The sequence below is a fragment of the Bombus flavifrons genome, chromosome 6 (assembly GCF_040668555.2).
Source record: "Bombus flavifrons isolate JBK064 chromosome 6, iyBomFlav1_principal, whole genome shotgun sequence".
NCBI classification, from domain to species: Eukaryota; Metazoa; Arthropoda; class Insecta; order Hymenoptera; family Apidae; genus Bombus; species Bombus flavifrons.
The window spans coordinates 12,018,110-12,286,534 of NC_138447.1; the positions used below are offsets into that span (position 1 = coordinate 12,018,110).

A 268,425-nucleotide genomic window follows, 5' to 3' on the forward strand; every position below is an offset into this window, starting at 1 on the left:
TCGATGTTATTCTCAACTATAAAAGTTTGCGAGACCGAGACTCGAATTCAAGAAATAACAAGACGTCGATTGGAGAAATGGCCGTAAATTCAAATGCACGCTGTTCAAACCCAGCCCTAGAGGCAGTGGAAATAAATTCAAACAAAGTGGCGAACCTGAAGTGCGCAGAGCGGGAGAACCAAACGAAGGTTCGTCGGAACTTTCTCGAAGGGAAAGTTAGTTTCTCACGATTAGACTTTCACCCCCTTCCCAGTATCACTACTTTCGTTTCCGCTACCTCTAAACCGCCTCGAGGATCGAGATAGAGAAGCTTAACCTGGCCGAATGAAATTTTAATTTTTGATAAGACGCTCCATTACTGAAGCCACCCTTCCATCCCTTCTGCTTTTTCTCTATCTCCTTCTCGACTATCTCATCTTCTGCTCTTTGATTTCTTTCTCGCCTAGCAGGGATAATGCCGGTTTAAAGATATTAAATATCACCGAAACACACAAGGGTCGAAGTAAAGAAGATACCATTGGCAGAGTAGAAACGCGGGAACGTAGAAGCTTCCTGAATGTTCGAGGAGTGACTGGCGAGTAAGGAACGTCGAGCCTCGTAGTTATGCAAAAAGAAATGTGCATCCACGGACGGATAAATGGGTTCGTAAGGCACGAATGTGCCGCGAAGCTATGCAAAGTTTACGTAGGGAATTAATTGCCAAAGCTATGCCAAGATAAAGAGCGTTTAATTAAAGGAATAATCAATAATCCTTGGGGCGACTAGAGCTTTTAATGAACAAACTTCTTGAAGTGTGCTCCGAGGAAGTACAAGTTTGAAGGTTTGTACGATATTTTTAGAAATTAATAGTTTAACCCTGGCTCGTAGTTTAGTTGGATAAACTGAGCACGATAAACCGAACGAGACAAATTCATTGATCTTTAAAGCGTTTCTTCATCCCCTTGGATATAGCTGCTTCTAAAGCAATAAAGCAAACGGGCATCGATACCTCAGACGTATTCGACGATAACCAACATTTCTAATATCGTTCGTTTCGGATGAATGACAATGAATCTCGCGCGTGTGCCTAATTCTTTTTAGCGCTCTTTCAACCGAAAATTCTAATCAGTACTGAACTATCAGTTGGTGGTTGTCACTACAGAAACGATTGCGATTTCACGATGATGCTGGTAGGAAATTGAGATACAACTAGAGGTAGAGCCACGAGAAGTGTTGCCTGCTAAACTGATAACGGAAGAGACAAGGAGTTTCATACCGAGGAAGAAAGAGACGAAGTAAGAAAAAGAGAGAAATAGCGAGAAGGAGGATGAGAAATAAGGACCAGCGAGTTGTCCATAGTTGGTGTAGATACATGTATGCTGAACGTACGAAAGCAAAATACAACGGAGGCAAAGTGACGTAGAGGAGTGGTGACGGCAGAAAACGTGGTAGGGGGATGCGTTATGTCATGTGTGAAATTACAATCACCCACCCCTAATGCGTTTGCCTTGACTCACTCCATTCTGTTCAGGTACAATGGTGTGAGCATGCACGTACATCCGCATGTTACGACTATTTCTATAAGCACATGCTATTATTACACACACATAGTAGAGCGTTTGTGTATATACGAGTTACACGGTCACGCTGTTTGGCATTCCGGGTATAGCTCTTTATACCGGTACGCGAGATAATGAACACAGTGTCTGCAGGAAAGTGTGCACCATATGATGCGAAGATCCGGTGCATCAGCCCTGAAGAACCTTTGGTAAACTTTGACGTGTAAACTAGTAGCTAGGACGCGACCCCGATCAGACTGCTCGATTATACGAGCGAGCTCGAAAATATAATCGTTTAATGTTCGTGCATGCTTTCGAGCCGACCAGGTGAACCTAGTAAATTGATACACCGGATGATACAATGGTTGTTAATTCCCTGTCAGATACAACGGCGCATTAATTAATTACGTATATGCAACTTTAATGTATTCTGTTTGTCAGTTTGTGTAGAATAATTGGTCGTATTTAACGTTGACGAAGTTCTTAGGTATTTGAAACAACCACTCACTGATGCGCTACAATTTCTTGTCGACAAATAATATATATAACACATATTAGAAATTGTGAAGTATCGGTTGGAAAATTAACGGGAGTATAATTTAAATCTGACCACATTAGATTGCGTATTTTTGTTAACAAATGGACGAAAATTATCATTGATCAGGATTACTGTGCTTAATATCGTGTCCGGACGAACGGATGCCTGATGCGGAATATGAGTCAAGAGTTGTCAGCACGAATGAGATTAATAAATATTAGAGGAACAGAGATACTCGAGGGATGCGCGTGATTTAAAGAGGTTCATGCCGCTGAGTGTTTTAATAAATAAACGGCCGCCGAAGTAGTAGCACACAAAATTACTTGGGAAATAGTACTTTTTTTCACGAGTCGACGGGTAATCGTTCCTGTCCGACCTACCGCTCGGGATAATTAACACGTCTGGGATCCTCGAATATTTGTAAATGTCACAGGCAGAGCCAGTCATACATAAAGCACAAAGTAGAAAACCATATGAGACTATTTCAAAGTTTAACGTATGTTTTATGAAATGTTTTTGCTTTAACGTTGAATGATGGAAAGTAGTTTTTAACGATTCATCCAAATGAATGGCTTACGGATATCACCTAAGAGCGCAACATGTGTACATATTAGATTCACAATATACTTAAATATATTCAGACTCTGTATTTGAAAGCCAGAGTAAGTGAATTCATTTTTTCCAAAATTTATTATTGCACCCTTCCTTTACCTCTTTCATCCTCTCATTCCCTTTGTTCACTCTCGCTCTTCCCTTTTTCTTCTCTCTCCCTCTATGTCATTCCATTAATTAATATACCAATGGTTATACGATTTTTACAAAATTTGTATTTATGGTATATGCAGTGTGTTAAATTCGTCCTTATTTCTCTTAATTATAAATTCCTATATGTCAAATAAAAATCTTTTTCCCATTTCATCATAATCATTCTCATCAAATAATAGCAAAATCCTCAAAAACCTCTAGCTATTTCTTCAATACCAAATATATTTCTTTTTAGTGTCTGATGTCGTGCTGTTAAGTAGGCGACAGACTTTAATCATGATGTACTGAGCGTCAAGTACATCGCGAGTTCAACGTTTTACAAAACTGTTGCGAGTAATTACGAAAAAAGGGTGAAAAAGATGGGATCATTTAAATTAAACCGATATATATGGTACCAGTATAATTACTCCATAACGTGTTCTCTTGGTGATCTAACGAAAATTTCTAATTTAACCTGGCGTCTGATGCGAACGAGCTCTAGCCTCGTTATTTTTATGGTGTTTGAATTTAACACCGTTTAACCACACCCTCTGAAGGATCGCAGTCGGCTCTGCTTAAAGGGTAATGGCGCGATACGCGATATCTCGGACTCGTTTCCTGCGAGTCGTGCTTTTACGAAATATTACATGACTGTTTTTATTTAAAAAAGCGATGCAAGATACGCGTAAATTACGAGTACACGAACCGTTCGTATTGATTTTTGCACGCCTGTCCTAGGAAGCGTGTGCCACGACCCTGCAACTCACTTTTGTGGCCCTCCCTTCTGGCAAATACACAATTACACATACCGTTCGTGCCACGCTTCCTGAATCCATTGTCTATTATAATCATTAACGGGATTTCGATTATCCGGCAGAACGCCTCGCCGCTGCACACGTAAGCTTTTCCATTTTCTGATTGTTAGAGATTTTATCGACTATTCGCTCCCTCGTCAAAGGCTCGTTCTACGCCAAATGCTTACTACAGATTATCATTTAACAATGGCTATATCTGATTTTGTTGTAATTATCGGATCAATCTAAAAATTTCTACAATGCTCGTGGTATTTACCCATAGCCATATATGTACTGTATGAGAATTATAGTGGTGCAGATAAGTCCACTGCTACTTTTCATAAATTATTGTTCTATGTTTATTGTTACACAAAGTTCGTATTTTTTCAAGTCATGAAACTGCATTGCGGCAGAGAATAATGTTTTAAGTTAATTAATTGTAAAAATACAGGAATTCAAATTTTTAAAATATCGGCTTATAGCATTGTAATTTCCAAACCGATATATTATCGGGACTCTGTTAAATTCTTCTCCTTAATAATTATTGTTGTTTTGAGCTATTAATTGATGTCAATGCAACCTTCCATAACCTCCAATATATTTCCATTAATAAGAAATTTAAGTTATTCGAAAGACATATTAAGATCATAAAATGTTACTTCTAATATAATGATATATATCTATATATATATAATTGAATAACTCAACATCATAGGAATTCTTAATATAACTCCATATGAACATCTAAAACACGATCAAATCGGAGCAATTGATAGGAAACGCACGAAATTACTCACTCATTCGTGTCTTCGGTTGTTTTTTCCCGGGAAGCAAAACGAACCCAGTTCTTAAGAAAAATTGTGACTTGCTTGATGTTCCAAATGAATATTTCGATCCCAGTTGAATCTCGCGTTATAAAGCCGTATTAAACATTCTGATATCTTGTTCGAAGTTTACACAATAGTACCGGATCATATATGTATGTGCATCAACCGTTGTTATCGTCCAAAAATCTGCTGCGTTAACAATTTAGTCGGTACAAAAATCTATTTACACATTTACCACCGTTTATACAACCAATAAAATAAAAATGCATGACGTATCGATCTATCGTATACCGCATAACCGCCATATTACGGTCACTGACACTTTAGTATTTGAACTACTAAATACATACAATATTCCAAATTTCTCAAACATTACCAATAAAACACAAATGCGATCAATATAATCATATCTTAATTAAATTATGTATTTTAACAAGTAAACTATTCCCTATGAAAGTGACGCTTATTAAAATCAAAGTAAATAGCAATACTGCATATAACTTGCGAACTATGTCGTTTGAACTTGCATCCAATTGGGAGTCGACTTCAGTGAATATATAATTAGTGCTTATTTCCACGAGTAACCTGTATGTCACATATATGGAAAACGGTGGTGGAAATTTCGGAAAATCGTTTCGATAGTTGTTACGAGGGTAATCGTGGAAATTAGCGAACAATACGGATGAAAACCAATATTCCTGGATGGTGGCTGTTGGTGGGGATTGGAGGGGTGGCCAATAGCGTTTGCGCGGGAGAAAGGTACGAAACGGGGGACATATTCGTAGGGGGATCGTAGGAACGCGGTCGCATCGTCGCTCGGCAGCGCCGCGACGCCCTCGAGGCGAACTAGACGTGATACTCTGTGCTCGCCACTACTCGGACTTTTTGGCGTTTCTAACCTTGTCTTTGCGCTGGTGTGTTGCTCCCTTTGTTCATACGTATAACGTAGTGTCGTGCGTTATCTTTTTTGCTCTACTTTCTTACATACGTTTTTAGTTTGTGATCGTCAGTTCGAGGTGAATCGTTCGATTTGTGAGCAAGAAAAAGAAGAGTCCGCTGATGCGGATTTTCGTCTTACGAAAATGCAACAGATTTATACGGTAAGCGTTCTTTCTTTCCGTTAGTACGAGCCTTTTCTATGTCAGTCGCGTCTTTCACGATCATTTTCAATCGCTGTCACTCGTTTGCGCTCACAAACATTTGAACGTGCATCTCTTTGAATCAACTCGTTCTATAGGTCCATTCGCATGCTGCGTATTTCGCGCGAAATTTTCGAAGCGAAAAATTATGAGTCGAGTGATGTTGTAAATTACGTATTAATAATAGCGTTACGTGGTCGACATGTATCGCGAAACGACGTTTTGTTCGTTATTACGTTGTAAGGTCAATAAGGACATCGACGTTTAATGTCACGTAAATCGGCGTTCAAATTCTATTCGAACGACGCGACTGACAATATCACCTCACCTGCAGTTTTGCAACATTTTGCTTGTAATATTTACGAATTGCGAAGCGTTGGGATATTCGGGGTATGGGATAAACAGGGCACAAGTTTAACATGCCCGCAGGCAATTTGTTATTTTTATATTACTACATATACGTGGCGAAGGTAAGAAGCCAGTTGCACTTTAGAAGAGCAATATATTTTTCTATAGAGGGCAATAGTGTAATTTTCTGTGTATGCCCTTGACACGGTTAATTTGCTTGGACAGTCGATAACATCAACTGTCTACAGTTTTTAGAACACACTTAGCGTAATAATACTGAATTAAATGTCTCCACCAAGAAATTCAATGTTTTATGTATTTTTATTCTGATTGATCAATACAATCAGGTGTTTGTGATTTTTTTTCTACGGTCAAATCTTACTTTTTATGAAGATTGTACGTAATGACGATCGAGCTACGATCGATCCTCTTGAATAATATTTAAAGACATAGCTAAAGGTCGACCAACTTGACTGTTAAATTTCCTCATACGCTCTTCGCTGTTGAGATTCTTCTACGATATAATGTAGATTTTACGGTTCGTGAACAATATTGGTAATACTTTATTTGCATTATTTCTGGAGTGCATGCATTCACTGTATGTTATTTATAGTATTGCGGCATTTCCTACGAAATATCTAACCATCTATTCCAGAGCACCAGAATCTAATCTGAATCGTTTAGAAAATATATTTATTAAACATATAATTCTAATGACAAGATCGGGGTGTCGAAAAAGGGAGAAGCGACAAAGGGAATATAACCATAGTTTCGTCTCCCATCAGAAGACCTCTTCTTTTTATTCTCTCGTTTCCATTCTCTCGAAGCGTCGAACGTGTCTCTTGTACAAACGGCAGAACCACGCTAGCTCTCTCCGTGTATTATTTTTTTGCTCTCTCTCCCTTCGTTCTTGTTTTTTCTCGTTTTTCTCTCTACTTTATCGTGGCACCGGGGACGGAAAGACTGGTCACGGATGTTGTTTCTTCCCTTGCTCTTCTCCACCGATTCTTCCCCGTTCTCACTCTCGTCCTTCGCCTCTCTGCATTCCATCTTCTTTCCTCTAGGCTTTTCCTTTGTCTCCCTGGAAACCTTGCGGTAGTTATGCGACGTTCAGCCCAGCCGCTCGGCTGGTGGGGTTGGAAAAAGGGGAAGGGGGTGACTCGAGGTTGTGTAGGCGGGAGGGGGCATCGGAGTTGAGGGTTGAAGGAGGAGAGGATACGGTCCTGAACGTGACTTGGATGCAATATTTAAAAGCGGCACAACGTCAATACTCCACTCTCTCCTCTTTCTCCTTCTACTGCTGTTTCCCTTGGTTTCTTCTTCGGCGACATCTTTGCGATCCCCTTTACGATCGGTTACAACAAGACGATCCTGAATCGGCTGCTTGGTCTGACCTTAACCTGGCATCATCCCCTTGTTCTTTAGAGGAGACCCTTTGCTATGGTCTGAAGGGAGCTAGACCCTAATGTTTCCTAAAATTCGTTACTTCATCCCTCGGCGCACCAGTGACCGGTGGCCGGTTTACGAAATTCCTCTCCGTTTAACTTTCATATTCTTTGAAAATCTTATCCGATTACCTTTCACGGATCGAGCAATAGGAAATTAGCGAAGGGTGAATTTTTGAACAGTTACGTCCACGAATTGATAAGGAACATGAAATATAAGAACGTGTGCCATTTATCTTATTTGCTAATATTGCCGCTTCGGGAATATTTTATCAATTTTTGACGCTGCTCGGTAATTTATCTCTAACGTCTTCCTCTGCGGTGGTCGGAGGAAGGACAACGAAGCGCAAAGGAGAAAAAAAGAAAGACTAACGAGCAGTGTGATATAAAAGGGCGAGAAAATGCAGGAAGTTATGACAATTATGAGCAGGGGAGGAAAGAACCGTCTAGGTGTGCGACGGCTCGTGAAATGAAATCGGTACGAGGAACGATCGTTTATAAGTTCGACAGATGGAATTTTTCTTTTCATCCGTTCCTTTTGCTCCTATCCTTTTTCTTCCTTGTTTTTCCCTCCCTTTTTTTTTTGTCACAAAACTACGGATTAGCCGATAAATGGGTCTTCTATAATTCAATAAGGATATGAACCGACAGGGAAAAACGAGCAGAATACATTCGTCCGTTAATATTCGATTTTTGGAAATGTTATTAAGGAAAACAAAAATCTTGAGGTTCGTTAAATTATACCGATCGATTCGTTTTCTTTTCCGTTTCTTTATCTCTTTGTTCTTCGATCACGCGTGATGTCACGTTCGTGACTACTAAATCCATCGGGAAATTTTCAAGCGTAGCATGCGAGTCACGGAAAGAAAACTCCTTGTACTGTATGTGTGTGTACTGTGTTCTAATTAAAAGGGAACTGTAAAGTTCACCCGTTTCATGCTTATCTTTATCTTTATTACATTCTCCCGAAACTTTGTTTTTCGTTCTTTATCGAGTTTAGCTATTTTAAAGTATCATCAAACATTCCTTTCCGCTTGTCTTATTTAACTATGTAGTCTTATTTCGTTGTAGTAGGTTATTGAATATATCGGTTACATTTCCAACATTATGACTTATTCATGAATTAAGTCAAACTCGACACAGTTTCATTTTATAGACAGTGTCTATATCAAGGATATTTGTATAACACATTTCTCCAGATATTCATTGCGATAAAATAACTACTTATCGGATATGCTTCATTACGTAAAATATTGTATTTGTTGATCATATTGTTGTACATTTTACGTAGACTTTAATATTATTATACGTAATATTACGTAATATTTAATATTATTATAGACATTTAATATTCGGAAAAATCGAGTTACACTCAGGACTTAAATGTTAATTCTAAAAATACGAACTTTTTATTACCGACTGTAGGATGAAACATCCTTGAGAAAATAATTTTAGCAATGTTATCATATTAATCAATAACAAACTCACGTGAATATCTTACACGTTGTTTTCTTCGCTGATAGCTAACTATGGTTATAAAACCGATTATATAACGCAGACACGGTATGGCCAAGGATTTTACGATGACCTTTACAAAACTCAACTTCTTGGAATTCGTAAAATTTGAACGTTTGTTTCTTTAGCGAATCGTTAGAAGAGGTAAAAATGGATAAAATAGCCGGTAAAACGCTAACACTGTCCGATCGATTTTACACTGCGCCCTTTTGCGCGCAGTTAAACATTGTCAATAATTCTCAGACATCGCTTTATCCGAAATTTAATGTCAGATTAAATCCGGAAAGACATGGGAAACGAGAAATTATTTTCAGGAGATAATTTTGAAGATTTCCTGGAATTATTTGAAGAAGCTGTTAAGGACTCGAAGAGACGTAAATTGATTCTGATGCAAAAATTGTATTAAATGAGATATTTTGATTTTTTCTTCTTTCAACGCATAACAGAATGTAAATATTTGAATTCCATCCCCCGTTGTACGATCCCTTTTTCTTGTATTTCATTTTATCTGCACGCCCTTGCCCTTGACTTCCTCACCCTGACTGCCTTCAGATACCACCTTATCCCGAGCTTAATTCGCGGAAGGAACGGTCGATGAAGGGCGTGTCTGGATGTTCGAGAAGAGCAGTTAGGAGGAGAGAAAAATTTTATGCTTACATAAGAAATGCTTGCTCTGTAATATATTCCAAAGTTGAACATTTCGCGGTAACGTCAGGATGACATTTAGCATATTTTCAATCCCCTTACCATAGAACTGTGTTTCTTCTGTATCGTGTATCTTGCACAATACATTCTTGTATTATGTTTTGTTACATATTCATAACACAGGTTACAGCGTCGATATTACAAGTTTTGTGTTAATGTCAGTAATGCATATTCGAGCATATTCACGACGCTTTAGCCAAGGACTATCTGTAATCAATATTTGCGTGTTGCTTTCACGTGCAGTACTAACTGTTATTGACCGAAATGCCACTCGGCCTGAGCGTCGCTTCGTGTCGTTTCCTTCGATAATGATTCTATAAGGATTCCAAAAGGCATCCTCGAATCTATAAGTTTACACTTAATTCTGATACGTTGGCTATTCTGAGAACCGTTTAGGTGTTAACTGCTTCGTGATACTGGATTTATGAACTTATCACGCTCCTGTTAAATTTAATAATGGCACCAAGATGATGATTTACGAAAGCTGCAGCTCACGAGATACAACGATCCGAGTTGTAAAGTCGATCGCGAGACGGTTTAAAAGCTTCTAGCAGGATTAGAATGGAGAGGGAAATGAATTCGTTTATTTACCATTAAAGTCGGGTGTCAGCGAATAAATTTCGCGCGTCACACCTTAACACGCGGGGGTGTAAAACGAGACACGGGTGAAATATTTATTTTAACGCTGTTGTAATTACGTATTCCGCTATAGTAGCATGTAATTTAGCTGTTGAATGCACTTACGTCACGGCAAGAGTTTACGAACTGTGCGTTACGAGCGATTCACATAAGTAAAATTATAATGAAAAGATGATTTAAAGTAACAGTACGAAGCTGCGGGTCTGAGAAATTCGCTCGAATAATACAAAAATCTAAAAGTATATTACGGTGGCTAAAAAATTACGTGAAAGAAGAATTAACCTTCGTCCTATTATCTGCATGGATAATAAAGTTATTCGTATTGCGAGCACGAATTGATTTTCATCTAGATTAGAGATACTAATTTCGCGACTTGTCTCGCAACTTGCCCCATCAACTCGTCCAGACTTTGTCTCCTTGCTATGGTTTACAGGAAGCTCTTCACGTTGTGTTACAACGTAGCGACGTAACTGAGGGAGTCTCCCGAGAACTTTCGACCTGGAAATTCAATTTTCATCGCGAGACTCGCAGTAATGTCTCGCGACTTCTTTTTTTCTTTCTTTCCTTCTCGCCGCCTCCTTTTTTCACGGATCTTATCTCACCCGGGAGACGTGGAATGCCTATAACGGGCGATTTTTGCATCTTTTCTCTTCGCATGTCAAGAATGAGAGAGGTCGCGAGAAAATAGGAAAACAGTCTGGAAATAAAGCGAGAGAAAGGATAGATAGAAAGTGTACGTGGGCGATAAGAAGAATGACAAAACGAACAGGATAGTTGGCGTTCACAGGGACATTTTGCACAGCGAGAGCCTCGAGTTATTTGGAAAAATTCAGAAACATTGCTTCTTACGGATTGTATTTTACGACTTGTTTCCAAGTAATGGCAAAGTGGAAATCGATTTCTGCCTTAACTTTATAGTCGAGCGTAATACAAACTGGATGATAGAATTGTTGCCACCGACAGCTGTCAGACGTATAAAATGCATTCGACTGTTGCATTCGATGCCGCGGACACATAAAGGTTTTAAACTAAAAAATAGTCTTCTTGATGACTGGCCGTGAATAACGCAACATAATTCGGCTTTTGTGCTTCTGTAACAGATTATATGTTAATATTTGAGCACCGTATCTCCATGTTAATATCTAAGTTAGATTGACCGGAAAGGAAGATCGTATCTCTCACAGAGGAGAAGGAATACACCTGTTACGCTGTTGAATGGACAGGCCCGGCCGTATGTAGATTTGCATATGCATATTCACACTGAGCAACGGTGTGGGATTACAAACAATTCCTTGCACGTTATCCTCGAGCAAGTATTTAGATCGTCACACACAACGCGAAAAGAAAATGGACGCACGAACTCGCTTTTACGTCGTCGTAAATAATTTCCAAAATAAAGGGTGTTTCCGTGCTTTCGACAATTTCGACACTTTTATTCAGGAAAGGCTCCGTTGTGGCAGAACTGGCTTATCCTCCTTTCTTCCGACAATATTGAGGTTTGTACTGTCCAACGGTTCAAGGGTGATGCTTACAGGCTGATGTCCTATCGCTATCCTAGTATCTCGGTGAGACTAACTGGCAGAAAGGGTCGTGTTGCTTCAATGTGGCGTGGTTACATGTGTTTGCCTCATAGGTGATCGTGGTGTCACGTGCGAGGGTGTGCGCGCACCGTCTTTACTAGAGAACCAGCTACAGAGGGATAACACCATTTTATGTCCTTGGGAGGTCGTAAAGATACCAACAGACGTGCCTTCGCCCTTTCCTTCTTCTTTCTCCACCCGGAGCTAACGCACGTTTCCATCCATTCGTACACGCAAGAAACGTGCGGAACACAAAATCAGGCGCAACGAAATTGCCCTATCGACCTGTCTTTCTTCGCAACTTAGGAGGAAGATCGATCGATTCATTTAGTAGCCAGACCAGAAACACGATAAAAAAAGAGGAGGAAAATAAACGGTGTATGTTAAGTTTCGGATAAAACAGAATCTAGTTTCGAATCGAATTAAAAAATATCTAGATAATCTGATTGATTAAAGTTACTTAAATCGTGAAACGTTGAATTCAGTTCTGTGGCGCCTCTCTCTTTCTCTTTCTCCAAAAGCTGGTGTGGACGATGGTGCTTTATCGGCTAGGGAATACCAGCGCATCGTGACTGGCTAGAGATTAAACCTATTGTTTTCGCGCTTACTCGAATCGAATGACCTAAGGGAGGACGAGAAATACGAACTCGTTTCGAAGCAGCTTCTCTGTTCATTTCTTGCCATGTACCGACTATACCTATACGTGCTTTGCTAATTTCCGGTAATAGATCTTCGCCTCTTATATCAACAAGCTCCTCTTGTTAGTGGCCCTCTCGGTGGTGATAGGATTTTATCGATGTTCAAACAGTTCCCCGTTTCATCTTGTTATTGTTCGGAAGGTCCGTTTTATTTTTGCTTCAGCGGTCGGTCAAGTGATCGATACTCTTCAAACTGATAACATTTGCTACATAGACTTTCTAGTTATTACGAGTTTCATCGTGGGCCCGCGTGTAAACTGTGTAAATCGAATAAAACGATCCACTTCTCCATTGAAAGCTACTTGCTCGTGAAACGGAAGAACAGACTACACGCGTGCATACTGTTTTTCCAATGGCGCGCCCTTGTAGGTAGATTGCGCATTTTTTAACGTTGTAGCCAGATACGAACGGCGGAACAATTTCCAAGGAACCGTCGCGTTATCACACTGCGGATGTTGAAGACACTAATTCCTGAATTGACAAGAACCAAAATGACTTATTCTCTATAATCTGCCAGAGATCCCCGAGCACTCGCGAAAGTTTCACCGGCTAAATGAACCCCTAAATCACTCAGACACGATTTATTATCGTTATTACGCGTCGTCGCGAGGTGGGAGGCTGCCAGAACCAGAGAAGCGAACAAAAATCGAAAAATGGATAGACAGAGCGGGAATAGAAGGGAGGAACAGGATTGGCGTTAGTGTTTACCGTCCGTTCCCGCGGGAATCAACCGTTGTGTTGGTAGCACTGAATGGCACTATCTAACTTCACCCTGTTCGCTGATTCGCAGCGGCAATGTTTCAAACTCTCTTCCTCTCTTTAGTTTTTGTTGGCCCACCCTACTACGCTACCCACTACCGTTTGATACGTTCCTGCTTCACTCGCGGTGACGCAATCTCAAAAAAATCCCCCGGTTATAAATGACGTTAGAGATGAAAATGAAATTTCTCGTTGCTGCACAGTTCGCATTACACGCAATGCCGATGGTCGCATTACAGGTGAAAGCTTTGGTAGTTTTCGCGGCAGAAAGCTTTCATCCCTCTGATAAATCCTTTAACGAGTCAGCATAATACGTATTTAATGACCTCCGCTCTCTGTTTCTATTCGAAATCACAGTTTTTCGATTTCCACGAAAAGGATGGGCCAATTTTCGAGCTATGGCTCCCTGATATTTTCTATAGTAGTTATTCGCGCGCTGTGGTGGTGCGTGTTTGTGTGTCGAGAGGCGCTGACGTGGATTATAGGAAAGCGTGCGAGGGAGAAAATCTGTGTACGTATATATAATCGAACGAATGGCAGAAGGAGGAAGGATAAAGAAGGACAAAGAGATACAGGACGAAGGGAGGGAGGAAAAGAGAAGAATTCCAGCAGGAACACTGAACAAGAGGGACCCTTTCCAGGGCGATGCCTAGCTCCTAATTGCATGCCAGAGAGTGACTGCATCTCCACCCTTTTCCCTACTATTTTCACCCTCTCTATTGCACTCTCATTCTTCCTCTCTCGCGCGGTGAGTATTTGCAAGCTACCCCAACCCCCAACAGCACGCCACTCCGGAAACGTGGCATAAGAAACGTTATTGCGCCACTCCGTGAAATTTCCTGGTACGACCCTGTCTCTATCCCCTTTCTCCATTTCGTTACCCCCTCCCCCCTTTACCCTCGGCGATGTGCATTCGGAAAAGGCGGCGAGCAAGTATATTACGTTCTGGGTTGACGTTCTTCCGGTATCCTTCCAACCAGGATGCTAATATCGCTGAACAAGAGTAAAGAAAGAAACACAACGCTGAGAACAAGAACGAAAGCAGTCGAGGGAAATCGTTTCATGGTCGTTTAAAAAATTTATCTTTCATACTTGGGCTGCAATTGGTGAGCGTACGCTATATTTCAGTCCTTATGAAAACATTTCTTGAGAGAATATCAATCGTCCTTTATATTTTTCACCAACTTTTCGTTGCCGGGATACTTTTATCAAAGATTGCAAGTAATTAACCTGTCAAATTTGTGAGTGAATAGTTAGTATACATGGAACGACGATAAATTAAAGCAAGAGAATGGACGTTGTGAAATTGCATAAGAGAAGGTGAATAGTAGGATTTAGACATCAATGCTAGCAAGTATTGAACGTCCACTGAAGGGGATTGATTTATTGCCATAGCTTTAGTCAAAAACAATCGAATTTGTCGAGTTCTCTGTACCATGCCGCTAGTAATATTCCATTTAAGAGGATTAGTTCGCTCCGTAATTTTCAATTTACCGCATCGCTGTTACTACTGTCCGTTTTAATTAAATTAAACCCAACTTCTACCTGGTCTCTCCTATTTCGAGTTGTCCCCGTCTCTGCGTGATCTGTATCATCAGCTTAACAAACCAAAATTTTCAATACTGTCCTCGTGTTTCCCTTCGATAAATACAGTGACAAACGAACTCATATAAATTCGTATTCCCAATATCTTTTGCGATATCTCTGTACATTAAAGGATAGCGGCTGCGATTTCTAGTCGAGGGATAGTGTCCTGTACCTGTTGATCCCTTCCTGGGGTCCTCGATCCTCCGATTCTGTTCGTCTTCTGTACGGAGATAGAAGGGGGTAAGTAACTGCTAGTAGGGAACGGGGGTGGAATTATGCTAGCTTCTCGAAAAGCAATAAAATAAATCATGCCATGCGAGAACACGCGTTGCGACTCTGTATCTATCTACCTTTCTCTATCCTTCATACTGTTCTACCTTCGATACGTAGCAGAAAGCTACCGAGACGACTTCTCCCACGGGAAATCAGAGAAAGATGCACTACGACGTGAAGGACTCTTTTCTCATCCCTCGAACCACTCTTTCTTCTTCATCGTTCTATGCCCTGCCTCGTTCTCTTCTTCTTCTATTCATAGAATGACGCCACACATTTTCGCTTTCCGTGTGCGCACGTGTTCTTTCCACTTTCTTGTTTTCCGGCAGGCGAACGTACAAATCGATCGGTCGTGAACAGGGATAAGATAGAAAAAGGAAAAGGAACTGGCAGAAAGGAAAGGTAAAAGGAACGGAGGTACTAACCGGGAACGCGAGTGTATTGTGCTTCGCCTTGAAAGCGTCAAAAGGAGTTGCTCAAAGATACAATCTATCATTGAGAAAACTCGAAAATCGATCATTATTCGATTTCCTTGTAAATTTATGAACAAGAATTATGATATTTACAGGATGAAAAACTTCAAAGTTGGAAGCTGAAAGATTAGATTGGAAATTAATCTCTATTTCGCCTGTAGTTTATTTTTATTAAAAATGATCTGAATTATTGCATAAACATTTGTAATCTGTAGATAGCATTTGTACCATCCCAAGATATCCAATTGGGTCGCCAGGTTATGTTTTTTTTTTTTCTCAGAATTTTCATCATCTCTACAATTATCAGTTCGATATCCACAGTTCTACTCTTCTTTTTTACGTCGTTAGCGAAAAACGAAAAACTCAATCTTAAAGAATTACGTCAATAGCGTTACTATATTTTGTTTACTATATTTTGTTTTGTTCCTATTTTGTTACGAAGAATCACTCTTTTTTTAGTCGTATCACCGTGGATCAGCCTATATGATACGTTATAACAAAGGATTATTTATTTTCGAAAGTGCACGCCAATTTGTCGCGTCTTTCTATATACATATATTACGTAGCAGATGATACGATATATGTACTGTGTACATATAAAATATAGAATATGTACGCCAACACACATACGTATATTTGACGCAGTTATATATACATAGCCATGGTGAACACGGGAAACCACTCAGAAAACTCGCTCGAGTCCCTTCGTTTTGAGACACGGAATATAGACTCGTATACACACTCCCATAAATGCTATACGTCTAACTTTTTATTTTATTTTATTCATTCGTCTTTCACGCTTGCATCATGCTCAAAGCTTACATAACTTCCGTATCAATTCCGTCATGTTAAATTCCCCTCTGTTAATAAGGTGTATATATATATAGAATGCCAAATTACAATTTATTATCAAGTAATAAAGGTCACTCATGATAACTTTATCTTTGCCGATTAAAAGAAGCAGCAGCGTAGTGATAAATGTATTACACCTATAATTATCTTTTCTTTATTCTAACAAACGTCTTTACTTAACAATTCTTAGCCAACGTAACAGAAATAAACGTTGGTCTTCGCAGTATTATACATCTAAACATAAATATATGAAAATTTATAAAAACTTTTCGATAACTTTAAAGCTTAGAGATATATACCCAAGCACCGCCATGTGGGTGCGTTAGGAAATAATGCGGCGACATTTTCAATGGAAGTTGCATTTTTGGTGACAATTCTAATTTGTAGTTTCTCAGCAAAGTAGCGAAACAAGCCTTCACCTGTAGCAAACCCATTCTCATTCCAACGCAAATTCTTGGTCCCTCGCCGAAAGGAAGATATACCATTTTTTCTATAGTTTTCTTTCTCTCATCGCTGAATCGTTCCGGATCGAAAACTTCTGGATCAACCCAATAATTGGGATCGTTGTGCAGACCGTGAACGGATAGGAATATGTCAGTGCCAGGCTTCGCGCGATAGGTCAATCCATCGGATCCTCGAAGCTCGAACTCTTCCGTGCACACTTTATGCATGAAACCTAGAGCTGCGTGACATCTTTGAGATTCGCTAATTACTTGACTCATGTACGTCATCTCCTTCAACGCCTCGTACGTCAAACCGCCGTGCTTCTCGATCGTAGATATTACTTCGTTCCTCACCTTTTCTTGAATCTCTGGACGAGCAGCCAAGTCATATCCAACGTAATTCATGGTGACACTGGATGTTTCGATACCATCAAGGTAGAAGGAAACTGCATGGGCTGCTACAATCTCTTCGGCGATGCGCTCTCCTGCTTTTTCCATGTCGATCATTAATTGAAGGAAATCTTTCCTAGGTACCGATTCGCTTCTTCTAACTTGCAAATTTTCTGCGACGACCTTTCTGAAAAATTGATCCACGTGTTTAGGCAGGAATTTGATCTTCAAAAAACGATTGACAGTAGGAAAGTGGAATCTGATTATAGATAATAAGGATTCGGCGAATGCTTCTCCAGAAAGTTTATCGAATGCATTAGAACGTGGTTCATCTTCGAAACAGTAACCCTCGATACCTAGGCCAGCGTTCGCCACAATTTCACCAGTGAATTTTAAAAATAATGCTTTTAATTCGATTTCGTACTTGTTGTTTCTTTCTAGTCGTCTGTTCAAGAAATTTTCGAATTTCTTACACACTCCGCTAATAGCTGTAAACAGGATCTTCAATCTCACGTTAGAAAACGCATAGGTTATACGTTTTCTTCCAGTTAACCATATATCTCCGGAACAGAAGAACGGATTTGTATATAAAAGAGGATCCGCGTTTGCATCGACATGAAATCCATTTTCGTGGAAGCTGGAGAAATTATTTTGCAGCACGGTTTTCACTAAGTCAGGGTCCCGAACAACTAGTGCCGGCACTATCCCTTTGTACACTCCAACCATACTGTAATCTTTGTAATCTTCGTATATTTGACGAATAAGTCCGGCAAGATTCATTCTTCTTATTACTACGGGTAACAAGTGGCCCACGATTGGAATACATCCTTTGGCAGTTGGAATTCCATTTCTCTTCCAATGATTGTATACCAGATACAAATAAAAACAGAATAGTAAGAACGCTCCTATAAGGAGCGTGACAAATGCAGAAGCCATATGTTACTCACAGAAATAATATCGTTAAATTACTATTCCCAATCACAACTACTCCAACAGTTTCAAAAGCACAATGTAGAATGATCGTCGTATTGCAGTGCAATTCGATCTAAGCTTAAATGCCTAAAATGATTCTCCCACTCTAGTTGCCTTAGTACGCATTATATTATGAAATCAAATTTTTTGGCCACAGTCGTTTATCTGAGAAATGTAGAAAGCGGACATATTACATACGTTTATCTATTTCACAATTGTTTTGTTTTATGGTGATAACACTTGGAGGAAAACAATACAGTACATATACATATTATTTATATATATAACTAATTACTAATGTTTACTAATTACTATTGTTCGATATCAATATATTTTCTAGATTAATAGCCTTTTTACGTAATTTATAGTTAAGAAAGGTCAGTATTTTCTTATATATGATTCTATTCAGAAAAACAGATTAGGGTTCGTTGTAGATTCTCTACACTTCACGGACCCCATTGGGAATACCTAGTTGTAGTACGTAACAAGAAAAATTAATCACGTTAAATTTGATATATTCCTGTTAAAAAGTCTTAATCTTCCTTCAAAACACCTATCAATATGCTAAACAGTTGTGCAAAAAATATGTAGCAAATAAAACTTCGAATGGCGCGACTTTGAGATATGCGAGCCTCATTCCTAGAAACTATACGACATTCTAAAGATACACCCATTATTTAGTAGTCGGTTGTCACATGTTACGCCTACGTCACGGTTATCTCTCTGCCGTGCTATTTCTTATCTGGTTAACTAAGCACTGAGTGCATCTGTTCTATGTTATAGCTCTACTGTTCATAAAGCAATCATTATGTCGAAGCAATGATCTTTATGAAAGCTAAAGAGTCTAATGAACCCATTAGAATGTCCGAATGCCTGTTCGTTTTCACGCTAGAGAAACTATTTGAAAACTGTTTTGTTTCCCGAGAAACTCTTACTCTATTCCGTTTCGAAATGCAATAAATCAGACAAGACGAATTACCTGATTTTTCAGATTCTTGTTTGTCAACTTACCTCTTTTTTACATATTTCATTTTAACTCAAATGAAATTGATGAATTTGTAATTTCGCCATTTACCATTTGACAGTGTAATAAAATAACGAGGCATTCTGAATGAATAATTTAGAGAGTAATTCTCCTTTATCTCTTCATAACTCTTCTGTGTATCTGATGTCTCAGATACAAAAACTACATACTTTTAATCTTTTTACCTAGAACTTAAAAAATAAGAAATGAACATTAATAATCACGTTATTTAAAATGTGGAACTTACGCTACTATATTTCACAGTTTACCAGAATCTGATACAGGTTATACAAACAATTTTAAAAAATGCCTGATTAAGGGACGAATCAATATACCAGAATGTGTATATATATGCAATATAGGTATATAAATAATACATATTTGTCGAAATCATTGTACTTACACAGCAACGCTGATCAGGGGAAACCAATTCGGTAATTCGAACGACTAGCTTTCATATAAACGGGATATATCAGTTCTGTAAGTATGAAACCGGAATTTGCCTATAGATGGCCCTAGCTGATAATGTAGTTATCACTAAACTGCGTCATTGATGCCAAAAGTCTTTGTTGACATCTCACAAACATTTTCGACTCGGAACAATACAAGTTTCACACAACAGCATAGTTTGTAATAGCGTTGAACATGTCAAATTTTGTGCCTGGAAACTACAATTTGCGGACAGCATTGATTTTCCGTTACCATTTGAAGAAAACTGCTGCAGAATCGCATCGAATGCTTGTCGAAGCTTACGGCGAGCATGCTCATGGTAAATCACAGTGCTTTGAGTGGTTTAAAAAATTCAGAAGTGGCAATTTTGACGCGAGGAACGAAGAACGTGGAAGACCACCGAAAAAGACCACCGAGCTGTTAAAACCTGGCGAAACCGTTAATACTGAGCGCTACCGACAACAAACGATCGATTTGAATCAAGCTTTGCGTGAAAATCGACCAGAATATCAAAAAAGGCAACACAAAGTAATTTTGCTTCGTGATAATGCACCATCACATACAGCAAAACCGGTCAAGGAAACGATCGAAGCGTTCAGTTGGGAAATACTTTCGCACGCGGTTTACTCACTAGACTTGGCTCCGTCCGATTACTATTTATTTGCATCGATGGGACACGCACTTTCTGACCAGCACTTCACTTCTTACGAAAATGTACGAAAATGGCTCGATGACTGGTTTGCCTTAAAAGAGCGACAGTTTTTTTGGCGTGGCATCCACCAATTGCCAGACAGGTGGGAAAAATGTATAGCTAGCGATGGGCAATACTTCGAATAAAATATTTTTAATCATTTTCATACAATAAACGTGTATTTTCTATACATTCCGGTTTCATATTTACATACCTGGTAGATCGGCACTCGACATACTCATCATTTATTTTATTCTATTTATTCGTCTTCCATGCTCATATCGCGTTACGCATTTTCTATACCAATCCGATAATGCCAAATATTCCGCCGTAATAAGATGTATATAATACGAAATCTTAAATTATCATAAGGTACACAACAATAATAGAATCACGGTAATTTCTTTTTATTGTTATATGTTTTAAAAGAACAAAGAACATAACGTATACAATTATATTATTTTTTTACTTCCTTATATAGAGATATGTTTCCATACAAAAATATCCAACATAGCAAGAATAATAATTTGGCTTCGTATAGCAGAATTTTGTATTGTATAAACATAATTATGAATTTTTAGAAGCGTGACACCTTAGAGATATCTACCCTAACAGCACCATCTACTTCGAATAGAAGATACTTCGGCGATATTTTCGGTGGCACTTGCGTTTTTGGTGATAATTCCAATCTGTAGTTTCGCAGCAAACTAGCTATACACGCCTTCGTCTGTAACATAGCTATTTTTATACCAACGCATATTCTTGGACCCTTGCCGAAAGAAAGGAATGTCATTTTTTCTATAGTTTGCTTTCTCTCTTCGTTGAATCGTTCCGGATCGAAAACTTCTGGATCGCGCCAATACTTTGGATCGTTATGTAGTGCGTGAATGGGTATGATTATGTGCGCACCAGGTTTCGCGCGATAGGTCAATCCATCTGACCCTTGTAACTCGAACTCCTCTGTGCATATTTTACGCATGAAACCTAGAGCAGCGTGACATCTTTGAGATTGAAACATGCGAGCCTACAGTTGTGACTGTATATGTGATTGTAATGATACAAACATTACTTAAGTGGCTGCTTCCGCCACTGATATCCCTTGTACGTACTGTGTTGTTTTTCTCTGAATTGTGCTTTATTATGTTTGACGCAGTGGCCTTTTTCGAGTAATGAACTTTATGAAAGCTCCGCTAAGTAACGCTCAGATTTGTAATTTATTCTTCTTCCGCAGTGATACATCCTGAAATAGTGAGTAAGAGAGAGAAGAAGTGTTCCTCTGTCCTAGGCTAATGGCTAGGCTCTACGAATCCTGTTAAGTTTTCACGCTAACTGCACGAAACTATCGAAAAACTGTTTTGTTTCCCGAGAAACTTGAACTCTATTCCGTTTCGAGGTACAGCACGCGTAATATACGAAAGATAAGTAATGAAACAATACGTCCACAAGAATTTTCATACTTGATAGGCAACTTTCAGAAAGCAAACTTTTTATTTAATCGCGAGAAACTATACGAAGCAATATGTAGCATTGATCGCGTTTATTTTCACAGAAATTTAATCTGTTAACCAGACGAAACGAGTTAGCTGGTTACTCAAATTGCCCATTCCGTGTTTGAGTCTCTCTTTCCTCCCATTATTTATATGTCGTTTCATTTGGTCATAAATAATTTAAATGATCGCGGTAGGTCCAGAAGGGGCAGGACGGTTAGGTTCCCAACAATGGGCACACTCTAATAGATGTTTACTATCGCTTATCATTCTACGCTCTGTTTCAATGCCGTTGTTTTATCACACAGTATGCGAATCACAAGATCAGCTAGGTCGTAGCGATTAATTATGTATCACACCACTATCATAGTACGATGTATGTATGAGCACAGCATATCCTATTTAAACGATTTAAAACTCAATTGAAATTGATGAATCTGTAATTCCGCAATTTACCAATTGACGGTGTAATAAAGTAACGAAACACTCAGAATCTCTTATTTCTTTGTCTGTAAAAGTTGTCACTTTCCGGAATGTGAAATTGCTATATCTTATATTTGGTAATTTGCCTGAGTCTCCTTCAGGCGACGCAAAGGATTAAAAACAATTCGGATTAAGAAACGACTCAGTCAACAGGCTAATAGATCGCACATAAGTTACGAGAAAACTAATACGATATACGTAGAAAATATAGAATGTGTATGTGGACATACGTCCGTATATATTTGATACATTTGAATATATTTGACTGACCTAACAATATAAGACAGGGGAAACCACACCGGAAACTCGTTCGAGTCCCTTCGTTCTGAAGCACAGGATATATATCAGCTCTCGACACACTCTCACAAATTCTATATATCGTATACTTTTTAATGTTTCACGTTCATACATCTTTCATGCTAATATCACACTCAAAATTTGCTCTACTTCTGTATGAATTCGATAATATCAAATTCCCACCGCTAGTGAGAATGCATATAATTGCAAATAGCAATTTATTATAAAATGTACAAAAATAATATCGTTACGATTATTTTATTTTGTAATTTACCCATTAAAAGAAGAAATAATGTAGTGACTAATACATTACGTAGAAAATTACAATATATATGTACTTCTTTATATAACACATAAAAATGTTTTATATAAAAATAGTCAACACAACAAAAATAATAATTTGACTTTACGTAGTACAATTTTGTATTTTCTAAATATTAATACATGCATTGAAAAGTGCAACGATAACTTTAAAGCTTCGTGATATATACCCAAATACCACCACTTACTTCCGGCAGAAGATAATTCGGCAATATTTTCAATGGGACTTGCGTTCTTGGTGATAATTCCAATTTGTAATTTCTTAACAAATTAGCCAAACAAGCCTTCATCTGTAGCATAGCCATTCTCATTCCAACGCAGATTCTTGGACCCTCGCCGAAAGGAATGAATGTCATTTTTTCTATAGTTTGCTTTCTCTCTTCGTTGAATCGTTCCGGATCATAAACTTCTGGATCGATCCAATACTTTGGATCAGACTGCAGTCCCCCAACGGGTATGATTATATTCACCCCAGGTGTCGCACGATAGGTTAATCCATCTGAGCCTTGTAGCTCGAACTTCTCTGTGCATATTTTATGCATGAAACCTGCAACCATGTGACATCTTTGAGATTCGCTAATCACTTGATTCATATACGTCATCTCCTTCAATGCTTCGTACGTAAAACCTCCGTGTTTTTCGATCTTAGACATCACTTCGTTTCTCAGCTTTTCTTGAATATCTGGATGAACGGCCAAGTCATATCCAATGTAATTTAAGGTAACACTGGACGTCTCGGTTCCATCAAGGAAGAAGGAAAGTGCATGGGCCGCTATTACATCTTCGTCTACTTTCTCCCCCATTTTTTCCATGTCGATCATTAGTTGAAGGAAATCATTCCTGTATATCGGCTCCCTTCGTCTGATTTCTAAATTTTCTGCAACAACTTTTCTAAAGAATTGGTCTAATCGTTTGGGAAGTAATTTGAGCTTCAACAAACGACCAATAGCGGGAAAGTATTGCCAGATAAAATTTGATAGTGATGCGGTTAACGCGTCTCCAGTAAGCTGATCGAAGGCACTGGGAGTTGTTTCATCTTCGAAACAGTGACCTTCGATGCCTAAACCAGCGTTTGCTACAACTTCACCAGTGAATCTTAAGAATAACGGTTTCAATTCGACTTCGTACTTGTTCTTCGTTTCTAGTCGTCTGTTCAAGAAATCTTCGAATTTCTTACAAACCCCGTTGACAGCTACGAAAAGAACCTTCAATCTAGCGTTAGAAAACGCGTAGGTTAGACGTTTTCTTCCGTTCAGCCATTCGTTTCCAGTGCAAAAAAACGGATTTTTAGCAAAAAGAGGATCCGCATTTGGGTCGATTTTGATTGCATTTTCGTGGAAGCTCGAGAAATTACTTTGCAGCACGGATTTTACTAAATTAGGCTCTCGAAGAATTAGCGATGGCGTTGTTCCGTTGTATATTCCGACCATGCTGTAATCTTTGTGCTCGTCGTATATTTTTTGGATAAATTGGCCAAAGTGTATTTTTTTCATCAATACGGGTAACATGTGGCCGAGGATTGGAACACATCCTTTGGCAGTTGGAATTCCATATCTCTTCCAATGGTTGTATCTCAAATAGAAATAAAAGCACAATAGTAAGAACAGTCCTGTGAGGAGCGTGAAAAATGCAGACACCATCTTCTACCGCAATGTTGTCAGAGCACTATTCCGAATTACAACTACTCGAACAGTCTCGGAAGCACAATGTGGAATGATCGGCGTATTGCAGTGGAATCCAGCTCAAGCTCTCATGGTTGAATCGTTTCCTCCCACTCTACTTGCTATCGTGCGAGTGTTTACGATCAAAGTACACGGTTATTGTCTGTCTTAAAAATGTAAAATAATATTGCATTTCATGCCTTTACCTATATCTCTGTTATGTTTGTGTTATTTAATGATAACGTGCGAGGAAACACAGAAAGGCAATATGTATATATATATATATATATATATATATATATATATATATATATACATACTCGCACGATAGCTAGTAGAGTGGGAGGAAACGATATAACATGAACTTATAACATGATAGTTATAAGTGTATCATTTCAATGTCACATAGGTGTCATTGACAGAAACGGAGCTGTAAACGTTGTATCAAAATAATGCTCGTACCCTAAACGTTTGTATTATCTTCTGTCAATATCGCGTGCTAATGTAAGTAATTAATAGTTACATAGAGTGAACTAAACTTACTTACTAATATTTAATGTTAAAATATTAATATTTAATAATAAGGATATTAATAATAATATCCTAAATAATTAGGATATTAATAATAATATCCTAAATAAATGAGCTTTAAGCAATCTATAGATAAATAGCTTAATACTTGTTTATGGAAGTTAAATATGTGATTCCAATTGGAAGAAAAATAGATTTAACCTTGACAGATTAGCTATAAGCACATCGAATCACACACTAGAAGAAAAATCTAATTATTCTAAATTATATTCGCCTCGAAATCACTGAACCTATATACAAAAAATCTGTATATATATATTTAGCAATTCTGCGATAAAGTATGTTGTTAATCCCCGTGGTTGATAGAACATTGCGATCGTTCAGGGTTTGTTATATTTTTCACATGGTATGTTGACTAAGTAAGAACTAGCTATCTAGCTCGAAGAACCACCCACTAATGTGGAAAATGATTACTGGGACGATTGCTAGGAACAAAGGATAATAAGTAAACTATCGAAGACGAGATCTAATTCGAGACAACAGGCATTTATTGGCAAGGACAAGTGGCGACTACGAGTGTTGACTCGGAGGAGGACAACTAGGAATTAAATAAGGTAAAATTTGAAAATATAATTTATTATCAAGTAAACAAAGATAGCAGGGCTAGGCACCTGCCATTAAAAGTAGTAACAGTGAAGCCATACAATAACTTCAAAGCTTAGAGATATATACCCAAATTCCATCATCTACTTCGGATAACATATGGTTTGCCGACATTTTCAACGGGATGTGGGTTTTTGGTGATAATTCCAATTTGTAATTTCTTAACAAATTAGCCAAACAAGCCTTCATCTGTAGCATAGCCATTCTCATTCCAACACAAATTAGTGGCCCCTCACCGAAAGCAAGTAATGTCATTGTTTCTATTGTTTGCTTTCTCTCTTCGTTGAATCGTTCCGGATCGAAAACTTCTGGATCGCGCCAATACTTTGGATCGTTATGTAGTGCGTGAACGGGTATGATTATGTGCGCACCGGGTTTCGCGCGGTAAGTCAATCCATCTGACCCTTGTAACTCGAACTCCTCTGTGCATATTTTACGCATGAAACCTAGAGCAGCGTGACATCTTTGAGATTCGCAAATTACTTGGTTCATGTACGTCATCTCCTTCAACGCCTCGTACGTCAAACCGCCGTGCTTCTCCATCGTAGATATCACTTCGTTCCTCGCCTTTTCTTGAATCTCTGGACGAGCAACCAAGTCATACCCAACGTAACTTAAAGTAAGACTGGACGTCTCGGTTCCATTAAGGTAGAGGGAAAATGCATGAGCCGTTATAACCTCTTCGTCGAGTTTCTCCCCTGTTTTTCCCATGTCGATCATTAATTGAAGGAAGTCATTCCTGTATATCGACCCCCTTCGTCTGATTTCTAAATTTTCTGTAACAACTTTTCTAAAAAATTGGTCTAATTGTTTTGGAACTAATTTGAGCTTCAAGGGACGACCAATAGCGGGAAAGTATTGCCAGACTAAAGTTGTTAGTGATACCCCTAACGTGTTCCCAGTAAGCTGATCGAAGGCACTGGGAGTTGTTTCATCTTCGAAACAGTGACCTTCGATGCCTAAACCAGCGTTCGCTACAACTTCACCAGTGTATCTTAAAAATAACGATTTCAATTCGACTTCGTACTTGTTCTTCGTTTCTAGTTGTCTGTTCAAGAAATCTTCGAATTCCTTACACACGCCGTTAACAGCTACCAAAATAACCTTCAATCTGACATTAGTAAACGCGTAGGTTAGACGTTTTCTTCCGTTCAGCCATGCGTCTCCAGTGGAGAAAAACGGATCATTAGCTGAAAGGGGATCCATATTTGGGTCGACTTTGAATGCATTTTCGTGGAAGCTCGAGAAATTACTTTGCAGCACGGACTTTACTAAATTAGGCTCTCGAAGAATTAGCGATGGCATTGTTCCGTTGTATATTCCGGCCATGCTGTAATCTTTGTGCTCGTTGTATACTTTTCGAATAAATTCGACAAAATGTATTCTTTTCATTGCTACGGGTAACAACTGGCCCAGGATTGGAACATATCCTTTGGCAGTTGGAATTCCATTTCTCTTCCAATGGTTGTATTTCAAATAGAAATAAAAGCACAATAGCAAGAACAGTCCTGTGAGGAGCGTGAAAAATGCAGAAGTCATCTTTCACCACGTACGGAAACAATGTTGTTAAAGCACTATTACGAATCAGCACATCTCTAACAGTCTCGAAAGCACAATGTAGAATGATCGATCTATTACTAAGCAATGAGACTTTCTTAAGCAAATGGGTAGCTCGTGTACCAAATGCGTTCCTCCCACTTTGCTTGTTACGATGCATGTTATATACATGTATGCGATCAGATTTGTCGATTAATGTTGGCTATCTCAAAAACTTATGTGAAAGATACATTATTTGTGTTTATCTATTACTGAATTATTTGTTTTATAGTTTATCGAGAAATGGAATAATACATTACAACGATACATGTATATGTAGTTGATTTTTCGTAGATATAGGCCATATGGTACTGATAAGAATATCACGTAAGCGCAAGCACGCGGAACGAAATAGTATTGCAAATCTGCATTGTCTTCTCCGAATACCGCGAGGTTATTGAAAAATTACTGCTATTTAATATGAAAATGTTTCTCAATTGAATAACTTTTTTAATCCGCCGATAAATAGCTTAATGCCTTTTTGTGAAACTCGAATTGTTTTGTGGAAGACACGAAAGTAAAGGACACAACTAATTACATCGAATTATATATTTTCCAAAATCACGGATGCTTTATTTAAAAAATCTATGAATACGCCTAACAGTTTTGTAACACAGCGTTTCGAGAATAAAACCTCTACTGATACAGCCTTGAAACATGCGAGCCTACAGTTGTGACTGTATATGTGACTGTAATGATACAAACATTACTTAAGTGGCTCCTTCCGCCACTGATATCCCTTGTACGTACTATGTTGTTTTTCTCTGAATTGTGCTTTATTATGTTTGACGCAGTGGCCTTTTTCGAGTAATGAACTTTATGAAAGCTCCGCTAAGTAACGCTCAGATTTGTAATTTATTCTTCTTCCGCAGTGATACATCCTGAAATAGTGAGTAAGAGAGAGAAGAAGTGTCCCTCTGTCCTAGGCTAATGGCTAGGCTCTACGAATCCTGTTAAGTTTTCACGCTAACAGCACGAAACTATCGAAAAACTGTTTTGTTTCCCGAGAAACTTGAACTCTATTCCGTTTCGAGGTACAGCACGCGTAATATACGAAAGATAAGTAATGAAACAATACGTCCACAAGAATTTTCATATTTGATAGGCAACTTTCAGAAAGCAAACTTTTTATTTAATCGCGAGAAACTATACGAAGCATTGGTGGCGTTTATTTTCATAGAAATTTAATCTGTTAACCAGACGAAACGAGTTAGCTGGTTACTCAAATTGCCTATTCCGTGTTTGAGTCTCTCTTTCCTCCCATTATTTATATGTCGTTTCATTTGGTCATAAATAATTTAAATGATCGCGGTAGGTCCAGAAGGGGCAGGACGGTTAGGTTCCCAACAATGGGCACACTCTAATAGATGTTTACTATCGCTTATCATTCTACGCTCTGTTTCAATGCCGTTGTTTTATCACACAGTATGCGAATCACAAGATCAGCTAGGTCGTAGCGATTAATCATGTATCCCACCACTGTCATAGTACGATGTATGTATGAGCACAGCATATCCTATTTAAAATGATTTAAAACTCAATTGAAATTGATGAATCTGTAATTTACCAATTGACGGTGTAATAAAGTAACGAAACACTCAGAATCTCTTATTTCTTTGTCTGTAAAAGTTGTCACTTTCTGGAATGTGAAATTGCTATATCTTATATTTGGTAATTTGCCTGAGTCTCCTTCAGGCGACGCAAAGGATTAAAAACAATTCGGATTAAGAAACGACTCAGTCAACAGGCTAATAGATCGCACATAAGTTACGAGAAAACTAATACGATATACGTAGAAAATATAGAATGTGTATGTGGACATACGTCCGTATATATTTGATACATTTGAATATATTTGACTGACCTAACAATATAAGACAGGGGAAACCACACCGGAAACTCGTTCGAGTCCCTTCGTTCTGAAGCACAGGATATATATCAGCTCTCGACACACTCTCATAAATTCTATATATCGTATACTTTTTAATGTTTCACGTTCATACATCTTCCATGCTAATGTCACACTCAAAATTTGCTCTACTTCTGTATGAATTCAATAATATCAAATTCCCACCGCTAGTGAGAATGCATATAATTGTAAATAGCAATTTATTATAAAATGTACAAAAATAACATCGTTACGATTATTTTATTTTGTAATTTACCCATTAAAAGAAGAAATAATGTAGTGACTAATACATTACGTAGAAAATTACAATATATATGTACTTCTTTATATAACACATAAAAATGTTTTACATAAAAATAGTCAACACAACAAAAATAATAATTTGACTTTACGTAGTACAATTTTGTATTCTCTAAATATTAATACATGCATTGAAAAGTGCAACGATAACTTTAAAGCTTGGTGATATATACCCAAATACCACCACTTACTTCCGGCAGAAGATAATTCGGCAATATTTTCAATGGGACTTGCGTTCTTGGTGATAATTCCAATTTGTAATTTCTTAACAAATTAGCCAAACAAGCCTTCATCTGTAGCATAGCCATTCTCATTCCAACGCAGATTCTTGGACCCTCGCCGAAAGGAATGAATGTCATTTTTTCTATAGTTTGCTTTCTCTCTTCGTTGAATCGTTCCGGATCATAAACTTCTGGATCGATCCAATACTCTGGATCAGACTGCAGTCCCCCAACGGGTATGATTATATTCTCCCCAGGTTTCGCACGATAGGTTAATCCATCTGAGCCTTGTAGCTCAAACTCCACTGTGCATAATTTATGCATGAAACCTGCAACCATGTGACATCTTTGAGATTCGCTAATCACTTGATTCATATACGTCATCTCCTTCAATGCTTCGTACGTAAAACCTCCGTGTTTTTCGATCTTAGACATCACTTCGTTTCTCAGCTTTTCTTGAATATCTGGATAAACGGCCAAGTCATATCCAATGTAACTTAAGGTAACACTGGATGTCTCGGTTCCATCAAGGAAGAAGGAAAGTGCATTCGCCACTATTACTTCTTCGTCGACTTTCTCCCCTATTTTTTGCATGTCGATCATTAGTTGAAGGAAATCATTCCTGTATATCGGCTCCCTTCGTCTGATTTCTAAATTTTCTGCAACAACTTTTCTAAAGAATTGGTCTAATCGTTTGGGAAGTAAGTTGAGCTTCAACAAACGACCAATAGCGGGAAAGTATTCCCAGATTAAATTTGATAGTGATGTGGTTAATGCGTCTCCAGTAAGCTGATCGAAGGCACTGGGAGTTGTTTCATCTTCGAAACAGTGACCTTCGATGCCTAATCCAGCGTTTGCTACAACTTCACCAGTGAATCTTAAGAATAACGGTTTCAATTCGACTTCGTACTTGTTCTTCGTTTCTAGTCGTCTGTTCAAGAAATCTTCTAATTTCTTACAAACCCCGTTGACAGCTACGAAAAGAACCTTCAATCTAGCGCTAGAAAACGCGTAGGTTAGACGTTTTCTTCCGTTCAGCCATGCGTCTCCAGTGCAAAAAAACGGATGTTTAGCCAAAAGAGGATCCGCATTTGGGTCGATTTTGATTGCATTTTCGTGGAAGCTCGAGAAATTACTTTGCAGCACGGACTTTACTAAATGAGGCTCTCGAAGAATTAGCGATGGCGTTGTTCCGTTGTATATTCCGACCATGCTGTAATCTTTGTGCTCGTCGTATATGTTTTGGATAAATTGGCCAAATTGTAATTTTTTCATCAATACGGGTAACATGTGGCCGAGGATTGGAACACATCCTTTGGCAGTTGGAATTCCATTTCTCTTCCAATGGTTGTATTTCAAATAGAAATAAAAGCACAATAGCAAGAACAGTCCTGTGATGAGCGTGAAAAATGCAGACACCATCTTCTACCGCAATGTTGTCAGAGCACTATTCCGAATTACAACTACTCGAACAGTCTCGGAAGCACAATGAGGAATGATTGGTGTATTGCAGTGGAATCCAGCTCAAGCTCTCATGGTTGAATCGTTTCCTCCCACTCTACTTGCTATCGTGCGAGTGTTTACGATCAAAGTACACGGTTATTGTCTGTCTTAAAAATGTAAAATAATATTATATTTCATACCTTTACCTACATCTCTGTTATGTTTGTGTTATTTAATGATAACGTGCGAGGAAACACAGAAAGGCAATATGTATATATATATATATATATATATATATACTCGCACGATAGCAAGTAGAGTGGGAGGAAACGATTCAACCATGAGAGCTTGAGCTGGATTTCACATGTAGATAACATGATAGTTATAAGTCTATCATTTCAATGTCACATAGGTGTCATTGACAGAAACGGAGCTGTAAACGTTGTATCAAAATAATGCTCGTACCCTAAACGTTTGTATTATCTTCTGTCAATATCGCGTGCTAATGTAAGTAATTAATAGTTACATAGAGTGAACTAAACTTACTTACTAATATTTAATATTAAAATATTTCCTAAATAAATGAGCTTTAAGCAATCTATAGATAAATAGCTTAATACTTGTTTATGGAAGTTAAATATATGATTCCAATTGGAAGAAAAATAGATTTAACCTTGACAGATTAGCTATAAGCACACCGAATCACACACTAGAAGAAAAATCTAATTATTCTAAATTATATTCGCCTCGAAATCACTGAACCTATATACAAAAAATCTGTATATATATATTTACCAATTCTGCGATAAAGTATGTTGTTAATCCCCGTGGTTGATAGAACATTGCGATCGTTCAGGGTTTGTTATATTTTTCACATGGTATGTTGACTAAGTAAGAACTAGCTATATAGCTCGAAGAACCACCCACTAATGTGGAAAATGATTACTGGGACGATTGCTAAGAACAAAGGATAATAAGTAAACTATCGAAGACGAGATCTAATTCGAGACAACAGGCATTTATTGGCAAGGACAAGTGGCGACTACGAGTGTTGACTCGGAGGAGGACAACTAGGAATTAAATAAGGTAAAATTTGAAAATATAATTTATTATCAAGTAAACAAAGATAGCAGGGCTAGGCACCTGCCATTAAAAGTAGTAACAGTGAAGCCATACAATAACTTCAAAGCTTGCTGATATATACCCAAATACCACCACTTACTTCCGACAGAAAATGATTCGGCGATATTTTCAATGGGACTTGCGTTCTTGGTGATAATTCCAATTTGTAATTTCTTAACAAATTAGCCAAACAAGCCTTCATCTGTAGCAGAGCCATTCTCATTCCAACGCAGATTCTTGGACCCTCGCCGAAAGGAAGGAATGTCATTTTTTCTATAGTTTGCTTTCTCTCTTCGTTGAATCGTTCCGGATCAAAAACTTCTGGATCGATCCAATACTTTGGATCACACTGCAGTCCCCCAACGGGTATGATTATATTCACCCCAGGTTTCGCACGATAGGTTAATCCATCTGAGCCTTGTAGCTCGAACTCCTCTGTGCATATTTTATGCATGAAACCTGCAACCATGTGACATCTTTGAGATTCGCTAATCACTTGATTCATATACGTCATCTCCTTCAATGCTTCGTACGTAAAACCTCCGTGTTTTTCGATCTTAGACATCACTTCGTTTCTCAGCTTTTCTTGAATATCTGGATGAACGGCCAAGTCATATCCAATGTAATTTAAGGTAACACTGGACGTCTCGGTTCCATCAAGGAAGAAGGAAAGTGCATGGGCCGCTATTACATCTTCGTCGACTTTCTCCCCTATTTCTTCCATGTCGATCATTAGTTGAAGGAAATCATTCCTGTATATCGGCTCCCTTCGTCTGATTTCTAAATTTTCTGCAACAACTTTTCTAAAGAATTGGTCTAATCGTTTGGGAAGTAATTTGAGCTTCAACAAACGACCAATAGCGGGAAAGTATTGCCAGATAAAATTTGATAGTGATGTGGTTAACGCGTCTCCAGTAAGCTGATCGAAGGCACTGGGAGTTGTTTCATCTTCGAAACAGTGACCTTCGATGCCTAAACCAGCGTTTGCTACAACTTCACCAGTGAATCTTAAGAATAACGGTTTCAATTCGACTTCGTACTTGTTCTTCGTTTCTAGTCGTCTGTTCAAGAAATCTTCGAATTTCTTACAAACCCCGTCGACAGCTACGAAAAGAACCTTCAATCTAGCGCTAGAAAACGCGTAGGTTAGACGTTTTCTTCCGTTCAGCCATGCGTCTCCAGTGCAAAAAAACGGATTTTTAGCCGAAAGAGGATCCGCATTTGGGTCGATTTTGAATGCATTTTCGTGGAAGCTCGAGAAATTACTTTGCAGCACGGTTTTTACTAAATTAGGCTCTCGAAGAATTAGCGTTGGCATTATACCGCTGTATATTCCGACCATGCTGTAATCTTTGTGCTCGTCGTATATTTTTTGGATAAATTGGCCAAAGTGTATTTTTTTCATCAATACGGGTAACATGTGGCCGAGGATTGGAACACATCCTTTGGCAGTTGGAATTCCATATCTCTTCCAATGGTTGTATCTCAAATAGAAATAAAAGCACAATAGTAAGAACAGTCCTGTGAGGAGCGTGAAAAATGCAGACACCATCTTCTACCGCAATGTTGTCAGAGCACTATTCCGAATTACAACTACTCGAACAGTCTCGGAAGCACAATGTGGAATGATCGGCGTATTGCAGTGGAATCCAGCTCAAGCTCTCATGGTTGAATCGTTTCCTCCCACTCTACGTGCTATCGTGCGAGTGTTTAAGATCAAAGTATACGGTTATTGTCTGTCTTAAAAATGTAAAATAATATTGTATTTCATGCCTTTACCTATATCTCTGTTATGTTTGTGTTATTTAATGATAACGTGCGAGGAAACACAGAAAGGCAATATGTATGTATATATATATATATATATATATATATATATATATATATATATATATATATATATATATATATATATATACTCGCACGATAGCAAGTAGAGTGGGAGGAAACGATTCAACCATGAGAGCTTGAGCTGTATTCCACATGTAGATAACATGATAGTTGTAAGTCTATCATTTCAATGTCACATAGGTGTCATTGACAGAAACGGAGCTGTAAACGTTGTATCAAAATAATGCTCGTACCCTAAACGTTTGTATTATCTTCTGTCAATATCGCGTGCTAACGTAAGTAATTAATAGTTACATAGAGTGAGCTAAACTTTCTTACTAATATTTAATATTAAAATATTTCCTAAATAAATGAGCTTTAAGCAATCTATAGATAAATAGCTTAATACTTGTTTATGGAAGTTAAATATATGATTCCAATTGGAAGAAAAATAGATTTAACCTTGACAGATTAGCTATAAGCACACCGAATCACACACTAGAAGAAAAATCTAATTATTCTAAATTATATTCGCCTCGAAATCACTGAACCTATATACAAAAAATCTGTATATATATATTTACCAATTCTGCGATAAAGTATGTTGTTAATCCCCGTGGTTGATAGAACATTGCGATCGTTCAGGGTTTGTTATATTTTTCACATGGTATGTTGACTAAGTAAGAACTAGCTATCTAGCTCGAAGAACCACCCACTAATGTGGAAAATGATTACTGGGACGATTGCTAAGAACAAAGGATAATAAGTAAACTATCGAAGACGAGATCTAATTCGAGACAACAGGCATTTATTGGCAAGGACAAGTGGCGACTACGAGTGTTGACTCGGAGGAGGACAACTAGGAATTAAATAAGGTAAAATTTGAAAATATAATTTATTATCAAGTAAACAAAGATAGCAGGGCTAGGCACCTGCCATTAAAAGTAGTAACAGTGAAGCCATACAATAACTTCAAAGCTTAGAGATATATACCCAAATTCCATCATCTACTTCGGATAACATATGGTTTGCCGACATTTTCAACGGGATGTGGGTTTTTGGTGATAATTCCAATTTGTAATTTCTTAACAAATTAGCCAAACAAGCCTTCATCTGTAGCATAGCCATTCTCATTCCAACGCAGATTCTTGGACCCTCGCCGAAAGGAAGGAATGTCATTTTTTCTATTGTTTGCTTTCTCTCTTCGTTGAATCGTTCCGGATCGAAAACTTCTGGATCAGCCCAATATGTAGGATCAGAGTGCAATCCATGAACTGATATGAATATCCCGGTGCCAGGTTTTGCGCGATAGGTCAACCCATCTGATCCTTGCAATTCGAACTCTTCTGTGCACACTTTATACATGAAGCATACAGCTGCGTGACATCTTTGAGATTCGCTGATCACTTGATTCATATACGTCATGTCTTTCAATGCCTCGTACGTCAAACCTCCGTGTTTCGCAATCGTAGATATCACTTCGTTTCTCAACTTATCTTGAATGTCTGGATGAACAGCCAAGTCGTATCCAACGTAACGTAAGGTAATGCTGGATGTTTCGACTCCGTCAACGAAGAAAGAAACTGCATGAGCCGCTACAACCTCTTCATCGATATGCTCCCCTGTCTTTTCCATGTCGATCATTAATTGCAGGAAATCATTTCTAGGTATTGGTTCGTTTCTTCTGACATCCAGATTTTTTGTGACGATGCTCCTAAAGAATTGGTCCACTTGTTTAGGCAGGAATTTGATCTTCAAGAAGCGATTGATAGATGGAAGGTAAGATCTGATTATAGGTAATAATGATTCCGCTAACATATTTCCAAAAAGTTGATCGAAGGCATTTGCATTTCGTGCATCTTCAAAGCAGTGGCCTTCGATGCCAAAACCAGCGTTCGCCACAACTTCACCAGTGAATTTTAAGAATAACGATTTTAGTTCGACTTCGTACTTGTTGTTCTTCCCTAGCTGTTTGTTCAGGTAATTTTCGAATTTCTTGCACACTCCGGTGACAGCTGTGAAAAGGATCTTCAATCTAACATTGGAAAACGCGTAGGTTAGTCGTTTCCTTCCGTTCGACCATACGTCTCCGTAACAGAAAAACGGATTTTTGGATAAAAGAGGATCTGCATCCGGATCGATTTTCAACCCATTTTCGTGGAAGCTCGTGAAATTATTTTGCAGCACGGTTTTCACTACATTAGGGTCTCGAACAAGTAACATTGGCGTTATTCCTTTGTACATACCGACCATGCTATGATCTTTGTACTCTTCGTATGCTTTTTGAATAAATTCGGCAAAATTCATTCTTCCCGTCATTAGGGGTAACAGGTGGCCCAGGATTGGAATACATCCCTTGACAGTTGGAATTCCATTTCTCTTCCAATGGTTGTGTATCAAATACAAATAGAAGCACAATAGCAAGAAAGCTCCAACGAGGAGCGTAAAAAATGGATAAGTCATCTTTTGTCAGCGGAAACGATATTGTTAAAACACTATTCCGAGTCACAATTACTCTTGAACTCGCGGTTGCACAGTGTACAATGATAAGCATAGTAGAGAGCAATCCATCTTAAACTCTCGTACTTGGTGCGTTTCCCCTACTTCGTTTGCTATAGTGTGTATTATATTCAGTCGAACTCCTGATTTCTTATCGTTTGCTTTAAAAACAAAATATATCGACTGGTAATGCGTTCTATAATGCATTTATCTATTTGTGATTTACTTTTATATTCTGCTGTGATAACACACTAAAATAGAAAACGGTACATGTATAAATCGCTGATGCTGCATTATGTAATATGTAGGCGATACGGTATTAGTAGTTGTATCATTTCAATATATGTATATTTTATTGAATGAAATTAGGAATAGGAAATTGGAATTGAAACGTTGACGTTGAAATTGGAATAGGAATGAAATTTTATCATTATCAAAAGCGTTATTAGTATCGAAATGTTGTGGTAGTTTACTAGTCTGTATTACTCCGTAAAGATCTAAGAATTGTATTGAGTGAAATTAATTAAATTACTTTCATTTGAAATTAAGGTATTTCCTACGTTTCTCTAACCAATCTATGGTTGATTAGCTTGATCCTTTTTTGTGGAAGTTAAATACATCCAAAAATATATGATCACTTTCGGAATAAAGATAAATTATATACTTTCTTGAATGCTGTACAGTTACACCAAGGAGTAAAAGTAGAAACTAATTACATCAAATTGTGAACTTGTTGAAATCAGTCAATCTTTATACAAGAAGTTTATCGATATGTCAAACAATTTCGGAGATGATCATGTGTAACAATTTAAATGGGTCAATCTATATAAATAAAATAAATTAAGTTTCAAGTGCTTCGACATTGAAAAATACAAGCCTAATGGTTTGACACTGTGTGTTACTGTAATGGATCAGCCATTATTTAATTGAATTCTTACGTCATTCCTATCTCCTCTGAGTGTTAGTTCTTATTTCAATTGTGCATTGAGTGTAACTATATTTTCTGTTACAGCTCTACCGTGTTTAAAGCAGTGGCCTTTTCGAAGTTGCGAAGTTTATGAAAATTACGGTAGGTAATGCGCACATTCGTAATTTATCCTGTTTCAAATATGAGACATACTCTTTACTCTTTGTACGATATGAATATTAATAATTACATTACATATGGTGACGCCTAAGATGAGAGGATACTACTATATTTGACATTTTTCCTATGTCTCCTTTAGACAATACAGTTAGAGTTAAGCGACGATCTACTCGATAAATGAAATTATTTTTGGAATTCAAATGTTGAAAGAACAATTTAATTTAATAGCGAAGCAGATCGATCTCTCGGTGAATTTTGCGCTCGTGGAAGTCTGCTAAATGGAGCTTAGACTCAGATCGCTTCCGATAAGGTGTCCTCTCGCCTCTCTTTACCTCGCTGGTCTTTGCCAAAGGCAGCCTCTGGTAATTAAGTCGAGCCCACAGCAACGTCGCTTCCATTGTGTTGGGCAAATGGGCTGTTTAGCCCGGACACATGACTTCATCCCCCTGTTATTGTGCATGTACCGACGCAATCGATCACCACCCTTGCTTTATTCTCGCCATCTCAACCCCACCATCCTCTATCTCTTCTCCCTCTCTTTTTCTTCTTCGACTTTCCACCGATTCTGTTCCAACCCTCTTTTTCTCTGGGCTAATTCTGCCCTCTTTTCCATCAACCTCGATGTCTCGTCGGGCCTTCGATAATCGCGTAACATTAGATCGGAACGTTTAAACGAACAGGTAAAAAAAAGGTACTCCGAAAGTTGATTCGAACGAACTCGGTTTGTCGTAATACGGAAAAGATAGACACTCGTCTCGTAGCCGAATGACAAAAACTCCCGTGTCAGTTTCTGTGCTGAAACCCTAGAAACATCCGGACGGAGGATTTGCTAGAACAAGTTTCCAGTTCGAGTCGAATCTGACCGAATGAAACGTGATTCGACGGTAATAATACGTGGTGTATGTTTTCCCTTTTTCGAGTACATGCCGTCAAACAGTCTAGGCACAGATCACACACGAGAGGAAAACGAAAATATTGTTCCATCAAGATACATTTTGTTTGTGTCGGCCAAGTGGCGCTCTGTCATCTCTTTGTACGTGTATACGACCACCTCTGTTGAAGTATACCCGACTGAAAGATGGGAAATCCAGTTGAAACGAATTCAGGAAAATTCTCTCTAAGGAGTGGACGGCGATTCGTGCTGCTTCCCCGCAAGAGTTTCTGCGAGCTCTTTGACACCGGATGCTTTGAAAACGTGCGACGAATATCTAAAATATATCACTTTAGCGGTAACTATTTCCTTGGATATAAGCAGCACTTTTTGACACTATCGAGGCGGAATTACTCCTCGTTCAAGATCGTGTTTTTTCCAGATTTTCATTCGAAGCATGATGAGATCTTTCCATATATACATACGTTACATACATGAAGTAACTAAATACTTGGAAATTTGTATGTTTATTTAGATAAAAGAAATTTGCTCGTTATATTTTTGAAAGACACGTTTGGCCACAAATTCATTCAAACTTGTTTGCAATTATATCTTCCGTTGTTTCGTGTTAACTTTCAAGTTGTTATATTCCGGAGGAATAGCAGACAGCTCATAACTTCGGAGCGTCGAACGAATCTAGTTTCGCGAGAAACTTTGGCGACACGGTGAACTTTGGCGACACGTTGCGAATATTTCACGTACGTGAAAAGAATGTAGGATGTGACTGGTTGGTTATTCTGTAGGTCGAGAAGGGAAAACGAGATGGTTCCGCAATTGATGACAATCGGTATCAATTACCATCGACCACGTACGATTGTCTTCATGTAAGACGGATATTGAGCGCTCCATCGACGGTGCCCCTTGTCCTTAAACCACGTTTCTATCGATCAGATGTGGTTTGGGAACCACCTGACGCTTCGAGGATCTGCCTCGTTCCTGAGGAATTACACGATGTTCACCACAGATGCACCGATCCTTCGGTGAATAATGGCCTCCCGAACTAAGGAATCTTGTCACGAATTCTTAAAGCGATAAATCAACCGACGCTAAATACAACGTTCCGACGTTGTGAATTTGTGGAAAGCGAACGATGGATGTCTAATTGGAAAAAAATGTTAACTAGAATCTTTCTTTGCATTATGAAACATCGTTGGCGAAGCAATTGCTGCTTTAATAAATTTATGACGTATGGAAGTTGGTTACAATTATGCGCTTTCAAATTAATAGTGTAATTATTCACGGGCGGCGATATGCGTCGCGCTTTCCACAAAATGTAATAAAGTAGACAGGTGGTTTTCAATGCGCCTGGCGACCGACCTCTGAAATGTCCGACAGAAAATAAAGCTCTGATATGTCGGTGTTGAAGCTAATAACTTAATTTATAATGTAATCAGATAATTTTTAGTAACAGAGAGAGAGAAAGAGAGAGAAGGGAACATCTATCTTTTTCTGTAATGTTTAATAAAATGTTAACAGAGAATAACGTGAGACACTTTCCCGTTTTCGTTCTGGAACAGTATTACATGTGAAACAATCTTATTTTAAATAAGACGTATGTGTCTTATATGTCTAATATGTTATATAATGTCTAACATGATACGATGTTATGTGAAGTAATCTTATCTTGTCACACACACGTTAGTAAACAATGGAATATAATTCTCCATATCAAGAAACTATAAATACAAGTATCTTTTTCATGGCTATTCATTTCGACTTCTCGATATCAGAAATTAAATCGACAAGCAGAAAATTCTCTGACATAAGAGACATTTATTATAAGGATACATTTAAGTATAAAGAAGTTAATTCTGAGAGAATTTTCGATCAAATGGGCATTAATCTACATATTACTATGAACGTCGTACGTATTTGCATTCCTCAGACGAATATTCTCAAACTCCGCATCTTCAAACACCCTGACGACGTCATCCTTGTAATTCCATAATGATTTGAACTATAAAATATTTATATTTACTAAATGACTGTGACTAAATATCTATAATTACACAAAAGCAGTTTATATTCATGAAATAAACAATAATATTGTATTATTATTTATTATTACGGATATATATATGTTTAATACATCTGTTTTTATGTAAATATAAATATAAATATTTTGCAGGAATATTATTGATAAATGTATTTTTCTCGACCATCGTACACAGCGTATCTTTCCACTTATCAATTAAACGCTGCTTGGTAACACGTGGCAATGACTTGGATAGATCTCTACGCAGTTATGGTTCAAATTATATACACACACATTAACAGATATATTTAATCATTATCGGAATGACTTGCGATAAATGTTTATCCAACACTTATCACATGAAGGTTAAGAATTGTTTTTGCAAGCTAATCTGTGTATTTGTACATCTTTCAATCTTTCACAAATGCATAAGCATCAGCAATCTATTTGTAAAAAATCGATTTTCTCAGTGATTCGATCGACGATCGCAAAGATTTACTTTTCTCAGAAAATGTGTGTCTTCTTCGAAATCCTGATACGAGGGTATCTTCCATCTGGCACGTGCAGCATAATTTTCTTATGTTTCATTCAGTGGCATCCTGGATAAAGATACGGTTTGGCGAGCAACCTTTGCCGATTTATTTCGACACCAAATCCGACAGAGTACTACGACAATTTCGGGGTAGCCTCTTAGCCACGCAAGGCTCACGGTAGCTGAGTTTTCTCTGCGTTCGTTCTGAGAACCGTAAACTAGAACAAGCTGCCGTGCCCTCTCTGTCTTCTCTCGAGTGTGACGAAGTGGTCTAGAGTTCACTCTCCTCTCTTTGCATTCAGAAGTCTCTCTTCCTGTCCATCCTCTTTTGCCGTTACTTCCCTTGTCGTTTCTCCGTTTCTCCAACGTTCACGGATTTTAAAATTACGCCGAGGTCATCTTTCGAGTGTGTCGCACTAGCAACAAGTTCCCCGCTACTTTAAAATCGATCTATTTAATCCTCGATCGTTAACGTTGTATCGTGGATGATCCACAAGATTCTGGGATGAAATACTTAATTTTAAAATAACTGGCTTTAATTTCTGTTCTGTGTTTTATATAATAAACACCATGGTGTGCAGTATAAAGTACAGAGAAAATGAAATAAAATGAAACAGTGAAAATTAAATCGAATCTAATCTATGGTAATCACCTACGAACTAACAATCAAGCATTAATTCGATATTCCATAGGTCTCGTTTTCTCTCGTCTCGTATTCTATGATCAACGGAGAAACGAATTAATAATAAATAACAGAAATTAGAAATATTTGGAAATATTTCCATATACGTGAGATAAACGACGATCATCGAGTTCAAACGAGCGGAACGATTTTGGAAAGTTACACTACGGGAGTGGAAGCTAACTCTAGACATATTAGCGTTGGCTGGCGATGTCGTATCGTGCACAAAAGAGCGCCACTAGGGCGGAGGGAACAGAGTGAGGTCAGTACATTTTATCGGGCGTATTTTCACGGAGCGGCAACACGAGCTCGCGGCCAACAGCATGAATGTTTGATGGAGCGAGTCAGATCGCTCGGAAGTAGCAGAGTTGCTTCTCTCTCCAATATTAGCCATGATAACGTCACTCGTCGATCAAAATGAAAGGTCCGCTCTTGTGCGGGAAGCCACGGGAAGAGAAAAAGATCAAATGAATAAGTGACTGACAGAAAAAATCCGGGATAGAAACGATAGGTAGAATCACGATCCCTGCGAAGCTGCAGTTTCAAACATTAAAAACTCGATCGTTTCTTTGTCCAGTCATTTTTCTTGTTTACCGCATCGTGACTAAAGAGAAAAAAGAAAAAAAAAAAAGATGAATCGTGATTAAGCGAACATTCATTCGTTCGTTTCAAGGTCTATTTCATTCTCCGTAATTGCTTTGGATATATTTATCATTTGTGTATCATTCAAGAAAATTACGAGTCAGAAAATTTATGCCTGAATGTCGTGTAGATAAGAAAGCGAGGACAGATCGTAGAACAAGCTGCATGCTAGTACGAGATATACCTAGCATGGCGCCAGGTTGAGAAACTCTGTACTGGCGCCAGGTTGGCTGGAACCTGACACGCGATCAATCAACCCGCTGCCCTGTCCACTAGCCGGGTTTACCTGCTGGTTTACCTCATCACTTTAGTTTGAATTCGCGCTCTAAATGCGCTGCATAATTTCTGCCTGCAGAACGGAACTAAACAGAAACTTTTAATTAAAATAGCGAGCAGTTTGTTCGTCCGAAAGGTACGGCGAATTTAACGAACGTAGTTATGTACGAACGCCCTCTCAATTAAAAAACTCTTCCAATGATTCTCGAACAATAAAACGTTTAAACGGAGCTTTAGCGCTTATTAAATAAAGATTAACGATCACTTGTTCGCAAATTTACTACATTAAGATACTGTATTCAAATCGACGTAAGTTTCTCCACTTCCTCGAATGTTCCTTCGATGACGTCGATCTCTAACCTCTGCTGACATCGACCATCTGATGTAATTTCTACTCTAATTTTCTTCTTACGACGATGGCACGTATGAAATTCCAGTTCATCGAAACGCGAAATATACTCGATATATTTGTGAATTTAGATGAACGATAACTTTCTTACAAATTTACATACGTACCAAGAAATCGTGCTCGACCGACGTAAATACACCGATTCTTCCATGATGTCGTTTTCTAATCTCTACTAACATCGAGATCTTGATATAGTCTATACCCTAATTCTCTTCTAACGATGACACGTAAGAAATTCCCACTCAATGAAACGTCAAATATATTCAATATATTCGGGTATCTGCGTTAGGGAACTGCAAAGTAGCATCCTCGCCCCTAGCTAACTATATATATCGTCGTGTAAATTCACCTTCCGTGAGGATAATCTCGACTCAATGGCAAATCCCATTGCCAAGCAATCGCGATATCAAAACCCACTTCTACGTAATGGTCTGTCGTTAGTTGCCGATCGAAACGCGATACTGCTTGCCCACGTCCATTCCGTTAGTATTCATATTAATTCCTCGAATATTGTTTTCGGTAACGAACGTCGACTGCGCAGCTACAGTAAAATGGAATCGAATCACGTGATTCATCCTTGGTGGGCAAGATCAACGTCCCTGAATTATTTCCAACGTCACGCGTTCTGCGTTAAACGCCGTTTACTCTGTCGCAAGTTCTCCGTTTTGCTCGCCAGAGTGAAGAATAAGACTCTTGTCTTTTCTTTCTCGTTTAACAGGAATCGTAGCTCGCGCGAGGATGTAAAATTAGATCAAGTAGGACCAAGGTAACTTCCTGTTGTAACGCGAGAACGAATGGAAGACGAAAGGAAAAACGCGATGTGAAATGCGGGTTAGATGTTGCGAACCGTTTTATTTTCATTGGCGAGCGTAGTTAGCGCGTGTCGCGAGAAAAAGGCGCGCGGAAGTACCGTCTTACCTGGCACGAAGTAAAATCTCATTTGGTCGAAGAACGAAAGGCGTGTATGTGTATATATAGGAGCGGCCAGACAGGATAAAATTACGTCGAGTCTGTCGTCTTTACGAGGTACGCCATGGCGACAGGGCGTCGTACGGCCGGTGTAACAAGCAGAAACCAGTAAATTACGTCTTGGCTTACCTGGCCGCTGTTGCACACGGCGAAATCCATTTCGGCCCCGACCGCGTGTCTCTTGGCCCGAAAGGTTCTCTGAACCCTGAAATCTTAATTCGAGTGGAAAGCTTGCAGCGATAAGATCGAAGGAACGACGTGTTGTTCCTGCGAGATTGACAAAGATAATAGAAAAATTGCAAAGAAACGAAAGAAATAAAATGTGAAATAGAAGAGTCTATCGTTGTTTTATAAAGACGATGATCACTAGAAAGTCAATGAGAATTGCGTTAGAAAGAATCGCATCGACCGAAGGTTTTCTTCGTTCTGCGTCAGAAAATAAAGTCTATTTCCCTTTACGGCGCAAAATATCTGGAGAGATAGAGAGAACGAAGGCGCGAAGAACTAGAAACCTATTTGCATTCAAATCAAAAATCTTAATGACGAGATTCTTGTCGGCGCGGGACTCGTCTTCGATTTAGAAGATTTCGTCTTTTCCTTGGAGCTAAGGGGGAGCAAATGACATCTCTCTTATCGAGTCGACTAGCTACTTTTAGACGCTGTATGCAGTCAGATAAAAAATCCGTTCAACTTTCTCGTCGATAGAACTCCTATCTTCGCTCGTTCTTCTAGTTTTTCTCCTTTCTTCTTTTTTTTTTTTGTTCGTTTCTATTTGATGTTTGACGTAGTGTGTGTTCACAGTATCGCACATAAATCGAAGCGACGAGCTCGGAAAACTGTATGTTGTTCTTTTTTCGTCACGCGCGCGTTATTCATATAAATATTTTATCATCGTACGTTTGATATCTCTGGTCCCGTTTTGATTGATATTTCCGTAGGCGTACGCTTACATACCTTTACAAGCCTCGCTGGTAGCAGGTTATCAAACGAAGAATCTGTCCTACAGCTGTAGGGTAAACTCGATGTGCGGAGGTTAGCAGGGTTGTATGCTTCGAACGAGCGACATTGCGATATCGAGCTCGAGTTTACCATACATAAGCTCGACGGTTCGACGACGTCACGATTTTCCGGCAGGTGATATCGAGTCCCGCCGGATTTTCGCGGGCACAGTCGAGATTGGACTCGGTAACGCCGCGTCGACGATGTTTACCCAGACACGAAGGGGTGAAAACGATCCACCAGGATTCGGTGTGTACGTGCTCGCAAGAGTACTCACCGAGTTCTGTACCGAGAGAAACTTACCACTCGTTTATATATCTATCGACCCGCGCGAACTTCGACTACTTTGCGAATGCGGCAAGAGTTCAACGGCCCTCGGGAATCGAAGCTACAGGGGATAAGAGAAATTCGTAGCTGCAAACAACGCGGGACTAATTTGAAAATTTGCTATCATTTTTCCTGCAACTTGGGGTGGCCTACAGGAAATTGGGGCGCGAAATTTGTCGACCGGACCGGTGGATACCACCGTTCTGATAATTCGCCGCACGATGAATCATGATAATTGGACGTGATGGAAATTATACGTGGGAATATACTCGAGAGACGAAAATAACCGAGGCCGACTGCTGAATTCGTTGTCCACCCATCGTTGTTTCTTCTTACCTTGAGCCTAACGATCCGTGAAATCATCCGTTGAACACGAATATACTGTTATAAATCACGGCGTATTTAGCGGTTAAAAGCTGCGTTTAAGGTTATTTTATGAATGGCCACGGAGGTGGAACGAATATCTCGTGCCCAGTGCTCATACGTTTCGTGCTCTAGAGTCGAGCAAGGGGTTGTTCCAGTTTTGGATAAGCCGTTGAATAAAGGCAAGAGTGGAGTGGGGTGGTCATGGCGCCCGTTCGTCTGCCGCTCCTGGTCGATGGCTTCCTTCAACCCCTCCTGGTTTCCCGGTGTTATCTGCAAACTTCTTAGTATCGGTATCGCGGTATTCCTAGCCGGTCATGATTCATTCATACCGGTAATAGTGTAACTCGACGATCATGAACATTATCCGAATCGCGTGCAATCAAGGAAAAACGAACTGGAGAAGCCAACAGAGTTGAACACGGTGTTTCGACTGGGTAAATTTTATTGATTCAAACTCACCAACGCCGCGCGTTTATCAATTTTGCATGTCTCGATCCCGAGCCACGATTGTTCTACCTGCCTCTTTTATGCATTGTTCTAACGATGGGTTTTATCGTTCCGATTAAAAAATAGAAAGAAAAGGTGGGGAAAAATCGACTTGCTTCGTTATTCATTGCATCATTATTCTTTTTGAAAGACAGGGAAAACATCTGTTCGTTATTGTGATGTCTTGGCGAGACGCGTCGGCAAACATCGCCCTATGCTGACAGGGAAAATGTATTGTTAATATTTGCACCTATCGCGCGTTGGCGCCGATCAATTTGAAACTTGTTACTCGATCAGAGTCGGAACGAAATTTGATATAGATGATGGAAAGTTGTGGCATTTACCAATGGAAAACATTATATACGCACGCGTCCGTTTCGTGAATATTAATGAACGGATTACAAATGAAAAAGCCGAAACAAAAAATTCGCTCGTAGCTACATTTTCGAATGCTTTTATTATATCTGTATATCTGTATATGTATATATATCAAATTGAACATACCGCATATCTGTGTTACAAACGTATGACAAATTGGAATAACTTCCCAATTTTAAATACGGGAAATAAGCTATACGGTTCATTAATCTTTAATAACGATATCATTAAACGAATTTATCGTACGATACGTTACTCTGTATCGATTAGGAAGCCGAACGTTATATATATATGCATATTTCGGACGATTTTCAGACTAAATTCACGCACCAAGTCACGTCACTATTCAAGATTTTGTAACGTTATCTCCTATAGAATATTCCGTTCGCGTGTGCACTATGCACAGTATGCTTTTTGGCGAAAATAGTGCATCGTAAAAGGTCGTTCTTCCTTGCTTGGGATTCACCGTCTTGCAGTAGCGTAGCGATGCGCACGTGTTTCTGGAAAATTAAATCACTTTAGTAATACTCGTTCTCTCCCTTCCTCTCTATCTCTTACAGTCGTTACGTGGCACGAACATTTCCCTCGATTTTGAACCAAATAATAATCGTCTTTCAAGTTGTCGTCGCGTTAAGAAAAGATGACCGTGAAACGATGTTTGCGTATTGTACCTGCGATATCGACTGTGTCTGTTTTCGGTCGAGCGGCGCCGCAAATCGTATTACGCGTTTCTAGTTCTTGTAATTCTCAAAGCAACGAACGATGCAGATAGACTCCTCCTGTTTTCCGTGGGAGTGTTACACGGCTGCGCTTGTTCGAATAACATTGAATTTACAACGCGCGAAACGAGAGGAACTAGGTAGAGGATATTCAGTCAACATCTGCGTATTATTGCCGAAAATAGATTCGTTGAAAATTGGTAATCGATCTTGGTGTATCTGCGTGGCGTTACGCCAATGCACGCTACACACGTTCGAAATTCCGATCAGGAATTTCTGGAACTCGAACTCTACTACGATTTCTCGCGATGTAATCCGAATTCCCATGAAATATGTATGTCGCAGATAGTTCGTACATAGACGATCGAATTAACGGGAGATCATTTCCCTGGGTATTTCTCGCTTCTGATCCGTTACGGTTCACTCCGGTTGATCCGCTGAAAGAAATGCGTGCCAGTAAAGCAGGGCCGTATCAACGTCACACACTTCGTTTCAAGCGACACTATTCTCGATACTATTGTGTAAGCGAGTCAATCTCTTTTCACAATGAGTTTACCGATCGCGTGTCCCTTTTGTATTCCTCGCGTGTATCGACGGTAGACTCCCTTACGCGTTTCGATTCAGAAACGTTGCAGTTCCATTCGATTTCTCGGTTGTCTTTTTCTGCGATTCGAACGGGTGATTTATGCGCGCGATAACGCACGATCGACGATACGAATCGATTAAACGAATGAACGCCGCGCTCTGCAGGAAATTCTTGGTGCGGCACCGCGAACGTGAGATCATCCAGTGTCCACACCCACGCACAATTCACCAGTGACGTCAGTCCGACAGAACAGCAACGCGAGTGGCCGGTCCCAGAAGAATGTCTCCGTTGCTATTGGATCGCTTCTGGTTTTCTCTTCGTCACAGTCCATTTACGCCCGTCCACTGCCGCGTTACCGGCTCTCCCTCGATCGTGCATCTCGACTGGTTCTCGCGAGAATACCCGTAAATTTCGCGTGAAAGTGATCCCTCGTCTCCGCTCTTTCGAAATTTTCACGCAAGATCAACGAGAAATAGAAGATTCTTGTGCACGTGAATGGATGGCGCCGGTGGGTTCAATTTCCGGCTGTTTCGCCGTTGAAAACTTTACGATCGAACCACACGTCGACGAAGGAATTGTCAAACGCTCTCGTCGATCGCACGTTTCTATAAAATTCCAAGGCGTGTGTGTCGTGACGGACAAATCGATGCGAGCGGATTTTTACGAGTCGTCGAGTGCATCGCACGTTTTTACATAACGCACAGGCTCCACCTCCGAATATTATCTCGTATAACGTAGGTCCATATCTCATCGGTCTGTGTGTATTGTATACTCGTGCCTCGCACACGTGCTTGAATAGCGTATATATGTGCGTGTGGCATTAATTTACGCGCATTTCGCGATAATTGTGCAGAATCGTATTGTTCCAGCCGCGGTGTGTCCAGCGTGTTACGCCAAATCTTTTGTTATGCAGATGTTTCTCCAAGTTTTGTTCTCAACGGCGCATAGCGCCTTTCGTTACGGCATATTATTCGGTTTCGTGGTCGGAAGCTGAAAGAGTAACGACCTTAAGTTACGTGGCAAGCCGAGAGCAATTTAACACGGTCTACGTTTCGGGTGTTTTTCTTCTTTTAATAGCTATATTCTTCGTGTACGTTTCTCGTTGCCTTCTTTCTCGTTTCATGATAAAGATTCGTAAGATCGTAAAGATCGAAAGGATGAAGCGAATAAGATATCGTTTCTGTGGAAGGGTTGAAACAGCGACGAAATTTCAGTCGACGAAGGGTAACGATCCTTGTGGCAATTTAAAACGATTATATTCTCCCTTTTATTCGATCTAGGCTAAACTGCGTAATCTCGCGACTTTTGTTTAATCCGACCTCCGTTGAATCTGTTGATGCAGGTAGTCGGCATCGAGGCGTTGCCAAGGTCACGAGGGAGGAGCTGAGGTCATCGCTGCACCTATGTTGTGCGGCGAACTCCTGAACGGTGGCTTCGTCAGTACCGGAGCGGTACCGGTGATTCCCTACGGTCTCTTAGGATTCTGGTTGCCGGGTTGTCTACGTGCTACCAGTCCCACTTCTCTCAACTCGTCTTATCTGACCTTGTTGGCCGAACTTCTGGCCACGGGCCACCTGGATCATCGAAGCGAACTGATGGACCTCGCGAAGAGGAGCCGTCAGGCTCCCACCAACGGGGCGGTCGACCTTGACCTCGACCTGCACGCCGACGACATCGATGAGAACGTCTTTCTCGGTGAGTAATCGCCTATGTTTGTTACTAGGAAAATGACGCATGATCTAAACGCGAAGATATTTTTCATTCGTGATTTTCAACACCGTCGCGATTTCCTTACGGACCAAGTTTTCTCGATTTAACGAGGACAAGTTATCCGTCAGTGTGTAATTAACAGTATTAGGTCAAGGAGAATCTTTTCCATTAAACGCCCGGTACGTTTCTCGATAAATGCATGCATTTTAATAAGACGCTTTGAGTATCGAAACGCGGATACTTCTAACTCGGCATTATAATCAAATCGATTTTTCACGGAACACCGGATTTCTTTGTCTTTTGTGCGCGTACTTTTAACGAACATCCCTCGAGCCAGCTTCGATATGAATAGTATATTGAATTCCGTTTCTGTCGAACAATCGGTCGAACACGGTTTTACCGGCCCGCTCTACATACGTCGAACAAACAACATCCGATGTACCAGTATCACGGTATTATAACGGCTCTATTTCGAAAGTGAACATTCCTTGGTAACGAAGGCGTCGTATTTCGCGTTAATGGGCAATACCCTGGCATGACGACATCGCGAAAGTAGTTGCGCGTTGGCAGAAGTGAGTGTGGCGTAGGAATCGCGATTGCGACTATGGGTAAATATGTCTGTTGGCTGAGAACTCTCTGTAATATTTCTCGTTTTTTCGCGCGGTCTCTTGGCACGATTTGTAGACTGATGCACCAAGAACGTACGTACATGTATATAATACGTTTGACAAATTTCACCAGCAAGCTCGTATATTATATCTCGATTAGAACGAAAGAAACTTTTTCGCGAAATGACGCAGAATGACTCGCGATGCACCATTTAAATCGACGAAAAACACAGATATAGGGCGTAGGTTTATTTTAACTCGCGACATTCCAGTCGGCTCATGCATTTCAATCATTCTCGTGACAAAACGTTCGCGACGCTCACGGCACAGCCCTATAAAAGATCCGACTTTTTGGCGATCGACCATTCAGACCTGAATACCCACGGAGCCTGGCCGGCATCCAACTTCTTTTCTTCTTCTCCATCCTTTTTTTTTTTTTTTTTTTACTTTTCCATCCGATTCTTTCCATTCCTCCAGTCCTCCGAATTCGCGAGAACTCGGCCTCTCCTCTAAATAATGGAAGAACGTTAACAATCTTTGCAGCTGTTTATCAAGATTTAGACCCCAACGGGTCGTTGGGCGAATGTACCGCGCTATCGTTGTTCCCTTTCCGTCTCTCGACGAGAATTTAAGGGTGTTCTATATTAACAGGGAGCTTCCTCTAGCCAGACAGATCGTGATTCTTGGCAAGCTCTTTCGGTTCATTACGTCTGTCGTCGGCGCGCGACTTTTAATTCCGTCGATTCTTCTTCGAGATTCTTCGCAGTTTCGCCATTCCGGAAAACTTCCTTTCGACGCTAGAAAGGAGTAACACCGATGTGCGACGCGAAATAGGATCTATAAATCTGGATTTTCCAAGCAACAAGTCCAGCTGTAAACAAAATTTTTGTCGATCCTCCAGCCATGAGATTTATGTTCGTACGTGTGCAAGCAGACTTCGCCTTAGCTGGACTCTGCGGGAGTATTAAGCTTCCCCTGGACAAGCCGCTTTCTCCCAGTCGGGTCATCCTTCTTACCTCGGCTACCTCGACCGAACCATGCAACATCCCGCATTTTGGTTTTCCTTCTGCTTTTCGAACTTTCAGGAATCTTAATAAATCGTTTCGTGACTCAAACCTATTCCGATAGTGGCCACCGAGAAAAATGAACTATCATCGTAGATCCTTCGGGATCTTTCGAGTAAAAATTGTCCGACACTCCACCTTCTACTGCTCTGAACGCTTTTAATCCGAGGATAATATACCTCTATTGTCGCGCTATCTGCCTAACGGCCGACGATTACGGTAATTTCTTTTTTGCGATTCGTTGGAGAGAAAACGATTTCAGTGGAAAAGAGCAGACCATCTTTTCCCGGTTACATGTAAAGTGAGAATTTTTATTACGATATACCTGGAAGTATGAAAAGGTAGAGACATAATATAGTTTCAGTATGAAAGCAAAGGTATAATTAAATATACTGCAATAATCCCAAGTTATTATAGTACAATACATCACAATACACGGTTGTCGTTGAGGAACATAACGCGATTTCTTCTAATATCTTTGTATTCTCTTTTTCTCTGTCTTTCCACTTCTTCCATTTACTTCAAACTTTCTTGAAGTTTATACTTATGGAGCACAGTTGCAAGTAGATTAAAAGCAGAATAAATTCCACTTTGATAGGATGAAAACAAAGTTGATCAATTTGCCAATCTTGTTTACCTTAGGAATACGATTAGTACGATTAAATTGACCATAAAGAATATGGTGTTATTCTTCAAATAGAAGCGTTTATATATTTAATCCATTTACGCATTCTTTTATCACCTAAAACTCTGTCACTCGTAATAGAAAGTCACCTGAAGTTCTCGTTTTCTCAGCACGTTCAAACCTATTACCCAGAAATTAACATCAAACAGAACGAAAGCGTCCTCGCTCGATCAGACGATCGATTAACGCCTCGAGGATACGAGCGCCTAGATAACTTCCGGTGATCGTCGAAGGAAATTTTGATCTCGCTCACGTACCACAATACACGAGTTACAAGCTTGGCATAATTCACGTAACAAACTCGTGGCCTATTATGGGGGCTGATCGAAGGTCCGCTCTGCGTTAGACGTCCCTAATTGGAATACTATTCCCCATCCGTCTTATTCGACGGAATAATGCATCGGCTGGGAGACTGAGAGCTCGGGGCATCGAAAGTAGATTTTCGTGGTCCGTTCCAAAACCACTCGTCCTCTCTAGCCTGCAAAGTGGATGCGAGTTTGATGACAACACTCCGTTGCGTTGCCGCCACACGGCGGCCGAAAGTTGTCGAAATTGAATCGAACTTGCCAGCTTTCGAGCTACTTTTATCGGTCATCGCTTGCTGGTTCCCCTTAAGCCGGTCCGCGCACAAAGAGGCAATAACCCGCGTAGTCGTGTCTGGCTAAAAATAATTCTCATTCGAAGTCCTCTCGCGATATTACATTCGCTGGAACGAATTTACCGAGCGGGAACAGAGGCACAAAAGAAACGGTTTTCCGGTTTATTGTGGAAGAATATGAGAACACGTGGCATAATTCAACTGCCGCTAACTTTCTGCTACTCCGAGCAAAAATCGGATAACTACCTGCTAAGAAGCTTCAAAATCGCGTTTATCAGATCTTTTACACTCGTCCTTGTAAACGACTGATAATAATTAGAGATGTTTGTACATTTAAGGGATTTTTAAGCGCACAAAGAAACATAAAATGCACGTAATATGCAAAAGTATACGAAATATCAGATCAATATACAGGGTGCGATTAGGGCCATATACTTAAACATTTGAAATTGTAGATGAACGAATTCATTCTCTTGATGTCTAAAATGAATCCCGTAAGCATTTTTGTACTCACACCCTGTGTAGGAGATGAAATAGATTTTTATTTACGTTCTATTCCTTCGATTGTTCCCATAAAAATGTGAATTTAGAGTTGAAAATAGCTGGTACACGTTGGATTTTTCAATTAATCCGATCGGATCTCAAGATTCCAAAGAAACTCTCCGAGAGATTGAATCGAACCGTGGGGTTTGTTACTCTTATCAGTGACCAGTTAAACCTTGACAGTTTCTGAACACGGAATGGTCTGTTGGTCACGACCAGGCATAACGTTTGGTTGATGAAAATACGAGGAATCGTGGGCGGCGCAAGCATGTTTCTTGATTATCTGAGGAATCGACGGAAACACGGTAAACACGAAACGGACAGAGTAGGAATAAGAGAGAAAAAAGAACGAAAGTAAAATCGAATCGATGCTTTCGGTACGTATTGGAAATTACTCGGCAAATTAATTCGTTTGGTCGAGCAGCGAGTATACCATTTCGCTGATGTATTCGAACGACAGATTGTTCTCTTCCTATCGATTGAATAAACGTTTCAATCTATCCTCCCCGTTTCATTTTGTTTTCCACGTTCCACTTCGAAGGGAGACGATAGAATATGAGCGCACGCAAACCTTTGTAAATAAAAAAATAAAAAATGAAACGCGGGGCGGAAGAGAGAACAAAAAGAAAACATACAAAAGAGCCGCGACAGAGTCGATTTATAAATATATCCTTCACGAGGTTAAACAATCGCGCGATTCGAGGTCGAGCTCGGCAGGGGATAAAATTGAGAAACGAGATGGAATCACAGTCTTTGACGAGAATTGAACGTGAACACGTAAATGGGGTTACACGTTTTACTACAGGAGACCGATCAAAGTGAAAACGAAATACACCGGTTGATGTAGCAGAAGCATAGAAAGACGTGATATCTGTCCATGATGGGAGTTAATAAAATTGATTTGCTCTGTATAATACAGTGATACGAGATGAAAGACGCGTAAACACGCTATGTTACGTTACTCTGTGCGTCGTTACAACCCTGGGCGAAAGAAGATATAAAAATCCTATTCGATAAGCGACCGTGTAGAACGAGCTTGTAAAGACGTGGAAATGCGTTAGCACTAAGAAGAATGGATGCATGGAAAGCGCATTGTGCTGTGGGCGAAAAAAAATTGATTTATTCGGCGAGAAAGCATCGCGACACAAAGAAGTATTACAGCTCCCTTTCTCCGTGTCGAATAAATGCTTCAATCTGCCGGGGATACTTCTCCTTCACTCCGAAGCCGTCTAAAATATGGGAATACGTGTGCCATTCGACAACGACTACGACTCTCGATGGTTACGAGTGGGTTGAAAAAAGATGAAGAAGCAACGTGGCGATGCATGAGACAGACGCGAGATAATGAAGAGAAGAGAAAGGAAAGAGGTGAAGGGAAATGATGAGAGAGGTAAAAGGGAGCTAGCGAAACTCGACAATGGAGAAGGGTTCCTAGAACAGACCCCCGATGTTAGCGGCGAGTGAATGAAGCGAGACACATACAGAAAAGCGAAACGGGAACAATGGCCGCGGTATTATTTTCTGTTTGCTGCGTCAGACCAACCACTCACTATCTCCGCCGTTCGTCGGTGTTCGTCCACCCCCAGTTTCTACTATTCTTTCTTTCTCTCGACTCTTCTCCCTTTATCTCCCTTTTTCCCCCTTCGATCTTTCTCTCTTCCTTTTTCCGTCTGTCTTTCTAGCCGTGTTCGCTCCTTTTCCCCGGGTTGCTGCAACGCCACTACCATTCCGGACCAGAATCCAAGATTACGGGCTCGATATTTGCCAAATAAACGAATAATCTCCGCCTGGCTTCGCTGTTTCGTTCGATCGACCGAATAAATCATCCTCCTGCTTAATTTCCTTGGCTGGTTCGTCTCATCGGGGCAAAAAGGGCGTCCTTCGTTATCGAATTTTCTCGATCGTGTCGCGAATGTGTTCGTTTAATTAAAAGAAATATTTATCCCGTTAATTCTTCCTCTCTTTCTACAGAGGTAGAACTTTTCAATTGCATTTCCTCCTTCGCTACCAAATCGACGTCGGATAGAAATATTTCGCCAGGGTAGATTGTCTCGAAGAATTTTAATCTTTCCAACGAATTGCTAACAACTGTTGAATCTGTACGCGTACTTCGTAACAACGCTGTTTTACAGGAAATAGTCGTGGATCTTATTATCCCTTTGAACGCTCGAACATTGCAATTTTTATAAGGTCTGTGGGCTGAAAGGCTCGTGGGCGAAGATCGTAGATAATGAACGCGATGTTTCTCAAATGAACGGACATTAAATAAATCTCCCTCGTATCCTGATCGTTTAACCCGTGAGGGATGAAGACGGATAGTATTTACTGCTTGAGTTTATCGATAAAGTTTGTCAAAGCACCTGTACCTCGAAATTAGTAATATCCACGCGAATCAATCGATCTTCGTGTCTTCTTATCTTTAATTCCCGTGGTAAAATTCGCCCATTGTAGAAAGCACAATGGGCACGAATTAATGGTAGATCAATAATTAAAATGTTTCTATTCGTTGGTAACTGAAAATCCGTCGATAGTTTCGAAGCCACAGGGTAATTGCACGGTCCCGTTCATTTTGTTCACGTTCGAGATTTATTTCTTCTTTCGTTCGACCGTCTCCATCCCGATCACGGAAAATCCGACGGAGACGTCCTTTTGTCGTTAATCATTTCCGTGCTCCTCGTCAGACCGTCTGCCCTCCCCCTTGGAAACGAAACTGTTCTCGCAATTAAGCGTATTCAAAGGAAAGACCTCGTTTCCTGCGGAGCACTCCGTCTACACGTGCTTTCGGCATTGCTCGTTTCGCGGCTAATTCTCGGCCTTTTCCTTCGTTCCGTCAAAGTAGACCGTCGTTTTTCTCGTTTCCGCTGTTGACATCGATATTTCAATATCTCTAGGAAAACCCCGTCGCAAACAATCTCTCAGCTCGTTCACAAATACTCCGATAGACTCTCATGATTTTTCTCTGTCTCTTTTGTTTTCTATCTGTTATCAACACCTTTGAGATCGAGACGAACATTTTCTATCGAAATTTCCATCGTCGCGATGCGTCGCACGTTTACGCGCGACGTTCCTTTTTATAAAACACGAGAATGGGTCGCTTATTCGTGAAAAATAGAGCGTGCCGTACCGCCACTTAAAATATTCCAACGATACGTCCAGCGTACGATATTTTATTAATTCCGCGAGAATCATTTCCATTGGCACGAGACGGTCGAAGGAGCATAGCTGAAGTGTTGAGGTTTGGGATTCGGGTCGAGTTTTCGTAGCCTGTATGGAAACTATGACGCCGGAAATCACCGGTAGGCTTTAAAACGAGGACGAGCATGCAAATTGCACCTCGTGGATTACAGGTATATACGGTATATAGGGGTATGTACACGATGAAGAGACTCGTTCCGTGCCAGTTTTGCCGCGGGGCTTTGGAAACGCGGCGTAAAAGTCCTGTCGGGGGATCGAAGTGGTGTATAAGGTTTCCCTCAAAACTCACGGTACGTGAATATCAAACGACCCTGACGAGAGATCCGGAAAGAGCCAAGCTCGCGGACCCTTCCAAGCCAGATTTTCAAAGTGTTAAGAGAGCCACAGTGCCATTCACCGACCCATCCTGCTTCTAGCTTTCGTTGTCATCGTCAGTCCTCCAGGTTCATCTTGCTCTCATTCTGTCGCGTCTCCGTTCTAATTTTATTTTTCTATCGATTTTCCTTTTCTCCACAGTGTAACTTAATTTACGTTTCATCGGATTTCTGGAGATCATTCACCTCCTTAAAGGCGTTAAGAACTAGCGAATTCCAATGTGCATATACACTACCAGCGCAGAAACTCGATTATCCGAAATAATTATGGCACGCACTGTTCGGATAATCGGATTCGTTGATGTTTCCTATCAAATTATGTTATAAATATCGATATTGAAGAGGAACAAAGTTTTCGAATAAAATGTCGTCGTATTACGCCGAACAATCGCACGCGATATCTTGAAATTTCTTCAGATATCGATCGCGAGGAGAACCACGGGTCTCGTCGAGATACAGAGCTTGCGTAGTACTTGAATTGCAGCGGGAGTTGCAAATTGATAGCCCCGGAAAACACAAGCTAATTAATGCCTTCGAAAGAAATTACCTCCGGTGTAATTCGGCCGGTGTACTAGCTGTTAGTCTCGGGATAGGAGAGAAGCCACGAAGAATCGAAGTGGTTGGCCACGGATAATGGGAAGAATGGAAGATTGAAAGCCTCCATTTCCCTTTATCTTTTTTCCAGCCGTTCCGGCCTTTTTCCTCGGCAGCTCGTCATTTACGCCACGCCACGAATCAACTATCTCTCGCTGTAATTAAATATTTGTCGTTCGCGTAGCCGATGGGCATTTACGTTTTCGACGTAAGGGTAATTTTACGTAGCTTCTGGCGGATTTACTTGGGCAGGTTCGCGCGGTCACGAACTTATCGGATAAAACCAGGGATATCTAATAGTTCTTCTTTCATCGAGTGGAGTTCTCGCGCAGAAAAAGCGGAGATCACGTACGTTAGTTAAGACTTCGACAGGTTGTCGGATCTCAAGGGGATGACGTCGGTTAAGAAGCAATTCTCGCCGGATGAATTTATGGCTGGTCCGGATTAACACGGTCGGCTGCAATAAAAGTCACGAGGTTTGGTCATCCTTCCTTCTTTCCCTGCTCACCTTATCTTTACGTTCTCGTCGTCCCTTCCCTTTAATCTTCTTTTTCATTTTTGTCTAAGAAGACTCCGTCATCCGGTATCCTTGTCTCGCCTCTCCCCGTCCCTCTCCCCCTCCCCCCCTCCCCCCTCTCTCTCTGTGCCTCCCTCTCGCAGAAGTTTCTGCGTTCAAAATGCTTCTCTTCTTTATTCCTCGGCCTCTTTGTCCTCCCCCGATCCACTCCGATTTAGAAGAGAGAAAATGAAGAAAGAAAGGAACGAGAGTGAAAAATACAACCCCCAGCCCCTTTTCGTTACGAATGGACGGCTCCATCGGTATTAAACCACCGGAATGTTCCTGTTTTCGAGACACTCTGCCTTCGTTCGGTGAATCTCTTTCCTTTCGTTCGCCCCTCTCCCCTAGTATCTCTCTTCGGCACTTTTGCCTTGACGCATCGGATAAAAAAGGCTCGTGGCGTAATACAATACGTACTTACGTGCAGATTGGTTTCGTACAGCCGCGAAGGCGAAGCATTTATGTCGCGACAAAAGACAAAGGACAAAGCAAGAGGGACGATTAACGAAATGCAAGAGGGATGGAACGAATGTATCGTAATTTACGATCGCGTTATATGAGAACAGCTTCGCATCAGAGCGATTTGAAAAACGTTGAAATCGATGTGGTAACGATTGTGAGAATTTTCCTGATAATGTATCGATCGAATAAGAAATGTTTAACGTTAACTGTAACGTCGTTACGATGGATAACGCGAATCTGAACTCCTCGTGACAGAGTTCGTTTATCTCGTCATTGATAATGGCAATTTTAACATTTTAACTAACTTTCGATCGATCTTGTTAATTATGAACGTTTTGCCACTTATATTCTTCATCCAAATCGTACCGAGAATTATGTCATTCGCCTGCAATATCATCTATACAAAATTGAATGTCTATTTATGGCCTTTCTCTGACTCCTTTTGTTTGGAATAGATTCGAAAAGCTTGTCAAAATTCTCTTTTCAATGCAGCGAACATGCACGAAATTCGAGTCATTTTCTTCTATGCATCTAAAAGTTATTCTGTGGTTAAATATAAAATATTATCATAATACCAATAATTCGTTCATCGCGAGTATTATCTGTGAAAACGAAGAACATGCCAGACTCGAGAAAATTGTATTAAGCACGATAATCTTGAAACGGTTTTAGATACATTGTATTTCGATAGCAAGAGTGTGCTAGTTTCAATAATACGTCCCGACCAACGTCTAAACGACGTTTTGTTCGATACAATAGCCAAATGGAGTCGTCGATAACCGATTTCCGCATCTCAGATTCGATTAAAACGTACCTCGCGCAAATTTTGTTTCGTCTTCTATCGACAACAGTTGTATTTATAACGTAATTCCCGATAACTCGACGCTGCTTGAGTTACTACATGGTCTGACCGTAGTGCGTCTTATTCTACTTGACGGCGGTACGTTGTTCGCGTGGCGGTTGTCGAGTTTCCTACGGGGCGGTACGCCGTTAAAACCGCCGTTCACGTAGAAGCCGGAGGTATATGTCGAAGACATTCGAATCAGCGATTTCCGAGAAGCGAGGTTGCATTCTGGTTACCCCGTTCGACGTCTGCACAAATCTCCCCTCTGGCGTTTTATCGGACCGAAAGCCGGAAATACCAATGCAGGCGGAAATATCCAGGCTGCATTCCTCGGTATCGGACCGTTGCTTTGCGAGAACACGAAATGGAGTCCCGAGGAGCTCTTTCAGTCGGATATGTGATCGCGTAATGGACATGCTCGCTCGTACAAGGCACAAGGAAGACTTTTCGACTTTGCTGGTCGACCGATCGAACGGATTTAATTCGATTTTAGAAAAGTGCGGTGTCGTAGCCGGCGACGAAACGACGGTCGGGGATAAAATGCGATTCGACGACACCAGACAGTATCAACGATTCGATGTTTCGTTGATTTTCCTCGGTTCTCCTTTCCCGACGAATGAACGGAATCTACGGAAGACCTTCGTCGTCGTTCCTTCGTTACTCTCCCTTGATTTCTCTTGGCATCCCTGGATTCGTCCATTTCGTTGAACACTGACTTCAAATCGCATTTGCGACAGAACAACAGGAAACATAAGACGGAGAAGAACGACAGAAAGGGGTGCGAGGAGAAAGAGGGAAGTAGGCGGGTAACCGGAACGTGTCGCTAACGTAATAACATTTCAATTCGAGGACGGAAATTGCCAGAGGGCATGGCAACACGTCCCTCGCAGTTACGGGGTGACTACCCTGCTCTCTCGTTCTTCACCCTTGCGTCCACTCTCATTTTCTTCGTCTTAACGGAATGTCCGCGAACCTATAAGAACGTAGAGGAACGTCACGAACGTGACGAACAACGTCGATCGGTTTATGATCGTCGGATAGCTTCGACTGACCGGTCGATTGATCGTTAAAAACAAACCGAGCCCTGGTTTAAGTCGATGTTCCCGCTCCGTTTTCACGCGAAGGTGGGACTGACGAATCACGCGCAGGATTTTATATTCGTTTCGGTTTTATTCGCGCGAAGGATTCTTCACGTTCCGTTTTAAATCGAGGCATTAATTACGGCGCCGCCCTCGGCCGGAATAATTCCCAAAGAAGCGTGCCACGATTTTCCCGAAGTTGCGACATGCGAACCGAGAAATAGGAAAGAGCACGTTGCGATGGGGGTAAGGAAACAGAAAAAGGGAACAAAAATAAGCGAAAAACAGGTTGCTCGGTGAAAACGCGAGGCCCCAAATGAACCCAGCGCGTCGCGCAGCCCCGTAATTGCGTTCAGCGTCGGCGTCGCTTTTAATTAATGCGACATACTTTTTTTCATCGCTAAAAAGTGCCACATCCTCGTAATCCACACCTGCCCCTTGCCCCCTTCGCCCGCTGCTCGCTGCCTGCAGGGAGTACGACCGGTGGGTGATCGTTAAATGGATGAAAAAAAATATGCAAACCCTCCAGGCACTCTTCTTTTTTCTCCTCCCTCTACCTCTGCCTCTCCCTCGCATTTCTCGTTTCTCCCTATTTCTTTTCGCCACTCTTCCTTCCTCTCCTTTTCATCTTCCTGTTCTCCCTCTTCGTCTCTCGCTTTTCTCTCTATTATTTTTCTCTTTTGTCATTCGCGATTTCCCTGTGCCACCATTCCTCGGAGTCCTTGCGGCGGAAATAAATCCAACCGAATCGACCACCTTCCTTTTTTCCTTTGAGTTTTCGTCTCTATAACATTTTTCTCTCCGATTCGCGTGCCTTTTATCCCCTCAGCTCCTTTTTTCGACTTTTCCTCGCCATCGACGCGTCGCACGACCCCATCGTCGCTGCACTTTCTCTCGAGAGTATTAATCCGCGTAACCTACATGTGAGCAGGGGGAGGGGGGTTGCGCGCGAACGATGAAAAGGACGACGATAAAACCTTCTGTATAGGTGTATGCAAGACTCACCCACGCCAACGATGACGTACCGCGCGTGTCGTAAAAATATGATGGTCGCCACGCTGTGATTTCTTCGTCTCTTTTTTTCTTTCACATCCTTCGCTTGGAGGAAAATCCGAGACAAGCTGCCCTCCGACGCGCCAGCCTGATCGTTTAATACCGGAATAAGTCTATGGAGAGGCGATTCCTTCGAGCTCGAAATAAAAAGGGAAATATCGTTCCTTTTATACCTTGAATTAACGTGGTTGACGTTTACGCTTTCCTCGTCGCTTCTACTTATACTTCCCTCCAGTATTTGTTCTAGCCACTCGAGTCGACAAACGTCTCGAATTTCAAACAACATATATACGTCCCCAAGTTTCGCACTCGTTCGTCAACCGATACAATTCGTTCCTTGGTCGTCCTACGAACGGTGTTTCCTGCTATAACACCAGTGACAGGTGCACCAACCAAGTTTTTCGCAGTCCTGTCACCTGCACAAGAGCGTCCATTCAACGCCAACGGGATACCGTTCCTAGGGATGATTTGTGTAGGTCATCGAGCAGCTGTTTTGGTAGATACCAGACAAACAACGCGGCAGACGAAGCGAGATGCGTGCGGCAAACTCTGATTTACTCGCAGTTTACACGTCGAACGCTTTCACGCCTGTAACCGTTGACACGAGTTCAGCTGTTACTGGTGTTTGATCTCGCGGAATAATTCATCTGTTTTCAGCCAGTTTTCCACCAACTTTGCCATTTTTTTCACGTTTTCGTTTCTCAGAATTTGTCGATAAAAAGCCAGAATCACGAAGATCGATGATTTTCTAACAAATCAAACTAACGGCGTAGCATAAATTCCTGTTATTTTCATTTTAAATCCTCCAAAGGAGAAAGTTTCGGTGCACGAGTTACAGTTCACTTTTGTCGGCAAACGTCGAGTTTAGCGTCGACGAAGTACGATTACGCTTTTTATCGCGGTACCGTTGACTATACCAGGGGAGTCGTAAATTTGTAACTTGCGCCGGTCGGGCGTATGCAATGCCCGTTGAAAAATCGCAGATATTCACGTGGAATTCGTATCACGTGGCGGTAACGACATCGATATAAACCAAGGTAAAGAAAAGAGGAGAAAAAAAGATTAGAGTGGCGTGCAAAGAGTGGAAACTATGGCCCGTGAAAAGGCATTACGTATCGGAGATCCTTAATGCGACGAAACAGAAGGTATATCGATCGTCGAACACACGTGTTCGCGGAACTCGAGCTGATTCGAGAAACAGATCTCGTGGATACGTTCGTACGTGGAAAAGTCGAGATAACGTTGCTCGCGAGAATTGAGTGAAAAACGAAGGGTGTCCTCGAAAGAAAGAGATTAATCGGTAATCGCAAACCTGTCGCAAACCTTAGAAATACGACGTGTAGTATCGAAAATACTTTTGCGTCCATCTCTGAACGTGAAGTTGAGCGATGATTATATGTATCGATAAAGCTACTCAGAACATTGACTTTAACGGTATATTATATTTCAAAATAATTGAAATCCATAGAGTGTGCTATATTCTATATAATTACCGATTAATTACGTAATCCATATGTCTCTGTTCCTCTGCCTTTTTAATCCTGACATTTTATCCCTTCCTCGTTTATATTACAATATTATAGAGAGTAGATTCGACCAGATGAAAAACCAATACGTTTCCATCGGTGGAACGTGTGCTGAAAGAGCAGCATGAACAGCGATGGTAAAATGGATTTGAAATTAAATTGCGGCGCACGATTATTAAGTGCTGGAACGCGCTTTTAATTACGCGTCTTTCCGAGTTGCACGCTTTTAGCATATCCGAGAGTCAAAAGACTCGGGCAAGCTCTGGGCTGCATGCTACTGCCCCGTTTGCTAGGTTCTTTCTCTTTTCTTTCTCATTGAAGAAAGTTAGCCACTGACCGAATGTAGTCGTAAACGAAGACTGGAAGACGGGAAGAAGGAAGAGGAACGAAGAGAATTATTTCGTTTTGCGTTAACGTTTTTACGTTTCGCGAGATTTACACTCCGATTCCCCGTAAACCGATGATTACGCGGAATTTAATTTGGTTTATGGATTCGATGAATTAATTTCATTAATGAGAAAATTACGAAGCGCATAACGCATCCAGGTCGGTTAATAACTAATAATTACGTACTGCTTATAAACGTCAAATTGATCGCCGCGTCGAACACGCGTACTGCGTGCCAGGTAGCAACAACGCGTTTGCAAAATGCAACACGTTTTGAGAATCGAAGACTCGACTGTCCTCCGAGTTTTGGCGACCCAACGCCCTCGTTATATTCCCAAAACGTTTCTATCTCGACTCATAAATCGAAGTATATGCAGCGAATGTCAATATATTGTCAGATTATACAGTTTTTCCGATGCTATCACGCCCATTGCCCCTAAAATAATCCCGATGATCTCTATTCACGCGATATCCCTTGTTAATAGAGTCATCGATCGTTGGATGACATATTCCAAGAGGGAGAACCGATAGAGAGAACGAGAGGGTAGACACGGAGATAACCGATCGCAGCTTTCCTTTTTCCATCCCTTTGGTCCGATGATACCTTCCGAAAGGATTACTCGCTCCCGAATCGCTTCGGGATTCAAACTAGTACGATACAAGCCGATCAAACGGCGAACTGAATTTCATAATCGATAATTTTCATGGCGAATAAGCAAACAATTTTCCCAACAAAAAACGGCCGATCCGTCGACTGTTTCGTGGTCCTGGTGCCTCGTTTATTCATGAACTGTTTACGGCATGGATTAACTCGCATTATTTTCCACCGGGCGAGATGAGTTACGGTGCACGTTTCTCGGGGAAAAGTCGACGGAGAAACGCAAATAAAAGGGGCGGGAATGGAAAATTTTTACGACGTACAAGATTTACGGGGAAGTTTTTTGGACGCGTAAAAGTTTCCCAGTAAATCCACATCTGGCAGCAGTACCGATCGCAGTGACGGCTGAATCGTGAGCCGCGCCGCCGGTAAGGCGATTTTTCCGTGGAAATTTTTCGGAAGAAAACATCTACAGCGTTGATTTACCACCGGCTTTCGCGCCTCTTCCACTTTCTTTCTCTCTGCAGCCTTCCTCTTTCCTTGCTTTCTCTTTCTTTCCATCCAATGCCCCCTTCCGCCGTTCTTTCTGCACCGTGGAATTTCATTTCAGCTAGAACGACGGCGACCTCGTAGCGTTACGTTGGAAAAACCTTGTTCGAGCGTGGAATACAAACAGGCAAGTTTTCGGCGCTAACCTATTTCCCGGTTCCAGGAAAAATGGTGCTTGGCATGCGTTGCATCGTATCGCAATTTATAGGGGCGCCGCCACTGTGTCACGTCCCGTGATCTCTTTTAACGAGTTGAATCGAACGGTTTAGCCGGCTGATATAGACGTTACGTAGAATGTCGCCAAACGTACGCTCAAAGTCGCCCACTGGCTACTTGTAATTCTACCAACGATCCGTACCTTTCCTTCCTTCCCTCTTTTTATTTTTATAAATTGTTTCTTCCGTACGGGGCATAATGGCTTTTAAACGCTCCAATATCGAAGGTATGTAGAAGAAGAGAGCATTAGAGAAACATCAAAGCGTGAAAGGCTCTTTTGTTCGTGGACGTGGTCCGCCGGTACTTTAATCCTTCCCCGAGGATCCCAAGGATCGACAGTCCTGCCATTGCGTCACACATCGTTCCAAGATCGAACAGACCGCATGACCATCTATCCCTTCCACGAACGTTTCCCGAAGTCCGCAAATACACCTTTATGCTCGTTGTTCGTTCTCAAACTGTGAGAACCCCTGCGGATGACGTCACCCGGCACATGATTGGCCGACCTAACGGTCACGTGACCACTCGCTTGGCCAGTGTCTGGGGGGTTGTAGAGTGACTAAGGGAGAGGGTGGAAGCGCGAGCGAGACCGACGAAGGATGAGAAAGAGAAAGAGCGGAGGAGGGAGTTCGGAGAGCAGGTAGGAAAAAAAAGGAAGGGAAGAAGAGTGACGAGGATGGTTCTCGCGAACGTGCATCGGAAAAGGAGGGATTGAACCGCGGGGAGAAAAGAAGAGGGCAAAAGAGGAAGAAGAAAAGGAACGAAGTTGGAAAGAAAAAGAGGGGGATGAGAAAGGACGTGGAGGGATGATGTTCCACGCAAGAAAAAGAGTGAGAGAAAGATATAGATGTATAGATAGCGGTTGGTGGCGCGTTGGTGGGGAGAAGCGTAGGGATGCAAGAGGGTAAAAGAGAATTGTTGGAAGGGGTTAGAATTGGAGGGGGTAGCCGTGAGTCTCGCCAGTCACTGCGACGACCGCGACGCCCCAACGTCTCGGGGTGCCATTTGTCCGCTGCTGACCTTAAAAATCGTCGTAATTTTCGTCGACACCTACTTTACCGATTTCGAGTCGATACGGAACCAAGTAAATCCACGTACGATTTCACGGCGTTGCGAAAGATTTTACGGGCGCGAATGAAACGGATCGAATGGAATCGAAGTAACCGCGCAAATTTGCGTATCAGTGCCGCGAGAGAACTCGAAACCGCGTTTGTTTCTCTTTCCGTACCGTGTTATCGCGTCCCCATCGGTTCCACGATACACGCGAAAATGTGTTAGAAACTTTTCACGTCTGTTTTATCTTTTTATTTTGCTACGTGCCTCTAAATCTCTAAATATCTGAATATTCCCCGTTCATTCGCGGAGAACCCTTTACTTCGCGAAAAAAATGAGCTAACCTCGTGAGAGGGTGGAAAGCACCGAGTCCTTCGTGCACGAGTTTCGCTTCGGGAACCAGTGGAGCTATCGAGGACATTTTTATAGTTGCGTAAAACACGACCACGATGGTCATCCACGGAGTGAATCGTAAGTTATGTGTCCCTTATCATCCTCCTTTCGAGCGTATTCCCTGAATTTTTACAACCACCTAATCGACCTTGTCGCATGTACATATTCAAACATCTTCGAAACGATTTACCGTGCAACGATCAGGTGATTGAAAAGTCGTCGAATATGCTTCTAGTTCCTTCCTTCCCTCCGTCTGTTGTCGAAACGTATATACATGTACGATTAGCAACAAATAGAAACCCGACTAGCTAGTGCTCGTTTAAGAAGACAATTCATCCCTCGATGTGTTTGTGTTTCATTTAAATGTACCCCAGCATCGAACGCATTTCCTGATAAGCATCCTGATAAAGCAAACCCGTGTATATAACGGTTCTTAACAAATTGCATCCTAGCACGCTATTATTTTCCTAGATTCATCGTCCCTAAAAATAATTACGTTCAATCACTACCATACCATCGATCTAGTCGGTTTCGTTTCTACGTAGTCACGCGTTGCTCTTCCTCGATAGTCGTTTCGTCGAAAGCTTTCCCAAGTGCCAATCACCGAGGTCTTTGGCACTTTGGTTATTTCGTGTCGACCCTGACCAATCGCACACACAGTGGCGGTAACGGTATACGAAAAACGGAAACGTTTGGTCGCGTGACCGAGGAAGCGGTCTCAGGGCACGCCTCATTACTCATTGTAACCGTTCGATCACGCGAGATCGGAGCAGACGTGACGGAACCGACGACCCGGTCAGATACGCTCTGACGAATGGCGAAGACGCTGAAATCACGACCTGTTTGATCCGTATCGCGACCGCTATACTCTTACCAGTTTACACAGCCCCACCGGAAACCTCGTTAAAGATGCATAGGCACGAAGATGACCTCTCGACGCGTCCACGCGAACATCTCTGTACCGAGCGAAGAAAATATACACGCGTTAGAGCACGTTGATGGCGACGATCGTGGAAATTCCTCCTTTTGTTCCCGGCTCGATAGGTTTCAAAGGCAGTCAGCGTTAAAAATACTCGAGAGGCTTCCTCCGATCGATTAACGACTGACTTTTACTAAGAATTTACGAGCCGTTGTTGAACCTGTCCGACACGCGATCCTACCACTCGTTCGATTCTTTTTCATGGCTATCGATCTCGCGTTGCACCGACGCCGTTCCACACGACGTGGTCACATACGAGAACGTTAGAAGGGATCGGAAAAACAGTCGCGTATCAAGGATATGTAAATTTTATTACGAAGCTTTTCGTTGGCAACAGGGAGAAGAAAGACGATGGCGAGCGTTAAACGTGATGGGCCACAATTATCGACGGAGTTGGCTCGCCAGGACATCTGGGAAAACGAATTTCCTCGACGAATTTCCAACAGCTCGTAAAACTCGCGCACGCCATGCCACGATAATACATTAGCTAATTGTTACATCGGTATCGAGATCGATCTTCTTGGTTCATTTTTGTCACTAGCTTTCGTGGATTTTGAGTCTCTTTTTTTATACGTATCGTACAGCTTTTGCCGCGAGTGTAATTTTTTGTCGGAATAATTCGAGATAACGAACATCTATATCGTCGTTAACTGGTTACAGCTTTGTACGATCGCCAGATTGTCAGAGGTTCCAGTTATCATTCGTTTTGGAAACCAATAACGGGGCGCGTATCGTTATTGAAACAGGAGAAACTCGTCGGTAATCGAGCGAAAATACGATCGCGTTCCTTTCGCAGTTTTTCGACGAGCAACGAAAAAATTGATTCGTCTGGAAAATTGCATTTCGATGTTGTATATGGATCGCTGGGCTCACGCCTATTGGCTAATTATCGTCGACGTATCCAATTCGTTTATCATTTCCGTTCGCCGTGCAATTCTCAGCGAGCTGTTCTCTGACCGGAAATTAGCGTAAGTAAATTTGCCTTCGTAGTAGATATCGACTAACCGACGCTTCTATATCGGAGGCCAGGTACTCAGAAAGCTATTTCCACCGCGGAAAATATCGTAGACGCAATTAGGTGGGTAATAACGCGTCTCGTGTTCGTGGAAGAGTCGTAAAAAAAAGGGGGGGGGGGGAACGGGGATAGAAACAGAAACACAAAGACGAAGAAACAAAGATGAAACACGGTGTTTCGAGTAATAAGGGAGAAGTTTTATTCTGGCACGAGAAAAACTTCGTTCGCTCTTACATGCATAACAAATTTCAAGTTTTATCTGAAACACAGCCGTGTAACGTAATTCGTGGATTATCTCGGTTCCCAGGTAACAGTATGGGTTACGAAATAATGCATTCTATAGGATAAAGAGTTTCGCAATCTACATATTGCAAACAGGGTCACCCATCTTGACCGTACGGAACGATCGGTATCGAAACATCGTTATAAATCTTAGGACGTTTTCGTTGCTGAGTACGCTAAACGACAAGAAGTTGAATGGTTTTAAAAGAACGATCGTTTAAAGTTGGACGAGATGGTAGTATTCTCGTAGTAAATTCCATCTAACCGTCGAGTCACGAATTTTCAATGGTTCTCCCTTTGTTAAAAAGCTCCAGCGAACGAGCGATATCGAACCAGCCACCATCTCGCGAAGCTATCCTCGGTAGCTCCTTATAAAACACAATTACGAGTCTTAACCAAGTTTCAACGCACTTAATTACTCGAAAGTTAGAGCCAGTACCCTGTTTCAGCCTGTCTTATCCTCTTCCATTCTCTGCATCAGCCATGACATCGTCGTACCAACGATAGTTAGGGCTTTTTAGTCGCGGCGCAGGGCTATAATAATGAGGACGAAAGGTGGCTGACATATTCCACCATCAACTACGCCTATCGCCTTAGACAGCGTTCGCTTCGCAGCTACTTTGATGCCGCGCTCTACCACCGAAAGGTCTAGATATTAATAGTATCTGCGAGAGTTTGGACATCTGGAAAATATATCGTCGAGGAAATTTACGATAACGACGAGTACCGAGTAATTAGCCTCCAGTTACGTGGAAGAACTATGAAAACCTCTTTGTTAGAAGATTTCATGTTTATCAGCTATCTGATTCCTTCCGAGGAACATTTTGGCTTCGATGCGCATAAGCCAATTTTGTCGAACGAGCGTTTATATAGCGTATGGGTTATATAAAACATTTTAAACGTCATTAGCATTGTGGCGAGTCACGACTATCACAGTTATGTTGGTCTTCGAAAACAGTTTGGATATGTACACAGAAGTCGCAAGATATTTATTGCAAACATATATTCAGCAAAAGACTGATATACGACGCGAACAGGTGTCTTAAGCATATAACAAGTGTTAAAGATAGTAGTTGTAATTAGTTACAGTCACAATTACCAGTCAAGTTCGGTGACGATGTTGTTGCGGAGGAAAACTATCGATGGGTGTTGCTTTGAGGTCGCTTTGTGTAAAAGGATGTTTTGTAGCAATTAAGGGCTTTGACGGTAAAATAAAAAGGCTTAGTTTTATGATAGTTCATGAGGATTATTGCGGTCCCACTAATTATATTTACACGGCTAGTGACCGTCTTGACCGAGGGATGAATTCCGTTTATGTAGAGAGTCACCGGACGTAACAAGCTGTGTAGAATGTTCGAATACTCTCGTGCGCCACTGTATGTACAATTGTCACAGATCTGGCGGTGATCGCTTTATTTTATCGTTACAAAAACACTACTACCCATGTGCTGATGCTGCGAAAACGCACGAAACAAAATTGCCCATCCGCACCCAACTTTACCATTAAACTTGCTGATCCTTTCGATATGTAATGCACTGTTTTGCTTTCACGAATTTCATTGCTCGCACAAATACCGCTAATCGTATAGACTTGAAACGTGCACGCGAAGCATCTAAATCTTACAGCGAACCATCGCGTTCAAAGCCATTGAGGTCTTGTCGTGACGTTCAAGAACCTCGAAGCTACCTCAAACAACGTCGGCCTCGAAATTTCTCCATCTCATTGCACGATATACGAAAGTGGCGGGCACGGGTTGCCGGGTCTACGCGGTCCCTGTTTCCTTCGGGTCGGGAACGTCTCGCCGGATACGACCTTCGGGGCTACGACCCTAAATTTCCACGTCTACCCATCTGTAAATTGTCCGACGTAACTGGAGGCATCGTGCCGGCGTCGCAACTGCGATGCCTTCGTTGAAATACGAGCATCGTACACTGGCGTGGATGCGCGTGCATGCATCAGACACGTTGTAACGCCTCGTAGATTTGTTCTGCGCGTCGTGTCGCACGACCGCATGCAACTCGCATTCCGCGTAATGGCAGCCGAACGGAATCCTTGGGGTGCATTCGCGATGAGCTGCAGCGATTTCGTTTGTTTGTCTTGCTCGATGAGAATCGATCGGTCGCGTGTTTGCGCCCTTCGAAATATTAACAACCGTGTCATAATTGAAAACGACAGAGCAAAGACACGATGTATCTTATCCTTTGGTTTCACAGGGAGGCAATTTTTAAATTCAGTATATTATAATAATCTCGTATTATATTACATTTGTATTTGGCTTGGCATACATATGTATTTTTCTCACTCTTTTGAATAATTCAGGAACGTTAGTAGTCATGACATTAATTATGCCATTGATTTTGTATGTACAATACTTGGTTGATGTGTATACATATCATGTATGTTTACAATTTTCTTTTTATATCCTTGAACTTAACAAGATCGTTCTCTTTTCCAATTATTATATATATTATATTAAAGTATTAGCATAGAAATTAGAATAAAAGGAATACGTTCATTACGTATTCCAATGTGATAGTCAATTATTCTGTTATTTTCCTTTCTTTCTTCTTTCTTCGATTCTTGATTGTAATTAGGTTGACATTCGTGTTATTAGTTCGCGTCATGTCAGGTTGAGTAGAGTTGTCTAAGGGAGTCAACGATGTTTATGTCGATTCAAATATGCTGGATGGATTAATTCATATTAAATTCGACTAAAATACGGGGATTACGTGGCACAAATGCGAGCAGTCGTCATGCATGATTGAACGATTCCACGGCATATTGTGTACCCGCAGATGGATGTCAGCTCGAGGGGAGATTCCGAAGGCGTATTCACGATATTAATAGTCGTAGTCTTTCCTCTTCTGTCATTCATTTCTTGCTAATAAATGTTTGAAACTGTACTACGAAGTGAGAATCTCATTTTATTTTCTAACTTTCATAAGATTCCTATGCTTTACATATTGGCCCAGTATTTTGTTCCTTAAATTCTATTTACGATATTTTATATATATATTTAAAATATCATACATCCATCTCTTATAATAAAAAGAATTTAATGACCTCCATTAGTAAAACGAAAAAAGAATTTATGCGTCGCGGGAATAGTGGCAAATTAGGTTTCCCCAGGTACTTCATCTTTCTTTCCACCCTCGAACTACGTATAAAATGATCGTACTCGAATCTCATAAACACGAAGCATTATTCCAAATGGGCGTTTGACGATGGCGCGAAGGGCGCAAAGACGACCGACAGGCACAAGGATGGTATTGGTATCCGACAAAACGACTCTCTCGTATCGTGATATACGCGAAAGGATGCCGCGGAACGGCTTTGCCACAACGATATTTTCCATTCGCAATATCCGTCGAGGCAAACAAAAATCTAATACATATTTGTCCGTAGTCGCGGCTGTGGTCCGCATAACTGGCTACGGACACGAAGTGTAGAGGAACAGAAGGTCGTGTGTGGGAGGGGCGGTATCATTGAAGGGGCAGAGGCCACGGTGGCTGCCTCTCGATCTGCCAGTCGAACACGCAGCCGTACGAACCAACACGACGACATTATCGGTTTCGCATCAACCGTAGTTTACTTCGGCTGCATGTGTCACGCTCCCTTACCATTCACTCGTTTCGTACTTACACGCGTATCAGTGTAGATTTGAAGACCCGTGTGTCGCGATAAAGCAGTCTTTCCGTAGCGCTTTCGACACTGTGGAACGACGAGAGTCAGCGACAAAATAACGTTAGCCGATCTCTCCGTCGAAACGAGATTTTGCCTCGAAGAGGGGGCGAACATCGTCTCAGGGTGACGTTTACGCGGCGTAAAAAACGCGGAAACGGTTATATTTAAGCGGAGTTCTCGCTCGGAGGGAAGGGTCGCGTCGTTTACGCGCGTTACACTTTTACGATTTACTTTCTGCCCTTGATACACACACGGGTCGAGCCCTCGAAACACGAGGGGCTACTTATTCAATATCGTGCCCTGTCTACCTGGGGCACTACTGTTTGCACTCACGGATCGTATTCCGCTTTTCATGGCGCGATAAAACACACAGATCACGAAGGGGGTGAACGCGTGTATCTTCTCGGAGAATTGCCATAGCTGGCTCCGCGGTAAGGCGGGAAGGGCATGCACATACATAGTTGGATGCTCGGATGAAAGCGGATGAAAGGGATGTCTTTCTCCGATACGTCAGCTTATCTTCGTCTCCTGGCGATTCTGCGTGGGCGAGCAAGGTGAGGGTTACGCGCTTCTTTCCGACCTTCGTTGAGTTAGCGCGGATAAAGCCGACCATCTTTCAATTATTTTCTGGTATTATTAGGTCCAACGTGCAGAAAATTCTCGCTCCGTAATAATGTCGCTTTCATCCTTTATAGTCACCTTAGCCGCGTAAACGGATAGTTTAAGTTATTCTCGTCGAGAGGACCCTTCTGTTCCTTTTTCGTCGTTTTTCTCTAACGAACGTTGGGAACACAGTGTGCGACAGGCACATCCGTGGCTGGTGGCCGTAAATCCGACCTTGCTGTAGAAAAATTTCCGGACAAGACGCGAGCGTGTCACCGTATAATATTTGAGACGTAAAAAGAGGCATAATTCGGTCGTTGCCAGCGAAGAGCAGAGGCAGTCGGTGAAACTCTCGACGTCGCGGCAGAAATTCGGACTGCGCGATGAGGACGAGCACGAGGACGAGAAGAGACGAGGGGAAAAAACGAGAGGAAATAGAGGAAGAGGAAGGAGAAGGAGGGCTGCACGAGCTCGCTCGCAGACGAGTCGAGTATCTCGACGACTTACTCGACTCGGTTTTTTAGAATGTGACGAGGATATGCGGTCGATGGGGAACGAACAATCTTGCAAATGAACGGATCGCCTGGGTAAAAACAGCGTTTACGGCTGCCGGTAGTTGATTTCCGGAGCCAAGTCCTTCAATTAACGAGACAAATTGGCTAAATGAATGTGCCTCCCCCGAGGTAACGAGTGACGGTACAATTCGTCGCGCTTTATTTCACCGTTCCGCAGGAATTCCAAGGCCGAAGGCAAAGAAATTACACGGCGTTCCGAGTGAAAGGAGATCCACCGTTAACTCGTTTGTACCAAAGTCTATCGGCGTGGATGGCGGCAGGTGGCTGACTGAGTCAGGAGTCGACGAAGGGGCTACAATTTTTCGAATTAATAGACTCGGCTAAAGAAAGAAACGAAAGCGGTCGCCGGAGGAGCTGAAGTAGCAAAGAACCGTGGGCCTGGACTGTTCATGCATAATACATGCCACGCGCGGCAATATGTCGCCCTCGCTGCTTCCCTTGTTTTATGAATCCTTCTTGTCCCTTCAGACCGGCTATCTCGACTACTTCCAAACGTTGCCGCAGTTTTTCATCGCCCCAGGCTAGGGACGAGATTCGTCGTCGTCGTCGTCGTCGTCGTCGTTGTCGTCGTTGTCGTCATCGTTGTTGTTTCCTTTTCTGGAAGCACTGCTTCTCGAGATCCACTAACCCGAAACTCCACTCCTCTAAAAATTATTTGTCGTGGCTCGGTCATCTCGTTACCCTGGCAACCAGAAACGCGAAGCAAATCAGCTAGGGAGCATCGTGCATACAAAATACTTTTACCGAGAAGGTTTATCATTGGTCTACAGAAGGAAAGTGGATATTTGCGTAAGAGGAACGATCGAAGCTGAAATAGGAAACAGAGAAGAAGAGAAGGAACGAAACGATGACAGTGGACCACGAGGTGGATACTGGCAGAATCCTTGGTCCGTTTCCATTCTCTGACCTCCCTCTTCCGACAGTTTGCCTTCTAGCTGGAGAAAATTTATGGCAAATTGTTTTAACCGTCGGCGTGGTAGCACCTGGTGCACGAAATATACCCGGTATATCGGCCCGCTGGAAACAGGCGTGGTCGTGCAGCAGATTTTGCGATGACACCGAACCGGTGTCTCCTTTTTCCTGTGCCGAGCACGCTGGAGATTTGGACGACAGCAGGAGAGGAGGAGGTCTCTCCCTTTATTAGTCGGCTTACACCTGGTATTTTCTATCTATTAAATTCCGAAGCTCGCCGGTTGAGCTCGACATCGTTGGAGACGCGAACAATTACGAAACTGGAGGCCGTAATCCTATTTACCGGCTTGCAAAATTATGATGGTCGTAAAGTTAACGCTAGACGAGCTAGAAAGCAAAGAAAGCGTCGTAAAGGAAAATGCCGAGAAGAAATGAAGGAAAGCTCGGGTTGCGCGAGGACAAAAGTACTTCTAGGACTAACGAGGACTACGTCTTGTCGGAGAAGAAAGGACCGTACGTTTCGCCACTTTATTACGAGGCTTACGTCGAGTTTCCTACCTATTAACTTTTGTGGACAGAGAGGTAGGCTGGACGAAGAAACGAAAGAGAGCCTGCATCCGGCTTCAATTCCTTTCTTTTTTTCCCCTTACCCTCCTCCCTCTCTCTCTCTCACTCTCTTCCTCTTCTCTAGCACCGTATCTTGAAGTTGAAACGAGAGCAGGAGGAGCAGTTGAAACGAGAAACAACTGCGAAGAAGAGAAACAAGAGGGGAGAGAGGAAAAACACGCTCGCGCAGTGAACAGGCGTTGTTTTTTCCCATTTTTCTCTCGTTATAATGCAGAACAACGAGCGAGTTGTTAAGCGGCACGGCCGCGAGGCAAATAATTATAATTCGCGTAACGTTCGGGGAATTAATGTCGCGTATATGTTTAAAATTCCGGCACGCATTTCGAAGTGGACCAACGAGCGCTCTGACGAGACAGAGAGTGAGAGAGAGAGAGAGAGAGAGAGAGAGAGAGAGAGAGAGAGAGAGATGGAAAGAGGGCCCGGTTTTCTGAAACGAGCCGGGCAACTGCGCGAAAACACGGCAATGCGTCTTCGAACGCCATTTTTTAATTACGTTGAAACGCGTTTAAACGCGGATGCGCGGAGTTTATAGCGCGCCTGGCCCATTATTTCTGGAACGAGGCAAACTTCATTGTCGTCGTGGAACGAGAAGGCGAACCCCGGCTGTTCCAGGGGAGCATTGTGCGACCGCCGTCGCGGCGAGAGCGTCGCCGCCGCTCCAATTGTTAAGACAAAAAGCCGGATTCCTCGAGAGTCTGCGGAATGTAAAGCTCTGCGACCGGCACGCCGAACGGAGAAAATTGAAACGCTCGGAAGTTCTCGAATGACAAAGATTCTCGAAGAAATTGGAGCAGAAAGTGACGTAGGGATTAAACTGTGGGACAAAGCGTGTTGAGTGCAAAGGGTAGAAAAAGAAGGAATAAACGGAAGAAAAGGAAACCGTTTCCCGTTTTTTCTTTCGCTACATACCACCTCTATTCCTATTGTACTTGATGTATACGGCCTAGTATGTATATGACCCGATCCTCAGACCAATACCATTTGCAATATTACGCAAAATTGGCGCAACGACGCGAGCCACGATTTATCCGGCCGACCAAACCGACATTAAAGCTTGATTTATGACACTTAAGAGGATAAGAAAGCACACAGGGCACGAGCTTGTAACTTGCGATGAGAATGAAGAATGGATAGGAGAAACGGTGAAACTGCGAAGGGATGGGCTTGTCCATTAGCCGCTTGGCGTGTAGTGAATAGAATGCGTGTTTTTGGGAAACGCGGCGAGCAATAGCAACATTATGTAAACCGTGCAACAAAAGTACAGGGACCGCACCCTCGCGATGCCTTCTCTCTGTTGATGCTGTCGACGGCTGGATTATGCGAAGAACGCAAGCTGAAGAACGATTATGCGGTTGGGTCATGGACGAGAGGGTGATCCGGCTGTAGAAAGACATCCTTGTCGGTGTGTTTCGAGGTATACAGGCCGACGTACATCTACAAACGTATCTCTCTCTCTCTCTATATATATATATATTATACATGTTCACGTATATACCTTACGTACACGTGTATACGTGTATTACCTCGAGAATTTCGTGGATTAGAGAGAGGAAATGGAAGCCCTACGCAAATGTGTCGAGACTAGAAATGTACCTTTCGAGGGTTATACCGACCGCAGAATATTAATACGTTCCTCTGGCCTCGTCCGCGTCTCACCGGCACTCGCAAGTAGTGCAGACTTTTTCTACTTATGGACATCGTTGTGGAGGATTTGAAGTTTCGAGGAATCAAGAAGGACACATAAGAAAATTGAAAATGGAACGGGAAGGATTGAAGAAAGTATTAGAAGCATTTATATTATATTTAAAGGTAAACAGCTGGCAATACCAGAGGATATGCATCCACGAGAGTACAATTAAACCAGGGAAAACCCGGGGACCGAAAGTCAGGATGTAAGCACGAGACGAAGCTTCTGGTGGGAGTAGCAACAACATTTTACGACATTTTTACGACAGTCTTCATCAGAGAATCGTACTATTCTTATTCAATCTCAACAAGATCGTACAACCGACGTGATCAGAACGTCAAACTCTTCGTGTATACACGAATAAATGACCAAACCATAGTAATACTCGATATATTTAATTTACATCCACCTTGAACGTTAATCTCATTCAAGGTTCCCGATATCAACCGATTGGTTGAACTTGATCGATCGCTGTTTAGTTGAGAATTCGCAACAATCGTATCGCCTCGAAATTTATGCTCGTCTGTGCAATGCGGCTCGTGACCGGTAGAAAGAACAGCGGAAGAACGATCTACCAAACGGACCCGGAATCCTCCGTATCAGATACGCGTTTTGGGAAGAAAAAAAGATAGAGGACGAGACGCGAAAGGAGAATCAAGTTTGCAAGGAAATTCAAAATTTCTTGTCGTTTGAAGTCTTGTCGTTTCAAGAGTACGATAAGAAGGATCGGCGTATCGTAGAATACTTCGTTATCCGTAGTAGGAGTTTTCATTTTCAGAGGTACCAAACACACAAGCTTAGAATATTCGCGTTACTCGACTTCTTCGATATTTATTATTCCCTATCTCTGTGTTCCTGGTCTATCACGAACGTGTGATGCTCGGAAAGAAACGAGAAGCCTGAATATGCAATAAAGTATGCAAAGGTAGTAGAACGGAAAACGCCCTTGTGGCGGGTATAACATCCCGATAGCATTCCTCGTCGAGGCAACGGTCTCGTTTCCTCTTCTTTTTCGTTTCGTTTCCGTCCCGCTTTTCTTTTTTCGTCGTGTCACGACTCCTCGTTCATTCCGTTGTTCCCTCGGCCTCTTTCTCGGTCCGTGGCTGAGTCGACGCGTACCCGCTGTTCCCGTCGGCCATCCCTTTTCCCTTCTATTGTCTCTGTTTCCCCCGTTCGACGGTCTCGCCGTCGCGCAGTTGGCACAACCCCATGCAAATGAAATTACCGCCCCACTTTTCCAACGGTGCACGGAGATCATCGGCCTGGTTGGTCGTCACTCTGTCGTCTCTTTCGTTCCGGGAGTATAACAGAGTTCGTCATGCACGTAGCAGCACGCGCGCACGCGCGACCTCGAGCACCAATGAGACAGACACACACACGAACATAGCTACGTACACAAACAGGTGTATACGCGTGCAAATGCGATACACGCAGACGGTGACGAGTAACGCAGGAGAAATTCGCAGAGATAGTTGGCTGGAGCGCGGCCGACAAACTCACACAAAGAGCTAAAAGCTTAACACATCAAATGAAAACACGTATTTGCTCTTCGCCTGTCACGTGCAAACAACCACGCGTGAACGTGCCTGTAATACGTGCACGAACGATTTGCCACGATCTCTCTACTATCTCTCTATCAACGGTTCGCTCTACCTTCCCTCTTCGTGCAACGCGCCAGTCTCACCGAGTTCATGTCACCGTATTCCGTCTCTCGGTCGCGCCTTGCTACAGTTTCCGGTGCTGGTCCACCTACCTCCCCTTACCGTGATCTGATTAACCCTTGATGAAGGCGACCTGGCGCAACGCACGTCTACGAAATCCTTGGAAATTAGTTGGCCTCGAGATAAGACCATGGAGACTATCTCAGTCGACTTCCATCCTCGATCTTGGTGAACTGTTCGGCTAGCTTCCTCACGGTCGTTTCGAGCTCGAGATCCTCTTCATTTTTGACGCTCCGAAGATGGCTGGCGGTTTATCGAGGGTTGACTTCTTCGTTTTATGCAGGAAGCTTGGTTAACTTCAAAAGATATCAAGAAGTCGATTCAATTGTCGGAGAAATTCTATACGAACCATTTATCTCGGTGATATTCCTTGAAAAATTCGACGACCAGTTGGCTCCATTGTCATTTCGTAATTACCATTCCATTGTCGAAAGGGCTAACTCACGAGCCATTCTAGTTAACGCTGTTGGCCCGCGGGCTCCCCAGGGTTTTGCCGAAGTATCGCCGAGCATTTTAACATTAATTCCAAGACAGCCGGATTCAGGGCCATTGTTTGCCCTATCGTAGGTCGGGGAAGAAACGAGAATGGAGACGGCGATCCTGGTATGCTGGTTAACGTCCGGTCCGTCCAGAATGGCGCGAGTTGCCTCAAGGGTCGTAGTCTCTATTAAAGCGGGATAGTCCAGTGGACCTTGTCAGCAGATCAAAACGCGAAGATCGCTTCGAATGGAAGCAGATCGCCCGATTTTGTGCACGATTGCGTCATGACGTGAAATTGCACGAGCTAGAAAAACGTACTCGTTCGAACAAATAGCCATTACGCGACAGAAATATTCGCTCTTTATATCTAAAGATCGCATGCATTCTCGCAGAAACTATACGAAAGCGTATTACTTTGTGACGTTCCTTTTGTCGTGTCTCAAAGAAATGGAAAAAAATGGTTAAACGAATGGCAACGAGGTCACCGATTTATTAACAATAAACGTCAACCTGGTGTTCAAAGTCAAAGACACGTCTCTCGTTTTTTCGTCGACTGTATACATATATACGTAGAGCACGGTCAAGCTGATCCCTTAATAGACAGGATCCCTAGTTCGCGATTAAGCCACTACATAATATACATAGGAACGCGTATTGCCGTTGTTTCCTCGTGGGAGCGTTGAACAGGTTGCTGCTATTTGTCCGACCTAATCGAGGCCGATGAAGCACAACGGCGCGACGTCTCTTTTCTTCGTGCAACACGAAACGCCATTCGCGTGAAACTTTAATAACCTTCTTATCGATAATCGTTCCGGTGCACAGGGTTAACGAGCAGATGGGCGGCCGCGTCAATAGACTCTCCGATAACCCAGAAATCAACTTTCTCATCCTCGAAATATCCATTCACCTGTTTTGTGAATAAATAAAACGCGTCGCGTACTCGTCTTCACGATCGATCGAACGCTCATCGCCCACGATGCACACTGCTCTTTCTTTTCCTTTTTCGGTGTTTAGTTTCATCGTAACGCTGGAATCAGATATGAGAGAAAAGCACGTCTCTCGTGACGATTGAACCCTACCCTTCTGTAATGCAAGACGTCCCTTTTATCCCTTGCGTCACTCGATTCACGCGGAACGGATTAAAGTAAGCAGATTCGGACTGTTCGTTAGAAATCCGTACAACTCCAAAGGAATTTCGAGTTGCGTTCTACTTGCTTCTTACGGAGCTAGTTTTACGAAGCAACCTCGCTTATCTTCGGAGAGTAATAGGTATTTAAACTTATAGCAGGTTTGGAAGATTTCAACCCCGGAATAGAGATAGAGACAGCCAGGTTGGTTCGGCGAACGATTAGGTGTTCGTTCGTAGACAAGCTCCTGCGGATTAAAAGGGTAGCTATCGCCAGTAACAAGATTATCCTGAAGAAGAAGCACGAACGGGGATGAAGAGGCCGAGGAGAGGGGCAGGTCGAATGTAGTAGACCGGCACGAGGATGAATGTTGCCGGGAGGGTGGAACCCGCGTGCTCTAGTTGAAGCCCTATCCGTATAGGTGTCTGCCGTAGAAACGAACGCTGATCTCGTTACCGTCTAAAAAACACATCGGGAAAATCCGTGGAAGTATCGGAGGAAGCGGTAAACCGAGCTACCTCGTCCTGTCTCGTAGAATCGATCTCGGGGAATTTATCTCGTGGCTTGTGGCTCTTTTTTTCTGCGACCACCGCTACGGAGTTCTTAAAATCATTGTGGGTAAGTAGATACTTAGGAAGATAAAATCGATAAACTGGCACGATAAAGAGGTCCGATACAGCAACGTCGAATGAACGCCAACTTGGATGCCGTAAAATAGTAATTCCGAAGGGTGTAGAAATTATTTGGCGATGAAGGACGAAAAGTGGATTCAATGAACTCGAAGAGAGTTATGACGCCAAAGTTGAAGCTTATCGGCGAAGTTTTTTAGTTTCCGCGATTCTTCCGCTCTCAAGATGAATTGCTGCTTTTTTCGACGTTCATCGAGCTTAAGGGTAGGAACATTCCCAGACCGCATTATCCGGCCTGCTACATAATTTATTCTCCGGTCTGATTCGTCTTTAGATCGTCGAATGGATTAACGAAGCTCGATCATAGACCGTACGATGAACATTTTCTATCCTCTCTTTTACATTTTCCTCTTCGAATAAGTTAATCCGTTGGTAGTACGTTTCCCGAACTAATTTTCTTTCTCGTCCGTTCCATCTCATTTGCCGGATTTTTCGTTATCGTTTCCCCTCTCTTTGTGCTCGATATCGCGATCGCCCGTCAGACATTTCGGAGAACGATCCTACGTCGTTGGGAAACAGCTCTCTGGGAAACTTTCAGTCGATACGGTGCCACGAAACACCCGTTTCGGCCAGAGGAGCTTCCATCCCGAACGAGAATACAAACTTTCTCTCCCCGACTGGGGAAGTTCATATCAGAAAAGGGTCTCTAGCTGACCCCGAACTCGCTCGCGACTGAAACTTCCAATCGACTTTCTTCCTCGTCTCTACCAAGGAATTTGCATGTACCTTAACCCGTAACGACTCTTTTCATCGCGAAAACAGGGTATTCCCCCTTTTGCGACCTCTGTATTAAGCAGCGCGTTCAAGACAACCTCTCCGAGCGGGCTGCTTCTCACCAAAGAATAATTTTTGACGGCCAAGCTCAAGATGGTAGGCGAGCTTCTTTTATACGAAACACTCGCTCCGCTCCTTGTTATCAAAGGACATTCGAGGCGCCATCGTTGGAACACTTTTCCTGGCCTTGTTTCTTTAATATTCCCGTTATTCCATCCCGTGAAACAATCTAGCATTTCGTACGCCTTCCGTTTCGTACGCTCAGCTACTCAGCTACGAGAGAATGAAAGTCGACGCCGAAAGAAAGTTCCTACCTGTTTCTTTTTCATGGCCACCTATTATAAACAAGGCGCATCAGCGGAAATATTCCGCCAAGTATTTCTTCGAGTTTCCTTTATCGCGCTTATATATCGAGCGTGAATAAGATGCCTGTTTGGCTCTTCAAAATAACTCGAAGAAATTAAAGATAGAAATGTGTGTAAAAATTCACCGTGGAAAATATTCCTTTCGACGATCAAGAAACGCCAACCGTGCTTCCTACGCTGCTTTTCGCGTTCGCGGGGGATTACAATTTTATTGAAGTAAGCACGGTGTATACCGTTTAAGACGCAACCATCGGCTGTGTGCGGCGTTCGTTCTATTCGTCAAACGTTTACAGCGTGAGCACGTAACACGAGGCGAGCTTGGAAAATTGAATAAGCTCCGCTGTAACCGCGTTTCTGCTCGCGTTGAAAGTCGTCGGTTGCGGAGAAACGTCCTTTTCGCGAGAAATCCGTCAAGTATACGGTAGCTAATGAACCTGAGAACAACGTTTTACTGGAAAACTGTTTGATGGTTTTGCATTACCGCGCGATCCTATGTGCTTAGTTTGCAAAATATTGAACAAGTTGCAGAAAGTAATAGAAAAGGCAATTATAACGGTTCGTGGAATCCTTTGGGGCCGCCCACTGGTTTGCCCTTTTCCTTTTTCTCGTTTAGTCGACCGAACCCGACAAACAGTTGGGACAGGCAACCAATAAAACATTGGTCGATCGGAAGGTAAACGACGAATCGAATTTGAGCGGCGCGTGTTTCATTTTGAACAGAGGAAATGCAACAATCGGGAACGGAATTAATTAACAACGGAGTAGCTAATTTCCTCGGATTTCAATTGCACGGATTATAGAATACGAGACAAGCCGTCAAACGGCGTTTACCATATTTCAGTAAACATGGCCCGTAGCATCGTTGTTGCCACAGTTAACAGTGCGTTACGCTCGAGCATGTGGGACGATGCATGCATACCGTACCGTACGGTGTGCTCGACCTTCGACACACACAGATATAGGCATACGCGCACAAAGAGGCAAGCTTGTCCACACATATTGGCAGGCCGTGTAAATACGAAAGGCGTATCGGCCTTAGGCCATTTATAGGTGAGATCGAGAGTGTTACTTCGTCTCTACTTCTCCCTTTATACTCCTATAACCCGCCATAATTACGATACTGGCTTAGGCGGCCGTAAAGGCAGTACGGAGTAAAGTAACGAGACAAGGGTGCCTGTATCCGCGCTGGTGACAAATATTGACGATAAAACCAACTACGATACGATCCTATAATGTTCTCTACAGAACGCGCAATTATCACAGGCTAGCTGACTATCGTTTCATAAATTCGATCCACGGAGGCCACCGGTCGTTTCGTTATTTCTGTCTGTCGACCTTTTGCGATCCACCCCTTGTAGCTTCATATCGTCTGACCAACCATACGGTCCGGATTATCCTGTTATTCCGGCGTTGGTAAACCGTAACGCACGCTGGATACGCGTTGGATTGTAATTGGTTTGTTTCTCCTGTTAGATGTGCGTGTGTGTGTGCTCGCGCTACGTCGCACGAAAATCGACGGGATCGTTTGGGCCGGATCGAACTGATCGTTGCCAGACGGAAGAAAATCGTCCCGGCAGATTTCCTGCGGGGCGAGGGGGGACGAATCTCACGAAATATTCACGAGCAAATTACAGTCGAGCATAGCGCGCTGCATAATCGCCGGGCGCGAAACGTCAGTGATATATCACAAACTATGTGAATTATTAGCGCAGAAACTCGACTCGGTGAATTAACACGCAACGCAGTTATCGTTTTATTGAATTATTCATGGAGGCGAAGCGATAGCGGCCGAGGCCGAAGTATCTCGCCTCCCCTCACCCTGTTCCAACGTGATATTTAATGCGTCGGTGTCTTTAACAAATTTATCTGACCGCGTGAATTCCATTAGCACGGCCATTTGCCCCTCTCACGAGTCGCGTTAGAAAGTACTTTCGAATCCATTTCCGTAATCGCTACCACTGAAATTAAATAGTTTGGCGCCGATTTTCATCGATCTGGAAATTCCCGTACCTGTCTACCGACCCATAGCTTGATTCCCTCAAATAACAAGTTGTACGATCGATACGCGCGACACGGACGAGGGAAGGTTTGATGGATGCTAGAAGGTTATCTCGGTCGAATCTTTCGAGACGTCGAGCATATTCAGATAGCATCGGACCATGGTCGAATCGCAGGGAGATTAGACGATCGAAGACGGCCGAAACAAAAGAGTACAGGAAGAAGGGCTGGGTAAAATAAAAGAGTGCTTTTCCGTAATGATTGAAAGGCTTGTCCATTAAAATCCTGCTTACTCACCGAGTGCTCCCACCATTGTCCTAATTAGTCACGAATTTCTCGAGAGCCACTCGTGCTCTCCCTTCTTTCTCTCCCATTCCTTTCCCTTCCCTTGCCTCCTTCCTTCTCGTCTGTTTTAATCTTCTCCAGTCTGTGTCCATCGCTACGTTCGCGCGTCGCCGACTAGGATGCCCCGACAATCATTTCTTTCCTTTTCGTCTAATAGGCCGGGGACCAAATTGCTACGAATTAAAGGTATGATAATCCAACCTGAACTCGGCCGTCGTCGAATCTTTGAACTTAAACCGACTGAAACTAACTTTCTCCTTCGTGAATCTACCACTACTGATAAGAAAACGTGAACCCAGGAATTTCGTTCTCATCTTTCTCGCTTCTTAACTCTTGAATTTTCCGTCGGAAGAAGGCGGCGACGCAGAAGTTCGTTTCGTCGTTTCCCTCGTGCGACTCATTCACGGCCTTTAACCGTGGAAACGACGTCGGCAGACGGTTCCCTTAAATCCCATCCGGACGGTATTTCACGAGCCTACGATGCATTTTGCCCGCGTAAATGTCTCTATCATCACGGGTATCGCTTTATGCCTTTATACTTTTATCTCAGAGGCGCGACGGACGTTGCTCTCTCCATGATACGGACTACGATATTTCGCGACGTCGTTAAAGCCTGCTTGTAACTGAAACTTACGAGATCCGCCGGCTCATGACGGCTATTCCGCCTAAGGGAACTACTAACCATACGCCTATCAAGTGTCTTTTAACTATTTTCGTAAATGGATTTACGCGTGGAACGACGCGTTATGCGTCGCCTCGATATCGGAAGTGATTGTTCCGCCTTCCCTTATCGTTTTCACCCTCGACGAGCTTTTTTTCTGCTCCCTTTTATTCGCCCGGCTCCGTGGTAATATTTCGTGGAAGAGCAACAATAACCTGCTCTCATTATCACCGGTTATTTATAGGCCTTTTATGCTATGTAGACGATCGTATCTCGCCATTCGATCTTACTCGGCTCTTTTTATTTTTCACTATCGTGCGTCGTTTCCCGTTTCCTCGCCTGCTAGCGAAATTTCACCGGGGAACAATGCGATATCGCGATGTCTGTGACGACTGGCTACATCAGAAAGGATTACGCGATATCATAACGGTGTACCCTGAGAGCGAAAATCAGGATTCAAAGAGAAAAGTTAAAAGCGAAAAAAGGAAGGTGGAAGCGCGAGGAGCTCGACGTTATATGTATTGAGAAGCAACGCTAACGACTACGTCTCATGGAAACGAGAACGAGGGAAACAGACGGCACGTTTGTGTTCGCACTAGTATCTCGCGATTCGCGAAAATTCGCCAAGTTATCCGCGTCTGGCGACGCCTTGGAACAAAGCAGCAGCCACGACTGCCACGTGACAACTCGCAAATATTAAATTGCAGAGCAAGGGAACGCGAAAAAATGGAACGGGCCGAGGCGGTAGACGCGAGACTTCCGTCATATTTCAGGGGACACGTTTCACGCATCAGAACTTCTCAACATGTAACGTAAATAACTAGCGCCGTAGCATCGTGACGCCGTGTACCCAGCTTGGCACTTAGGTTTACGAAGTTTTCATATTTCATTGTATATCTTTGGCTGAAATTACTCCTTTGGATTTCGCGCAAAGATTACAGCTGAATTTTATTTTACGTGAACGATTTAAATGTCAAAAGTTTCAAACATTTAGGCACGCCATTTATCATTCAGTCGCTATGGCTTTTCGCTATTTACCACCTTTACAAATTCGGAGACAAAGTAAATACTAAAATATATGCTATTTATATATATGAATTAATATTTATTTACTTCGCCTTAAATTATTTAAGCTTTGCTTCAAAATAAATTATCGTAGTATTTTTATTTACCGCATTTCACGTGAACTTTACACAAGTTCTCGTTTAGAAATATCGTCTTTTGATTTCCTAACATTTACATCGTTTATCATTTTAACTCCCCTAGTAGGCAACTATCTATTATTTAAAAAATAAGCAGTTTCCATCGTGTTGTACCAATCTCGATATCGTTGCCTTGTACTCTGAACAAAAGGGAGCATAGGTTATTTCGAATTAACCAGAAATCCACCCCGATAACATTTCAATCTTCCAACCCTTCTTCTGTCTTTAGCCATATCAATTACGTATCGTAACTCTGTTCGTTGTTTACCTTATTGATTCCATTTCCCTCTCAAGATCTCTACTTGAACGTTTCCTTCTTGATCTATCTTCTCTGCCGTTTTTCAAGTACTTACCTCACCCTTCAATTACTCATCTACTTTCTCTTTCGTGTTCGCCTCCGATGATAGGACGGTAAACCCCAGGTTCTCGCGAAGAAAAAAAGATTAACGGTGCCGCAGTTAAAATATTGAAATATCACCGCGGGGAGGATCGTGGGAACGTTGAACTATATTAATTTGAGCTAATTAATTACCGGTTGTTAACGGCGTAGTTCGCTCTTACTGCGCACCGACTGTACTTATCGGAAATAATTAATTGCTTCGCAGACGATATCAAGTCGCAAAGTAACAGTTTACCGCGCCCTACGCCATCGTAGAAAATTTTCAACAAATAATTACGCGAAAATTAATATGACCGATTGTTTTGCACCCGACGTAATATCTGCGTCGGTGATCCCCCACAATTTCGTCAACCGAACACCACGTTCTCGTCCGCGTTACAAACACGGAACAGTGGAATTCGAAAAATTTCCTTTTAATCGCTAGAAACGATTCAACGATGGTCGTCGAAACATCAAATCGGTTAAAACGACGCAACAATCCTCCGAGGGCTGTAAATTCGTCATGTTTCAACTACGATTACATTTTTAATTACGCGTGGTCGTTTCGCGATGTCGTAGGGAACCACGTTACCGTCGTGTTATAAGGAAATACGAGGCGTAAGTATTCCCGTTGCTACGACCGGCTATAGCAGTAAATTATAAAAAAGAAAAAGAAGAAAGATGGCAAAGGTAAGGGGAGGAGAAAGAAAGATCTCCGGATAAATTTACGAGGAACGCCGCGAGCTTCGTAGACAAGTGGCGCGTCCACCTCGTAAAATCCATGCCTCTCTTTCTCCCTTCTTCTTCGGCTGTTCCCTTTTTCACCCTTGCCATTCCTCTTGCTGCTACTTCGCAGTTCTCTCTATTTTCGACGAGCATAAAGTCCACGGTGGGCTAGCAGAGCGCATTTACAACCCTTGGACTCGAAAGCCAAAGCGAGTATGTGTGCACGTTGATTAACCCCCTTGTAATTCCACCCTCGTAGTTACGTTAACGCCACGTACCGCCCCCCACCGCAGTACTCTTTCACCCTCTTTTCGTCATACGCGTATGCCGCGGTTGTTACCGACCGGCTTTTTCGCTTTCCTTTACCCTCTCTGTACGACGTTAAACGCGCCGATTTTTTCCTTTATCTTTCCCACCCCCCACCCTTTTTGTGCCATTAATACGCGTTGTTTCTCGACTGAAACCAATTTTTCACCGGTTCGTCGCTCGTCAACGAGCTTTACCGCCACCTTGCAAATGATCGCGCCAGCATTTTTTTCAGCCGCATCCTCCTCTCGTCCGTCGAATCTGCTCTCGTTCGCTCAGTGCGCTATTTCGTTCAGCACTTTTCTCCCCGCTTATTATCCGCGGCAAGATACAAAATCGTCGAGTAAACGCTCACGTTGTCGTTTAATCGCGAAGTACGATCTTACGACGGTCGTTGGCGCGACGCGACCGATTAATGGAGCTCGTTCTGCGTTACAAGTGGTGAGCCCTAGGGGCGGAGGAAGAAGTTTCACGAGGCGCTTGGTTCCGTCGCCAATTTCAAGCCAGTCTATTAATTAACAAGCATGCTGCATCACATTTGCATATCGCTCATATTTTATTTATGATCGTAGGAGCGCGCGCGCGCGTTAGCGAGCTCCATGCCACACCCGACATCGTCTCCGCGATACGTCGCAATTCCAGCAGCACGCATAATTCTCTATAATGCGGAAAGTTCGTTTTTCTCGAACAGAACAGGAATGTGAACGGCATTAAGAGAGACTTACACGGTGCCCGGAACATGTAGTGAGAATACGCGTGCAGGCTCATTACCGTCGGCTATTCATGTATTCCGGTATGATTATTATCGCGCAGCGATTTATGAAGGTTCACGCGAGAAACTGCCGCGCCAAGCGCGCGAGGCGACCCGGATAATTTGCGAGAGGATACTGTTTCGGATTTCGTAACAGAGGAAGAACATCTTCCGCCTTTATTCCGCCAACATTCTCATCGCGACTTCCGTGGCAAAGCTGTTCGTCCGAACGCTTAAATGTTTTCAAACATTTGTATTTCATGTTCTCTTTCACTCTCACCCTCTTTTTTTCTTTCTTTCTTTCTGTTGTGTCATTTTACAATGATAAATTTCAAAATGTTTTATATAATACACAATATATAATGAAGGTTTTGAAATACCTTTGTCAGGCACGAAAGGGTTTGAATCTACATGGAAAAGTATATTGAAATCGTTGAATGACTTTTTTTCGTACAAAAGTTCCAAACTGCTTTTGTATTTCACGTTTAACGAATCGAACCTTTTCTCTCATGGATCTATTATTCATCGTATCGTGAGAAAATATTAGTTTCCTACGTATAGGAATATAGCTTGTTATTTTTAGACGATGAATTGATAACATTACGATCTTCGCACTTTCATTTTCAAATAATTTCAAATATCTTTTGTACCGAAGATAAAAAGTTTATCCTAATAACTAATAAACGTGTAATAAACAAGCGTCGTCAAACATCTCACAATCCGTGTTGAGACGATTAAATTCAATTAGAAACGTTATACACAGAATCACTCCCGAATCTCACGAAAAGTGTTTCTGATCGCGTTCTGTTGCGAAACGTTGCAAGGAACAGCGTCTATCGTCGCCTGCAGGCATGCAAGGAGCTTCGGCACCGCATAACTATCGATCGATCGAGGAACGTAAAACCGTTTCGTGACTGGCCGCGGGAAACTCGTCGCTTTTCGTTGCTTCTTATTGGCGGCTGGCGAACAGCCAGCAAATCTTCTCTGCAATTTCTTTTCCCAACCCGGACCAAAGACACATAGTCCGTAAGTCAATTATAAGGTGAGAAAACGGGGACAGTCGCGGGTTGGATGGCTAGCAATAACGGGAATGGACAATATAAAAGAAGCCATGGCTTCGTGACGCAGTTACAGAAGCTTCCTCGGGGGGTTTGCCAGAAAGCTTTGTCCTTTCGGCGCGTCTCTCTCTCTTGAGCGTCGATACAAAGACGGCTTTATGAAATTCCAGGAGACGGAGCTGCAAAAAGGCGGCTAGTTTCGTTCTATCGTCGTACGGATCCTTGGAATCTCTGATTGCGAGTTAAATTATGAATGAGACGCGATAATTGAGTATTTAAAGTAGTTCAAAGAACGTATAATATTTATTCGTGTTTGCTCTAGAGGTTGTTAGATATTTATTAGGATCTTGAATGTAATAAATAGTCTCTTGTTCTTATGATTTAATAGCGTCATATAAACGAAAATACTTTTCCAAATTGATTAAAATATGTATAATTTATCAACGCCTATCCTGAAGGATTTTGAAGATATATTAGGGTCCTGGATATAACGCACAGTCGTATATTTCTACGACTTTTTAGAACCATAAATAAGGTTATAATAACGAAATATATAAAACGATCGGAAACACGCATCAAATCGTTCGATCTTGGCTTCATTGATTTCGACTTCTGAATAACATTGAGCGAAATAACGGAACGCCCAAGCTGGCTACTATTGAAAACCTCTTAAAGCCTCGCCTACTTTTCCATTGACTGGCGATTCGCCAGCGATACGTCCCGACGATTTCGACGATTGTTCGAGCCCGACGAAAAGCCTCGAAAGGTGAAAGCCAATGAACAGAATGGGCTGGATCAATTAAAAGACGCGAGAGGAGAATTTACGGAAACGCGGAAGAGAAATGGCCAGCCGAAGAAACATCGTGGAAGGGTTACGAGCTGGAAGAACTAAACGACTAGCAGCTAATATCGCGAGAAATACTGTTATTGCTGCTGATATTTCGTGAAAACTCGGAGCACCGCCAGAGGGAAATCTCCTTATAACCCCTCCCACCGCGAAAGGATTGCTAGCGATACCAACGTCCATATTGCACCTCGTTTCACCTCTAATGTCTGCTTCCCGATCTTCCAACGAGAACAGACAATTCTCTCCAGATTAAACGCAATATAGATGGGAAAAAGTGGAGAAGTTACGCTCTCACGAATGTTTGCGCAAATATTTGAACGATTCTGCCCCGATACAATATTGTTTGACAACTCTTTCTCCCTCTCTCCCTCTCTCTCTCTCTCTCTCTCCCTCGCCCTATCTTTCTTTCTTTCTTTCTAATGCGAGGGATAAATCCTTGAAAAATGATCTTCTCCCCATGAAGACTGTATTTGTATTCAGATTCAAATTTAGATGTTCAAATACAAATTCAGTGATGAATCTTCGAATTGAAATTCATGGCTCTAAGTTCAAATTCGAACTAGCATTAAAATTCAAATTTAAATGCAAATACGAATTTGCAAATTAAAATTCGTTCGGGCAATTTTAAATCCCGGGTTTTCTTTTTAGATATGACATTTCGGGGATCATATATACATCTCGATAACAGTTTCCTCATATCCTTTGGCACCGTATTTTTGTAATCTGTACTCGAACGTAATTGTGATCGCACGCGTCTTCCGATCGATGTACCTTTTTTTCGCTCAATAACTAATATCGCGGCAGATATTATTGCCGCTGATGTAACAGGGAAAATTTTCAACAGCAAAATTCGCCTCGGAAAAGCTTCTTGCAACTGGTTTCGTGCGGGCGGAAGGTTTGCGAACGATACCAGCCGGGTTTTATCCGCTTCCCACGTAATTCACGTCGACTCTTGTTACCGAAGCCCGGCCGGAAAATTCACGGCGAAGATCCGGAGGGAGAATATTTTTTCGCGAAATTATTATTGTTTCGCGACTAAAATTATATACGACGCGGTAGCGTCTGGCTTTTAAACGCTACGTTACAGGAACAATATGAAATTCACGGAAGCTACCATTATCCCGATTCGCAGAATCTCTATACGGAATTCGTCTCGCGTTAAAATCCAATACGTGTAAATTTTTTAACAGAACTGAAAAAAAGAGTAAAACCGTATTTTTCAATTTTCGTAATTAGTGGCGTGTCTCCGCTCTCGCTAATCGAGAAGTTTCTTTCTCCCAGACTCCAGGTAAACTTTCTTCTTCTGGGAAAATTCTAACCGCATGCGATAAATCGCATAGTTTATCGCTAACGCGTATCAGGCTCGCTAAACGCTTAAAAGTTGGCTGCAAAACGTACATTTTATGTTAGTACGGAAGTTAAACGTCATTAGAAGGAGACAGCAGCAATTCCTTTAGCGTAGTTTCGGCATCGGAAGAGAGCACTGGTGGTTCCGCCAGTGTTATCGCTACTTACTCAGTTGAACAATCGAATTACGATTGTATCGTCTGTACGCGCAACAGGACTGTCCGAACATTGCAACGCTTCTCGTTTAATACGTAATGCAACAGTGTTAAGGTAGCGTGTACGAGATAATCAAAGCCCCGTCTCGCCCAGCTGTAATCCGGGATAGTTTCTTCGTCGAAGAGGTGTACCAGCCGCGTTTCCCCTATAATCCTGTAATCCACTGGTTCTAGAGTCTATTACGTTCTCTTTACATAATCTATAGGATCGCCGCTGTCGTCGTCGTAAGGAAAGGCGCCATAAACAAACGGCTGATACGTGTACCAAATGCGTCGTTGGGCGGTTTACCGGCCGTTCGAGGGAGCCGCACTTTTGGAACGACAGAAATTATTTCGCAATATTGATCGTAGCGGAAAATTCTCGGGAGATCAAACGTACGATAAACCGGTATCCAAGAAGAAGGGTGAGCGGAGTCAATAAAACCGGCATGTCGTAAACTAAACGTAACGCCACGGAGAAAGTCGGTTGCCTGTGTAGTTAAAAGGATTAGTCGAGATGCCATTGCGCGGAAACGGTAAACGGATGCCAGCACGACGGTTCCTTCCTTGGTAAAAATTTCACCAGAAACCGGCGCAATATCGGTTTTACGGGCGCGCTTTAAAGATGTATCTAAGCCGCTTGTATGACGTGTACGTGCTGCTCGATGGACATTAAGGGGTTAAGGCACGTGAGAAACCAGACAAGGCCAACTTGTGTATCGCTGAAGTCAAAACCCCCTTCTTTTCGTGACATTAGTCACTTTTCGTATGAAATACGAAACTTAAATTTCTTGATAAACATTTCTGTCGTGAATAGTAGATAGGACGAGGGTCCACTTGCGCGATGATTCACCGGCAAATAATATCAGCAAATTACGAGTCACAGATTATAAACTTTTCTTTTACGATATTACAATTTTTCCTCGAATACGATAATCGAATAACTTGTATAGTTCGTAGAATTTATTTGTAAAATTTTGTTCGTTTCATTAACAGGCTTTTCACCGTTATGCAATGGTATTTATTAGCAGCGGTAAGTCGCCAAGCTGTAATCTCGCGCTAAATCACGTTTCAGCAAAAAAGTGTCGTGAAAATTCCATTCAGCTTAGCGAAGCACGTTACTTAGTCAAATAACGAAACTAAAAGTCGTTACGTTAAAAATGCAGATAGTCGTACAAGCGCAGAGCTTAATAGACGACAAGGGAAAGTACTGCAGGATTTTGGTACATAAAAGGTTAAAGGGGAGTTGATTTATGGCGCGTTGGGATCTTAGGTGAAAAATGGCCGATCGAAAGTACGGGCAGAAATATCTAGCTGGTGGCTTTGCCGCTCGTACGAAATGGCTCGGTCTCATGCCGCTTAAGTACATATGCCAACACGATTCCCCGTGAACCGAGCACGATCCGAAATGGAGAGCGCGTCCGCAAAGCGCGATAAAGCTCCTAGATCGTGGTGCGAGCACGCAACCTCCCTCTTGGAACGCGTTAAAATTGCATCATGCTCGGGATTTATCGGTCTCCATCATCCGTAATCCTCTTCTAATTCGTTGAATTTTCATTTCACCGACCGAACGAAGATTCTCGTTCGAAAGATGTGGACGTTTATACGAGAAATCGCGTTGAAAACACGTTGATCGTTGCCATACGATTCCCTGAGGGAAATCTTCGACATACTTTCTAACTGAATATCCAGAAGTTGGCAACGCTCGTTGCCCGAAATCGGGCCGCCTGGAATTACCAAGAGGAGTTGCTCGAGTGCGATCGTGCCGCCGGAGGAGGAAAAAATGATGACCAAACTTAGGTTATTACCGCGGCACCGAGTTTAATCTAAATGCGAATCTAACGAGGACGAACCCCAACCTCGTTCGTGTGATGGCGCACACTCAAAGTCGTCGCTCTGCAATTGTATTCCTCTCGTCCGTACGTACCGCATCTCTGTATGTTTCAGAGTACACAGATTCGCGACTCGCGCTTCTCAGACAGCTTCTGTCTCGCCGACGACATGTATAACGGTTTCTGATAACTAGCACGACCTTTCGAACTTTCCAGACTATCTTGTAATTAGACGAATTCGCTTAACTTTCGCGCCGCGTATCGCCGTTTTCGTGTCAACCGATCCTCCACCGAAGATCCATAAATAAAAAGAATACAAAGTGACGAATAGTTTTCTTCCTTGCGCCGTAATTCATACTTTATCACTGCGTGTAACTGGAAATTGTTGTCCTCCAGAGTATTGCTGGTATCAAGGAAGACACGAGTTAAATTATTCAACGGGAAAGATAAATAGGACCTACAAAACGTCTACTCGATATTCTTTATTCCACCGTATCCTGCTGATCTTCTTCTCTTCCTCCTTCGATTCCTTAATACGAATTCGATCTTTCTCTCTGTCCGCCAACTACGGTAGATCGTCGTTCAGTACTTTGCGTACGACAGCTCGTCCTTGAAATATCGATTCGCATCCGACGGGTAACATCGAACGGTTTCAAGATGGCGGTTGACGAACGAAGCAGACCAGAAGACGCAGTCAAATTAGATTATCTCTCTGTCTTAGTTTCTAGAATGTCTCTCCTCTCGCTCTTTTCTCCCTTCGTGCACGGAGAACACGAGGACAGGCAAACTTGGATTTCTGACTTACGTTGAAACGCAGCCACACTTTGCTCTGACGTTCGCATAGATTTGCATAATTCGTCTTAATAGCGATCAGCCGGAATCCTTAAGAAGCAGTACCCTTCTCTCTAAGGATTCATCTCGGCAGAAGATAAAATATTCCCTGCAGCTGTATAAAGTTAAGGATTGCTTCCGGAAATTTTCATAAAACGACGTACAAAGGTATCAATTGATCGTCTGATAGAAACGATGCGAGCTATTTATTATATTGCCACGTGCAAAATGTTTTTCTGAAGTTTACATTTTACGAAATACGTAATACCATCTATGAAATATTATCCCGTCGTCGATCAACCATACCGAAGACGAAGATATCTGTTGCAAATCATATACGTCGAATGCTACGAAGATTCGTAACAAAAATCTGAGGATAATTTTCTTATGGCCTTAAATTTGAAAACAGCGAAGCCATGAATAATTAGAAACATAAATTTATTTGCCATGGTCTGAGTACATTGAAAAAGCGCGTTGGGTTACGCGGAAATTACTTTAATCAAATATTTTATGCCTTAAACAAGCTACGTATCGGCGGAATTTTATATTTTCAAAAGCAACACTTTACATACAGCGACCCAATATTTTCTACGATGCGTTAGTCCATGAGACGGTTATTTTCACCCTATGAAAACACGTCGGAAACACCCGAAATCTTCGCTGCACACGCTCTTCCTTGACCTGACACAAAATTATTGCCTGTCACCGGGCATTCCAATCGAGTAATCTCAATTCTACGTCGAAACTACCGGTCGATCGCAATTACTCGCACGCGGAATTCTGCAGTAACACACACGCGAGACAGGAGAACCACTTACGATTAGATCGATAGCTCGAGTCAGCGTTACCGCGACGTATGGCTTGGTGCCAGACTCAGTCACTTCTGTTTTGTTGCCGTTTTTAGCGCTGCCTGTACAGACGTGGTCGCATACCACGTACCTACGTATACGTATCAACCCGTGGCCTTTTTCCCCTTGCTACGTCGTTCTTCGAGCGACTAAGCGTGGGAACGGCTATTTTTACAGATCATCCCTGAGTCGAACGTGTGACGAAGCAGCTGTCATCGTCACGAAGAAATCTGTTTCGTCAGAGCTCTTTGCGTTGAATTCCCATCGCCAAAATTCGATAACCCTTTTGAAAGCCATGTCACTCACGAGACACACGGAACGTTCGATGGCCAGAAATATAACGCCGTGTCGTTGACTCGTTCAAACTATCGCGTAGGAGATATTAAATTTGATAATTTTCTGCTTTTCAAACGCCAATATTGCAAATGATACATTTCCAATGATGAGAGGAGAGTAAAGCCGCGAGTTGAAAGAAATTCTATGAAAGCGTCCTTGGGTCGAGAGCATTTACTCTTCATTAAATCGCGCGCTAACGCATCGGCAAATAGCAATCGGGAAAAGTAGCCGTCTGGGGCATTAAGTAGTAGACTGTTTGAAACCGGATGCCAAAAGGACGAATTGAAAAAGACGCCTGGCATCGGCGTGTAGGTATACTTTGCGAATTAGACTGTCACTTATTCATATTCATTGAACGTCCCTACTTTACACGAACCATAAACCAGCAGGAAGGTTTTAACTACCGACCCATGACCCTTTTTACTGGCGCTAGCATGGTTAAGTGAAAACGACCGGTGTCTGGTCAGACACGAACGCGTCTTCCATCTACTTTGCTTCCCTATTCTCGTTAATGAAAATTCAAGTGTATCGCGCGGAGATACTATCTTATTCGTATTGTTACTAAACGTTTGAATGTATTAAACAAAGGATTTACTGTCCACCACTACTGCCGCTAGTACGTTTAAGCGAAAATGATCGGTGCTTGATCAGACACGAACACGCCTTTTATCCGAAATTCACACGAGTTACGAATTGTTAGTGACGCTAATATTTCTGAGTGAAACGGTCAGTATGTAATCAGACGTAGACCTTTGATTCTACGTCTATTTCCCCAATGACAGTCATAAAGTTATTTCTAGTAAATACACCATTTTAAACGTATTACTATTAATCACTGGAACTACCGATCATGTCACACGAGATACGATCGAAATTTTCACTAGTGAAACTGCAAAAGGTCGAATGTGCTTGATGGTTTACCGATCGTGTTGCTTTTATTAAAAAACAGTTACCAGGATATTCGAGGCGCCGCGCGGACGTAGTACGAGAATGATATATCGTTGTCCAGTCCACGGCCCACACGACGTAAATCATTGACGAGCCACGGTACGAAGCACGTCGAACTATCGTCGTCTATCGATCGCAATTATCCGGTAATAACATCATACAATGCATCAATTTTCTTTAGCGGTCATACGTGCATCGGTGAAACATCCTGAACCAAGGTTATAGTATCGAAAGAAGATATTCGATAAAGTAACGAGAACACGTCGATGACTTTGTAGTCTAACGGAAGACTTTATTGGTCCACTCCGAGTGACCGTTGAACGGTATCGAGAAGCCAGATAAGATCGTACGGGAGAGGTCGACGTTGTTGGCGAGAACAGGCGGGGTTAGAGACTAGTTGGAGGCGGTATGGCGCGGCTAATAGTGTTTAAGGGTTGCGTGCGGCGCCGTAGGTGAATGGCGCCAGGACGTCTAAGCGCCAACGGGCCGACCGTTTCCAAAGTATACAGTATACGTGGTTCGATCGTCGAGATATAGTCGACGATTCGTTGCTGGGAGGGGACAAAAAATACGCATAAGCATCCTTCTGTGAAGCCAATCTACGTAATCATGCAGAGTTACGTACATCCCCGGGAAACGGTATTGCGAGAGTCGAGCGAAAAAAAGGGCTGAAAGGCCAATTGCCCTCGAACGAGATTGTTCGTAGCTTGTTCGACGAAAATGAACGGGGGAACCGAGAAGAGTGGTTGCGCAGAAGGAGGGGTGGATGCTCTTGTTCTTTGATTCTTTTCGTCGCTTTTTTTCTTTCCCGCTCTTGTCCTCGTTTTTTTTCTTTTTTTTTTTAACATTATCCTTGTCGTTCCTTCTCATCGACTTTCGTTTCGAGCAATGGAAATTCGTAGCAAAAATACAGTGAATAGTTCTCTGAGTTGTTTCATCGTTTGCATTCAATCTTCCCTCTCGAATATCTTGATACTTCGCTCCGTCGTCTCGTTACACGACCATATACGTACGTACGTACACAGGGAAGCATCGGGATCTCGAATAAATTTGTCTTTCGAATGTGTCTTTTAACGATCGCTTAAGAGACGTCGGCTTCGTCCGCTTTCGGATATGTGGAGAACACGATGATCGGCTATGAGGATCTCGGACAGGCGACGAATAGAAATTCAACGATAGGGGAGAAGACAGTGTTAGACGCCATTACCTGAAAAAATCTTAACCTTTTCGAAGGTCCGCCAACATTTTCGGCGCGCTGTAAAAGTTAACGATGGGTTTTGAAATTGCCTCGGCCTTTTTTCGCCGTAACGAGACACGGTGCTTGGTTCTTTGCACCCCATTCTCTATAGTCTCTCGTGCGAGAAACATTTAAGACCGTAACTCTATTGTTATGGGGGTAAGGGAAAAAACCAGAAGGGGCTGTGAAAGAAGCGGGCAGCATCGACAGCCGGCCCAGAGCGTAATCGCAAGGCCGGGCTCGAATAAACGTTGAATTCCGTGAAAGGGTTAACGTGGGGTCGAGAATCACTTTATTTCTCGGCCCGTGAAGAATGTTATCGCGGTGAGCCGTGAACGAGAAGAATGGAACGTAGATCGCGAAGGATTTTTCTGCTGCTATTTCGTATTATACAGCGCAAGAGCTATTCTGTTACTCCGTTACAAACGAAACAAACACGGCATACATTTTCCTTTTCTTTTCCTTCGTCTCTAACCGGCGAATTAATCCGTCTGAGAAAATCGTTGGAGGAAGTCGACTTTCAATCGAGACATTGGATATTCAAATTATCGTCGATCGCCCTCCAGGAAAATTGGTTTGCATTGCGTCGCCCTGTTAAAAAATGGCTATCCTCGGTCCCAGGAATGCTCGACGGACATAGTCAATCGCCTCCGGTACTTATGAGATACGTGACCCCCGCAATTCGTGGGGCGGAGGTTGCTCCGCGCCCATGAAACTTAATATTCCGTGGAAAGGACTTACGTAAGGACGTTGACGAAGGAAGAAAGAAAGAGAGACAGGGTGAACGCGAGAAGAGCAGAGGTGAAGGGGCCAGAGAAAAGAAGGGATAAAAAGAAAGGGGAAAAAAACGAAGGAGAGGTACTCGTTGGTGGTAAAGAGCCCCTTCACCCCCTAGACTTTACCTAGACTCGACCGAGGAATCGATAGGGTGACTCATCGAGGGGCGGTGACGGAGTTCTCTCCCTCCCTTATTCCTTGTCCTCCTTGTTCAGCCTTCCCACGCCCTTCTCGTACTCTTTCCATCACCTTGCTTCCGGTTCTAACGCCGAAAGCGTGTCCAAACTTTCAAACTCTCGCGTACGACCTACGTTCCGGTTACTTCTTCCCGTAGACTGTTCCTCGTTCTTCTTCTCCCTTGCGGGGTCGAAATAACGAAATGCACTATTCGGGGGCCTCGTTTCGGTATTCGCTCGTCCGCGGAATTTGCTGACTTCGATGGTGACTTAAAAAGTTGCAAACAGAAAGGGAGAGGGAGAGAGAGAGAGAGAGAGAGAGAGAAGGAGAAAATAGAACAAGCTTGCTATTTTCTTGTTCGCCGCGTGTCGTTTTCCTCCGCAGTGCGGTCTCCTAACCAACCTCGGATCGTTGCAAACATCGAATCGATGCCACGAATTTGGCCACGTTCGAACGATATCGTCCTCTTTCTTCCTTGTTTTTCTTGCATTCTTTCTTTACCCGGTGAAAGTAGAGCGACAGACGCACAGCATAAGTGTAAAGTTTTCGCTCTTCGACCACCTCGAGGAAACTTTTCTCTATGAAATAACGAAGTCCGTTGGAAAAGACCGCTGCAGCTGCAACTCGCAACTGCAATTGCATTTCTTCGGTCGTACCTATAACGAACATGCGGCAATATGATCGCGACGCCAGCCAATTTATCGTACACGAACGATCCACCCTCCTGCTGAGTCATCCGACGTCCCTCCTGAATTAACGAAATCTTTCGCACATTTCCATCGGACTTACCCTACGAATTACACGCTCTCCTTTTGCTTCCTTCCGCCATTCGATCTTTAAATAATTAACCATCCAAAGATCGTAAGCCGATTGCACAGCTAAAATATTCACGAAAAGAAGTTAATGGAATCTAAACGAGCGTTCTTCTATCGCGGACAATTACTACGAATTCGCTCTTTTTGCTATAGCCAATGTTCGCCTTTTCTTGCTAACGGCAGTGCCGTAAAATCAACCTTCGGGTTTCCAACGCTTCCCAACCGTTCCTTTTCCCCTAAAACTTCCATGCTCCCTTTCTCTCCCCTCTTTTCTTTCTCTCTCTCTCTCTCTCATTCTTTGTACTTCCTTCTTCGTTCCTTCGAGCTGCTTTCGAAATAACGAGATGTATCGATGTTAACAAAACACTAGAGTATCTACTTCGTGGCACGTGTAACGAGCACGCGACCACATGGCCAATTTGTCGCCCCTAACCATGCCGCCCATTCGCTGATTCATCTGAACTTCCCCCTCGAGTCGTTCAACTTTTATCGGACATTCAGGATAATCATGAAGTCGAGCACCTGGAAATTAACGAACTCGTTTTTTACTCTGTCGATCGTGAAATTTTCAACGTGGCGGATCGTAAAATCGGCGAACAAGGATGATTCATGGTCGTTCGTGTGTCAGAGATAGATGAAACGCGAGAAAACTGATTACCCTCTTGTTCCGGGCAGAAATATAGCTGCAGTCGATGGAAACCGGCGAGGGTCGTAACAAACGTCGAATTAGCCGAAAGAGGTAGCATCAAAGGGTTGCAGAAGCAACTTTCGTTCGCGTAATTCGATCGGTTAATTATCTCTCCTGTCGATGGCCCCATTGTTTCCTCAGACCCGTGGAAAAGGCGTATGGGACAGAAATTCGCGAACTAAAAATAGCTTGTCTTTGATCGAACACTTTGTAATCGTGCATATGTCCGCTCGATTAATTTCATTCATATTTTTATCTCGTCAGTGTTCCCCTCTATCGTGTTTACAGTTGCTATTTCAAATATAATAACACGATTCTTGATTTAATCCATGGAAAGTGATGCAACTAACGAAAGGTGGCGCGTTTTTTGACAAGCGACTCTGGTCGAACACGAATTTCGCGTCGATTTGACCGAAAGAAGCTCGGGTTCTCGAAGTACAGAGCTTAAAGCCCGCGGTTGAATCAATACCGAGAACAGGAGGGAGATAGGTAGACGGCAGAAGAGATAGGAGTGTCAAGGATAGAAGAAAGGAAGGAAGGAAGAAAGGAAGGGACAAAGGAGGCCAAGGAGATTCGTCTTAGACACCCAGATACATACACGTACACGTAGCCAGACACACACATTCTTCGAGCCTGTTCTCTGTGTATAAGCCAGCGTGTCTGTACACCGTGTATATACCCGATAATTTGTCAATAAGTACATGGAGGTTCTTCGCAACGTTTTACGATTAACCGGCCAGATTTTTTTAACGATATGACCGGCGTCGCGTCGGCATGGATGCGTTATGCCGGTTTCTGTACAACGTCCTTCTAACTACTGTCGTCTTGCTAAGGAGCATCAGTGAGTAGTGTAAACGTACCGTGCTAAATATAAAATATCATGTTTAAAATAGTAGTCATCATGATCATCGGTATATCTCTGTCTCTGTTTTCACCTCTCTCTCTCTCTCTCTCTCTTTCTCTCTCTCTTTCTCTCTGTGTTACTGCGAGCTTGAAACTCACTCCCTTTTTACGCTCTCCAACCTTCAGCCTATACGAGACCTGATCAGTCGGTCAATGTTTTTAATCCTCTTACACCGTCAAGAAGAAGACTTTTGGTCTTCCCTCTCGAGGATTCTCCAGCGTATTTCAACTCGCGAGGTCGTCTCTTCGCGATTGATCCGCTATACCCTTCGTTTCGTTTCCTATTTACCGCTCGAACGATCTCTCAATTTTTCTTCCGTTGATTTATTTTCGTTCGCGTTTTATATCACGAACAAATCGTGACGCTTTCGTTCTCGTAACGTCAACCACACTTTTCTACGAGTGGCACCAAAACTAGAACTATCGACCGTCTGGTTATTCGTACCCGGACTTTTATCACATCTTCGTCAAACGCAAACTTATCAGACGACTAAAACGCTTTAGTTTCTATATATGCAAAGTAGTATTTTACATACTTCTCTTTCAATGATTACGTCTATCTTAGGCTCTTGCGAAACTACACTTTGACCTCCGTTTTTAATCTACCGATAGTCTCTTGTCTCACGACTAACAGCACGCGCGTGCCGGTTTGACGCGTGTTTTACAAAAAACAGTCTCACGAAACAGTCGGGCGACCTTCGAAAAATATAATTTAAAACTATTGCTCAATGATTTTAACTCTCTAACATCGAGATCAAATCTTTTTGCACTTCGGGAAAGTTTTCTTCCTGTTTTTATAAAACGTAATGCGCTGTAATTCAACACTAATTCGACCGAAAATAAGTATAATTATCATTTGGTACATCATTTAATTAATAACTTCTTTAAGTATAGTGAGTGGAAGTTCTTTCCTTACATTCTGCCTTAGTTCTTTCAAATAAATGTCTATCGTCCTTAGTGATTGAACGATGAATTACAAACTCGAAACTACCAGAATGTAAATTATGACTTCTAGTACTTCTCTCGCATATCTCTCAGTTTACTCTCAAATCTCTCTCAAATTACTTGTTGTGACTGTAGCCATCGAAAATTGTAAGTGTTAGTCATCGACGAATTTTACAACTCGCTATGTCGTGTCCACCTGCTATGATGTCTCCTATATGTAATTTCCACTGTGAAGTGATCAAATACTCCAACAAACGTTTCCCTGCGTATGCCTTTAAGCAACTAACAATTCTCTACCGATGTTACTAAATTAATTTTAATTCACAGAAATTGTTCTCAATGTGTTTCAGAAAACGGTCTTCTCTCCTTTGAGAATCCCAACTATCACTTGGACCCAGCTCGCCTGGACGATGCTTTGAACAGCAATGAGAACGGCAGCTCTCTGTACGATGAATTGTATCAGGAATTGGTCGGAAACGGTGGCAGAAGCGGCGAAGTAACTGGCGGCGGCGGCGGTGGCGGCGGAGGCGGTGGTACGAGGGTGCAAGCCCGCAGAACGTATGCCACATTGGATCTAGGCAGCATGGGGGTTGACGTCACTCAAGGTCCACTCACACAGGATTCTGTGACAGAGGACGCACCGGACAATACCGACAACCATAACCTAGGGTGAGTAGAGATTCACTAACTTCGTTTCGTTGACATCAAATAGGAATTCACGTTCGCGAATAATATATGAAACGGAGAACGTGGTCGTGATTAAATTCTTGGATACATGCGAAAATATTATAGACATAAATGAGCAGACCACACGGGCTAAACATGATAAATCCACTTTTGATAAAAGTTGAAAGGAAGAAAATAATCAGACAGATACAGAGATACTAATAGCTTAAAAGTAGGTGATGCAGAAGATATATTTAATTCCAATATATATTCAGAAAGACGTGTGTAATTCCAGAAATAAATGTAAAAGGACATTTGGAAATGTTGGGTAGTTTAATGGCATGTACGAGTAGAATTTTAAAATAAGAGAAATATAATTTATCATGTTTCATTCTCATAGTCTTAAATCGGAAATCCCGACTATCCGAATACCGGTTAAAGAGACGATCTATTATCGTAATTTCGATTCAGAAAATTTAGAATATAAATCTAAAGGTAATATTACATTTTTATATAAAAATATTTATTTTTGTTTAATTCTGATATTTAACGATCATATGAAGATAAAGTTATCGTATCGTCGAAAAATCCGATCGTTCTAACAGCTTGTGTTACGATCAGTTTGTATAATTGAAGTTCTACTGTATGTATATCTAAAATCGATAACGTAATGCCTAATATACTGGATTTGACGAAACAGATAGTCTGATTTCCAGAACGTCCATAATATAATCCGCGATTTATATTAGTCGTCACAGAAATCCACCATTTTCATCAGAATATCATTACGTTTCTGCTCTTAAACGGGTGGCGAGCTCGCAACGGCTCTCCGAGTTTCCCTTATTCGTAATATTCCCGGGCGGCTGTCGAAAGCTTCGTATAAGCGAGAAATCGGCTTCTCGAAGCGAAATCGAGAAATCGACTCGCTGAGAATGTTCCTCGTGGTCGTACCTAGGTAATATAAGATCCGGCCAGGCAGAATCGTTGATAAAAGTCCCGAGTCGGACCTCATCGGACTACCGCATAAAATTTCAATAAATCCGGATCCGTGAAAAGGACTCGGACAGAAGGAACGTATAGTCGATGGTACAAGCCAGTTTGAACTTATTCCCGACTGTTACACGAGAGGGAGGGTCTAGGTATTTGTTCGATCACTGGAACTTCTCTTCGTTCAGCTCCGACACTCTCATCGAAACTCCTTTGTCTTCCACGGCTGTTATCGAGCCCTGATAAACGTTGAGAACCACCTTAAAGGGAACCGTCGTTTCTCCCTTTTTGTTCTTTCTTTTTTTCTCCCCTCTCCCTTCGATGAAAACCATGAAACAAGTGATTCTCATCAATTCGATGTCTGTTTTTCCAATTTGATCGGAATTCTTTTGAAATCATGGCGAATTAAGACTTTTTCCGGGCTGTAGAGAAGCGAACCCAGCACCGATGAATCGAACGAGCAACTTCGTCAAACCATTCCAAGTTATTCGAACGCGACTGTTACACCGGCCCTCCCGTATTCGCGATTGTTCAACGGCCTGGAACTCTCCGCGTCTCCTTCGTTCGACACTCCGGTTCTCGCCCAGCTGTTAAGTCCTTTCGTCTCGAGGACCTTTTGTCGGCGATGTTTGGAATTACCCCAAGTCTCGTCCCGACTCGTTAATCTCGCAAACGAGGTCTCCGTGAACTCGATCGCGGCTCCTTTTCGTCGATTTCAGAATTAGATTGGAGACGTTCCTCCGGTTTCGTCATCGCTTTTCACGATCGACGAGTTTGTCGCCACGATTCATCCGCAATAAACGATCGAAAATTGTGTTTTATCGCGAGAAAGATATTTCGTTGGAAAGCTGTTGAGAAATTTACACATCGTATTAATATTTAAAAAAAACAGACGTTAAAAGGATAGTCTTTGGAGTTGATAAATAAATTGTCACATGGCTTAAGCATTTTGAACTACCTTACTATCTTACTATTACCTCGTTTTTCAACATCTTACGAATTCGTTTAGGATCCGAGCTAAAAACGCGAAAACCAATTGTACATTGAAATATTAGAGAAAAGGACGAACTTAGAGTTTACCAGTCGATGAGTCAGTGATTTGGTCATCCAACAACTCGTTCGTTCCCAAAGAATAATTATCTAAAACGAAGTTTAATGAGACAGAAAAAGAATCGTAGCTGCTGTGAACACACACACTCTAGCTGCACCAGGTTTCGACGCGTTCAATCAACACGTATTTTAATGAACTACTACTGCTTTTTCGCCATTTCATTTTGTTCGGTCTACTCTTTTCCTTTTTCTGTACCTTTGACCCTCGTCTTCTTTTCGCTGCTCGGAAATCCGGACAAACATAAAAATGCAATTAAGGAAACGCCTGGCGTCTGGCAGAGGCCGCATACTTCTTGCTCCGTCGTGAAAGGTGGCTTCTTCTTGCTCGTCCCGACGACTTCCTCCTGTACCACCCTTCATTACCTCTTCTTTCTCCTTTGTCTTCCCTTCGAGCTGCCTAAATTCAGTCCACCGTTCCGTTGGCTTGGTTAAATGGCCGCAAACCCAGGAAACAGACTAGAGGGAACGCCACCGTGACATCGAACTTTGAAGCATCCAGTTCAAGCAATTAAAAAGTTCTACGGTGAAGGGATTCAATAGGCGATCGACCAAAGGAGATCCTTAATCGTCCCTGGTATTTTGATGCCGTGTTCCTTCCACGAAGACGATCACTCTTCTCCTATTAATCGTGAATTCTGAATACGACTGGAAAAAAAGAAAACCGTTCTTCACTCGTCATCGATATTTTAGGATAACGATTTGAAATATACTGTCGCATCGAAGAAGGAAAAATATCAGCGAATGAAATCTCCAAGCTAAATCAAGAAAGAAATCTTCATAATCACAACTGTCGATGAATCGAATCGTGACTGTCGATGCTGCTACGAGGTAAATGGTTAAAAGGCTCGCAGTGATGCATCTGAATGCTCGCAAACTACATAAACAAACACTTCGGACGTTTCATCGGTTGGAATCGACGCCTGTCGCCAGGTCTGGCGCATAGTAAGGTAATGAAGCTATCGGCGAATGACAATCCGTCGCAACTGATCGAATTTTACGGTCGAAGCAGAGTGGAAAAGCGAATTTCCCTGCCTGCAGGCCGACCCGCTTTCATCGTGGGTGTAACGTTAACTTCGTTTGCGTTGATGCGCCTGAAACGTACGCAGTGTTACGTTGTTAGGCGCTTGACGTGCTCGTATAATTTCATGCATCCGAGGTGGCTACGTCACCATCGTGTCGCCGGAAAATTGGTAACCTAATAACGTGCTTGATTATTCGACAACCGTCCGCGGTAATTGCCGATCGCGAAATCTTTTCCCGAAACCTTCCCGGATAACTTCGTTTACGTCGCATCGAACATCGTTCAAACTTGGGATCGCTCCAATTCATTTACGCGTTCTGCGTATAGTAACTCTGCTCCGATAGTTAGGCTTCAGATACGATAAACGATTTACGTCTTTCTTTACGAGAAATTATGGTGGACAGATACTAAAGTCGAAACGAAGGGAACGTTGTACGAATGTGATAAGTTCATTGGTTGGATACAGTTCTATTACATGGTAGACGATCAAAGTTACACGATAAATTGCCGGACTACTTTTCTTCCCCCAAATTTAAGCGATCTGCCTAATATCATGGGGCCTCGATTTTACCTACTTCATCTTCTATAATGGATAGGGAAAGTTTGAAGTGTTAGCGAAGAAGCTATTCTAGAAGTCATCGTGGCCAATTGCAGCTTTCCAGAATTGGATATTTGGAATCTTCCGGAATCGAATGTTCGAAATGTAGATTCGATCGTCTAGAGCCTTTCAGAATCGACTGTTCGAAACTTCTTGAAACTGAAGATTTCACTTTAGTTGTTCATCTGACGAACTATCTTTCTACGAAATGAAACATAAGAGCGGAGAGCTGAATCGACTGATTCACTAAAAAACGAAATACACGCTAACGATGTAGCTACTATCTTCGCAACATTTTCTGTTCGTCGGAGAACGCATGCATAACATTGCACTCATGTACATTGCGTCATTAACTCTTTGCGATTGCCATATTTTCTTTTACTACCAATTAATCGAAGCAACAAACGTTTACAGTTTGAAATGAAATTTCGAATGCCGCCACTGAGGCGCACATTCAGCTGCATAAAATTAAAAATGCAATCCTGCCCAGTCTTGCATCGTCATCACTGCAAGATCGCCAAAATATTGCATCGATCTTCGCTTACGCCAAACTTTAAGAGGAAAACCCAATGGCCATCGCGAAAGAGGAAAACCCAATGGCCATCGCGAAAGAGGAAAACCCAATGGCCATCGCGAAAGAGGAAAACCCAATGGCCATCGCGATTGCAGAAGTTCTACGATGAAAAGTTCGTCACCGTATCCGGTGTCCAGACGGTATCTGGTAACATTCGGCTGGCAAAAATGGCTTGGAGAAGAGTCGGTGCAATTTCGAGGGTCGGTCGCTTTGTCAAAGGCGAGAGAAGAACGAGCGAGAACTGAACGAACTCTCAGCAGAACAGAGAAAGCGAAACTGGACGGTGATGGGACTAGACGCGAAATGTCCTGATATTTCGTTCCAACCTCCGGCCCTCGAGGTGGGATATTAGACGATAAGCCTGCGAAAAAAGGGGTCGTTGGACGGATGAGTAGAGAGCTGCAACGACCGCCTGGCTCAGAGATTGAACTTCATCTAAACTTGCGACAAACTTTGCTCGTACTTGCCGCTATCTCTCATACTTCTGTCGAATCTCCGCCTACAACCCTTAACCTTGTTCCACTCTGACGGTGCCGCTGGGAGGGATGAGAGAAAGTTAGGTGACAGGCAACGAACTGCTTCTGTTCTCCTCCGCCAGAAGGATGTCTCCTGGTTCTTTGAAACCAAAAGAAGGTAAACCAAAAGGGAAAAGCAGGTATTCAAAGGATTCGATTCAAAGGAGGACGAGATAAAGACGAGGGAAACGAAAGTTGAGAAAATTCGAGTGTCTACCAGGAAAACAGAAAGTAACATGTTTCGCGATGAAACGAGCTAAAACGATCAAAAGTAGAAATCAAAGGAATGACTTAAGAGACACGAACGTTATCAATTAACGGCGTTTGTCTTTGCCATTCGTCTTGCGAATTTCTTCTTGAAAAGATCCTCTTCAACGAGCTCCTATTTTCTCTTTAAAGGAAGGAATAAAAGAAAGTAGAGGAGGAAGAGATAGGGAGAAATCCGTGAAATTCGACGCGCTCGAAAGCGAACAAATCGCGTTTCAACGTTGACGTGCCGCCAGAGAGCGGAAATTTGCTACCGAACGGAAGGAAGGGCCGATAGAGCGCGGTCGGAGCAGAGGTACCAAGCTGGACGTGCACGATCCACAGTCTGGATTATATATTTTCCAAACGCATAGCAGAAGCTAGAGAAGGACGAGAACGCCGGCCATCCGGCGCGCTTAATATATCCGCATTATTCTTCGTCTGGTGAAAACTGGCCTGGTCATAGAGCTAGTAACTGATGCAAGTCCCTGGCGGTAGTAGTAGTAAGGACAGGCCAGACAGAGGTAGATTAATGCAATCCGCATCAATCTCCATCGGGGTTGAAGGGCCGTCTTCCCTCCAGGAAGCCATCAGCATCGCCGTTCGTATTCACTTACGCCTGTTCGCCGTTATTATGCATCATTTTGCTCTCGCTTTTTTGGCCAATCATCTCATCGCCATACCGGTAGACCGAGTGTTCAGGCAAATGGACCGATTACCGTCGAGTAGCCGCGCGATGTAAAACATCCGTGGCCCAACAGTTCCCTAGTGATAATTGAATTTTTATCGTTGTTCCCTTCTTCGGGGCATTATTCGTCGAGCTATTACGCGAATATCTCGTTATCGATGTTCTTTGTGGTGCTGTGGAAAAAAAAGGACAAAAAAGAAGGAAAAGAGCGTTCCATTAGGGGCCTGTTAGTGGATTTGTCAGTAGACTGCCTAGGCGTCTGCTTTTAAAGGGTAGGTCAGGGATTACGTAGGATTGATACGCAGGAAATATAGGGATGATAGAAGACTTTCGCTCAAACATCTTAAAACGTCTTTCATTCGTAGCAAAACTCCAATATTTCATATACACCGCTCGAAACAATTGGTACAACAAGTAATTGTTTAGATTCAGAACTTTCAATTACATGCAGTTTTTAGTAAATTTTCATGTGTTTCTTATATACGAGGTACCAAATATTTTTGTATTATTTTCCTTTATCACATATTTTTTTATGCTTGACCACATACAACAACTATTCCAGTATTTTCCAGTGGTACACATAGAATATCTACGGAATATTTCGACAATTATGTCTTTGCTTCATATTCCTGTAGATGTGAGTGTAGAAGAACCTCCACTTTTTCTATGTAATTCGAATAATCCTCGTAATAATGAGAGAAAATCACCTATACCACGATGCATTCGTGTCTTTCGTACTTTTCGTCGGTTTCGAAACATAGCAAGGCTATCGAGTTAACGTACGCCAGGAAGCAGCGCCTTTTCATTTTTATTATCGCCCGGTTATTGTGCGGCGGCGAGCATGTGTCGCGATACGTGCGGGCAACGCGAGCTTCTCAACGATAGACACACGCGTCAGGGTTGAATATGCGCGCATAATCGCGACCTGGCGTACAAAGCGGTGTCTCGTAATGGGCATATCCCTGTATCCTGATAAAATTCCCTCCCAGATCTAGCCCATTCAGGAAGCGTAAACCCGTAAGAAACGACGACGGTCGCTATTCGAACTACCCTGTGAATTGCGGGTCATCCTCTATAATACTGACACAGACGGAAGAGAGAGGGACAGAAAATATCCTTAGCTGTAAGTTTCCTCTATCGGTTTCGTTGATATCATTCATACTACGAAAACTATAAAGAAATATCGCGTAACTCAACGTGTGACACAACATCAAAGATTTACTTTATCAGTGAGTTTAAGAGCTCGTAATAAAAATCATCCTCTATCGTCTCTTCGATTTCTGTTCAGTATATTTCAATTCTTTCGTATTTTTTGTATATAATTAAATAACGAAGTTGTAGTCCTAAAATTTTCATAGAACCGTATCGTACATGTACCTATATTTCTCTTAGCCCCTGATATTACTCTGACGATACATCCATGGCAGATTAAAAGCCTCCGGCAGATACGATATTATTAGTTCTATTTTACATCAACTTCGAAACAGCGTAACGTCTACTGTACTTAATAAAAAGAAAAGAAAGTAGGAAAGATGGGTAAGAAAGTTTTCGGGTAATTCACGCGCCAGCGTTCAGGGAGCGTTGTAAGTCACCTCGACAACACCCTCCGGAGCACTCGAAGCCGAAACGCACACACCCGTGAGAAAGAACGAACCATTTCCAAGGGTTCTGTGAAAAAAAAAAAAGAAAAAGAAGAGAGGGTCGGAAGACGAAGGAGAGAGGAGGGAACGAAGGTATCGTGGAAGAGGCTAAAAGTGGCGGAACTCGCACCTCGCTAGGATAGGTATCTTAACGATCGTGTCTGAGGCGGGATACATTGGGCGTGAAATAAGGCGCCTTTGTTAGGGCAGCTTTTCTTTAGAGCCGGCACCCCGCCTAGCCGCGACTCATTCCCTCCAAGCGTTCGCCTTTAGTTTCCTTCGTTGCCACCCTCGCAACCGCAACCTCCGTCAGGATCACCGAACAGAGGGTCCACACTCTCTGACGCTCCGTGTCTTTCGCCAGGATCGTTCTGCTCGAACTCGATGTAGGAGGACTGACAGAAAACGAACGTTTCCTCGAGACGTTGTAATTTACATTGAAAACTAATACTTTTGATCCAGATCAAACATTTATTTGGTAGACAGTTTTATTACAGCATATTTGGAGCAATGGGAAAAGGAGGATTTCGATACCAAAATAGGAATATAATTAGATAGAGTCTAAAAATTATGACTCAATGGCTATGGTTAAGGATTTTTATAATTTGAAACTCGTTAAGGACTAGCCCGCGCATTTTTCACGCGATATATCCCCAGGCCCGAGCATTCTCTGTCTCTTGAAACAGACTAGGAAAATTCCTCTCTGCTTTTCTCTTCTCTTGGCTTCGAATATTTTCACCTGGGAGCTGAACATTGCTTAACCTTGAAACGAAATCGAATCGGTGGCAGACGAGTGATATCGTATGCATTCCGCGCAGTCGTCACTGTATCTTCAAGCCCGTCACGTCTCACGCTCCCCATATACGATGTGGAAATTTATGATAGGCTGGCAGGCGTCCTCGCGTCCCTGTAATCCCTTAACGCCGTTACCTGCAACACAGTCTTGCTTTCCTTATTTCTACCGATCGTTCACGGGGAATTTCGAGCCGCGACATTATCGTCGATCACGCGTCGAATAAAGAACACGATGAAACAGAGGGTTGACATAAACCAGGGCGTCCCTCGTTCAAGATTTCCAATTGATATCAACGCATAATCCCGCTTCTATATACCTCCGTGTATCCTCTGATTTTCCTCCGAACCGAGGTCACGCGTATTATTCTATCGTTCTTTGATCCGATCCTAGATTTCGTATGTTCGCTTTGACCCTAGCTACCCTTCGAACGGATACGGAAAGAATCGAAATCGTCCACCTCGAAGATAAAGATAATGGCAAGATCGAGCAATACGGATTTTCCGACAACACGTACAACATATAGGAATCAAAGCACGACAGTTCGATGGAATCTGGCAGTTCCAAGGCGCCCAAGTTTAACCTGCGAGTGTTTGCTAATGAACTCCCAGTAGCGCAAGTAGAGCCGGTCAGTACATAGTCGGCCACAGAACTTGAGGAACCTCGTTAATGAGAATAGGCATCGCGAGTACCGTACAACTACCGTGAAACACAAACGTTTCAACAACGTCTAACGAAGAAACAGCTACAAGGTACAATAGGGAGGCGCCGGCAAAAGGTAAACGACACATTGTTCTCGTACCAGTGCAGTGGTAATATCGAGTATACAGTGGACCACGTTGTCAGGGACGAGTAATATACTCGTGGACGCTCGCTAGTGGGCCGAGCTTGGTCAACTATAATTCCAAACGCTTAAATAATGCAACGAATGCATCCACAGACCGCGCATACGCGGCTACATTCGAGCGACGCGGTTTCTCGTCGACCGCGTTTTCCTCGCCGATAAAACTTTCACGACTATCCCCGGATCGAAGTTTTATTGCGGCTTATCGATTATCTGCCATAGACGTAATTGGATTATTTCTCTGTTCAGGACATTGATACCTCTCCCCCCTCCCCTTAGTCCCTTTCGACCCGATTCGTTTAACTACGATGAAATTGAACTCGGTCAACGACATATTTTTTTTTTTTATCTTCTCGCGCCCCGAGGAAACCGAATCCGGATCATTTTGATGCTCTTAAATCAAATCGAGCGACGGGGCCGTTCTGCGTTTATCCGCGTTTCATAGGCATCCCTCTCCGATTTGTCTGTACTGAGTTTGTGGAATACGTTTTCAACGATAAATTGAATGGGTTATCCATAATATTAAAAGTAGACTAAAAGAATTCAGTCTTTGTTTTCCTACGTCAAAAACAGATATCGGTGAAAATCTGTAAGTGGATCGACGCGTTTAATGGTCGGACGTTCCGACGTTTGCCGTTCCACCGAGGATTTTATTACGAGAACAGAGAAGGTGGATTTCCGGAAACATGGAAATAGCAGTTACTCGAAATCGAGGTCAGATAGGGCAACGGTTTCTAGAAACGTTCGGTACGCTCGATTCATATTATAATACGCCAGAGAAATTGCTCTCTTTCTCGTCTAGCAACGCTGCATTGCGGAACACCGTATTGCGGCGCGTTTGATGCAGTTCCCTGGCGTAAATGTGTCGTGTTACGATAGATCCTCTTCAACGGCTTTTGCAACTTGCTTTATACGTCATACCTGGCCATCTTACAATAGCGCGACGCCCAACTATAAATGTATATCGATTCCATGCCCACGGAGATAAATACGTCACACGGCGTACAGAATGCACGACGTCGGTTTTGATACCAATACTGATCTTCAAAGCAGCCGCGTTAGACGCGTTTCGATCGCGAGATGTTTTTCCAATCAGATTTAATCTCGACGTCGCGTGTTCAACGACTCACGGCATCGAGAACAGAAAGAAAGAGGAAAAAAGGGAAAAGAAAATGAAAGCGTATCGTGTAACGGGATCTCGATGTTCCCCTGCGACTGATGAAAACGAGGCTGTATCACTATGAAAAGTTTCGATTCCCAGCTACGAGGAAGAACCTATATTATGTCTGTCGGTCTCGAAATTTCTAAGGGAAGATCGATACTCCGCCGCGATAATTATTTAAAGCAACAACCCGGGATGGTTTTTCCATTACTTAGTACGGATTAAATGAGATCACCCTTTTTCTTTTTACGACGAAGAACTGAACATGGTTTACGTAATTGATGAGGTTTGAGGAAAGTGTTAGATAGAAGAAACCAAATATTTCGTGTAAGATAATTCTGGACAAAATTGATCTGTGATAGAGAAATTTGGATATTACTAAACGTTAAAGTGTATTATTATATGTATCTGTAAGGATTCTGAAATTCATGACACGACGCTTTAAATAAATGTAACTGTTACGTATCGTTCCCTGTATTTAGTTCGTTTTTGGTAGAAATGCACTTTTCTCGTCTCACATTTAGTAGAATAACGAGATCATCGATATCCAAATTGATGTTATTCTCAGAATATTAACGATCACATGACGTGACAAATGAAAGCATAGAAATAGATGCGCAACAAATAGATCATAGCCCGAAAGTTGACCTAAAATTCGAGTTCTAAAATGAGTCATCAACGTCCACATACATGTTTCATTCATTTTAAAGATATGGAACACATGATTAAATAAAAATTAAGAACGAGAAATGTAGAAGTACGATTTATAGACAGAAAATAAACCTATTTAGGTTCTAAAATTGGTAAATCTGTTACTTCTAAAATGTGAAAATTAAACACGGGGTAAAAAGCAGGAAAATAAAGTAACGAAATGCTACCAAAAAATTAACCCAAAAATTTATGCTGCAAGATCACCAAATCGTTACAGTCCAAATTTCTCTTTATACCCAAACCAAACAACAACGCTAAATGAAAATTCGATACGAGGGAACTGAAAATACCAATCGGCCGTTAAGTTGAAAAATTAACTTAGAAATTGGATTTCTAGAATTAACGTTAAATGGGGAGAATTTTCTCGAGGAAAACGAAAACGTAAATTACAGCGAGAGAAATCGTTCGAATAGTACGGGATTCAGCAAGGCGTCTAAATCCGCTATTCTTCGGCCGAAGAATACGCGTCGCATCCTATCGATCCCTGGGCGCCCGGAAAAACGTATCCGACCGGGCGCATTCACGCACGAGGAGGCGCGGCCGGCCGCTGAAAATTTCAATCCACGATTTCCATTCTAACGAGAGGCGGCGGACGTCGATCGCGGCGCACCGCCAAGAGGCTTTCAATTTCATGCAAATCGGCGGGCATCGTTGGAAGAGGTGCACAAACACATCTGCGTATCTCGACAGACGTAGACCCGCGCGCGCGCGTCGCTTGCTTGTTATTAAAATGCTTACACTGGCCGGTGGGTCGTCGAAATACACCGGATATTGCGGATTTTTCGAGCACCACCGCAGGAAACGCTCGGCCATTCACGAAAATTTCTGTCTCCGAATGTTACTCTTTTTCCGCCCCTTTCCCTCTACCATTCCTCGAGCTTATGAAAACCAGCTACCACTTTTTTTCGGCCTTCGATAAAGGGGAACGATTCGAATCGAGGGATTTCGTTCTGCTCGTTATGTTTCGCGCTCGATAATTCCGACGGGCCCGATGTTAGGGGATGAAATTGCAGGATGTGAACCTACAACGGCTCACAATCGTACATGTACATACTTCCAGAAACTTTCTATGAATATATCGTATGGAGATACGATAGAAGATATTTTCAGATTCTATAAGTAAGCTATAACGAAATTTGACCATTATCATCATTTATTTAGTTATTTATTTATTTATTTAACAGGCGTATAGTGGTCATATTAAAGGGTATAGGATACACGAGTATAAGAACTGATATAGAAAGAACAAGCATTAAGTACGAGCAGTGAGTTTTACAATTTCATCGAAGATGCTATGGCTGCTTTAAAGCAGGTTACGGTTCCGTGAAAGAAGTCGACGATTTCGCTAGCATCGTCCACAGTTGAACGAAGTCTATTAATACGATCGGACATACCTATGTTAGTCCGGTATTGAGCCATATAAAAAAGTTGCCATTCTAATGGGAATTACAGGAGCGAGTATCATATTAGTAAAATTTGAACAAGAAGCTGCATGTTATTTGGTGCAAGTCTGTATTTCATAGAGATCAGAAAAACATTTCCACGATTAATCCATTATATTGATAAACTTCAATATTCAGTTTAACATTTATTATATGTTAAAAATGTTGTTCACACTTTATACTAATTTTTTACCGGATACACCGTCTTGTAACTTCCATAAACATATTGAGATTGATTCCTAGTTTTACCGATATAATCACGACAGCCGTGATCTCATTATAGTATTAATAATGAAAGTTTTCTACGATAAGTATCCCTCCTACTATTTTCATGAATCACTATACATGTAGATGTGTATCGAGGCTGATTTCTATCTTATAATTTCGGTCCGGTAACAAGAAGAGGAGAACGAACGATATGAAAAAGGAATTACTTTGGTCGGCAAAGTTTCGTCATTTTGAGGCTGCAATAAATACTGACCTGTTTTATGCAAATTACTGGTTACAGGCGCGAAACTGACTACCTCCCTTCAGTCCCGCATAAACGCGCTTCCAACGCCTGTTATTAAAGCGCTTATGGTACAGCGTACTTCCGCCGAAAAGAAGCATTTTTCTTTTCTTTTTTTTTTTTTTTTTTACGGTGAATGGCGAAACCCGTAGGAAAAGGAAGGGGGATCGAGAGGAAGAGGAAAAAGTGAAATAAAAGAAGAACGGGCTGGAGTAAGGAGAGAATGCAGGAATTTTAAACAGGTCACAGCAAACGTTTCTCCATTTACATTCCATACATTTATAATCGCGCTGTAAATTGTACAACAAAAATATCGTAGGATGTCCGTGGTGGTCTACGACCTGAGTCGGATCTCCGCGTTAAATATTTAAAATAGGATGATAGGTCTTTCCGCATAGCGTAGCGAAAAAATTTTGTTCTCCGATATAGATAGAATATAGAACACCTTCTTAGTATGTAGTTGGAACAAACATTATATGTATTAATATTGCATTCCACGAAGTATAGAGCCAACTATAGAGCTGAATATGCTGATACTTGTGGGTCGTATGAAAATATTTGATCTGTCTTTTCAATTTAGAAGCATTAAGGATTATATAGATTATCTTCTGTTAAATAAGATCAGCATTTATATGTCATCTAAGAATATTAGAGGAAATATTATATTCTTCGCTAAAAATATCGGATTAAAAGTATCAGATGATAGTCTCGATTCGATTTGTTAACGTCGCAATTTCTTCTGCTAATCACTTCGACTGCTTTGGTGGAAATTCTTATGTACTTTGTGCAAATCATTAAGGTACAATTAGAGCTACAAGCCATAATCTATGTACTTTTACCTTTTTTTCTTCTCTCGTGTGAATTACATTATCGATTGGATGTTCACAGTTCGGAAAGTTATCTTCGCGCAATACTCAGCAACAAAATCTCACGACCTTTATTCCAGACTAATTGAAAACTTCTTACGACCACAAAACTAATGATATTTCGAACCATGCTTATTAACCCTTTCTTTTCGCGTTTTAACGAGAATTACATGGTCCCGAAGTTTGACATTACCTTTCCGAAACGTCACGTACATCACGATCTCCATTAACAACGCGCAGCAAAACTCCGTTTATGTGAACTTGTCGGAGGACAAATAGTTTACGTAATTGAAATTCATATCATGGGAGTCCGTTCGTTGTTCCCGTTAACTATTACTCTTCGTTCGTGTTCGAATAAATGAATTTAACAAACAGAAATTCATTCAAACCTAATGGAAAATTTCATATCTAAGGCTTCGTTCAAACAAGCAGAATTCGTATAAATGGAATTCTACTGCATAATTATAATGATAATATCCAATTTCTATCCATCCTTCGAGAATCCCGATGAAATCGTATATAAAGCATCGGCGTAATTGGCTCAACAGTCCGGCGAAACGAAGCGGGAAAAAACGAAACGAGTAGCATCCGGCCCGATAATACTCTTTCCTCTCAACCCCTTGGCAGCTTCTTTCGTATTCATCGGCAATTTTCGCCGCAGTGCGCAAAACGTCGATAAATCGCATTATCCTGGGAACGGGCCACAGTCAGCGAGTGTCCGGGTTTATTCGGCCACGCGTTAAACTCCCGTTAGCGACGGTTTTTCCGCGATGGAACGCGCGTCGGGCTGCCATTATCCTCGAAAGCGATATTTACAAAGCGGCACGTTTCAAGGTGTGCTTATTAAATTTTAACAACGTCCTGTCGACGCGTCAATAAGTGTGAACCGTAAAGGAAAATTACGGATGGCCATGGCAAACGCTCCTCTAAACTCATGATAACAAGATAACAAGGTGATAACAGGAAATCGACCGTGTACACAGGTACGTGGACTATACGGCTTAAAAGAACCCGTGGCCCGTTTCTGAATAATTCAATCGCTGCCAGCCGGTCGAAGTATGTACTTCCTTTTTTCGGGCTAGGTTGTGTAATATACGAATACTGTAGCGCGTCACGCTGCTAATTTGGCACACGAAATAACTAGTTTGCCGAGAAATTAGATTGCCGTAGAGGCATGTCGTAAAGTGGGATTCCTGAATGGCTGTGTATCACGTTCGTGTATCTAATAAAGAGAAGGCGAAGGTTATCTTAATAGGCTGTTTTTGGAGGCAAATCTCGAAAGATAAACCTGGATTTGTTCGCCAAATATTCTGTATTCAACATCAGAATTACGAGACTGGATAAAATGAGCAATTATTTAGTAATTTTTCATTGAAATTTTGTACGTTTATATCGGTATATTTCTGAAGATTCAAGCGATCTTTTTATAAAACACGCGGTTAAAAGCGTGTTTTATATCTTCTCACATATCTATCATTTTAATTTTTTTGATACGTGATGCATTCTATACTTTAATCTTTGATAATTCAAGCGTTAAGACATTTGATCGGTTATTTGAATTAAGTCGGCAACATGTATATGTATAATGATCTAAAATAGTAATTGCAACATTAAAACAAAATTAAAACTTCGACCGTATCGCTGTTTAACGTTGAACATAATAGGACCAACAGGAAAACAACTGTAGTCCGGTCTATGATGGTTCTCTGCACAGTAAGAGGATAATTACGGATTTGCTCGTTCAATCACAGCGTTTCGGTTGAGCCACAGTAGAAGAGCTACGTTCTTAGTCGTACGTAGCTGAAGCGATGGTAGCGCAGCGTTTGGCACGAATCGGTTTCCATCGATGCACCTTAATTGCGATTGCACTCGCTGCTCCGGTGGAGAGCTCTCGTCAAATTTATGCGGCGGATAACAGGCGCATCGCGAATGTTCCACGAACCGTCGTAAATCGAACAACGCTCCACGGCTACGAAGAATCGGAAGAGTTTTCATTGCCGCGACCAAGAAGGCGAACAAACCGAAAGTACTCTCGTCGATCCTCTTTCGAACTTGAATTACCTTTCTCCATTATTTCTCGTCTCTCTTCTTTTTCTCTTTCCACCTTACAAATAAATTACCAATGGCCAGTATTTCGTTGGCAGAGCTAAACACGAATCTCGCGTGAACACTCGTTTCCTCCTATTCTCTGTTCGCATCTAGCTCGATAAGGGGTAGAGAAGGATCACTATAGGTGGAAAAAGGGGGTGAAAACGCGACGGAGGATGCACTTGGCACGAATCGGTTCTCTCCTCCGGCGGCCTTAATTGTAGTTACACTCGGCTCCGTGGCTATCGTCGAATTTGCCCGTTAATGCCGATAATGGGCACGCCGACGCCCGGCGAAGTTGCGGCAAGTGAATGTGCGGCCGGCGCATCTTATCGTCGTCTCTGGCACACCGTGTAAACGTCCGCTAGATAACAGCCGATCCGAATAATTATTTTCCGGAGGCGCTGTTTAACGTCCAGTAGGTAGCAGAAGTTTCGCTTAGCTTTCTGTGTCTCTAAGCTTGCTACGAACTTCCGTTGTAAACTTTTAATTACTGAACAGTTCATCGTTTAATCCCTACAGATCACGTTAATTTCCTTGCTGCAACGTTAAAACCCTCCACCTTTATTTTACCGTTTTATTCTTTCATTTTGTTTTATCGCCTACCCGCCCTCCCCCCGCCTCCTATCTTGTTTATTCTTCAACGGTGGAAAAAAAGCGTTAAACGTTGGCGGATAAACACAGACGCTTTTTGTATCGATCGATAAGCCGCCATTCAATGCCAGTCACTTCATTGGCGGCTTCGATACCGAACGCAGGTTTCGAGCGCGCGAGTTCATCGGCAATTTCGTGTGTATACCACCATAGAAAGAAGGAGGAAGGGGGAGAGCTGGAAATCGGCTTTGGTCACACGTTGGCATCGTTTTTCGCGTACAATGCACGGCGACGCGGGGCCGATCCTTCGAACACGAGCGCATTTCCCCGGGACACGTTATTTCGTCGATAAAACCGTTGAGCTCATTGACATTCTGCCAACGGTGCCGGATTGTACCATTGCCCGCGCTACTTCCTCTCGCCGCCGCTCCCGTATCGGCCATCGCATTGTACCGACTCAATTAACGACGCCATAAATGATTCATACCGATATATTACACGAAACGGAAATTACGGGAGCGGAATTGCCGCATGCCCGACGAACGTCTACTCCCTCCCTCCCTGACCGGCGAAATAAATTGACCGGGAAAGTTGCAGCTAATGACGCACGGCCGCGATGAAATCGCGCGAACACTTCCATTTCACGCGGATCCGTGTTTTCCGGATTAGCGGCGCCACCGATCCCATATCGGGATAACATACGGACATACTACTCGATAAAACCTATGTGAATTCTTTTTTTTTTTTATTCTCCGTAGTTAAAATGAAATAAATTCACATTGTATCGTATCATTTTATGTTTAAATAATTTTTCGTTCGTGAATGTTGAAATTTTTGATAAAGGTTTATGCGTGGAGATATATTATCGTTCAGGAATATTTGCATGTTCGCTTGTTTCCGACAGAATGTATTTTATTATTGGACGAATGAAACTGCAATAATTCTCTTTTTTACAATCGTTACTGATATGCATATAATAGAATATTATGAGGTGACTAAATTGATTTTTTAAAATCATTATGCCTTAATAAAACTGACGTTCGAAATTATGAAACTGTGCAGGAAGTTAGATTCAGAAGATTCTACTCGATTGATAAACAGATTTCTAACAGACTGTCTTTTTTAACTTAAGCAGTGACATTTAAATAGTAAATATATCTAGTGGCATGTCTCTGTACGCATCACGATCAACTTGCACAATTTCATCAAATTCAAACACTGTTGCCATAGAAGAGTTTTTACGTATAATTTCCGGTCTCGATAATCCCAAAAACAAGCTGAAACTGTACGTGAACGTAGTGGCATTTTCTTATACTGAAAATAGTTACGTTGATAAAGATTCAAACTTTTAAAAAAACAGACTTGCAAAGGAAAGAATCGTATCTCGTATGAATTGCTCAATGCTCCTCGTAATAAAGTATGAGGGGTTGAAATCGATACAGCTTTAGCCAGAGAATCGTTTCCGCAGACAAAGAGCCTCTCGTAAGATATAATCATTCGAAAGCCGCGTGCGTCTCGGAGGAAAACGGTCCGCGTGTTGCACACACGTGCAACACGGTCGAAACCCTCTTCTCGTCCATTGGCATTCACCGGACCACGGCGAATTTCATTTATATGCTAACTCAAAGCCACGCGGCGGTCCCTGTTTTCACCTTGAGATCCCGACGAAACGTGTCGGCCTCATCTCGACGCCGCTTCCAGGGGACCACTTACGCAGCCCCGCCGACGTCAGGGACAAGTTCCTAGCAATAATTGATCCACCCTCGCTCCCTTGTCCGTCACGAACAGAGAACAGCACGAACAATTTTGATCAACGTTAATGATCAACGTTAAATTTCATTAAATAAATTAACACGCACACCCTCAAATACGGAAGACCCGTATGTATATACAACAACGTAATAACCGGAGGTAATTCAATATTTTATGTCAACTTTTATATTACCTGTTATCTACTTTTCATTTAATTTTAGGATAATCTTTAATCAGACTCATATTTTTATGGACTTAACTGAACAATTGATATCTAAATACAGAGTTGCTTCGTCTACTAAATACTACAATCGGGGCTTTGCTTTGAATATTTTTTATTTACATACCATGTGCATCCTCTTTAAATGCCCTATAAATCCATGAATATCCACCATTTAATAATAATAATTTCACGGGTAATTTGGTTCTTTAACGCATTGATTGCCGGTCGATTTCATTCAGCTGTACGTTTCGTCAATCAATTTAGCACGTTTTGCTCACAACAGCGAAATGATTTTGCGCTTTTCAGCATGATACATTATTATATCCAGATATAATATAATATCTTATTAGAAGAATAAAGTTAGAGCCATTATGGTATATTCAGTACTTTATATCGTTCCAACGATACTAAAATTGGAAATTGAAACTATGATCGTTTCGTTAATTTGGAATACTTTAACTGATCCTAGTACCAGCCGCCTGTGTTTCTTTTCTTAGTTAAATTATCCTATCCAGTATTTGTTCGTTTCTTCAGTTATGTCGAAATATTTGAAACTCCCCGTGATTTTTTAGATTTTATGCGGAATTACATCACACAGGCTATAAAGACTAAATACTTTAGCTTGATCGAAAAGAAACAACGATGACGCAAAAAAGTACTGAGATGTTTCGAAACTATAGAAAGAATATTTTATATCATGGCAATACCAATGACGAATAGACTAGGCTGATATAGCGATCAACGTGTTAATATTAACGTGGTATTCTTAACCTCATTCCGAGTTATTTAACTTCTTAATTACCAGATTGACCCGAATTTCCTCAAATTTACTGCAAATACCCACCAACTAAGCATGAGGATTTCCGATAGCAGGCCAAGCGCGGGAAATTTGAATTTTCTCGCGGAGCTCGCGCGATTGTGGTCGGTCCGTTGGCCGGTTTAATCGCAGCGTAATTAACGCTTGGCGATAATTAAACGGCCACGGGAGCAGCCGCGGGAGTACGTCGTTATAGCGTTGAGACGCGCGCATTGCGTTGCACTTTCTCACTTTCTCTAACGTTCTCTCCGTTTCTCTCTGACGCTCCCTTAAGCGCGATAATTCGTCCTGACGCAGCCGTCGTCCTTAGAAGGGGCGTCGTCGCGGAGGAGGGACGACACCCTCGTATAACGAACGTTGGCCGGGCACGGCTCGTTAGCGGACCGGCCGTTAATTGAGAGTTAAATTTCTGTTCTTCGTGGCCTTTGTTTACCGCGACGTGGCAGAGGAACGCGTGACGCGCTTGAAACAGTCGTCAACGCGAAGGAGAGATCCGCGCGTGAAAACGAGTCGTTGCGTTAATTAAAATGATTACGCGACTTTGTTCACCCGTTTGATGCTCGCTTCATCAAAGTCACCAAACTATTCCGACCTATTTAGTTTATCGTGTTTGTTTTCCTTAATTATTCGCCATGGAGGGCTCTCTAACGAATGGTAATCGTACAAATGAGTCAAATGTGCCATTAAACATTCCTGCTATTAAAAGCACAGGAGGCATTAACATGGATATAGGTATTTTCACGTTTTCTCTGTGACACATTTTTCTTTTTCGTTCATTGTGGAACGTAATTGCGTGTTATCTGATTGCACAATAAAATGCAAACGCACTAAAACGAGATAAGAAATGCGAAACGAATGAAAACGGTTTATCACGTGGGACACGTGTCACGTCGTAAACTTTTCTTCTCCGTGTTTTCTCTCTACAGAATCGTTCTGCTCTCATCTTCGCGAAGCACTCGAGGACGATAGGTGGCGGAAAAAGAAAGTTTTCCTCCGGGCGCGAGAAATGTGTCGACGCGTGTTATGAGAACGAATCGCTCTAGGGGTTACGTCTCCCTAGATGCCTCAGCTACGAGTGGATGAGCGCTGAAATCGACCAGGTTTTACAAAAATTTTGCATTCTCAAAACACGTGAAATTATAATGAGTAATTTAAAATTACAATTATAATAATCTCTATATAATGGTAATGGTTTTGGTAATTATTTTAAGCAAGCAAATAATAAGAATGGGAATCTTGTAAAAATGCATAGAATTTTCCATTGGAACGCTCCACGTGTACAGCAAGCACAGCTAAAAGAGGAATCGACAGAGCTTGAAAAACGTGTCAGTTTCCGGAGACAAAAATCGTTGGTGCGTGAGCAGCGTCGTAAAGTTCCACGATCCGACCGTTGTCCACTCGAACGGAGGGGCGTTTCGGTTTCCCTATGCAAAATTAACTGCTCTATCTATTTTGCAACGTTCCACGTGAACGCGAAATCGTTCCTCGAAACGGCACATGGAAACGCATCGGGATAAAAAATTACTCTCGTTTAAGAACACGAATGAACTGCATTTGTAAAGACAGAGCGGAAACGTAGGAAAAGCAAAAATACAACGTCAAAGATCCGTAACTGGAATAAACTGTCGGTGTTCACTGGATAGGCACTAGAAGGTATACGAGAAAATTTCGCAATTCCGACGCGCGCGCCCGGCTCGTTCGCCACGGCTTCGAAATTGCGAGTGTAAACATTTTCGACAAGGACTTGTTTTTTCAAAATCCACGAATGCATTGTGTACATTGGATGTAGCAAAGTCAGAGAGGAAAATTCGTGAATATTGAAATATGCAAATACAGAGTGAACATGAAAATCTCTTTCTTTGGTGAATTTCTCTAAAATGATAACGTTAATTCAATGAGAAAGCGTACAGGAAATTTATTTATCCAGAGTGAAATACTCGTTATAATATTTAGTACATGAAAGAAACGTATAAATAATATACTAATCTTGAATAAATAATAATTGTGCTCGCATAAAAATATGAATTTACGTAAATATCCACGGTCTATTAATAACATTCCTATATCATTATGTCGTAAAAAGTTAGACGAAATTAAAATCAAACGATGTGGATCGTCAAGGACGAAAGGATCGAAGCAGAAGGTCGTGACTTCCGGTTGAAGCGTAATCGTTGATCGTCTAGCAGGAAAGGGGAGTGGAAAATAAAGTGGCGACTGAAAGCGGGCGTGTAGAAGGGATGAGTTTCAACCGCAAGTAAATGCATACGGATAACACAGGTTGATACTAGATGACCTATACGGGGGGTAGGGGAGTTGATAGAGGGCCAACGAACCCTTCTTACCCTTTGACCCTTTCGTACAAGTCCCTACCTCCCCCCCCCTTAGGGGAGTCACCAACAGAAGGATCCTCTCGACCGGAAGTGCTTTGCAATGCAAGTCGCCGCTATGAGTGTGCGAAGGTCTTTGTAGCAAGGTGCACTACGATGCTTGTAACCAAGTGCACCGTACAATCGATCGACGAGAGAGAAAGATGGATCGAGCAGCTGCGACAGCCACGCTAACCGCTTTTCATCCTTTCACGTTTAAATTGAGTCGCGTCATATAAATTCGCATTTAAGAGTAACCAAGATTTCTTGAAACCTTTGACTTCGAACCGAAGCAGCCTCCTATTGTATCCTTTATTTCTGTCGGTCTTTTTAAGACACGATTACGACGGATGCATATTTGAACAAACTGACGTTCCGCAACGTCGCAACATATGAAGATCGCAATTCGCGTATTCGTAAGGATCTATGTACATATTTGATCTCTTTCGTGTATTGAGTTCAGACCGCCATAGCAGTTCATTCGAACACGCAACCGTGATACGAATACGTAACCATAGCCTTATAGGTACATACGTACTTCTCAGTTTCCTTTCTGCGAACAATTTATTCTTAACAGCAGTACGATGTTACGATTTTTTTATTACGACGAAACAAGACATTGGAAAATATTCATTGAACCTTCATTTTCATTCCCTCCTTCAGAAGGTGTCGACATCGGTCTCGGGGTTAATAAATCATGTCTCTGGATCTCGTTTCGAATAAAATTGTGACAGACCGTGCACACGAAGGTAACGTCGCACTTAACTGCGTATATACGCGCAAATTATTTGGACTAACGTTGTACAGAATGTTGGACCGATGGTTTACCAGCTCCGTTATTCGAAATGAAGTGCTCTCTCCGCGGACGGACAATTCGCGGAAGTCTGAGTGGAGGAATCGAGTGGACGCAGACCGTGGCTGAAAAAACTATGAATAAATATTCAAGCCTCGTCTACTGTTTCCCTGGTTTCCTTCGAGAGAGAAAGAGAGGAAGAGAGGATAGAAAGGCAGAATCGTGTTCAAGTGGACCCTCGACACCGCACCAAGCCCGTTTCTTTTTCCTGCTTACGAAGTTGTCCCTCTCATCCCGCGAGAATCGTAACTCTGTCTTACACCAGTCACCCTCTATTTTCGTCCCTTTAGTTCGTTTTCGTAATACCTGACTAGAGAGACAAGAATCGCAACGCGAAACGAGACGCACGAAAGAGAATTACTAACGACACGAAGTCCTCTGACGACTTCCAAAATCGTATTGTTATTTTGTCGAGAAAAACTGTCACGTCACGAATACAATAATGAATCGAGCTCCACGAATATCTTGAGCGTTGTGTTCCTATTGGTCGTTAAAAATGCAACGATGTGTTTTTTTCTTTTTATTGAAAGTCTTTTGAGTAATGAGAATGTCGATGTTTTCGTATTTATGGGGGTTAGAATGAGACAATACAAAGGTTATGTTTCTAGGAATTTCCCAATGTCGAGATTTGTATGATTTACGCTGAACAATCGCCAAAAATGCACAGGGATTCGAATCAGGCTAGGTTTCATAAAGGATGAACTAGAAGAGTTTTCTGGGAAAAGAACTCACCGTACAAAATGACGAACTGAGTAAATTGCATTGGTAGTTTTAGTCCTAGTTTTTAATATTACTGAAGTTCAAGTTGTAATTATTAGACCGCGGATTTTTACACATTTATGGGAAATTCGAAGGCGCAAAAATAAACAGAATGCACATAGTATGCAAAGATACTACCTACGCAATAGGATAGTACTCGTAATAACATTTCGTAGGTAAAACAAACTTTCGCGTAGGTTTTTATTTTGGTAATTATGCTTTATTCTTTTCATATGTGCAAACTAAATAAAAATTTCATAATTTATCCAGATGTCTAGAAAATACACTGGCCGTCAATAAATGTACCACCGACCTATAAGCTCTTTTTTCGGGAGACTCTTCGATTTATAACTCTCAACACGGAGAATATATAAGCTGTAAATTCCACGTTTCTATTCGTTTTTCTCTCTTGCGATTCGATCGTTCGAATTAAATGGACGAGTCAACTGGCTGAGGTGTCGTTTAATCGTAACACATGGGCTCGAGTTCGATCGGTCGCTAGCTGAAAATTTCACGCTCAAGAAATATTAATCGGACGATCGACGCAGCCCGTTGGAAATAGGTCGGCGACTGGCATCGTCCCGTATTTTTACTCATCGAACGGCTAACGAACTTCCGCCAGCACGAGAACCAAACGATTTGAAAACATTCCGCTCCTTGACACGCGATAAACGATGTTAAACGATTTACGTGTCGTCCGTTGTTCCTGCCGCCTATCTCTCGGCTCGTCTTCTCTCTCTTCGCCTTTCTCGTCGTTTCTCATCGCGTCGCGTTCTCTCCGTTGGCCAGCGTGATAACGAAATTTCAGGAGATCCAGCGAGCCGCGCCGCTTTGAGCCGTGATAACTTCCGGTTCAGCAATTTCATTGCTCACGCGAGTCTGCGCTTAGCTCCTGGATTTAATTTATCGTCTTCGTTGGAGCAGCACTCGGGGATCGTGTTCCGTTCGCCCTTCCCGTAATTTCTCTATCCATCGTTATGGACGTGCGCCACATTCGTCGCCTCACCCGAAATAATTCGTCGACCTGATGTATGTACTCTGTCCAATATTAAAAACGGGACGTTCCAGCTTGTCTCTTCCCCTTCTGTTCGTGAAATATGATTCTTGCAATCGTATTGTACTGTTCAACTCTTAAATCCATGATTTTTTCAGATGTAATAAAATAATAATGTAACATACTTAATTTTGTGATACGAATATAATTCTAAAATGACCAAATTATGTCCAAAATCATTCGTCGATCTAATGTCTAAAATGTACAAGCTTCGCGTAAGCTAATTATAGTGAAAATATAATAAATTACTTATCTCGTTAGGTATAGATATAGCAAAGTTACTAAGGCACTTTGTTTATCTTTGGCCGTAATAGATTTTATCTACTCTTTTAGCTATTCTTAACGATAGAATGACGTTAAAATCGAAGAACCAACAAAACTCTAAGTATGTATCGTGTTCCCTTCCTGTAATCTTTAAATGGTATGCACTATCCTTTTAAGGGTTGATTACTGTCCACTTATTAACTCGATCGATAGCTGCATTCTTTAAATATTACTTTTATAATCAGATAACGATTTGCAAATTATCGAAATATAAAAGTGTTATTCTGACGTAAGCATAAAATTACGACGTATATATAGAAGGGTGCAGAGCGTCATTAAATCGACCTTGAACCTACCTTAACGCCCTCGTAAAGTTGCTCGTAAAACGTAGTTGTCCAGGTCGCGTAGGGTTGTATAATGTTCGACGAAGTGATTTGACGCGGTGACCACAAGGCAGGGGGAAATTTCGGCGGGTCGTTTCGAAGACGGCGACGCGACGAGCTCCTGGCGGCGCACGAACCGCGAAACTTGCAACTAGGGGACGAACTTGTTTCAAAGGCGTCGATAATCCTGGCAGGTGATTAGAAATTCTGTCGCGAGACCCGAGGTCGAAGACTCGGGGGTATTGGACATCCTTATCGAGTTTACGCGAGTTCTCCCGCCTCGTCTGGTAATTAACTTGCGCAGTGGGGAATCATGAGAAGCACAGGCTGGTTGGTACACGCGATATCTCGTCATCAGTGTCGGATGTGATACACAGTTTGCAAGCCGTCCATCATGTATCCCTGATACTCGACGCGCCTATCAACGAGCCATCCCCACATATCGTTTCGAATCGAAATCCAACGTTGGCGCGAAATTGTTGCAAAATGACGATCGATATGATGTGTAAAGATACGTTTAAAGCAACGATAATCGATGTTTCCGCGCTCCGGTACTCTTTTCTAACAACAAGGAGCCGCTAAATAAACAGAGAAATTAAAGAAAACGACTATCAATTACGGAAATGGTGGAAACCGAGGTGAATATCGCGATGAAGCGCCGCTATACATAACGGACGGTAGGGTGGTGACGAATGAATCCATAAAACTCCACCCTCTGGCGTTCTACCTCGATGGGCTCCGATACTATCTGCAATTATGCTTACGAAACGCTCGAGCTATTTTACTTCGGACGTTCAGCACCGGTTTGGCGAGCCCTTACCTCGTGGTTAGCTTCCTTTTCCTCGCGGTTATGCACGGGGAAGAGCCGGAGAGAAATGTCGCCAATAAAAACCGCCGTCTCGTTGCACGACTCGTATATATTCTCGCGCTACTCGAGTACGACCATTTCGCATGCAATAACGTTTTTCCCGGTATCGCCGTTCAATTTCATTCTGCCCCTGTAATCGACTCAATAACGAAGCGACTCGATCGAGCAACAATTGCAGCTATATGGAGCAAACGAACTAACCTGGGTGGCCCAACAGGGAGAACGAGGCTCTCCTCCTCTCGTTGGCCTCTAAAAAGAAAGAGAAAACCGCAGGCGCGCGGCTGTCGATACTTCTTCTGCGGACACATTGTTTCGGCAACAATTTTGTTATCGCGCTGATAGGGGTAGCGAAGCCGATACGCCAGATTGCTCGTCGACGAACGGTCGCTGCTTTATCGGTGGTAATTTTACAACGGACAGACAATAACAATTCTCTCCCTTAGAAGGGAGATAATAGATATCGGGTACAGAATCGAAGGAACGATTCTTCTATTTGGCGGAGCGAGAGAAAATCTGACCGTGCGCCGTCTCTCCCACGGGATACAGAGAGAATGGTTGGCCCCGGCGTTATTATCAGTTCGTCATCTTTGTCTCAATCGTTGCCAACGACCGGCGGTAACCCTCCCTCTCCTCTATTTCCACCGCCATTTCCTTCTTTCCAGCCATTCTACCGGCTAGATGAGGGTGGAACAACCCCTCGCGTTGGTTCCGGAGAGGAAAGCATCGAGGACGACGACGAAGCGGCGGCACTTCGGTCACGTGGACGAGAATGCAGCTCGTTTAGGAGGAGCGGCAATATATCTGGTATCGAGAGAATGCACTCGATAAGGCCGGGGCCAGTGTACTCTATTGATTGGGCTGCGGCATTCTGTGTCGAATTCTGTCTCGTAATCTCCGGCTGCGTTGCACGCACGCGTGCGTTTCCTCTATTCAAAAGAAATCTGTTAATTAAATAAATCAACGGAACACAGGACATAGAAGAAGAACGAAGGATCTTCCTGCCATAATTCGATCGTCCGTGCGCTCTCCACCGATCGTCTCGCAAAACCGATATTCAAACAGTGGCGACGTTGAAACGAGACAAGAATTATTTTATTCCTTCTTTGCCTTTTATCTTTGTTACGGTTACATTCGTTCATACGCGAGTAAAAAGGTAATAGAATGAGAATGCAGACACTGTTATTCCACTGGTTTTTCCACGCAAAATCGAGCGCCGTTTCCCGTGTACGCTGTTTGCACGCTGTTTTTATTGTCTCGCCGTGGAAAATATTTAATCCCCTCTTTGGTAATAGATTCGATGGCGAGACGCGATGAATAAATAACCTGCTCACGGATATTTTTATTCCATTTTCTCTCTCTCGTGTATGCGGAAAATATTTATCTGGCTGCGTTTGCCCTGCACGATGAAAGGTAGCACGTGTACGTTCGAAAGAATCGTACTCTTCAAATTCAATGGACGCTAAATCGCATAAATAGTCTCGTACAGCAAGAACCTTTTAAAAACCTCCATTCCAATCGATGAGTCATCATGTTGGAAGATTTCCCGAACGTTGCACCGGGAAGAAAACCACTCCACTTCTTTCTCCCTTACACTCCTACAGCGACGCCGATCACAGCCTGGTTATATAGCGAGTAGACTCGTTTCTTGCGTAAACAAGTCGTTTCTGCTGTTGGCAACTTCCACCTTATCTAGTCAATTAGACAAACTACTTCTTCGTCGGCAAACAGAGCCGCGCTTGTTCGCGTTTCCGCGCTGTGTTCGGCTTGTTCCTGGGGCCGGTTCGTCGCGCGTGTCTGTGTACGTGCGTGCCAGGCCAAACTTTCGAACTTACTTTGCGGACTTCTCTGCCCTCTCCGTAGGTAGCTCGCGTTTATTAAGAGCGGGGTGAAAAGTTCCAGGAAAATAGGGGAAATGAAAGTCGCGAGATCGGTGTTTCCAATCTACTAATGCCGTGCTTGCTGTGCGTTTTGCAAATTTTCTAACTCGATTACACATATTTTCTGCTTATTTATTCATTATTTTTTTACCTGTTGTTTGCGATTTTACATTGTTGCTTTATATTATTCTTAAACTTTCACATTTGCCCCTTTTAATCTTGGCTGGCATCAACGAGGAACGACATGCATTGTATTTGTTAATTATATCATATTTAAACTTGTCTTTTTGTCGCGTTCGAAGAGGAGAATTTATGAAATTGTACTCGCACTGAAAGGATTAAAAATTCGTATCCATCATAACGAAGAATCGCGATTAAAAGAACCGAGCTTGTCGCGTTAAACAACCATGCATTAAGGATTACGCGTTTTCGTCGTTCCATATTCCCTGGCCGTAGATTACGTTATCGCGATCGAACTGATTTCAAATTCGCGTGATCCTGACTAATGTCACCAACCCGGTGCACGTGCCAATTACTTTCGCCACAGAGACAAAAGCCACATAGTAGAACAAGTAAAGGAAGATCATGCTTTACGCTTGAACTTCGCTTACTCTCTGTTTCTACTTACATAGTATCGCGTGACCTGGCTGCAATCTAATAGCGTGATTTTCGGGGTTTATTTGAATATTTTCAAATCACCATGATCTTAACTTAACGTATACGGCCTCTAAGTACCGTAATTCCCCGCGTGTGTTTGAAAAGAAAGTAGCAGAGATCAACCGTATAGCCAGTCAGACAAACGAGCCCTGATTGCAGGCATTCACAAGACATTCCAACAACGACGGAAGCGTCTAATTCAAATAGCGGCTTATACGGTGCTTTGCATTCCGCTGGCTTGCGGAAATTCGAAGAAAAGCGGTAAGAAAAAGTGGCGGAACATTCGTAACTGGAAAATACATCGTGATCCACCTGCGGGCGACCGCAAGGCGCCAGTAGTATGGGCACGCGATGGTACGGCAGAATGACGTCATGGCCCGCGACGAATATCACCGAGGCGACACGAAGTTGCGCGAAATGTACCGCCTCAATCTCGAACGGCGCTCAGTCTGTCGTCGACCGTTGCGAGGTTGTGACGTTTTTGTCGTCGTGTTTCTCATATACCTTTTCGAATAACTCTTTCTCGTTTCTCTCACTCCCTCTCTCTCTATCTCTCCCTCTCTCTCTCTTTCTCTCTTTTTCTCTCCGCGTTCTCTATACATATCATCCCCCGCCTCGATGAATCGTTCGCGTGAAAATCGAACGGTGGTTGTTCGCCGAATGGCTGCTCCGGTGATCTCGTGCCGGTGAAACGAACGTTCTCTCCGTGTTAATTGGGTAAGACCATCGGTACGGTTGAAAGAGATTTCGCGTTGAAAATTCGAAATCGGTTTTGACTGCGGTGCAACGACGATCCACCTGGCCGAATTAGAAGGAGGAGAGTATTGATTAGCACGCTTCTAAATGAATAACAATCCCGGCGCGGTGGAGGTCGAGCTCGTGCCGCGACTCCCGTTGCACGCTGATCTTCGTGGCAGCTGACTGTAAGTGGTTCCGATTCCCGTTTTAAAGTTCGTTGCCCCCTGTATTCGTAGTGACGAACTCCTTACCTCGCTCTCGTCTCCCTCAGCCACCTCCTCCCTCCTCCTCGCTGCTGCTCGTCCTTCCTACCCGCTCGCCACCCTCTCCGCTAGACTACCCTGCCTCTTTATTCGCGAACGGGTGTAAGTTGGCGACGTCGAAGCGTCTGGAAACGAGTGGAGGCCGGTAATCGAAGTTTAAAGTCGCTGGAAGAAAATATTGATTCGCTCCACTGCCGTGCGAACCACGACGCTCCGCTGGATCCCAGGCTAGGGGAAGTCGCACCGACGCGTTCGTTCAGCAATTTTGGGACCGCATTATAATTCTGGGAACGTCTCTCTCGGTTCTTCTTTCTTTCGCGGTCATTACGTACGTATTCATTCCTCGATTTTTGTCGCCTCTGTGTGTACTTCTGTTGAATTCACTCATACGTTTCAAAAAAAAAAAAAAAAAAAAAAGACAACCGGTGAGAAGTTGCACTTGAAATTCTGTCGATGATCGCGCCCACTCGCGACCGAACGTACGAACGATTGAATCGTCGAAAAGCCTCGATCGTGATTCACACATAGATCGATCGACGCGTATCGTTCGCCGGACACGATCGATCAGAGCGTCGCGTCGTGACAAGCTGGTGCAATCGTCGACGACACTGCGTCCTCGGGCGCACACGCTTCGCTTGCTGAAGTGCGTGTCTCTCCGCTGCGCGGCGCAAATTCTCGTCCGCATTTTGTTCAGCATTGCGTGAAATGGATCGGATGGCGGAAAAAAGTTATCGAACCCGCACTGACCTGCCACCGTTTTCACGCTGAACCTGTCTCTCCATTTTTATTTATTTGCTTATTTATTTATCCATTTATTTTATTTCCACGTTGTCGTCCGGCGAAACGTTCCCTCTCGCATGAACGAACTTCGATAATTCCATGTCACTGTTTTCGCCAACATATGGTTAGACATTCGAGCTATGAAATTGTCGAACACCCTACCAAATTGAAAATACCGATCCTCGTGTACGCGCAAAGGTATAAATCCTTAGAGGGGACGGCCTTCGTCTCTAGAGTATTCCTAAGCTACGAATGAATCACTCTGGTCTTGCACGGCGACACTTTCAGCAGGATGAGAACCAAAGAATTGTCTGCGCTATTTCACTTATCTAACGCCTCCTTCCATACATTGCACATTTAAATTTTTCGCTCTTTCCGTCCTTTTCTTTTCGAAAGCTTGATTCACACAGTTTTTCAATCCTTCCATTCATTTTTCTTAATTTGATACTTCTCAAGCCTACGAAGAAAATATAGAACATAGTACAGTATTGTTACATAGACACATTATAGTCGTAAACGAAATGAAATTCGTAAGAGGCATTTGATGAAACTACCTTCGCAAATACGATACGCACGCATTGCTGCGCTAACGTAGAATAGATGTAATTAAAATAAAATTTCAATGTATCGAGCAAGCTTTAAAATATAATATATAATACGATATTGTTGTAATAATCGAGAGTGGGCATAAATAAATTAAAATTCGTAGGGGCAATCGAACGAAAGTTGGTCGTAATACACAGAGCGATCTTCACGATACATTATCGTTATACCAACGGAGGGTAGGTGTAAATAAAGTAAAATTTGAAGGGGCAGCCGGTCGAGCGATCTTTCGCGCGAGTTAAACAGGGATTCGCGCTGTTCCTCCGCTCGAACGTGTTAGGGGAGGTCGTCAAAGTTGCGCGTTGCGAGTTTACCGTTCGCCCGGAAGCCTGTCCGTTTGAAAAAGTAGTCTGCTGGAGGATTCTAGGGGCGGATAGAATGTATAGGGGGCAGGCTAGGAGTACTAGACGCGAAGGGGTGGTCGATAAAAGCTACCCTCGCGTGGCTGCGTTATTACGTATAAAGCGAGGGATTGCGCGCTCGATGACTGCACTTTGCTTCTCGCGTGCACGCGCTTCGCTTCGTTTCGAGTCGCCAGCTCGCCAGTCGGCCCTCCGTTCGATAACGGCGATCGAACGATTAAGCCGGCGTAATCTGGCCTCCGCATCGCGGCGATGGCGCTGCGTCGTTGTTATGCGAATATCGATCGGACGGTTAGCGAGAACCGCGATCCCCGTTCCTGCTATTCTTTTGGCGCAGTCTTCGACGCGCGCGCTTCGTACCTCGCCGAGGAAATCCATCCAAGATCGTCGAAAGTGTTTTAAAAACTTTTTGAAATTGTTTAAATCGATGGTGGATAATCAACAGGATTTCTTAAGATGTCCGAGTGTTCGAAAATTTTCTGGTTGATGATATATTCTATGTAGAGAAACGTAGATCTAGTAGTTGCTTTATCCATTGATCTTCACGGATCCAAGCTACGATATTATATCTTAGTTTTATCGTATAAAGATTTGATCGTTTTCATTGGTAATCTTTCGTTAAAAACTTATAACAAAAATACGAAATATGAAGAGAACGCAGGGTTGCCGTCACTGGTACTATAAGAATATTTTTCTAGTCAATGTAATCACGAGCTGTTGATATTCCATTTCAAAACGTTCACCGATCTGGTCAAAAAAAAAGACAGTGATAAAAAAGAACTGCTTATTATTCTTACAGAGTTTCTTTTTTATACTCTTTCATATCGATTAATCAGTGAATTTTTTATTTCACATGATAAACCTTTTTCTTCGGTGTTACCCTCGCAATAAGAGTTTGGTAGTATGAAATTGGAAATATTGCTTTCGTCGCATTTCCTATTTTTATAATGATTTTTAAAAAACGTTATGTAACATCCTTCTCTTCTTTGTATCCATAGAATATCCTGAGAAAGATTAGCCGAAAAATCCTAAAACGGCCTATACATACAAATATAAACGGTGGTATTATTTCTTTTATCAAGGCTCTTCTTCGATTTTCTGGTAATACGAACCTCCTACGATAGACAGACGTGATCCGTGCTCGAAATGCAAATAGCTGAGAATTTATCTAACCCACTTTGCGAATAACTCGGTGCAGAGGATATATGCAACCGGCTGGTTTAGCCCGTTAACGTGACGGCTGTTTAAACCGAGTTTCGTTTATAAACACGAGAACGTAATAAAGTTAGTGCAAGTATGTTAAAGTTATCTTAACTGTATAGATTAGCTAATCCATATTGCAACCAGGATATCGCGCAAAATTATCCATCAACGTTCTTCACGCTACCTGAAAATATTGATTCGTCGTAATATGTTGTCGTCAAGTCAGAATCTATCGCTCAAGTGTCACCCAAACGTTTTATTAATTCGTTTTCAGAGATAGATCGAGGGGAAGAACGATGGATGACAGCTAAAAAAAAAAAGATACGAAAGAGGGAAATAGGAAGGACACAGGGATTTTTTCAGGTGGAAACCGATCTATCGAGGCTGGCACGCTCAGCTGGGCCACTTCGCCATTCTAACCCTGGCGACAATCGTTAATTAAACCCAAATGTCCTCCAGAGCACTCACACTTGCACTTGGAATCAGCTGGCGCCGATCTGTCGGCCCTTTCTCCCCTTTCGTAGCCGGAGAACGTTCAATGCCTCGTTAATCGCGGCTCGCCGCCAGTGAAATGGATTTTATAGCGAGGAGAGACCACGATTCGAGTATAATCGCTTTCAAGGGGGATTTATAAATAGAGTCGCGTGGCATTCCGCCGCGAAACACGTACAAATAAAGAACGCGACGTTCTCAGCCATCGACAAGCACGTGATGCTTGCCGGATCCGTCGGATCGTTTCTCTGCGAGCGAGTTTGATCTCGAATTGATTAGTCGCCGACACCCCATACACCGTTTCGTTTTCGTCCAAATAAATGAACTAAACTCGAAGGTTGTTACGGTACCTACTTAATTAATTTTAATACTACATACGTGGTGTCGACCTCTGTTAGGTTGCAACATAGTAATAAAAAGTATTGAGATTCCAGTTACGACGTCCAAAATGAAAATAGAACACTTGGTCTGTTTATCGACGCGTAGATCGATTGACTAATTGTAGTCGGAACGATTCTTGCTTGGTCGTATAGAATCGACTAGATCTAAATTAAACTCCTGTGGTTGGAACGTTGGAGCAAATGTGAGCTTCGTTTAACGAAGAAAAATTTGAAAAGGAGGAGTAGCTATAGATTTGACGATTGATAGGACACTGGTTATAAGTATCGAAAGAAATTCGGTGTAAAAGTGGCAGAGCTAAATAGTGTCTGCTAATTCTGCGAGATGTGGTTCCTTCAGACTCGAATAAATTATATTTCAAAAGGGAACATCGGTGTTTTACTTGCCTTGTATTTTCGATCGATGAATGTATCGCACGTGTGCCGTCGAATTTAGGAGAGAAACGTAGAACAGTCGACGGTTTCGACGCGACTCAAGGAGGATTTCGTCATTGTTTGCAAAGTACTCGTGAAAGTGGCGAGCACGTCGTAATCGTATTTCGTTGCAAGGCTGCACTTGAACGCGTTTTCGTATCATCAACCGGGCTGGTTCTGTGATCATCGAGACACACGGGCTCGATACACACGGTGTCTCTCTAAAATTAGAATCCACTTCGCCCGTCTGATCCTACCCGTCCTTCTTCCCTTTCGGCCGGCTTTCCGCCGTGCTCTCTCCCTGCCGCCTAATCACTCCCTCGCTCCTCTTTGATCGTACCTCCTCTTTCTCTTTCGGCTCCGCGCCTACATCTTTCCCATCTCTCCCGTTCTACCGTTGCAGAATCTAGTAGCTGTACAAAATTCATGCGCGAGCAAACACGGTTTCGTTGTGTTCGTGAGGATTTCAAAGAATCGGCCGATCTCATCAAAATTGTTTTCTCTCTCTCTCTCTCTCTCTCTCGCTCTCTTTCTTTCTCAGCCTATTACGGATTTTTCCTTTGGATGTTTGCCTTCGATGTTCATCGTGTTCACCGCGCGGCGCCTCTTGATTTTCACAGATCAATTTTGGACGTAACACTGCTCCCTTCTCGGAGTTATATTCCCGTGAAGAGCTTCGGGAAACAATTTTCAAAGTTGTAGAGTTTTACAACCACTCCTCTGTTTTACTATCCGGCACTTATTCCCTTGTTGAAAAACTTGCCAAGCTTATTACTCGCGGGCTCGTGCCTTCGCACCACTTAGAAAATCCACGATACAGCATCGCTCCTCCAGGGCATGCTTTACTCGTGTATTCCATTAACGTGACAACGACAGATTCTCTCTAATTGAACGATCTTCCTCCGGCGTACCTCCCGGAGATCCGGCTTAATCGCTTCGAGACAAAGAAACCGAGCAATTACCGAATAATTTTATTTGCCGCCACTGCGGGAATTCACTTTGCTCGTCTAATTCCGGCCCATCTGTTCCACCCCCGCCATTCTTACCGTTACACCAGTCCAATTCCCATTTGCAACGGCCGCGTTCGCGCTTTGATATCATCCGGAAAATAGCTCGAAGGAGCAACATTGCAATTCCATGCACGCGTAGCCGGAAACGAGCGGAATTCCAGCGAATCGCTAGGAATCTCTCGCCTCCGCGATCGCCGCCCAATGGAAGAAGAGAGGCCTCGATAAACGCACGATTCGAATTCAATTTGGATGATGCAGTCGGGAAATCTCGTTAAATGGAGACAATCCCATGAAGTGTATTTCGCTAATTGGACAGTCGGCCAAAATGTCGACCCGTTAATCCCTAAAACCAATTATAAACGCGTTATTGTACGCATCGCTGTTTCGATGAATTGTTTCGCAAACGCGTCCGGTGCTCGTTAACAATTTTTTATCTGTATTTGTTCTAAGGGTTCTTTACGAATAATCGCTGCAATCGATAACAGACGTTGTATTCATCGATCGATATAGCGTGTGCTAGCAAGAGTTAGATGATTCGAAATGTTTGACTTTACGATCTGCGTAACGTTTGTCGCGACAGTTTTCCTCCAACCACTTGCACTGTTTCTAACGCGTCCATTTTCCATTATCATCCACCGACACTGCCCGTTCTAATGGTAATAGCGGTGCTCGTTCCACTCTAGATAACACAAGGTGTGCAACAGTGTACCTGTCCTCGGTTAAAGAACCACCTTGCGGAACATTCGCAGAATCGCCCTCTCTGTGGACGAGAATTTTATAACTGTTCGCGATTAAAAAACCTGGATGATGGAAATGGCTAATACGACTCAGCATTATGATAAAATGATATTTATGGACAAGGAAATGCTTATTGCTGATAATTCAAAAGAAACGTATTTTCATTTCCAAAAACGATACTTGACGGTATTCGTGTGAAATCTAGAGGATTTTATTAAGAACAGATCATTGTTCGTATCGCGAATCAATAGAACACGAGGAAAAATTCGTTTAATTCAGTAAATATTATAACGACTATTGTACTTTGAATATTTTACATAGTTTATTAGCGTATTACGTGCGTTTTGTTCATTTTCGTGCCTTAAATCCACCAACATCCGCAGTCTAGTTATGAATTTTCGAACCATTACGGATACACGTAGTAAGTGTTTTAATATCTACATATTATAATTACATCTACGTACGGTCTTTATCGTTAGAATTCAATTTTATTCGCATCTCTTCTAAATCATAGATTTTATCATTTTCATCACTATCACTCTGAATCACACATTTATCTCTTAAATTAAATTAAATTTAAACGATAGTCGACAAACTTCAAGTATCGATCAGAAAACGGTTAACACGTCAGTTGGCGTTTCATACAGATCAATCTAGAGCGTCAAATTAGCGTAGATGCGTGGCGATTTTGATACAGATAAATGTAGATCAATGTTCAAGCATATTGTCTTGTACGTCGTTCGTAAGTAGAATGTGACAGTCGAGGACGGACGTTCAGTGAATTCTAAAGGTCTTGCCAGCAGCGCGAGCTCGTTTCTTTCAGCACGCTCCGGGGAAAGCTAGCTCGTTACTCCATCGAAACGTTTCGGCCGGCTTGCTAAAAATATATCCTTTTAAGACTTGCGATGGAGGGCCTCTTGACTCCGGTGCACCAAGTATTTTCGTCTGTCCGCCGTAGACGAGCTTTTAATGGTTCGCTGGAGGCCTTCAAGGCATTCAGAACGAGCAAAATTTCATGGCTGCATAATGTTCCGACGTGTTTTATAGCTAAACAAAAACACTATTTCACAGGTGTGTAAATATTCTATTAAGTACAATATGTTGAAATTAATCGCGATCGATCAATTTCAAGATATTAATTAATTGTAAGATATTTACAAAAATTAAAGCATTTACAAACTACCTACAAATCTATCTACTTATATTTATAAACTATTTAAAAGACTAGTTCCTAAGATTGCGCTTAACAAAGTCATTAATTTTATTATCGTTAATCCTTTTTTCAATGGTAAGCGATATACGTAAGCAATATTTTATCAAAGATCGGAAATTACCTAAATCGCGAAGAGAAAAGATTTTATCTTCAAATCGTCGTATTATTTTCTACTTCGCAGATTCTGTTTCAAATCGATCTCTTAACTTATATTGCTCTTCTAGCAAACTAGCAATATTGCTGGCACATGACTATCCTGTAGAAACACAATACCTGGATTGAAGTTTTACTCGTAAAATTACGATCTTCTAACCGTATCCTCGATAATATTTGATACGTATCTCGAGGCAAGAAACAACCGCATAATCTGCAACAACTCTCAACGTCGCGTTTCATGGGTTATTCGGCATTTTCGACGCAGATTGTAAATCGATCTACAAGCAGGAGCAATCGTTTATCGCCGAGAGAAATATTTGCAACACAGGGAAAAGGAAAGATCCGACGATCCGTAACACGAACGAACGTTCTACGAAGCTAGCAGGCTGTTGCGCAGATTACGCATTCGCTCGTACCGTTGGATGCGGAGATATATTTCGGTCGTTAAAAATGCACGGTTCCGTATATTACCCGTGGAACAACCAATCTTCGATATCGGCGATTTAAGCAACGTGGAACACTCGCAGGTGCAACGATAATGGCAGCCACGAGCTATTCCTCAAAACGCGGAAGAATTATTTGCGAGAATAACTTCGTACTCCCCTAGAGCTGGTCGGTGAAAAACGACTATCGATGAGCATGATGTCTACCGCAAGATAAAAATTGTAGCTTTCAACGAATCAAATTCTTGATGGAAAATTCATTGAAAACTAAACGAGAAATACAATCAGTCGTTATTAAACTATGAATATTTATATGTTTACGGTGAAATTTAGATGTAAATAATATTCAAGAATACGAGTGAAAAATATGAATTCATTATTCGTGAGACGATATTATTTATCCTGTCTGGCCATCGAGTATCGTTCTACTCGGCTAATTTAATTCTGCTAAAATCACATTCTATTAAATTTCTAAAAACATTCTATTAAAAACACGAATTTCTGCCAACATTATTTAGCGAATATTCGTTTAATTTTTACGCCATTTCTTTTGTCTAACCGATTCATCACTGTTCTACTGTGAAAGTCACGAAAACCTAATACCCGTCCTCAATTGTAGCGACAAGAAAATGCTTCTTATTCCCACGGTAGACTTTTTCTTGTCAGTCTTTTAAAACAACCAGCAGATACATGAGGCAAACTACACTAGCCACTCCAGGAAACGTCCTCGAAACACAGATAGGCAAGTTCCTGGGTAAAATTCGTCCGTGAGGTAAGCCTGTCCGACAAACAAGAACCGCAGGCAACGAGAAAAAGAAGAAAACGGCATAAAACGGAAGTGGGAATGGGGCCAACCAGTGCGGGACAGCTGGTTCGCGGGCGTCCCCGTTCTGGATTTCAGTTTAGCCCGATAATCTCGTCTCGGCTGAAACCCCGGAAGGACTTTTTCCAGTATTACTCTTTCTCCTACCCGTGATAGCCTCCGAGACGCCTTTGTCCTCCTCTCTGTCCCTGAATCGGCCGAGCTTTTACAAAGCACCACGCGGCAAGACTTATCAAGCGCACCAACTTCCCTGGATCGCCGATTACGTCGCACAGGTATTACCGCAAGAAAAAGTGCGAAGAAAGAAAAAACGGTCTGAAGCAAAGGAAGAGCAGGAAGCCATCGTGCTACAGGGAATACCATTTTAAGAATTTATGGAAACGGTACATGCGTACTCGCTTGTTTGCTTGCTTACGTCGTTGCGAGATTAGTAGAGTTTCTCATTGTTACATGAAGCGAATCTGCTTTCATTTAATATAGCGGATGTTGATGGGCTCTGTATTGAACATCGTCTCGCGTACGAGATTTGCAAGATTATTATGAAGCGAACAGTTTAATTGTTGAAAGGTTATGTTGGGCGGTATACTCGTAGAATACAGAAGTGGTGGATTTCAGAATATCCTTTTGTTATGGTAATATGGCAGCAGTAGTCTTTGTTTTCATTAACAGGAGACTGTATGAGTCTTGATTTAGCGTTGAAATTATTACGAAGGTAATTTTGGAAGAAATAGAAATACCGATGTATGTGATGTAAGACTCGATGAATCTTAATTTGATATTTAAGCTATAAAGAAAAAAAAAAAAGAAAAAATGGCCAGAGCTTATATCGAGCCTCCAACGTAGATTGAACATTGACTCTTCAAGAACACGTAGTCTTTTGGCTCACCTAAAATATGCGATTCCCTATAAGGGACACGTTGACTGCTGTCAATATTCCTGCCCCTATTTTATCTTTGCTCGTGTTCGACTTCTCCCTTGGCCCGATAAAAAAACGTATACGATAAATGGACCGACGTGTAAAAGCCCTAAATATTTTTCGATGGAAAGAACCCTGAAATTTCCTCATCCTCGTATAAACGAATATGTTCTCCAGACGTATATAAAACATAAAATGCCAAGTAAAGTCGATGAAATCATTCCTTGCACGCGTAGTTGATCGATAACTTTTTGGTCGATTCTTCCGACGTCGTACCGTTAGATTAAAATCTACTTTTTAAAAAGACGAACGAAGGAGGAGGGGAATGTGTTGTGATCTGAAAGACAGAGGGTAAAACATGGAGTATCGTAAAAAAAGAAAAAGAAGGGAGCTCATAAACCAGCAAGCCGGCTAGCGATCTTTTTCAGAACCGACAGTTTATTAACCGCATTGTACGCGCGAATTCCGTGCCGAAAGAGAATGCTCGATTTATAGTGACGTCAATCATAAAGCTTTACGGTCGACGGCGAAAAAGTTTCGCGCTTTAATCGCGACTTCGCGGTCTTCGCTTGTTGTTTGTGTAATTTATTCGACACGCAAGAGCTTGTTTCCATTATTATTATTTTCAAGGACGTAAAGTATAAATATTAAAAAGTACCGCCAGTAATGCGTTTTTAAATGCCCTGCTATAGGTATATTTGAAATTCACAAAGGTTTTCCTAGAACACGTTATTCATTTTTTTTCTTTATTCCGTGAAGAGGGTAAACGAATCAGTAACGACAGATTTCTAAAGCCGAACAATTTGACCAGCGGAAACATCGTGCGAGACTGAATAAGAAATATTCACGGATTTAAAAAATTGCTTGCATTAGCTTTATTTGCGCGAAACGATTGTGTGTATCTTTTTGCCCAGTTCACTGTTGACGGCGATAAAAAATTTATACGAAAGCAGTGGTTGTCGATTTACTTATGCTCTCCATTATATACGTAGTAAATACGTAGATAACTATAAATAAATACCTGTATACGTATATAGTTATTTTTCCAAATAGAAAGCAAGAAAAGTTTTATCGAAAGCACCTACATGTTTTTATAATTAGAAAACCAAGAGATCTGAAACTCGTCAAGGTGATGATTTTACCAGTTCTACGTGGTGTGAAAGACCAAAACAGTTTTCAGAATATTTTTATAAATCAAGTCACTCGAGAGACACGGTATAGTCAATTAACGATGGGCAAGGATAAACCGAGGGACCCAAAGTTATATACGGATGGTGAACGCGAACTATGTCCGGCGACGCTTCGTGTTTCTCACGGATATGAGTCAGCTCTGGAACCAAGAACTTATCAAGTCGTTCGGATCGTTTATCGAAACTTTCTGATTACGAAACTGTCATAGTTTCGTGATCGTTTCAATCCAAAATGACCTCGTTTCTTACTTGCGTGAACCTTAGAGAAGTTTGCTTATTAATATTTCGCAGCAAATAACTCGTGTCAATTCCTCGTCTATTTTATATACGTGTACGTAAGTACTTCTAACTTGTTAACTCTTAAACGCAGAGTGTTGCTATTTGACAGCATACTTATATTTCCCAACGTAGCAGACGTATTTCAATATCAATCGTAGCTATTATCGCCTCTTATATTTACGGTCTTATTAAACTAAAGTGCTTAAAAACTTGTGCTGTACGATCAGCAAGATAAGCAATCTATTACATTTCCACAATACGTAATTTGTTTATATATTTTATAACCGAATATCAAACTCTTCCCAAATGAAAAAAACGCGTTAAGCTATTTTTCCACAATTTATTAATTAACTCATTAATCTGTGTATGTTTTATTGTATTAGGTTGTCCGAAAAGTATCTTTCTTTCACAGACACGTCTTTTACAACGATGCATCTTTATACAAACATGAAACCTAATCTGTCGAACGTTGTGATCTTTATTTTGATAGAACAAAATGGACCATACGTAATTCGATAAAATAATATAAAACGGGAAATGTTGCGCATCCATTGATCCCTTATAAAACGAAAGAAACTTTTCGGACGACCTAATATTTGAAGAAACCGTGCATCTAAAAATCAAAAAATATCGATGTAGGGCATTGTTTTTCCATTATATATAAATATTGAGATATTGTTTGAAAGTAATTACGGTTCTCAGACCTGCCACTGTACACGAGGATGAGAAGTCTTGCGAATCTAAATTCAAGCCATGACTTCCAGCACCATACGATATTTATAGAATTTAATCTGAACGCGAAAGACGGTATCTTGGAAGAGAGCAAGAACGCGTTACCGAACTCCGTAGCGTTCCTTCCTCCGCTCTAAACTTAATTACCTCAGTTCACTGTGTACAGCCCTGGAACCCTTTGGAAGGGCGCAGAGTCCGCAGGGAATACGTTGTCGGGTCGACCAGACTTAAATGGCTACCCTTCTTGCGCAAGCCAGTCGATTCCAGTGATAATATTTGGAAGAGTATCGTGCCCTTTTTCGTATACCACTCGTCAACTATTTCTTAGAATATTCTTTAAGACGACGGAACTAAATTTAGTTTCAGATCCAAGTAAAGACTTTTCTGCGTTTATTTTCTGGTTATATTATTACGAATCTGTTATTTATTTTTTATTTATCACACACGTACGAAGGTATTTGAATATTTACCATAGAAAACTTTTGTGTTAGAAGAACTTGTCTTATTTAGCGATATGATCGCGATGATGGAATCTCAACGTAATATCGATGAAATTTTTTAATGTTCCATGCAAAGATACACGATGTATTTATAAAAGGTTTCTACGAGCGTTCAAATACTCTGTGATCAATCGTATGCTTTCTAACGTAAACTACACGGAATAAAGCAAAATTTGTTGGAGCTTTCCAACGGATACGAGGCGGCCAGATGCCGCAACACTTAACGTGGAACGGCTCAACATCAATTACGCGTCACGATCACAGTGTTTTACTCTCCGTCGATATAATCGATACCTAACTCTCATTTACCCTCATCCAGTGTCGAAAGACTCTCCCAACTCTATCAAACATTTCCAACAGTCTGCCTAAACTGAAATCGAGACCAAACATTCCCAGTCGAGCGATCCCGATCGGAATTCCACCCTCGTGATTCTAAAACGAAATCAAAACAGCTCGTCTAACCCCGATGAAGTACGGCAACCCGCGAACGCGATAACAAAGTCTGGTTGAACGATCTGTGCCGTGAAAAGCCAGGAAAAAAAAACGCGTGCACGCTAATCGGTTTTTCCTCTCGCGAGTGGCGCGAAAAAAGCGAGAAGGCGCTCGCGCGATAAGACTTGTAGAGCTAAACGACAGCGGTCTCGAGCATCTAAACCGACGATAGTAGGGGTCGTTCGAAATGGAATAGGGAGGATAGGGTGTCAGGGGTGAACGAAATGGACGAGGGACGGCGTGGGACGCAGAGGGGTTGCTGGTAGTGTGTATTGATCGAGCTAGAGGAGCACCCCCCGACTCCGCTGTACTTCGTACGAACGCCCACGTACGCGGTGTTTCGCTCGTGTACGATTCTTTCTTCTTATATCGTCCGTTTTCATTTCACCCTGGCAGCCGTCGTTCGTCACCCTTCTCTCTCTCTCTCATACACACACACGCGCGCACACACGCAACCCCCTGTACCCAGTGCTTCTTTCCTACCTGCGAGTGTCACACCGAACGCCTAACAGATTACGCGGCCTCGCATCCGATTAATGGTCCGCCGTGTAAGTAATTCTATTTGGCGTCTCTTGCTCGAGAAAATTGATGGCCTGCTCCCCTCGCTCGTGCAACGACTCAGATTGCCCAGATCCCTGAATTTTGAATCGGCTTGTGATTGATTGAGAATGGTAATTAAACCGCTCGTTGCCCGTAGCGGGGAATCGCGAAATTGATGAAGCGCTAGAACAGTTCGTTTGGAAGTTCGAAATTCGCCACTCGCGTCGTCGGGGTACCATTGTTTCGGGGTTACGTGGATCATCGGTGATGAAATCTTTGTTCGATACTGGTATTTCTAAACAGGCTGGCAGTTTGAAATCGTTTCGTTTCTCGTGGAACTTAAGTACGTATTTTTAACAAATGGGGAAAAATAGGAAGTCTTCTACTTGGGAATAATTTTTAGTCGAAAATCTATCGTGATATTAATTTCGAATTGGTAACAGAGCTCGCAGAAGAGATTCGATAGTATAGTTGGGAAACTGATCCGATGCTTTTAGCCTACGATGTATGTTTCTTTGTAAGAGAAAAGAATCGTAATTAGACTGCGGACTGTTCGTGTAGTTGTAGAAAACTTAATTTGTATGTCCAATATACACGTAATATAGAAAAATAGACGAAATATCAGAAGCGCTCGTTAGAATATTCACAGGGTGAAAGAGATATTTATATGTGTCTACAAAAATATGAATTCGCACAAAGTTTCGCAGTCTAGTTATAATTCATTCGCAACTTACGTTCTGGAAATTTCAATTTTATGAGATTACTAAACTGCTAACAACGATAGAAATTCATTTCTAAAGCGAAGTGCGTGCAAGTAGAACGCGTATACTACCAGATGCAGTTAAATCAGTTGCATTCATCCCTTCATACGTGACTTGTCGCTACATCCCTCCCATTAATTGTAAATATACCAGCAGTGACACGCGTGATAATCTAACACTTGAGATAAAAATTGCACGAAAGCAACGCAACATTGGACGTGTTAATCGTAATTCGAAATCTTTCCACCCTTCAGCGAATAAAATTACAAGGTCGACCTGTAACTGATCGCAACCTCGGTCACGATCGTTCTAAACCAATGGTTTTTCCACCAGAGACCGCAAATTCTTTACGATCTTGCTATTTAAATAATAGACAAATACCTGGTCTCGTGAAGTCCATTACGCCGAGTGTCTGTTAACTGCGATTCAAACAGCCCGCAGGGAACAGAAAATCCAGCGATTACCAGTCGAGTCACGATTACGCGAAAGAACTAGAATCCGATTCCGTCGATCGGCTTTTCAGCCGAGAGCCTCGCGCCAAACGGACTGTCTAATTTCCACCGATATCCGGATACCGGTGTTCCGGCCAGAAATTGCAAAGTTGCGTATACCGTAATCATGGTCGCGGGGGATAGAGAACTTGCCGGTGTAATTTACGGTTCAGCCAGGTGCGTCAGAAGTTGCTCACCTTACGACCTAATTGGGTTTAATTACAACTCACTGAAAGTTACGGCAACACCGTGTGTCCATATATAGGGTGGGTTTACAATTACGAGCCGCCGACAGCTGATTTCAGTTACCGTGATCGGCCATATTACGTAGTCGTCTATGATTTCTCGTCGTTGCCGTCTGTGCCGGCTCTGGTTCTTGCTCCTAAGGTCGTGAAGCTAACCACCAGCCACGGTTTATATTAAGATTTCCTACGCTCTCTCCTATTTCTATCTTCGCTCGAGTTTAGATCTCTTGGATAACGACACGATTCTACGTTAGGTTAGCAGTCTGTTCGCTGGTTTCTCTGATCGTTCATGTGTCTGAAGGTAATCACGAGCAGAGCAAACAGAACGGCTAATCGATCATGAAACCGGTTGCCAAACGTGATTCGATTCACGCTTTGATTGGAAGGGTACCATTAGGGGATCGAGTCTCGACTATGACGCCAAAGATAACTTGAATGAGATGGAAATCTCGCGATACAGGTCGACCAGGAATTCAGTAATGTAATTGGTTTAATACTCGATAATACCCGCACTTCTCTGTGGTGATATTATTTTACGTAGAATAGACGTAATTCAAAAGATATATAATTAGGGAGTAGATTTAGAAGAGGTGGGGATTTGCTCGAGGTCGTTTGCTTTCAATATCGTTATTTTGATGTGAAGACGGTATATCTAAGAAATCTTCGATTTGAAGATTTTACTTGGATAGGAATGTCATAATTATTTAATTACGTTAAGGTATTTATCAAGAGATGTCTCAATTTGTCCCTTTTTTTAATTGTAACGAATATGTATATATAACATTTTATTAGAGATCCTGAAAATCAAAGTAATATCAGCTAAATTGTAAAAGGAGGAAGTGAGCAACTAATAATTATGTGTTTCAAAATTTCTGTGTCAAATCTTTTTTCTTATTTTACTTTTTTCAATCGTGTCACTTTTCTAGCAAGAGATCTAATTTGTAAACTAATAACGAAATTTTATGTACTCTACCTTCACTGTTGTATGAGAATAGCGCTTATGACATATTTATTCTTACGAAAAAAGGCACGAAGTAACTTTCGTCGCTACCCACAGTATAGACGCCGTTTCGATTAAAGAAGTATTAAATTCATCATTCGTAATATCAACTTTGGCTGTTTCGACTTTGGTACTTGCGAAACAGCCCAGCGAAATTACAGTGAAAATACTACGAGAATTCCCTTGTGCGAAGAAAAGAAACTAAATATTGACGCTGGTAGGTTGTACAATATTCTCGGTGGCCCTTGGACCGTAAGCTACGAGCCTCTGTGACTTACATTCCGCCAGGCACGTCTCGAGAGAACGTAATAAGAGACCCGGGAAACGGAATCTAAACGCGCGAAACACTGCTTGCTCGGAAGTCGCGAACGACTTGCGGCGCAACATTGTTCTACGTAGTAAGAGATGCAAATGAGCGGTTCTCTCTTTTTCTTGTAGCATGAAGGCAGTATCGAAGCTATTCCACACTAGCGATTTTCAGCTAGTTATTTTGTCGCACAGTAATTACGCTGTAAAATATTATTTTTCATTTCATATCGCTCCTAGTGGTTTTACTCGAACGATTTTATTAATTTAATGATTAGTGGCACGTCAAGATTTCACTATCGTCGATCTAACATTGGTCCGAAGAACGTATCAGTGAAAATAAGGAAGAAGAATAAAATTTTTGGTGCGTGGATAATCAAAGTTCTCTTAAAATCTATTTTTACGCTTCGCTTTCTGATTTAATTACATATAAAAAGGAATGTTCTTTATAATTTTATCCGACGCGGCATATGTTTGTCAAATTATTATCAAACACCAGGTATAATTTAATTGAACAGAGAATACGTTTGCGACTATTTATCTCTTCCGAAAGATAAATACCAGTTATCGTTATCACCTGAATTTCACATTGTGCGCGTATTAACACTGTGCTGACCAGTGGCGCTACGGAATCGTCACGTTAATGACCACTGACGCTATTGGCCTCGTGCGAGTGTCAACTATTAGCGTACAATGGCCATAGCTAAATTTTGAACAGTTCCCTTATACATTTAGAGGAATGTCTCTAACTGGTCGTCATAGTATTAAACGCGGATTCGACTCGTGGAAACGGCACATAGCGACGAAATAATGCTCATCGTCGTGTGTGTTTTGCTCGTGCATATACGTAAATGTACAAATATTCCTAATCGTACGCCCACGTCAATTAGCAGCGACCAAATAATGCTCATTGTCATGTGTGCTTCACTCGCGCGTATCTATAAATGTATAAAATATGATTAACCACACATTAATTTCTATGTACACGTAATGTACCTGCTTGCGTGGAACGCGTGAATCGTGAAAACGTTAGTTCGTCGAAAAATGGATCGGCTGTCGAAACGTAGTCTAAAACATTCGGCCGTAAAGTCAAAGCGAAGGAGCGTAGGTTCGTTAGCAAACGGCGCGAGAATCGCTCGTTTCGTGTTAGCCAGCTGCGATCGGTACACAAACGGACAATTGGCCGCCGCGAAAGTTGTCGCATCGACGACGATCGATAGAGAATTCCCGCAAAGGTATTCGGCTTAATCGATCGCCATCCGCGCTCCGACCGCATTTATGTACATTGCCTTCCTCCCCGTAACTTCTGGCGAATTTCCAAGCTTCTGGCCGTACCTTTGCTAACCCACATACTTGCTTAAAACGGTGTTATTAAGCTGCGGACAGTCGTTCGCGCGAAACCTCGCGCCTTCCTTCTCCATTCCAAGTACAGATAGTTCTTGGTCCTCTCTGTTTTCCCAACAATGCACTCTCTTCGTTCTCTACTTTCCTTCTCTCTGTTTCTTGTCTCCTTCTACTTTAAGCGTTCGAAGCTATATGCACTGTAAAGTCTACATAAAAGACGTCTTTCTATGCGAAAGTTCTAAACGAAAACACGTGATTGCGATCGCACTTGAACAAGGAAAGGGGTTTGTTTCGCATGGCGCATGATTCAAAGGGAAGCTAACGATCGCAGCGTGTTAATGCGTTTTTGTACGAGAACAGAGACATTATTTTTCAAGGGGAATCATAAGTGGAAACTACAGGCAGGAAACGTAACGAGTTTAATTTTTACTGATTTTCTGATTTGAATGTTATTTAGTCGTTAAAGGAGTGTACTTTAAATACGATATAGTTGAAAAGAAGGACAACCTGTCTGGTTCTGTTTACAACGGATAACAAATCCATGAAATTTTGTGAAAAAGCGAACGACCTGCCAAATATTGATCACGATCAGATTTAATAAAAAGACGATTTTGGTAATTCGTATTTGATTAATTGACAAGATGGAATTTAATGTTGCTCTCGTACGAAGACTAGCTTCTCATCTGATTTTGTAATTGAATACGTGTCTTTGTCACCCTCTGGAGCATTCAAAAAGTAGTAAGAACATTAATTATATGCAGCCTGGTATTAATCAAATTAAACTGACATTAGAATTATCAATATCAGATTATTCTCTTCTTCGACAATTTCGTGCTAAAATACCTCTTTTTACTTACCAAATGACATAAAAGCCAGACTATTGTATTTTTTTCTGTGGCGTCAAAAAATACGAAACACCTGACTCGTCGTATCTTTTCCCTGTGGCTTTCAATTTTAATTACATTCCTGGAACGCGTCGAGATTCCCTTTATAAATAATGTACGTACATTCTACAAATATCAACTGCAGCAGCATGAAACGCGCCGCGTTCTCTGGTTTTGTTTCGATATTTCGAGCCGGTCAAAGGGGTGTGTTTAGAGAGCTAATTAACGACATATACAAGAAATTACAACGTGTTCGTTGGAAACTGTAATTAACGGTTACCAGTTGCGTCTACCGAAATCTCTGTCGCGTTTATCAAAGCTCGATAGCCAGTCACAGAAATATATGACGCGAAGGTGTACAATTGAGAAAATTTAATATCGAACCGACGAAGACCCTGACAAGTCCCCGTCAACTTAAAATATGGTCCAAGTCGAGGGAGCAGAGGGATAAGTATCATTCATGGTCGGGTCATCCGGTCCGGATAAAGGATCGAGTTTCTGACTGTCAAAAGGGATCGGGATTCCCTCGAATAATCTATCCGTCCTTTTGCCTTCGCATCTTGATACACGATGAATTAATAACCTATTGGCTTCTGATAAGAACTGTTATTGCTGTCGAAGAATCCTATCATCAGCGAGATATCGTCCGAGAGCTTTTACTTCGGAAGACAAATATTTTTCCATCGGACGATTCGTTACAGTGAAACTTGTCCAAGTAATGGATTATGAATGTGAAAGATCAGTAGATTGGCCCTCGGTTTTGGTCACCTTAGCAAGAAAATGTGCATCAACGTCGAGACATTTCAAAGATCCGGAGACTCCGCTTTTCTTAGCATAGTGATGGATAACCGTGATCTATATGAGAAGGCAGGAACACGGTATTGAAGATCGCGCTTGCTACTGCAGCAAGATATTACAGAACCTTCGGAGGGTGTCATAGCTGCAAGAAGAAAATGCATCGGTGGGATGATGGGAAAGAAATCGTTTAAAAAGAAAGTTCCAGCTAGCTGTACTTATGAGCTTACGAACGCGATAAATCATTCGAAAGGTAGACGTCAAAGTTTATTCGTGGCTTAACGAAACGTATTTCTCTCGTAAAGGAATCTATTTCGAGATGTGTCCTGTGGAAAATAGATATTAGTAATTATTCGAAGATAAGGTGTCGTTGTAACGTTCCACGAATATCTTATAATGGAAATAATAAATGATTTCCAGAATAGATGTCGTCAAAGTCTGTTCGTAGATTCGGTTAACTAAAAGTAAAAAATGGATATTGCAAAAATCATTGAGAACGCAAACATTAACGAATCGTGAAAAGACTAGAAATAAAATAAGAAATATTAGGACAGCTGCTTGTTGTATCTCGAACGTTAACATCGACGATATTTAGGACACTTAGACAGGCACGTACATGGTATATCAAAGACTACTCCTTATGCTTTATATTTGCGAGAAAATTGAAATCCCAGTGGCGATCGGAAATTAAAAGTTGACCGGTTCGAGATCGAAGGAGACGACGAAGACTAGGCCAAACGACGCTCCGGAGAGACGAACGACGTTAGTCAGCAAACCGCTCGGCTAATCCCCTAATTACTTCGACATGGTTAGCGACCCTGTACTAACCACGTCGGTGCCTGGCTCCGTTCCCCAATCGTTAATTAAAATGGCACTTCCTTGCAGCCGCGGTAATTTCCAGCCAGTACGGCGCGCACAAATCACGACGCGACGGTTAATCGAGCTCGTCTTTAAGCCGTTGTACTCGCTCATTGGAAAATTTATAACCGTTGATACTATTTTCGCCGGTAGCTCGACTCGTAGTCGAGTTTTTGACTTTGAAGCTGCCAGAATAAATAGACGGAACAGTTACCTCTGAATTATAACGACGCCTGTAGGCGTATTTAATTATTCGATCGAGTAGGTGGCGATCGTTTCGTTTGATATGTCGCGTGGGCGAATGTGATTTTGCGAAAGAAGGAAAACAGTAGTGAAAAATATGTTTGGACTTTATGGCACGATTTCTTGAAAAATTGCGAAATTTTGAAATGCAGGAAAGAATTCGAATGGAGTTTTTGTAAGAGAAAATAAGGGTAGACCAGGTTGTAGTACAGTTTTCAGGGAACGACGCCAATTTCCAATAAATTCTCGTAACGAAAATTCTGTTATTCCCTTTTGAAATTCCAATGAAAATTGAATTTTTGTATTACCAACGTGGTAAACTACATTCGCTGAAACTGACGTCATTCGTGATATTTTCACCACGAGAAAATAAAAAAACATCTGTAACGCGTATTTATAAAACGAGAAGTAGGTTCTGAACAAAATCTATTTGCAACGCGTATCAGCGCTCGATTCGACTGGTCAAAAATATCGGCGGGAAAATTCGCTTGTATAAATACCACACGGCCGGCAAATGCTACTAAATCGAAGTTTAATTATGCAAAGTACTGTCAGTGGACAGTTATCCATTCTCATCATAACGAACCCAGGTTCATGACTTTGTAATAATCGCATCGATATGATAATGCAACAATCGCGTACAATGTATGCATCAACCAGAAACCAAATACGCTTGATTTCATACAATTTCGGTCCCCGAATGGCATCAAAAAACTTCCCTGCAAGAAACCTACTCTTGTTTATCATGAAACGCGATAGAACCGTATTTACTCCGTACACTCGACCTATTTCAACACGATTCTATCGTCGATAAAAAAATACAACGACAGAGAAAATGGTAGCGAAAATGATAGAGAAAACGAAACATGGTCCAACGACGATCGATCCCTTAAGTAATGCGCACGACGACGTGCTGATTCAGGTACCGCAGCGAGGGTGTTGCGGAGTCTGCTCTGGTCGACGACACCCTCAACGGAAATCCTCGATCTTCGTCGTCGTCTTCCTCGATTCTGCCTCCCGTTCAGTCAGCATCCGCGGACACGGTCGACGCTGCGAATCTATCGGATTCGAGAAAGTACGTACGATAGAGCCACTCGTCGTACCCAGAAACCTTATTAAATCGCTGCACTATTTCTTAATCGAACAAAGTTGTTGCTTCACAGTCTTCTGTTTGTTGGATGTTCATATACGTATACATATTATATTATTGTTGTTATTGTTGTTGTTGTTACTATACTACTTGCTGGCTGCCCCGCTGCTACACACAATTTCGTTTATTATTATATTCTTAAACAAATAACCGCTAGCGTCGTGTCTGGATACTTGTTCCAGTATATTTATATTATATATATATATATATATATGTGTGTGTGTATGTATGTATATATATAATTCAATGGCTGACCCGATGCGATTTTCACCTGTAATCGCGAGCTTTTGTAGGCGGCAATGCTCCTCGCTGCTCCGTAGGAAACTCGAGCCCGAGTTGTTGTTGCTTATACTTGTGCCAACCTTCCCCTCCATCCAACACCCTGTATACTTTGCAGTATTGTGAAGTTTGTTGGCTGTGGACGCGTTCAGCATTGCATGCTAGGTACACCGCGCAGGTTCGAAACGTGGGACGCGTGATCAATCGAGTATTCGAGGTAACTTCTCTTCGTATCTCTCGGTCGACTACGCCACCCATTTTTTCAAACATTAAGTTTGACAAAGAGGATGTAAGCATTTAGACGTAAGACATATGGGAAATTGTGATCAAAGTTTGGCTTGTGGTGAACGACAAGGAAAAAAGAACAGGAAGGAAAGAAGGAGATATTCTTTCTGATTAATCAAACACGCAAGGAAACGCGCTCGATGGAAGATCGCACTTTTCCCCAAGGAAAAAAAACGCGTCAGTTCCGTTGAAAACGTGGAATAAAGTAAAAATTCTGCCCGCCAGACATACCAGACTCTTCACGGTGCTCGCATTAGAAAGTAAAACCAAGTTTTCCCCGGGTACGCGTCGATCATTCGACCGCGCCTTTATCCACTAGAAAGTGGGCGTCTGAATGCCGCATCAGTACCTACGGCCTGAAGAATGGATTTTATTTCACTGAGCGGCAGTGTTCCGCACAGCGGAATAAAATCAACTCCTATTCAATATAGATTCACGTCTACGAACGTTTCACTGTCGCTGCACCGCTTTTACCATGTTTTTAATGTAGCACTCTCTTCGTCCATCCGTACCGTTTATGCATCTCGTAGATTGTGCGTTTTATCACCATTGTGAAAGTAGAGGATCGTCGCGAAACACCAAGGAAAGAAATTCCAACGTGAACGGAGTGTCTGTGAAAATTGATCGATTTAGTTCATCGCCGGTTTCTCGTTTCACTCGGTACTCGTGGTAATTTCTATTCTCACCTGGTACGTTAATCACAAGTTGCGCGCTATTCCCAGTAAGTAGGTCCGATGACGCGTGCAATCATCGACGCGATCGCGATTCGTCATTGTCGAATGCTAGTCGCGCGATCGATAAAACTCTACCAGCCACTGTCCATTGGTCAATTACGTGATCCGTAATGCGATTGATCGTAATGCGAACGGCGATAAGTAAAATGTTAACGAGAACCATCCATCTGTACGTGGCGCGCGAAGCTTCCTCCGCTTAACGTCGAATTATAAATCTGAGAAATCGTTGTCTGCTTGCGAACGATCAGAACATGTACGCGTACGCGATAATGTAACCTTGGCGAGAACGACGTCAAAGTAGAACGTTGAAATTAGCATCGTTGCTTCGAGGCTGCGGTCTTTTTGCTTTCGTAAAGTCTATTATATCTATCAGAGTAAATTCTCGTGGTAAAGTGAGTGGTTAGAATCGCACAGAGAATATCGCAGGGTATGCTCGTACAATGTGATAATCTTGAGCCGTGGGATATTACAGTTATTGCGAGAAGGCGGATAACGAAACGACAGAAATGGGAGGCGTTCCGCACGTGGAGGGTGGATTGAACAGCGAGCTGTACGCGGTTCCTGTGAAGCGGAGGCAGCCCAAGGATCAAAAGAACAATACCACTGTGCAGAACAATACCCAGGAGAAGCCGGCGGAGGTGGATACCACCGATTCCGAGGATAAAGATGAGAATCTGCCACCCGGATGGCAGAAACACGAGGGTGAGTATCGGATCTGAGCTACGAATATGTAGCGAATGAATACATTACCGATAGCTGGTTTGTTGTAAACTTATCTATATCGAGACGAACGAAAAACGAGAAACGTTTATTCGGATCGATTCGACGAACGATTCAATTTTCTTCCAGACGAGAATGGACCGTATTATTGGCACGTTAAAAGTGGAAATATACAGAGAGAGCCTCCAGAGGCGCCGCCACATTCCAAGAGGGAGTCGCGCAGGAGTCTTATCAAAGACAACGACAGCGTGAGTAGAGATTTAAAAAGTACTTTTAATAAATAGAAATTTGGAAAGAATACTTTTATGATTTCATGTTATCGATAACAGATAAATAATTTTCACACTCTGAGCGGCATGGTGAACACCGTCACCCGCAGTAACACGAGCTCGGCCCTGGATCAGGAATTAGAAAACAAGAGAAAAGTGGAGCTAGCTCTCAAGTAAGATATCATCGATACTTGTTTGTCAGTTTTATATCTTCGATATAATGGTTCGCTTCACAAACACACACATACACACACTCTCACTCTCTTTCTCTGTCTGTTCACCTTTCAGACGAAGGAGCTATCCCGCACGTGCGGACTCCGAGGGCAGGGACAAACCTATCAGATTCGCCGTACGCTCTCTTGGATGGACAGAAATCGCCGAAGAGGACCTGACGCCTGAAAGAAGCAGCAAGGCTGTCAACAAGTGTATCGTAGACTTGTCACTGGGTAGAAACGATCTTCTCGATGTGGTTGGGCGATGGGGTGATGTTAGTGTCAATTGCGAATTCAATTTTTTATGTTGCAACGAAAATAACGTAACTACTAAAATATTTTGATTTTAAATGTTACCAGGGCAAAGATCTGTTTATGGATCTGGACGAAGGTGCGCTGAAACTGATAGACCCAGAGAATCTTACCGTTCTCAACACACAGCCAATTCACACGGTTAGGGTGTGGGGTGTTGGCAGAGATCACTGCCGGTAAGTAAATCTCGATGGATACCCGAAGAAGTTTTAACCATCTTTATAATGCATTTATGATTCACGTTTCATGGCTGTTCCATCTGACTGATCCTCGCACAGTGAAAGGTAAGACGCATTTCAAACGATGACATTTAAATTCTTTCACAATCTGTTAACCTGTCGACGCGTCATTTATCTTTCAGAGACTTTGCTTACGTGGCAAGAGACAGATCGACCCGGAAACACATGTGCCATGTGTTCCGTTGCGATATCCCGGCGCGCACGATCGCGAACACGCTGCGCGATATTTGCAAGAAGATCATGATCGAGCGGTCGCAACACCAAAATCTCGCGAAACCAGTCGACATCAATGGACGAACAAGTTTGGCCACAAGACCGACTAATCTACCCACAGAGCATAGACGCTTCCATAGAAACGGACAAGCACTAGTCAGTAAGTAATTTCCAAAGTTTGAAGATTTTGTTTCAGGCGAGAACTAGATGAAACATTGACCTGTTTTCAGCACAATCGTTTCCAACGCCGATGGAGGAGCCAAAGAAAGTGTTGCGAGCACAATATCTCGGATCCATGCAGGTTTCTCAAGCAACTGGAATGGAGGTTCTGAATGACGCGATAGATCACATTGTAACTAACACACCGATCAACCAGTGGCGAAACGTGAACGTAGCAGTTGCACCCAGTATGATTTCCATCCTTACACCGAACGTAAGTGGATCGATGAGTAATAATACTTTTAAGGAGGGCAGACACAAATAGTGATACATATTTCAGGAAGAGAAACTCATCACCGAGTGCAGAGTACGTTATTTGTCGTTCCTCGGCATCGGTCGCAACGTGAAACAGTGCGCCTTTATAATGCACACCGCGCAAGATCTTTTCATCGCACACGTCTTCAATTGCGAGCCTAGCAGCGGAGCCCTATGCAAAACTATCGAAGCTGCTTGCAAGGTGATTAATTTGTTAAAACGGTTCCGTGTACTTTTCTAGACTTATTCGATTTACATTCTGTGCTCAATTATACAGCTGAGGTACCAGAAATGCTTAGACGCACATCCGCAAGGCTTTAGAAACGCTAGTAGCCTGAATACTCCAAGTGGAAAGGGTCTTGGCGCTACCTTGAAATCTCTGGTTGGTTCTTTGACTGGGCGTAGAAACAAGCAGGGTGAGTCCTGAGACGAGGCTCTCTCGCTGCAGGTAAATGATCGTTCGTAGCTGCTACAATATTATCTAAAACGAGAGAAGAAACAAAACGACCAAGTATGTTTTTTCGCGATCGATGAACGATACGATCGCCAATCATAGAACACTATGTTGTAGTTGATACCTTCGCTCGTTCCTTCGCAGGAACTGTGGCCGCTGCCTGCTGAGCGAGAAGTGATCAGACACAGACATCTGCAGTCACCCCTGACCTTGAAGTACTTTAGCGGATCGCCACCGAGCGCATCCCTCAGGTCGCTCCTTTCGCCCTCTCTAGACAACAGGCGTATTCAACTGGCCCGTTGGGAGAGCAATCCTTAAGAGGAATGTAGCTGCAGGTTAAGACGATTCTCGACGAGGAAGAACGAAAGAAGAAAGAAAGGAAGAAAGAATAAAGCAGAAGATCGTATTCTTACGTTAACGACTGAATTGTGAATTCTGCAGAGTGCTATACTAATTACCACAGCTATAGTGGACTACGCTTACGTGTGTCGATATAATGTTATGTATGTTACACGCAGTGTCTGACAAAAAGAAAAAAATAAGAAAAGATAAAAAATATATCGTCGGAGAAATAAGACGTGAACCTCGTGGATTGGCGCCACGAAACTCGAGGTAGGATTCTTCTCAAGGTCGAAATGTCCATCGAGTGAACGCTTGCATGTTTCACTTGGAATGACCTTCGAAGAAACGAAAACAGCGTTATCACCGTTTAGGATCCTTCGATCGTGATGCGAAAGCACGTTTAAGGAGTGATGGTATCCTGCAAGGTTTGCGACAGGATAGAGAAAATATCTGTATATATACGGGATGGTAATTTATCGCGCTAAATTTAGTAAATTCGCTGGATTTAAAGGAAGTCCAGAGGAAGAGTGAAAGGGGAACGATGCGTGAGTGACGGAATGACTGAAGTAGCGTCCTAGCGTATCCACGAGGCATTCGATGATTAAACGAAAAGACAAACAAGCTATAGAGAGCTTAAATGTATAACATACATGTGTATTCTCGGGTGTACAGAAGAAACGAGACGAGGATGACCAGACCACACGAAATAAAACACGTAATACACGTATTATATAGAAGAGACACGCATAGAGATACTCACGCGATGGAATACACGAGTACACATATGCATAACATATGCATGCGCAAAAACACAGACGCGCGTACAGATACACGGACACTTAACACGAGCAGGTAATAGGAAGTTTATTTTTTATGGCGAATTATAGAAAATAATTTTTTTGCACCTTTTTGAAACGAAGGTAATACGACAAATGCTATAGCGCGACCGTCCTTTAAATCCACGGCAAAGAAAGAGACCGAGTCGAACTTACCAAGCTACGTACCGATCTTGACACTCGCAATAATATATTATCGTACGCACAATCGTTGTGCAATAACGCTAACGCCTACACAAAAACGATTAACAACTCTATTCTGTTGAAACGGTGTAACGAATCGTTATCGTCAATCGTTGTTATCGTTGTCGTCGTCGTCGTAACGCGCCTCGCTGAACAAAATTAATTATCGCTAAACACCATCATGCGCCCATGTGTTGCAATGGCGTCGAAAATTTTAACGATAATGAAGTTTCGTATAAAGGAGGAATAGAAGCAGAAGAAGAGAAACGAAAGAACATTAACACCCAAGAAATTGTCCAGGGAGCTTATTCACCGCCGCGACGTTCTGCGGAACAGCTCGAGCATCGACGCTTTAACTCTTGCACGTGTGTGTCACGCGATCACAGAGAGGAATAAATTATATTGCGTACACGTATATTATCCGCAAACTCATTATTCGCACGTGCACAGCGTCGACTGCACTCTTTCACACGCGACGAACGTTCAAAGACACCGTACACTTGGAACCAACAGAGCGAGGATAGCATTCGCTCTGTTCGGTGTCGGTCAACGGAAATCGTGGCACGTTTTAATGAACGTTGCATCAACGCGCATCGTATTCCGCGAATCATTGCAGCTCGCGTGTTTACGCGTACGTGACCACACAAAAGCACGACATCGGCGATTCGAAAGTAAACTCGGAGCTTACCAAATTGTACTCCTTACTAGCTAAACGATCGTCGTTTGAAGTGCTCGCGATGCCTAATGTCAATCAGTAGTTTAGAAAAAAAAAACGTGAATAATTAATCCGTACGTGTATCATCGTGCGCCGTTTTCTCTTCGGTTCTCGTTTTCTATCGATAGCTTTAGGCATTTTTCCATACGCGCCGAATTTTTGCAGCAAATCGCAGCGAATTGTACAGAGAACGAAGAAGAAGGTCTACTTCGCCCGATCCTTGATTATTTTCGTACGATAACCTCGCGATTAGACACGTGACGATGTCGCGAACCGACGTCTCATCCACGTTGTTCCGGCTGTAATCGAACACGACTATGCCGACTGACAACAATGTGTCTATCGACTAAATTTTCTTCGCTCGTTCAGTCGCGCTTCTCACGTTTGACCGAAAGAAAAACGTTCCTAGCAATCGCGGCAATACTCTGGTTTGGTTCTCCGCGTGGTAAAAAATCTCGCGACGGATAGGCGGAAAAGCGGCGTCATGCAACGATCCAGAAAAACAAGAACGAACCAGAGAAACAAGATGAAACGGGACAAGGAGCGGCAAAATTCACCGGTCGTTTACGTAACAACGCATGTACTGTCAGCAAGAAAGCTACCGTGGCCAGCAGTAGGTCAACGTTAATGTCCCGGAACGAATCGTCCGAAGGGAAAACTGCTTCCGCACGAGAGAACTAAAAATCTCTCTGATTCTCAAGGAAGAAAGCCGGTTTATTTTCTTGCTTGCAGCACATCCTCGTCGTTCTTCGATGACGGTCACACGTCGTGGTAGCCATCGTCATTGCAAAAGATACAAAGTTGTGCGGGACCCAGAACGAAGAGAGATATTTCTACATATGTAGCGTTTAAATAAGAAGGGTGGCTGGCCAGAATAGGAAAGAAAGTTGAGTGGAGCGAGCGTGAATGTGTTAAATGGTAAGAAAGAGGAAAGCGTGCATGGTGTAGGCTGCTTGATGAGGGATTCTCATGTGACAATTATACGTAGATGAGGATGTAACGATTAGAGACAGAATCGCGAAGATGGTTTTCATCCTTTGTACATAAAAATACATGTGACGAGGATCACCTGCCTTTTACTATAAAGAAGATGAGAAATAAGAAGAGAAATGATGAGGAACGTAGCGATATTATGAAAGAAAGATGAATAATGCCGCGTGTGCGAAACGCCTCGTCTCATGGCTGAATGTTACATACAATATCTCGGAAGAGAAGGTCCTCGAAGGTCTACTAGCATTGCATCGCGGACCTTTTTGGAAATTCCCTTTCGATCTATCCGCAGCTTCGAATTTTCTTTTGCCTGTATCTATCTTGCGTTCCTTCCGTTATCTGGTCACTCTCAATCTCTACGCGGGTAGGTTTGAGAACCGTGTCACGAACAATAACTAAAAGAAAGCCGCGCGACGAGGCCTCCCGTGCGACCCACGCTCCGGAAACTCGATCATCCACGTTTTATAGGAAAGAACCAGCGATGTTTCTTCTGCTATTGATATATCGTTGATACGATTTCTTGCTTTGATATACGAATATATATATAAATATATATATATATACAAATATATATACATATATATGGTTGTTGAATTTACATTATCATAATGTTAGATCGGGCGGACGATCAAGAGTGGCACGAGATAGCCTCGTGAGCGCGACGAGTGCGCAGATAATGTGGTATGGATGTAAATATAATTATTATACATTTGTGTAGAAATGTAAGAGACTAAAAAGGAGAAGAGGAAAGGTCGAGCAGAAGTTCAGAAGTTAAGGACACCATCGTTGCATCTATCGTCCGAGAGATCACTTACGTCAAGTGAAATGAAAAATTGAAACCGACATATTATTCAGGCGTACACTTAACGATACATACATGCATACACGGACATGCAACACACAGGCACACACATTACACACGAAAGAGAGAACACACATTACACAAGTTCACAAAGTACGCGTAGCTTAACTGTCTCCTTAATATAGATGTTGACACGCTGTCGGGAAAGATAGGAGGATATCGTGAAAAGAGCGAATACTGAAGATACCAACCACGGGTTGAAAGAGGCGGAAAAAAAAGAAAGAGGCGGAGGAGGGTAAAGGAGAAGGGAAGCCACTTGTAACTGACATAGAATAGTGCAAACCTAACTATATTTACTGTGACATGTAATATCCTTAATGAAAAAAAAAAAATGCGATCTACTTGATAGGAGAGTTGTTCTGCACAAACACGATGCTTCATTGATAATTATAGTGTCTCTCTCTCTCTCTCTCTTTCTCTATCTTCAAAAAGTACGTACCTCTCTATACCTTATGGCAATTTAATGTATCCAACACGATATTTTCGATCGACAATTCGTTTCGGCAAATAGAGGGCGAACGCTTTTCTTCGCGTTCGCCCTCATTACGGACGACTTTCGTCATCGTTTACTCGATTCGAGCTCATCATTGAAACGAATCACGCGAAGATACGCATCATCGAACGATCATTGTTAATTCTAATTGTAGTCACGGTCACTATCGTCGCGTTAATATGGAGTACAAGTATAGGGAATTCACCGTCATCGTCATGTCGTCGTAGTTAGTGGGAAGTATTCTAAAACGGAAGAAGAGGAAATATCGTTACCACCGACTAGTAAAAATCATGCAGAAGAAAACACATGGATAAGAGAAGAACGGGAAGGAATTTTTATATATACGTATAAAAATATGTATGTATATTCCCGCGTGACGATCGGCTTTGAAACGTCGAGCGATCGATTAAACGTGTAACGTAGACGATGAAGAACGATCGACTTCTTTCGTCAACATTACGAAAAATCCCACGCGGTGCGACGCGATCGTCGTTATCCGAGTGGAAGCCAACGAGATTCTATTTGGAACATTTAGACAAACCAATTTCCGTTCTTTCGTTTATCCCTGGAATAGAATCTTGCTGCGCGCGTGTATCTTGAGACGAGAACAAGTTCTAAAAGCAACGAGGAGAGGAAAAAATAAAAATGAGAACACCGAGCGACGCGTTTCGTAATATTCGACGAGTCCACGTGTCGTTTTTACAGCGTACGAAAGGACAAAACACTTTGTATGCACCCGCCCCCCTCCCCCATTGTTCATGCCCATTTATATTGCGTAGATGGACCGATCGATAATTATAAACGGACGTGAGAATACTATTATATATATACATATATATACATATATATATAAATATATATATATATAAAAGCGACAGAATGAAACTACTGTAACTACACCTGCCTCTTGTGAATAAATGCCTATTTGTTTCTTTTCAATCTCGTTGTTATTCTCATGATAGTTTCAATGTATATCGATCGAACTTATAGTAATTTACGGCAACTGTTACTTACAAAAATAAAAGTCAATTTTCGTCGAAAACCTTAGGGTTTAGCCTGTGTTTTAACGAACCTAACGCGATTATTATTTGAAGATACGACAGATCCGTAAAACAGATTTTTATTAAATAAATACGTTGTCACAATTGTTTAGATCAGGTGGAATCATATAACTATCGTACAATCTCGACGAGTACGTTTCGACTTCATCGATTACTAATTTACAAAGAAGGTTACTGCGCGCGCGAATGCCAGAGCAAACGCTACGCGGGCGCGTTAAATGAACCACGTGCAACCGCTTCGTTGTTACTTAACACCGATCGTTTAATTAAAGCTAAGCATTCAGACTGAAATGGAGAGAAAGAATGTCGAGGAACATCGTCGCGGTTGACCGACGCAAACGCATGTGAAAAAGTTTCTCTAGCATGATATTGCACTGCCGTTGTGTAAAAGGTTCGCAGGGTTATAGCTTGGTCGATCGACATTCGCCACTAGCCCTAACAATGTCTTTGTTTTCTTTGTATACAATTTTCGATTCGTACTACTTAATTTCCTGATCCATTTGGACAGATGGACGGACGGACGTTATTAACCGTTTGAGTCTCAAGTAGCGCGATCACACTGTTTAGATTTTATGTCGAAAAGTCCCACTACATTTGGATGCTACGGACAATTGACGATATTTTGTATTTCATTGTCATCTTAATAATTTTCATGGAACAAAACTTGGAATATTTATAAACTAATAATACGCATATATAATAATATAGAGATAATTCATAAAGTAACAAATATGACGAGCGCTATCGTGCCGTTTGGTTCTGTTCGCAGTCGATTAAAACAAGTGCTATCGTACTGTTCGAGAGTTTCCTTTTTTTTTCAATAACGCCTGGGACTCAAACGGTTAATGAACATTTAAAAAATCGCATAAATATAAGCCATTAAAATCCTCTCCTAACTTTTGGATTTAATTTTTTATTTCTCCTCCCCTATTTGATTTAATTTTTGTTCCTATACGGTACTCTTGTCACTAATGTAACGACGATAGCGCCATAAATTCAGTTAAAATTTATCGTAACAACGATAATGTATATTACATAAATCCGTATCATCGCAATCAACGTCCAAAAGAAATTTCGCTCTCGTAAAAGTCAACGTAAAACTCATTTGTCTTACGTTATCACAAACGTTTCATATAATATATTTACAGCCGCGGGTTGAAAAAGATCGATCCTCTTTAGGTCGCCTCGTCGCATTTCGTCCAATAAAAAGAAAGGAGAACGAGGGAGCTGGCTATAGTTTCGCTTAAACGCATCGCCCGGAATAGTGATAAGTTTGTACCGCGAGTCCGGAGATCTTTACGAGTAGACGCCGCTAGAGATCGTTCTTACTGTGGTAACGAGTTGTTCCACGATTATGGGAATGACGAGATATTCACCCGGAGGGAAAAGAAACGTTCGCGCTCCACTGTATACCAAGTAATCGCTTAAGTCTGCCGATTGACGCTTTCCTTCTTTTCTCGATGAATCGCACGGACATCTGAAAAGAAGGAACTTTCTTTCGTTGTCTTGCATTCGAACACGTAACTGTGATATACTGTTCGACGTTAAAAAAGAAGAAAATAATAATAATAGCAGTAATGAATCTATTGTCAAGTACGTTTAGGAAAAACCTAGCCACGCCAGAAAATCTACTCCAAGCAAGGTAAACGTCCCATGATCGAGACTTGATTTCGCGATCTTGCTAGTAAAAAACGAACTGCCCTGTAAACTTAACAACTATACAAATTGTCGTAAAAAACGACGTACGCGAAGCGCCTTCTATGGCGTGTTTGCTGCTCAAAGTTCGAGTCAGCGGTCTGTCTCCAAACGTGATGGAGAGATGAGCGAGCGAGTGGTCCCTGATACGCTGGCGGCACAACGAAAAGTAAAAAACCTTTTTTCGAGCGCAGTCTTTTTCTCTCACCGTGCACCGGTGTCTCTTGGCTTTCATTTCGCGCAACGCGAAGTCTACGCGAACAGTCATTTTCGTCAAAACAGACCGAACACCTTTCTCGACGAGGTGCTCCGCTTTTTCCTAGCCGGAGCCACGATTTCTGAATTCTCAGAGTTCGCGGCGGTGATAGAGTTCGTGACAGGCATCAGTTTGCTTCGAACATGTTCATCCAGAAGTAACTGCACATCCATTTGCCATTGTTCTAGCTGTTGACTGAGTTCGATCTTCTGTTGAATAGCCTCCATCAGCTGGCTGTTAGCCTGAAGAACGTCTATCCTCGTTTTGGCCAGTTCCACTTCCGCCCTGTTTTTCCTAGCCACAGCTTGGTCTCGAACTTTGTAAGCCTGAGCCAAAATCTCGTCCTTCGTTAACTGCGAATGTTCCATATCGTCCCGAGCTCTATCACGTTCCTCTTTAACCCCGCGCAGTTCGGCCTCACTCACACTCAGTTTGCTCGTCGTATCAAGCAAAGCCTCTCCGCGCCTCTTTAGTTCCTCTTGCGTCTGCTTGTGTTGGTCCTTCACGTTCTCCAGCTCTTCGCGCACCCTGTGAAGTTCCACGGCTAAACCGAGCTCTCCTGGTGCCCCTCTTCCGGAAAGAGCCAAGTTGTATACCTCCTCCACCAAGTCCAACAAAGCACCGGGACAATTGGCCTGTAAAAAACCGGAGGGAACGCTTGTATAGAGAACATATGGCGAACTACTTGCGAGCACAATGCCATTGAAACTCGGATCGATCGTGGAAAGATATCTTTATCGCGCGGCAAATTACGAAGAATCTTATCGGTGCAGGCTAGATGAAAGCAACCGTGTAAACAAACTCTGCAAACACGAGCCACGTCGAAGCGTTATAACTATAGCGTACTTACAGCCGTAGCTCTCTTAAAGGTACCAGTCACAACCGATTTGTTATCTACGATCGAACCAAGTGTTCCAATCGGTGAACTGAGCACGTTCATCGAGTTTTCGTGGGCGCCCGACACGGGTTGCCTATATTGCATAGCCGGAAACCGGAAATGGTGGAACAAAAGGAGCGAGTTACGCGAACCCCTTACCGAACTAGCAAGAGTCTCCTGTCCATTGGTGTCCGCCTCCTCCGCTTCCGTGGTGTTGTTCACGATCACGAGCATAGACTCGTCGCAGTCACTCTGCAAACCGGAGTCGTCCTCCCCTCGTCTCAAATGGACGCACAGCTCCTTCAATCGCTTCACCGCCCTCGCCACCTCTGCACGCAAATCCTCCTGATCACCCAGCGAGCTTCCGCTCTCCTCGCACTCCATCTCCGCCTGCAGGGACCTCGGTGGTTTCTGTATCGAGCCGGATCTGCCTCTCCTTTCCGCCTCGATGGCCGCCAATGTCACCGCCAGCTCGTCCCTATGGATTCGAACGATCAAACAATCAACGTCAATCGTACGATAAATCGTTCCTCTAAACTCGATCCAACGAACTCAACTCGTTCCAACAAACTGACATTCGCTCTCACGTTTACGGATACGTGGTTACCGTCGTTCGCGTTTCGATAAGTTTCTACAGGCAAACGAAAGAGATAAACAAACACGATTACCGTGCTCGAGAAAAATCGATCGCCGCTTAAAGCGACTGGAAAACCTTCCTCTATTTTCCGGTTCTCGCCTCACGGAGCGAACACGCGTAGGCATTTGAAACGAACAACAAGTATTAGTTTCTGCTCTTTCAATGTGCGCCATGAAAAAACTTTCCGTTGTACATACGTGGGCTGCGACGATTAAGAAGAACAATCTCCTACGATTCTAACAGACGGTGACAGATAACTGACCATTATGTGGAGATATTGTACTATCATTGTGGACCGAAACGATGTTGGTTGTAAGAGAATAATAAGTTAACGACGACGTAGAGTGTCTTATTACAATGTTAGATGTCTGAAGGGGTACAGAGGCGCTTTCTGACCATTATCCTTTAATTTATCTCTATTAATCTTTATTGAATGTCTTTCGGTTAAGGACCCAGTTAAAATGTCGTATCTCACCTCTCACGTTCAGCTAGTTTTGCTCGGTGTTCCGCCTCGTGACCGAGCCGTTCCAAGGCCGCGGCTCTATCCTCGGCTTCTTCAAGAGCCGCCATCGCTCTCGCCCTCTCTTCCCTCAGCTCCAAGGACCTCCTCTCTAATTCTGTTCTTTGTGCGGACACCAACTGTACCTGGAACACGTTCAACATAACTGGCTTATGTTCTATTCGATTTCGCTATATCGGCCTGTGTCAATCAGCTTACTGATCTTCCTACGATCTACTACCTACGTTTGCGTATCCGTACACGAACCACCGCGATCGTTGATGTTTCGTACACGTGATGCAGCCTGAGAGCGCGTGCTTCCGGTACTTTCGTAAGGAGAAACTAGCACGTAGAATATAGAGGTGCGTACAATCGTTGCCAGAGTGAGATTCAATAGTATGTTAATTAGCGAAATAGGTTTTGGATACGCTTGGTGCTGGTATCGTAATAACAATAATATTGGGTACTACGCATTACTCCTTTCTTTCCATTCGACCTTGTAATAGATACGTGAAAGGGAATACCGGTTGTTCTGTTTGCCTAATACAAGGAACGCTTTTTAATTTGTAGCAAGGGTAGGTTAACATCTTTAGAGAAAAATTTATAAAGAGGAAAGTAATTACTTTTTAATTATCCGTGAGAGATCTATTAATCAGGTTAATTATCTTACCGTATGGACTACTAAATAAAATAAAATTCTTATTATTATATACTAATTTTTCTTTATTTACAGATCATATTTTATTTCTCTTGAAAACGTATTATATCATCTCTATATTTGCAAGAAGTAAAATCAACCTTACTGGAATCGATTTATCCTTATCGGCATTTTTAATTCCATGATCATAAGAGATTCTAATGAAATAATTAGGCCCATTGAACGTGTTAAATTAAACTACCTGTAAAACAATTTCATCTACTCAGAAATATTTATATACAAAAATGTTCAGCGTATCTTCTGAAATTATGCTTGAACAAAAGAGGAATTAGACGAAAGTAGTACGTGCTAGTATTCCTGAAACGATTAAGTTATTCCAAAGTCACCTTTGTTCTCGCTCATTTCCACGTAAATTGCTTCGAGTTTCTTTTCGCGAAGTCATTTTCCAATCTCTCGCCGATAAACCGATAGCATGACATAATCAATAACGTCGACGTAACGTGTAGACAATGTAACGAGTATATTACTCGGAGGGAATTCGCGCGTGAAGGGTATTTCCTGAAATTCGAGTTTCTTCCACGTAAGAAGAGAACAAAGGGCGCCAGTACGAAGGACGAGGCAAGTTAAGTCGATCGTCGAGGGTCACGACTCACGACCTGTTTGCTTCGAACTGGCGTACCGCGCGAACTTCTCACGGCTACGTGTACTTCCTCCCGCGATCTGCCTCGAATTATTAGACGCTCGTACACAGCCCATTGATATCTCCGGGGTCATACATATTCAATGCTGCTAACGCCGAACAATATCCATTAACCACGGTCGCAACGGTAAACATCCAGCTGGATTCCCAGAACGATCTAGCTACGATTATCCAACAATCGTAAGCAAAAACAAACGGGTACTGCGCTCGAGACAATCGTTCGACACAAATATCTGCCGAAGTTACGAGGACAATTCCATAATGGCGTGAAACAGAAGAGAAATAAAATACTTGATTGCGGAAGCGCGGATCTGTTTCGAGAAACGGGCTCCCCCTGAAGCCCGTTTAATTGAGTTTAATTTCACGTTCATACATGTTGCATCGCTTGACTTTAGATTTAGATTCTGATTTTAGATAAATGTCGAAGGCAATATGAATAAATAAAATAATTGCGTACGTTGCGTACCTAACGTTGCGTTTCAAAGCGGCACAACATATTACGTTGTTTAGCAACTTGTCTTCCTTTCAAGTTAAAAAAACATTTAAGGGGACTTAGACGATCTTACTCGAAACTTGACAGGATATTTCGAAACAAGTAACGGGATCGCGTTAGTCAAGGAATTTCAAACTACGCTGAACACAAATGATTCGAAGGTGAATGACTGTACTGATGAGAATGTGTATAGAAACTTGAATAGATTAAGAATAACATATTTCATGGCTTCAAACGATTTGAAGTCAAAGTAACTTTGCTGATAAAGACTCAAAGTTTAGACGAGAATATTTCAAGTTACGTAAACAAGAAATTCACACTAGCAAATTATTTGAACCGAAGCTTCAGATCATCGATTAAATTGAAAGTAACTTGGCTAACCTGAACGTGGCTCAATGCGCTGCTCTCGGAAACTACTAATTTACCTCGTCCCTGAGAACCTCCAGGCTACTGACGTGATCCTGGAGCGTGGTACTTCTGAGGGCACACTTTTCCCTGAGCACCTTGACCTCGATGAGCAATTGCTCTTCCTGCTTCGCGGCTTCTCTCAGCTGATCGGCCAGCCTCGTATTTTGTGCGGTGAGCTCCGCGACAAGCGTCGCCTGATCCCGTTCCGCTCTTCTAGCTCGTTCATTTTGTTCTTCTAGCTGACTCCTCAATGTCTCCACGTCCGCCTGGAGCTCCAAGGTTTTCGCTTCATTCTCGCTCCTGGCTTCCTCTAACCGTCGACGAAGCAGGTGCCTCTCTTGTTCCAGACTCTATGACAACAAACAGCGGGCACGTTAAGACTATTATACGCGATCGATGAAAGCCAATTAACAGGCTGTCGCGTGTTTCGATGTCGAAACTTTTCGTCCCGGCACGTGTCGAAACACTCGACTGTGTTTGTCTGTATATACAAATGATCTCAAATATACATATGTGAAAAATTTATAGAGAGAAAAAATAGGTAAATAAAATCCATCTTTTTCCGAAAATGGTACGTAAGATCTGTTCTTATCTAATAGAAAAACTGTACAAATATTTCACCACGATAGTGATAATCTTTAGTCAACATAAGGTAGTGATGATATCTAATGTTTCAATATTTAAAAACATCAGAAGTTTTTCGACTAACTCTTTGCAGTTCGTGTAGCATTTAACATTTTGCCCTGTGTAATTCATACTCGGTAAATTACTTTCAAAAATATTAACTATTTGACTATATTTTTGTAATTAATTGCGTGTATGTATTACCATGTTTCTATTAAATTAAGTTACAACGCAAAAGAATATATTTTATAGGATATTAAATTTATAAACTCGGAAAGAATAATATGAAATACAGTATCGAGTCGAGTTCAACTTTACCTATACTTTTCATAGGTTAGAGATTTTATCGTGATGTTTCTCCAAATCTTCGGTATGCGTATCGTATGATCTCGAACGGAATATTTAGTTTCGAAAGTATATCCGAACGGAGAATACTATACTTTCTCGGTATCCATGAAAGTGGATGTTTATTCACGCAGTCTGGTCGATGTAATAACGGTGAGAAATATGCCTAACAAACGATCATGGCAAGAAAGCCTCAGCGCTATTGAATAATAAAAACAGAAGAGTTAAGAACGAACTGCAGAGAAAAGAGCGGCGGTCTACCTCAACGATGTTTGTAAAATCAGCAACTTGAATCGCTTGGTTACCTTCGACCTCGAAGCGTCGTGATCGACCTACGAACGAAGGCTACCGCAAACGTCCCTGACTAGAATATCGAAAAACAGGATTCTGTTGTCGAGTCTCCTTTCTCGAAATTGTCACCTCGTTTCACCGACGAATTTTAAAAAGGCACGCGGTGACTCACCGGAGTCGACGCGACGCTCGCCTACTTCTCTCAGGTTCAATGATGACGCCGATCCTCAAGACCTAACAAGATCCGGTGAAAGGATAATGTTTGGGTGTTTCGTAAGAACGCCAAAGCTCCTACACGAGTTTCATCATCCGTTGATATTGAAAACATGCACGCTGGCTCCTTCAATTTATTATTATCCGCGATTAATCCTTTCGATACGATTGTCGTCAATATTGCCAAAAGCGATATCAAAAATTTGAATCGAATTTGAAGTACGGATATCATTTATTAACGACTTCGTCTGATATTGCATTTATCTTTGCTATCTTTTTACGTTTGAAGGAGGCAATTTATGAAAATGTACACGTACTTAAAGAATTAATGAGAGACAATGGTTTCTCATTAATGCGTGTAGGAAGACTACAGACAAGATCATCTAGTTTATAGTTAATTACACGCTCTTTCTTTTTAATTCGTTGAATCGGTTTCCGGGAAACGACAGAAAAATTCATTCATTCCGCTAATCGACCATCACGCGAACGCTTCGGCACGAATAATTCTAACATATCGATAATTTTCATCATAATTTATTTATAATCAGTGTACATATCCGTAAAAAATTCCCTTGTAAATTATAAACGTCTGAGCTTTGGACTCTCTTCGACAATTAGGAATCAGGTAATGAGCTAGTTATATCTACCTCTTTTAATTCAATGCTTAAGCGCTTAATTTTTCGTAGTCTCGTTATAATCAAAATCATTCGACGTATTTTCATTATCATGAAGCGTGGTCTGATTTATCGATCGCTTTTGAATGAATACATTCCACTCGATAACGATTGGGTATAATTGGACGCGGCACATTATGACTGATCCCTGCAGTTATAAATCACGAAATCGCGAGGCTAGAAAATAATTGGTCGTGCTGGATCCCGCATCTGTTACCGTGAAGCTCGTTCAAGAATAAAGCCAACGAATGGCAAATGCTTGGAACGTTCGATTCACGGGGGAACGCCAGAATTTTAATTTGAATGCGTTCACGCAACGCTAATATAGAGTTTTGCGGTACGAATTGCGATGTATTTGCGAGGTGCCGAATGAAAAAGCAGCTTAATACAGGCCCGCACACAACGATCACACGGTTCGATGTTGGTGGAGTTTATCGAGCTAGAAGGTAAGTACGGCCTTGGTTTCCCGTGGTTACTCATCGACCGATCGTCGACGCAGCCAAAGGCTCGTGGTCGCTCGATCGCTCGAAAATCGTCGACCACTAACGATTCGATCCTCGAATTAACACTAATTTTCTTTATTAGGATCGTAATTACGTGTTTTGTAAAAAGCGAGAGAAAGAGGGGAAAAGCAGAAAGAATTTGAAATTAAATTAACCAATGGATAAAGAATTATCAATGGATACGTGATTGTTATCTTTGTACTGTTTTTTTTATATGCGTGTATCTTTTAGCTATCAGCCAAGGTTGTATTGCACAGACTGTTACGAAATACGTAACGACGTTTAAGTTGAATGGAGAAAGACAAAGACAGAGCACGAGGAAAACGAGAAAATTACGATTTTCTTAACTCGATATATTATATAGTATATATATATATATATATATATATAAGTCTACAAGTGGCAAGACCAAGTATGCGAAAAGGTAAGAATTATGCGTTAATAAAAGACGCGAAATAATAATTATATATCTCGCGTATGTGCGAATTGAATCTGTAAAAATGAAGTGCTGATATAATATGAAAAATGAAAAATTTGGTTAAAGTTACGAGGCTTCAACGGTTGTGAAATATTTCCTCGATATTTGTTTGCAATTGAGCAACAAATTAATTCAACGAGTAGCGCAATTTCACACGACCGAGGTATCTGGAAATTTCGTGAGTATTTCAAACATTTCTATAGAAGGCATAATGCAGTCACGTCACTTTCAATGCCTCTCCAACAATGCCTATTAAAGACTAACAATGCCTGACATTTTATTGTGCCGATACGTTTATCAAAAAGGCTACGAAACAGCCTTTGTCTTCGCCGATTTTAACTTAAACGTCGGCTAATTTGAAGCCCTACCGATTATATTCACCTCAAGGTGGTTAAACTCTTCCCGGGTGTACAAAGAGAGGGAAAAAAACGACAGGTGAAAAGAACGAGGAAGGTGTACGCAGAGGATACAGCACAAGGGACGAGACACACGGGGCTACGGACAAAAACCAGAAAGGCAAACACGCGTGTGATGCATACAGGAAAGACAAGAAACGCGCGTGTACGCTTTTTCCATAAGGTACATAACATGGCCGAAGGCGACTAGCGGAGATCCATGAGTCACGAATCTCCAACCCGTTCTCCAACACGACTGTTACTCCGATTGCGGTGGTTTCGCTATCCATGACGCTACCAGCTAGCTCCCACATCGGTGTATTTCAGAAAACATCATTTCTGACACCTCATCGACCTTTGCGTCCATATAGAATGTGCGATTTCTCGCGTTTGATCTGCCAGGACTGTATCTAAGCTTCTCGAGTTTTTGTAGTACTCACAATTAGTCCTATTTCAAAGTTCAGCATACACTGATTGGATTTAAATGTGAATTTCTGAATTAGGAAAATCTGTATGTAATTTAAAGAAAGATCACGTATCTGGTATGATGGGTAAACATTCGCTTCGGTACATCTTGCTTGTCTATGTCTTAGAAATCAATAAAGTAAAGAAGTTATTACGGGACAATAATAATAAAACAAAATTAATATAGAATGAAATTTGATCATGTCGGGGATTTTAGGAGGTAAATTTGAAAATCGAGATTTCAATTTGAGGATTTGTGTTTGAATGTAACTGTTCGATTCAAATTACACTTTTCAACAGAAATTTATTCGTGTGCAATCCTTCGCAACGTAGATAACGATAACATTGCTATTCATACCGGACTCAACCTGTTTCGCTATCTATCGGATAGGATGAATCATCGATAAGTAAACGTTAATGATCCTTCTTATGGATCGAAGCATCTGTTACTTCTAGTTAAAATCGAGCTCGATTATAATTATCATAAGTTCGACCCCAATTCGATTACAATTATATTCGATCCCAGTTCGATTACAAACTACACATACGTATTCATGAGCAAATCGGCGTGCATAATTGCAGACGGCATTCAATTGTAAAAACGTGAAAAGGTCCAAATATCGATTGAGTCACGAATCACGTTCGATGTTCCATTCTCGTTTATTCCTGTGCTCTTTCAACATCGAAGCTAATGTCGTCGTTAATGGTCGTTGCTACATCATGACATGTACGTAGCGAAATACTTTCATCAAGACACAGAATTAATTCGCAACGGATTTGAAAAAAGTTTCTGTCTATTACAGACGTTAGATCTGTTACGAAATATTTTCAATATCTGAGAAATGCTATTGATCGAAACGTAAAGCGGATGTAAAACTTTTATACGTGTACTATACTCGTATATCACAAGCTTAAAGAGAATCTTTCATCCTACTAGACAGTTCGATCGATTAAAGCAATCTGATTTGGCAAACGAAAAATCTGAATTTCAATTTCTCATGACTACATCAACCGATATAGCTCGCTCGATGAATTCTGTTTCTCGGAACATGCATAATAACGTTTCCTCCCGTTAAAGGGAAAACCATCCACGACAAGGAGATTATTCTAATTATACAGCCGTGACCAGCAATACATCTTCCGGCACACTTTATCGGACTTCTAATTTAATGGCTGAGCTCCTGTCACTTTCTGCTCGAAGAAACAGACATCCGCCCGATAGAAAGGGAAGTAACCGAAACAAGGAAGCGGAGTGAACAGTGACTGGTACGTATGGACGCGGATCTTCGATTTATCATTTCTCTGTCCAACCGCGTGATACCGCTCTGACTACGAACATTGCATACCTGCTTCTTTGATATGGAACGAACATCATTTTCCTCCGTATACGCAGTCATATACCATAAAATCCGACTTTTTTCATTGCGACTTTCTTACAATTTCCACTTCGACTAATTTCTACAGCAAAAAGTTTTAAAAGTTGAAGTATACGCCTATTCGTTCTCATTAACGAGCTCTAACGATCCGCCAATTGCGAAAACGAAATGACGAGTGTTTTACAATGTATGGCAATCCGCGTATTTCCTTCCTCGTTGCCGAGTCGATCTTCGTGCCGCGTCTAATTTAATCACACGACTAAGAACCTTCGCGCAAATTTATTTCCTACGACGAAGGATCCTTCATTCCGCCTTTCATGGATCCGCTGTACCGTTAAATAAAAGACAAGAACTACCTAATGTAATCACAGAAACTGTGCGACATAATTACGACGCAATCGTTAAACGAAACGAATCATAGTGTCATAATCGCGTCTTAATTACAGAAGGAAAGAAACGTCTTAATAGCTTCAACTGCCAACTACTCTTCGTTCACTTTTCAGGACGCGATGTTACGATATTATTCGAGAATACTATAATTTGCTCGGTGAAAGAGCGGCATAACTACGTCTTTTCCAAAAACGAGATAAATACAGGGGACGATTATCTCGTGAATTTTAAAATCTTTAATAGTAGACTGCAGATTTTCATGCAAAGTTACGAAGGCGTCTAAAGAAGTAGAGCTCCAATAAAAAATTGTTTCATCTAATGTAAGCAGAGTACAGTTGATCCTCGAGCAACGCGAAAAGTTTGCTTATACGCGAATTGTTTTCTCGATCAATATTGTAAAAGTTTCCGGGATGACACACGTACTATGTATGTAGTCCGCGTAGTAAAACGTGACTTTGTAACAAATTAGACGGCTAACGAAGAGGTGTTGAAGAAAAAAGCGAATCGCTGTTGTTAACAGACGATCGAACAGACTGTTCCCATATTATTGTCGTGGTCGTGAGATCAGTCGTCTGCCAATCGTCGCATCATCGCAGTATAAATACGATATATCCATAATAATATAATAAATAATATGTGTACGTATCTTCTCTCTCTTATATTTACGTAATTTTTTTAATAACATTTTCTTCTCTCTAACTTATCTTATTATAAGAATACAGTAATAACGCATGTATGTAATATGCAGAATAAAGCTTTCAGTCAACAACAGATTATTATATTGTACATGTACGTACATACACAGTTAAGTTTTTTGAGACTCAGAAATTATACGCGGATTTTCGACTAGTCTGAGTGTCTGTGTCCATAGCATTGTTCGAGGATTAACTCTATTCTACTTTACATATATTCTCTTTTAACATTACATGCATTCTGTGCATTTTCGTATCTATTTTACATAAATGCATAAAAATCCGCAGTCTATTTATGCGTATCTATAGCGTGAATTCAGTCAAGTCGCGATCCCGAAGGAATCTTAAATTGAACATTTTTAACGCCGTAATTAAATATTAAGATACAATCATGTTCCGAAGAAATACTTATTTTTCGGATCTTCTCTTTACCTTGTTACAATTTTTTTTTTCTGTTACATAAGGGAGAGACAGGATCATTGGTTGCTTAGCTATTATAAAAGGAGGTCGCGACACGTAGTAATATATTTAAATATTCCAAAGCATACATATTTCTCTAGCAGAGTTCGACTTGACCCACAATTTTTCTAAAAAAAATATCTTGTCACTTACACCACTTTTTCACTCGATACATTTATTACACTTTTCCATAAACCGCTTTTATAAATAAACGATTGCCGATAAACAGGTCTTGACTCGTGCGCAGCTAATCGAATAAGTATTATGTAACGGGTTTCCTGGCGCATGCCACAGGTATAAGTCACAGTTTATCAAAAGAAATGGTGCACGTGTTTCATGATTGGCGGGTGTAGCGAATGTTCGGGAATAAAAAAAAAACGAAAAGATCGCGATAATGGCCGTTTTAATTGGCATTGCACTTCGCGGTGACGCATTGCGCTCGCCTCGGCTCGGCTTTTGGCGTTGCGCCGCACCGTTCCTTGTTCACTTTCCCTCAGAAGAAAACGATTATGCGAGGTGAACCTTCTTAGAGAAGGAAAAGGAGGAGAAGTAGGGAGGCTCGTAATAGAGAGGCAATGGCCCGTGACGAGCCAGGCAATGATCGTATACTATTGCAACAACCAAAGTCCATCCGCATATTGCGCGACCTGCTCCAGACGGTGGATTAATGTAACAAAAAGAACTAGATTATGGTATAGGTAGGTAAATATACCATTTTGAAAATTTTAAATGTACCACGTATATAATGATACTAAATATACTATTTATTCGTTTTAAAAATTATAAATATACAATATGAAAAGAGTATTAAACCATGGTGTGTACATATATATTGTTTTAAGAATTTATTGTATTCCTTTCACCTCTATGATCACCTGTTTTGACCTGTTATGTCGAAACGGAATGTGCAGAATGTAGATATATATATTAAATATATGTATATGTACATTAAAATGACTTATAGATTCGACGTATGATTTGTCAATTTATATGCAATTTTATACATGTAGTTTGCGTACTGGTGTAACCAGTTTATTCTACGAAAATTTTTACAGAGTTTGTCAATCGAATAACCTGACCAATTAGATATATGTTTCTTACAGATGTATATGAGTCTTGCGTCTAGTAAAAGGCTAAAGTTCGTTTTACGCTGCTAGAAATGTTTTCTAGTATAGCCAATGAATGTCAAATTTGAATTTGAAAAACTTCAAATTCAAAAGCTACTCTTCGTTCAAGAGTTACACTGAACTCTGCACACAACTTTACATTCGCAAGATGTTACGTCACTGACTGTTCAGCTTTTAATCAAGCGAGCTTACGTTATAGTTGAATTTGGAAAGTTTTCTAATTTCAAAGTTGCTATTTTTAGACTCTATTCATTGAATACTATAAGGAATAATTTTCGCTTCTAACAACGAACTTTAATCAATGAAAAAGTTTGACTTTGAGATCCTTGCGGTTTTCACGTACCAATGGCGATCAGGTAACAGCAAAGCCGGATACGTCCATAAGCATTAACGTGGACGAGAGCAAAGGAAACCCGTGGCGATCGGCGTAAAAGCGTTGTGTAATTTCTCCGGACCTATTACGGTCAGAATATCGCTTCATCATGGAAAGAGCTAATTGGATCGAAGCGTGACTCTTGTTCGATTGCATTTGCCTCTGATTTCCAAAGTTCTTGCTCGAGGTTCTTATTCGATGCTCTTCCATCAGATTCTTACTTAAGCTTCTAGCAGAATTCGAGCGGACAAGGAACATTATTTGATAACACTATATGATATTTTTCGCAGCGGTAAGAAACGAACCGATATATTCTCGAACGTAAACGCGTTGTGTAATTAGAGCCACGTGAACACCTAACCAGGTGCGATGCGTCGAGCGTCACGATTACTCCATCGACATTCGATAATCTAACACGCTCGAACCGTTGTGTTATTTAATTTCGCGCACAATGTACCGAATAACGGGTTCACCAACTTCGACATCGCGTTATCGTTTTACGTAAGCGACAGCTTTAACTCGATTCCGCGATTGGTTGTCGTTGCCAGCTCCAAGGTGGAACGATTCAGAGCCGTTTACACGATCGAATATTCAATCTACTGTGACGAACCGTAATAAAATCTGCTACGTGTCCTAACGAGACATTTCGCGATTTCACTGGAAGTTGGAACCAGCTGGAAAACTGTGTCGCCAGAATGGTTTCGGCAGATTACGTTCGTCTCGTATCGATATATCTCGCTCTAACTATCAGCGAACAGGTATCTGAAAGCTAAGAACGTACCTAGGAACTAGAAACTGGTATATCTAGAAACTGGTTGAAATTATAGGCGATAAGACTATCTCTGTATCGGTTCAGTTTTAAGGAAAACTGCGTTTTGTACAGAAAGAAAGTAGATCAGGAGATCAGTGCGGGAACGCGAACACAATGCGTTATTAATGGTTATCTTGAACGGTAGTGAATTCATAGCAACAATCTGCGCTGCAAATCGAGGCTGATATTAAGTAATTATTGTACTAAATGAACGTTCCCGTGGAAGTTGCGCGAAACGCTGGTAAAGGACGCATATGTCCGCTCCGTTAGCGTAATTCAGATCGATGATCGAAACTCGTTTGAGAACGCGGAATCACACGTTCTGTAGGGGGAAATCGCGTAACTAAGTAGAAAACAAGGCTGCCGATTATCTGTAGAATCTGCGAAAGTAGCTAACCAAGTACACGATTAATGAGATTAGCGGCCGATTACGACAAACCAAAAGGAGGCCGGTGTCGCAATCGTGTCAGCGACAGTTACCGTCGTTTCATGGCTACTATTATTGTTTACAAAACTTATGTGACTCACCAGCAATTAAAGCGATGTTGAGTAACAAGAAGTTTGCGGTTCGTGCACCTTTCGAAATGTATCAAGGCTGCCACGATGCGACTAAGTTCGAGTGTTTGCCAAACGTTTTATCTTATCGACTCGGTCGATTCGTCGCATGACGTGTGCCTCGACCAATCGAAGCTTAAAATCTTACGGCAACTTCGATAGCGATAACGATTAAACTCTAGTTTAATTAAATAATGGGGCTTATTAAAGTGAGTGGGATCCACGATCGCGTTGAATTTGAGATATTGAACGATGACGATGGCGTGAAATATCATCTAGAAGAAGATGCTAGACGACATCTGATGCTTCTTAGATTCTAACGTAGCATTAGTACTTGATCATAAGTAAATCAATCAACCGCTGAAATAAAACGAAATAATCAATGTGATAATAATAGCAAAGAGAGAAAAAAATGTGTTCCTCTGTGGAAACTGTGTATAATCTGAAATTCTTTCGCACGCGATTTGCTCATCTATCGACGCCATCGACTGAAATCGTGGGAAATAAGGAAACAGTCACGAGCCGGATCGATATTGCCACCAAGAAAAATTAATATTTTATTTTACAATGGTCCCTTAAGCGGTAAACCGCGTCTCGAGAAACGAGCGTACCCGATCTCCCGTTTCAAATCGTTATCCGACACCGACAGGTGAGAGTGCACGCACTTCATGCACGCACTTCACGCACGCACGGTGGCCGTACGAGTATTATGAGAACGAAGGAAAAACCGACGATCCAAGCACGTAGCCACGAAATTTTCCCTGTCGTAAAATTCGCGTAGACCGTGCACAATTGAATTGGCGTAGAATAATCACGGAAGGAAAAAAGGTGATTCGCCAGAGACACGGTGCGATAATTAAGTGCCACTTCGCAGTTCCATTTAAAAGAATTTCTATCTTCGCCTTAAGTTTAAAAATAATGCAGTGCATCCATCGAGTTTCACGATTGTGTTAACCGGATCGTGCCTTAATCAGAGACTCTTACAATTACGAAGTTAGAAGTTAGTAAAAACACGAATCTCGGTTAGGTAGGTTTTAATTTTTGCATATATAAATGCGATAACCCAAACTATATACTGGTAGAGGGATGCAAATAAATAGAAATGAAAGAAAAAGCATTAAAGAGAGCAGCGAGGTACGAAGGGAAAGCCCTAGAATCAAAAAAGGAATTAGCAAAGGAGTGCATAAAGGGAAGAGAGAGAGAATGGGGGAATGGTCAGGAAGGGGAAAGAGCAAGAAAGAGAAAGAAGGGACTAGAAGAGGTAAGAAAAGGAGGGACGCAGATAGAAACAAGAGAGGAGCAAGAAAGGTAAAATGATTACCAGATGTCGATGCACCTACAAAGCACAAGTTCAGCTAACCTGAGGACCCGCTATAAACCTTAGGACTTTGTTAATTATGGGAAGATCGGAGAAATCTATTTTTCTCACGAACAACGCTTCCGCTAGCAACTTTCCCTCAAGGGCGGCTAGCATCCTTTTCTAGTCACCAACGTGGAAATTGACCAATTAACAGCAACGTCAATTTCCCTCACTTTCTGAACGAAGGCTATCCCCGACGAATCCGATGATCTCGTGTCCTTAGACACACCCCATCATAGTTTTCCTCTGGAACATCATCGCGACGGAAAGTCATTCTCTCTTGTAACCTCATCGACTAAAAGAGTAACGTCTTTACGATCAGTGATTATTACACGTTTTGCTAACAAAGAGTCAGACTTAGATTTTGTGAGAACGTACATCTATCATCCCGTTGACCGCGGATTCGTTATCGAACCTGAGGCCATTGTCACTAGTTTCGCGAGTGCCTAATAGCCGTGATTAATTGTCAAGACTGTAACAACCCCATTATTGTAATAAACTACACCTGTGTTGTACCGTATCAATGGCTAATTCCCGTGAAGATTCATTTGACGCCCACAACCCTACTCCCAGTGCTAACCCGACCAATACATAACTAGAACAACTGAAATGAAACACTGGAATTTCTCAAATTGGCACGAGGTGGAATTTACTTTCCCTAAACTTCAGTTTCATATACCTGAAGCCTACGCGTCGACCTAGTTAACGACGACTATGATCCTGAACATCGATAAAACTCAAAACCTGAAATAACAGGAAATCCATAAAATCCAGTCGCCTGAATCCTAGGGAAAAAAGCATCGACCTATCAAGCAGGTATAGTCATCTTCACGAGCTATCTCCAGAACCGTGTAGTTACCTTGTTAAAGCGTCACGGTACATTTGGAAGTGGCTCGGTGCAGGTTCACCGTCAAATCAATTTCACTGCATCTCGACTCGTTTGCAAGTAAATCGTTCGTGGAACAGGCTCGCAGCCACGCATGTTCGCTCGTACGAGGATGCTCGTTCTCCGGCCTCTACGAGCACCAGCCGCCGAGAAACTGGCAGAACAATGGGGAAAGATAACGAACGAGGTGTAATAAAATTGAAAACAAACAATCGGAGTTTCCGACTAACGGTACAGAAGCTCTTAACTAGCCTGTTTCGTGACAAACCGCGCTGAACTTTTTCCAACGTCTCTTCTTTCCGCTCTTTTAATTCCACCTACCCGTAGGGTGTCTCTGCGAACTGTTTCCTTTCTTGCACACCAATTCCGTTCAATTTGTATCCTCGTTGGTACTCAACGAGGTATAATATCGTGACTTTATGATCCATCGGGTATAAGTCGTATCCGTTCGCGATAGAGTACCAACTCTGTACAATAAAAGAACCAAAAAAGTGGAAGAATCTACGACTTAGTACAAGGCTTACGGCATCTAACGTTTATCTAACGATCGCGTGACATCCAGTTTAATGATATTTCGACGAAATCTCTTGGAGTTCGTAACAAAGATTGGAACGGTGCTCGTGATCGTTTCTTAAGAGAAAATACTTGTTGTTTTACTAGTTGATCGTTTCGACTAGTTGCTCGTTTCCTCGGGACGGCCCTGTGGCACACGCCGGCGCTCGTTCAGAACGAGCAGTTGAAAACACGAGTACCCTTCTGACTCGAGTTTCCGTGTGGTGCTGTTAAAAACTTTCCTTATACAGTTACGCTCTTACCTACGGCCGGAAACTCGAGCTAAAGAACGTTTGCTTCGTTGCAAAACGCGAATTCCGCACATAGGACCAGGAGTATGCATTTTCCGATGCTTGCAACGAATTCGCGAAATTTGCTAGGTTCGTTTGCTAGGTTGTCATTTGGTTCGTGTTCCCTTTAATGCGTTGGTAGGTAAACAAGCCGAGGAAAGAGGGTAGAACGTTCCTTTGAAATAACGGTTTGCTTTTTCGCGGACTTCCGGTTTGCTTCGCATTCTCCTAGACTTCGAATCACACCGTCGCAAAAGCGACTGCTCGTTCTATGGCAATTAGTCCTGCCTGTGTCTGGGAACACGTCATTGTAACACGCACAGATATTCATTCTTCTTCTTCTTCGTGAAAACTGTATCCGCCTCTTGAAATCACACTTTTGCGTCGATTGTATGCTCGGCTGAATCTTGGAATTCTGTTGCTAATATTCTCAATGATTTCTTTAGTTACCTCTGCTACGTCGAATGTCTGGAAACGAAAGAGCAGGTAGTCCATGGTCTGCTCACCAAATTCGTATAACTCAGAAAAGGTATCCCTTCGTGAAAAAAGAATTTTCCGTGGGTCATTTCGACTAAGAATCGCCGCGGGAATCCAAATACCGTATTAAGTTAACACAGGTAACCGTATTAACGTACCTGAGAAAGCGATTCTAAAAAACGGCGAATATTGTTTCGTATTTGACGCGCTCGACAAGCTCTGTCTTGGAAAAGGAAAACACGTCAAGCTCTGGAAGTAAATACGATAAATATTTAGAGGGAAAGGCGTAGCAACGCTGGATCCCCTTATAATCGCCTAACCGCGATCTCACGATGCACTTTCCTACAAATATTAGCGGCATAATAGTGGTCCGACAGAAATTTCGCATCATAGGCGCGGGCCAACCTGAATTGCATTCGCACTTTCTCACAAGGATTCCTAAGAAATTGTATAATGAACCATTGAAATCTCTCATCGAATCGTAAGACAATAAAGCTAATTGCGTTACGATGCACGATTGAATTATTTGTAACGTTTACCAGTGCAGGATTACGTTGCTCCCAAGTTAATAATTTCTGCCAACGATCGAGAACCTAGACAAATTGAGTAACAGTTGAACAACATTGTTACGAAACACACGTTTCGTTCTCACGACATCTGCCAATGCTATACCAACACTTTATCCAACTGTTTATTCTCTATGTATCATTAACGTGAAAAGAAGAACACTGGGATAACAAATTTCTGACACGAACGATAATGGGGATACGCCAATGGTTAGCAGAACGATAGTGCGTATCCCGCTGCTAATTATTGCGAGGTTAATGAATTTATAATAGACAGAATCGCGCCACGAGCAAATGGGCAGATCGCGTAATTCACGCGCTCGAAATTCCCAGGTCACCGGCTGCGAGGAGCCCGTGGAATCTCGGCTTTCTAGATCTCGGCTGTGCCAACCGTGTAAGTGCCGCTTTTTATTGCCGACACGGTGCCGCGATTATTCTACCGCCGCTTTCAGACTACCAATTATACAATAACGAGAGGCAAACGTAGCGGCTCGATCTCATTGCTACTTTAACCCACTTCTTCTTTCGGCATCTGTTAACAGTGCATCAAAAGCTCGGTAAATTTGGATCGGTGATACCGAAGTCCTTGGAACCTCTTAGGTTCATCGCCCTCTTTTTTAAATAAGCGTTTCAGCTACTCTGAATTTTCTTTAAATAGACAATTTGAAATAGCTCTCTGTTATTAAACACGTGACGAATGTTTCGCAGTATTGCAGCTTTCTTGTAATATATTTAATAAGATAATTTAACGAAGTTTTTTAAAACTCTTAGGTCCGTTGTTTCATTTTAAAATACACTTTCCAGTTTTGCCGAATTGTTTCGAAATTTGAAACTACGAATAGCTTTCTGTTATTGTATAACGAACATTTTTGATGCCTTTACGTGTGTAAAGTATTCCTACGAACGGTTCTACTTCTTCCGATAATTATCCAATTGCGTTCAATTCATACTCTCATTAGTCTCTAACGAAGTATAATATCGAGAAATCTTGTGATCCGGAGATCGAACAGCGACAGTACAGTTTTTAAAGATCCTCACACGCATTGCTTCCCTTTTAACTCTGAAATACTATGCTGCGGTATTGTATTCTTCGCCCGATTTTATCTTACTTTTTTTTAAAACATAGTACTTCTTTATAATTTTCTGATAATTTCACGTTATAAAAAGCCTAGAACTAATCAATATTTAATTTGAATATCTTTCAAAAGATTTGCATTAATAAAATTATACCATTCAACAAACTAAACTCTAATTCAACTCATTTTCATAGTTACTCCAGCATAGATATGGAACTATAGAATTAAATTAAAAAATTTTGTAGAACACAAAACCGAAATAGCGTCTCGTTATTGCATATAAAGAATAATTATTTCCGTAACATTGAACATTAACACTACATCATTACACATCATTTGTAGTTGTAAATGAAGCAAGCGTGCATTACAAGATTATGCCACGCGAATATTAATTAGAATCCTTAAACGGAACTCACGGTCCTTTGTCTCATTAACTCCTGTAAAAACACAGGTCAAGTTCCTAATGATAGAAACATTAATTCCTAATCGATGTCTTTTAAAGTCTAATCGCCGATAAATTAACATTTGAATTTCATAATTTCAAAACTCTTCCATGACTAATTGTGAGTAGCTCCATTTCAACGCCTGTACGCATAAATCCATTGTCCGTTTTCGCTATTAAAATACTTTTCCCTCGATTACCATACTATTTTTCGTTGTTCGACCACGGAAGGGTTACCATTGAACGTTCCGAAAGCATTATTATTAAATAATCGGATATTTCGCAACGCGTCGATGCCATCGACCGATCGTCCCAAAAGGATAACACACAATCGAACAACCGTTTAGTTGCCACTCGATTCTGCATAATTCATGCGATGGTATAACAAACCACGATACAATGGAATGAGAGAAACAGCTGGCGGACGAGTTGGAGGTGGATTGGTCGGGGAAACCGTCGATCGGTCGTTGTTAAAATGCTTTCTAGAGGCTTTACGTAACTTTTTAAGCATACACCACATGTGCGATAACGCCGGATACGCGAACTTGTAAAAGTAACATGAACGGATTTAATTAAAGTAACCGGAAACGAAACATTGTAACCATTCGATCAAAGACTCGTCGTGACTACTTCATGCGAGTCCTTCTTGCAATTCACACACGCACCTTATACCAACGTGTATCTGGACAAGTTCACGCATAATCGTGCGTCGTTTATGAACGAGAAGGCCATCGTGAAAGTGAAATTGTTGAAAGCAGCGCGGAGTAAATCGAAGAAAAACCGGGGAAGAAAGGAGAGAACCTACGCGTTCATGGATATTTTCTTAACGATACCGGATAAGAATGTACTCCAGTATCGTTCATTTCAGAAATAATCCATTCACGTGAATCGCACGTGAACATAATGAAGTGAGAATAGACGGGCAATAACGCGGGTATTAACGATGCGATACAATCGATGACGATATCTCTTTGACGCGATACTGTTCTAGCTTTGTATAATTATCGAACAAAGTGACAATACATCACCGATAAAATATCCTTTTCTCGAATGTGTCGCTTCTTTCGCGATTCCATGCATCTTCGCCGAACGCTATGACGCAAGCCATAATTATATCCGGTAGCAAGGCGGAAGACACGTAGATTCGTTCGAAAGAAAGCACAATCATTTCTGGAATGCATCACGTTGCAATATAAAAAGAATCGCGAACGCCCAAGTAATCGTAATGTTCGCGTGTTTTGTCTTTCGCTCGGCAAAATTTTTCCTTCCAGCGAAATTGAACGAAACCCAGAGCAGAAAGAAATATAACATTCGATAGAAATTCTCTAAGAAATACGCATTCCGGCGAAACCAACTTCCCTCGTGTTGAATCGCTCTGTACATTAATTGCACAACCTTCCAAAAAATCTTTTCGTATTCAACAAATGGTCGAAAGTTTCAAGTCTCGAACAGACGAAGTTTGAAGTAACCCAGTGAACTGAATCCCAGTTTATAAGCGTGAACCAGGCACCGTGTGTAACTAGCATTGTAACCAAAGACAAAAGAGAAACACAGGAGCGTGCTCATAGCGTGTTCTCCGGAGGTCAAAAATACGGTGACAGGCAAAACGCGGAAAGATAGACGAAGAAGCGGGTACGCGGGCAGGCAGACCGTGGTGCCGGGCATTGTCTTTGACGTTACGTTGCCTAAGACCTAAGTGACTTGTTTCCACGCTTTCGTGGCTTTCTGTCCACCACCGTACGACTGTCTACTCCAAGTCGGCAAGTTACATGCCATCGCAACATGCGGACAAGCTACTCTGTGACTTTTACAATAAAACCAACATCTACAATTGAACGTTAATACAATAGTATACAAATTCGTGTTTCTATGATCGTAATTAAATAAATAGAGATTGAAGTTAAGTAGAGATCGATTCCAAATATTATAGCAAATGCAGTGGTGGTCGTGTAAGTACGCGAATGCTTGTTCGTAAATCCAATAATTGTATTGTGCAAAGTTTTATTTCTCTTTTTTCCTATAATATGAAATTTAAAGATACGTTTCTTGTACTTTGAGACAGACCAAATGTCAGAATTTTATTTCCAGTAATAATTACACAATAAGTTAATCTGAATGTAAATTTATTCGTTATTTATGTTCATTATACCAACATTTTGACGTCCGCATAAATTTACTAATGACTTTAACCAATAGCCGGTGTCTTTTGGTAAAAAAGTTCAAATTTGTAAATTTTATATAATCCATCGACTTGCACGTGACACCAATGTGATAGTGTCATCGGACGCTAACATTCAGCCTGTACTTGACAACACGTTGTTATCACCACACATGAAAAAGTTAATATAATAACCCCTACATTTTATTTCCTATATATATGCATATATGTGCATATTTTATATAACTATAAACAGTTTGTTTTTCTATGCATGCATTGTATATTCGCAGTCTCTCAATAACCTTTCGCGGAATACATAATTGTAATGAAAAAGATTTATATAGTTACGTGGTTCGAACATCTCAATTTTACGCTTTCCAAGCTGTAGGACGATATTACGAATGCATATAAATTCCACTTGTAGTAATGATCTCGCGTGAGACTCCTATACAAAAACATACATGGAAAGCCATCGTATATGTATATCTAAAATCGCGTTGAATGCTCTAACAGTTAGGTAGAATTACAAATACTGTACAGGAAGGTTCGTGATTATTGCGATTAGCGTGTTTTCCGCTGCTTCAAACAAGTGATTCCGTGATTTTCCCTTAAATTCCGATTGCTCGAGCATCGTTTAACAGAGCGCTGTTAATAATATTTTCACAAGTTGCAAGTTACGTGACACATAAGAGTGACTCGGCAACGAGCAAAATTAACGATGAAAACGGCGAAAAATCTGGAAATTTTATTCTGGTATTCCCGACAATTTGATGCATAATATACTGTTAGTCGAATATAACGGTTTTTAAATTTTGGATTCTTATTCTGTAGGCACCAAGTGTAAAATAGAACACGATATTAATCTTATTAGTAACACGTAAAACTTAACAGTTAAACTTATAAACTTATAAAATATTTATAAAATATATATATATAATTTTTGAGGAAGAAAATGACAAATTATTTTTCAATAAGATTAGATATAATATATAAATAAAACATAAAAATACGTAATACAACGGGAAGGACACGAAAAAGAAAACCCTAACAACTACGTTATTATCGATTTTTGTAGTTTAATGTCAAATTTTGTGAAAATGAAATATTTCACTATAAAATAGTAGAAATATACAAAAGCTAAAATAGCCAAAGGGTACAGTTAACGAACTTTCGTAGACTTTAAATAGAAATCGGAAGTTTTTGTATGATTTTATAGTTATCAGATGCGATGTAAAACTGTGTAAAATTATCTTTTTTTATTTATTCCTATATAGCTGTCAATGGCAGCAATATCAAGCAGTCGAAAGAGAAAAGTAACACGTTGATCGCGGTACAAATGCGTCGCACCGAACGCGAAAGCGACGCGACAAGGTGAAAAATGAAATCGGCACACGTGACGGAGAGAAGTTTATCAACGAATGACGCTGCGCTCAATGTCAGCGTTGCCATTAGTTTTCGCAGATAAATTTATCGTCTGCCACGATCTCGAATCTCCATCGCGGCACGGCACTCGTTAAAAGTGCATTTGAAATTCAGAGTCGTGCCCCGTGGCCCGATTCCGGCGAAATCCGCGGAGAAACGTTTTATCCGCTCGCGAGCCTGCACCTCGACTTTCATTTTTCGTTTTTCTCCTTTCTTTTCTTTCCTTGTTTCGATTCATTCTTGTGAAAAGCCGGCAGAAGTCATGAAAACTTGCAGCAGGAGAATGCGCACACGCAATGCGAATCGCTCGCTAATAAACTACCGTTTGAGGCAGCCACTCCAACAACCCTAACCGATCCACTTGACTGTTTCGGGAAATATTTGAATGCCATTCAAAACAAATGAATATAAAATGTTCGTTACCGATCGAATTTTTATCATCACAATCCCAACTATTTTGTTTTCTTTTATAGGTGATTCTTGGAGGTCGCCTTTTATGACAGAAACAATTTTACCATTTCTTATGACAAGACAAAACTTGATCCAAAACTATAGTATTTTCTAACTGTACACAATAAATATAGATATGTATGTGTATATTTATTGTGTACAGTTAGAAAATACTATTATTTATATATATATATATGCAGTGTTATAAAATCTTAAAAATATGTACTTCATTCTCCAAGTCATTATATTGCGCATAAAAAATAATGAAAATTTGTTTTCCGCCACGTTTCTCATAAATCTACCAACTACGGGAAAAGTACCGAGTAATTAATAGCGTAAACATCCTGTATGCTAACAAGCAGGATCTACTACCATATTGTAAAACTTTACGTACATATATGCTTTGTTATTTATTATGGAAGTTTTCTTTTTTAACGTTATGATTTTTGTTTTAACTGGCTCGATCAAAACGATATCATGAACATATCGTAAAAATACGCGCAGTTTCTGATCTGAGACGTACAAAATAAACGCGTTAAAGCTTTTATGATAAGAATAATTGTGAAAAGATAACCGTATTTTAGAATGACCTAGACTAAGGACAGCTAGTTGATTAGGTTTTTTTTTTCAACGATTCACGCGCGTGCTGACATACAGTCATCCTATAGCTCTACCTACACTATTCATAGATCAGTTAGAGGCTTTTTTTATTCTATTAATACGAGATGATACACGGCGACTCCCTTAATGCGAGCTTTCAGTGTAATGAAACGGTGTGTAACCGGTCTGTATGAGAACTCTAGAGGCAAACCACTCCTCCACGATTAATCTAATAAAACCTTCCCTTACGCAATGCGAATCGGTGCCGTTAATCTTCCGACGAACTGTTATGCCATATCACTTTCAGCTATAACATTGATTTCGATATAAACGAACCTATCGCGAGACGGCGATTTTATCGTCTTATATTTTCTTTTTTCTTGATTAAACAGACTACCTTGATCGTGCCCAATTATAAGATACTTTCTTTATCTCTCACAACACAAATTGATATAGTAGTTAATAAACTTATGCTGTTTATTACACAAAATTCCTTTCATGAAACGCAATGGAAATGTATCATACATATAAGAAAGGAATCTCTGGTAGTTTTCGCAACAATTTCTTTATTTTTATTGGTAATATCGTATTCAATATAACAATTCGTTTTGCAGTTGGTAAATTAACGAGATTTAAGTCAATATCGTTTCCTAACAACGAAATTAACAACGAAGTATATCTAGTGTTATAATAATATGATAACTTCATGATACAGTAATAAAGTAACTAGAATGAGGGGCTAGAAAGCCAAAAACATTAATTAACTTCAAATAGTAGCTTACCTCTAATTTTGAAGAGTACTCCTCAGTGAGTGCTTCACTCTGTCTGGTTAATTCCTGGTTCCTTTCTAAAAGCGCTTTTCCCAATTCTGCGGCTAATACAAGGTCTTTGTCGCGTTTTTTTAGAAGCTCTACCGGATCCTCGAGGTCCTCCTGGTCTAGGGAATTTCGTCGCGCTTGAAGGTCGGATATCATATCCTCCAGAGCGTACGGCTCCGGATGGCCGTCTTTTTTCGGTAGCATCGTGGTAGCGAGTCGTTACACGCTCGCCAATTGTCGATCGAATGTCACGTGTCAGGCCAACGCGTGACTTTTATTGTCGTTCGTAATGATGACACTCGCGAAACCAAGTGGCCGATCGTCTCAACGTCACAGTCATTTGTAATGCACAAAATGCGGGTATACACACTAATCAACACGGGCAATCCAATAGAAGTAACGTAGTTTGAATGTCGCGTACCACGCGATACTTGTGTCGCGGATGATTGACATTAATACGTAGTATATGCATATCTAAAATCTCACTGGACTGGCGATGTCATTGAAGCTTGCACAATCTTCATTTTTTATCGAAGAAAATCGTTGGCGTATGGTATGCAGGTAATTGAAAATGTATCGACTCCTTAACAAAATATATAGAATATAAAGTGAGATCTTTAACTGCTTCTTCCTATACGATTAAAAACTTTGATAACTAAGGTAGCTTATCTTCAAGTTAAAAATATTCGAATGTGCGTTGTGCGAATATCACGCTGATTCAAAATTTCGAAAACATAGTTGAATAACGTGAGTCATACCGCTCACCTTCGAATATTGTAAATAAATTGAACGACGTATGCAAAAATAAAGACCGTGTAGAAGTTCACTTTTTCCTCGCCTCGACTCGTGCACGACACGTTGGAATCCAAACAGGTTCTCTCGCCGATCAGTAAAGTCTCTCACTATCAGGAACGATCAGCTGTGATCACACTCACGGACGTAATCTTTTGACGAGTATATTGCTCTCGAATACTTCCATAAATCGTAGCCAATACACGATTCGTCACACTACAGATGCACGTTCGCACGATCGACTCACTTCGAAATAATTTGAAAATAAAGAGTCCTTGCGAGATATGCCGCGATAAAATCCTAGGTTAGCATCGATCGACATTCGACTGATCGCTTGTCGATCGATTGTCAATCGATTGTCAATGCAACATTCTCCGACGAGTGAAAAAACCAGGTGAATTGTTACGGGACTAATTCCGTTGTTCTGCTCCGTTTCCTCGTTATTACACGCGAACGTAGAGGCAGCAACGATTCCTGACTTTACGATAGAAAGTCAACAATGTAACCACGCTTCGAAACGACCAACATGGGTATAACATACGGACGTAACCCCTCTACCGTCTTGCTCACGAGCGTTTCCAGGTACGATACACACGCAGAAATTGCCGCACTGCTCACTACGACACGTACATAAATAAGTGATCGATGCACAAATTGTATTCGAATACTAATAAAATTACAACGATTCAACGTAGTATCCTGAAACTCAATGTTGGACATTAGACTGATATATCAAGGAACACTAGCGTCTGTTGTCGATCGTATTCTGCGACCCATTTTTACGAATATCGATATAACCTTCGCAACATAACAAGTGCTGTACTTGTTTTCAGTTGTCCTTCGATAAATATGACGTCAGTGGTTCAGAATATTCTGCCTGACACTTGAACTGTACCGATTTCAATGAGACGATGATGCTTTTGTATTCCGTTCCGTCTTAGATTTCGACAATGTGGAAACGATACGATCACCGTGGAATCGATACGAACATCGTGAGAGGAGAATGATCTTTTTCAGCAATAATCCCCTTTATTCTCGTTATCAGATCTTTCTGTACAAGACAATCTCGACTGGCTCGTAGCGTCACCGTGAACTCACTGTTTGCAAGAAGCACGCGCAGAAGGACACGGACACACGAGGCGACCAGCTCGCCGCACCGTGGTCGGCCAGGTAGTGACTCACTAGCCGCCAGTAGAAAATAAATATTACGGAATCGTGCGCCGTGCTTCTCAGCCAAGTAGAGATCCTCCCACCTCCGAGACCTCGGCTGAAAGTAATTCGTTCGACTGGTCAGGCGCGTTCCGCTACGAAAACGTTCACTCGCACTGCTAAATTCGATCCTCTGTGTAATTATGTATCTCGATTGTGATCGTTCGTATCACCACCGACGCTACGTTATCGCATTAGATTATCTTCCGAGTAATTTACGTTTATCTCGCATCGTGTATGCATAGTATTCAGTATTCACTTGTTCTTCGCATTGTAATGACTATAGAAAAAAATAAAACGCGGGATAATAAGAAAAAATACAGTGTGACAGGATTTTATATGAAAACATAAGACAATCGACCTGCCGACCTTTCCCTCTATAAGCATACTAACCTCTCCCTTGGCTGTACCCACCACCAGCGTTACCCCCACTGCTTGACCCACCTGGTCGAACCGCCACCTGACTCGATCTCACGAAATCTATGGATCGTGTTTAACATACGATCCTCCTACATTTACCGCTGTTACCGATGTATTATGTTAAAATAAATGTTGAAATTCCTATTACTTTCTTTTATATCGACCTATAAATTAATATAGCACAAAATAAATAAACTCTTTCGAGAGTTAGAAAATATGTTTCATACAAAATGGTTCGAGCAGTTTCACTGTAATTCCAACGTGAAATTGAACGAACGAATGAAAAAAAAGAGATGCATCTTCGCGAAAGAAAGAAACTTACTTTATTATACAGCACTTTACAAACTGCCTAGTAATAGATCGATTAAAGGAAAAGTATGTAATGAAATTTACATTTTTTTGAAGAGCTGGTGATCACATGACACTATTCGTTAGCAATCAGTCGTTCTTAGTAATATAATTATTTAATAACATTAGTTATCATTAAACGGCTTGCACCATCTAGTGGTTTTTCGAGTAACTGGTCTTATCAGAAGAAGTAAAGCGTCACTTTGATATTCAACGAATCATTTTAATCTTTTTGTACTGTTTTTTTTTTCTTCTTCTTTTAGAAACGATACATTTCTTCGTTATATGCTTTTTTAAATTCTTTGCAAACTGGTCTTTCTTGTATAACGATGAAAGATCACTTGAACATTTTTCACTAACTCATAAAACGAGGGTCCTGTTACTATACACCCCTGAGAGGGTGCTTGGCAACCGGAAACATCAACAAGAAAGAATAACGGTGCCGCACGTACAGCTAGTAGAGCTATATAGGGTGGCAGATGTGTTTCTCAAATGTCGCCGCTGAACCTCATCGTCAGTTACATTGGGAAAGTGTTTTCCTCTCCGTGGATCCTAAAGATCATCTACGTGGACGGTGAGGAAGACACGGATGTGAACGTTGCCAACTTCCGGAAAAATCTCGGATCCATTGAGCGTAACTTTCTATAAATGATTAATAAATAGTGAGTTTCGCACTAACCTTTATACTTAGACGTCAATCGATGAAAAGAATCTTAAACAACAAGTAGTGTATAGTTTGTAATAAAGTTTGCTCAATAAATAAAATTTGAGAAATTGTAGACTAACTGTAACGTGTATTTTTATTGTATGTCGAAAGAAATAAGAAATTAACATTTAAAGAAAAACGATAATGATAAAAATATAACAAAATCGTATTATGTTTTGAAAGGTTGTAATTATTGAAAAATAAAGCTCCATAATGGCGCATAAACTGCAACATATACCGGACGAGATAGAACTTGAGACGATAGCTATAGCTGAACTTTCAAGATTGAAAAGGCAGTATAGGATAATGGAAAATGATCGAGGTGCTTGTACAGAGGATGCAAAATTACAACTGCACAATCAAATGAACATGATTAATCGGTTGGAGTACGAAAAAGCAGAACTCGTTCTTCGTATTAAAACTGCAACTTCGAAAACGTTTGTTCGTAAAGATGAGGAAATGGAAGAAAAATTAAAGTGTATGTTAACAACGCAAGCAAAATATGACGAGATGATAAAGACGGAGAAAGAGGAAATAGCAGAGCTCGATAATGAAATTCACAAGGTTTATCAATCGTCGATATTGATTTCAAGCATGAATGTTTCAAGATAAAACGATATTATTAAAATGCTTTATTTTCAGTTATCAAAAGAGGTTGAAATTTTCAAAACAAAAATTAAGACAGACACGCAACTAAAAGAAATATCTTTACAACAAAATAAAATGGTTTATATATTGGAAAATCGACTTGAAGTAGCAACGAAAAGATTCAATGTTGTAGTTGCTCAAAACCAAAAGCTTCGAGAAGAAATCGAAAATATGTTGAAGGAAAGATCGCAATTCACAATACTTTGGAATAAGTTAATTAATCAATTAAATGCCGGAAAACAAATTATCAATGATTTAATAGAGCAAGCTACCATCGCGTTCAATCAAAGGGACGAAGAATTGAACAAGATTCAAGCTCTTCGTGAGAGGTACGCTTTTAAAGAATCTTTTATCTTGAATATTAGTATAAAATGAAACTACACAGAAACGTACTTAATATTGTTGCCACAAGTTTCACGACACTCTTTACCAACGAATAGCTGCGAAAGTTGAAAAGATTGGATCGTTGTCCCCATAACTCTAAGGATTACATTAATGACCTGAAAGTTATTCGTATTTCACGTAGAACGAATTATCCATCGTTGAATTAGAAACTCGGAACCAAGAGTAACGATCGGAAATCAATGACGCGTGATAACATCCGGTGATCTCGCTTCTACATCGGTTATCCAATATTTTATTTATCGGATCATTAATTGACTTACACTTCTGTTGCTTCCGGTGACGGTGTACAATCTTTCGAACAGAAATGAACATTGAAATATTATTTTCTTTAAAGGGGGCTAAGAGATCTAAAGGCTCACGTGTCAGAAATGTGCGAATTACAAAGGACAATGGACAATGAAATGAAATTGCAAGAATTTCTTGGTGTAAAAGGACAATATCGCGAAATGGGTGATTTGAATGCAAAACGTGCAGCTGAAAGGAAAGCGAAAATGGAAGAGAAACAAGATAAGATCGAGAATTATAAAAATATCTTACAATTGATTAAAGAATTCACCGGTATTTGTGTTTTCTTTATCTTCCACATATATCGCGAAACAACACGAAACATAATATTAAAATATATATTAGTATTAATATTATAATAACATTAAAATAATATTAAAATTCAAAAGTAGTAAATTTTTCTAACTAATAATCATTTTTGTAGGTGTGCACGACGTCAATAAGCTCATAGCGTATTTTATCAAGCAAGAAGAAGAAAACTTTGCTTTATTCAGTTATGTGAACGAATTAAACGATGAACTGGAAGGTCTCCAGTCGAGGATGGCTCAGTTGACAATAGCTATACAAGACGCTCGAATCACGAACGAAGTTACTGATCAAGAACAGGCCGAAACATTGGAGAAACTCAAACGAGAACTTGAAGAACAAACCGCTCTCGCTGATGCGGCTGAAGAAAATCTGATACAGGTGATATCTTACTAATTTCATCGAATATCAGAGAATCAAAATCTACGGAATCAAACCACGACGTTAAATTTCCTTAAAAATTAAATATTTCTGTTTAAATGAGTAACTTTATTATTTGTTTCAGTGTGATGACGTAATAGAGAAATTGTTAAAAGGAATAGATTCTCTCTTTAAAGCAATTCGTTGTGACAATTCTCCGATCTTGCAACTGTTAGGTGATAATGAACAGATAACAACGTCCAATGTCATGCTATACTTAGAAATCATTGAAAAACGTATTACTCAGATGTTCCACAAAGTATATTGGTTAGATAAAGCTACCAGAACGCAACAATTGCGACTTGACGAAGAGAGAAGACCCAGATTGAAAGTGCCTCCTATCGAATATATTGCCCCTACTCAACCCTGTGCCTTGTAAGTCCTTCGATTCCATCTACCTCCATCTATTCCTCCTTCCTTTCTTATCCTTCCCTATTTCCAATATTTTTGAGTTTTTCTTATCTGTTTGTTTTCGTTTAGCTTCTTTGCATGTAATGTTTATAACGAATATTTATTGAGAAAATTAAATTGCATAGATGTATCGAAAAAGAAGAATTACAGATCGTATCCGAAGGTTTAGAACATCCATTAACGCGCGATGAAGCTACTAAAAAGTTAAAACAAAGACTCGAAGAAGATTACTCGGAACTCCTGCATAATATATCTGGTTGTCATTTACCGGCAGCTAGAAAAATCATACAGAAACGATATCAATAAAATGGTAACAGAAAGCCTGTAAATTGAATACACAATCATTAACATTTACGAAGTACAAGGTAATTGGCCGAATCATCGACGTAATTGTGAGACTCGTAAAACTGTTCTGCCACAAATTTTCAATCCAATTTTTAGTAACAATAGTAAGATACTTATCAGTATTATATATATTTAATTTCTTTAGAATATTTATTTACAGTAGCTGGACAAGTAATTTCAAGTAAAACGATTCTCTTATTTCGCTGCGCGTTTTTTTGCAACTCTTATGATTCGTTTTAATTCAAGAATGGTTCGTTTAATATGATCTAACTGTTGCTCGACGTCATCTTTGCTTACAGTCACGGGAATATCCTTTCTCTTGCAGATCTGTTGATATAGATTCCAGCAACACGTTTTTACTTGCATGTGCTCCAAATTTTTCTCCGCTGCAGTTACTTTTATTTCAGCCACGATTGTTTCCCATTTACGAGCTTGTACTTCTGCCCAATCGCGTCTTGCTTGTAGTTGCGCTAATTTACTATTCAACCCCATAATTTTTTGTGACTTTGACTCTGTCATATGATGCTATAAAAAAAGAGATACGCATCCTTCCCATTGTACAATTATAAATGGAAAACTAATAAAATATATCTTAAGAAAATTACCATTTCTGTTCCCCTTTCTTCTAATATCTCGAGATTTTTATCCTGATGCTCGGACAAAATCGTTCGTGCTTCGATTAAAGTTTCGTAACGATTAAAAATCTCAGAAATTGATTGAAATTCGCCTGTTTCGACAATGACCCTGTCTAAATAATCATGATATTTTTTATATTCGTTTACATATTTCTTCATCCTATCTCGAACATCATTCATGTAACTTAATTTTTCTTCGAGTTCTTTTATCTGAAACATATGTTCTCTACATAATAAAAAATATTATATTTCCACTACTATGTAAATAATTTTCTTTTATTAATTTTATTGAGATATGTTACTTCTTCCATCCTACTTGTTTGACGATCGCGTTCTTCTTTAATTTTGCTATCCGCGCGATCACGTTTTTCTTGATTTTCCCTCACGAATCTGTTGAATTTTATAAATGATTCTCGGAGGAACAATTCCTGACGTCTCATCTCGTCCCATTGCTCGTCCATGAATTTCCGCTTTTTCTCTTGTTCGACCCATTTTGCACGTAATCTCTCTTCGGTTTTTGCCAACTCACAACGCGCTCTAACTACTTCTAATGCCGGGTAAACTCTTGGCTTATCCCATTCAGGATACTTTCTAATACATAAAAGACAAAACTCACATATCTTTGGAGATGTTAGCTTCTTTTTTAATTATATAAAGAAAAAGCATAAAAATAAGATACTTTGACAACCTTTTTCATAAAATTTTACATCAGTTTCCTAATTGTTATCGAACTGAAAATAAAAGAATGCAAAGAATATACTTGTAATGTATCGCAAATTGATTATATGAAATAGTTTCTTTGTTACATTACTTAACATCACGATCTTTTTGCTTCGAGAGGAAGTATTCCGTAACAGCTTTTTGCGGGTCTGTTGTAATAACAGCTCGTCGAATAAAATTTTTTTCTTCTTGTATGGTAACCATTTTAATTTAGTACAAAGTGATGTGAATAAAAATGAATGTTTTAATACGATGTTCACTAAATTTTTAATATTCCACGAGAAGATGTTAACTGAATGTATAATCCATTGATCAAACAATTTGAAATACAGGTTTGTTTCTTTACTAGCCAAAAATCCCTAGATTTTCTATGTAGCATATTTTAATTGAACATACATCTGGACCATGGACATGTATTAGATGTAACAAGTTCAATGACAGGTAAATACAATTAGAAAAATTGTATTTAAAATAATTAAACGTATTTTATTTATTTTACATTTTTACAAAGAGTCAATTACAGTAATGTGGAAAATCACTGTACGCTATAAGGGAATGGGAAATAAGTATTTTCAGATATTTATTGTATAATATGTAAATTTTATGAGTGAACTTCTTGTCCTAAGAGTGAAAGTTGTTTAAGTAACTGTTTTGCATTAATAAATGTTGTAGAACCATACGTGATTCGTTTATTGACCCCAGCCCCACTTTTTTGTTTTACATAGTCCACTAGGTTTTGATATTCTATGTAATTTCCGCCACCAACAATAAAAACAATTACATCTTGGAATGTTGGTCTGTTCTTTGGCATTTGTTCTGTAGGTTTTAAGAGCTTTGGATCTAAATAACAATAATCATCTGCTTGAGATGATTGCCTTGATTCCATTAATTCATCAACTATTTTTGTGACTGGTAAATTATGCTTCTTAACAACCAAATTTTTTACTCCTTCCATTACAAATGATGATCCTTGGTTCATTAATTTTGAAAACATACTAACTGTTTTAGTACCACCACCTTCGTAATTATTTTGGATTTCTGCTATTCGGGTGTAACTTCTTAATCGTTTTATGTATATTAGAGGATTTAAGTCACACCCAGCAGCAAATAATGCTGTCTCAAGTTTACTATATTCACTGTCTGACATATTTGTACAAATATAATATATAATAGCAAGACGTAATTTATCTTCTGGAGTACCACAATCTGGATCACTTATTGTTTCTAATACGCTTCTATCTAATGTTTGCCTGCTCATTATTTTCTCTTCTAATTCAAAAAATGTGTCAAGTCTCCTGGACTTTATAAAATTCAGAATACCTGTTGCAATTGATGTATGCATATCAATCAATCGTTTCATTTCCAAGAGTTGTGGTAGATTATTAACAGCATTTGTCAAACGTGCTGTATTATTGGAAACCATTGATAATGCTACTTCACTATCATTATCAATACCCATAGATGATTTGAGCTTTTTAACATCATCTTCAAAAGTACGATATTGTTCCAACTCTTCTTGTATAGCTTCAGCTACTCTAGGGAATGGACTACCTTTATGTTGACACCAAAATCTATCTCTGTTATCTAGTTCATAAGCCCTAGTCTTTGAACGTGTTCCTCCTGCAGGAGATCTTCCCACATTTTCCTCAACAACAAGTCTATTCAATGTCATTTCTAATACATCATGCGCCAATGCTTGATAGGTCCATGTATGATGTAATGGTGTTGCCATATCTATGTTACGATCCAATATAATTAAAAGTGGTCTTTGAAAACTATAATGACCAGTTGTCTCACTTTCAAATAAATTATTTCTTGTATCCCAAACATTTTCCCTTAGTTTTTTATCAATCATTTTAGCAACCATTTCTGCAGCATTTCCTCTTGGACATCTTATAACCGGTACAGTACCCAATGTAACAAACACAGAGAAAAGACAATCAACTATAATTTCCATTACAGATTCCATTTCAGTGTCTTTTACTTCACCCCGATTAATTGCATGATACGATATGACATCACTATTTTGGTGTCTCAGGATAAATAAATCATCCTCTAATGATATAAAATTCAAATATTGATCAAATACTTTGTGAATATTTGACACTACACCTCCAAGCAATGCAGCAGCTGCTAAATCTTCCATCTTCTGCCTGGTTATTGGTGATATAAAATTCAAATGATAAATATCATATAACCCATTTTGCAAATCTTGACCAATTCTACCAAGATTTTCATCTGTAGGTGCACAAAAGTAAATAGCTGGTACTTCAGGAATAGAATCTCTGTCAGAATGTAATTGCATATGGAGTGTAATACCAAGTTCTCTGAGCTCTTTTACAGATATTAATGGTGAAATAATATCCTGTCCAAGTCTATCATAAATTAAAACTTTCCATACTGGTATTGCTTCTTCTAATTTTTTTTCCGGTTGATTCAGATTTAACATCAGTTTTAAGGCATTTATTTGCCTATCACGAAGGCTCATCATGGTTAACTCGTTTATTGAGGTCTTTATTTTTTAAAACTTTCCCCACTTTAATAAATATTTTAAGTTTTATAGATGAAAAGATATCTTTACAACTCTCTATGATTAATATTTTGTGATTATATAAAAAAATAAAAGATTTAAAACACCATAATATAAATAAATATGTCAATATTCGATTCTTAACTCTAAATTGTCAAAAAATACCCATACAATGTAATACTACTAGGACTTAACACTGTAATATGGAACACATCAATAGTTCTCTGAAATGATGCAAAATCTCTAGATCATTGCTGATATCTCTTATATGAAATGTAATTAAAAATTGTACAATTATAATATCTTTAAAAAATATATACTTTTATGTCCTATAATACTATGTAAAAATAAGGAAGTATTTTTTAAATTTATATATAACTAGATGTAACATAACATTATATGAAATGATGTGAGATTCTTTGTGGCTCTTATTGGTAGCATTGGCCGGCAACAAAATGGGGACCTCATTTTACTGGGAAAGTAAAATCAAAGAAAAGTTCGATGTTAACATTAGACTATTGTGCGTGACATGTAAATAATAAACGAGATTGTGTTTATATAATATTAAAGGAACTAGTTTGACCTTCAAAGGACAATATACATTGAATATTCGATGAGATTTCGGTGATACGTTTCTGACAGCATGTCTGCAATGGCCGATGACTCTACTTCTCTGCCAAAAAGGCGTCAATTGGTAAACAAACCTAGCATAACTTTTTAATTTAACATTAATTCCAATTGTAAAAAAATCATATTTGTCATGAATTTTATTGTAGCGAGAAAGAACTCGAAAGTTATATACAGACGACTGGACCATAGGCGATGAGGAAATTGAGGGTCGTAGGACTTTCCAACTCGATGAAAAAATCGAGTGTGAAAGATACAACCTTAACAATTTCACCGGGTTATTCCGTGAAATGGCAGGTTCTGAATTCAATTTAGCATACTTGCAAAAGCATGGTTTGAGCATACCATTGCTCTTTAGGGATAAATCTGGATTGGGATTAAGAGTCCCCAGTACAAATTTTACTGTGAATGATGTCAGGACTTGTGTTGGTATGTTTGATTTAATTAAACATATTTTATCTAATATCCAGATTATTCAAAAATATTCATTGTTAATGTTTGTCAGGTTCGAAAAGGATATTGGATGTAATGGATGTTAATACACAGAAGAATGAAGATATGACAATGAAAGAATGGCAGAAGTATTATGAAGATCCCAACAAAGAGCGACTGTTAAATGTAATTTCATTAGAGTTCAGTCATACCAAGTTAGAGAATTATGTACAATCACCTGAAATAGTGCGACAGGTTGATTGGGTAGATGTTGTATGGCCAAGACACCTGAAAGAAGCACAAGTGGAATCTACAAATCTGTTGGAAGATATGATGTATCCAAAAGTGCAAAAGTATTGTCTCATGTCTGTAAAGGGTTGTTACACAGACTTTCATGTTGATTTTGGTGGAACCAGTGTTTGGTATCACATTTTAAGAGGTGGTAAAATATTTTGGCTTATTCCTCCTACTGAAAAGAATTTGACTCTTTACCAAGAATGGGTATTAAGTGGTAAACAATCTGATGTATTCTTTGGAGACATGGTAGAGAGATGTGGTAGGATAACTTTAACAGCTGGCATGACTTTGTTTATTCCAACTGGTTGGATTCATGCTGTGTATACTCCTCAAGACTCTTTAGTATTTGGTGGAAACTTTTTACACAGTTTTGGTATTGAAAAACAATTAAAAGTTGCACAAGTAGAAGAACATACAAAAGTGCCACAAAAATTCAGATATCCATTTTTCACCGAAATGTTATGGTATGATGAACTATTTAAGAGATTCAAAAGAAATCTGTTATATTATCTATACAGCGATTTTTTGTTATTTATTACAGGTATGTTTTGGAGAGATATGTTCATGTTCTTCTAGGCAGAAGTCACTTGGATATTTCTGAATCACAACGTCAACATTCAGTACCACAACACCACCAACATGTACATTTAACACCATTTGAACTGCATGGTTTAAAAGCAATAGTTATGTATCTACATTCACTACCTTCCACGAAGAAGAATGTGCCTGAGCTAATTCGTGATCCGGTTGCCTTAATTCATGATGTTCGATGTCTAGTAGAACAACATAGACATGATAATCCAGAAGCAGCTGTAACAGGGAATCCTGTTTTACCACCTCCACCTCCCTTGACAATTGCTGAAAGAGTATGTATAAAATGTTAAATTTTATTAATAATGTTTATTTCTTACATCATATTTACACATATCTTATGGCATTACTGGTATAACAGGAACGCTTGAGGATAACTAAGAAAAGTTTTACAAAGATTCAGAGACATCACTCGCAAGAAAAGTCTGAAAGAGCTTTTCCGCGACGAAGGCGTACTAGATGTAAGAAGTGCGAAGCATGTACAAGAACTGATTGTGGAGAATGTATGTACTGTCAAGATATGGTAAAATTTGGTGGAAGTGGTCGTGCCAAGCAAACGTGTTTAATGAGGCAATGTTTGAGGCCTATGCTTCCAGTTACTGCAGCTTGTAAAGTTTGTCGATTAGATGGTTGGGGTCAACCGCCTGCACCGTTAATGGGTACTTATTTATTTTCTTATTTCTTTCGATGAATTATCAATCTATTGTTAAGGTAATAAGTAGAGATACCTCATTTTTAATCTTCGATACAGGAAAGCCAACACCTACAGCTCCGTCAAGTTTAGTAGAATGCTCGATATGCTTCGACATTGTACATCCTGAATGTATAGGATTGGATCCACAAACCATAACCGTTAGCGATGATTTACCGAACAGTTGGGAATGTCCCGAGTGTTGTGAAAGCGGTCGAAATCTAGATTGTAGACCACGACAACCTAAGGCTCGTGCTCGAAAACTTTCCGTATCTAGTGCAGCTTCATCAGCACCCACAACAGATTCTGAAAGGGCTACCACACCAAGTAAACGTTCAAGACCCGATCCCAGCGATGTAAGTCCCCAAATGGAATCTGAAACGGTCTAAGAATACGAAATTATTCATGGTTTCTATACAAAAAATTCCAGGCATGGAATGACAGAGAACCGGCTGAGGGTGAACAGCGTACAGCTTTGCGTACACAATTAGCTGTACAATTAACTGGTTCAAGTAGTAAGTCATTGAAGAGGCCCCACGTGGTGGTTAGGCCTGTTCCACTTCCGCCTGTTCAAAGACCAGGGCCCGATTTTAATGGACAATCTTTAGCATATGACAAGACAGCATTACTTGCTATTTTTAGATTTTTAAATATAAAGGACCTGGCGAATTGTGCCTTGGTTTGCCGTACATGGGCCAGATATAGTATAGATCCTAGTTTGTGGAGAAAATTGGATATGTCTCATTCCCATCTAACAGCTTTACACTTAACTGGTATAATACGCCGCCAACCGGAAAATCTGTCCCTTGACTGGACGAATGTTACTAAAAGACAATTAGCTTGGCTATTAAGTAGATTACCACAGCTCAGAACATTATCTTTACAAGGTTGTACGTGGACTGGAGTCTGTGCTTTAAGAACATGCACTTGTCCACCACTTGTTACCTTAGATTTAAGTCATGTATCTGGACTAAATGATTCGAGTTTGAGAGAAGTGCTCAGTCCACCTACAGATTCGAGGCCTGGTCTAATCGATAAAACTTCAAGACTAAAACATCTTAAAAATTTATCTTTGGCTGGATGTGATATAACTGATGTAGCTTTGAGATATATAGTTCAACATTTACCCTATCTGGAGACATTAGATCTTTCTTCTTGTGGTAGAGTTACTGATGCTGGTGTAGCTCAATTAGCAACTCCACCAGCGCAAGCAGTGACGAACCTGGCATCATTGAATTTGGCAAACTGTAGATTACTTACGGAAGCAACATTAGATCATTTGGCGAGATGTAAAGTGCTTAAACGTTTAGATCTTAGACACACTACTCAAGTCTCAACTCAATCTGTAATTAAGTTTGCTGCAAAAAGTATTCATAATTTGCATGTAACCGATGTTAAATTAGTAGAAGAAAAGAAATTTAAAGCAGAAGTTAAAGTTACATGAAAACATATATTTTTTTTTTTCCCCCCTTTTTTAAACTGTTACGAAGACTTTCGGCAAGTGCAATTTGGTTACCGTGTAAAACCATAAGAAATGGCAATGAACTTAGTACTGGATTTCAATTAATAATTATTTATTATCACAAAAACCCATTAACACTATATCGCATCTTCATAATATAAGAGAATGGACCTGACTAGTATAGGATTTCTATTTGATAATGTTCAGTTTTATCGATGTCACCGTGCAATCTGGGCGAAGAGAAAAAAAAGGAAAATACTGCTTATATATGATTTAAAATGACCAAAATATTTTTTATGTTCTGCTTTTTATTATGGTAGATGCTGTCTTCCTTTATGCCTGGATAGCTCTGTGCATTCTTCAGAAGTATTTTCACGAATACAGGATATTAAATAAGTAATGCAGATTCTAAAAAAAATATTTATAAGTGACTAATACAAACCTACACTAGTTGATTGTAAAATAGTCAAAATATAGCAATGGTTAGCATTCCTAATACTAAAATTGTATAAAAGCGAAATGTTAGGTTCTACTAACCTTGCCAACCAAGAAAATCATTACTCGCTTAATATTCAGTATTCTATGAAATCGAAATATAATACTTACATCGATATGGAAATTTTTACTGTCGTATTGCTGAAAATGCGAACGTTCAGTATTTATTTTGTAATTCTATGTGGATGTAAAAAATACAAATGCGGGTAAAAAACATATTAACATTCATAGTCTTATGAAAAACTCAGCAGATTAATACACCAACGCTATCATTCTCCGATATATTGCTACAAAAGAAGAGGTATATTTATTTCTGCTGTGTTTGGGATAGGTGTCCAACATGAAGATTACTAATTCATTCAAAAGTCGCAAAAGTAAAGCAGTTTGTTGACCATGTAAACTCATACCCTAATTATAAAACCGAAAACGCGCAATGAAACGTATTCGATTATACTATTTCATATTAGATACATAATTAACGTTATGCTGAGAAACATGTATATTACACAAATGTTTTAATTTTCGACCCAAGTTATGTTAAATGTAATGTCGAATGTTTTTATGTAAACGAATGTACATACGTGATTTCTTTTTTTTTTTTTTTTAATAAATTTACTTTCCCGTTTTATTTTGTTAACGTGCATATTATGTACGTAATTTAAGAGTGATAATAATACCGAGCAATAAGAATTTAATTACCTGCACTTTCAAACTAACTCTAGCTGTATAATTAAAGTATCTCACATTGTTTGTATCATCTCTGTGAAAAGCTCTCCTAAAGAACACGATCTACCCGTGATTAAAATTCAGCATATTTTTTTCAATTTAGCTTCGGTGTAATTAGTTTCACTATACTCGTTATTGTCAGATTGTTTAAGACGAGTAAAATTTTTATAAATGGAACAGGTTTTAGGAGCATTTAAGATACAAATAATGTTCTAAAACTATAACACTACTGTATATATACATAGAATATGTAACCCATTGGAAAACAATAGTGATATTCTGATTTTTCAAATATAATTTTGAATTTTAAAAATACCGCTATCATCTCCGCTCATTTATTTTCGGCATTTACATTCCTTTTCTAATTGTATTAGCAGAAATGTCGATGCAACAGAAAAATAGGAAAAGAAAGATATTGTTCAATAAACATATAATTATGAAACAAAAATTTGATATATTTGTTAACGACGATGACTATACGCTCGTAATATAAACTATATGCAAGTGAAATGTTTGCGACGCCAGTGTAAGAAACATCACTAGGGATTTTATCCTACGTCATGTTAGATGTAGGTAAACGTTCTTTTCAAACTACGTTAATGCGTAGTTGCAGTTTCGTTGGAGCTGTAATAAACGTAGTGATTTATGTTATTGTGTACTCTAAATAAAATATCATCGTTGAAAAAATACAGTTTGTACATTCTGGAAATAACCTGCTCGTTGATTGATTTCAAGTGCAAGCATGTAAGTATTGTATTCATTTTTTAGAAACTGTATAGAAACTTGATGATCGTGTAATATTCGTCTTTATTAAAAAATATTTAACAACAAAATAGCAAAAAAGCAATATTCGTAATCTCATATAAACATTTCCCGCGTTCATGGGAAACATTACGATAGATGTATATAGATGTGTTATATAGGACACACATTACATGACATGCGCCACAGGCATTGCGTCTTTTCTTTCGATCAATAGATACGGTTTGATATTTTATCTCTGGTCCGTTACACCATTACGAGTAAGGACAGCGTAAGTATCGTTTCGCGTACATAAGATATTTGCCATAGATACTAAAGAAAATAAATTATCGCGTTTTATAATAATCGGTGCGTTTAATAATCAGTACAACAACATAATAGCTCTGTACTTTGCGGTTGATTGAACAAAAATTCTATTTGTATAATTTTCTACAAGAAACGTCAGGCGATAAGTGAGTATGCGTATAACAGTTGCTTTTGGTTTTTCAAACATAATATTTTCTATACTTCCAGATGTAATAATTATATGTGTATGTATACAATTATTCATAATCGACTTGTACTTTAAGGAGCACAATTGCAGCTAAACGTCCTCCGTGTTTTTTTTTTTTTTTTTGGCTTGTTTATGCCAAAATATGTACAATTAAGAGATTCTTATTTGACACGTCGTATAACAATTTGTATCATCTATAAAGTATTTCGTTGACTTTCTAGAAATTCATCTTCATTTCCAGATTCCTTAGATTCTGATTCTTCCGATTCCGTTTCTTTTTCTTCCTCCTCTTCCTCTTCATTCTTATTGTCATCTTTACTTTCTGATATTAACATTGCCATCTTATCAACTTCTTTCTGAGGATGTTTATACTTCTTCTTTTCTTCTTTCAACAATTTTTGTTGCTGTTTAATTTGATATTTCGTATTCGATGATTGATTAAATTTTGTTTTTTTCTAATCAGATTCGAAATATTGTCAAGAGATCATCAACAGAAGCTTGTCTCGTGTTTAAAGGTTGGGACGATATCGAGAGAGTCAATCAGTACAAGCTGGGACACTCTTAAAGGTACTAATCTTCAGTACTTTCGTGCTTACGGAGATTCGATAAATGTTCGTTCAAGTGACTAAAATTTTCATCGTAGAGGCATAAAAATGAGCGAAAATAGCAATAAGATCCCCCAGGAAGAAGAAATTGCACAAAAGGAACCGAAACCTCTGCGCTATCCTCCATATCCAGGATATTCGTACCACGAACCTGGAAGGCCTGTTTCAAAGTATTCGGCTCGTTATGCTCATCAAAGTTTAGAAAATACTAACATGAGAACTAACGAAACTGACGACAATCCATCAAATAATTCGTCTGCTGCTTCTGGTTCGCCAAATAGAGAAACTCCTCCTTCTGTAGATGATAAAGAGACCGCAACAGAACTAGATATCATGGAAAACAATTATGAAAATGACACATTAAGTGGAAGTCGTCCATTCAGCCCGAAAGATGAACAATCCAAGAACCTTACGGAACAGGATGATATTTCCAATCAAGAAATCGATCAGGATAGTGTGGATACATGTGAGATAGAAAGCTCGATAAACAAATATAATAACGACAGAGATCAAGACACAGAAAAGAAGGATACTCAGGAGTTCGAAGTCGAGAAAACCATGCCCTGGTTGCGAATGATTCCCGAGGACAAGAATCTCTCGAGGCAGATGTTCCTTTACTTGACCCACACGGAACTAAAATCCAAGATCGAGGACATCCAGAAGAAAGAGACGCAAGCGTGCAACAAGCAGTGTTGGGACGAGGCTCTACGGTTGAGGGACATGAAGAACAGGCTGGAACTAATTCGCGAAAAGAGGATGTATCATACGGAGAACATCGATTTGGACGAAGAGTCGAGAAAGTCTGGATTCGAGAACATCGATAAGAGGGAAGCGGAACTTCTTCAACGAGAAAAAGTCTGTACGGATTCAACAATGTACAGGTAAATTTTAACAAATTACAATAATAGATTCATTTGATTGTTGGAAATGTTATTTCATGACCGTTGCTGACGAACGAGATTATTCGACTATAATATACATAAAATTATATATGTACGAATAGAACTCGAAAATACTTACTGCAAATGTATTGTAAGTTCCTTTAATGTTCATCTGATGACCAGATTTGTTACAATATCGGTATGTGACCGGGAACGATGTTAAGGGTCTAGGACGACGAATAGCACCTCTCGAATTAGTCGAGATTCGTCAAAGTTGCAACCGAAAGCCGTGTCTCATTCACGTCTCTCTCTCTCTCTCTTTCTCTCTCTCTCTCTCTTTCTCTCTCTCTCCCTCTCTCTCTCCCTCTCCCTCTCTCTCTCTCTCTCTCTCTCTCTCTCTCTCTCTCTCTCTTTATCTCTTGATGTACACTAACCGCTTACACGCATCGAGTGTTTCGTAAATAAGTGCTAAGGCGTTCGTCATCCTGTACGCCTTACGTTCGGTCCTCGATAGATCGCAAATAGGTGGTCCACGATGGAGTCTCTAACGATAAAGACGCGAATGGTACAAGGATAGATGAGTGGAAATATAATAAAAAAGAATTGGGAAGTCGAGTTATAAGTAATCCTGGATCATAAGCATGATGAAAAGTACTAGAATTATTTTATTGTAATTTTCTATTAATCTTTAATAATCTTTGTTTTTGTATATATTATTTTAGTGAAGATGCAAAAGCCATGTGGAAGAAATGGGTGCACGAAGATGAACGATCCACGATCAAGGACGCTCTAATGCGAAGGGAAGATTTGATGAACAGATTGGAAGAAGAATGGCAGCGCCTAGCAATTCATGAGAAAGAAAAGATCTCACATTCGTACCAGATTGTAATGAATGATTCTACTCTGCAAGAGCTGCCCAAATTTGCTGCAACCGTTAACGGCTAGAATGAAACGGTTCCCAGTTTCTTGAGTTAGACCATAAATAGTTTTTACTCGTAGTTCATGATTTTCTGCCCACAGTGTCAGATACTGTTGGATATATATGAAGAAAATTTAGAGAATGTTTTAATTATAATAAACTAGGTAATAAAATAAAAATACAAAAAAATAAGACAAAAAGGAAAGAGATACGTTTAACAGTTTACGACTGTTGAAAGTATTACATATATTGAAAATGTTCCTAATAATTTCGTGCATTTTTTAATATTTTAAATGATTGTTTGCAAAATTGAACGCTATAGAACCATTACTTACTTGTAAAAGTTACATATGTAATTAATGGGTTTTTATTTCCGTTTTAGCATTGTAGTCACTGTGTTGGCAATATCACGGTATTGTTTTCACCTATCGCACTTTACCGTCAATTCCAATTATTTTTTCACAAATGTAAATAACGATATTTTGGTAATGAGATTACTGGACGTTGTATTAGTGCCTTGGAAAAAATGTTCACGAATACAGGATATTAAATAAGTAATGCAGATTCTAAAAAAAACATAAGTGACTAATAGAAACCTACACTACTTGAATCTAAAATACGTCGAAATATATCAGTGGTTAACATTCCTAATACTAAAATTGTATAAAAACGAAATATTAGGTTCTACTGATCTTGCCAACCAAGAAAATCATTACTCGCTTAATATTCAGTATTCTATGAAGTCGAAATGCAATACTTGCATTGATATGAAAGATTTTATTGTCGTATTGCTGAAAATGCGAACGTTCAGTATTTATTTTGCAAGTCTATATGTAAATATATGTATAATATGTAATATGGATGGAAATAAAATATGGATTCAAAAATACAGATGTGGATGAAAAAACATTTATAGTCTTATGAAAGACTCAGCAGATTAGTACACGGACGCCATCATTCGCCGATATAATGTTACAAAAGAAGAGGTATATTTATTTCTATTGTGTTTGGATGGATATCCAACGTGAAGATTACTAATTCATTCAAAAGTTGCAACAGTAAAGCAGTTTGTGGACCATGTAAACTCATACCCTAATCATAAAATATATTAATTTTCGACCTAAGCTATGTCAAACGTAATTCCGAATGTTCGTATGTAAACGAATATACATACGAGATTTCTTTTTTTTTTTTTTTTTTTTTAAATAAATTTACTTTCCCGTTTTATTTTGTTAGCGTTCATATTATGTACGTAATTTAAGAGTGATAATAATACCGAGCAATAAGAATTTAATTACCTGCACTTTCAAACTAACTCTAGCTGTATAATTAAAGTATCTCACATTGTTTGTATCATCTCTGTGAAAAGCTCTCCTAAAGAACACGATCTACCCGTGATTAAAATGCAGCATATTTTTTTCAATTTAGCTTCGGTGTAATCAGTTTCACTATACTCGGTATTGTCAGATTGTTTATATTGTTTATATATATAGAATATGTAACCCATTGGAAAACAATAGTGATATTCTGATATTTCAAATATAATTTTGAATTTTAAAAATGCCGCTATCATTTCCGCTCATTTACCCGGCATTTATTTCCGGCATTTCACATTCCTTTTCTAATTGTATTAGCTGAAATGTCGATGTAACGGGAAAATATAAAAGAGAAAATATCGTTCAATAAAAATTTGATATATTTGTTAACGACGATGACTATACGCTCGTAATGTAAACTATATGCAAGTGAAATGTTTGCGACGCTAGTGTCAGAAGAATTTACTAGGGATTTTATCAGACTTCATGTTAGATGTAGGTAAGCGTTCTTTTCAAACTACGTTAATGCGTATTTGCAGTTTCGTTGAAGTCGTAATAAACGTGGTGATTTATGTTATTGTGTACTCTAAATAAAATATCATCGTTGAAAAAATATAACTTGTACATTCTGGGAATAACTCGTTCGGTGATTGATTTCAAGTGCAAGCATGTAAGTGTTGTATTGATTTTTTAGTTTGTAAATAACCTGTATAGAAACTTGATGATCGAATAATAATCGTCTTTATTAAAAAATATTTAACAACAAAATAGCAAAAAAAGCAATATTTGTAATCTCATATAAACATTTCCGGCGTTCGCGGGAAATTTTACGATAGATGTGTATAGATGTGTTGTATAGAAAACTTACATTACATGACATCCTTGACGTTGCGTCTTTTGTTTCGATCAATAGATACGGTTTAATGTTTTATCTCTAGACCGTTACGTCATTACGTGTAAGTACAGCGTAAGTACCGTTACGCGTACACAAGATATTTACCATAAATACTAAAGAAAACAAATTAATGCGTTTAATAACCGATACCACAAAATAGTAGCTCTATGCTCCGCAGTCGATTGAACAAAAATCTATTTGTATAATTTTCTACAAAAGACGCTAGGCGCTAGGTGAGTGTGCGTGTATTAGTTGCGTCTGGTTTTTCAGACATAATATTTTCTATATTTCCAGATGTAATATTTATATGTGTATGTATACAATTGTTCATAATCATTCTTAGAAATGTTCTTTTTACATTAACTTAACCTAACTCTGCTAACACGGAGTCAAGATCTTCTTGGAGAGTAAGACTATCTTCCCGTTGTTTTACTAAATCATCTTTCAGTCTGTCGACTTGTGCTTTGAGGAGATAATTACCTTTTCTTAATGCAGCTAAACGTCCTTCGTGTTTCTTGGCTTGTTTCTGTTAAAATATATATGCAATTAAGAGATTCTTATATAACATGTTGTCGTATTACAGTTTGTATTACCTGTAATGTATTTCGTTGACCTTCCAGAGATTGATCTTCATCTTCTGTTTCAGTTTCTTCATCTTCAGATTCTTCAGATTCTGATTCTTCTGATTCTGTTTCTTCTTCTTCCTCTTCCTCTTCATCTTCATCCTTATCGTCATCTTCACTTTCTGACATTAACTTTGCCATTTTATCAACTTCTTTCTGAAGATGTTTATATTTTTTCTTTTCTTCTTTCAACAATTTTTGTTGCTGTTTAATTTGATCTTTTAACGCGTGTCTTTCTTTTCTGGCATTAACAGCTTTGTCCCTATTTGATGAAATTGACATTAGTTTCTTTATTATATATTAAACTTTAATATATTATTACTCACTTGAAATTTTTAATCTTGGTTGTCAAAAGTTTGATCTCTCTTTGTAACCGTTTCTCTGCTGCCTTTGGATCTTTGTCATCTTCTTCCTCTGAACTTTCTTCTTCCTCTTCTTCACTTTCACTCGGTTCTTTTTTATCTATACTTTTTTGAGAAGCTATTTTTGCTACATCTTTTGCACTTGGACAACCAGCCAGTGCCATTCCTGAAACATTGTACCAAGCTGCTTCGTGGCCATCATCTGCTAGCTCAATTATTGGTACAGGCTCAAGCTCTTGCTCTAATTTGCAAAGCGTTTAATAAAGAAGCAAAATTAGTATAAGCGTAAGCAGGTTTAGTACTATTAATGAAAAACTAATAACAAGTCAGATCAGATATTTAGTTTTTCATTAAAAGTTTTTGTTATGCATATTGTTAAAATATTTTTAAGATCATGATTTTTTAGTATTACGTATATAATATGTGCGAATGATCTTAAGTAGAAATGAAAGTTAAGTAGCCCAGTCTAAGTTAAGTAAGTTAAGTAGCTGTAAATATTCAATGGCTTGTACCAGCTTTCATTCGTCTTTCTAAAGCAGCATACATCCTTCTCATTTCTTCCAATTCATTTTTTAGTTTGTCTCTTTCGTCTGAGACAATTCCATATTCTTTCTCAAATTTCTCAGCATCTTTTCTTGCTTGCTGAGCGTCCTTTTTCAATGATTCTGTCATTTGTTCGTCGTACTTCCTTTGTTCTTGCACGCTTTTCTGAGATTTTGCATGGTCGACTTCGGCTTCAAGATTTAAAATCCTTGCCTGTAGGAAACATCAAGGAAAATCAACAGATTGTCGCCGTTTTTTCCAACGATACTCTGGCTTAACAATACTTTAAGAAACGTACTTGTAATCTTTTGTTCTCCCTTTCTAATGCCTCCTTATTTCTAAGTTCAAGCGCAAGCATTTGTTTAGTACTTTGTAAGTCATCCCTTACGGCATCAATGTCGTCCATGTCATCCGAAATAGAGTCATCCGTGGGTTCTTCAGACTTTTGCATTTGCTCCTCTATCGTCAGCTGCCTTCGGAATTTTCTCAAGCCCTGTAGCATTGGTCTCGATCGATCATTGGTCTGTACTCTCTTTAATTTTACACCTTCCTGAATCTGCTTCAGCAATTGGTTATGCATGTTCGATTTTTCAGATTCGAACACAAAGTGTGCCTTCCCTAGTTAGAAACACTCAATCAGTACAACTGACACACATCCACCGTTTATAATAAATACAATTCAGAGACAATCTCCATGATTCCAGCCTTAAAGTTCATTTAGGGGATAAAGGAAATAGGAAAAAGAGGGTATGTCGATAAAAACCCACTAAACACGAAGACAACAGTTAATTCAACGATAATAATATTATTAAACTACAGACGAGAGGGGTTCTCTTCTAGGAGAACGGGATCAGAACAATAGCTACTGTGTATACTACAAACAGGTCATATCACAGTTCAAAAACAAAAGCTGATCGAATGAAAGCTTATTAACAATTTAATTAATTATACTCGTACAAGCCCCTTTAGATCGACATTCACAAGGATAAAAAGAGGGTTCAAGGGGTACGTAACAAAACAAAAGGGTTTTCTACTAGCGACTAATCGACAAACACGGTGAAATCGGTTGCTCGTTCCGAAAAGTATCACCCAAGGGAAATCTGAGTAGAATCGAAGTTCGATCGACGTTCACCTGCTGGATCAGCTGTAACCTTGTTCACCCTTTCGATCAAGGGCGCACTTCTGTCATTGCACTTCACGTGTCTCAAAGGTTTTCCGCTTTCCACTTCCTTCATCATGCTTGCCCAGTCAGGACGTTTCCGTGGTCTCTGTTTCAACATTTCCAGTTGTTGTTGTTGCGTGTCGTTTAGTGGCGGAAGATCTTTCAAGATCGTTCTACTCGGAGGTGGTGGCGGAGGTCTTGGAGGTGGTGGTGGCGGGATCGCTGCCCTCGACGAGCTTTTTGATAATGTCGGCGCTCCTATTTATACGAAAATTTTATTTTTATCCTGACCGAATGGTATCGCAAATTTTTGTGCCTTTTACGTTTGATATATGATCATTACTGCGAAGAAAGTTAAATAGTTGAAAACGTTTGTTGCGTTTAACATGATATATGACTGTCGCGTTGGCGCAACATGAAAGGTATCGATTAGAATAGATCTGATAATTTTGTGACGTTTATGATAATATTACGAATGTTTATGGTTTATGGTTAAGCTCTGTCTTTACGGAGAGGTTCATGCCGTTACCTGTAGTGCTCTCACTCTTGGAGAGAGGTATCGTGTCACCTCGAGATCGGGACCTCTCGATTCGAACCTGTCGTTCGAGTTGTGGCCTCGAATTTGGCTCTTGTCGTCCATTCTCGCGAAGCTTCGTCGGTGCCGGTTGACTGCTCGTATTCTTCTCGCTTTTAGGCTGTGACGGGATTATTGTGATCTTGCTCTGTTTACGTGGCTGTGCTTCCGCCGAGGGCTTCGCTTCTGGTTTCGATACACTCTATAAACCAATAAACAGTTTTATTTCTCTCCTTTGAATTTCTTACCGTTTTATCAATATATCACCTTTTATCAAGATTTTCACTATGAATTTTTTCCTCTTCTATAAAGTATTTTATTCAAGTATTTTCTTATCCCTAACGAACAATACTTCGTAGTGTCTTTATACGTTTCAAAAATATGCTTTCCACTTCTTTCGCGTTTATTCTATTTTCATCTACTTGAGACGTTTTTCGCCAGGAGCCTAAGAATTACGTTTATCGTACTAGTAATATTTACATGCCAATCGCCAGTCGTCGCGTACTCAGTTTTTCGATTACAATCACTTTATTGTTCACGATCGACGAATATTTATATTCGCAGCAGCTTTGTATCTTAGATCAGCCTGTTGGCGATTACTCGCAGGACTCGTTGATTATGACGCGTGGTAAAAGGAAGAAAATGATAGTACGTCGTGCGTGCCGCGAAAGATAGTCGTGTTGGAAAATAGATAAAAAGAAAAAGACCGTACTCCCCCACCTAGTATCCTTCGTTCCTAAAGAAAGAAAGTCTCGAGAATTCTCTTGGCAAGTATCGATGTTCGTTCGGTCGTCTTTAAATAATCTAATTCGCACTTGCTCCGCGATCGTTTTCAATCTAGAAACTTCGATCATTATTTTTCATGATATTGTATTGTTTCTTCTTTTTAAAAAGAACGTACTACTTCTTTGTTGATCCTATCGCTTTATGAAAGAAAATTGAAGCGTGGATGCGAAAATTGGGATGATTATCGGAACATAGAAACGTCCAGATCTTTACAGTAGAATTTGCAAATCCAGCACAACTTATCGGTATATTTACGCAAAACCGTAATATAAACTCGTTAAGAAACTGGCGGAAGACGCAGCTGGCAAGACAGTTGAAATAGAAACGCGTGTTCTTTAAATAATCGTGACCCAGAGGCTTATATGCGAGGACCCGTAAGGCTAGCCTTCTCTGTCTGATCGTGCTTGTATCGAGCAAATCAAATTAATTCAATCCCTTTGATGTCTCATGTAGGCAGGTGTACGAACAGCTTGACGATTCTAATAAATCTCCGTTTAATTATGTTAAAATCCGATAATCCATTTGCATAATTCAAACTTTAAAACGAATCGATAGGTTTCTATCATCCCAGAAGCTCGATCATATTACCAATCATGGAATTAAAAACTTCCTTATCGTATCAAACGTTTGCGATTAAAGAAATTCCAGCGCAAACAGAATATTTATAGGAAACAGTTTATTTTTGTATTATGTTAATTGGATTATTCATAGGAGAATGAATAGAGCGATATTTTTGGAATTTCTGAATTTCGTATTTGTTGGAAAATTTTCAACTTAACTGTTCGATAGAAAATTTCGTATGCGCTTTATGCGGTGAAATATCGAGACGTAGCGAAAGTGATCGCGGATTTCGTAAATTGCAATCGAACTTGTCGATGATCTAACTACTCGCGACAGTTGTAAACAATAGCGTGACGCGAATGATCATGACGTTTCCACGTGTCTTTGGAACTTCGAACATCACGTTTTTCGCGTTTTCGCATGATCCAGGATCCATTCGTGTTCGGTCGTTTCGCGTGGCCCATTGCCAAAATATCAAAAGTACGCGTTTTCGAATCGTCGCACGACGAAAAATGCAAATAAACAAAAGTACGATAACTCGGATGATTAGCATAGGCGGCGTAGTTGATTTACACACGTACAGAAGCGCATACAACGAATCGTAAATATTTCCACAAATTAGCTGCTCGCTGTTTCTCCAAGCGTAATTTCATATTTCTAATAATAATCGCACTACGTTGTATAATTCAGATGCAACGCCCTTGTAAATTTCTACTTGTCGAAACGATTATACGCGAGAACTTGTTACTCGACACCCACGCAAGTTATTAATAGTCAAGCCTGGTGACTTTGAAACCTAATATCTGAATGGAAAAAGACTGCACAAGGCGGGCCTGATTCTTCGTCGTTTCTAGTAGCATAAGTCCGTATTTGATCGGACAATGAGCTAGCGCCCTGACGATCCCGAAACCAGACAAAAAAGCAAATTCAACCGATGAACGTGTAATTTGTTTGACATAAATTAAAATTGGCTTTTGTGGATAATTCTTTCGTATTGTTCGATAATCCATTTTATCGCGTGTTCAAAGTTGACAAAGATGACAAAGTAAATTGAGAAAAGAAAGACTCACTTTTAATGTAACTTGGGTAAACGGAGGTGGTTCCTCGACTTTTGATTTCGAATCTCTTCTGGAATTGAGGGTCCAGGGTGCAGTAGGCATAGGTAAAGGTGACGGACCATCTTTGACCCAGGGTGGCCTGAAGGTGGTCCTCTGCGGTGGTGGTTGACCACCGGCACCAGGCATTCTTCTTTATTCTGTCACAGGGTTCTCTTCTCGTCTTAGCTTCGACTTTCCTATCGACTTCCACCTGTCGATGGAATTAGACAAAGAGGCACGGGGATCTGTGTATCGGCTCTGGGCGTGCGTAATGACGAGGATCCTCTCGAGGACGTGTACGATGCGCCACTGACGGACTCCTGGACGACGAAATGAAAAGGTGGGGATCGGTTTTACGTGGGAGAGCCACGACCCACTTTCCTCGAGACGTTTTACACTCGGGAAATCTTCCGGATTGTCCTCGCGGTTCACTGGTCCCGTTGGACCTAAGCGAAGAGATCTCGCGACCGAATTAGGATCCCTTTTAGATCTACGAACGATTGATCCTCGCCAACGTCGACAAGAGGAATTACCGAAGAGCGAAGTGGTTGAGAATTTTTGGGAGTCTGGGAAAGATTGAGACCTGGACCACACATCAGGGCCACGACTGCACCTCCCTAACCGCGTGATATTTTCGTCGACGTGACGTCACAGAAAGACGCAAGCTCGAAATAGAAGACGGTCCTCTTCTTCTAGGATGTTTTCGGTGACTCTCTCGGTTGAAACGCCTCTTCGCTTGATCCTACGACGTATCTCACGTCTGTTTACGATGCATCCGTGTGCCGATCGACACGAAGGTCGGATCGATCATCGCGGACGTTCACGAGATGAACATCGTTCGATGAATCTGTTCGACCTACTAACGCTTTGGCACTTTGCGCGTCGATGATATAATAATAATCGGATAATAAAGACGATATGTAATTATTTTTTATAAAATATTGTATCATCGATAAAACGAAATTTCTGCACCAATTCTATCAATAAACCATCGTTGTCATCGCTCTATTCGATGATTGATTAAATCTTGTTTTTTCCCAATCAGATTCGAAATATTGTCAAGAGATCATCAACAGAAGCTTGTCTCGTGTTTAAAGGGTGGGACGATATCGAGAGAGGCAATACCAGCTAGCTGCGCAGAAACACAACCAGGCGTTGCTCAAGCACGATTATTACCAACAAATCGCGAGATACTTCGAACGAGAGTGCCGAATCGCCAAGCACTACGATTCTTGGAATTATAGGAATTTTGACCCCAAAGGTGAGCTCGAGAAGGCTAAAAAAGCGGAAAGGTTACATGTCAGAAGGAACAAATTGAGAAATTTGTTGAAGGAGGAGGATGAGACGTACAGAAGAGAATTGGAGGAACGAAAAAGAGTAAAAAGCCGCGAGGAAGAAACGTCGTTAGAGGTTTTGAGGCAAAAATTACAAGAGAAACGCGCAGAACAGAGTCTGTATCTACCTAGAACTTGTCGAAGATATCAATCTTACTTCGTCTGTCCCAAAGAATCGACCAATACGGGGTGGGACACTCTCAGAGGTACCAATCTTCAATATTCTCGTGCTTACAGAGATTCGATAAACGTTGTCCGTCCAATCGATCAAAATTTTCGTCGTAGAGGCTCGAAAATGACCGAAGATAGCAATAAGACCTCTCACGAGCAAGAAATTGTACAAGAAATTGTAGAACCAGAACCTTTGCGCTATCCTCCGTACCCAGGATATTCGTACCATGAACCTGGGAGACCTGTTTCCAAATACTCGGCCCGTTATGCTCACAGAAGTTTAGAAAATACTAACATGAGAACTAACGAACCTGACAATAACCCAAGTAGTCCGTCTCCGGCTTCTGGTTCGCCAAATAGAGAAATTCCTCCTCGTGTAGATGATAAAGAGTCCGCGACAGACCTAGATAACAAACAAAACGATTCTAAAAACGACACATTAAGCGGAAGTAGTCCATTCAGCCCGAAAGATGAACAATCCAAGAATCTCGCTGAACAGGATGATATTTCCAATCAAAAAATCGATCAAGATAGTGTGGATACATGTGAGGTAGAAAGCTCGATAAACAAATATAATAACGATAGAGATCAAAACACAGAAAAGAAGGATACTCGACAGTTCGAAGTTGAGAAAACCATGCCCTGGTTGCGAATGATTCCCGAGGACAAGAATCTCTCGAGGCAGATGTTCCTTTACTTGACTCACAAGGAGCTGAAATCCAAGATCGAGGACATCAAGAAGAGAGAGACGCACGCGTGCAACAAGCAGTGTTGGGACGAGGCTTTGCGACTGAGGGATATGAAGAATAGGCTGGAACTAATTCGCGAAAAGAGGATGTATCATACGGAAAACCTCGATTTGGACGAAGAATCGAGAAAATGGGGATTCGTCAACATCGATAAGAGGGAAGCGGAACTTCTTCAACGAGAAAAAGTGTGTACGGATTCAACAATGTACAGGTAAATTTTAACAAATTACAATAATAGATTCATTTGATTGTTGGAAATGTTATTTCATGACCGTTGCTGACGAACGAGATTATTCGACTATAATATACATAAAATTATATATGTACGAATAGAACTCGAAAATACTTATCTGCAAATGTATTGTAAGTTCCTTTAATGTTCATCTGATGACCAGATTTGTTACAATATCGGTATGTGACCGTGAACGATGTTAAGGGTCTAGGACGACGAATAGCACCTCTCGAATTAGTCGAGATTCGTCGATGTTGCAACCGAAAGCCGTGACTCATTCATGTCTCTCTCCCTCTCTCTTTATCTCTTGATGTACACTAACCGCTTACACGCATCGAGTGTTTCGTAAATACGTGCCAAGGCGTTCGTCATCCTGTACGCCTTACGTTCGGTCCTCGATAGATCGCAAATAGGTGGTCTACGATGGAGTCTCTAACGATAAAGACGCGAATGGTACAAGGATAGTTGAGTGAAAACATAATAAAAAAGAATTGGGAAATCGAGTTATAAGTAATCCTAGATCATAAGGATGATGAAAAGTACCAGAATTATTTTATTGTAATTTTCTATTAATCTTTAATAATCTTTGTTTTTGTATATATTATTTTAGTGAAGATGCAAAAGCCATGTGGAAGAAATGGGTGCACGAAGATGAACAATCCGTGATCAAGGAGGCTCTGGTGCGAAGAGAAAATTTGATGGACAAATTGGAAAAAGAATGGCAGCGTCTTGCAATTCATGAGAAAGAAAAAATCGCACAATCGTATCAGATTGTAACAAACGATTCTGCTCTACAAGAGGCGCCTAAAGTAGCTGCAGCTGTTAACGCGGCTAAAATGAAATCGGTCTCCAGTTCCTTAAATTAGACCATAAATCGTATTTTACATTTACTCGTAGTTCATGATTTTCTGCCCACAGTGACGGATACTGTTGGATATATTTGAAGAAAATTTAGAGAACTGATTCAATTATAGTAAACTATAGGTAAAAAGATAAAAATACAAAAAAATAAGATAAAAAGGAAAGAGATATGTTTAACAGTTTGCAATTGTTAAACGTTATTGAAGACTGATTATATTCTTATTAAATTCCTGTTCCGTTAAAAAAAGTATTACATATATTGAAATTGTGCCTAATAATTTTGTGTATTTTTCAATATTTTAAATGATTGTTTGTAAAATTGGACGGTATAGAACCATTCCTTGTAACAGTTACATATTTAATTACTGGATTTTTATTTCAATTTTATCATTTCTATTATCTGTAGTCGTTTTTGTGTTGGCAGTATCACAATATTGTTGTTATCTACTACTCTTTACCGTCAATTCCAATTTATTATTCACAAATGTTTATGACGACATTTTACTAATGAGATTACTGTACGTTGCATTATTGTCTTGGAAATAAAATGAACTTGGAAGTAACGGCGCATTTTTTCTATGCTTATATTTTGAAAAATCTAAATTTTACTATCTATATGTATATGTATAATGTAGAAATGTATCGACTAGGGTTTTGGCCAACTAGTCGACTAGCCAATTGGCTCCCAAGAAGCCGATTAGTCATGTCTGCTAATCATTTTCAAATATCATTACAAAAGGCATCACATTTATGATCATTTAGTACGATGAATACAAAGAGAAAATTTGTTAATGTATATTTATTTTATTACATCTTGTTTCTTCGTTCTAAAGTGCTTTTTTTGTTATGATAAAAGTTGAAAGTAATGTCCAAAGTTCCTAGTTAACTGGTAACTATTTCGCTTATTTCAATCTAATACTAATTACTGTATTGAATTTTGTATGTAATAATTATGTAACATTCAAATATGTACTTATAACTAAGTAGGTATACTACATATTAAAAAATAGTAAAATTATGCTAATGACAATGAAGAAAGAATATTATATATTTTTTTATTTTTATGCCTTATCAAGTTATTTTTATTGCTTTATAATACTGAAAATTTAAGGCTGATCAATCTGTCTCTTTTGTCGACTAGCCTCCTTCTGTAAAAGTCGCTTCACCATTAATACGATGTAATGTGGCGAATTTCAAATTTACCGCGAAAGATTGCACGCCGATAAAATTTAAAATCATTTTCTGTTTGGTACGCAAGATGGCGTGGCGAGGTTGGCAGTCGACTCACGAAAATAGCGCGCAGCACTCGTGTTCGCCGTTATAAAGTCGCGTTTATTTGTAATTATTGATACTGTCAAGGCGTGTTTAAGTGATAATTAGTGCATCAATCACCAAAATCACAGTGAGAACGTGTTTGTCCACGCAGAGGCACTCATCCTTGTATACTTCACATACTTTCGGCGATTCTTCAGTCTTCAGTTAGTTAAGTACAAACTTTGCTTATACATATTTTATAAAGAATTACATAATTTTCTGCCTGTAACATGTAATAAAAAATGTATCATATGCTAGATTTTGTTACTATTATGACAATTTGTCGTCACAAAAAAGTTTGATTGTATAATACATTTAGTGCTACATGCTCCAGATGAGTACATATTATCATATAACTATATCAGACATATAATACGTGAATTTCTATTCCCTTAATGATAAACGACGTATAACCTGAAAAATATACAAATCATGCTATCGTTCGTAATAGAAAATATGCTTTCGAAAAGTGAGAAAGTATCGCACGTGCGTCGCAAATACTATATATATATGCGTATACGTATATCAACAAACGTTTACAGTACCGCGAATTCGAATAGAATCTGTTTCTTTCATTACCACATGTGTTTAGTTACGAGTTGTGACAACAAATCGAGGATAGCAGCCTTAGTACTTTATTATTGTTTCCATTCGGATCTGTTAATTAAGGGGCAACCTTTTTTTCGTCTGAACGAAGGCACGAAAGAATTTCCAAGGAATTCGCGGTAGCATAAGCTAGGTGGTCGCCATTAATCGTCAGGCATACCCCGTGACAACGACCAAATTAGTCGGCCGATCCGTCAAAAAGAGCATTTCTGTGGTAGGCGTGCATTATATCCTCCGCGGACCGAGCGCCACATGGCACTTTGCGCGCAGACACGCCTGCGCATTCACCTTCCGAGTATTCCACGGCAAATGTGTTTGCATATACAGTGTTGTTTAAGCGTTATTACGTTAACGTCGGTTCTATTTTTTTAAATTATTCCGAAACTGAAGAAAAATTTGTAATTTAAATCATTTAAATGGACATTTCATAGAAATATTTATATTTATTCATTTGGAAAAATATTCGATGGGAAGTCTCCCTTTGGAAGAATTAGAAATAACAAACTACAAGTCACGAGTAGTTAAAGAACTTAACCTGTTATAACTCTAGTCTCAAATTTGATGATCTTCCATTTTTCTACATATCGTTCATATCCATTTTTCTAAATAAATTACTCCACATTTAGTACATTTGCAAGACCTGTAGTTGATCTAATGACTATAATTTATTGATTCAATAACTTTGAAGTTTGTGATTATGCAAGTTTCTATTTAATAGGTTAACGTAACGTACTCTTTCTTGTAATAAGTTTTCTTTGAATCGCCTGTTTACGCATATAAGAACGGTATCATAAGGACATCGATGGTCTTTTTTTCATTTTCAGTTATAATAAAACAATTAATGGCGTTAGGTATTCGGAATATAATTAAATGTAAACTGTGTAGATCAAAGAATTCAACTAGAGTAGCTACAGAAAGTGGTTCGCACATCATTGTATCCATTATGACATTTACGTACTGATTAATTAAGTCCAAGTGTATTGAGTTTCGTATTATTTTGCAATACTTTCACGTAACAACAAAAATGTGATACTATGAAACTAAAATATAGAACCTGATAAAAAAGCGTCCCATTGGAAAATAGGGGTAGGTATATGCAAATACTTCCTGTCTCCACCCTGCATAATATTATCCTACTGAATTACACTAAAAAAAAAAAAAAAACTCGCTTATACCAATACGAAAAATAATATAACTCTCAAAAGGATAAATCATTGTTCGATCCGCGGGCAAAATGGTCCAAGTCTAACAAACTACTTATCATGTAGCCATGTATCCTTAACGACCGTATAAGATGCATCCGCGTTGTATTTTTCAGCGAGCCATCGATCTCGAATTTTCGTGTTAACATTTAAATCACACCCACACTGTACATCCGGGACCATGGTAAACTCAAAGCAAAAGACATAGAGGAAGAGAGAGAGAGAGAGAGAGAGAGAGAGCGGGCGAGCGAGAGAGAGAGAGAGAGAGAGAAAGAAAGAAATATAGTTCGTAATACGTGGTATCGTGCGTGCAATGGCCCGTGAAAGCTGACTGTCTGCTCGGCACCCAAGAGAAGAGGGATGCAGCCACGCCAGCTATGTTAATTAAACGCGTTTCTAGCCCCCGCATAGGAAATCAGAGAAAAAAGGAGATGAGACGAGCGATGCTCGAGGAGATGGGGCAACGTGAAAGAGGGTGCCGGCTAATAACACGTCCCGTACGACGAACGCACGCCACACGCCCGTCTTCTGCTTCTTCTTCTTCTTCTTCTTCGTCTTCCCCTCTTCTCCTCAACCTCCACCATCTTTTCGTCCACCACTTCTTTCTCCGTCTGCTTCTTCTTTTCTCGTTCTCCTTCCACTATTGTTTTTTGTCTTCGTCCGTCACTTGTCTTCTTCATGCCAGAATGTCGTAACAATCCGGTCGACTGTCCGAACGACTGCGTTTTTTGATATTTCGAAAGGCTGAAAAAATTGCGAGGATTGCGGGAAAGATGGCGTTTCTTGTCTTGTAATTTCATAATTCAAAAGTTTGGTAAAAGAAAAAAAGAAATAAATTCGTTTGGGGGCAAAAGCAATTTTAATGCGTCGTAGGCTTGTTCGACGGTGCTTTCCAATTCTTTGCTTCTTCCAAATAAAAGCCACAGCGCTCGAAATAGTTCCCTTTGAGACACCACTTTCATCTTTCTTCTTACAATTAGTTTCAAATCGTTAAACTTCAATTTTGACGTTAATTTTAGTAAAGATCACTCGTCGCAACGCTCATAATCTAGGTAAGTTTCAATTGTCCTGTGAATTTCATTACGTCGTTGGTCGCTGAAAAAACGGGGCATCGATAACATCCTGTCCCAAGACCGATTAGTTCAAATCGCGATAAGGTTATTGGGTATCACGGTTACACGGAAATTACGCTCGTCACGGGTTGTCGCTTATACATGATAAAGAAAAAAGAAAAAAAAAGAAAAGAAAGAAGAGAACGAGAATAAAAAGGACAGAAAAAGAGTGGTGCCAAGTAGATGGAAGGAGAAAAAAAGACACGCTTTAAAGGGCCAGCTAAAGTTACGCTAGCGACAAATTAGTCGACCAATAACGGGGTGTGAGGGGTTGCTGGGTTTCACGGAAACGCATACACGGACCACGTGGCTCCCCATAAAGGGAAGCAATGAAGACAGCATATGTCTGACAAGCGCTTAATCATCGGGGAAAATTTTCTGTCGTCGACAGATTAGCCTTGCGAGAGCGAGCCGGTTCGACTTCTAACACTTGCAGTTTGTGTGCGTTTCGCACCCTTGGTGTCTCTTCCGCGACGTTCGTTCCTTTACGATCGTACGATCGGCTGATCGTAATTTCTCTCGTTTCCTTGTCCTTTTTAGAAGTTCCGCTAACTTTAATGCTTCCGAGAAACGCCGACCGAATGGGAACACCGTTCGCGTGCAATTAAGTATCGATTCGCGGACAGAGAGAAAAAAAAGACAGAGGAGAAGGGGGAAGAAGAGAAGAGATTAAGAGTAAATTGTGGCATAATCGTCCGGTGCGTCCGAGTAAAATTTTGGTCGCAATTTTGGCCACTTTAAACTCAATTTGCACGCGTCCTCGGTCATTCAAGCCAATCGAAGAACTCGCGGAAGAGTGTAACGAAACGTTAGTATGTACAAAGTTGCTCAAGCATGCAAGTCGATGATGCGTTAATTTTTTCTTTTCTCCTCTCTTTACCTCTTTCACTTTGATCGTTGTCCCTCATTCCCCGGCGGGTAGCACACACGCTAGGGGGAAAATTGATTTGATTATTCGCGACGAAACGAAGTGAACACCGTTGGTATTATGTAAATTTTTGTCCATTCGATGTTTCTGCCCGGAAAGTTCATTATACGCTCTATGAAACTTGGCCGAAATGCGAACAATAAATCGCGATTATTTGGCCTGGTATTAAATAACCGTTAAATAAAATAATATATTATAATCGGTGTTTACGCGGCTCCTAGTATTCGGCGCGATTTTAATCGCGTTACCGATCCGATAATTGAATACGATAAATGAATCCGACGAATTCGATAGAAAACGACAACCGAACACGGGCTGTGCCTTTGAACGCGTTCGCGCGTTACTCGTTCTCGTTATTCGCACAATGTATCACCCTGGATGGTGGCGTACAGCAGCGACGCAGTTTCCTTGATCCGCGACGCGCAGGTACATTTTTTCTACGATATCGTAACAACGAAGCAATTTTGTTAGGAAGTTGGCGAACCGTTGCCAAGACCGACGCTGGATGATAAATCTTCCTGGAGAAACTTTGTACGCGCGTCGAGTTCCGCGGAAAATCTATTCCCTTCGTTATCGTAAAGTTTCGCGCCGGCCTTGAACGTTGATCGTATCCCTTTTGACCGCGAAACTGGAACTAAAACCTACCTGAACGAGAATCACGCAGTTTACACGGAGAAAATTCTCGAAAATTTGCTTGAAATTTTGATACAACGTATTCGCCGACGAGTGCCAACTTGCAACGATCGAATTTCGATGTAAAACGTGAAACGTAAAAGTGATCGTTCTTTGTTCTTCCGGCCGACCATTTTCCGATACGAAATGTTCTTTCGTTGCTTTTAAACGATTCAGAGAAGTTAGCATTTCGGCTTTTTAATCCACTTTGATGCCAATGCTTTGACATTGCTACAGGGAAAAAAAGCAACGGAGGAAGAAAGCGATTCTTTTTATTTATTAGCCGTGAAATGGTTTTCTCACGGTGTCCGTGCCATAGTAATTAAAGCGTGTCTTTGAGGACGGAACGGAATGGAAATGCACGCAACGTGATTTTCGCGAAATAGTTCGCGGTTGGACGGATTTGGTCGATGGTCCTTTTCCAATTCGAACGAAACGATTTTTCCCCTCTTTCTTCTGTTCGTTATTATTCGAAATATTGGCGGCGTTTGTAGCCTCGGATCGCGATTATTTTCCAGCCAACGAGTCCGAGGACGATGTTAACGACGTTTCAAACTGCTCGATGGTCGCGCTCCCACGCGACGACACAGCTTTCCCGTTTTTGTTTTATAGAAGACACCGCTAATAGCCAGAAACAAAAGTTCAATTTTTCCTGCGTACACGCCGAGATCGTAATTACACCTTGCGAGTATAAGGGACATTAATTGCAGGGATTATGATTAATCGATGCATCGATAGTGATTCATTGTCGCATCTAACGATACCTCGCTTGTAACATCTTCCTTAACAGAAAGCTATAATTAAGGATGAAGGACGGTGACCCGCGATTTCGAGACTCTTTTCAATTTTCAAATAAAGGCCTGTCGTCCACGCTAACCGAATTATCCGATAGGATGAAAGGAACGTTCGATTAAAACTTGCCTGCTGGTTACGTCATTTTCTATACGACCATACAAATGATAAAAGACGCATAGTTTTAGAGGCTTATTCGATGCTTACAACGAGGTATCGTTCATGGAAAATTTGTCTCGTTACTACGATACCACGTTACTCGTTACTACGTCTGCGATATATCGCTAATTCTCATCGAAACTGGTATTTTTGATGGAGAGATCGAGCTAGTTTCCTCGTCAATAGGAGAAACGTATGTACGCGAACGTTGAAGCGTTAAATACGAGAAACAAGAATTTCTCTATAACGCAAACAACGTTTACATACTTTTTAACGAAAAGATTTCTTGCTACTTGAAGACTTGCAACAACCTTCGTAATGAAAGGGTTAATAATATTATATTTAACATTCATTACGTCAAATTAATACAATTCGTTGCACGGGAATGAAGCTTGTTCCAAGTCGATTTCTCGTTCGATATAAAAACATCGAAGGGGGAATATCTCCATCGGCACGCGTAAACTTAACACGGAGCTACCTACCAGAGGAGATACCTCGTACGCAATCAGAGCTAGTACGTGCAGAAACGCTCGGTACGCGCAATCTCATCAACTAAAATCGTCGGAAAGCTCTGGTGCAATAGGTGGGGCCGATGGTGATCGCGCGCAGAGCTCAAAGAAAATATATTTATAAAATTCATGGCAGACGTCTGGCTCGGTTAATCGGTTTCCCGAGGACGTTGATCAATTTCGCCTAGAAAGAGGAGAGAAAGATATACATATATATACGTATATATATATATATATATATATATATATATTAAATATATACGCGCCCTCCGAAACTTCTCTATCCAATGTTCACCCTTTTCATCATCGCCTCTATCCTATCCCCCTTTTTCTCGTTCCGATCTCTTTCCCCTCGCTCCCGTTTTCGTTGCCTTCGTGCACCCCCTCCTTCTTCGTCCCTCCTTTTCGAGTCGCCAAAAAAATGCCCCTTCGGGCAGAACTCTCGTAGCTTCCGCCGTTCCGAGATACTCGCCGCATTCCCGCCTCCGCTTCGGTCCCGATCCCCACGTCAATGCCACCACCTCCACCTTTTCTCTCTACGATCTTGCTCTTTCTGTTAAAGACAAGCGAAGTGAGCGCGCGGCCTAGGTGCTCCGTGTGCCAGTGTGCAAAACCACGCGCTACTCTTCTACTTCGTCCTCTACCTGGCAGCGCAATATCGGTCCGCGTGCATGCATATACAGCGAGAGAACGATAGATAGAAACGAAGAGAGAGAGAGAGAGAGAGAGAGAGATATAGAGGGATTAACAGGGACAGAGGGAACGTGGCGGCATAATATACGCGAATACGGATGCAGCATTGCACACGTATATATATAGGCGTAACGTGGTTTTCTTCTCTCGCTCTCGCGAGCCTGTTATGTAGAAAAATAAGTACATGCAGCCACCTAGGCACCCAGCGTGAAGAACAGACGGAGATACGGAGAAAAAGGGACGCGGCACCGATGGAAGAAGGAAAGAAGAACGAGAGACCAGAGTCCTGCACTCTCGGCCCGTTCACCACCTCTCTCTCGGTGTGTCCTCTGCCGTGGTTCATCCGTGTGTTCGCGTGTACCTACGTGTTTCATGTTAGTGGCCCGTACGCTCGTCTTCGTCGCCCGGCTCGCGCCTCTGTCTGCGTGCACGTACATTAGGTACCTGCACGTATATATAGGTACCTATCTATAGGTACCAAATGGTAAATGAGAGGGTAGACGCGAGGTCCGGACGCCCGCAGCTAGCGGCGACCCAAAGCTTCGTCTACCGCGGGGCTGTATGTGCCACCACACGTACCGGGTGAGCTTTAAAACCGCACTTTTTATCGTCGCTCATTCTTCGTAGCGTTCGATATGATCGTCGACGCACGATTGATTTCCGGATCTATGGATTGAGAAAATAAACGGTGACTGATCGATGTCGGACGAGAACGAACGTAGGAAATGAATTTAGCGAGAAGGAAACGAGATACGAAGATCCTTGAGCAAATTTTTCGCGTGCGCCTCGTCGCGAGTACGATTTTCTCGAAAACTTCGAGCGAAAGGTCGGATAAAACGAAGGAAAACGTTCTTTTTCGAATATCTGTATTTTATCAGATCGACGCATCATTTCAATCGAGTTTCCCGCAACTTGTACAAATTAATTCCTCGTAATAATAATATACACCCGTTTCGAATTTGTTCGTTCGAATGTTTTAATATGTAGCCGGGAAATATTTTCTGCGCCGATTCGTAAAGCCGTTCGAATTGATGGTTTATCGGTCGGCGTGAAGCGTTTTCGAAGGCATAGGATAAAAAAGAAAGACAACGATGGCAAAGGGAAAAAGAGAGAAAGAGAACGAGGGGCGCAGGAAATGTTGTAAAGTTCAGTCTCGGTGTGCATCGCAGTCAGAGATGAAAAATTTTCTATATCGCCACCTATTATCGTTGCTTTAACTGTATTCGACCGGCGCGCTTTTTCAATCGCGCCGCCGGCTGTTGAGTGTATTTTGTTCGCAAATCGGAATGAAACGGTGGTCCTGGGTGGCGGGACGAATAGAGGAGGATGGCGAAAGGGGCAGGGGGACGGGAGAAAAATTGCTACGGTTGCACGAAATTTCATATTTTCCCGCCGTACAATAGGCGATAATTCAGGAGCAGACCGAAAGGTGCATCGCGTGATAACGATGACGCGATAACTCGAGGAAAATGGAGCAGAAAGTGCATTTTAAAAAAGTCATGTACTGGGTGAACGGAAATTATTCCACGATTGCGTGAAATCATTACGAAATATCAACCGAATCGTACACACGTGCATCCAAGTACATATGTACGTGTAATATCGTGTGTTTCAAGTTTGGCGAACAGTTTGAATGTCTATTGAGAGTCGCACGAGTGCCTCGTAGGCGTTGATATTTGCGAAGTCGTACATTCGATACGAAGCCCCGGAAAATTTCTCTCGCAATCGGCATTGTCGCCATTCTACACGCACACGCGAGCGCACCGAGGGGTTTTCTCTTGCGACGTATGAAAGCGTTGTGTCGAAGCTGTAAGATGTAATCTGGTCGGCCGATCTTCCGAATCGCCCTGGCGATTCGAATTGATTAACTTCTCTACTGGTCTCCGATCTGCTGTTGTACGTTACGGTAGAATACTTGTCATTGAATCCACTGGACATTACTCGCGCGTACATGTAAAATTACCGAAGCGAATAAAATGTTTTCATAGAGTTATAATTTTAATTCAAATTATAACGAATGTTACGTTTAAATGTTGAAATTTTCGAAATGTTAAACGAAGGTAAAACGTCCAAACGATAATTGCGATTATCCGACGTGTAGCTGATTCGTTGGCACGAAATAATTAGATTTTTTAATTATCTGCTAATTACTAAAGCTGCACACACTCGTTGCAACATTTTTCTTTTTCTTTGTTACGAGCAAGACGCGCGCGTATCGCGGTATAACGATAGTTCGTGTTCCTTCGATTTGGATTCTTAGCATCGTCAGAACGTTGCTTAGAGAGTCCTTTTTTTCTCGTACTAGAAACGGACGCGGTTCGCGGTGATTAGCAGGAACTCGTTACTCGCTATGCACGTGCTCACACGTGCACCTCGATTTCGCATTCCCGGCTATTCCAACGCCGCTGACTTCAGCGTTTGACGTTCGAGAATCCGAAACAATTAACGACGAATAATAAACTTGCCTCGTCAAAGGAAAGAAGCGAACCACGATGCTTCATCCGCGAACGCTTCGATCTTCCCGTTCTTGCAACGTGATTTCAGACTCGTACAGACTTACAAAAGTTATCGAACGAGCGGATAATTGTTCCTTCTTACCGATTATGGTTGCTCATCTGCGAAATCAATATAAATTCGATCCTTGATCGTTCTGTGTTTTTCTTCTCGATTTTATTTCGTGTCGGCAATTACCCTGAGAAGGGACAAAGATTAGCTCGATCTTTTAATCGGATCGTTCCTCGAATGGAAGCTTCTATAATCGCAGAATTAAAAATTAACAGGGACGGATCAATATCCGGTTAGGTTAATTTCAGTCTTAGTGACCGTAAATGCGATACGGTGGAACTTTTATTCTCCGAATTAATCACGACCAGACTGCGAATGTTCGTGCCAAGTCATATTTTCATCAAAATGATATAAAAAATACAACGTAAATAAAGAAACACGCTTCGCTGTGATATTTAATATAGTTTTTCTAGTCACGCGCGTTCTGCAAATTTTTAGATTTTCCATAAATGCGCAAGTGTCCGCGATCTAATCGTGACACACGCGTTATTCGAATCTTTCGAACTATTTTAAACACGTCGATATTAAATAGGAACAAATGCTTTCGACTAAAAGCGTAACAATTTCTTCGAATTTCTATTCTGTTTTTCAATCTTCCTTACGAGGTATCATCCTCAAATTTCTATTAATCCACGTTTCGACGATCGTTCTATCGATCAAGATTCTATCGCGCAGTCTGTTCCTAACAGAAATAGAAAAGGAATAGAGGGTTTTTAAATAAAAATATTATCAAGTTCGAGAGATTAGCAATCCGAGTAAACGAGTTAGCCAGTTAGAGAAATAACTGGAAAAAGAATTACAGGTTGTAAGAGACATTAAAATTCACGGTAACATCGGTTAATTATCGTAATGCACGGTGCGTGTGGAGTTTAATATTTCGCGGAACGCGGTTGGTGTTTCCGGTGACGGCTACCAGCTAAACACCTGTTATCGGTGGTTCCGCACTATTCGACATTACACGGGTTTCTGTTATCAAACATAGTATTCGCGACCAGAGGCGGATCTTGCGGCACTTTAAATCCGTATTGGACATACGGCGACTGTCCGCGTGTAATTTAAATTGCAACGGCGTCGAAAGGCGAAACGAGCTACCCGGGGCAAAAACGCCTGGCCGAAAGCTGGCTGCGTTCGTTCTTCGTCCATCGAAGCATTATCGTTCCGTGGTTTTGCAACAATGAAGCGAACAAATTCCCGGGGAACCGAGCCAAAAACCTGCGGCCCTCCGAAACCATGCAAACACACAGGATGCAGAAGTTGCCGCACGAAACTCCCATTGTCCGTTTCAATCCTGTAAATAAAAATTCACCGCGTGCATTATAAATCTCCTTGGGTCGCGCAAATAATCGCCTGTCCGGGTATGCTACCGGCGACGAAACCAATTAACCGGCGATCTTCTATTTTCGATACGCTCGGACCCGCTTCGCTCTTAAACATCGTCCCTATTGTCGACTCGGATCGAACCCGGGCAAGAAAAAAAGAACTCGACGGTCTATGATTATCGAACGTACGGATGTTTTCGAGAGGCCGGAGGAAAGTGCGTGAGCTGTGACGCGGTTCTTGCACGGACACCCGGTATAGAACGACCCGTGTTCCCGTCCACGAACACAGCCGAGCCAGGCCGCGGACTATATCGGTGTAAGAACGGTCGGTCGATGGGATGAGAGAGAGAGAATCGTCGTCCGGAGCTCGCGTCTACCCACCGAGTTGATAGGTTGTTCGAGCGAGAGAGCAAGAACGAGAGATGGAGCGACGGAGAGGGCGAAGAGCGAGGGTGGGACAGAGAGCAGTGACCGCGGTTGCCACGGATCAGACAGAGAGGAAGATAGAGCGCGAACGAACGAGGCTGAGAGTAAGAGAGGGACAGACGAGCAACGAGATAGAATTAGAGGAAGACGGAGGAACCTTTACCTCGCCGCTGTTCGAGGGTTGAAGCGAGAGAAGCGGCGAGAGAAGCGGCGAAAGAGTGCGAGAATATCGCGGAGAGGAGAACGAGAGAGATAAGAGGTCGCGAAAGGAACGTCGGAGTAAGAGGAGACTCTCTTTCTCTCTCTCTCTCTCTTTCTCTCGCGAGGAAGAGAGGCCGCGAGAAAGAGCGGCAGCCGAGTGTGCGTATATGCAAGAGAGGTAGGAGGTGGAGCGAATAAGAGAGAACCGTGTTTCGTTTCGTTCGGCTCCGGCTTTACCTCGGCTTTCGTTCGGCACGAAACTCGGAAGGGTGGAGAGGATGAGGTGTACGTGGTGGAAGAAAGAGAAGAAAACGAACGGAGGGATGGGCCACGTAGAAATCGTCCTACCGTACCCTGCTACTACCTGCGATCCTGCGGTGAATCCGCCTTCCAGGATCCCTTCCTTCCTTCCTTCCTTCCTGACGCGCTTCTTCCTTCTTTGCTTCGCATCTTCTACGTCCTCCCTCTTTACCGCTTCTCGCGGGCTGCTTCTTCTTCTGTTTTCTTCCAGTTCCATCGACAAAGACCAACCCCACTTTGCATCTCTATCTCGTGCTTGTCGGATGTTCTTTCCTTTCCCTCTTCCTCTTTTCCGATAGGTAAGTCTTTCGTTTCTTTTCCTCCGCCTCATCAGTGGAAACTTTTAAATTCCGAAACTGGTATTCGAATATCCGTCGCCGAAAATTGAATTTTCCCCGCGAGAAGATTCTTCCACGATCCGGTTCGTTTCTATGCCGTTCCTCGCCGCATCCCTTTCGCGCGTTTCTCTTTTATGCTCTCGTTTCTTCCCCTCCTTTTTACTCTGCCACGTTTCTGGCTTCAAAGCTTTCGCATCCCACCTAGCACCGGGATATATCCATTTTTTCAAGATTGAATTCGTCTAGCCGCTATTCTCCTCTCCGCTATGCTTTTCTCCTTCATTTTACCTCTTTCTCTCTCTTCGTTTTCAGCGAAGCGTTTTTCCGTTGCATCTTCGCACCGCACCCTTTGAAATCTCGTTCCGCGCCAAGCTCTTTGTTCGCGGAGATTTCAGCTGGAAATAACGCCGGGGAAAAAATCCTGTCTTCCCCGCGAAAATAACGATGCTCGTTTCCCCGAGAGAGATTTCGAGTCAAAACGATTTTCATTCGCGTATTTTTCTTTCCACGTTCCCTTCTTCCACCCTCTTTCTTTTCCCAGCTCTTCATTCGTATGCCTATCTCGTGCCAACCGTCGCTTTTATCGATGCTCTAATCTCGCCCGTTTGCGATATCGAGGACAACGCCAGGTACACGATCCAACGCGCAAACTTTATTACGACCTCCTTTTTTGGCCGTCCGCCCCGGTCGCATACTACTTGCACCTGTCACCCGAGTTTTGCCCTTTGTCAGACGTTCCGCTTCCACTGGAGACCCGGTGATCCGTTTTCTGCGTGCTTTCTTTTTCCTCTTTGCCACACTGCGCTGTCCTTTAATATCCTTTTTCAATTTAAGATCGCGATCTTCCGCGCCTTTTTCACGCCCGCCCTTTTTTGTCCTCGTTTACCGAACAATTGCACCGTTCAACGACGCGTGCCAACAATCTCCATTTTCCATCCTCGTTAACATTCGCTAGTTTTTTCCAAACTTTTCTTTCGTCTCCTTTCGTCTTCCTTCTCTTTCTCCGTTTCTCTGCACTCGGGATCCTCCTTTATTTCCCTTAATTGTACGTATCGCTGGCACGAAGAAAGTTTCTTGCCGTTGTTCCCGCGTCGAGACGCCTCGAATCTTCGCCGTTCCGCGAACGACTCTGTCTTCGCTCGTTCGGACAGTACAATTTAAGTTTCGAATTAGATACAAGCAGCCCGTTAACGTTAGGGGATCGATCTTCTCGCGGGGCACGATCCTCTTCGAAGGTATCGGCTTTTCGTCCATCGAAAACGCGTGCCTATTCGTCGGCAGACTCGTTCCGCAGTTGGAAGGAAAAAAGAAAAGAAAGAGAAGAAAAGGAGAGACAAGGGTGGCGACGGCTGTTTTGAAACGGTCCAACGTACGTCGAGTTTCGAACTCGCATGCCTCTCCGCGCGATTAATCGTCTTCTTTTTTCCGACGTAACACGTACCGCGGCAGGAGAAACAAGAAACAAGAAACGAGAAGGTGGATCGCTTTGGAATAGTTTATACGTGGCAGCCGATCGAAAGGAATCGCGTGAAATCGAATTCGCACGCACGTACGACACGCAGGAACGCGAGGAAGGGAGCGATCTACGGGGTTGGGAAGGGGAAATAAAAACGAGCCCCGAGGAGAACGGTGTTCGAAACGATCAAAACGCCCTCGATCCTTCGACCGAACGTCTGGCCCCGATCCTTTGGTACTTTGAGCAGCAGAGATCGTCGGCTGCCAACGATGACGAAGCTGTTGCCATCGAAGAAAGCAAATAACGCCAGCTCTTATCGAACTCTGTGCAAACGTGCATCTCGTTTGCCCGATGATTTATCTGAAAATTTCATCGTCCGCGAACCAGAAACTATTTGCGATGATCGAAGAAGAAGTGCCGTCGTTTTTTCTTTTTGCCACGCAACGACTCGCTAATACGCGTTTATGCTTTCTCGAATCGATCACCTTCAATGTTTTACAACTTAACTGGTCGTCAAGGCACTCGGGTGTGTATGTGCGTGTGTGCGCGCGTGTGTATGTGTGTGTGCGTACAGAAGTTTTAAATTTCAACGAATAGTTGAAAATTTTGTTAGCGCATTTAAAAGTAATAAAGAAATCGCTGTTTTCTGAATAGCGTTCGCGAGAATACCAAAGGTTTGCACAGGAAAATCGTAAAGTCGACTGTCGTAAAACATTCTTCAGGTTCTCCGTCGTCTTCCTGCTGTTCCCTCGAACCTCACCCCCAATCATTTTTTCTTTTATTCGCCGTGTTCGTTCAGCGCCAATTTCAAGTATTGCGTAAGACGGTCGTTCGCAAAGTTAAAGGCGGCGAGGCGATAATGATAATCTTTAGCCGCAGGTCGGACCACCGAGTTCGAAAGGTAAAAGCGACGCGGTTGCAAGGATGCCACGAGATATCGCGGGCCCCTTGCGACTCGCCGACGATCGAATGGAATCTCCAATTCTGCGCTCACCTTTACGTATTCGGTATTTCGCAAATGTCACAAACGCTGCCGATATCGGGATACGACGTCAGATTCCGCGGTTGATTTCATTAGAATTAAGAACTCGGCAAGCGACGCTAATTATTCCTTCTTCCTTAACGACCGTCCCGGCCATATGCTAACTACGCAAATGTTTACACAGTTGCTTGTACCTACAAATCGATTAACTAGAAATTCTTGTAGTTTTAAAGGGATGTTTTAAAATGCCTACTCGATCCGGTCGTCTTTCATTCAAAGAATCGATTCACCCGTGAGGAATAAAAAGATGGACGACGCTCGATATTTATGCAAAAGTAATCTCCGCTTCCTCCTCGTGGACGGCCGATTTCCGGCATTGCATAAACCCGAGACGATTGTTCGAAGCCAAAGGGCGCGGCACGATAATAATGTTAAATATTATCCTTGGGTCAGAGCACCGAGTCGATGTGCAATACACTCGCCGTGTTCCGTTCCTGGTTTTGGCAACAAAAAGCTTAGTGAATATTTACGGGCTTTCCCTTTGATTGAAACGCGAGCAGTTTAATTTAACGTTTGGCGAAATTATAGTAAGAGTCGAGCCGCGATTAATTCTTTCGTTAGAGAAATGTTGATTTTTCAGGGGCACGTTGAAAATCGTTTCCGTTTCTACTGTTCGGCGAAAGCAGCGACGGCAGTCGCGCTGATTTTTTAATAACGCTGGAAAATATTTTCGCTCGACGAGATTACGCGCGGTATGCGTCGGAGAAAATTAAACGGCGGCTTCGAAATGCAGGAAAATGAAAATGGGGGGGAAGGATCCGATGGTTTGGACGTTTCGCTTGCGAAGCATGAGAAAATCTCGACGGACGATGTAACGACAACAATCTCCGTCATCTCAAGCGTTCGCTGTTTCTTCCCATATACGTTTTAACTCAGCCACCAGTTATGCAATATACAGATGCTATCGCTAATCGGTATCTTCTGCTTTTTAATACGTCTTTTTCTCATGCAATTAATTGATAAATACTCTTATGAATCAGCGACTCGATACTAAAGAATTTAATCATCGGTGTGACGCGACACAGATCACCGATAAATAAGAAGTAATCGAACGATTAATGGTTGAAATAACGATTTTATAGATTTTAACGATTCTCTGTAAAATATCTATACGAGTAAAAATTTGTTTTTCATATACGTACATTTTCGTGCAATTTTCGTTATATCGTATTTCGTTTTTATCGTATTTATTGTATTTGGTATTGAGCATAACGAGAAATTTGACAGATTTCACGGTTATCTATGAAATATACCATTGAATCTTACATTGTAGCTACATGTTTCTATTACTTTCCGTTTCAATTCTCTTACTAGAAATTTTACGCTATAATCGGCGATAGTTTTAGCGTATCGCAAAGCAACGATCTATCTACCACGCGTAACTGAATTCCTGACAAGTTCAATACATGAAAAACGTTAGCATAACGACGTCGGTAATTCCACGTAGACACAGCGATCGATCGGACCGATATCGATACTCGCGGTCTTCTATCACGTTCGAGCAGACTTTTGACGAAACAATGAAACACGGTTCCGGCAAGACGGAATACTTCACGCCTCGAACGTTACGCTGCGTAATTTCGTTGGCGCGTAAAACTTGATCGTTTGTCGACGTGTGCGTACCTATGGCGGAACTTAAGCGTAGTTCACACTCGGTCGATGAATCGCGTATACGTAAAGTACACGTGCTATGCCTGACAAGGTTGGCTTTCTCGGTGATCGTGAAGGGCGATAATGATCGTGGCCAATTTGTTTTGCCCGTGGTACGCCTCTAGATACAACGTTGCCGTAATTATGATAATCACGTTGTCGTAAAAAGTGCGACGGGCGCATGATTTTTCATGAGTTACCAGCCGCCAAAGGCATTGCGAATATACGTAGGTCGCTAACGCAGCTTTCGATTTTCCTTGCCGCCTCGCAACTTTGTACTCGGAAGGGTTGTTTTTAATTGAAATATCAGTAGCTTCGCGGCGTTAATTGCGAGCTTCTGCGAGAAACATTCATTACCACCTATAAATGGAATATTTATATACGCGTAAGCTACATCGTCGAAAATTTAATCGATCAATCAAAAGGAAGATAATATACGTGTAGACAGAGAGGTGCGCGTCAGTATATACCTGCGTATATATGTGCGTGAATATTTGTGTGCGTATCAAAACGCGTATGACCGCGGTACTTACTTGTCAACGTCGATGATCAATGGTGTCAACTTTTGTTTCTCGTTAAAGAATCGTGCTCGCAACGGGTATCAAAGTCGATCACCAAGCTACGGGCTTTTCGATCGGTATAGTTAATTCATTCGATAATTACGATCGGCTACATTGTACCATGCACGCGTGTACGTTCTTCCTTGAAACAGAAACGTCGCGCCGCGTCGCGATGTAACGTTCAAACTCGATTGGATCGGTTTTAACAAGCCGGACACCGGTTTATTATATTTTTCCGGACACCATGTCGTTCTTTGGCATATCGTTTTAATTATTTCAACGATATTACGTTATTTAATACTTTCGGAACATGGGTGTGTGACCGCATAAAATGTTGTTTTGTAGCTACCAAAAGCTCCGCTTCCAAATATCGAGTAACAACGGTGGCCAGGTACAGAAGGACGGTAGTAAAGAGAAGGAAGGGAGGGTGTAGCAGGTTATTAATAATCCTGAACGATTTATGCTGCTTCGGAAACGTTCGTGCCTACAATTTTCAATAGTTTCGGGGAGGACGAGGGTGGTGAAACTCGAACGCAGACGCTGTATATCGGCGGGGTAAACTGTTTAGCTTAGCGCAAACAGGCAACGCGGCCGGTAAACATTCAATTCAAGAGAGATACAATGGCTTGGACGAAAACGGCGTACAAGGCAATTTGAATTTTCGCGCAATAAACTTTCGTTAGACGTGCGCGTCGTAATGGATTAAACGAGAGCTGGTATACGTAGATTTTCGGCCGATGATCGCTAGACCGACAGATTTTCGAGACGTCGAGCCACGTTAGATCCTCGATTCGTTTCGACGAGTCGGCGATTTATTTTCCCCGGGAAACGTGCCTAACCGGCAGGCCAGCTTTAATTATTTCAACGACATCGCAACAAGTGCATTAAACGTTATTTAATCTATCTCAAAACGGGGCGCGTATGGCACGGCCACATAAAATATCGCTCTGTAACTGCCAAAGGCTCGACTCTCGAAACGAGGAGGGCGTTAATGATCGTGACCAATTTGTTTTCTGCATGAAACGCTTTCCCGCGGCGACTCTGCCGGCCCCGGACGGAATTTTTGTTCCTCCCGTTGCGCCGCATTGTTCTACGCGAGCGTGTGTCCTCCGTGTGTACGAGATCCACTTCGCACAAATGCAAACACATTTCGCTTTGCCAACGTATTGTTAATCGTTAAACGACGTCATTATGAATTGTCGACACATCGAGCTAATATCGTTCGAAAAATTCGATTATTTAAAGTTCAAAGCTTTTGAAATGGCGCGCGATGCTTCGATCGACATCGGTTTCCTTCTTTGCGATTAGAAACTGTTACGAATAAATTTACTGTCTTTGTATTCGCCGTGTAAAACGACCCAATCACGCGTTTATGAAAATTTACAGAAAAGTATGTGCGCTGATTTTGTATTTATAGAAAATTTGAACGTTCAAAACGCGCAGAATGCGCATAACGCGCTGCTCGATTGTAAGTATTAACAGAACCGCCGATATTCCGTGTAAATCGAACGCTTTTATCTGCTTTTATCTTCTGATTATTTTAATATTAATCTGTTATTTCGTTGCTCCGTCATCGTGCGTGGTTTGTAATATAAAATAACGAAAGGAAGTAGAATTTAGAGTCGTCACGATAGAATGTGTAAAAGCGTACAAAGTATCGAAAGTCGGATACTCCTTACAATATGTTTTAACGAATTCCTGTTCGAGTTCTACCTTTTTACAGTCAACTTTCGTCAAGATATGAATTTGCGTAAACACGTGTAATTTACGGATGTTATCGGCGTTTCCAATCCGCTTTTGATCCACAACCGTATAGTTGACTTTGTGGCACAGGTTTCACTGTAATTTCAGTATTTTCTCGTACACCGTCTCTTTTTACTTCGTAACCTCTCCCCCATCCCATGCCATTGCCTCTCGTGTACCAACACCGTTACACGTTTCGCGCTTGTCACGCGGTCAGAAGGTTTTCACGTCGAAAACGCGACCGTAAATACTCCTCGTGTTGGTAACTTTCGACCAACACGTTCCACCGTGTCATTTTCCATCCACCAAGTTTTCCGTAACGATTAGAATTATGAATTTCTGCGAACGTTCGACGCGAACGTTCTCTACCTTGCACGTGTGTAATCGCACTCCTTATGGATAACACCAGGCATTGGAAAATAAATCTCGACATTTCTTCGAGTCTTTCGAGCGCCCTCGTTTGTTCATCACTCTCAGTTTCTATGCCGTGATCGTTGCGAGGCCGTTTGAAACGAGCCTCGCGCTGAAATACGTTCTTGGTTATTTATGATCTGTTTATGGTATTGCGATAAGTGCGTTTGACACGTATTCCGATTTCCGATGCAATTCCCATGGCTGACTGAACTACGATCATAAGTCTCCTTTAATGTGACTTTTCGAGTTCTCCTTTCCATCCTTTAATAAGTATTTCCACAGGAATTGAGGAGTTGCAATGGTAAACGACGTGAGTGGCAAGAGAATAAAAAAAGGATATTTTATCGAACAAGGATGTAAATTCTGCGCGGAATACGGTGAGGAAAGTTGTAAATGTTAGAATAATTTATTTCAGCTTGCATCGCGAAATAGAACCGTGGTCGTAATTGACAATTAGATTACGATCGAAGAAGCTGAATATTTAATGTATCTGCAAACAAATAAATTCGTACAATTACATTTTTATCGTATATTCTACTCGTCGGTGATTATAAAAATGATAAACGCTGAAAATCTGTACAGCGTTGAAGAAACGATTGACGCGAGTGATCGATATAGATATCGTCTACCGCTTTAGTCTATGTGGCTACTTTTTTTAAGCAACGGCATAAAGATGTCGGACGACGTCGTACGACTATTTCTTAGTTCGACACACGTGGGCAAGAGCTACCAGGAATTCCGGATGCGTTTCAGAACGAGTAGGGCGACACACCTAACAGTCGTTTTGATCCTAATCTCGAGACCATCCGAGCCGCTCGTCTTATTCGGGTGCTTTAAACGTAGTATCCTGGTTTGGTGATCACGTGGGCAGGATTTATGCGTGTTACCTTAGGCGTAAGTTTCTCCCGTGGACACGTTGCATGGAAATGCCGATCGGTTTCGTCGCAGGGATCGTTCGTAAATTACGATGTGTCGTTAAGCTAGTAAATACCTCTTTCGGAACAATTAAGGACACGTCGTAACTTTCGCTGCCGTATATCGCCGATACGCACGAAAGTAGGAGATTGGAAAGTACGAGTTTGGTGATTTTCGTCGCGGCAATTAACGCCGATTATTAGAATAGGAAGCGGTCGGTCCGTAAGTTTACTTCGATCCTCGAACAGTGGCCCGCGTTTCCTGAACCAATCGCCAGCCTGCCGTTCATTTTAGTCGGCGTGATTTCTTTTTCTACCGGTAATGGCTACGAAATTATATCCTTTCAAACAGCCAGCTTGTCCTCCCGGCCACCCAGTATAATTTTCGGACGACGAATCGTCACTTTGCATTCCATTCACCGGATACACGAGCATCGTCCTGGCGATATCGTGAATACGCGCCACGGGTACCCGTTCCCTCTTCGTTAAAACGAACGAAAATACGGATTTTGTTATCTTAATGAATCCATGTGAACGAGACCACGAGTAGCACGACACGGCCACGGTAGCATCGAGAAGCGGTCTTAGGAACTCGGAGCTCGCGAGCGTGACATCGCCGATAAGATTACGTTTCTTTATTGGCGCCATCGGTCGACTCGATTTAATTAATTCGACATTAAGGAACGACAACCGGCCAGATAAGAACGTGCTTTTGGTCCGTGGACGATTTCTTTTTTACGCTAAACGCGACTGTTTGAAAAGGATTATCGAAGTCGCCACCGCTGTAAATAATTTCTCATTACGTTTTTAGTTGCCTCCGTAAAGATAACCGCGAGGTACGCGCAACACTACTCGGTTGCTTATCGACGGTTAAGAGGAAGTAACACTTGTAAAATATATTACAACACCGTTCACGCGTATATTGAAAGATACACCGGTAGATAAAGAGCGAACAGTTCCGCGCTAGCTTTTTCGCCGCGAACTGTTGCGCAAAAATTCGCCAGATCGTGATCCCGCGAGACCTAATCGACTTACGGAGAAGTGGCGGGCTTGGACGAATTCCCGCGCGTATGCAACTCCGTCGCGTTTGCCGACGCCGCTTGCTCTCGCGTTGCTTTCATGTCTATCTACGCAACATGTTGCTGCGAATCGAGAATCTATCTGATAACGCAGATCGTATTTATAGAACGCTTACCGATCTAATCCGACAGCAGAATTGCCTAATAAAGCTTCTCTCGCTAACGGCTATGAAAAATGAATATTACTGCTTTTATCTTCGAATTATATAAGAAAATTGTTAGAGAGTCGCCCTGTATTCGGTATATCAAAGAATTCGATCGTTAATTACTCTAGCCTATTCGTATATTCGTATCATTTTAATAAATAATAATTACACTTGTTTATATTCTCATTCGTTTGTTTACTTTTCCGTGGTTCATGTACATTTTGTGATTATTTGTTTACATTCCGCGGTTCATTTGTTTGGTTACACGTATCGATAGAAATTAATTGCTACAAAATCTGTACCATCGATGGTATATCCTTAGAACCGTGCAAAAGAACGTACTCTACCGCCGTCTTAAATTTCTTACGTATCTAATACAAAATCGTAGATGGAGAAAGACTAACAGCTCATTGACTTTCTCCATGAACTTAAATTTTAGTTCTTATCCCTGTTAATTGCCAATTTTATCCGCGATACGCCGGAACCATTTCACTTTACGATCGCTCCTTCGGGAAGAAATTCCTAGTACGTTGCGAGTAGCTGGCCGGGCAATTCGATACTTGCCAGTATCGTTGGTAGAACAGGCACACACCATCGAAACCCCTTGATGATATTGTATTACTCGGCTGGTACGCTTATTACGTTATCAAAACTCGAAAACGTAGACACGGATCGCGAAAGGGTAACGTTGCGAAGGAAAAGAAGCAAAATGAACGAACGGCCATAATGGTAGGCGCACGGTACGTTGTTACGTTCGCGGGTCACCGACGACGTAGCCACGATAAAAAGTCGGTTTTCGTTCCTTTCTCCCTCTCGTCGATTTGCCTCGAGTCAAAAGTTACGAACGGACTGACGGACAGGTGACGCAGACGGATGCCGCTCATTTGTCTCGCTTCGAGATGAACGACGAGAAGAACGAGAGAAAAGGTGTGCTTCGTGGTAGGTGCGAAAGGGATGAAGATAGAAGGTGCTCGAAGCGAAGAATCGGAACGGAGAAGGACGGAAGATTTTTTGGGCAAAGAGGACTCCCCGTCGCGTTGGGCTTCCCGCTGGCAGCGGTCAATTTGCTGCTCCTTTTTTTCTCCCTCTTTTTCTTTCATTACGCCAAACTCTCGACCGCGGGAATCTCTCTTTCTTTCCCTACCTTCGTCCTTCTTTCACCACCGTCGATCCATGGCTCCTCGTCTCTTTCTCCTTGACGTTCCTCGTCTTATTGCGTTTCTTCCCTCTATGTTCCTCGCCCCCGTTGTCTTTCGATTTTCGCTGAATTTTTCCCAAATGATGAAAATCCTACGGCCCGTCACTCGGATACACCGTACGATCGTAGCCGAGTAACAATAACGCAATGGCTCCATTCGAGCTACTAAAAAATAGATTCCTCTTGCAGGAGCATTCGTTGTTGCCACTCCCCTAGGTGTTCCAGATTCCACGGTCGATAATTGAGTTTCCTTGCGAATCGAACGCTTCTGATCGCTAGTTTCTCGAGTTTCCCGCGGCAGAAGTTCCGGCCACGAGAATACCGTCTTTCGAATGGAAATAAAATGGATGGAAGTTGGTTGACGAAATACCGGAGCATGCTCCGGTCGCTTGTTGAAATTGCCGCGTCAAAGAAAATCGCGACAATCTGTTGTTCTTGTTCCGCGAATGAGAAAGAATCGTAGCGACGCATGGAACGAGATCGTAACGGTCCGATAAGCTATGAAATTTCTCCTGCCTTTAAAAAGTCCGTGGACCATAATGTCCTTAATCCGGACACGGGAAAACGTTTTCCTGCAGTTTCTTCTACTTCTTCTGTTCGCCCACCTCCGTCTCTAGTTCCTGCTCCTCTTCTTGAATTTCTTTTCTTCCGCGTGAAACGGCACGGCCGAACTTCGTCCTCATTATTGCGGTACGACGGAAGGAACGGCTCTTTTTATTATCGCCACCTTTTCAAAGGATTCCCTAATGGCGTCTCGTCTCGCCGATAACACCCCGACAGCGTCCTCTTGTCGCTGGAACTCTCCTTTCTTTCTCTTCTTTTTTTTTTCCTCCCTCCCCCAGGATAAGGAGAATGGAAATCTCGCGGAATTCCAAGACGAAAAAGGTCACTTTCCTCTTGAACAATGCGAGAAAAGCATCGATACGACGGAAACTTTTCCACGTCGCTCACGATGGTTGGTCCGAGTCTCTTTGTCCTTGAGAAGTGGCGAAGGCAACGCCGACGATAAATCTTCGGACGATGCGCGTGGCGGATAATAAACTGTTTAAATCGAAGCTACTTTTATCTGCAATATCTGGGAATTTTATCGACGTTGGACGATATTTCGCGTTCGCGTACGGTTAAGGAGAATGTTTCCGATGTCTCGGGCGACCAAGTATTCTCTGTTCGTTGCTTAAAAATCGCACTGGTTCGCGATAAATTATGTACTGTTTATACTTATTACATAGCTCTCGATCGCGTTTATCTCGAAGGATGTCGAAGGCGAGCGAACGTTCGGTTGTTGGGCTTCGCAGCCGACGTGTTTCTGCTATTACGTTTGCTCACGTTTCGCTTTCTTTTTTCACGCGATCAACGCAACTACTCACACGTGAAATCGCTCGCACAATCGTCCACCGATACTACTCCTTGCCTTCTGCGAAGCCAATAAAAAAAAGGAACGCGAGTTCCTCGGAGAGGTATCGGCTCTCGCGGACGTTATTTCTGCTATTATGTTTACACACACTTATTCGTCGGCGTTCAGGTCTCTGTTCACGTGCTTACACCGCGAAGAAGGCGTTACGAGCAATCCCGTTTTCTCGAATACACACCGCGCTTCGCCGCTTGACCAGGAAACTCGTCTCTCTCGATCGTCTTCGAAAACGGGTTCTCGATTCTCCTCGGTTCGTAAAGATCTTTCTCTTCCCATATATTTAACACTACGCACCGCGGACGCCTCTTATCGATTTCTTCGATTTCAAGCTGCCAGCGTCCCGACACCGCTTTTCTATTTGCGTAACTGGGAAAATGGATTCCCTATTGGGCACCGGTTTTATTATCGGTACCGATCGCACGTAATTAGTAGCTGAAATGGATTAATGTCGGAATATTCTCATTACGTGGTTATCGTATCGCGGTGGAGCGACAGTGGCAACGCATCTAATCGTGGTAAATTATCGATCGTGGTCGGTCGATTAGCGATCGATACGAAGGTCGGCCGACGCCGCTACAACATTACTATCGTAATTTCGATATCGATCGGAAGTATCGTACACAGCTTTGAAGAAAAGATTGACAAATCCATGGTACCACCTCCCCCGGTCTGCCCTTTCTCGTCTTTCTGCCTTTTTCTCGTGTTTCACGTCCTTCGAGTCCGGCAGCGGTCCGAGGTCCAAGAGAAGAAGACCGTGGCGGCGCGGCGGTCTCCTCTTTCTCCGCTGGTCTCTCTCGCTCGCACCCTCCCTTTTGCTCGTTGTCTCTCTCTCTTTTTCTTGCAGGCCAAAGACTTATGGATATCCATAGCAACGAAGTCAAAGCCATTAATAACTCCGGTGGGAACGCCCATCCTCATCTCGTGCCTTTTCTTTTAAAGTCGAGCGTGTGCAACAAACGCTCGTCTCACGTGAACGCGCTCGCTCTCGCGCTTACTCGTACGTTAACCAGACAGAAACGGAGAAACGGTGGGAAAAAAGAGACAGAAAGAGAAAGGGAAACTGGGAGCATACAGAGGGGTGTGTGTCTGAGTGCGTGCGAGCGAAAGATAGAGTGGGATCGAACCAACGAACGAACGAACGAACGGAACGAAGGGACTCCGCGAGAGACGTAAGGTAAAAGAAAAGACGAAGAAAACGGAGGAGAAAGAGGGAGGAAGGGAGCGAGCGAGGGAGAGAGAGGAGGCGCGGAACAGGTAGATACGCACCGCGGAATATATTGGAATACCTGAGAAATTTAGTGGCGGGGCACTAAATTTCACTGCCGTGACTTTGCAGGAGGCGATGCTCGGCTGCAGGCCGTGAGCCACCGGGCGAAAAATCCCCCTCCCACCCCCGTGGCGGCCTCGTGGCGCTCACTAGCTCGGCCGGCTGGCCGTCCGCGGCCACCAAAGAAACCATCTATACCAGACTTGCACATTTTTTGACCAATTACATACTTTACGGTCCACGGCCTGGTAAATGAAAGGCAACCCGATGACATAAATCATTGCCAGTTTATAAGATTTTTGTAGTTTTGCGCCAGCCTTTTCCTTATCGTCACGGATCCGCGAGAACTGGAAGTTCCTGTAACCTGCGCGCATTCGAACTCTCACATCCACGGATATCCATTCAACTTCTTGAAAGCTTCTCGCGGGCGTGCAGGTTATTAGAAAGCGAGTTTTTTTCTACTTGTCGCGAGCTACTCTAACCGTATTCAGGTTAATTAGTAACTTGCTAATGATTTTTTCTCCCGTCTAAACCCTGCACGTTCGACCTGAGTCGTATCGATCCGATGCGATGGCAAATTAATCGCGCATCTTCCATTCGATTCTCGTTGCTTTAACGCGAACGATCTTATCGCATGGAGTATCGTTTGAAGATATATCTTTAAAGAACAATTATACGAGTATCGTTTAAACTCGGCTATCCGAAACGTTGATTAACAGAAACTTCTGTTCGTGATCGTTCTTTAGAAAGAAGGCCGGGGGACAAGAACAAAAACCGAAAGGGATTCGTATTTAAAATATAAAAGCTTTTATTCAACTTATTCGAAAGATTTTACCGCGGTTTAATCTCGATATTCGTTGTTCGAAATACCTCGATAATCTTCTCTCGTACGAAACAAAGTTAAACTCCAATTATTCGAGCAGCGTGTCTTCTGGTTGATTCAAACGATCAAAGTTCTGGCGCGTGTAACAAAACCTACGTATGCGCGAGTGTATCTTGAATCATTTCCACTCATCTCCGGTGTTGCTACCGAACGCAGTTTCCAAGGATGGAGATATCTTACGTAAAACATGTTTGGTACACGCGGAAGTTGGAAATGCCGAGGATAAAAATATCGTCTCGTCGACGTGTCGGCGACATTTCTTCCCGGCATTTTCTCGTCACGGTTCCGATGATCGGGGGGCGGAGTAAGTAGGAGAAGGGCTAAAAGAAAAAAAAAAAAGAGAGGAAATTGTCAGAGGGGAAAAGGAGCGAAGTAATCAACGGCGGAGAGTGAAAGGACAGCGTCGCAAGCACGGAAACGACGACTCGGCGATGTCGAAGGAACGAATTTTCATGGAAGCGTTTTCGCTTGGTCGAAATGAAAGTGGCGAGGAAGCCGGAGCAAGTGGAGAGGAGGAGGAGGAGGAAGAGGAGGAGGAGGAGGTGGAGGAGGAATGTGGGCGCGCTTGCACTCGATTACGCGTTCGATAGACGTTGATTATCGACAAAACACGTTGGTTCGACAGCCCCCTGACGATGACGAGCGGCTCTGTACGTGTGTTTACGTATTTTACGTGGGTGCCGATGCGTGGCGCGGCTTCGCGATAAATGAAGTCGTGTCTCCGTGAATCGCTATTTTCATTCCCGGTGAAATATTACGCGAAGAAAATCCGCTAGACGTTCTCGTGTTGGATAAATAGGTCATCGAAGGTAGCTCTCCTTCTTCTTCTTCCCCGTTGATTACATTTATGACCTACTCGTCGAAAAATCCACTTACATTCGTTCCTATAAATCAACGGAGGAAATAAATGTTTCTTATAAAAATGCGAGATAAAAAATGCGAATGGACCGTGGAATAATTTGTGGAAGATTCGATGCAGGAAGTTAGAATGGCCGTTAGTTCCTCTACCGACGATACGAGAAAGCACGGGGATGTCTCTCATAAAATTATTATTACACGGTCGGCTCGACATTAATCACCAATAAAACTCGTCAATCCTAAAGCAGTGACGATGACAAACGCGAACGTGGGTGCCGATGCGTCGTAGGGGGTCGCCATACAGTGACGCGTATCGTTCTTTTTATGGGGTGTCAAGACGTCTTGTCGTTGCGATCATTCCCTCGCATGGGACTCACGGGCAGGTGCTCCGGCTCCCCCACAGCCTACGCTCGTTTCGTTCCTTCGTTTTGTTTCTCTCGTTCTCCTTCATTCTTAAATATCGCGCGTACACGCACCACGGTGACATTCGTGCTCCTTTATCAAGTATTTTAAGGTAGCGACCAGTCTCGTATTTATATCCGGGACAAACGCAAGCGTATTTAATTGAACAGAGAAACGAAGCAAAAGGACGATCGGGCATATTCGCGTCGCTGCGGCGAACGTTCGGGCCGTAGTGTCGAAACTCGGATGTCTGTTGATCATCGAAGTGTAAAGGAAGCCGCTTGGTCGCGAGAAAGCCCACTGAGAAAATCCGAAGACCCGATTCCCAGAAATTTCTCGTGGTACGATCTCACTTACCGGTTAATACGATTCCAGGTTGTCGCTGCGGGCCACGGTTTCAAACGCTCGTCTCTCTTTTCCCTCCGTCTCCGCGCAAACGCCGCGTGCACAGTGTCAAGGGGAGAAAAGAGAGACGGCGCAATGCTCTCTCGGTGCGGCGTTTTCGAGAGATCCGCAATTCCGATTTCATTAAAAAATGGAGATGGAGCAACAGCAACAACGGCGGCAGCAAGCAGCTTCCAGGTGGAGAAACGGACGGAAACAAAGAAAGAAAGAAAGAGAAAAAGGTGGGCCGGAGAGCAATAGAGAAACGAATGGGAGGGTGGGAGTCCTAGAAGGCAGCGTGTGTCGTGTGGCGTGGCCTATCGTGTGTAAAGGTAGCCGGTCGTCGTCGAAAGAGCCCGCAGAAGAAGAAGAAGAGGGCTCAGAGGCCAACTGATCATCGCATGCATTTAAATTGGTTCATTAAAGCCCCACGGTCCACCCCTCTCACCCCCTCTTCTGGCCGACTAACCCCCTCCTCGGAAACCCCTCTCGTTCCCTCGTGACGGCCAGCCTCCAACTCGCCACCGGACGACCCTATGGAAACCCACAACACACGCTTCTCTTTGCGTACTGGGCGCAGCTCTGTCTGCATCCACCGACTGCAACCACCGAAGTGCGGCATCCTACTTATCACGCCGACACCGGACGAGATGTTCCACCGTACGTGCTAAATCGTCGATGCAATTACTACGAGAACTTCTCTTTTCCCTGTTACTCTAAATTTTCAAACTTTTTCAACGACGCGTGCACATCGGTTCTCGCATCGAATAGATGCAATTTTTCAGGGGATGATTTCTCTTTTACAACTCCGTATACGATGACAACGAAATCGTCTCTAACGAATCTCTTTTTTTTCATCGGATTCAACGTGTCGTTTTTGCAACGTCGAACTTTTACAATACAATTTACCGTACGATTTTACAACGAATTTACGATACAAAGTTTCGTATGCTGGAATCTAGTTAACTAGTAGGTCTAAGTAACTAGTATATTATACGCTATACATATCTACTATATCATTTGCGTAAGTAGTAGTAACGTGACGTAGTAGATAAAATAGTATGCCAATATTTTTTATGCACATTGTGTGTGACTGTATCGAAACTTTCTCCGTTGTACAATCCGAATTTTCGTTCACGCTTCTTTCTTCCTACGTACATGGTTTCGATGGTTTGAGAATCGCACGGAGCGACGTTCGATGCCCTGTTCGACACGCCGGCATCGGAAAAGATGTTCCGCGCTACGTGGTAAATCGTCGGCGCAATTACGATCTCCGCCAACGTCCACAGCGAATATCTAATTTCGTTGTTCATCCCAAGAATTACAAGACAATTTTTTTATTTTTCTATTCCGATACATTTCCTTCGGTTCACGTGAACAACGTGATTCCTGCTACGCGATGACGTAAAAATTGTTCAGCCAGATTTATTTCTGCGTGTTTGCAATCCGGCAATCTGCGATCGAAAGGTTAACGCACCCCTACGGCACGTCTGATTACTTACTGGAAATGTGCGTGCGTGCATCACGCCCAGCACGTGTGTTTTCCACGCGTGTGCACAGACGCTCACACGTGCGCATCATTGGTAAATTTTTTAGAAGGCCATTGGTTATACCTGATTCACAAGGTGCGAATCGAAATGGCGCCTAAATTCGCTTGAGAATCGAAAGGCTGATGATCCCAGTAGCGTTATTTAGTCTACCGCTATTTCTCGTAAAATAGTTTGTTCTACGTTTGTTATTATGCAAATACGCGACTAGATCAAAGTTCTCAAAATCTCCAACGTATTACGATCTCTATATATTACGACTTTTGGCCCGTCGATCGAGAAGCGATTAAAGTATCGCGGAGGCTGTTCCGATATTTAAATTATATTTGTTGGAAGAGAAAAAAAAGTTGTAGGTTTCGTATTAAAGAACGCAAACGTTTATTACTACGAACATCAGATAATTGTGAATTTATAGCGTGTTTCAACGATTGACTTGATTTTTGCCGATCTTGAATTGATTTTCTTGTTGTTTAATCAAAGCACTAGAAAGTGCCTGTTTACCTGAGCAGCAGCCCCTTCGATCGATCTCGAGGATCGATGTTTCTCTTATATTTCTGTATCGTTCCATAAGCTTCTAATAATTCACACTAGTGAAACGGCGATAGTATCGACTAATAAAACGACGAACGTTATTAAAGCGACAACGAAATTCGTTTTACGTACACGAGCGAACGTAAAATTTATTTATCCACCGGTGGATTGTTTACGCGCTACAAATATGACAAATAGCTGATACCGCATCGCGACTACTGCGATGTTCGCAAATACGACGGGCCGGGCAAAAACCGTACAAAACTTTAGACACATCCTGTTGTCGGTCAACGATTGTCCGATGTAATTTGTTAAAGGTGGTTAAGGATGAGCGTTCTTGTACGTTGCTGCCTGCAGGTTCGTTCGTTGCTTCCCCATTAAAATTCCACTGGGATCGACGGAACTTAGACTTCGTCTCCTTATGTATACGCACTGGTTGTACATATACATGCGTGAGGAAGGTCTAGGTGCTTCTTCAAAACCGATTACACCCGAATTGATCCTTCGAACCATCCAAGGTCGGACATAATTCGAGTAAATTAACATCGACTCGTTTGACCGCCGTTGAAAAACAGGATCGGTGTTGAGCTCATGCATCATATTGACATATAACCGCGTAAAATTTCTGATCCTTCGTCTCTTTTTTTCTTTTTTCAAAGTTTGTACGAGTCTTGTTATAATTTTTTCATCGAAATATTAATCCTTCCTAGTTGAAATCAATTTTTACGGTTATCTTTCAAGTTGGATCGATTAAGTCCATGTCGGAGACCGTCTATCGGAAGAACGTTAATTTTATAAAACAAAAAAAAAGAGAAAAAAAGAGGAGAGTCACGATGAAAATATGGCCAAGAAATAATTTACAACGGTGTACAGCATATTACGGTATAATACGGCTAGGAGTAAATATCGGCCTTCCTCCTGTGTCGAATGCTGCGTGAAACAAGAAGAAAGCATTTGCCACTTCATCGCGGCTAATTCCGTTGGAATTGCCTTTCCGATGCAGTCAAGGTCGCCCGTAATTCGCGTACATTACTCCCGAATTCATCGATCGATGACCGCGAATGGGTTAGAAACTGTGTCGACGTTAATTTCCGATATTATGCGATATTACGGTCTGGCGAATGGAAAAAATTGAGAAAAAGGAGAAAGAAAGCAGAAAGTACGATATAGACCGTGGTAACGTCGATCGTGTTTATGCTCACCTCGAGAAACGGGCGACGAGATAAAGATTCTGCCAACTGCTCTTCTCGTTATCCCCTATAAATCATACAAGGAATGGCTAGAAGCGTGAGTATACCTGAAAGAAAAAAAAGAAAAGAAAAAAAAGAAAGAAAAGAACGAAAGAGATCAACACGCTTATGTTAATACCCGAATGAAATTATGTTAGTGGGTCCCGAAAAGAACAGTTTTCAATTAACGTGATTAATCGTGTCATTCGTCATCCTTATGCGCGGTCAGTGATAACATTATCGTGTTGCGGGAAATTCAATTTATCGCATTGTGAGCCGGTAGCCCAGGAAAGTGTTAGAAGTGCGCGATCAGTGGACCGATGATGATGATGATGACGATGATGATCGTGATGATGAATTCTTCGCAGGGGGTAAATCTATTATCTATCGTTCGTTCAAAATCGCGCGAGAATCATGCATCACGTGCCACGGCTATCATTATTGTTCCGTGAAATATCTGTTCCGTAAAATGAAACGATAGTATCGGTCAGCCCAAGGCACAACGTCGTTGCAGACGCGATAATTGATAATAATTGACAGTTTATTCATTGATCCTGACGGTACGTGCGTACCGGGCGATCGCGCGGCCGCTCTATTCGCGGCTTCCACCTGGCCGTACGTCACTTTGAGAAAGTACGATCGCCAACGAGGCTTCCTCGAGTTCCTAACTTAAAGACGATGCTCGATGGAACGTCAGCCGTGATGCTATAAATTTTGAGAATCGCGACCAACTACGCGGCCGCGAACAAGTCTGTGGATACCGTTTTGCGTTACCGTGGCTGGTTATGAATAAACGCGCTAATCTTGGTCGGCTATAAATCTAAACTGGCTGCGAGCAGATCCGCCCTAACGACATGCAAACAAATAGCATCGAGCGTGTAAGGTGTCACGTCACAAAACGATCGCACGACAGTAGGTGGTTATCCCGGTTGGGCAGAGGAAGACGGAGCGGGAAGGAGAATTTTCCAAAGAGACAGGCGCGTGACCATGGTGTGTGCAGGCCGTGTGCCGTCGGGGGCTGTCCGTCATGGCAAGCCCCAGTAGTTACCGTCACGCGGTCGTCCCTGCAATCATCCACGGATCCACCACCGCCGTCACTATCGCCCTCTTCTCTTCCTCCCTATTGTAGCCAACCCCCTGACTAATCCCATTCCCTTTTGAGAGTGACGGTTGCACGTATAGGTGAGCACGCGATGCACGACGTTTGCACCGAGCAGCACGTGGGAAACACGAAATGTGCATGTCCCCTTTCCCTTCTTCTCCCTGCGGTCTCTTCCTCTTCGTCGAAACACCCGACGCACCCCCCATGCACTACGACTCTCCTTTTTCCCCCCGTCGTATTTCCGTAGTATACGGTATACGTTGCTTCTCGTTCGTCGACTATCGTGCCGCACACGATTCTCTTCCTCTGTTTCTCGCGGTCTCCTCCTTCCACGAGTATACGGGGGCAAAACATCAACGATCAAGCTAACCACCCTAAGCGAACGTGGGCCACCCCTCGGCACGAAGGACGAGGAGAAGCGTGTAACTGCCGCGAGCTGGCCAAGTGTCGGATCGGGGGTGGATCGGCGGGTGAATGCGTGCACGGGACAGGACGCATTCCTGGCCTGCGTATGGGGTTGCTCCGAGGCCGCAGGAATGGTCTTACGGTGTTTGTCGATGACCCTTCGCTAACTTCTACCCTTCGTAATCGTGACGCGGAGTACGTTTTCAGGATGTTGGTCGGTGTTAGGGTCACGTGGAAAGGAAACGAGGAAAGTCTTTGGTCGGAACGGGATTAAGTAGCTTCTTCCTAGATTCGAATCTGATTAAAGTAACATCGTCGTATCACCGGTGGTGTCATAAACGTCGTGTCTTCGAAATTAGAATTATTTCGAAGGCAGAGAACCTTGGACCGATACGGTCATTCGTTTCCGTGCCGTCGAATCTCGATTCTTAATGAAGTAGTTTGCACCAACGAGTGCGCACCCTTTCGAACTTCGAGTTCCACAGTCGGCCGAACGATCAATTGACTCGTCCGTTTGATTCCCTTGGTATCAGCGAGCAACGTTGGCTCTCAATTATCGCAACAGCCTGTTCCCATCGAAGCTGCACTTGCCGCTCCTCGGCAACGAAAATATTAGTAAACGGGCAAAGATCGGGGCAGGATGATGAGAGACAGAGAGGAGAAGATATTTTGTGGGTCGATCGACGAGTGTAAGAAGGGACGAGGAGGTGCACGAGGAGGTTAAAGGGGGCTCCACGCGGGACCCCTGCTGCGCAGTTTTGTACCAGAAGAGGCCTTGCGCCTGAAAGGGGAACCCCCGTAGTGATAATTAGGGGGCCAAGCGAGTGTTTCTGGCCTTCGTGAAGGTCCTTGAAGTTTCGCCGCCCTGATCTCGAAAAAACGGATCGCCAGTCATCGTGTTTCACCATCACCTTCGTTCCTCTCTTCTTCCTCCATCCGCCTCTACCCACCACCCTCTCGATCCTCTCGGGGGTGGGACCAACGCGGGAACATCAATTTTTCAGTGCCTCGTCCGACGTACGGCTCTCAACCTCTCCCTTTCCCCTTCGTTTCGTGGGATTTCCTAGGTCATGGCTCTGTCATCTGGTGACCGGCGTTCCTCTTCTTCTTTCTTCTACCTTTAAGAACCGTCTCGGTGGTGTTTCTTTCTGTCCGTGCCGGCACACGCCGTACACCCCTTAGAGACACACCCTGCCGTTCCACCATCTGTCTTCATTCGCGAGTATCGACAGCCTGAGCTAATTTCCCCGGTTCCTGGGATGTAAACCACTCCGTGACGGGTCTAAGAGAGAGATGCTGCGGATCGTCGAGGCGAATCACGTCGCAGATGACGTTCTCTCCCATTGAAGATTGAAACTATACTTGTCGAGAGAGAGAGTCGGATGTATGAAAAGGGAGGTCCTGGGAACTCGTCGATCCTCCTTGCTGACTATTTTACGACGGATTCCTCTTCTTGACCATAAAACGAGCCTTACCCTAAGTCAGAACTTAATCGATCGAGAAGGACGTTTAACTCAACGACGGCATTATCCAACTTTGCAAGATCTTCGACCTGATTTGTTGGAAGACCGTACTCTTATCTTACACGAGAGAGGGTGAAAACGTAGAATACGTTCAAAGATAAAATTGTTGGCAAAATGTTCAACGATCTACCGAAGAACCATAGGCTAAACAATCAATACGATATACGTGCATAATGGTGGGCGGTCTTATCGCCAGTTTCCGACGAAATAACAGAACACAGAAGAAATCGTGGCACCTGCACGCTATCGCGTAGGTGCCGTCCGTCGCTCACGCAGCCAGTCTGTCTTCCGCGCCCTTTGCAATAACCGGCAGACAGTTCCACTTGATTAACCTGATTCATGCGTGCAACGGGGCTGACGTAGCCCGGCGTGCCTTCTACGCCCTATAATGCACGATCGAAACCACTGTTGCGCACAAATGATGTACACTTACACGCGGCTACGGGACGAGGCGGTGCCGCCAAAATACGGCACACACCATGCTCTATTGTCCCGCACGAGTTTTACGCTCGTTTGCCGGTGACCGACCACCGATACGCACCGGGTGTTACGAAAACAAAAGGGATCCACACCGAACACGATCCGCCACTCGTTGAAATCCAAACGAGAGCCTCCTCAAAAATTCGTCCCATTTGCTTTTGTTTACCTGCTCTTTTTAACTTTTTCTTTTATTTAGCTTCTGTGGTTTGTTACGAGCCCGAATAGGGATGATGGAATTCTGAAGATTTTTGTGCCACGCGAATCCTGTCGTTTCACCGTAAGGTATAGTCGAAATACATCGTACGTTCGCTTGGTCGCAGCCTATCGAGCAACAAAGGTTGCGGTTCCCTTTCGTGCGATTTCTGTTCCCTGAAGCAATAAAATTCGTAAGATTTCTGTATCGCGTACGTTCAATTATCCTCGACTATAAAGTGTATAGATTCAATTGCGCCGTGTTTAAACGCCACTTTCCGTTCTCCAAGTATGAAGGGAATGAAATTTTGAAGGTGTTACGTCATCCTAAGTTTCGTTATATTTGTATATATAGTCCGATTGCAAAGTATAATCGCAGCGTATCCTGTATTTATTTTCTATTGCGTCGTATCTGGCGACTACGTAGCACCGATTTCTGCACGCGTATTGTATGAACGTCACTATGAAAGTATCTGCCCGTATCGGGGAATCGATAGAGATTCTTAGTATCTGCTCTACGCAGCGTCCGTTTCGCTGCTCTGCATCGCTAACTTCGAGACCGGCATCGCATATCAACGAGAAATTACCTCGACCCTGACGTCGACCACGAACGCGTGTCTCCTCTAACTTAATTTCTTATTTTTACCATCGATATCGCAAAAGATTAACGATATTTCTATGCACCTCTTCGAAATGACGTATTCCACATTCTCCAACAACTTCCATTTACCGGTCGTATCTTTAACCGTAAAAAAGCCTCGAAACGATGGAAACGTCGTCGACACGTGATTCAACGTGACCAAGTAAGCAGGCAGTGGCTCGACGCACCGCTGAACCCATTTCTTCGTTCTGTGCCATTAGTTCCAGCCAGTGCAGTGGTACGTTCGTAGCAGAAAGAGTAATCGCGTTCGCGGAAACGCAGCAGCGTTTGTTTCGAGAAGAAGCAACCAGCGTGGAACGAGGACATCCGCGCGATGGTAGGCGTCTGGCACAAAATTCTCTTTCAGCCTGATCGTGCTTCGGTCGGCGACGGGGCCAGTCGAAGCTCCAAGTTTGGAAATTCGTGGGGACGATCAGTCACCAGTCGGTAAGATAAATCTGACTCATAAGTTACCGGGGAGTTCCCGTAGGCCAGGGGCGGCCGTATCTACGGGGGTGCCATGGCAAGAGAGGAAAAGAGAGACGAAGAGCAAGAGGGCCTCGATGTAGCCCGTATCAAGATCTCTTTGCATCTCTGCTAGGCGGACGACGGGGGTGGGCGAGTGGGCTACGGGGGTGCTTATCTCCGCGTTATTCCCGAAGGGCGAACCCCGTCAGCCTGGGTCCCGACAGATAACGTTTCCCCGTTCCGTGCTACACCCCTGTCCTATACTGGGTGTCGAAGTCGTCGAATTGACTGTGTGCTTTCGTGCTACGTCGAAATAAAAAGAAAAAAAAGAACGTAATGGAAGAGGTAAAAGGAAAAATACGAAGAAATAGAGAGGAAAACAGCGATGGATTTCGATGAGCGATTTTTTAGTCGCGTAGGAAATATGAAAAGCCGTCAGAGAAGAACGTCGAAACAATGACTTGGAAGGGACGGAAGGTTATTGTCGTGGTAAACGCTATTGTACGCGCTTCGTTTTCAGAGAAGGTAGTCGCTGTGAAAACTGTCGTGCACCGATAGTAACTCGTCACGAGCTTAGAACAGCGCGAATACGATATAGAATATCGTCGAATCGTATCGTTGGCGAACGTATGGGAGAAAAAGATCTCGCTCGATTCGATCTCGGGCAATGGCCGGGGTATCGTTAGCTTCGACAGGATACAGCACACCCAGTATAGGATGATCGAGTTTCGCTTCTGTACCGAGTCTCCGGTCCTGGCGGCCTCCAGATAAGCCACTTTCTCCGTCTCTTTTTCTCGCATGCTTAAGAGGGGTTTCTGGGGGTGGTTGCAGGAGGGTGGGAGGGAGGGAGGGCAGGGAAGAGCCGGAGAAAGTGTGTGCAGAGACACAGAGTCGAGTAGGGTGGCCGGTCGTTCGTGAAATAAGCTCCGCAGGGTTTTGGTGGTCGCGCTTTGGGGCGGCTTAGGGGCGCCTACACGGTCGCCTGGAACGACTGACTGCCGTTACTCCCTTCCATCCCCTTTCTAACTTCGCCAAAAATACACCCTGAAAGGGCCACCCCGCGATCCCAGCTGCCGATGATGTTTCCACATGGATACCCGCGAGGCTCGCGTGTTTTCGACGTTACCTCGATGATTTCGATTTCGTGCTCGTGCCACCCTTTCTTCTTCTCGTCGTTGGCCTCTTGTCCGCTCGTTCTTTGAAAAGTACTTTGGTCAGACGTGCGTTGCGTCCGTAATACCAGTGCTCGCGTACCCTCTTCGTTTCATACGCTATCAACGTAGCAAACGTTACAGATAAATTTCACGTAATTTGTCAAACGCGGCACGATGGCAGAGCATCGCCGGAAAACACATGTCTTCTCGGAAGGAGAGTACACAGAGCGAATATATCGAAAAAGCGATCCCTCGCAAAACATTGATCCATCGCGTCGCGAGAACTGTGTCAATCCATAGACGCGCCGAGACCTGTTTATGTATCGGGACGATCGATTATATCCCGGCGTAGATTCCTGGCCGATATACACGTGCACGGTAGCACCACCTCGGGCCCCGGAGGATCACCATAAGTGGTCCTCGACGAGACATTCAGGGGCCCTCTACGCTGCGGGGGTCCAGGGCACGAGATATGCATCGACACCCACTCCTTCGACACCAAGTCGAATTTCTAGCGGGCGCAAGAACTTGTCCTCCGTGGTGGCGACAAGGTGTGGTTCCAGGGACGTAACCTGCCCGTATAAACGGCCGCCACACCGCTCCACCTAAGTGGTTTCCGGCTTTTTTCGATTTATAATCGGCGGACGATTACCCGAGGTAGCGTTCTGGGGCTGGACCTGGCCGCCTACTGTTGAGCCTTTCGGCCCGAGGGGATGTTCGATTATTACCCGTTGCTCTTTCCTCTATATAGACCCCTCCGATGATGATCTTTACGGATCAGACATCGTCTGCTAAATTAGCACCTCTTACGAGTCAAGGACAGACGGCGAAAAGATAGAGGATACGCTCTCTATCCAGGAAGTACGTCCAGAAGATTCGTATGGGAAATGCTATCGCGTCGAACGTTGAAAAAGAGCGGACACGCTTTACTCGTTTTATCTCGCGTTTAAATTAAATGGAACTAAAATTTTCAAGGAAACGAAGCGACGTAGAAATATTAGCGCCATATTTAACACTTCTGAAAGACACGCGTAGAGTTATTCAGTTGGTAACGCTTGAACGTATTTTATTCGACTCGGAGAAGAGGTATTGACATTTATTCTTTCTTCGTTGGCGTTCCATGAACAAGACAATCCGTCCGATGTTGGCAAGGTGTGGTTTCACCGACATAACTGCCATATAAACGCCACACGGTTTCGGACGTAAGTGGTTTCCGGCTTTTTCGGTTTATAATCGGCCAGCGATTACCGAAGTAGCGTCCTGGGGCCGGTCCCTGGGTGCCTACTGTTGGACTTGTCCCTCCTTTCCCCTCCGACTCGGGCCCGACGGGGGTGTACGATTAGAGGCGTAGCTTTCCTATACAGGCCTCTTCAGCGATGATCAGATACCAGCCTTGCCTGGACACCCACCTGATTTTTTATCTTTATTCTGAAACGGTGACACTTCCGACAGGTTATCCCTGACAAATCGAGCTCGATCAAGGAGAAATATTACGGAGGTGTGTCCTGAAATTCGCTATTATTCTTCGAGAGTGCATCGATCTGCCAGAGTACAGATATCTCCGCGCTTGCCTCGTATCTTTTTTACTTAAAGCTGGCTACGCTTTTGCACAGGCATCTTTGAATCATAATCGCGATCGTTGATACAACTTCGAGCATTTACCCGAATCTCACTGCCACTGAATTTCACCAAACGTCTATTTTTCTATCTTCTTCGTCGACGTTGTCGTCTACTCCCGCTTCTATTCTCAAGCAGCGCCTCAGCAACGTACGAGACGACAATGTTTCTCACGTGGCGAAAAATGATCGGCGATCGCATTGAAAGGCCCTGTACCGGCTTCTAACCGCGTCCACCGTCGGTTAGCCGTGTAGGTGTACACTCGGATAGAAAGAGGTGGGGGTAAAGGTCGGGGGAGGGTGGTTTAATCACGGGGGCTATCACAATCCCTAAGTGGGCTTCCTGCCCGCTTCGGAATTATAGATAATGTCAGATAATAATAACACACCCTGTAGGGGCAGGCCCCGGAGCCCACCACAGGCAATAAGTATAAGGTAACCTGAAGACGAAGAAAGGGGAGCGGAGGGGAGGTAAACCTGGCGGTGGTGGTGGTGGTGGTGGTGATGGTGGTGGTGGTATTAGTAGGAGGATAAGTATAGGCTGTGAGAAGGCAAGTGGGTTGAGGTGGACGAAGGAGAAACGAGAAGAAAGAGGGACCCCGAGACTTCGCTTCTTCAGGGTTAGCCTTCTGGTAGAAGCTGGGAGTCAGGAGTCGGGCCCAGCAGTCTGGGGGCCTCATACGTGCCGGGCCATGGGGTCATCCGGGACCCCCGTTTCCCAGCCCCACCCCCCGCACCCTTACTTGCCAACTTTTTCTTCATCTTACTCCGTACACCTTTCGCGACCCCACCTTTCCGACTGCAACGCGGGATATCGCATAACATACTCCCTTCAGAGACTCCGTCCCTTTCTTCGTTTCGTCCTTTTGTTTTCCTTCCCTTCGCGTACCCCTTTCGATACTCGCTCTTCTTCGTTCTACGCTCCTTCTTTTGCTCGTGTAGATGCGAAATTTTATCCCGCAACGGTTAGTAGACGCACGAGGCCCGTTAAGAAAGTCTCTCGCGTTGAAATCCCGTTTGAAAGAAACGTATCAATAACCATTTTATCGTGTCGAACAACTTTCGAAGAAGAGACAACGAGCAACCACCGATAACATGGAGGCTTCTTATCGTTCGATCTTTGCACGCGATACGACGGTAAGAAGCATCGAAACGTAAATTGGCTCGCTAGGTACGTACCGGAGGTTTAACGTTCTGCAGCGACGGTTTCCAACCACGGCAGAATCTGCGTCGGTTTCGTTCCGCCGTCGTCAGTCAGCCTCCTTCCATTAATTACCACGCAGAAATGAGATTACGCCTCGGCGCCGTGGCGAATCTCACGCGTACGCCACGATCCACCCCTTGTGGCGACGTAACGCTACCATAACACGGCGTGAAGCGACGATGCGACCTTCGTCCTTTGCCGAAACCTCCGCGGACACCTGTTCCATCGTATTTCTTTCATCGCGAAACGACGCGTACCGAATGCACGGAGCTGCTGCATATTACGCGTTAAACGGGTTAGAATGTTCAAAGAAATCACCCTCGGCGATCACACCCCCTACGGTGACCCGTTCACCCCGTTTGAACGCGTGCCATCGCCTATCGAATGGGAGGGAAGTGTCGTATTCGGTGAAGGGATGTAGCAACGGGATCAAGAAGGGCGGACAGATGGGGGGCGTATCTCTACCGACGCCTCTGCATATCTGTGCGACGCTTTTCCACCCCCGTGCACGCACCGTAAGTGCCTGTATGACCGCGGTGTCTTCCTTGCTTGCCCCGATTCGTTTTGTGCCCCGTGAATACCAGCCATTCGTAGGGGAGCTGCTAAAGAGAAAAATTATAGCAATAACGGGTGATCGTGTCGCGCGGGGTAATTGTCGCGGAGTCGGTGGGTTACGTTGGTACGATGGCTTCGTAATGTATTGGCCATTATCGCAACGCGACGAGTTGCGGTCGTAAAAATTGCTTTATAGAGGATACGGTACATATTTGCTTCTTCGATACTCGGAGAATTTTTTAACCATTTTTTCTTTATTTATTCATTCACGGGAGCAAGATCATTTTAATAACCTCTCTTTATAAAATTCTCGTTTCATGATACGTAATTAGCGTTCTTCGTCTTTAAAAAAGCAAAGAACTGTTTTTCGTGAATGTACGCGCCATTAAGCGACAGCATAAGTAATCGCAGATTCCGAGGTAAATTTTAGAAAATGATATTCGGAATTGTTATTTTTCTCTGCATTTCGATCGATGGAGATGATCGGCATGACTTTTGAAAATCTCAAATAACGACAGTGGGATGGGAACGACGAAGATCTAAAGCGAGTTACGGCTCGGTAAACGTTTCGGAGGATGAGTGATAAAAGAACACGGCGGATACCCCAGTATTATTGGCATGTATGATCGTTTGAACGAAACGATTAAGACAAACGTACAAAGAACGATGATATTCGATCGATATAGACATTGGATAATTTAGAACGGGGTAAATTTTTGGATCTAACGTTCGGAAAGATTGATAACGAATCGCGACCGGTAACGCGTCGATTTGACAGAAAATGCACATGCCCATGGCGCTGAATTAGATGAAAAGTTCGACAATAGCCTCAACAAGGAAGATGATATTCGAATGGGATTTTCATTTCCTCGCAAATTCCAACATCCGCTGGTCCCCCGCTGATGGAATATTTTTCCAGTAGCAACCGTAAAACTGTATACCAAACTCTGGCAAACTATGTTAATCCCCCTATAAGACCTGCTAACACAATTAGGACAACGGGAAACGTAATTATCCTGGTCGGAGAATCAGCCCGTGGCGCGGCATCCTGGAATTACGAATCGACGGAACACGAGGCGAAAGAGAAAACAGGAGAACGAGCCGGAGCGAAAGGAAAATGCATTTCAGCCGGCAATCTAAGACAATATCGCCCGGTCGTATGAAAAGTTCGTTAATTGCAGGCTGGCACACGGAAGGTTGATCGAAATATCTGCGTGTAGCCCGGCAAGCAATGATTCCACCGGCAAACTCAAACATCAACGCGCGTATAATATTTACCTAGAAACGTGCAAATAAATGGGCGCTCGACATTGAAATTGCTCGACGCGAAATCAAATTATTTGACATCAAAGTTAAACGAACGGTTTGAAATATCCATTGTGCGCGCGAAATTAAAAACGAAAAGGAATATTAAACGAGAGCAAACAAATTTAAAAAAAAAAGAGGCTGGAAAAAGGGACAAAAAAAAAACACGCACGCACGCACACACACGCGCGCGCGCGCGCATACACACACACACACACGCACACACACACACGCACACACTGCAGAAAGAAGCAAATGGGAAAAAATAAAGCGGCGAACAGAACGGTAAATTCGTCAGTTGGTTCGTTCGAGAGAAAATTATTTACATTGTCCAGACGAAATCGCTATTCCGAGGACTAGATCGTCGGTGATTTTCGTTTACCTATCGACAGCCCTAAGGGCGTCTCGTCGCTCGAGGAATCGCGTCGTCATCGCCGATGGACCGTAATAGTACCTGTTGTTAATAAAAACACGAGGTCAAACGTGCCGTAACATCATCAGCTAGGGAAGGAACGAGGAGGGGGGAATCGGGTTTCCGAGCGAAGTGTGATTTCACTGGAGTGTACTCTGTCATGCGCCAGGTGCCGGAGGATCCTCGTGTCCATGGGGTGGAAGAGGCGAGGGCGGTGCTGATTGCAACGCTAGGAACTTCTAACGGGTGTTACCGAGGTTCACGGTGGTTCGCGAGAAGTCAAGTGGGGCTTTCGTCAGGGCCACCACCACTTGTAGCTAGGTATCGGAGGTGTGCAAGCCGGTTATTTTCGAGGTCTGTTCACCCCAAGCGGCGTTAGAGCTCGCTTTGCAGCAGCCTCACCCCGTTTACACGTTTCGACCCTTTCGTCTGTGAATTCGACCCCCGTGTAGTAGGCGATCGACTGGTGGCCCGTACGGGCGCCCCGAATCGAAACGGAGCCTGCCACTCCGAGGACTTAAGAAGAAATATGAACGGAGATATTTTATGAATGTGTCCGTACGATAAAAACCCGGAACAACCCTACACGCGTCTCTCCTCCACGGTTTAGTAAGAACGCGCGAATACATTATTAAAGGGAACGATATGTAAACACAGCCGCGTACGAACAGTGGCTGGAATAAATAATTCCCGACAACGGAGTTGGCGAAGGTCGATCGTCGGGCAACCAGAACAGAAACTACTTGGAAGTTTCGATAATCGTCGGGGCTGACCTCGGAACTCGGTCCTAAACTACTTGACGTTCTATCATCGGGTTGTCGCACGAAGAACAATAGACACGTAGAAAAGAGAGCGATTTTCAGAAAGTTTTGCCACCTGTTCGCGTTACATCTCGCATCTATCTTTTTTCCTTTTTTTATTCCGGAATCAGCGATCACCGGTCGCTCAAAAAGTATTCAAAGTTTTTTTCGCAAGAGGTAATACGGTGCGAGGAGGGTGAGATTTTGGCGGAGAAGAAGACTAGGGAGAGGGTGGCTGGTCGAGATTGCGTGCGTTTACAAAGCAAATGGCTTGAAAATAACCGAGCGGTGTGCCCCGTGGGCTCCGCGGGGAGAAAGCTTTCGATGGACGTACGAGGGTGGCCGAGGGAAAAAGACAGGGAAAATCGAGAGAGGGATGGAGACACGTTGTACGACAGAGGGGGTTTGAAACCACCCACCGGTGGCAGAGAATCGAGAAGAGGCCCGTAAGGAGAGAGAGAAACGAACCGTAGAAGCGAGATGGAAGAACAGAGGGGGGTCAGGAAGGGGTGGTATAATCGATGCGGACATGTGCAGTTCCCTCGGGGGTAGCAACCCCTAACTCGCCAAACCTATTTATACAACAATACCCGGTACAACCCCCCATAAACCACCCTCGCGCTGGACCGCCGTGGCTGCTGTTGCTGTTGCTGTTGCTGCACACTCCACCGCCCTTCACCGTCATCCTTCTCCCCGCCTGCTGCCTTCGGTTTATAATCAACCCCTCTTTTTCTCTCGCTCTCGTTCTCTTTCACGCCGTTTACCCTCTCCTAGATGTACGAACAGTTTATCTTGGGGCCCACGCGACGAGGACTGGTATTTTAAATAGCAAATACTTATCTCGCTACCGAGGCAGGGTGGAAGTACCGATAAGCAGGCCGAGAGGGTAGATACGCGCACGCGACTACGACTGAGAAATGTAAGAGGAAAGACGCGTGACGTGACGTTTCTCGCCGTTCTTCGTGTCAAATTAAAATGCACGGAGAAAAAGAAAGAAGTCAGCGATCGTATTTATAATTTATGGTATTAATACGATACGCGCGTAACGGAAGATTTCGACGCCTATTTACACTGAACGAAGTTTGAAAATTTCTCGCGTGTTTAAAATTCGCGTACACGCGCCGTACCACCGAACCCGTGACGCGTATACGGCGAATAAACCAGGGAGGTACTTTACACGCGAAAATAAAGCGATTCGCATAGCGACGTTATTTACATACGTCGCCGGGTGTCTCGGTAATAGGAATGCCATAAGAACTTCCGTTCCGGCCAACCACTCGTACAGGGCCACTCTTACCGCGTGCGTGTATGCACGTGATTCAGCAGATCTACGGATCAACGGGCGGACAATCCGGAGCAATTAGCATAAGTATATTTATGCAGATCGTTTCTTCTTGACGAGAAACGTGGAGTTCGGAAACGGATGGAACGGCCAGTTTTTTCCTACCGAAACGAAATTCGTATACGGCCAAGATCGAGACCTTTAATACTTGAGAAAAAAGAAAAGAAAAAGAAGAGAACAGCTATCGCTGTTACACGACGTGTCCGTAAGACTGGACCAGCTGAGGCACGAGTAATCCGGATTTCGGATTAGCCTAAGCCCAGCCTGAACACCAGGAGGTCGTTCTGGACACTTCTACCGTCTGTCCGGTTCAAGCGAGACGAAAATAAGTCGGTCTACGCGCCACGAAAAAGACACGTTTCATCCGCGTCTCGTCTCCGATCGGTGACAACGGCCGCTAGACGTTTCCATTGTACATCCGCTCGTCGTCCCGATATTCCTCCACGAATATTATACGCTTCCAAGAACAGTCGCTTCGCGGAAGAATCGAATCAGAAGCGTATACGACAATAGACGGGATTCAAAAGGTTTCTCAAAGGCAGACAAATAATCCGAAATTATACGACGCTCAATGACACGTAATTGACTCGTATCGACGTATTGTCGTTTCTTACGGGACGATACGAACCGGACGGCCGATGACTGGGAAACGTTACGAAGCAACGTACGGTATAATCGATGCTGGTTTCCCGAGGAAATCGCGCCGATCAAACGGCAACAGCAAGGGTTAATTGGTAGCTTTGCCACGTTAATTCGTGCCGGTGACGAGCGCTGGGGTTGGAACGTGCGCGGTAAGCCCGCCATGATTTGTAAGGCCTCCTTGCGTAATGATAGAAGAAGGACGCGAGGGTTTGTACGACAGGGGCTTGTTTTCCGACACGTGCTCCGGCACGTGAGCGTTCGGAACGCTTTCGACTGTGACACGATCCCCTTCTTCGCATCTTGGTCTTCCAAACGCATCTCGCGTTCTCCTTTAATTCCAGTGTGGCCAACCCTGGTAATCGTTTCTATATCCCCTTCAACGATCTTTCATTTTCTAATGAAAACACTCGCAACCTCTTGCAAACTTTTGCATCGTAACTTATGCAAAAGTTTTAAACGCTAAAGCTTCTTACGCATTTGTCGCCTACGTAAGTATTAACTACAAGTTCGACATTCGTTCAACGTACAAGGCTACGGTTTAGGCGAGCTAATGCGTGTTCCAATGGACCGTCGTTCTGACAAGTATGTCAGAACGATCAGATATAGAAATTCTTGAGACAACGTGCATTGCTTCTTCGCACGTTTGATGCAAATTGAAACGTTCTGCTTCTTTAAAAGTAGAAAATCCGTTGCTACGGTAGATCGAAAAAATATTGTCACGCAGATAGTTTCCTTGTTAGAGACGTTTTTATCAAACATATTAGAACGAGATGGAGATTTAATTCGAAGAATCGTTGCGCGAGAATTCCTCCGTGGCCGAAATGCTCCTTACGCGAACGAGAGGGTAACGAAAATGATACGGTAGGGTGTATACCGACCCGCTGGGACGGTTTGTCTCTGCAAGACTCCCGCGAGACCCCCGTGGTAGTTCCTGGGGCGCGGAGGCGGGCACGCATCTGTCGAATCTCCCGATGGATCTTCTGCAAGAGATCCGTCAGGACACGTATTACACGCTACGCTGACGCCCTTCGCCCTGCGAATCGCTGTTACAATGTACACACGCTGTACGTTGGCCGGTACTCTATCCGGTTAAATTCCATGATAAACTCCCGCGAGGACGCGGCTACGTAGCTCGACAAGGGATGAAAAGATTTAGAGCACGCTTTGCAGAAAAACGATCTCACCCTCGGATCGTTGCTGTCGTTAACTTTAAAGCAACTGGCCGCTACGCTAACTCTTGCACCCGAGTGTATTAATTTGTTAACAACGTTAATGAATCGACGAACGACGAGTCGTAGCTTGTGAATTCGTCTTTCGTATTTAATTTTGAATCGAATCGATACGGTTATTTGTCATTTCTACGATTTATTCGAACGTCGCTATTCGATAATATCATTATTTTTATACAATTTATTATTAATTAATCGACAACGATGCTTTAATTTTATTACCACGGTCGTTGATTATCGTTCACGTAAGGCAATCTATCGGTATTAATAATTTGTAATTAACTAAAATCTCGCTGTTATGTTACTCGAAATCCGTGCAAGAGAACCTCGATGATCGTCTTTTCCTTTCTCACGAAACATTCCTGAATCGTTCCGAGTGCTTCAAAGTTCACCGAAAATCCATCCGTAACGTCTATAAGACGAATCACGTATATAACGGATAGGAATAACGTGTAGAGGAAGAGGAGATACGAAAGAAGACATAAACGTGCTGGCAGAATGTAAGAAGAAAAAGAAGAAATAGTTAGCAGTCAACGAGCATGTCCCAGAAACTCGTCAGGAAGACAAACGTTCGCTGCAATATTAAAGAGGTGCTCGGTCGCGTTTGCGGCGCCACGTTTTCGCGCCACTGAAAAATACATAGCTACCTGGGGACACGATGGTAAACTGTGACAGCGAACCACAGACACTACGTAAGTACTTAAGGGAGACACACTTGTAGGAGCGGTCGCGCGGGGGTCGATAGCACGTGTGTACACACGCTTGTAACGCTCGAAACACACGGACGAGACGTAGCACGGCAACGTTTCTGTCCCCAATGGGACTGTCAGGGATACGGGAACGGCAGAGTTGCAGCCCCGAGGAGCCGTACAACCCCCGGAGGGCAGAAACACATCAAAATCGAATTCACCAGATGTCCAGGAAAACGAATCTCCCGCACCCTCTCCAACGTGGAAAACGACATTGCACCCGTTAACGATGTTAGGCCAAAGCTAGGACCCCTGAGTCGCAGATGCGTTTGCGGACAGCGATTTAAGGGGGTGGCGGGCTAAAGTATTCGAGACTCGAGTATCGACAGTCTCAGGTGTTTGTCCCACTGGGAACGAAAGAAACT

At 41.9% G+C, this 268,425-nt stretch overlaps 16 protein-coding genes across 22 annotated transcripts; 5 read left to right on the forward strand and 11 right to left on the reverse strand.

The window, feature by feature from the left end:
* Positions 1-5,232: 5,232 nt before the first annotated feature.
* Positions 5,233-162,752, forward strand: LOC138180829 (protein Fe65 homolog). Its single transcript, XM_069115064.1, has 16 exons — positions 5,233-5,541; positions 37,800-37,856; positions 49,494-49,846; positions 102,264-102,582; positions 152,974-153,126; positions 154,972-155,201; positions 155,349-155,467; positions 155,549-155,661; positions 155,777-155,975; positions 156,061-156,188; positions 156,291-156,296; positions 156,374-156,624; positions 156,695-156,897; positions 156,964-157,140; positions 157,216-157,354; positions 157,510-162,752. The coding sequence occupies exons 3-16, from the start codon at positions 49,555-49,557 to the stop codon at positions 157,557-157,559; spliced, it is 2,379 nt and encodes a 792-aa protein (XP_068971165.1). The 5' UTR covers positions 5,233-5,541; positions 37,800-37,856; positions 49,494-49,554; the 3' UTR covers positions 157,560-162,752.
* LOC138180735 (probable cytochrome P450 28d1) lies at positions 14,716-19,753 on the reverse strand. Of its 2 annotated transcripts, none has more exons than XM_069114850.1 (3): positions 19,687-19,753; positions 19,271-19,474; positions 14,716-18,424 (listed from the first exon to the last, which is right to left on the reverse strand). In XM_069114850.1, the coding sequence occupies exon 3, from the start codon at positions 18,221-18,223 to the stop codon at positions 16,733-16,735; it is 1,491 nt and encodes a 496-aa protein (XP_068970951.1). In that variant the 5' UTR covers positions 18,224-18,424; positions 19,271-19,474; positions 19,687-19,753; the 3' UTR covers positions 14,716-16,732. The 2 variants fall into 2 exon arrangements, with proteins under 2 accessions (XP_068970951.1, XP_068970952.1); XM_069114851.1 differs by having other exon boundaries at positions 19,271-19,468; positions 19,687-19,732.
* On the reverse strand, positions 21,002-21,442 carry LOC138181306 (probable cytochrome P450 28d2). Its single transcript, XM_069116052.1, has one exon. The coding sequence runs from the start codon at positions 21,440-21,442 to the stop codon at positions 21,002-21,004; it is 441 nt and encodes a 146-aa protein (XP_068972153.1).
* Positions 22,934-24,758, reverse strand: LOC138180680 (cytochrome P450 9e2-like). Its single transcript, XM_069114746.1, has one exon. The coding sequence runs from the start codon at positions 24,650-24,652 to the stop codon at positions 23,162-23,164; it is 1,491 nt and encodes a 496-aa protein (XP_068970847.1). The 5' UTR covers positions 24,653-24,758; the 3' UTR covers positions 22,934-23,161.
* LOC138180765 (cytochrome P450 9e2-like) lies at positions 25,825-27,862 on the reverse strand. Its single transcript, XM_069114906.1, has one exon. The coding sequence runs from the start codon at positions 27,404-27,406 to the stop codon at positions 25,916-25,918; it is 1,491 nt and encodes a 496-aa protein (XP_068971007.1). The 5' UTR covers positions 27,407-27,862; the 3' UTR covers positions 25,825-25,915.
* Positions 29,594-31,382, reverse strand: LOC138180769 (cytochrome P450 9e2-like). The gene has a single exon (XM_069114913.1). It carries the CDS (start codon positions 31,313-31,315, stop codon positions 29,825-29,827), a length of 1,491 nt encoding a protein of 496 aa, XP_068971014.1. The 5' UTR covers positions 31,316-31,382; the 3' UTR covers positions 29,594-29,824.
* Positions 32,494-34,105, reverse strand: LOC138180716 (cytochrome P450 9e2-like). Its single transcript, XM_069114804.1, has one exon. It carries the CDS (start codon positions 34,008-34,010, stop codon positions 32,520-32,522), a length of 1,491 nt encoding a protein of 496 aa, XP_068970905.1. The 5' UTR covers positions 34,011-34,105; the 3' UTR covers positions 32,494-32,519.
* LOC138180826 (cytochrome P450 9e2-like) lies at positions 35,170-36,846 on the reverse strand. The gene has a single exon (XM_069115060.1). It carries the CDS (start codon positions 36,749-36,751, stop codon positions 35,261-35,263), a length of 1,491 nt encoding a protein of 496 aa, XP_068971161.1. The 5' UTR covers positions 36,752-36,846; the 3' UTR covers positions 35,170-35,260.
* A 165-nt stretch (positions 162,753-162,917) lies between the features above and the next one.
* On the reverse strand, positions 162,918-192,263 carry LOC138180825 (bicaudal D-related protein homolog). The gene is made up of 5 exons (XM_069115059.1): positions 189,930-192,263; positions 169,115-169,447; positions 166,815-166,984; positions 165,862-166,180; positions 162,918-165,460 (listed from the first exon to the last, which is right to left on the reverse strand). The coding sequence occupies exons 1-5, from the start codon at positions 190,167-190,169 to the stop codon at positions 164,843-164,845; spliced, it is 1,680 nt and encodes a 559-aa protein (XP_068971160.1). The 5' UTR covers positions 190,170-192,263; the 3' UTR covers positions 162,918-164,842.
* A 70-nt stretch (positions 192,264-192,333) lies between these two features.
* LOC138180831 (coiled-coil domain-containing protein 63) lies at positions 192,334-196,416 on the forward strand. Its single transcript, XM_069115065.1, has 7 exons — positions 192,334-193,396; positions 193,624-194,004; positions 194,083-194,417; positions 194,828-195,051; positions 195,203-195,465; positions 195,590-195,879; positions 196,041-196,416. Exons 2-7 carry the CDS (start codon positions 193,654-193,656, stop codon positions 196,219-196,221), a joined length of 1,644 nt encoding a protein of 547 aa, XP_068971166.1. The 5' UTR covers positions 192,334-193,396; positions 193,624-193,653; the 3' UTR covers positions 196,222-196,416.
* A 39-nt stretch (positions 196,417-196,455) lies between these two features.
* Positions 196,456-197,829, reverse strand: LOC138180828 (coiled-coil domain-containing protein 42 homolog). Of its 2 annotated transcripts, XM_069115063.1 has the most exons (4): positions 197,584-197,829; positions 197,198-197,486; positions 196,866-197,105; positions 196,456-196,785 (listed from the first exon to the last, which is right to left on the reverse strand). In XM_069115063.1, the coding sequence occupies exons 2-4, from the start codon at positions 197,354-197,356 to the stop codon at positions 196,456-196,458; spliced, it is 729 nt and encodes a 242-aa protein (XP_068971164.1). In that variant the 5' UTR covers positions 197,357-197,486; positions 197,584-197,829. The 2 variants fall into 2 exon arrangements, with proteins under 2 accessions (XP_068971164.1, XP_068971163.1); XM_069115062.1 differs by having other exon boundaries at positions 197,198-197,829.
* A 246-nt stretch (positions 197,830-198,075) lies between these two features.
* Slh (sec1 family domain containing Slh) lies at positions 198,076-200,602 on the reverse strand. Its single transcript, XM_069115053.1, has 2 exons — positions 200,466-200,602; positions 198,076-200,369 (listed from the first exon to the last, which is right to left on the reverse strand). The coding sequence occupies exon 2, from the start codon at positions 200,104-200,106 to the stop codon at positions 198,217-198,219; it is 1,890 nt and encodes a 629-aa protein (XP_068971154.1). The 5' UTR covers positions 200,107-200,369; positions 200,466-200,602; the 3' UTR covers positions 198,076-198,216.
* A 97-nt stretch (positions 200,603-200,699) lies between these two features.
* Positions 200,700-205,781, forward strand: LOC138180820 (jmjC domain-containing histone demethylation protein 1). The gene is made up of 7 exons (XM_069115050.1): positions 200,700-200,839; positions 200,922-201,201; positions 201,278-201,965; positions 202,043-202,367; positions 202,454-202,751; positions 202,844-203,139; positions 203,214-205,781. The coding sequence occupies exons 1-7, from the start codon at positions 200,789-200,791 to the stop codon at positions 204,225-204,227; spliced, it is 2,952 nt and encodes a 983-aa protein (XP_068971151.1). The 5' UTR covers positions 200,700-200,788; the 3' UTR covers positions 204,228-205,781.
* Positions 205,782-205,928: 147 nt separating this feature from the next.
* LOC138180824 (trichohyalin) lies at positions 205,929-220,955 on the forward strand. 4 transcript variants are annotated; one of them, XM_069115055.1, is made up of 4 exons: positions 210,948-211,112; positions 217,213-217,385; positions 218,143-219,510; positions 220,142-220,955. In XM_069115055.1, the coding sequence occupies exons 2-4, from the start codon at positions 217,378-217,380 to the stop codon at positions 220,395-220,397; spliced, it is 1,632 nt and encodes a 543-aa protein (XP_068971156.1). In that variant the 5' UTR covers positions 210,948-211,112; positions 217,213-217,377; the 3' UTR covers positions 220,398-220,955. The 4 variants fall into 4 exon arrangements, with proteins under 4 accessions (XP_068971159.1, XP_068971155.1, XP_068971156.1 ...); XM_069115058.1 differs by lacking the exons at positions 210,948-211,112; positions 217,213-217,385 and adding an exon at positions 205,929-206,210; XM_069115054.1 differs by lacking the exons at positions 210,948-211,112; positions 217,213-217,385 and adding an exon at positions 210,862-210,941.
* On the forward strand, positions 207,375-210,015 carry LOC138180827 (uncharacterized). The gene is made up of 2 exons (XM_069115061.1): positions 207,375-208,207; positions 208,930-210,015. Exons 1-2 carry the CDS (start codon positions 207,375-207,377, stop codon positions 209,150-209,152), a joined length of 1,056 nt encoding a protein of 351 aa, XP_068971162.1. The 3' UTR covers positions 209,153-210,015.
* LOC138180821 (glutamic acid-rich protein) lies at positions 211,165-217,192 on the reverse strand. 2 transcript variants are annotated; one of them, XM_069115052.1, is made up of 8 exons: positions 217,019-217,192; positions 214,557-214,803; positions 213,998-214,285; positions 213,164-213,483; positions 212,835-213,078; positions 212,287-212,488; positions 211,931-212,222; positions 211,165-211,863 (listed from the first exon to the last, which is right to left on the reverse strand). In XM_069115052.1, exons 1-8 carry the CDS (start codon positions 217,190-217,192, stop codon positions 211,702-211,704), a joined length of 1,929 nt encoding a protein of 642 aa, XP_068971153.1. In that variant the 3' UTR covers positions 211,165-211,701. The 2 variants fall into 2 exon arrangements, with proteins under 2 accessions (XP_068971153.1, XP_068971152.1); XM_069115051.1 differs by having other exon boundaries at positions 212,287-212,563.
* Positions 220,956-268,425: the final 47,470 nt, after the last annotated feature.

Coding starts and splice junctions, on each gene's coding strand:
- LOC138180735 (XM_069114850.1), bottom strand. CDS start 18,223: ATGGCTTCTGCATTTGTCACGCTCCTTATAGGAGCGTTCTTACTATTC.
- LOC138181306 (XM_069116052.1), bottom strand. CDS start 21,442: ATGTTTCAATCTCAAAGATGTCACGCTGCTCTAGGTTTCATGCGTAAA.
- LOC138180680 (XM_069114746.1), bottom strand. CDS start 24,652: ATGGTGTCTGCATTTTTCACGCTCCTCACAGGACTGTTCTTACTATTG.
- LOC138180765 (XM_069114906.1), bottom strand. CDS start 27,406: ATGACTTCTGCATTTTTCACGCTCCTCACAGGACTGTTCTTGCTATTG.
- LOC138180769 (XM_069114913.1), bottom strand. CDS start 31,315: ATGGTGTCTGCATTTTTCACGCTCATCACAGGACTGTTCTTGCTATTG.
- LOC138180716 (XM_069114804.1), bottom strand. CDS start 34,010: ATGGTGTCTGCATTTTTCACGCTCCTCACAGGACTGTTCTTACTATTG.
- LOC138180826 (XM_069115060.1), bottom strand. CDS start 36,751: ATGACTTATCCATTTTTTACGCTCCTCGTTGGAGCTTTCTTGCTATTG.
- LOC138180829 (XM_069115064.1), top strand. CDS start 49,555: ATGTTGTGCGGCGAACTCCTGAACGGTGGCTTCGTCAGTACCGGAGCG. Junction 156,898..156,963: donor TTTCCATCCTTACACCGAAC/GTAAGTGGATCG, acceptor TACATATTTCAG/GAAGAGAAACTCATCACCGA. Junction 157,141..157,215: donor CTATCGAAGCTGCTTGCAAG/GTGATTAATTTG, acceptor TCAATTATACAG/CTGAGGTACCAGAAATGCTT.
- LOC138180825 (XM_069115059.1), bottom strand. CDS start 190,169: ATGCTACCGAAAAAAGACGGCCATCCGGAGCCGTACGCTCTGGAGGAT. Junction 169,448..189,929: donor AGTACTCTTCAAAATTAGAG/GTAAGCTACTAT, acceptor TTGTTGTCATAG/AGTCTGGAACAAGAGAGGCA. Junction 166,985..169,114: donor TGGAGGTTCTCAGGGACGAG/GTAAATTAGTAG, acceptor AACGTGTTCCAG/GTACAGTTGGTGTCCGCACA.
- LOC138180831 (XM_069115065.1), top strand. CDS start 193,654: ATGGCGCATAAACTGCAACATATACCGGACGAGATAGAACTTGAGACG. Junction 194,005..194,082: donor TCGATAATGAAATTCACAAG/GTTTATCAATCG, acceptor CTTTATTTTCAG/TTATCAAAAGAGGTTGAAAT. Junction 195,880..196,040: donor CCTACTCAACCCTGTGCCTT/GTAAGTCCTTCG, acceptor TAAATTGCATAG/ATGTATCGAAAAAGAAGAAT.
- LOC138180828 (XM_069115063.1), bottom strand. CDS start 197,356: ATGGACGAGCAATGGGACGAGATGAGACGTCAGGAATTGTTCCTCCGA. Junction 197,106..197,197: donor AAACAAGTAGGATGGAAGAA/GTAACATATCTC, acceptor CATATGTTTCAG/ATAAAAGAACTCGAAGAAAA. Junction 196,786..196,865: donor AAGAAAGGGGAACAGAAATG/GTAATTTTCTTA, acceptor CTTTTTTTATAG/CATCATATGACAGAGTCAAA.
- Slh (XM_069115053.1), bottom strand. CDS start 200,106: ATGATGAGCCTTCGTGATAGGCAAATAAATGCCTTAAAACTGATGTTA.
- LOC138180820 (XM_069115050.1), top strand. CDS start 200,789: ATGTCTGCAATGGCCGATGACTCTACTTCTCTGCCAAAAAGGCGTCAA. Junction 201,966..202,042: donor TTTTTCACCGAAATGTTATG/GTATGATGAACT, acceptor TATTTATTACAG/GTATGTTTTGGAGAGATATG. Junction 202,752..202,843: donor ACCGCCTGCACCGTTAATGG/GTACTTATTTAT, acceptor TCTTCGATACAG/GAAAGCCAACACCTACAGCT.
- LOC138180827 (XM_069115061.1), top strand. CDS start 207,375: ATGAGCGAAAATAGCAATAAGATCCCCCAGGAAGAAGAAATTGCACAA. Junction 208,208..208,929: donor ACGGATTCAACAATGTACAG/GTAAATTTTAAC, acceptor ATATTATTTTAG/TGAAGATGCAAAAGCCATGT.
- LOC138180824 (XM_069115054.1), top strand. CDS start 210,877: ATGTTTGCGACGCTAGTGTCAGAAGAATTTACTAGGGATTTTATCAGA. Junction 210,942..218,142: donor AGACTTCATGTTAGATGTAG/GTAAGCGTTCTT, acceptor TCGTGTTTAAAG/GGTGGGACGATATCGAGAGA. Junction 219,511..220,141: donor ACGGATTCAACAATGTACAG/GTAAATTTTAAC, acceptor ATATTATTTTAG/TGAAGATGCAAAAGCCATGT.
- LOC138180821 (XM_069115051.1), bottom strand. CDS start 217,192: ATGCCTGGTGCCGGTGGTCAACCACCACCGCAGAGGACCACCTTCAGG. Junction 214,804..217,018: donor TTACCCAAGTTACATTAAAA/GTGAGTCTTTCT, acceptor ATTGGTTTATAG/AGTGTATCGAAACCAGAAGC. Junction 213,079..213,163: donor GGGAGAACAAAAGATTACAA/GTACGTTTCTTA, acceptor TGTTTCCTACAG/GCAAGGATTTTAAATCTTGA.